Below are 218,220 nucleotides of genomic sequence, written 5' to 3'. Positions count from 1 at the left end.
TTGTAGCAGTGTGCCACACTGCTTACCAGAGGGGAAAAAAACTCAACTACTGACTGGTTGGGCTTCCCTTGTGGCTCAGCTGATAAAAAATCTGCCTGCAATGCAGGAGACCTGGGTTCAATCCCTGGGTTGGGAAGATGCCCTGGAGAAGGGAAAGGCTACCCACTCCAGTATTCTGGCCTGGAGAATTCTATGGACTGTACAGTCCATGGGGTTGAAAAGAGTGGGACGCAACTTTCACTTCACTCACTGGCTGGTTCATCGAAGGTCAAAATGGCAATGGACTCTGAGTGAGACAGTGGTGAGAAAAAGAGGGACAAGAAACCTGAGGGTCTGCTTCTGGCCCAAGCCTGAAGTCCTCCACCCCATGGACAGACTCGCAGACCTGGGCAGTGCCAGTCATCTAGGACTTGCTCACAGGAGCCACCATCCTGCCCTGGGTCAGGCTCAGCCAGGCTACAGCATCCTTGCACACCCTGAAGCGTCAGAGCTAAAGGTCCTTTCTGATCCAAGCAGGCCCCAGCGGCCGTGTCTCTGGTCAAGGGACATAGGACAGATATGCACAAAAAGGACACAGCAAATGGGCCCAGAAAATCTGCATAGAAACCAAGTCTGAGACAAAGGGCTGTCTGCATGACAGTACAGGTCTTTCTCACTGTTGTTCATCTCTGGGATTTGAGTGTATGACAATCCGCAGCTGTTATAACACAACCTCAAAGCCATCGAGCTCTGGGCAGCTGGATGGGCTCCAGGTAGTCAGAGGTAAAACACGCTTCAAATATGCATACAAGATGCAAGCAGGGAAGGAGGCAATTCCATTAGACAATCCTTTAAAATGTCACCTCAGCAAATCCAAACACTTGATAAAACCTAAAGGACCTCCTTATTGCCAAATTCAGACCTAAACTGAAGAAAGTGGGGAAAACCACTATGACCTAAATCAAATCCCTTATGACTATACAGTGGAAGTGAGAAATAGATTTAAGGGACTAGATCTGATAGACACAGAGTGCCTGATGAACTATGGATGGAGGTTCATGACATGGTACAAAAGACAGGAATCAAGACTATCCCCAAGAAAAAGAAATGCAAAAAAGCAAAATGGCTGTCTGAGGAGGCCTTACAAATAGCTGTGAAAAGAAGGGAAGTGAAAAGCAAAGGAGAAAAGGAAAGATATAAGCATCTGAATGCAGAGTTCCAAAGAATAGCCAGGAGAGAGAAGAAAGCCTTCCTCAGCAATCAGTGCAAAGAAACAGAGGAAAACAATAGAATGGGAAAGACTAGAGATCTCTTCAAGAAAATTAGAGATTCCAAGGGAACATTTCATGCAAAGATGGGCTCAATAAAGGACAGAAATGGTATGGACCTAACAGAAGCAGAAGATATTAAGAAGAGGTGGCAAGAATACACAGAAGAACTGTACAAAAAAGATCTTCACAACCGAGATAATCATGATGGTGTGATCACTCACACTCACCTAGATCCAGACATCCTGGAATGTGAAGTCAAGTGGGCCTTAGGAAGCATCACTACGAACAAAGCTAGTGGAGGTGATGGAATTCCAGCTGAGCTATTTCAAATCCTGAAAGATGATGCTGTGAAAGTGCTGCACTCAATATGCCAGCAAATTTGGAAAACTCAGCAGTGGCCACAGGACTGGAAAAGGTCAGTCTTCATCCCAATCCCAAAGAAAGACAATGCCAAAGAATGCTCAAATTACCGCACAATTGCACTCATCTCACACGCTAGTAAAGTCATACTCAAAATTCTCCAAGCCAGGCTTCAGCAATACATGAACTGTGAAATTTCAGATGTTCAAGCTGGTTTTAGAAAAGGCAGAGGAACCAGAGATCAAATTGCCAACATCCCCTGGATCATGGAAAAATCAAGAGAGTTCCAGGAAAACATCTATTTCTGCTTTATTGACTATGCCAAAGCCTTTGACTGTGTGGATCACAATAAACTGTGGAACATTCTGAAAGAGATGGGAATACCAGACCACCTGACCTGCCTCTTGAGAAACCTGTATGCAGGTCAGGAAGCAACAGTTAGAACTGGACATGGAACAACAGACTGGTTCCAAATAGGAAAAGGAGTATGTCAAGGCCGTGTATTGTCACCCTGCTTATTTAACTTCTATGCAGAGTACATCATGAGGAACGCTGGGCTGGAGGAAGCACAAGCTGGAATCAAGATTGCCGGGAGAAATAGCAATAACCTCAGATATGCAGATGACACCACCCTTATGGCAGAAAGTGAAGAAGAACTAAAGAGCCTCTTGATGAAACTGAAAGAGGAGAGTGAAAAAGTTGGCTTAAAGCTCAGCATTCAGAAAACAAAGATCAGGGCATCTGGTCCCATCACTTCATGGGAAATAGATGGGAAACAGTGGCTGACTTTATTTTTTTGGACTCTAAAATCACTGCAGATGGTGACTGCAGCCATGAAATGAAAAGATGCTTACTCCTTGGAAGGAAAGTTATGACCAACCCAGACAGCATATTAAAAAGCAGACATTACTTTGCCAACAAAGGTCCGTCTAGTCAAGGCTATGGTTTTTCCAGTAGTCATGTACGGATGTGAGAGTTGGACTATAAAGAAAGCTGAGTGCCGAAGAATTGATGTTTTTGAACTATGGTGTTGGAGAAGACTCTTGAGAGTCCCTTGGACTGCAAGGAGATCCAACCAGTCTATCCTAAAGGAGATCAGTCCTGGGTGTTCATTGGAAGGGCTGATGTTGAAGCTGAAACTCCAATACTTTGGCCACCTGATACGAAGAGCTTACTCATTTAAAAAGACCCTGATGCTGGTAAAGATTGAGGGCAGAAGGAGAAGGGTACAACAGAGGATGAGATGGTTGGTTGGCATCACCGACTCAATGGACATGGGTTTGGGTAGACTCCAGCAGTTGGTGATGGACAGGGGGGCCTGGCATGCTGCAATTCATGGGGTCGCAAAGAGTTGGACATGACTAAGCAACTGAACTGAAAGGACCTACAGTCTGAGCTCTACCCAAACCAAGCTGGAGAACACTCCCCAGATACTTAAGCAGGAAAACTGTTCCTAATAAGTCAGCATAGATACCACTACATGCTCATATCATCTTAGAGTGGGGGTGGGAGGTTGAGGGGGAAGTGCCCATGGTGTCGCCGTCTTCCCTTCATTCCAGGGAGGAGGACAAGGAGGCCCAGGAGGAGAGCACACACTCAGGTGATGTGGGATGAGGACAAAGCCAGACCAGACCTGGGTATCAGTCTCGACTTGAGCTCCAGGTTCTCCCACAGACACAAACCAGCCAAAGGAAGAAGCTGAGGAGGGGCACAGTGCACACATGAACCTCCCGCCTGTGGGGCTCAAGGGATCCTGAGACAATCCCCATTGTCCCAGGCCCAGCTCAGGCCATGCCCACAACACCAACATGCCCAAAGGGGAAGGTACAGAAGGGCCAGGGCTCTGGTGCAGAGCCAGAGTCGTTGGGCACACATACTCTGACCGAAGGGCCCCTGATCGAGGCTGAGCATGTCAGGTCACCTCAAGAGTAGATGCCAGCCAAAGTCACCTCTCCCAGCCTGGAGTGAGGGGGCAGGCCAGCTCCTCACCTAGCATTCTCCCTCACCCGACTTTTCCACAGATAAAATCAGCTTACAATGGGCCTGATAGGCCAAGAAAAGGGGGCCCCGCAGGAGTAACGAGTGTAAGAAGCAAGAGTAGGCAGCTGGGAGCAGAAGAGAACAAGGGCCACGGAGCCCCACACACACACGCACTCCCACACCCGTCACCCGTCACAGCCACTGGGCCAACGCCTGCACACCCGTGCCTCCCCCACGACCTCCTCACACTCTGGCCTACAGAACACCTCACAGGATGCATCTTCTCATTCAGTAACTTGTAGGGTCCTGACTCTTGCACGGCACTGTTTTAGGTGCAGAGGAGACAGCAGTGAGCAAAAGAAACCCAGTTCCTGTCCCCATGGCACCTGCACCTATCTCTGTGGAGGTGTTTCTAATGGAAACTTTTCTTGCTAATCTTTGCAGTCACAGCACTGACTATGCGGACTAGCATACAGCAGGTACCCAATAAATGCTGGTTCTATTGCACTGATCGCATTGGAGCTTCGGTCAGTCACCCACTTATCACTCTACTTCCTCTGCCCTGCCTCAGCTGCACAAAGTGCCAAAGGCCTAGAACCCAAGGAGGCTCTGGCCACAAGGTATGCACACCAAGAGGGTGCGCCCCATGGAGGGTCAGTCTGGACATCTGGAGCACAGGCAGGGCCAACCCTCCTCCACTCAAAACACACTGGAAGGAGAGCTGTCCATACAGACAGGCTAGAGGGCAAAAGGCCAGGCTCTGAGGCAGACGGCCCGGGATTTACCCCGGTCTAGGCCTCCTGCAGCTCTGCCGTTACTTAACCCTGAGCCTCAGCTTCCTCATCTGTCAAGTAGATGGCACCACCCTCAGAGAACTGCTGCTCATTTAATAAGAAGCCACGTATAAAACACACCACTAGTCAATGCTAAAGAAACAGTACAGGACTTCCCTGGTGGCCCAGTGCCTTAGACTCCATGCTCCCAATGCAGGGGGCTCAGGTTCGATCCCTGGTCAGGGAACCAGATCCCACAGGCTTCAACTAAAAGATCTCGCATGCCACAACAAAGAACGAAGATCCCACGTGCCACAACTAAGACCCGGACAGCCAAAGGAAATTTTTTTTAAATGACAAAAAGGAAACTTGCCTTTAAAAGGCAGAGTCAGCCATTACAGAAACACTGAGTTTCCTGGCTCCCTGGAAGGCTGGATGGGACAGTGCACCTGTCCTGAAGAGCAGCTGCTGAAGGGGCAGAGAATTCAGAGGAAAGGCTGCATGGTATCTGAGTAATGGGACTACACAACCCATTGCCGTGCACCTAGGGCCTCTGGCCAAGCAAACAGGGCTCATTAGACCCAGTTTCCCCTGCCTTGGTAACAAAGGCCAGCATGTGTGCTCATCACACCAGAAGCAAACAAGTGTTATCCACAAGGGAAGCACCACTGCGGGCACCGTGAGTCCCATCAAGCGTCCCCAGGAGGGGAGACAGACCTCCTGTCACACAGGACCGGCCTTCCCACCACGCAGGGGTGGGCGGTGCTGTCCTGCAGCAGCTGGGCCAGTGTGCCTACCGTTTCTGTCTCCACGGCTTCAGAGCACCCACCACACTACAGAAACCCGTGCGTCCTCAACAGTGCACCCGGCCTGCTTCAGTGCTCACGGCACTGAGTGAAGCTGCCTGTCTTATGCGGCCAGCCTCAGATCTGGACAAGAGAATTCTAGGAATCCAACCGAGAAAACCACAGGGCTCTGGCAGCAGGAGGAAACTGTAAGCACTGAGTCTGGAGCCTGACATCACTGCCCCTGCTCCCACCACTCACCATAGTGGGCCAGGGTCTGCCGGCCCCAGGACTGAGGGCCCCCCCACTGCACTGACAGCCTGACGGGTGACCCTCTCCACACTGAAAAAAGTGTCTTCTTTCCATCTAAAACCAGCCCTTTTCTATTCCCTTCTCCAGAGCCTCTTCCTCCAGATGGGAGCCCTCCTGAGGGGACAGAAGGGTCACAACAGCATCGTCATCCCCCCACCCACTCCACGTGCTCCAACAGTGAGAAGGAGGCGGCTTGATCGCACCTCTCACAGGAGGGTAAGCTCTACTGCTTTTTACCCAAACAGCTTCTAGGCTGGTGTTCCCCCAAATATCCCAAGAGGAAGCATGAAATCATTAAAACTAAATTTTGTCTGTTTTGACTGAAAAATTGAATATACTGATAAATACATTGGAAATACAAAAATAACTGTAAGTAAATATGCAAGACTAATGTCAAAGAGCAAGGAACTGCCTGTTCATTTGGGTTGGGGTCAGAGGCCACGACAGAGGATGAAGGTGGGGCTCAAACCCAGCTTTGGCTTTGACACAGCCGCTTACGCATGGAGGTGCTGTGCTCAGAGGAGCAAGCATGGCTCAGGGCTCAGAATAAGCATTCTGCTGAACATCCACCACTCCACCTGGACAGGCCACGCAACCTCTCTGAGCCTCAGTCTCCTCATCTATTAAGGGGGGCATTAATGTAACCGTAAGGCAGCAATGCTGAGAAAATATATGATGGCACGTAGCCTCCGAACACCCAAGAGGCCCTCAACACACAGCCAAGGCAGAAATGGGGAGGAAGGAAGACGGGCGCAGACAACACTGCCTGGTTGTCAGATCCTTGGGTGCAATGAGGATGGTGTGGTAAGTCGGGGCTGTGAGTGGGTGGGGTTCACTGAACATCACTCTGTGGATGAACAAATACTCAGTTCCAATCCAGGGCCTCCTAGACTGGAATTTAATATTCTCATCTTCAAACAATTACTTAAATGGGTTACCATCAGGTACACTTCTTTTTCCTGACCACAGGCCAAATGTCCACCTGACTTGGCACACCCCTAGCCCTGCTGCTCACCCCACAAGGCCCTTGTCCTGCCCAACACATGAGCCAGGTTCACCGCTCTCCCACCAGCCGTAGGTAATCCCTGCATCAGAGAATCACTCCTATTAAAATGATTCATATCTTCACCTCCTTTGAATAAAAACATGTTATTACATTCAACAAAATCATAAAAGAAATAATAACAAAGGGTGACATCTCAATAACTTAAACCAACACCCAGAAACGGCAGCCTGTGGGAAAAGGCAGTGACTGGCACCTTCAAGGGTGCTCTAGGAGCCCCACCTTTTCCCTCCCACACACACCGTCTCCAGGGCGAGTCCCAGTCACACTCAGCAGCTTGCACCCTGAGCTCAGAGGTACACTGGCAGAAGAGGGCTGGGTGTGAGGATGCGGGTGCCACTGAGACTGGAAAGCAGTCTAGCTGCTCCACTACCATCCGTTTCCCTCCTGGTTCCCATGGCAACACAGAGACCTCAGATCCCAGAACAGAGTAAAGACAGCACCGTGCCCAGTTTCCCTGCAATCTGTTTCCATGGGAACTGGAAGAGAAGGGATGGAGGCTGGGCAGCAGGACTGCCTGAGACGTACATCTCCGTCAGCTCGAGCTGCAGATAGGCTGGCACCATAGGCCAGTGGTCTGCAGGCCTCTTCAGGAGTGCCACGTCCACTCAGTGATGGAGGCCCAGAGACAAGGATACTCACAGCAGGCTAGACGTAGGCCCTCTCGACATATTCAGCAGGTGACATCCCCTCTTTCTAAAAGACCCCCACAAGCCAGGGGTGACCCACTTCAGACCAGCAGTTACACATCTGGCCAGGTAACCCCAGATCTAGTCATCAGTCTGTCAGGAAACTGGGTCAGGATCCTACAGTTTTAACCAGCTCCACGATGACTGTGATGCTCAGCCATCTGGGAAACCAATGACCTGGACCTGAGCTCCCTGAAGTTGAAGGTGCTTGTGCACCCTGAGGAGCCTGGTGGGACACAGGTCTTAGACCAGCAAGTCTGGGAGGCCTGAGACCCTGCACTTTTAACCAGCTCCCAGACCGTGCTGTTGCTGATGGTCCCTGGACCACACGTTAGTAGTAAGATCTAGACTCCAATGAGTTTGGCCCTAGAACCTTCCCAGAGACCCAGACAGAGACTCTAACCATTCTCATGGGGCAGCCTACTCCATCTTCAGCCAGTAGTCCACTCCAGGTTGGGTCACAAAGTCTCTGGGGTCAGCACCTGCAGAGGAGTGGAGTTATGGTTCACATTACCCTCCCTCTGCCTGTTTTCTGTTTTCCCAGCCTCTGAAGACAATCCTGTCTGGATAAGGTTAACGGATAGTTGGATTCTACATATAATCATCAGGGAAAACATGACTGCCTCTTCCAATTCTGATTACTCTAAGAAAAATAAAAGTAAATTCTGCATAGTTGAGCATTAAACTAGTGGTGGAAAATGTCTAGAAAGTAAGAATATTTATTAATACAGATGTATTATCAAAGAAGAATGGAACTGTTCATGTATCATTGTAAAATATGTAAAATTTTTGAAAAACTCTACAATTATTGTAAGGAAGTAGCTCAGCTAGCTTTAAAATCCCTGTTCTTAAAAGAAAAAAAACCTCACAGAGTAAATAAGACAGCCTTCACATTTCAGCTAAAAGCTATTTATTTCAATACTGAACCCGCAAAATAGTTTAAAACACGTAAAATGCCAGTGTGTTACTCAAAAGCAAGCTACTGATTTTCTATTTTAAGAAATCCCCATTTTGCTTATGTATAAAAAGGGAGCTATTTCAGTCTTTCATTACATATACTTTACATCTCTATTCAAAAAGCCTAACATATACAATCTTTGAAAATTAAAATATGAGCAAAGAATCCAACTATAAATCACTGAATTATGCTGTAGCTTATTTGAAAGATAATCTTCTAATTCTAAACACAAAAAAGGGAAAGAAAACCACTCTGTGATTAGTCGGCACACAAGTAGTAACAAGAGCCCAGAGTCTGCGGTCCTAGCTAGAGGGACCACTGTGGGGTGTCCACTGTGTTTGTGAGTCCACTCTGTGTTGACATAAAGAAGCAATTCTTCCTGTGAAAGGCTGGATGGCAGGTGGCTCCATGGGGCCTGAAGTTCTGTCCCCACGCCCCACGCCGTCCTCACAGTACAGACCACATGGCCAAGCATGACATGTCACAAGGACTTCACACAGACAACAGCAGCCTCCGAGCCCTGACTTACCACTACAGGCCTAGAAGAGTATCTCACTCAGCCTCTCCCCACAGCTTCAGGGATGGGGAGGGTTGGCAGGCCGCTGGATCTATCCCAGATCTGGTTCCATAGCCCTAGGAGCCCTGGGCTCTCAGGAACCCAATGACCCAGTGCTTCCCCGTGCCTGGACCCCAGCCCTGAGCGGCCACTACTGACAAACTTTCTACAGTCTGCTATGTCCTGTGCTCCTTTCATTCATCACGTCTCCTTCACAGATTCTAATGGTCCCAAGGACAAGACCATTTTATTTGCCTTTTCCCTCTGAATTTAACAGTGTTCAGCAAGACACAGCAAAAGCAAAATTCTCCTTCTCAAAAGGCAGGTAAAAATGTGGCTAAACAGAAAAACCACCGCCTTTGATGGTGACCCCACACACCAGCAGCAGAGAGGACAATGGCAAGGCTCCTGCTCATGGAAATACCTTGAGCTCAACAACACGCCCACAGATAAGGAATTGCCTGGTGAACTAATCTGGTGTTTGGGCACAGGAAATGCTCCAAGCTATCACCCATTTCAACTCATTCTCCCCAGTAACTAGAAATTACGGCTCAGTTATCATAAGTCATACCAAGCTGGGCCGAGAACGGAGTATAAAATGGGCTAAATTCAATGCCCTTTTAGACATAACACAGGCATATCTTGCTTTATGGTATGCTGCTGTACTTAACTTTTGCAGATACTGTATTTTTTAAAAAAATAAATCAAAGTTTGTGGCAGTTCTGCTTCAGGTAAGTCTATCAGCACCATTTTTCCACCAGCATCTGCTCACTTCCTGTCTCTGTGTTACATTTTGATAATTCCTGAAACATTTCAATTTTCTCATTGCTATTATGTTTGTTTCTGTGACCTTTGATATTATTATTACAATTATTTTGGGGTGCCATGAACCACAGCCATGTAAGACGCCGAGCTTAACTGGTAAATGCTATATGTGTTCTGACTGCTCCCCCATCCCCCTCCTCAGTCGGGTCTAATTCCTGAGACACAACAGGATTAGAATTAGTTTGTTGAGAAACCCTGCAATGACCATGAAGCATTTGAGTAAAAGGAAGAGTCACACATCTCTCACTTTAAGTCAAAAGCTTGACATGGTTAAGCTCAAAGCTAGGCCAAAAGCTAGGCCTCCTGCACCAAACAGCCAGCCATGTTGTGAATGTGAAAGTAAAGCTCTTGAAGGAAACTGAAAGTGCTGCTCCAGAGAACACAAGAATGGTAAGAAAGCAAAACAGCCTTACTGCTGATACAGAGAAAGTGTTACAGGTCTGGATAAAAGACCAAACCAGCCATATTATTCCCTTCAGCCAAACATAATCCAGAGTAAGATCCTCACTCTCTTCAATTCTGTGAAGGCTGATAGGTGAGCACGCTGCAAAAGATAAATGTGAAGTTAGTGGAGGCTGGTCCATGAGGTGGAAGGAAAGAAGCTGTCTCCATGACATACAAGTGCAAGGAGAAGCAGCAAGTGCTGATGGAAAAGCCATCACAAGTTATTCAGAGGATCTAGATCAGATCATTAATGAAGACGCTACACTAAACAATAGATTTTCAGTGCAGATGAAACAGGCCTCTACTGGAAGAAGATAGCTCTTTCACAGCTAGAGAGGAAAAGTCACTGGCTTCAAAGGGCGGGTTGACTCTCTCATTAGCAGGTAATGCAGCTGGTGACTAAGGTGAAGCTAGTGTTTATTTGCCATATGAAAATCCTAAGCCCCTAAGAAGGATGCTAAGTCTGCCAGCCAATATGACAGCCAATCTGCTTATAACATGATTTACCTAATATTTTAACCCCTCTGTTGAAAAAAAGGTTCCTTTCAAAATATGTCTGCTCATCAACAATGAACCTGGTCACCTGAGAACTCTGGGGCAGATGGACAATGGGATTCATGTCTCCAAGCCTGCTGACACAAGATGCACTCTGCAGCCTATGGGTCAAACAATCATTTCCACTTTCAAGTCTTATCATTTAAGAAATCCATTTCATAAGCCAATACTGCCACTGATGGTAACTCCTCTGATGGATCTGATCACAGTCAACTGAAAGACTTTTGGAAAGGATCCATCCTTCTAGAAAGGATCCATCCTTACAGAAGCCACTAAGAACACACATGACTCAAGGGAAGAGGTCCAAATACCAATAATAACAGGAGTTTGGAAGAAGTAGATTCCAGCCCTCGTAGACTACTTTGAAGGGTTCAAAACTTTGGTGGAGGAAGTAACTACAGATGTGGTAGAAAGAGCAAAATAGTAGAAGGATAGCCTGACAAATGTGACTGAATTGCTTCAATCTCATGATAAAACTTGAACAGATGAGGAGTTCCTTCTTATGGATAAGCAAAGAAAGTGGTTTCTTAAAACAGACTCTACTCCTGGTGAAGATGCTGTGAAGACTGTTGATATGACAACAAAGCATTTAGAATACTCCATAAGCTCAGCTGATACAGGAGCAGCAGGGTTTGAGAAAACTGACTCCAATTTTGAAAGAAATGTGACTGTGGGTAAAACACTGTCGTCTGCATATCTGAGGTTATTGATATTTCTCCCAGCAATCTTGATTCCAGCTTGTGCTTCCTCCAGCCCAGCGTTTCTCATGATGTATTCTGCATAGAAGTTAAATAAGCAGGGTGACAATATACAGCCTTGACGTACTCCCCTTCCTATTTGGAACTAGTCTGTTGTCCTATGTCCAGTTCTAACTGTTGCTTCCTGACCTGCATACAGGTTTCTCAAGAGGCAGGTCAGGTGGTCTGGTATTCCCATCTCTTTCAGAATGTTCCACAGTTTATTGTGATCCACACAGTCAAAGGCTTTGGCATAGTCAATAAAGCAGAAATAGATGTTTTTCTGGAACTCCCTTGCTTTTTCCATGATCCAGCAGATGTTGGCAATTTGATTTCTGGTTCCTCTGCATGGGGTCAGAAAGAGTCGGACACGACTGAGCGACTGAACTGAACTGAAAACACTGTCAAACAGCATTGCATGCTACAGAAAAGTAATTCCTGAAAGGAAGAGTCAATCAACACAACAAACCTCACTGTCTTAAGAATCTGCTGGAGTTACCCAACTCTCCAACCACCACTGCCCTTATCAGTCGGCATCCAGCAACACTGAGATAAGACCCTCCACCAGCAAAAAAATTGGGACTCATTGAAGGCTCAGATAATGGTTAGCATTTTTTAGAAATAAAGTATTTTTAAATTAAGTTATATAACTTTTTTCTTTAGACATAACACTACTGAATACTTACTTAATAGACTACAGTCTAGTATAAATATAGCTTTTATATGTGAAACCAAAATATTCATGCAACTTGCTTTATTATGATATTTGCTTTACTGTGGTGGCTTAGAACCAAACTTGCAATATCTCCATGTATGCCTGTATAGAAATTCCTGCTGTCTTAAGGAATCCTGTAACAAATCTTCCCTCATAAATAAAAATATATGCTTCATTCAACACAGCTGCAAAGAGATACTATCACAGCATAGCTTCTAATCTTGCCAAAGAGAGCAAATTGTGATCAAGCTTCTGGACACAGCTACAACTTACAGGAATTACAGGAAGGACAAACATGTGCAGGGGCACAACTCAGTGAAGGAAACTATGGATGAACAGGCCCCTGATTTTTAACAAATAATCTTCAAGGAAAACAAAAGGATAGAGGACCTGTATATTAAAAGAAATTTAAAAGACATAGGAGGCTTTTTTTAAATCAGGAAAGATTAAACTTACTAAAGTCACCAGCAGCTGCTTTTGGGAGGAAAAAGGGAGGAATGGGATGTGATGGGAACTCTTGGGGAGAGGGTGAAGCTCTACCACTGACTTTAGAGGTGGTTACAGGCATATTCACCAGAGAACATTTTACTTAACTGCTGCTTGCTGCTTAGTCACTTCAGTCGTGTCCGACTCTGTGTGACCCCATAGACAGAAGCCCACCAGGCTCCCCTGTCCCTGGGACTCTCCAGGCAAGAACACTGGAGTGGGTTGCCATTTCCTTCTCCAATGTGTGAAAGTGAAAAGTGAAAGTGAAGTCGCTCAGTCGTGTCCAACCCTTAGCGACCCCACAGACTGCAGCCTACCAGGCTCCTCCATCCATGGGATTTTCTAGGCAAGAGTACTGGAGTGGCTTGCCATTGCTTGTTTTACAAGTTTACCTGTTTATTTTACAATAAAAAGGCAATTTTTTTCATTAGACGAGAACTTATTTTTAATTTTAAACAATCATTCTCTAACCACATGATGATTCCCTATTTCTCAACACTGACGAGATGCACACTGAGGAAGATTTTAGCAAACCCTCCACCAAAGGACTACAGAATCTATTTTACAAGAAAGTCTGCTTTAGATCCATTAACAGATTCTGGGTTCAGAACACCAGCTGAATAATCTCTGAATCACACAACCAGAGGCTTCGATGTTTATTTCCACATTCCCCTTCCTCCAAGACAGTACGAAGTCAGCACCCAGTTCTGCCTGCACCTTGATTTACTGGAGCCACAAATTAGTTTGGACTGCCCTAAGTTCTCTTTATCTTCCATCACACAAATAAATGTAAGTCCTAAATCATAGCATCCAACAGCAGTGAAAGAACAGTCCTGACTTATGTCCATTCCATGCTGTTTGTCCCCCAAATCAGACAGAAATTCATACCACTTCTAAGAACAATTCCCTTTTCTTGAATAAAAAGAAATGCTGCAGCTAAATCAGCTGAATGAAGATTTCAGTATGCGAAATTTTAGTGTAAAAAACTGACAACTTCATACTGCATTTCCCAAAGTATTGATAGTTGAGTAAATCTAACTTTAAATGCTTTTAGTCCTTTGAGTTAAATCACAGATGTATTAATTGAGCAAAAACGAATATTATCTGGAGAAGCGATGTCAGCAGTACAGCAGACTAAGAGGCTCCAGGCCCTCATTCGGCCACAGAAACATTTAAAAAGCAAGTTCATACTGGCTACACGAACTTCACAGGCACTATGGAAACAAGAGTCTACAAAAAACCAAGCAAATGTCCAATCAAGAAACCACATTCAGAACAGCAAGAATTTCCTGCTTTTTTTCAATTCACCCTTGCCAAGCCATTCCCAACCAAGTACAGCCCTGACCTGGAAGAAATGGGAGCCCAGTTCCCAGTTCCTTCCCTTGAAACAGAGGGAGCAGAGCAATCTGCAGGGCTGCCTGAGGGACTGGTCTCAGTGTCACCTAACTGAGAGCTCGCACAGCAAAAGAGCCACACAGCTCAAAGCTAACGTGAGGACAAGCCTGAGGAAACCGGAAGAACAGTAAAAGCTGCAGGGAAACTACAAGAACCACAGATGCCTGTGGAAAGAGATTACAAAAGAGAGGAATACAACAGAATATGTGAGGCCCAGAGAAAATATCAAGGTGAGACTCAGGGAATTAAGACATGTATAAGCAGCCATGTATAAGGGGACATCAAAAGAGCACATACACACGGCCAGCAAGACACACATCCAGAAAAGGTGTAAGAAGACACTGTGTGCTAGTCACTCAGTCGTGTTCAACTCTTTGCGACCCCATTGACTGTAGCCCACCAGGCTCCTTTGTCCGTGGGATTCTCCAGGCAAGAGTACTGGAGTGAGTTGCCATTTCATTGCTGCTGCTAAGTCACTTCAGTCGTGTCCGACTCTGTGTGACCCCATAGACGGAAGCCCACCATGCTCCCACATCCCTGGGATTCTCCTGGCAAGAACACTGGAGTGGGTTGCCATTTCCTTCTCCAATGTGTGAAAGTCAATTCATTAAGACCTCACAAATGGTTGATCCCACAACACATGAGGGTCTTCCCTAGGAAGTAGCAACTCTGAAAAGAAAGGGAGAGTGACTGTGTTTTTTCCAAATGCCTCGTTTTCAACAAAATAATAAGGCATACAAAAAAAACAGGGCCTACAATGATGTATGTCAATAATAGCACAATAAAACTACAAGCGAGCAACAAAAAACCCCAGGAAACATGGCTCATTCAAGGAAAGAAAAAAAAAAAATGGCAGACTTCCCAAAGAAACAAAGGTATAAGACATACTAGACAAAGAATTTAATATAAATTGTCTTAAATATGCTCAAACAGCTAAAGAAAAAACACTAAAAAAAGACCTAAAGGTAATCCTCATAGCTCAGTTGGTAAAGAATCTGCCTGCAATGCAGGAGACCCCGGTTCAATTCCTGGGTCGGGAAGATCAGCTAGAGAAGGGATAGGCTACCCATTCCAGTATTCTTGGGCTTCCCTTGTGGCTCAGCTGGTAAAGAATCCTCCTGCAATGCGGGATACCTGGGTTCGATCCCTGGGTTGGGAAGATCCCCTCGAGAAGGGAAAGGTTACCTACTCCAGTATTCTGGCCTGGAAATTCCAGGTACTATACAATCCTTGGGGTTGCAAAGAGTCGGACAGGACTGAGCAACTTTCACTCACAAAGGTAATCAGAAAAGTTATACAGCAACAAAATGAGAATATCAAACAGAGATAGACATTGTAAAATGGCAACTATAAAAAGACATTTTAAAAATAAATTCTAGAGCAGAAAAACACATTAACTGAAATGAAAAGCTCACTAGAGTGGCTTAACAGAAGACTCCAACAGGTAGAAAAATGAATCACAGAACCTGATGATAGGTTATCTGAAATTATGGAGTCTTAGAAGAACTTATGGTGTACCATCAAATGGACCAATGTATACACACAGGAGTCCCAGAAGATGAAGAGATAAAGGACAGATACTACTTGAAGAAATAAAAGCCAAAAAATCCCCAAATCTGAGGAAAGACATATATCTACAACTCCAAGTAGTTCAACAAACTACAAGCAGGATAAACACAGAAACCCACACCAAGACACATTATGATCAAACTGCTGAAAGACAAAGAGAATTGTGAAAGTAGCAAGGGAAAAACATCCTATCACATGCAACAGATAATCAGCGTGTCAGTAGAAATTTGTCAACAGTAACCTAGAAGGCCAAAAGAGTACAAAGATAAATTGAAAATGCTGAAAGGGGAGAAAAAGTGTGGACTAAGAAAGCGTATCAGGTAAAACAGGGAAATTAAGACATTCCTTGATAAACAGAGCTAAGGGAGTTTATTATCACTAGACCCACCATACAAGAAATGCTAAAGGGAGTACTTAAAGTAGAAATGAAAGAAAGGACACCAGACAACACAAAGCTGCTGAAAAACAGGAACTCTTCCAGGAAAGGCAAATAGGCAAATACATGGACAAATATAAAAATCAGTAACACCCTAATTTTGTTTTTTCATTCTACTTTTAATATTTCTACAGGATTTAAAAGGGCCCCTGGTGGCTCAGACAGTAAAAATTCTGTCTGCAACACAGGAGACCCAGGTTCTTAAAAAATAAATGCATAAAAAATACTTCTAATTCTATGTGAATGGATACAACATTAAAGGTGTGGTCCAGTAGCTAAGACTCCATGCTCTCAATGCAGGGGGCCCAGGTTCAGTCTCTGGTGGGGGAACTAGATTCCACATGCCACAACTAAGACCCAGTGCAGCCAACTAAATAAATAAATAAATATTAAAAAATAAACACAACTAAGTGGGGAAGGGGGGAAAAAGGAAACTATAGACTAATATGCATTATGAACATTGATGTAAAAATCCTCAACAAAATACTAGCAAACACAAATTCAACAGCATATTAAAAAACCTGTACAGCATGACAAAGTAGGATTATTCCCTGAATGTAACGATTATTCACATAACTGATTAAAAAAATCAATGTGATACAACAGATTAACAAAATGAAGGGAAAAAAAACACATGATCATTTCAACTAAATGCAGGAAAAAGAATTTAACAAAATTCAATATTCATCTATGATTAAAAAAAAACAACAAACCTAGGAATAGAAGGAAAATATCTCATTATAAAGGTCATTTATGAAAGACTCACAGATACTATCACATTCAATAATGAAAGAGTGCATCAAAATACACTATCAGACAAATGAAAAGGCAACCCACAGAACTGGCAAAAACACTGCAAATAACGTATCTGATAAGAGATTTATAGTAAGAACAAATTTCAACAGAGTAAATTTTAAAATGCCTTATGGGCTCTATTCAAGAACTCATGAATTGGGAAACACCCCATCTAACAGACAGAAAGGAGCTCAGACAAGCTACACAGCATGAAAGACATTTACATGCAGAATGGGATGTAGCAAGGAAGCTACAGCAGACTGGACTGTCTCTGACAAGGTCACCTTCCTTTAGGGGTGCAGGGGTCTATTGGTCAGATTACCTCAAGTAATTCCAAATTGACTACATTCCACAGGTGGGAGAGGCTGAAACTGTAATAAAGTCAGGTATTAGGTCTTGGTTTGGTGATGTGAACTTAGCACAAGTGACTCCACTTTAGCCCTGTTGTTTCTTTTTTAACAATATTCAAAATATATATTTAAAAAGAACACCTACAACTCAAAAATTTTAAAAGCAAACAACCTGATTAAAATATGAACAAAGCACTTGAAGAGACATTTCTTCAAAGGAGAGAGCAAATAAGCACATAGAAAGATGTTAAAAAAACACAAATCATTCAGAAAGTGAAAATTAAAACCACGATGAGACACTAATGCACCATCCATGGACTGGTTATTATCAAAAAGAAAACAATGAAATTGAAAGTAACAACTGTTAGCAAGGACATGTAGAAATAGGCTGGTAGGAATAAATAATGGTATAGCTGCTTTGGAAAAACAGATGTTTTTTCTTCAAAAAATTAAACAGAATTATCATATCCTCCAGCAATTTGACTTCTGGGTATAAGCAGTAACTTGAACAAATATATTTACAGCAATGTTCACAGCAGCATTATTCACAGTAACCAAAAGGCAGAAACAAGTCAAGTGTCCCTCAAAGGATAAATGGATAAACAAAACAGTATATATACACAACAGAGTATTATTCAGCCTTAAAAAAGAAGGAAATTCTAACATTTGGTACAACACAGATAAACCTTGAAGACATTATACTAAGTAAAACAAACCAAACACACGACAAACACTATGATTCCACTCAGATGAGTAGTCAAATTCAAAAAACAAAAGCAAAATGGTGGTTGCCAAGAGGTTAGTGGAGGAGGGAAGGAGGACTTAATGTTGAATGGAAACTGTGTCTCACGGGAAGAAGAAAAGTTCTGCAGAGGGACAGTTGCACAACTCTGTGGATGTACTTAATGTCATGAAGTTATACAATCAAAATTAGTTAAAATGGTAAAATCTGTTATGCATATGTAATCACAATGTTAAAAATTAACAATTTAAAACACATTAAGATTGAATGATCTTTATTTCCTTTTTAAAACTTTATTTTCAAAGTGTCTTCATAAACTTTTATTATCACCTTAGTAATAAAGAAAAAAACCTTGTTTCATTACTTTTCAAAAAAGAATATCAGCATTACACTTTGGCACTCTATTCTAGCCATATATAGTTTTACTTGTGTTTTTAATGCTAACTTTTTACCTTTACATATGAAAAGGACACAAAGTTTAAGAAACAGATATATAAAAGGAAAACAGATTTAAAGAGTTGGAAAGTTCACTATATAATGCCATTAATCTTCTAAAAGCCATCATTTTGATCAGTGAATGTTATTCTCAGCTGCAATAGAAAATAGTCTCTGAAACATGGGGAATAAAATTTCAAATGCCTCCCTCTTGCCTACGGATATACGGAGCTATGTCACAGCTATGCCACAGGTATTATAAATTAAGCAAAAACAAAATTTTAAACTATCTTATGAATTCTTTAAAAAAATGCGTCTTCTCCCTCGTCCAATCCCAAACACATATTCACAAAAATAATATTAATAATAATCCCTTAGACTCACCGTTGTCCTCTTCAGAGGAAATAGTCAATGGGATACATCATTTTGAAGCACCATCATTTTCCCGGTCTACCCTCCACCCTGAGTCTCTCACAAATCTTCCCAGGTAAAACCAGAAAAACACACAAGTCAGAATTTATATACAAGACCTGTATGTATAAAAAACTAAATCTGACCCACAATGACCTTAACTATTAGCAATCAAGCCTTCTTTTTTTTTTTTAAACAGAATAACAACTACCAATAATCTCTGAAAACCAGACTGTTCTTCACAGAAATACTAAGATGGAGAACATGGCACAGTTCAATTCTATTTTCACCAGAATCTTATCTTTGCAGAGTAAACATATGTGTGAGAGTAACCTTTACACTCTCAGAAACATTCACAAACAAATCCACCAACACTGTATTCAAGAAGGGCACAGCAATGTTCAGGGCTGAGGAGGCTGTCAGAGTCAACAGCAGCAGTTACTGGTTTTAAATCTGTTTCAGGAAACTCAACCACTCTAAACTTGTGAAAACAGATAAGAAAAGAAACTTGATTTTACCCACTTATCCCTAGCTTCAAAGAAAATCTGACTAGAGGTCCCCTTTAACAAAACAAAGGGAGAATACATATTACATTAATGAGTCCAGTTCTAAAAAGGAAAAATCAAAAGAAAATAAAAAATGAGAACAGAAACTTTATCTATCTATAGTCTCCTTTATGGGTCACACAGAAGAAGAAAAAAATGAAAGAAGAGGGTGGGGGGCAATAAGAAGCAAGGAAACTTGGAAGCTGTAAAAGATCATGAAGTTCCTAGTGGTCCATCAAGAGAAATTTGAAAGATGTTTCAGGACATCACTTGCTGCTGAAGATGTATACACCTCTATGACAAATATCCAGTGAGACCAAGGTTCCTTTGATCATACAACTACGCTCTCCTGTGACTGAATTCCCAGCCCTGAAGAAACACCATGGTATGTATAAGTAACAGAACATAAGCTTTTAAACTTGGTTTTGAATCCTCACTCTGCATTTTCCTGGCTGACAAGGATCAAGTTACTTAACCTTTAGGAAACTACTTTCCTTATCCAGAATCAAATAAACAACAGAATGACTTCCCATCTCGTCTGGATATCAAAAAGATATGAAAACAAGTTGTATGGAATTTCAAACTCCATTTTCAATGGAACTAGGAGACTTAAATCTATGTAATAAAAGGCTACAGAGGGCATCCTATGTGACAAAGAAACTGATCCAGAATGGTCAGTTCAGTTCAGTTCTGTTCAGTCGCTCAGTCGTGTCCGACTCTTTGCGATCCCATGAATCACAGCACGCCAGGCCTCCCTGTCTATCACCAACTCCCGGAGTTCACTCAAACTCATGTCCATCAAGTCGGTGATGCCATCCAGCCATCTCATTTTCTGTCGTCCCCCTCTCCTCCCGCCCCCAATCCCTCCCAGCATTAGAGTCTTTTCCAGTGAGTCAACTCTTCACATGAGGTGGCCAGAATGGTCAGCATGCAGTAAAATCTAGTAAAATTGGACTTACTAAGTTTGGACTTTCAAAATAATAAACAACTCCTTGAGCTGGGCAAAAAGAGAGAAATCAAGTCACGTATCAGAGGTAAAAGCATTAATCTGGCCTCGTATTTCTTCACAGTAATATGCAATGCCATATATCAATGGAATGAAACGTCAAAATTCTTACAATATTTAAGCAAAGTGGGAATAAAGGATTTCATATCCAGTCTGGCATTCCTTCAAGTATAATAACCACAGACTAATAGTTCTGAACACACTGGAACTCAGAAACTATGGTCCCCTTGAATCCAAAAGACAACTGGGAAAGCAAAGCCAAAAGAACTGGCAACTGAATTCATTTCACTGTAGAACTAAGATTACAACAAATATAAAGATGAAAATGATAAGCCAAATGTAAATTTTATAGTGTGTGATAATGTAAAAATGATACAACTGACAAAAATGACAACTATACAGGAGAGCAGAAAAAGATGGCAGGGGACAGGGTAATGCCACTGCTTAGTGGCTGAGAATAAAAAAATATCAACTGTACCAAAAAAGGTATAATTTAAAGTACCAAAAAAAAAAATCAAATTCTTAAAAAGACCCCATAATAAGAGACTTAACATTTTTTAACAGAAAACATAAAAGAGCATGACAGAACTTAGGCCAAACATATGAGCATAAATAAACATGTCACATAATGAAAAAGACTTAAAGAAAACATAAAAATATATAACGGAACAGATTTAGACAAAATGTATCTATCAAATCAATAATGAACTTAAATACAGAGTTAAGTAAAATTAATTCACCAATTTAAAATATTTCAGATGAGGCCATGAAGCAAAATTCAACTCATTCTCACCACACTAGGAATACAGGGGAACTTCCTCAATTTAATACAGAACATCTACAGGAAATCTGCAGCTAACATCATACTTATGGTGATAAACTGCCCTTCCTGCTAACATCAGGAACAAGGTAAGGGTATCTTCTCTCAACACTCCCTTCCAAAACTGTAATGGAAGTTCTAGCTAATTTAGCAAGACCCAAAAAAGGGGGGCCAGGGAAGGTAAACAGACTGGGACAGAAGAAATAAAACTGTCTTTGCAGAGGACATTGTCTATGTAGAAAATTTTAAGAAAGATGAAAAACTCTTGAAACAAATACACGATTAGAGCAAGGTGGCAGGACATAAGGTTAATATAAAAAAGTCAGACACTTTCCCAGTACCAGCAATAAGCAAGTAGAATTTGAAATTAAAAACAATATCATTTAGATTAGCAATATCATTATCAATATCTTTAGAGTACATCAAGGCTGTATATTGTCACCCTGCTTATTTAACTTACATGCAGAGTACATCATGAGAAACGCTGGGCTGAATGAAGCACAAGCTGGAATCAAGATTGCCAAGAGAAATATCAATAACCTCAGATAAGCAGATGACACCACCTTTATAGCAGAAAGTGAAGAGGAACCAAAGAGCCTCTTGATGAAGGTAAAAGAGGAGAGTGAAAAAGTTGGCTTAAAACTCAACATTCAAAAAACTGAGATCATTAGACACTGAAGAGACCAGCAAACAGAAGCTAAAACAGAGGGAACCACCTTGGAAATGACAGATAGAGTAGTCTAGAGGCTACTCCAAGAATAAGACCAAAAACCAGAGGCAAGAGGCTTAAGCCCGAATCCTGAGAACACCAGAGAACTCCTGACTCCAGGGAACATTAATCGATAGGAGCTCATCAAACATCTCCATACCTACACTAAAACCAAGCACCACCCAAGGGTCAACAAGTTCCAGAGCAAGACATACCACGCAAATTCTCCAGCAACACAGGACAATAGCCCTGAGCTTCAATATACAGGCTGTCTAAAGTCTCTTCGGGCTTCCCTGGTGGCTCAGAGGTTAAAGCGTCTGCCTCCAATGCGGGAGACCCAGGTTCGATCCCTGGGTCGGGAAGATACCCTGGAGAAGGAAACAGTAACCCACTCCAGTATTCTTGCCTGGAGAATCCCATGGACGGAGAAGCCTGGGAGGCTACAGTCCACGGGGTCGCATAGAGTCGGACACAACTGAGCCACGAAACGGAACGGAACGGAAAGTCACTTCAAAAAACTGAGATCATGGCATTCAATCCCATCACTTCATGGCAAACAGATGGGGAAACAATGGAAACAGTGACAGACTTGATTTTCTTGGGCTCCAAAATCTCTGCAAATGCTGACTGCAGCCATGAAATTAAAAGACGCTTGTTCCTTGGAAGAAAAGCTATGACCAACCTAGACAGCATATTAAAAAGCAGAGACATTACTTTGCTGACAAAGTAAAGGTCCATCTATTCAAAGCTATGGTTTTTCCAGTAGTCATGTACAGATGTGAGAGTTGGACCATAAAGAAAGCTGAGCGCTGAAGAACTGATGCTTTTGAACTGTGGTGTTGAAAAAGATTCTTGAGAGTCCCTTGGACTGCAAGGAGATCCAACGAGTCCATCCTAAGGGAAATCAACTCTGAATATTCATTGGAAGGACTAATGATGAAGATGAAGTTCCAACACTTTGGCCACCTGATGGGAAGAACTGACTCACTGGAAAAGACCCTGATGCTGGGAAAGACTGAAGACAGGAGAGAAGTCCATATTCCTGGAAAGAAAGACTCAATACTGTCAAGATGTCAGTTCTTTCCAACTCAATTTATGGATTCAATTAAATCTTAATGTCTCAGGGAACTCAAATAGGGCTCTGTATCAAACCTAGAGGGGTGGGATGGGGAAGGAGATGGAAATGCGTTTCAAGAGGGAGGGGACAAATGGACACCTATGGATGATTCATGTTGATGTTTGACAGAAAACAACAAAATTCTGCAATTATCCTTCAATTAAAAAAGAAATAAATTTTTTTTAAAAACCCAAAGTACAGAAATAAAAGTTCCTAACCAACACAATACTAAAGGAGAAAAACAAAGAGAATTAGACACTACCTGACTTCAAGATTTATTATAAAGCTACAGTATTCAAGACAGTATGATACTGACAAAAGAACAGACAGATAAACAGGACAGAATAAAGAGCCCAGACAGACCCACAAAAATACGGTTAGCTGATCTTTGACAAAGGAGCAAATGCAATACAATAAAGGGGGGAAAAATACTCTTTTCAACAAATGGTGCTGGAACAACTAAACATCAATACTGTATGATTCTAATTTTATGACTTTCTGGAAAAGACAAAATTATGGTGACAATGAAAGAGAGTGGTTACCAAGGGTTAGGGGAGGAATGAATGAACAGGCAGAGCACAGAGCATTTTTACGGAAGTAAAACTATTCTGTGAGGTACTACAATAGTGGATATATTTATCAAAACCCATAGAATGCAAAAAAACCAAGCGTGGACCACAATGTAAACTAAGGACTTTAGTTAAGAATTATGGGTCACTGACAGGAAATCCCAGAACAGCATAAGAAGTTAACTCTGATTCTGAACAATGTGGACAACACTGTTCTGAGTCAAACCAAAAATATTTCAAGACTTAGCCAGTGGTCCAATAGTTAGGACTCTGCACTTTCACTGCTGAGGGCGTGAGTTCAATCCTTGGTCAGGGAACTAAGATCCTGCAAGCGACACAACACAGCCTAATTATGGCTTGTGAACTAGCTATAAACAGGTTGTTTTGGTCTTATTTTCTTCTTCATCCCTTCTTTCATTTGGGAATATAAGTCAAAAATTATTTTATTTGTAAAAGCATCATTAAAAACAATTCAACAATTCAACATAGTGATCCTAATGTCTCCTGATCTGAGCATCAAACCAATCAGTTTTAGAGCCAGAAGCCAACCATGTCTTGAAATACACATATTTAGAGATCATTTCGTTGAGAGTTCCAAATATTTCAGTCACTTTTGTGCCCTTTTTTCTGTTTCTAACAACAGTTACAGACCAGTTGCACTAGTTACTATCAATCTGATTGTTTTGGGGCTGACAATAAGATTATGTAAAAGGAGAGTTCTTGGTCCCAGAGCTAAAGGTGCCCTAGCTCTTTGGTTTCAGGATCAAGCCCTGTGTGAATTACTGCCCCAGTAAGCACAGATGCAACCATGAAGGCTGAACATATTTCAAAAGCAACTGCATCTGCTCTGAGAAGGACATCAAGCAGAGGACTTCTGATGCTGAGCTCCTGAAGTACAGCTTTGAGCTCACACAGGAAGGAAAGTGCTTCCAGCCAAACCCCAAGAGCTTCCCGTGCCAGAAGCAGAGAAGCAGTGACCTCTGGGTTTGCACATGACGTGATGATTGCTCAGAACAAGCCTCAGTTCAGTTCAGTTTAGTCGCTCAGTCGTGTCCGACTCTTTGCGGACCCCATGAACCACAGCATGCCAGGCCTCCCTGTCCATCACCAACTCCCGGAGTTCACTCAAACTCATGTCCATCGAATCAGTGATGCCATCCAGCCATCTCATTCTCTGTCGTCCCCTTCTCCTCCTGCCCCCAATCCCTCCCAGCATCAGAGTCTTTTCCAGTGAGTCAACTAGCCGCATGAGGTGGCCAAAGTATTGGAGTTTCAGCTTTAGCATCAGTCCTTCCAATGAACACCCAGGATTGATCTCCTTTAGAATGGACTGGTTGGATCTCCTTGCAGTCCAAGGGACTCTCAAGAGTCTTCTCCAGCACTATACTTCAAAAACATCAATTCTTCAGCGATCAGCTTTCTTCACAGTCCAACTCTCACATCCATACATGACCACGGGAAACACCACAGCCTTGACTAGACGGACCTTGGTTGGCAAAGTAATGTCTCTGCTTTTTAATATGCTATCTAGGCTGGTCATAACTTTCCTTCCAAGGAGTAAGCGTCTTTTAATTTCATGGCTGCAATCAGCATCCATAGTGATTTTGGAGCCCAAAAAAATAAAGTCTGACACTGTTTCCACTGTTTCCCCATCTATTTCCCATGAAGTGATGGGATGGCAGAAAGTGAAGAGGAACTCAAAGGCTTCTTGATGAAAGTGAAAGAGGAGAGTGAAAAGGTTGGCTTGAAGCTCAACATTCAGAAAACGAAGATCATGGCATCTGGACCGTCACTTCATGGGAACAAGCCTCACCAACCACTAAACCCAGGGAGGGCAGGGTACAAATGAGGAGAGATTTCCCTCATTTAGTTTCTGTTAAAGATCTTGACTGCAGTACCAAAAAAAAAAAGATGTTTATCGGTACATAAATAGAATTCTAGTATACCAATCAAATTAAAAACAAACCTAAAAAGAGATAACAATGAAAAGATAATAATAATCCAGTAATAACTTTTAGTCAAGGCTATGGTTTTTCCCGTGGTCATGTATGGATGTAAGAGTTGGACTGTGAAGAAAGCTGATCACCGAAGAATTGATGCTTTTGAACTGTGGTGCTGGAAAAGACTCTTGAAAGTCCCTTGGACTGCAAGGAGATCCAACCAGTCCATTCTAGAGGAGATCAATCCTGGGTGTTCATTGGAAGGACTGATGCTAAAGCTGAAACTCCAATACTTTGGCCACCTCATGCGAAGAGTTGACTCACTGGAAAAGACTCTGATGCTGGGAGGCATTGGGGGTGGGAGGAGACGGGGACGACAGAGAATGAGATGGCTGGATGGCATCACCAACGCTATGGACATGAGTTTGAGTGAACTCCGGGAGTTGGTGATGGACAGGGAGGCCTGGCGTGCTGTGATTCATGGGGTTGCAAAGAGTCAGACACAACTGAGCGACTGAACTGAACTGAATAACTTTTAGGAAGAAACATTTAAACTATTAACAAATGTCTCAAATGAATAATGCACTTGGCTTCCCTGCAGGGGGAGCATTCGATTCTTGCTGCCATCAGCCTCTAAAACTCCAGCTCCCTCAATCCACCAGAGGTCCAGAGGCCTAGCCACAAAGTACCACCAGATCAAAGCAAGAAAACTCAGCACTCCCCCCACTCCTTCTCAGAAGCTGCAGGGCCCTGGGCAGGCCATTCTACCTCCACACACCTGATTCTTGCCAGTGAACTGGGACTAACACCACCTCCTATGGCTACTTCACAGGACTGTTGTTCACTATGAGGATCAATTCATGCTTTTACAAACTGTTAAGCCCACACCAAAAAAAGTGGTACTACAGAGAGGAAGTGAAGTTAAAATCACTCAGTCACGTCCGACTCTTTGCAACCCCATGGACTATACAGTTCACGGAATTCTCCAGGTCAGAATGCTGGAGTGGGTAGCTGTTTCCTTCTCCAGGTGACCTTCCCAACCCAGGGATCCAACCCTGGTCTCCCACATTGCAGGCGGATTCTTTACCAGCTGAGCCACCATGGAAGCCCAAGAAGAACAGAAGTAAATTAATCGATACATGTAAAGTATTAAACCAACACAAAGGACTTTATGAAGAATAAGAGCATTTCTAAAATTTCAGTGAATGACCTGACATACTAACCAGCTTGATGTGTTACAGATGCAGTGGGACCTGAGTTCATCAACAATTCCTGCTAGCACTGATTTCTCCCTTTTAGCTCTGGGCTTTCCTCATTTAAACCCTGAGTCGCTTCTGCAATAGTCAAGTTCTCTTCCACTTCCAAGCCAAGATGAGTGCATATTAGGACCAGAGCAGGGCCAGGCTAGGGAATCAATGAAGTCATCAATTTGCAAATGAAGTGATGTGCCTGCAGCCATCCTATTCCATGCAAAGTGAGCTTCACAGAGACAGTAGGAACTGCCCCAGGAGATGTAACTGCAGGAGAGCTGTGCCCCTAGCCAGTAACCAGAACCAGGAAAAACAAGATTCTGAGGCCCCTCAGAAAAAAAGGGGACACTGAGTCAAGAGAACAGAGGGGACCGCTATCCTTCATGGGAAGGAAACATGATTTAGTCTAAAGCAAGAGGGCTTTTCTAACCTGGTGCATATGCACTGCACACATCCACCCACAAGCTCAAGGGACACAACTCCATCTACAGCTCCAGCATCCTCTGTGGGTCTCTGGCCTTTGTGGCACCACACCAACACACTGGTTTGTAACCTGCTGCAACACCTAATATCATATTAAAAGTTGCATGAAGCTTCCCATTGTCATCCAGTCCCATTTAACAGACAGATGAAGGAAAAACAAGAACTTTTAGTCTTATTGCTGGACACTTATTCTAATATTTGAGGACACACTTAAGATCCACCATGAATCAAAGCTCCATGCCTGAAAATGCAGATGGCCACAGGCAGAAGAGTGTACCCCTCACTCACATTCTGCATCTAAGTCTGACACACAAAGGTTCCCTCTGTGTGCACAGAAATCCCTTGAGTAAGGTGCCTATACTCAAAGGTATTCATTGTATAACATGAACAAGGCGACCCTATTACAAGATGAGCGATTTGTTTGTGGTTGACTTAGCTCTGTAATCAGTGTTCAGTTCAGTTCTGTTCAGTCGCTCATTCGTGTCCAACTCTTTGCGACCCCATGAATCACAGCACGCCAGGCCTCCCTGTCCATCACCAACTCCCGGAGTTCACTCAAACTCATGTCCATTGAGTCGGTGATGCCATCCAGCCATCTCATCCTCTGTCATCCCCTTCTCTTCCTGTCCCCAATCCCTCCCAGCATCAGAGTCTTTTCCAGTGAGTCAAATCTTCACATGAGGTGGCCAAAGTATTGGAGTTTCAGCTTTACCATCAGTCCTTGCAATGAATACCCGGGAGTGATCTCCTTTAGGATCGACTGGTTGGATCTCCTTGCAGTCCAAGGGACTCTCAAGAGTCTTCTCCAGCACCACAGTTCAAAAGCATCAATTCTTCAGCGCTCAGCTTTCTTCACAGTCCAACTTTCACATCCATACATGACCACTGGAAAAACCACAGCCTTGACTAGACGGACCTTTGTTGGCAAAGTAATGTGTCTGCTTTTTAATATGCTATCTAGGTTGGTCATAACTTTCCTTCCAAGGAGTAAGCCTCTTTTAATTTCATGGCTGCAATCAGCATCTGCAGTGATTTTGGAGTCCAAAAAAATAAAGTCTGACACTGTTTCCACTGTTGCTCCATCTGAAGTGATGGCACCAGATGCCATGATCTTGGTTTTCTGAATGTTGAGCTTTAAGCCAACTTTTTCACTCTCCTCTTTCATTTTCATCAAGAGGCTTTTAGTTCCTCTTCACTTTCTGCCATAAGGGTGGTGTCATCTGCATATCTGAGGTTCTTGATATTTCTCCCGGCAATCTTGATTCCAGCTTGTGCTTCCTCCAGCCCAGCATTCCTCATGATATACACTGCATATAAGTTAAATAAGCAGGGTGACAATATACAGCCTTGACATACTCCCCTTCCTATTTGGAACCAGTCTGTTGTTCCATGTCCAGTTCTAACTGTTGCTTCCTGACCTGCATACAGGTTTCTCAAGAGGCAGGTCAGGTGGTCTGGTATTCCCATCTCTTTCAGAATTTTCCACAGTTTATTGTGATCCACATAGTCAAAGGCTTTGGCATTGTCAATAAAGCAGAAATAGACGTTTTTCTGGAACTCTCTTGCTTTTTCCAGGCAGAGGAACCGAGATCAAATTGCCAACATCCGCTGCAATCAGTATAAACATCTTTAAAAATGGAATCACGGTATATCATTATTTTACCAGGTCCTGTGAATTGAGGTTTGGGTAAAATAAAATACTTTCCTATTTCTCCAAAGACCACAATTCAAATTTAACAAGAACAGGCTTGTGACAGACAGTGCACTAAGACACGTCCTACTTCACCTCCCAACACAACAGCACTGGCTGGTCAGCTACAGGCTAAAAAGATTTAGTCAGAGATAAGAAGCTCCTCTGAATTCTGACTCCGTGGAACACAGACTGGTTCCAAACAGGAAAAGGAGTACGTCAAGGCTGTATATTGTCACCCTGCTTATTTAACTTATATGCAGATTACATCATGAGGAACGCTGGGCTGGAAGAAGCACAAGCTGGAATCAAGATTTCCAGGAAAAATATCAATAACCTCAGATATGCAGATGACACCACCCTTATGGCAGAAAGTGAAGAGGAACTAAAAGCCTCTTGATGAAAATGAAAGAGGAGAGTGAAAAAGTTGGCTTAAAGCTCAACATTCAGAAAACTGAGATCATAGCATCTGGTCCCATCACTTCATGGGAAATAGATGGGGAAACAGTGGAAACAGTGTCAGACTATTTTTTTGGGCTCCAAAATCGTTGCAGATGGTGATTGCAGCCATGAAATTAAAAGACGCTTACTCCTTGGAAGGAAAGTTATGACCAACCTAGATAGCATATTAAAAAGCAGAGACATTGCTTTGCCAAGAAAGGTCCATCTAGTCAAGGCTATGGTTTTTCCAGTGGTCATGTATGGATGTGAAAGTTGGACTGTGAAGAAAGCTGAGCACCGAAGAATTGATGCTTTTGAACTGTAGTGTTGGAGAAGACTCTTGAGAGTCCCTTGGACTGCAAGGAGATCCAACCAGTCCATCCTAAAGGAGATCAGTCCCGGGTGTTCACTGGAAGGACTGATGCTCAAGCTGAAACTCCAATACTTTGGCCACCTCATGCGAAGAGTTGACTCACTGGAAAAGACTATGATGCTGGGAGGGATTGGGGGCAGGAGGAGAAGGGGACGACAGAGGATGAGATGGCTGGATGGCATTACCAACTCGATGGACATGAGTTTGAGTGAACTCTGGGAGTTGGTGATGGACAGGGAGGCCTGGAGTGCTGCGATTCATGGGGTCGCAAAGAGTCGGACATGACTGAGCGACTGAACTAAACTGAGAGGTCTTTCTGATCACCAAGGTGTGCTCAGCAGTTATCACTGTTCTTATCACTTTGAGCACATTGCTGTCTCTTTATCTATGAACTGTTCCTGAGGACACTTTCCTTAAAAAATCAGTACACACAACTGCTGCCCTGACACCTACAGTACCCAAGTCACCATTTATGTGGTAGGTGAATCAATACCCCCCACTTAAAAGATGTATGTACCAAGATAATTCCAAAGGAAAACGAACATTACCCATTGAGAGGGTCAAAATGCAGGGGATCTGGAAGACGAAAGCCACTGGATTATTTGAAGGCCTAGATGGTTGAAGGCCAAGCTGGCTGGACAAACAGCAAAACTCCATCTGAACATCATTCAGAACCTCCTGACATCCATACCATTAAAGCTACATCAATCCCAAATCAAAGTTTAACCATCAGCTCCAGATATGCCTAGTTCTGAAGTTGCTCAAAAAGCGAAAAAGACGGAATTCCAAGGAAAGATGTGGGGGAGTGGTGAGACACAAGACAATGGTGAGAATTATTTAATATATTTCCTGGTCCACATTCACAGGTGGAACAAGACAGGGACGAACGAAAACTGAATACGAATCCAAGTCCATTCTGTCTAGGTAAGAAAGCTTCCAGCAAGAGAAATATCTCAGAGCTTGGGGGTTCCAGGGTCCACAGCCGACCCAAGGGCCTCCTCGCCACTCCAGACCTCTGGCTACCCACCTCTGAAGCCTCAGGAATGGGTTCAGTGAATTTATTCTTGCTGGGGCAGTGGCAGCTACCTCCTTACATCCCTTAAGCAGGTCTCTTCTTCCCCACAGACTCCCGGCACACATGTCCATGGTTCACTGCTCCAACCACCATGTCTTCTGCTAGTGAACCCACTGTACTACATACGCTAGCACACACTGATGGCTGCAAAGCCTGCCTTACACATCAAAAAAAGGGGGAGTTCCAAGGAACATGGGGAGTCAACAATCTGGTGTTCTGAAGGCTTGTTGACTCATTACTATCTCTTATGGCCTGATGGAAATACACAAGGAAAAGTCAGCGGAGCATGCTTTCTCAAGCCAGTGACCCAAGACGCCATGAAGCACACCGAGGAAAGGGATCAGCTCTGCGGGTCACACAGAGCCAATCTCTGCCCAACCTGGCAGAGGTCTGCTGACTGGATGCACAGTCACAGGCTTCTGACAGGAAGTCAAACAGCTGGTTTCATGGTCATCCCCATAACACGCAGCCAACATACTGAGCTACGGCCCAAGCAGTTCTGAGGTGTGCTGAGTCTACAGGACTACTAGAGAACTCTAGCTGATGACACCAACAAATTGTGAGTTTTCATGTTAATTTTTAAAAAACTGTTAAGTCATTTTTATTTCTCATACACACATGCATATTATTCTAAGGTTAACAGCCATATCACAAAACTGTTAAAATTAAGAGAGCACTTTTAAACTAAATTATTTGGCATGGTATAACTATTAAAAACAACTACTTAAAACTCTTGCAAAAACACAACTCACAGCCCCTTGCTACCTCTAATACATAGAACATTTCATTGACTCGGGTCAAAACAGTCTTCTTTAAAATGTCCCTTTAGACAAATCACTTGGCAATGGAGAAATCCCAAGCCATTGGAAAATGCAACAAAATCATCATAAATCATACCAAGACTTTTTCCCTCCAGCCCCACCTCTCAAACTCATTACGAAGAAGATGAGAAGGTATTGATTCTTCAAACACTGACTTTGGGCTGAATCTCTTCTGGCCACATTACTAAGGTATAGGTGGAGATCAATGGAAAGACATTTTTTGTTGCATTTAGTTCATAATAAAACAATGATTTCTCCTGCTTTCTGATTTCTACGATATAAAAACTGAGGGGAAAAAAACTCTCCTGAACCAACACACTGAAATATGGAGGAAGGAGAGGAGCAGGCCACCCCAGCATGCAGCTGGGTTGAGAACACGGCTGTACACACTGGCATGAAACTGTCACAAACTGTCACTGTCCTCAACATCCTTGTGGTTTACAAGAGGAAACATTTCAAAGAAAATAACTGTGACCAATTAAAAAGCAGCACATCAACAGGTGCAAAATGTTCCTGTTCAAATGAAATGCACACAGGAGTGCCAAGGAGACTAACTTCATGCTCCCCAACGGGAAGGAAGGCAATCCTTTAACCTATTTACCTCAGGGAAATCGGTGTCACTCAGCTATGCAAACACCCCAAACTTGCAATCTTGACAGAGGAAAAAAACAGCTCAAGGTCAAGTCTGAGTGGTCCTGGCAGCCCAAGTGCATCCCCTTTGTACTGCTCAGCTGAGGTCTGGGGAAATCAGCATGCTGTCCGCTAGCTGGCTCTTTGTGGCACAGTCAGAATCAGGAATAACTGACTCCAGCGTCTGCTGCCAGGCTAGCAGAGCATCCTAACCCCAACAGGCTGGCCAGACCTCACTCGCTGATTCTTATGGGTCTCTGTGCAAATAAGGACACAAAAAGTTTTGCAAGCTTGTCCTTCCAAAGACCAGAGGTAGTGTGAAATGAACCAAATAACACATCCCTTCCAGTAGCCCCAAAATTCTATGAAGCACGTGGCCCTCTTTAGCCCTTGGTCCTCAAATTTCCTTCCATATGTAGATCAAGTCCCACAGCTGAATGCAAAGCGGACCACCTCCCTCCTATTCTTAACCAAGTTAGTAAAAAAAATCACACATAAAGAACTAAAAACACACAAACAGAACTGTGTGTTATATTATTACCATGTTTTTCAAGCTCCAGGCTTAAATAGTCCAAAACATTTCTTTTAAGACACACACAAAGCAATGGGGGCTTAAGTTTTGCCGGTGGTTTTATAATTATGATTATTTGAGATTTCTCATTCGTATAAACATAAGAGGAAAATTATCCAGTGTTATTTTAACCCTGAAATTACTTTCTTAACGATGCTGTCCTATAGTTCCTCTAGGTACAGAGCTATTTCTACGGACTTTTATCTTCCGGTCGGCCAGGGCAGCCTGAATGACTCCCTCTGGGCAGGCCTGAAGCACTTCCTTCACCACCAGGTTAACCCACCACCTTCCCTAAGAGGGTGACAAGGAAACCAGAGGCACTGCCAAGTTGTCACTGTGCCAACACACAGTCAGCTTTTGAAGACCTCCAGAAAGGTGATTTTGAAATCCTCCCTGCTGCTGCTGCTGCTAAGTCACTTCAGTCGTTTCGGACTCTGTGTGACCCCATAGACGGCAGCCCACCAGGCTCCCCCATCCCTGGGATTCTCCAGGCAAGAACACTGGAGTGGGTTGCCATTTCCTTAACTGTAATTACCAACTGAAAACAGCATTCCATTCAGAATGGTTTGCATTTTTGAGGATGATAATGGAGTCAAAGTCGCCTCTGCTGGCCAAAGCAAGGGGTGCCCCTATAACCAGAAAGAGCAACAAGACCTGATGGATATCAGATGGTCCTGTCACCACCACCACTCTGCCCAGCGCTGCTACGAGGACACACAGGCACCTCTCCCACGAAGGATGCCTCTGCAGGCCAAGTTATCGCCCATTGCCCCACGCTGACAAGACTGGACTGGGCCCCTGGGCAGCCCCTTGTCGGGGGGACAGAATCTTATCTGTGTCTGAATCCCACCCGTCACAGGTCCTGGCATAGAGGAGGCACCTCATAAACTGACTCAACAGTAAACTGAACAGATGAATAAAAGATTCTGAAATGTAAACAGAAAAGGTGATGTGGACCCTCGGCCTACCCCAATAAATATAGTCCTAGCTTTTCATCTGTTCTCATTTTTACAACAGCCCTCCAGTAGGCACTGCTCTCCACATTTTGTGGAGCAGGGACCCAGGTTTAGTGAGTTAAATAAATTATCTAAGGTCTCAGTAATGCTACAGGTAGAGCACAAAGGTGAATTTATGTATCTCTAGTTCCAAAACCTTTCCAACATACCAAATCATCTTCTTAATAAAAATTTGCCTCTCTAAAGCTTCCCAAGTAGATCAAAAGAATAAGCAAAAGTAAATATGCTAATTTCAGAATTAAAAAATATTTCTCATACTGTCCACCATAAATAATACAAAACAAAAAACATCAAAACACAAAACTAAATGGATTCAAACAGTGACTGAAGTCCCGAAACTCTGGCCCCATGAGGAAGAGCTCAGGTCCAGGTGAATGAAGAGGAGGCGTCCGGAGGGGTGAGAAGGAAAAGCACACAGCCCTCCCCGCAAGGAAGGGTTCACTGCTGTTCAGTGCCATGCTAGGGCCTCTCTGAAGGAACTGTGTCTTCTACTTATATATTTTTTCTGACTAGATCTATCACCACACTGTACATACCATAAAGGTTCAAAAACAGCTGAATCAGAATTAGCAAGTGAATAAACAAATAGTGAACTCTGTAAGCAAACTGAATAAAGTAAAAACAAGAAAGAACTGAGGTGCTCCCTGGTAACAGAAAGGGTTATGCTTCTCTGGGGTTATTGGGAGCAAACAGAGTCCTGTGCCTCCCTCTTCCCTGCCTGCAAGCCCAAGCAGACATGCCAGCAACTCCTCTCGGTTCTGACAGGAAAGAAATAGGTAAGGCCAGCAATGCAAACCACAAGGCCAGGCATCTTGGCCATTCATCCAGAGATGAGTGCTGACGCATCATTTGGTGATCCTGTCGTCCCTCCAATGATTGTCTGAAGTTTGGTGATGGGATGCTTTGAAGTAGGTGTACCCTTGGAGTGAAGGCCACGACAAAGGGTAATGATCTCCCCAAATTCACTCCTGGGTGTCCTCATAAATCTCAAGTGGAAACTTTTCTTTTTTTTTTAACTTGATGTTTGGCAGTCGGTTGGAGGTGGGTCATATGGGAATTGTACATCTCACCAGGAGGTCCAAGGACAGCTATATGAGCATTTACAGAGTAGTTCAAAGCACGGGCACTCGTCCAAGAACAGCCTCCACAGGTCAGCCTTTCCTTCCAACAGTGTCTGTGAGGCAGGAACTCTGCCTGCATCCCACAGCCAGGCTTCTGGAAGTGCTCTGGCAAAGCTCTCAGTGCCCTCCTAAGTTCCAAACCAGACAAGTCACATCAGGTCCCAACCATGTGCCCTCTCAGAAAGTATGTCATGAGCTAATACCACTGCCCGGCCCTCCATGTCCCGTCTCCCTCTGACCATCCACAGCTCTGACACCCTCACCAGCATCTCTTCCTCCACTGGAAAAATGCTACCTGGACAGCGGGAAGAAACGAGTGGGAGGAGGAGGAAGCAGGAGAAGATGGACCATGGGTTCGCTCACTACACCCCAATGACTGCATCACATGTACAGATTTCCTTTTGACTGTCCTATGGTAGAATTCAGGGCCCAACACTGAGAAACAACCTTCAGTTGCTTTATTGCTGTATCTGCTTAAATGATACACAGTTAAAACGGCCGCAGGCTAACAGACAACTACAACAAGAGCCTCACTACAACTGCCACGATAGCGCCCGGGACAGGCCAGCAGGAAGGCAGGAGAATAGGTTGAGTCCTCAACATATCATTCTTCAGAAAGGCAGGCCCCAGACCAACCAGTGTTTATCAGTCTTAAAATCATCTCAAAGTCCACCTCTCCCACATCACTCCCTGAGTCCCTCAGACCCACTCTCATCCCATCTTCCAAGTCCTAGAAAATGCTTACTCCACAAAGACAGATCCCACATATGACCTTATAACTGGTCAAGGTCTAAACAGTTTTCTGACTAACCCTATAGCTAAGGAAAGAAGAAAAGCAAAAGACGAAGAAGATAGGAAAAGATATACCCAACTGAATGCGGGGTTCCAGAGAATCGCAAGGAGAGATAAGAAGGCCTTTCCAAAAAGAACAGTGCAAAGAAACAGAGAAAAACAACAGAGTGGGAAAGACTAGAGATCTCTTCAAGAAAATTGAAGATTTCGAGGGAACATTTCATGCAAGGATGGACACAATAAAGAACAGAAGTGGTAAGGACCTAACAAAAGCAGAAGAGATTAAGAAAATGTGTCAAGAATACATAGAACTAAATAAAAAAAGGTCTTAATGACCCAGATAACAACCAAAGTGTAGTCACTCAACGAGAGTCAGACATCCCGGAGTATGAAGTCAAGTGAGCCTTGGGAGGCATTACTACAAACAAAGCTAGGAGAGGTGACAGATTTCTAGCTGAGCTATTTAAAATCCTTAAAGATGATGCTGTTAAAGTGCTGTACTCAGTATGCCAGCAAATTTGGAAAACTCAGCAGTGGCCACAGGACTGGAAAAGGTCAGTTTTCATTCCAATCCCCAAGAAGAACAGTGTCAAAAAATGTTCAGACTACAGTACAATTGGCCTCATTTCACATGCCTGTAAGGTTATGTTCAAAATCCTTGAAGCTAGGCTTCAGTAGTATGTGAACTGAGAACTTCTAGATGTACAAGTTGGGTTTAGAAAACGCAGAGGAACCAGAGATCAAAACTGCCAATATCTGTTGAATCATGGAGAAAGCAAGGAAATTCCAGAAAATATCTACTTCTGATTCGTTGCCTAAGCTAAAGCTTTCAACTGTGTGTTGGTCGCTCAGTCAAGTCCTACTCTTCGCAATCTCATGGACTGTATCCCACCAAGGATTCTTCAGGCAAGAATACTGGAGTGGGTTGCCATTTCCTTCTCCAGGTGATCTTCCCAACCGAGGGATCAAACCCGGGTATCATGCACTGCAGGCAGATTCTTTACCATCTGAGCCTCCAAGGAAGCCCTTGGATCACAACAAACTGTGGAAAATTCTTAAAGAGATGGGAGTACCAGACCACCTTATCTGTCTCCTGAGAAACCTGTACCTGGGTCAAGAAGCAATAGTTAGAATTGGACACGAAACAACAGACTGGTTCAAAATTAGGAAAGGAGTACGTCAAGGCTATATACGCTCACCCTGCTTATTTAACTTCTATGCAGAGTACATCATGTGAAATGCCAGGCTGAATTACTCACAGGCTGGAATCAAGACTGCAGGGAGAAACACCAAATACCTCAAATATGCAGATGAGACCACTAATGACAGAAAGTGAAGAGGAACAAAAGAGCCTCTTGATGAAGGTGAAACAGGAGAGTGAAAAAGCTCGCTTAAAACTCAACATTCAAAAACAAAGATCAACATTCAAAAACTAAGCATCCGGTCCCATCACTTCAGGGCAAACAGATGGGGAAAAAATGGAAACAGAGACAGACTTTATTTCCTTGGACTCCAAAATCACTGAGAACAGTGATGACAGCCAGGAAATTAAAAGGCGCTTGCTCCTCGGAAGACAAGCTGTGACAAACCTAGACAATGTATTAAAAAGCAGAGACATCACTTTGCCAACAAAGGTCCATATAGTCAAAGCCATAGTTTTTTCAGCACTCATGTATGGATGTAAGAGTTGGACCATAAATAAGTCTGAGTGCTGAAGAACTGATGCTTTTGAATTGTGCTCCTGGAGAAGACTCTTGAGAGTCCCTTGGATTGCAAAGAGATCCAACCAGTCACTCCTAAAGGAAATCAGTTCTGAATATTCATTGAAAGGACTGTTGCTGAAGCTGAAGCTGCAATACTTTGGCCACCTGATGAGAAGAGCTAACTCACTGGAAAAGACCCTGATGCTAGGAAAGATTGAGGGCAAAAGGAAAAGGGATGACAGAGGATGAGATGGTTAGATAGCATCACCCACTCAATGGACATGAGTTTGAGCAAATTCCAGGAGACAGTGGAGGACATAGGAACCTGGCATGCTACAGTTCATGGGGTCACAAAGAGTCAGACACAACTTAGCAACTGAACAATAACAACAACATCATCAAAGTAAGAGTGCTGAGAGCCTGCTGGAGATGGGGTGCTATGTCCTATGGGCCTCATGCCCACAAACCAGCTTCCAAGTCCTTAGTAAATTCACACAGAGAAAAATAAAATTATAAGTAATAAACATAAAAGACTTGGCACATTTAAAAATTAAGGGCAAGAAAATTGAAACCAGAATGCACAGATAATAACCTACTAGGAACTGGATTATCATGGACAAGGCAGCCTCTCCCAGCATTCTGAGGCCCTGGAGCCACATTCAGAGCCCGCTTCCCAGCAGAGCTCGGTGTCTGCCCATTGATACAGCCCGTGCACATCAGGGCACATGGCAGAGAAATGCCAGTCACTCAGAGGCCTCCAGGTCAGTACACCAACAAGCTTAACCCACCAGACTGAGAGCATATCTGCTTCAGGTGGTAGCTACAGTATCTTTCCAATTATGGGAGCTGGAAAAATGCAGTAAGGATCTCTTATTATATTAAACAAAATGAACCAGAGAGGGCAAAAGCAAGGTATACAAGAAACAAAAGGCAAATACAACTCGAACAACCTGTGTTACTTGGGGGAAACCAATAGTATCTCTAAAACCAGTTAATTCTAGACAATAGTGGTTCTACAGCCGTGGTGTCAATTCCTTCCAAACAAGAACACAAAATCCAGAAGCCACATAAGAAAAGATTGACAATATAACCACATAAACATCAAAAACTTCAGTCTGGTAAAAATCAAAGTTTAAAGACAAATGACAAAAATTTGGAAACAGTAAGTGCAAATTTTATCACAAAATCTACTTCTCAAACATATAAAAATGCTCCTAGAAATTCAAAAGAGAAAAAACAAAAGTACAACAGCCTACATACACAGAGGGCACTAAAACTCACATGAAAGATACACAATCTCACTCATAACAATAGAAATATAAATTAAAACTATATTTAGATACCATTTTCCACCTACCAGGTTGCTAAGCTCCAAAACCGCATGGTGACACGGTCTATTCCTGAGGATATGGCAAACAGGCACCCTCACCTATGGCTGGTGCCACCCCCACGGAGGGCGACAGGCAGTGTCAGCCAAAACCACAAATGCACATGCTATTTGACTTGACAACTCCAGTTCTGGGAACTTATCCTGAAAGCACACTTTGCACGCAATTCAATACAGTGAAATTAAGCCACATGTTCATCAACAGAGAAATGGTTCAATAAATGACAGAGCATCTATTAAATGGGACACAAGACAGCTGTAAACAGGAGAGGAGGGAGGAGAAGGAAACTCTTCATGTGCTCAAGTGAAGGATCTCCAAACCATGTCAAATATAAAAAGCGGTTCAGGAAAATGGGGGTGACACCTTCTAGACACACAGAGGTGGTGGTGGTTAACACATTTTCAAGTCCTTCATGAGTGAATGAAATGATTCTAGAAAGACACACAAGAAACTAATGACCGTGATTTTAAGATAGGACAGGCACAGAGTGGACAGAGAAGGCTTCTGAGTCAATACTTTTTGACAACTCATTTTATTTTTGAACCATGTGATGACACTGTCTAATCAAAACTATAATAATAGTTTTTAAACTTCGTATCAGCTGCAGCTTAGACGACCCTGTCTCCCACATCGTTTATACCCCTCATCTTCAGGGGACCCTTAATATCCCCTCACAGTACTTGGTTTGCCAGTCCTCTACCCTCAAGTCTGTTTCCATGACAAGAAGTTTCAGAAAACATAAATTATTCTTGAATATCATACTTTGAAACTAAGAAGGAATACATCTTCCTAAGCGTATGCCAGGCAAACCTGAAAGGGCTGACCCCTCTTGGGTTAATAGAGAAACTGGCTGACCTTACACCAAGGGACTCTGGGAGACACCCACTTCCCAACCCCTCCCATCACTCTCCCCAGCGCTCCAGCCCACAGCCTGCACTGTGCCAGACCTCTGGAACATCTCTGACCAGTTGCCTTCGATAACCAAGACTGGGGCTGTGCATGGAAACCTGGAAGCTGCCCACAGCCCTGGTGGGAGAACCTCTGCACTGGGGTCCACAATTACCACCTGGATACAGGTGCCGACATATCCACTCCCATAATACAGAACTGCACCCAAACCCTTTCAACTGTTCACCTTCACCTAAAATCCCAGAAGCAACTCTCACTGCTGACAACACGTTCAGGCCATAGTTTTTGCACAACTACCTGGCCTCTGTACAATCTAAGTTAGTTCTTCTTACCACCGTATCTTACAGAACTAGGACCATTTTAATTCTTTTACTATTAGAGTCTAGCGCCCATATAACTAAAACCCTTTTATCAAGAGATGCACAGAACAATACATGTGCATTCCTTTCACAATAGAATAATCTGCAACAAGTTCAATGATGAAGCCTCTTAAACCTGCCCCCAATTACCTGTTCTCCTCCTGGAAAATCAGGTAGCATCAAACCATCCTGAAGCAGTTGCTTCTAGCGCTTTTCTTGGAAAGTCAACACCACCCAAGCAAGCCGTCACTTCCCTCCACAGGGCTGCTGGAAATGAGTCCCCAGGTTTGGCAAACTACAGCTCTAGAAAACCATTAATCTCGCGATGCCATTCTGGAGATCGTCACAAAATCATATTTCTAAATGAAATAAACCCAGTCTCCCAAACTGGGCTGCTTTGGAACAAGGAAACAAACAGCCGGAGACGGCAATGAATTACAAATGGCATGCTAATTACCAGTTACTTCCAGAAATAGCTGAAGACTGCAGGATTTTTGCTGTTGTTGTTAAAATAACTACAGCCTTTATTCCAGGGCTGGGCAAAAGCATCTGATTTATTCAAATGCTTCAGCTTCTCAACATAATCACATTTATATGTTCTTATCTGAAAGGGGGAGTAGGTGGAGACAAACCTTGGGATCTGGGGGCATAGATCCCCAGAGACAGCGGTGGGGGATCACCAAGCCCACTGCCAGTGTGGCTGATGGAGGGGGACCCTCCCACTTGCCCTCTAGTGGAGAAAGGAGGGGCCAGGGAGGCCAAGTCTCCACACAGCACCTCAGCACCTTCACCATTTACTCCGGCAGGTGGAGAAGCAGCAACTGTGCCTGGCAAGTTTTAGAGTTTAGAATCCTCCTTTCAAGAAACTCACAATCTGTTGAAAACAAGAGAAAGGACACAAGTACAACAGAAACGTGGTCATTCTGTTCACCGCCCTTTGGCTCACTAAGGACAAGACACACACCTCTGTGGTTCACTAAGGACAAGACACACACCTCCCTGACATGAGTTCAGCTCCAGGCATACACACCTCACCCCAGATCCCCGTTTGTGCCGTGGATGCAGAGCCTACCAGGTTTAACTGCGGAACCTGGGGTCTGAGCCCTGTATAGAGACTAACCCACCACCCCCCACCCATGCCCCAGACCTTCTGCCACCTCATCACCCCCTCTAAATACATCCCATCCTCCCACCCCTGCTCTCAAATTCCAGAATGTTCCAGAAGGAAGTCTCCCTCAAGGTCACCTGGTCTAGCAAAAGCTCCCCCAGGCTTAGCGGAGTCAAATGGAGACGGTTCTTGGGTCAAACACGTTTAAGGAAATTCTGGGTTAAACAACACTACTGTTTTCTCTGCTGCCAACTTCTCCGAGCCTCTAGTATGCTAAAGGTACATTAAGAATCTCCAAGAAGGGGGTTTGACAGGCAACACTTACAAATCTGATAGACTAGAAATCTTTTCTCCTGCCCCCGCTTGAGACCAGACTCCTCTGAGCGCCACACTCTGGGCTCTGCCACCTTCTCCACTGTCTGGCAAACGTCTGGCTGAGTACCCACTCCAGTCAGGCACACACTGGCTGCTGAGGACGCAAAAATGGAGAAGATATAAAGGCCTCCAGGTGCTCGCTGCGAGACTCTGGGGAGTGAGCTGCTCAAAGCCATGCGGCTAATTACTGGATGGTCTCCGAGCTCCAACTAGCGGCCAGCTCCCAGTTCACCTCACCAGTGCACACCCAGCTCTGACTGGAAGAGGTGTTCAGCTGTGGTGTGATCAGATGGAGTTCTCCAGAGAGACTCAGGAGCAGCCAAGATCCCCCGTTAAAACAGTACACACCACATCTGTTTCACTTATTTGAACAACGCTGCTTAGCGTTACTACAAGAGAATCCTATGGTACAGTAGTCGATAACATAAAGATTAAATCATGATACCAAATTCACACCTGCTATCACCTGAGCTTTCACCTCATGGCCAGTTCTCAAATATGTGCACCAAAAATAAGCAGAGATGGTCTTAGGCACCTTCACTGGGACAGGTCTGGAGGGAGCTGACTACAGCAGGCCGCAGCCACCCAGGACAGGGCCCAGCCCCTGCATCACTGCCTTGTCTCTAGATGGGGCTAGTGGCTTACTCCAGAGACACGTCCTCAGGACAAAAAACCATCAATGCAGAGCTGCCCCTCTGACTTCCAGGTCCCCACCAAAACCACGAGCCCCACCTCAAGAAGCTGGGCAGGCAAGGAAGGATGCCAGCATGGCAAGAGAAGCACCAGTCTGCCTTCTACACCCCAAAAAGCCCCACCCAGAAGAAGGCACCTGCTGGCTCTCCTGAGACAAGCCAGGGCCTGAAGCCAGGCCTTGGGAGGGCAGAATTCCTCTGGAGCAGCCAGACAGGCTGCCACCAGCTGTTCTTCTTTCCATGCACTCCGGCAAGGCAGGCGCCTCTCTCCAGACACAGCCAGCTACTTGAGCATGGAGGCACCAGGTGAACACAGACAGGCAGTCTTTCAACCCACCACTTCCAGGGGAACACCACCCTCTAGGATCCAGAGGCACTGGATTTTCCTTTGTTTCTACACCATTCGTTGGGACCCTAAAGCATACAGACATCACCGAAAGCATCCACTGGAGTCCATAAGTTGTAATGTCTCATTGGAATTCACTTCTGATTATCACATTAGCCTGGCCTCCCGAGTGAAAACTGAAAGTGGTACCACAGAGGGCTTTAGTTTCAAATCCAGGTCTGATACAAGAGTGCTCCAGTCCCTGTCCTACACACCTCAGCCCATGAAGTCAGTTACAGGGCCTTTCTCTTCCTCTGAAGCAAGGAGGTTTTTGAGGGGCAGCTGCCACTTAACTTGATGATTAAAGGAAGAAACAGGTGTTCTAAAACCAAAATTCTGAAGAAAAAAATTTTAATGTTTTTGCCTTAAGATATCAAACAGGCACACCCTAAATGTGAAAGCTCCACAACTTCTACTGAAATGTGCTTAACTTCCAGCAAGAGGATCTGGCCCAACATTCCTCTCCCACAGCCACACACACACCCCTCCACACCCACGGCAGGAGTACAGAGGGTGATGAGGGCGACTCGGATGTACTCACACTCACTGGAGTGGGTTTGGAAAACTAACCCACTTTTCTAAGGAAATCAAGCTCCACCTTTTTTTAAGCTACAAACCACTTAAAATGCCAACATGCTATATAAAATCATCACTCTAAGCATTCCACCCTAGAATTTGAGAAGGAAATTCCCCCCAGAATTTCAAGAACAGTGTAATTTGGGACAACACATGTTCACATCACATGCGACTGGCCAGCGTGTGCCCCAGCTGTGCCCAGCCAAGCCTCAACACAGTGTTTGGCAGCAGCAAGAGGGACCCACAGCTCAGCAGCGAGTCCCCGGGAGGGGACTGGCACTGCTCTGAACATAGCACGGTTTTGTCTAAGCTCCCCAGAAACTTCTCCCAGAGTTTACACGATGCCAGCTTCCTATTAAGAAATAATGCAAGTCTTGTCTATAAAAGCTAAGCCACTCCTACACTACCTCACCCAGGGACCAGAAGTCCCCCCTCCCGAACAGGAGCAGGAGGTGCCCCTCCACAGTGCCCAGGCTCCCCATGGCTATGCCAGGCCTCTGGCACCACAGTGCCCTGTGCGGCCCATTGCATGCCTGCTCCAGGGAGCCCTCCTAGTTAGCACCTATAAGCAGGACAGGTCCCACTCTACTTCCAGGTTCCAAATCCTGACCCCACACCACACGTCTTGTCTGAGCAATCAAGGAAAGGCTTGTAATCACATACACAGGACACAGCAGATAGGCCTGGTAAAGACCTGACACCAGACTTGAAGTTCAGGCACCAACATGTGGCTCAGGAGCTCAGGAAACTATGTGTCAGTAACTAGAACACGTATTTCCTTTCAATCTGGCCCCATGTTTACCAGGGCTGACTCATCTCAGTCCTCCACAGGATGCTAGAGAAAAGGCTAGATGACTTCCACGGGCTCGAAGACACCAAAGGACATAGCACCCCCTGCTCCCCCACAAGGTCAGCAAAGCAAAGGCCCCTGCAAAATGCAGAGACCCTCAGGGCCCCAAGTCACCCAGTCCCGACTCCCTGTGTGAACATTCTCTATGGCCAGCCACAGGAAGTAGGGACTCATCTTATAAAGAAGGTGGTCATTTCCTTTCAGACCAGGCAGCAAAAAACACATGCAAAGGGAGGACATTAAGCAGTGAAAGGCACACCCTGACAGGCCACAAAGGCCAGGCACTTCCTGTACAATCCCTCTCCACGTTACAAGAATCCTCTGTGAGTTCAAGGTTTGCCTCATTCTACAGATGAAGAAACTGAAATGCAAAATGAAGAGACCTGCCCAAGATCGCAGAACTAGGAACTGACAGGCCACATAATCCAACCCAGGTATTTCTGCCTCCAAAGACCATGAACTCTTCTCAAGGCCATGATTATGACTTTGTAGAGAACATATATTATAGACTATGATATATTAAAAAACTGAAATGCACAAAAATTAAAATAGTGGTTATGTGATAATAATGAAATAATGGCCCTTATATGAATAATGGCCCAATAATGAAATCTGCCCTTTCCTTTGTATCTAAATTTTCTTGCTTTTATTATTTTAAATGTTAAAAAGATAAAATGCTGTTTACAAATAAAAACTATGTGTTTATGAGTGAAAGGGTATTTTCCATTAGTTATGATTTCCTAAGAAAACAAAGCAGGACCTGTCACTAGTCAGCGCCACTCCCAGACAGGCACATGGAGGCAGACTCTAGCCTCTATGCTTACAGGTCACTTCTGGACCAGAGCCTGGACTTGCTGGGACAAGACTTTCCAGAGCTCCCGCTCCCTGTTTCATGCAAGCTGATCTTTAAGAATTCCAAAGTTTCACTTTGAGACCACCCTGCTAAGTGAAAAGTAACTGACTGCATCCTATTCCTCCCATAATGAACTGGGGCAGGCCACCTTCACCACAACACAATGCCCCTCCTCCCGCTCCCCGCACTGTGAGCTGAATCACAGGCATGGCAAGGTGCGGTGGGGGGACGGGCAGACCTTCAGGAACACCAGGAGCCCTGGACTGGGAGGAGAGAGCTGTGTCTACTCCTCCCTCAAGACTGGTGGCTACAAGACCCTGCAGTCACTCAGCCTCTCTAGTTTTCTTCTTTATACAATGTAAAAAGTGAAATCAGTGGCCTTCATAGTTACTTGAAGTTCTAAAACTGACTTTATTATTTCTGCCTTTGTCATCGTGTGTAGTGCTCAGTGTTTCACACAAACATAAATTAAGCTCTTTCTGTACAATCATGAGAAGCACACATACCAAAGTATGTATTAGAGTTCACTCCTACTGGTGAAGTCTTTCAGCCTCATAGAAATTCACATATTAGAAAACAAAAACAAAAAAACAACAATAGTGGCTATGCCCTTTGTTTCAGATATTCAAGAACAGGTATCACCTGAAACACAATACAAAGATTCTTAACACACTGGAAGTCAGTGCACCCCGCTCCCAATGCACTAAGAAGACAGGGCCAACCCCTTCCAGGTGCCAGCTGATCCTTTAAATTCATTCCACGTCTACAGGTATAAGCTCACACACAGGCCATCTGGACAGAGGAAGCTGTGTTTCAGGTATAAGCTCAGACACAGGCGGCCCTGTACCCACACCCGGGATTCACAGGAGGGGCTGGTTTTTCCTGGGTCGGGCTTGGGCATCTTGGTGGGGATGAGTCTACAGAAGGGTCAAACTCCAGGTTTCCCCATCCACCAGGGCCACCACAGCTTCCCAGGATGTTGGGCATACCACACAAGGTCATGTGTGCTGAGAGCAGGAGAGTAAACGTGTTGAGCTTCTACAGTCTAGATGCCAGGGGGCTTCACTACTCCTGATGTATCTGCTGGAGCCTCTTCCCTTAGAAAGCGCTGGTGTTAGATTCCTCAGCTGCAGACCAAGATGGCACAGCTCATTTAAGGGAAGAAGGGTTCACCTACAAGTCAAATGTTTGATTTTCACTTTGCTTGATTACTACAATATATAGTGTTTTTATGCATGTCCCTAAAATCTGACCCTCTAGTTACCACAATGCTCTTTGTTCTTAAGCATTTTCTAACTAATCAACAAATCTGACAGAATTCCCTTTTTTAAAAAAATTTATTTATTTGGCTGTGCTGGGTCTTCACTGCTCTGTAGGTTTTTCTCTAGTTGCGGTGAGTGGGGGCTACTCTCCAGTTGTGGTACGTGGGCTTCGCACCGTGATGGCTTCTCTTGTTTCTGAGCATGGGCTCTAGGGTACGCGGGCTACAGTAGTTGCAGCTCCCAGGCTCTAGAAAGCAGGCTCAACAGTTGTAGCACACAAGCTTAGCTGCTCCGAGGCATGTGGGATCTTCCCAGATCAGGGATCAAACCCATGTCTCCTGCATCAGAAAGCAGATTCTTTACCACTGAGCCACCAGGAAAGCCCTAGAATTCACTTCTATACCCTGTCGAGAGTACTGACAATCTCACAGCTATTCCATAAGACCAAACTAAAAAGATACACATTTTTTTTACCAAACAAAGGGCTGGCAGGCAAATAAGAAGGCAGGCTGTTCTTACATTAATTATGGTGTAAAAAGTGTGCAACCAGAATTTTCCCAGCAATCATTAAAAATATCATTTTCACCTGGCCCAGTAACATCCTTCATCCACATCTTCCAGTGTTGGACAAGGTCTGCAAGGGCACAGGCTGCAGTGAAGGCTCTCACTTCCAGGTTCACTCCACCACTTAATAAGGTTCTGACCTTAGGCAAGTCACTAAGGTCTCTGACTTCCATTTCCTTAGTTGTAATGGAAGTTTCTGAATATATGCAACTGCTGTGGTCGCTCAGTTCTAAAGAAAAAGACAAAACTTCTTCTCGAGTTAATAACACTACCACAGACATCCTTCTGATGACAAAAATCTCTTGCTAAGTATTCAGACTGAGTGATTAGTTTTTTAAGAGGAGACCATTTGTCATAATTATTTCCTATTTAAGCCATTTCTGGTCCAGTCCTGATATGCTCCCAGCTGACAGCCTCAAACTGACAGTCACCTTGACCAACATCAGCCCTTTCAGGATGGGCCGAAACTAGCATTTAATGTGTATATTCCTCAGCTTACTATACAGAATGAAATAGCCAGGGGTTAAAAGGAGAGCCACTAGGACAAATCTGTCATTAAAACCTGAGAAATAATTCAGCATGAACTGAGAAAGAGCTAGCACTGAACTTGTACTAAAGGACTCTGCCAGACCCCAGCCTGTGGGCCTGACTCGTCCAAGATCCCTAAGGAGGACGGGACAAGCTTCAAACAGTGCCATTTACATATGATTTTCCAGGACCGAAAGCAAGGTAAAATGCAATATTCTTTAAAAGTTTAACAGTAAATTTTTAAAATGGCTTCAAAGGGTGGTCAGGAGAAATGACAATGACTAATAAAATATCTACTTCTGCTTTATTGACTATGCCAAAGCCTTTGACTATGTGGACCACAACAAACTGTGGAAAATTCTGAAAGAGATGGGAATACCAGACCACCTGACCTGCCTCCTGAGAAATCTGTATGCAGGTCAGGAAGCAACAGTCAGAACTGGTTACGGAACAACAGACTGGTTCCAAATAGGAAAAGGAGTACATCAAGGCTGTACATTATCATCTTGCTTATTTAACTTATATGCAAAGTACATCATAAGAAACGCTGGGGGGGATGAAGCACAAGCTGGAATCAAGATTGCCGAGAGAAATATCAATAACCTCAGATAAGCAGATGACACCACCCTTATGGCAGAAAGTGAAGAGGAACCAAAGAGCCTCTTGATGAAGGTAAAAGAGGAGAGTGAAAAAGTTGGCTTAAAACTCAACATTCAAAAAACTGAGATCATGGCATTCGATCCCATCACTTCGTGGCAAACAGATGGGGAAACAATGGAAACAGTGACAGACTTGATTTTCTTGGGCTCCAAAATCTCTGCAAATGCTGACTGTAGCCATGAAATTAAAAGACGCTTGTTCCTTGAAAGAAAAACTATGACCAACCTAGATGCATATTAAAAAGCAGAGACATTACTTTGCTGACAAAGTAAAAGTCCATCTAGTCAAAGCTATGATTTTTTTCAATAGTCATGTATGGATGTGAGAGTTGGACTATAAAGAAAGCTGAGCGCTGAAGAATTGATGCTTTGGAACTGTGGTGTTGGAGAAGACTCCTGAAAGCCCCTTGGACTGCAAGGAGATCCAACCAGTCCATCCTAAAGGAAATTAGTCCTGAATATTCACTGGAAGGACTGATGTTGAAGCTGAAACTCCAATACTTTGGCCACCTGATGCAAAGAGCTGACTCATTTGAAAAGACCCTGATGCTGGGGAAGAATGAAGGCGGGAGGAGAAGGGGACATCAGAGGATGAGATGGTTGGATGGCATCACTGACTCAATGGACCTGAGTTTGAGTAAACTCCAGGAGTTGGTGATGGACAGGGAGGCCTGGCGTGCTGCAGTCCATGGGGTCGAAAAGAGTCAGACACGACTGAGCAACTGAACTGAATTGAATAGGTAATACTGACACCTGAAAATTCACTTGCAATGTGAAAAAATGAAGAAGGAAGGTGACATTCATCTAAAACTTTTAGTGAAACAGTCACTTTTTAAAAGAAAAAATATCCTACAGTTATGATTTAATCCGAAAGATAAATTTAACCATAAGATAACTATACTCCCGTTGCTGCTTCTGTGACACAATGAGGGACTGGTGTGAAGTATTCCAATCATGCTGAGCATCTGCACAACTTCAGTATGAGTAGTTCTCTTCACACATCTAAATGTATTTAATTTCTATATCTCTTCGGAGATGGAGGAGAGGAAACACAGCCATAGAACACCACACTCAAACTACTGCTGACTGAGACACAATACACACACGCACCAACACACAGGATCAGCTATGGTTTGTCCACATGGCAAGAGCCTCCCAACAGCAACCTAGACATTTCTAGATGCTAAAAATGTTTTATAACTCAAGTTTCCATCATCTATACTCATCTCAAGCCATATGATCCCTCAAGGGGGTTGGCAAAAGCAACAGGAAGAGAGTATGGGTCACAGAATCTCAAACACACAGAGAACACATCCAGGGATAATGTCAGCAATCAAGCCCCAGGTCACTTTGTTCATACCCAACACTGCTGTCACCATTTGCCATATCTTGTGAAACGCTTATGACGCAAGCCAAGCAAAACATCAGGCTTCAGAAATGCCTTATTATTCTCTCCATCCACTCCACCATCCAGCTCCCTGAGGCCAGGAAACTTCTGAACCTCACCACACTTCCTTGTCTCTAGTGGAGCCCTTAATGGCACACAGCAAATACATGAGGACTGTCGGAACTAAAACACCCAATGTCGAGCACTTCTTTTTTGGTAGCCTAGAAGGGAAAATTTTGTTTTACTGAACATTTTCCAAAATTTTATCTCACTGGCTAAAAAAGTACCCTAATCAGTTACGCCAACAGACTTTGGGGCAGTATTTCCCTGGTAACAGGAAACACCGTATGATGTAGCCTCTCCTTGGGACACTGCGTCCACCTCAAGCGTAACAAATACAGTGTTCAAAAATAAAACTGTAAGCTTAAGGATGCAAGAGAGTGACTTCCCTGGTGGGAAGAGTCTGTCCTCCCAATGCACTGGGCCAGGTTCCATCCCTGGTCAGGGAACTAGATCCCACACGCCACAACTGAAGATTCTGTTCACTGCAATGAAGATCAAAGATCCCACACGCCACCATTAAGACCTGGCGTGGCCAGATAAATAATCAAAATAAACATTTTTTAAAAAAGAATGGAAGAGAAAATTACATTGATCATGAGATGACACATTTTTATTCCTTTGTTAAAATTCAGGATTCTTAAACCACACTTACACTGAGCATGATGCTCACTGCTCCCAGGAATTCTAAGACATGAGCTCTGAGGTCTGGAACAGAGCAGCTGTGACAGACTAGGCCAGTCTGCCGGGTCCATCCTGGGAGAAAGAAGGGCTGGACCTAAGGTGAGGCGACAGGTGCCGAGGCCCCACAGATATGAGCCGGGTCCCTACAGCTCCCTCCACTCACAGGCCCAAGCAAGCCTGCACCTGCCCAAGTCACAGCCTACCCAACCACTTCACTCCATCTGTAAAGGCCTTTGCCATGACTAATCAAGTTCTCAGTGATATTTGTTGAGTGAATGAATTTAAAAAAAAACAAAAAACTAATTTTGCTTTTGAATGCCCCTCCTGGTGGCAGAGGGGCTTTGCTGCTGACAGTACTGTTCATCATTCTGTTTCCGGGAGCACATGAGACTGAGCCTGAGTCAAGAGGTGTGAGGACACATGTGAACACAAACTGGCTGGGGGAGGAGTAGGAGCACTAGTGTTCACGCCACTGCTCACACGTACTCTCCAGAGGGATCCAAACTCCATCCAGGCTTGATACACAGTCACTGCCTAGAAACTGAGAAGATAGCTCAGAGTTTAGTTAGCCTCAGGAATTAAAATCCCTGTGTGGGTGGACTCTCAGGGGCCGAGGTACAGAGCAAGGCCTCTGATGTGGTCACTGGGGCTGGCAGTGACAGTCCTCATGCGGACCGTTTCATTTTTGTGGTCTACTCTAACTTCTTAAAATATATACAGCATTTGACTTCAACTTAGTTTTATATCTCACTAAGTGTTTTGCTGCCGCCCACGAATAAGCAGATGCTGAGATAGGAGAACACAGACTATAAACACAATCAGGTTAATGAAGAGGTTGCTGCTATAAATTCTCCAGGGAAACGGGACCAATAGGACACACACACACACAGAGGAGAAAGATTTATTATGAGGAACTGGTTTCACAATTATGAAGAAGTCCCTCAATCTGCCGTCTGCAAGCTGCAGACCCAGGGAAGCTAGGATTGTCAAAGGCTTGATAAGAGGCAGAGTCGAAGACCTGAAAGCCATTAATGTCAACGCCAGCCCAGAGCAGGATATCACACCTGAAGCAGGCAGGCAGGAAGCAGAAGGGCGAAATTCTCCCTTCCTCTCCCTTCTGCTCTCTGCAGGCCTTCAATGGACTGGACGACGTCCACCCACAGCAGGGAGGCCATCTACCGAGTCTGACTCATCTGGAAACACTCTCACAGACACATCCAGAAATATTTAATGTGGGCACCCCTTGGCCCAGTCATACTGACTACAAGTTAAACACATTAAGCACTCCAAGTATTAACACTTTCCTATGGAGAACCATGGACAGGAAGGAACCCCAACTCCTCTAACTCTTGTGAGCATCATGGGACTAATGCTGATGAGAATCATAAGGAAACAAACTTATGTGGTCTGACAATCAGTGGAAGAAATGGACACCTCCATCATAACTGTCAGGACCACTCACTCCTACAGCCACACACAGTGACGAGGACTCCCCTGGGAGTCAGTCCCTCCCAGTTCACGAGCCCATCACATCTACCAGTGCATAAGAACCACACGACTGGACACACACAGGGCCAAGAGCCAATCTTGTGGTCCTAAACTGAACACACAGAATGTCACAGTGGTTCCCCCAGAGGAGGCTGCACCTCCACTATGACCCCCAACACTCTCGTAAAAGGTTAGACAGAGTATGTTTCTTCCTGAGGTGACAGGAAGCCTGTTATTGAGCACAAGTCTTCACCCTGAGAAGCTCAAGCACCCAACTTCATAAGGAAGAGTTTTCATCCTGTGGTTGAAAGCCATCCGTTCTTTCCATAACTATCTCTGCAGCCACTGCCGCAGCTCAGGACTGTGTAGGTCTGCAGGTGAGCAGCACTCCCCAGGACAGAGACAGATGGACCCCAGATGGTTTCACCTCACCTGTCTTTCCCTTTGCAAAGTGTTACAGTGGACGACTAACAACTCTCAACTCCAGTCTTATTTACGCTTTCTCCACTGACAACTCAAGTTCCCAAAAGATGGAGTCAATGTTTTTCATTCAATTGTAAATCAAAGATAACATTCCTGAAGAGGGTTTGAAGTTAAGTGATTAGAGAACTAGACAAATAACAGAACTAAGTCTTACATATATTTACACATTTATGAATCCTTGAACAGTTTGATGTGCTGCAACCTATGATCCCGTTAACACTTTAAGAGTCATCACAGACCCCAGGACACGTCATGTCCTCTCCCATCCTCTCAGTTTACCCATCCCTACGACAGGGACAAAGAAGAAAATGAACAGAATGTGATTTTTTGTGGCTGTGCTGTGTCTTCATTGTGGTGAGTGGGCTCTCCAAGTGCCCCTCAGTATGGGGATCTTAGTTCCCCAACCAGGGATCCAACTGTATCCCCTGCTTTGGAAGGTGGATTCTCAACCACTTGACCACCAGGGAAGTCCCAACAGGATATAATTTAAGTCCCTATGAGAAGTTATCAATATGCACTCTGGAATGGAGTTCCTTTATATATATAATATATAATATAGTGCAAGCTCAGAGTATATTTAAAACAACTACTAAACAGTTCAGGTGATGGAACCCTCACCATAATGTGGAAAACACCAGGCAGCACAGCATTCTGAGCTGTTGCAAAGCAGAACAGAGCCCAAGTTCCTCATGAGGTCTGACTGTGTTTCTAGAAGCCCCCACCTGCCAAAATGCCGAAGAGGTGGCTGCTGTTTCCAGCGTTTCAGTTCTTCTGCCAAAGCTCCATACTTGTTCACTTTTTCCTAGCTGGCGTCTTAAATGCGTCTAAGCAGGACAGTTATGGCAGTGAGTCTTAGTGCTTTGTTACTGTCACCATGGTAGCCAGAAGTGTTATTATGACCTTCAATTCACCTTGTAGCAATGGTTTCTAAAGCATTTTTCATGTGCAGTCACAATACTGACTGATTCCTTTGTGGATCCTTTTTTTAGATTATCAAAACTGTTACTATTTGTGCAATATTTTAGTGTGAAATAGACAAAGTTATATAACTGATCCTACTAGCCTCAATTAAACTTTCCTCTGCTATAAACTCAAGACAGTTTTAGTGTAAACAACGCTAATATGGATGGCCACATAAATCTTTCCATTTCAACAAACCCTTGTCCTTTTAACAGATATGGAGTAGACCTTTATTGATGTGATTTCGGCTAATGACAGAAGATGGTTTAAAAAAAATCTTTTTAGTCATCGGAAATTGAGGTCAGGGCACTTGCCCATTTTATTCTGCGCTGTATTCTACTTACATACAATTGAGGAATTGTAAAACTCAGTGTGTTTCATCTATAAAAAATTCGAATTGCTACAGAAGTAAATCTTCACTTCAAAATGTGAGAGCAATATAAATTGATCATTATTCCCTTTTCACTCCCTTCATGGAACAGAGTAAACATTTTGGAGATCACAGTGATAGTAACTAGTCATTTATCTGATGGTTTCTTGGTCTGTATTAGATTATCTAAAAACTCAACTGATTAAACTGATATTAGCTATACAGGTACGTTTTTTCTTAATCTCTCTGCCTCCTTTGATACAGGTTTTTACCATTTCCTCTGCACTGAATCAATGACATCAGTATTACTTAATTGATCTTCTTTGAATTTTTCTTAATTGCAAGAGGTTTATATTAATTACTAGCATGTTCTCTGAAATAAATATTCAATCATCTGATTTTAACCTGGAGTTAAGTCCACTCCTCATAATACACATTTCTCAGTTTCACATGAGATCAAAATGAAAACAATAATAAGAATTTGGGTGCCCCTTCCACAGTGTGAGAGCAGACGGTGCAGAAAATGTAAGAGCTCACTCAATAAAGTCAAGTCTTCACAGCCAGGACATGAGACAAGCAAGTAACAAGCATGCTTCTTTATCCAAAAGACATCCCCACTCACTCACCCACCTTCCAAAGATAAGCAAGGGCTCCTTTCTCACATCTTTGTTTATCAGACCCAACCCAGGAGATACAGAACACAAGCCCCATTTTATCCTTACCTTTGGTAGCACCTTAATAAAGTATGTTCATTAAAACGCCTTTGTGAAAGAAGAGTTACTGCAAAGTTTCTGAGTATTCTCAATTTCTAATGTTAGAACAACAGTGAAGTCTTTCCAATTACATTTAGAGATGAGGTGAGTTTCTTTTTCTTCCAGCTTTACTGAGCTCTCATTGACAAATGCGGTGAAATTCTTAAAAGTACTTCTGAGTAGTTTTAGAGAGAAAGCAAGATACTAAAGGGATTTTGAAACTAGGAGTTCACTGGCTAAAATCATCCAAATTGAAGGCTGATGATACTGTGCACTGTCTCGGGTGATTTCTGAGATGATCTATACAAGAGTAACTGTGAGTTGCTACAGGCCTAAGGCGTCCAGGTATAGAAAGGAAATACTAGGGATAATGGGAATGCCAAGGGGACAGTCTCTAAGGCTGCGCTGACTATGACTAGTTAAAATGATACACAGCACTAAATGTTAAAGCTCGATGTCTGTTTTCTGACAGTTCATGAGAAACAGACCAAAACCTGACAACAGAATCAACTTTCAAACAATACAAAGCAAGTTACGTATCTGTTGTCTTTACACCCGTTCCAGGAGGCCTATCCTTGGATTTGTCCAGTGTCTCTGGGGTGATTGTGCCTCATGCTGACAACCCCAGATCCCTGCTCCAACCCAGCCTCAGCCTGTGGCCTGACTGGCCTCCAGCCTCCCGCACCAGGTCCTCCAGGCCCGTCAGTAAGGCCTCTCATGCTGAGCGATCCCCACCTCCTAGCCCACCTGCCTCTGCTCACTTGTCTCCCACTTACCCAAGCCTCGGAGTCATTCTATGTCTCTCACTGGACACGCACGGCCTCCTGCCACAGGGTCCTCTCCTGTCACCACAGCCTGCTCAGGCCATCTCACCTCTGCCTTGAGAAGCCTCCTCGCTCTCCTCCGGGCTGCTCTTCTCAGCCTTTGCCTCTCCCTCCACTCACCCCTCCCACGGCTCCCAGACCCAACTTCCTCAACTAATGACACCTTCTTCCCCAAAAGGTCTCCCCTACCACATAACAACCTACACACAACATTTAGATACTTGGGGTCTGGCCCCCACTTTCTTGTCCAGTCTTCTGTTTCTCACCTTCCTTCCCAAGCCACCTCAGCCCCAGCCATATTCACCTTCTCAGGGCTGTGTCTCTCACTGAGCCTCCGCCTTTGCCCAGAATGCTCTCTCCTTGCACATGTCCACCTGCAGACACACAGCGTGCTATAGGCCCCACTTCACATGTCACCATCTCCATGAGGGGTGTGCACAGGCTTCTGTGCCTGGGCCCCCTCGGCAGCACATGCTGAGCACACAGGAACGTGGACTGCAACCAGGGACATGACTGCAGGTCTCTTCCATCAGATCCCCTGTGCTGCAGGGCCTGTTTTCCAGCCATCTCTGAGCCCAAGCCCCCCGGAGAGCCCAACACACAGCTGGAGCTCTGAGGTGGGCTCAAGATGAACTTTATCACCAACAGCTGGTCATGACCCTGCTCATGTCCCCCTGCTCCTCTTCCAACAGCAGCTTTCTGTCTTGGTGACAGAGCATCTTCGCACCCTTGTGAAGCCCAGGTCTCCTGAGACTGAGAGAACTCTCTGTACTTCACCATGAGCATCACCCTTGATCTGCCCAGGTGTCCCCTGCCCTGAAGACAGGTTCCTGAGGGCAGGCGCTAATACTGCCACATGAAAGCCTCCCTACTGCACAAGATCGCTGTAAATCATTATGGTAAAGAGCTCATGGAATTCTTAATGCACTATTATCCATAAAAGGCCACAATTTTACATGTTTCCAATCTTCAGGAAAAACAAAGAGTCTGACCAGAAATTCTGCAATTTTTCCACTTTTTTTTCACATTTTCTGTCAGTCTCCCTTAGCAGTTGGCCCTACCTGGAGTCTTGTCTAAAGAATAATGCTTCACTCAGAACATGTATGAGAGACCTGTTGGTATTATTATCATTATTAAATGATATTACCTCTAATATATTATGGGATAATAAAGGACAGCTCCCAACTCTGTTTGTTTGTGGGTGTTAAGTCATTTCAGTCATGTCCAACTCTGTGCAATCTATGGACTGCAGCCTGCCAGGCTTCTCTAGCCATGGGATTCTCCAGGCAAGAAAACTGGAGTGGGGTGCTATGCCCTCCTCTAAGGGATCTTTCCAACTCAGGGGTCAAACCTGAGTCTATTATGTCTCCTGCACCGGCAGATGAGTTCTTTACCACTAGTGCCACCCGGGAAGCTCATTGTAAGCAGATCACCTCCATACTTAAGTATTATCTTTCTTTTGGATTCCTAATGGTCTCATTTTTGCCTTTTCATACTGTTCATGGGGTTCCTGAGGTAAGAATACTGGAGTGGTTTGCCACTCCCTTCTAACTATGTGCTGGAGAAGACACCTGAGAGCCCCTTGGACAGCAAGGAGATCAAACTAGTCAATCCTAAAGGAAATCAACCCCAAATATTCAACGGAAGGACTGATGCTGAAGCCAAAGCTCTTTGACCACATGATGCAAAGAGCCGATTCTTTGGAAAAGACCCTGATGCTGGGAAAGATTCAGGGCAGGAAGAGAAGGAGATGACAGAGGATGAGATGGTTGGATGGATTCACCGACTGAAAGGACATGAGTTTGAGCAAACTCCAGGGGACAGTGAAGGACAGGGAAACCTGGAGTGCTGCAGTCCACGGGGTCGAAAAGTTGGACACAACTTAGCAACTGCGTAACAACAGCGTCTAATTGAGAGTGTGCTTTTAAAAATAAATTTTGGACTAAATAAATAAATAAATAAATTTTGGACTAAATAAATAAATAAATAAATTTTGGGACTTTATTTTTAAATGAGGATATCCAAAGAACTGAAAGCAAGGACTTGAAGAGGTATTTATGTTCACAGAAGCACTATTTTCAACAGCCAAAAGATGGAAGCTACCCAAGTATCCATCGACAAACAAATGGATAAACAAAATGTTCTCTATACAGACCATGGAATATTATTCATCTTAAAAAGGAATGAAATTCTGACACTTGCAATAACATGAGCCTTGAGAACACTATGCTAAGTGAAGTGAGCCAGTCACAAAATGACAAATACTCCATGATCCCACCAGTACCAGGTCTACAGCAGTCAAGTTCCTAAAGCCAAGAGCAGAACACTGGACGCTAGGGGCTGGGGTCAGGGATAACAGTCAGTGGTTGATGCAAACAGAGCTCGAGGTTTTCAAGATGAAGCCAATTCTGGGGATGGAACTGCACAACAATGTGAATGTGTTAACTCCACTCAACTGGACACTTTAAAATGGTTAAAGCATCCTGTTTTCCCCAGCAGCATGACCATTTTTCATTATCACTAGCAGTGCACAGTGTTTCAAATTGTTACACATTTTCTACCACATTTTTTGAAAAAAGGGAGCAGCAGAATGTTTGAGAACCAGTTAAAGATTAAAAATTAGGTAACTGACTTAAATACCACAATACTAAAATACTAAGTGGTAACAAGTTCTTAATGACAACTGGAAAGCACTCTCATATCTTGCAACGCACTAAAAAATACTTCCCAGACCCACCTGGACCCGTAAAACTTTTCTCAAATGACTTAAGAACCTGAGCAGATTCTCTTATCTTTACAAAGTCCACAGGGGTACAAAGAGATGAGGAATGACAGGACATGGCAGCTGCCCGACTGGCACCCGGGAAGCAGAACTGCCCGCCCAGTCACTGTCCTGGGCAATCAGGAATCGACTCAAGCAGAGAACTCAAGAGAGCCCACAGCATTATTATTCTCAGAATTTAACCACTCAGGTAAAATATTACAACAGAACAGAACTTCCACCTCAGGTAGAAGCTGTGGAACTTTTAAAAAGCAAGCACAGACACAGGTCATGTTTGGGACAAGTTCTGCCCGCTCTAATTCACCCTGGCTCCAGGGCACCCTGACATTCTGCTCTGGAAGAGAGGTGCCTGAGTAATGTTCCTGGCTCCTCCAGCTCCACTCACAGACTCCACACAAACACTTCTGCTCCCAGTGGACCATGCGGCCCAGTCAGTATGGGTACCACTCCCATCCTGGCTAAGGCACTCTCGCCCACATAGTCCTGGGGCAGCTGTAACACTTTGTGTTTGCAACTCATCGGCATGCTTCCCCATTGATCCTGTCCCCTCAAGGTGACTGGCCACTCAGACAGAACATGCAGAAGCAGGCACCACTGAGCAGTGCCAAAGCGACAGCGACCTGTGGAAGTGCAGGTGAAGTACTTATCACCTAAGGTTTCCTCCATGTCCTCTGACAGCTGCTGGCCTATCATAATCACCCCCAAGAGTCTCCAGAAAAACTGTAGAGAACATGGTAAAACAGACCCAGCGAAAGCGGGAAAAACTTCTGATTAAACGTCGGACTGAGGGGATTCCCTGGTGGTCCAATGGTTAAGAATCCACCTTGCAATACAGGGAACACAGGTTCGATCCCTGGTCCAGGAAGATCCCAGATACCAAGGTGCAACTAAGCCTGTGTGCCACAACTACTGAGCCCATGTTCCAGAGCCAGGAAAGCACACCTACTGAAGCCTGCATGTGCTCCACAACAAAAGAAGCCAGCACAATGAAAAGCCCACACACTGCAACTAGAGAGTAGTCCCTGCTCACTGCAACTAGAGAAAGCCCACGTGAAGCAACAAAGACCCAGCACAGACAAGAAAGAAAAAAAAAAAAAATCAGTAAAAGTTTTTTGCTTTTTTCTTAATGTCAGGATGAATCCACAGAGACCCTAAATGATGAGCAAGCAGTCAGGCCCCCTCCCAAGCGCCAAGCTTGCAAAGGTAACCAAGCACTGGCAACTGGACTTTGGTAGGAACCACTCCCAGTACAATGTTATGGGAAATTCAAGCAAAAAGCCCACAAAGAAAAACCCCAGCAGATGGGGGGGTCCCCTCTTATGTTGCCACACAACTTATCAGCGGACATCCCGCCAACACCTCCTCTCCCCACACTCACTACGTTTCCAAAATGACTTTTCTAAGTTAACTAAACTTTACCTCACCTTTACGGAGATCAAAATCTTACTGAGAATCCCATCAAAGCCCTGGCCTCCTCTACAGTAACAGGCACAATTTCAAAGAATTCACATATTCTTGGGTCCCCTGGGGGTTAAAAATCTCTGTCCCAGTGGATACCGCCTTTCATTTCCTTCCTGCGTTGAATCTGAGAAACACTGAGAGACCCATCACCATCTGTAAGAATTATGTAACTCTAACAAATTTCAAGAATCCCTGAGGGCCCCTTCTGAAGGAGTGGCCTGCCCACCAAGCTGAGATTAAGGCTCAAAGGAGAGACCAGCTCACAGGGACTAGGAGGTCCAGTCAACAGACACACAGCACCCCCAAAGGATGTCTCCCAGATCACAGCGCCCACACCTTGCACCTGCCCTCGCACATGCACCCACGTGACTCTGTGGGACCGCTGAGGCTCCATCTGCTCTAGCGGCATCTGCTGCCACAGGCAGGTCCTCACAATACCCTAACCTTGGAGATCACATTCGCATATAAGCACTGTTCATCTGGGTGATAGCAGAGGGGGTGGGGGGCGGACAGGAGGCGGGAGCGGGGGGGGCGTGCAGACAGACAGGCACTACCTCTACCCCCCGCAGGCTGCCAGAGCCACCTCACCCACACACACAGACCAAGCCCACAAAGCCAAATCTTTGAGCTGCTGCTGAGAAACCCATAAAAAGTAATGCTATTTCTAACCTCCTCCACTATGGAAAAATACACACGCCACCAAGCAACCCAGATTCTCTAAAAGATTTATTTTTATACTCTCCTCCACACCCCTCCCCACTTTCACCTCCCCCACAAAAATTTTAGGTGTAACATTTGCTAGCTTTTTAGCAGTTTGACACCGTGCTAAGCATCAACTGATGAAGTTGTTGTGTGTTTTGGTTTAACACAAAACATACAGGTGTTTTTCTGAGTGTCTCTGAATGTCTACTTGATAAGAAAATAGTCTAGTCTAACAACACAAGGACAGCATCCAATGCCCAGACAGAGCAAATGCTCAATTTCCCAGGCCACAGGCAGAGATGGCCAAAGCAACAAGACTCTCTTCCCAGTTTCTAGAAGTGGTGTCTGCCTGCTGGCCTTCCCCTTTGCCTTGCTGGGTCTTCCTCCTTATCATAAAGCATCCCTGATGCCCTTGCTGAACTCTAGGAGTTTTTCTCCATGCCATCCTTCACCTTGAAGTGGAAGAATGAGGGGAAGGCAGTGAGATGGGACTCAAATCTGAGTCCCTTGATGCTACACACATGGCTCAGCAGGGGGAGGGCAGGTAGGGAGGAAGGAAGAACAGGGAAGGTGGGAGAGCCTGAATGAGACCTGGAGAACCTGGAGAACACAGAAACTCTCACAAGCCAAGAGGGACCCTGGACCTAGTCTACCTAGGATCTGTCCCAGGACACCCGCCCCTGACTGGGAATCTTGGTGTCACCTCCCCTGATGACAACCTCAAAGGCCAGAGAGGCACCAAATGACCCCAACCTAGCAGCCAACACTGCCTGGCTTCTCAGAGAGCCAAGGTGTCTTGGTGCAGCTTCTGAATAACCCCAGCCTAACTGTGAGGCAGAGTTTAAATCCTCCTTCAAGTTAGGGAACCCCCAGCATACACCTTCCACAGTTTAATCTGTTTTACTGGACACTGGCAAAAACACATCTGGAGAAAGTAAGCATTCCTTCAGACAGTGTGAACAGCAGAGACCTGTACTCAGAGGTGATGCTTCTCCCAACACTACTGATCTTCTCTGATGTAGCCTGAAAGTTTAAATGTAACACAAAGACAGAAGCTCAGGTCAGGCTGCATCACCTGTATCTACAGCCATGTTCTGACTGCTAGAGCACGTCCCCACTGGGACCACACGTCTCACACTGGAACTTCCACTTGGCTCCCTGGTCCTCATCATCCACTTCACATTCCTTAGGAACCTTGAAGGAAACCAAAAAAGAAGTGGGACGTCCCCATCTGAACTTTTCTTCTCAGTCCTGAAAGCTGACCATGTCTACATCGCACGAAGAGGACAGGAGAAGGTACAAGAAGCTGCAATTCATGACCTGTTCACTGCCATCCCAGCAGCTCTGTGCTCAGCCAGGGCTCCAGCAATTCACCCTCCTGCCTCTAGCAAGGCACCTCAATGGAACTCTTCAGCACACCTCTTACTCCTGAAATCGGATGGGAAGATCCACCTCCACTCTCTTCCTCTGACCCAGACAGCCACAGGCCTTGGGTAAAAGCTAGCATTTGGATGAAAAACAATAGCTGACATTTCATCAAGCTCTGACTATGCACTGAATGCTGAATTAAGCATCTTCACGGTAATTCCACAAAACAATTATTATCCTACATAAAGATGAGAAGACCTTAGACCCATAGGAGGTTAGGGTTTCCCAGAGTAACAAAGTGAGTGAAAGCAGCAAGCACAGAATTTGGGCCAAAGGTCGTGTTTCCAACTATACCTTATAGACGTGATATGGCAAAGAGGCACCTCTGTTCAGATTTATCAAGGAGGTCTAAATTTTAAAATGTTTAATAACAACCCAGACATGGGGCCTCGACCTGATTTTAAAACCAAGTCCAAAAAATTGCACTGTACAGTAAAACAAGCACATTTTGTAGTTAATGAAAAGCCCAGACCTCCCTGGGCTGTCCCAGCCCCGCAGATAGAGCACTGTGGTAATACCACCAGTCCCTTCCATCAGCATGCAGGAATGTGTCCCAGTCCAACTGTGAGCTTCAAGGGACAGAATTTTACAAGTGACAGAGCAAGAATAAACTCCAGGACAATCAGCTCTGAGAACCCATCTTAGGGATAAAACCTCTTAGAACACCTCAGAATCCAAGTATGTGCCTAGAAATGACCTGCACTGCACCAACCTGCTGCCAGACTACACCAGGCAACATGCAGTTCTGTGGATGGGAATTTGCTTTTAACTCCTGTCATAGTCAGAAGGAGCAATACAGCTTTACTTTTCATTAAAATCCATATACAGTAATGTAGTCAAGAAAAAGTTTTCCATTACCAATTCTGAAAGTTGCTTAAAATAGCTGGCAGAATGAGACAACTCCATATATGGGAGAGAACTGGGTACTTATGTAGTTTGCAAGAATTATTTCTACTTCTGTCAAAATTCTGTAAATCAATCACAGAATCACACTCCTTAGGGAATCAGTCCAGTGGTATGTTCGGTTACCCAGCAAAATTCTATTTAAAAACTGTTCCAGGTTTCGATGGGTGAAGTCAAAGAGGTCTACATCTGAGATGACAATGAGAAACCACACTGTGCCCACACTCTCTACGGCTCTGCTGGAAATGAGCTACGATGTTCCACCTCAAGCTGGTGGTCAGTGTGCCAAATTGTAGAAGAAAAACAGTGCACTTCAGCAACGCTCCCCATGTCAGGGAAGGTAAGGGATTTGCCAACATCACACTGCCCTGGCAGGTAATGAGAACTTCGAGAATAAGAAGTGCTCCATCAGTCACTGACCACCCACAAGGCCCTCGGCCTGAGTGCCCCTATGGAAGTGTACCCTGCCCTGGGTGAGACTTCCAAATGGGCTCCATGTTTGCAGATCCCTGATGGTGAAATCCACTCAGCAAAGAACTACACAGGAATTGCAAGCCACACTGACTCAGTGTCTATTAAGTACAGCATGCTTCTAAGGACCTTCAATTTCAGGAAGCTTCCAACTTGTGAAAAGTCCATGTAAATCCAAGGGTCTGTGTGCCTCAGTAAGGAAGCACATTAAATCCTTCCCGATTCTCCAACTGCCTCATCTATTTCTAACAACCACCATGAATAAGAAGGCTTGCATAAGCTCTGAGAGACTCTCCATCAATCATTCCATCTAACAAAAGGCTCACTGAACTACTCCAAGCTGCTGCTGCTGCTGCTGCTGCTGCGTCGCTTCAGTCGTGTCCGACTCTGTGCGACCCCATGGACGGCAGCCGACCAGGCTCCGCTGTCCCTGGGATTCTCCAGGCAAGAACACTGGAGTGGGTTGCCATTTCCTACTCCAAGCTAGCAGGCACCAAATCCAGTCCTAGAGGAAAAATCAAGTGGGAGGGAGAGAGATTCTTGCCCTTATAAAGCTTACATTCTAGTAAGGATTATGGCATAAACAATGAGTCATGCCTGGCACATAAAAATTTAGGGGGAAAAGAATCTTACGTTTCATAGAATTTTTTTACTTTCCTAAAGAGTCTCATATCTTCATTTGAAGTTCTCCACAGCATAGATCTGATAGAGTGCCTGATGAACTCTGGACGGAGGTTCGTGACATTGTACAGGAGACAGGGACCAAGACCATCCCCATGGAAAGAAATGCAAAAAAGCAAAATGGCTGTCTGAGGAGGCCTTACAAATAGCTGTGAAAAGAAGAGAAGAGAAAAGCAAAGGAGAAAAGGAAAGATATAAGCATCTGAATGCAGAGTTCCAAAGAATAGCAAGGAGAGATAAGAAAGCCTTCCTCAGCGATCAATGCAAAGAAAATAGAGGAAAACAACAGAATAGGGAAAACAAAAGATCTTTTCAAGAAAATTAGAGATATCAAGGGAACATTTCATGCAAAGATGGGCTCGATAAAAGACAGAAATGGTATGGACCTAACAGAAGCAGCAGATACTAAGAAGAGGTGGCAAGAATACACAGAAGAACTGTACAAAAAAGATCTTCACGACAAAGATAATCACGATGGCGTGATCACTCACCTGGAACCAGACATCTTGGAATGTGAACTCAAGTGGGCCTTAGAAAGCATCACTACGAACAAAGCTAGTGGGGGTGATGGAATTCCAACTGAACTATTTCAAATCCTGAAAGATGATGCTGTGAAAGTGCTGCACTCAATATGCCAGCAAATTTGGAAAACTCAGCAGTGGCCACAGGACTGGAAAAGGTCAGTCTTCATTCCAATCCCAAAGAAAGGCAATGCCAAAGAATGCTCAAACTACCGCACAATTGCACTCGTCTCACACGCTAGTAAAGTCATGCTCAAAATTCTCCAAGCCAGGCTTCAGCAACATGTGAACCGTGAACTCCCAGATGTTCAAGCAGGTTTTAGAATAGGCAGAGGCACCAGAGATCAAATTGCCAACATCTGCTGGATCATGGAGAAAGCAAGACAGTTCCAGAAAAACATCTATTTCTGCTTCATTGACTATGCCAAAGCCTTTGACTGTGTCGATCACAATAAACTGTGGAACATTCTGAAAGAGATGGGAATCCCAGACCACCTGACCTGCCTCTTGAGAAACCTGTATGCAGGTCAGGAAGCAACAGTTAGAACTGTACCTGGAACAACAGACTGGTTCCAAATAGGAAAAGGAATACGTCAAGGCTGTATATTGTCACCCTGCTTATTTAACTTATATGCAGTGTACATCATGAGGAACGCTGGGCTGGAAGAAGCACAAGCTGGAATCAAGATTGCCGGGAGAAATATCAATAACCTCAGATAAGCAGATGACACCACCCTTATGGCAGAAAGTGAAGAGGAACTCAAAAGCCTCTTGATGAAAGTGAAAGAGGAAAGTGAAAAGGTTGGCTTGAAGCTCAACATTCAGAAAACAATGATCATGGCATCTGGTCCCATCAATTCATGGGAAATAGATGGAAAAACAGTGGAAACAGTGTCAGACTTTATTTTGGGGGGCTCCAAAATCACTGCAGATGCTGACTGCAGCAATGAAATTAAAAGATGCTTACTCCTTGGAAGGAAAGTTATGACCAACCTAGATAGTATATTAAAAAGCAGAGACATTACTTTGCCAACCAAGGTCCGTCTAGTCAAGGTTATGGTTTTTCCCATGGTCATGTATGGATGTGAGAGTTAGACTGTGAAGAAAGCTGAGCACCGAAGAATTGATGCTTTTGAACTGTGGTGCTGGAGAAGACTCTTGAGAGTCCCTTGGACTGCAAGGAGATCCAACCAGTCCATTCTAAAGGAGATCAGTCCTGGGTGTTCATTGGAAGGACTGATGCTAAAGCTGAAACTGCAATACTTTGGCCACCTCATGCGACTAGCTGACTCACTGGAAAAGACTCTGATGCTGGGAAAGATTGGGGGCGGGAGGAGAAGGGGACGACAGAGAATCAGATGGCTGGATGGCATCACTGACTCTATGGACATGAGTTTGAGTGAACTCCGGGAGTTGGTGATGGACAGGGAGGCCTGGCATGATGTGATTCATGGGGTCGCAGAGAGTTGGACACGACTGAGCGACTGAACTGAGCTGAACTGAACAGAATGGGAACTGGGGAGAAGATGAATCATTAAAATACTTAAGAGTCGATGAAACAGAGGCACACAAAGGTGAAGAGGCAGACTGAGGCAGGTAGGCTGCTCCTGGCACCACAGTCCCCTCTCCCGGGCACCTTCACTGACTGTCCCCCACGGGGGTTGGCTCTGAATTAAGCTGTGGGTCTGAGGAGGTGCAGAGGTGATCAAAACACGTATGTCATCTAAGCTCCTACTTCCAGATACACCAAGGTCAGGCCACTCATACCCCACCCTTAAGAAGTAGCACAGGAACAAACACAGCAGATTAGGAGGTCAACATCCCCTTACAGTACAGATCACGCCAACAGAAAGGAAAACCTGCCCACTGGCTACTACAGTAGCCATTTTGAGTGCACTACACACCAGGTGCCATAGGAAGCACGGTGGCTCCTCACGTCCCATGGCAATCCCAGTATTATTTCCATTTTACAAAATTGGTAACCAAGCAAAACAAAAAATTTAGAATGAGAAAGAATCCCACTTCTCACCAATCTTAAATGTTTCTAAACATCTTGGTATTAAATGCTCAGGCAGAGCAATAAAGACAAATTGAATAGCAAGATTGCTATTTTTCTTCAGATATTCTAGTAAGTATAGAAATATTTTACATACATTCACAGCCCACTGTGAATAATACTTGGTAATACTTGGGTATTAAACAAAAAAGAAAAAGTCCCATTTAATCTGATACTATGCAACTTTCCTTCAATCCCAGTTACAGTGGGAAGATATTAATAGTTTTTGCACCTCAAAGTTGGGACCACATTCTTGAGAGGGACACCATCTCATAACAGTCAGTGGTATGACAAGCTCTGCTTCACAAACATTATCAAAGAGAAAATTCTCAAGCTCTACTCACCTTTTTAAGCTGAAGCTATATGAAAACTGATGTCAGTTCCTAAAAACGGTCCAATGAGGAGAGAGCACTTTGATGTTACCGACGTGGAGCTTGAACTGCCGAAAGGAGAAATAAAGAATTCCAGTGAACCATTTCTTGGCTTCCCTTAGTGAAACATCCCCTTCCCCAAATTCCAAAAAATACTAGAGAGGACTTCCCTGGTGGTCCAGTGGTTAAGAAGCCGCCATTCAATGCAAGGGACACGGGTTCAATCTCTGGTCAGGGAACTAAAATCCCACATGATGCAGAGCAACTAAGCCTGCACAATGCAACGACTGAGCTCCCATACTCTGGAGCCTACCTGCCACAACTAGAGAGTCTACGCACTGCAACCAAGATCCCACATGCCACAACTGAGACTCAAGGCAGTTAAATAAATTTTTTTTAAAAGATGCCCATTTAGGGGCTTCCCTGGAGACTACTCGGTAAAGAATCCGCCTGCCAATGCAGGAGACATGGGTTCAATCCCTGACCCAGGAAGATTCAACATGCCAGGGACAAACTAAGGCCATGCACCCGCCACAACTATTGAGCCCGTACTCTAAAGCCCGGGAGCCAAAACTGCTGTCCCACATGCCACAACTACTGAAGCCCATGCACCCTAGAGCCTGTGCTCCACAAGAGAAACCCCCCTCAATGAGAAGCCCACGAAATGCAACTAGAGAAAAGCCTGCGCAGCAACAAAGACCCAGCACAGCCAGAAGTAAATAATTTTTTTAATACATTTAAAAAAATACTAGAGGACTGTCACAATAAGAGGCACAAACACCAAAATGAGTAAAACAAGCATCAAATAATAGAGAGAAGGAAGAGAGAAGCCCCCAGCACACAATCGGGGTACATGGAATGAACTGGGGATAAACTCCCCCAAACAGCTCTTCAGCAGCCACAGGGACACCAGGTTCTCAGTCTCCAATCAAAGGATACAGACTTGTTTCTTCAAAGTCACAGGCCGTTTCTTCAATAACAGGTCGCAAACATATATAATGGACAACGTCTTTATTGGACTAGGTTTTAACCACAGAGATCCTAAATATGGCTGTAGCTTATGAACCCAAAATATCTGTCAACCACATGGATCACTGATCCTTAATTGTAAAGGAAACAGACCGCACCTTTTTCCTCCCCTGAAACACGTCTAATTTTGTGGAAGCAACAATGACCCATGCTTAGACCTAGCTAAAGTGCTAACTTCTAAGATTTGTGTCTGCAAGGCTGTCTTCACCTCTGCTGCTAGGACAGACTCCCGACTGTCTAGTTCCAGTTCACACGATGTGTCACCAGCATCCTCCTCCCAGTTTGATGAGCACACTGTCCTTCATATCACTCCAGGTCACATCAGGTGACCACCTAACACCTGACAAAGCAGTTCCAGGTCAACTCAGTCAGCTCTGTCTCAAATGGCACAGGCACCTCTCAGCACCCAGCCTGCCAACGTGTGGGATTACATTCCTGTCCAAGGGTGAATAAGCCACCATCTGTCTAGCTTGTGTGCTGCAGCAGGAGACCTGCCCCCTGAAGCATGTTCCTGCCATATGTCACTCCTGAGTGATCAGTCAGGACTAAGACATTCAAATAAAAATGACTGTATCCAGCCAAAGGACCCTGTGAGATTCCTGTGGACATTCACCCTGAATACACAAGCCAAATACCCCTCTATTTTTACGTAACTCCTTCCTACCAATACTGTGAACCTACAGACACTCTCTCCTGCCTTTTACTCACTGAAAGAAAAAACAACCCACTTCTGACTTTTCTGATGATGGTTTTATTCCTCAGCTGAGACTGCTCCTGTCAGTCTTCCTGGGATTCAAATGCTGATTTCCTGGGAACACAAGTCAGTGGAATAACCAGAAATGTATGTGGTGGATAGAATTCTAAGGTGACTGCCAGTGGGGTCACACCTTTGCAAAATTCCCTCCTCATAAGTGTTGGCAGAATCTGTGACTTGCTTCTAACCAAAAGAACAAGACAAAAGCAATGAGATGTCATTCCCTTGATCTGGTTTCACTATTTAAGACTCCATGTCAGACCAACTATTAATAGAAAGTGAGGGACTCCCTTTGCAGCTTTCAAGAAGTGCACAGTCATCTCTGAAGGGCCTGTGAGGGGGCCACAAAGCAAGGAACCACAGGGGCCTCTAGGCACTGAGGACAGTCGCCAGCTGACAACCAGCAAAGAAACAGGAACATCAGACCTACAGCTACAAGGACCTACAGCTACAATTTAACCTGTTCACTTAAATGAGTTCAGAAGTGGATTCTTACCCCACTCACGCCTCCAGAAGAGAACACAGCTGGGCGGAAGCTTGTTGGCAACCTCTGAGATCCTGAGTAGAAAACCAACTAAGCCATTCCCAGACTCCCAACCCATGGATATCATGAAATAACATGCGGGTGTCAGTTTAAGCTATTAAGTTTACAGTCATTTGTTTTGCAGCAACAGTAAATATATTTAATTTGCTAATTAAACATAGGAGTCTATAATATATGCATATGTTAAATGCACATACAACCACCAAATCAAAACAGCTCTCCATATCTGCCTCATCTGTCCATAAGCAAAAACTCATTTCTCCTATTTGAGTATGAGCTTTTTGCAGGCAAGAATGCAAATCACCATCACCCTGGTATCATCATGCTTGTGAAGAATATGTGGCACATGGGAGGCCCTTAACATTTTTTAAAATACAGTTAAGTCCCCTACATAAAAACCTTCAAGTTGTGAACTTTCAAAGACGCAAACACGCAATCCAGCAATGTCAGGTGTGAAACTGCAGGCTGCCCTCCATCTCCCATTGCCAATGATCCCTCAGCTCTACCATCTCCCACCTCCTACCCTTCCTCCAGCCAGTAAGTCTTGTTGCTCTCTCACTCGATGCCAGCCTCTGTACGCTAGCTGTTGTACTGTACTACTGTACTCTTCAAGGTACTGTACTGAAAGATTAAAAATACTTTTGGGCTTGTTTTTTGTATCTTACTTGTGTGAAAAGTATTGTAAACCTATCACAGTACAGTTCTATACAGCTAATTGGTGAGTACCTAGGCTAACTTCATTGGACTTACAAACAAATGGGACTTACGAGTATGCTCTCAGAATGAAACTCATTTTTATATAGGGGACTAACTGTAAGCCAAATTAAAAGAGTTATGATTTGTCAATCTCCGGTTACTACAATAAGGCCAAAGCAATAGAATTTGTGCAATCCTTCAAAGCAGAACTCAAAACCTCAAAATTAATTTCAAAATAGGTGGAAGACACTGAGAATCATGTCTTATCTCCAAACGATGATTGAATAATTTCTTTGGAACTGGTTATGTCATTCTACCTGTGAACCTGAGTCACTGCTTAGTAGTTGTGCTCCATAGTTACCACTTTTGCCAAATATTCTTGCCAATTCTTGGGCATGTAACTATTAGCTGAATGTTAAACAACAATAAAAAAATCCCTAAGAAAATTTCCAAACTCAGAATCATTCTTAATTTTACATTTGTATACGTATTCATTCCCAACCAAAACGGAAAAACCTGTGTAGGTCAAATACCCTGACTCTAAATCTGAAACAAAACGCTACTGTCAACTTCATGACAATCTATTTCGAAGGTTCTTTAAGATCATTTTTTAACTGATTTTAAGATCATCATTTTAGCTGTTGAATTGTAATTTTTTTAAGCAAGACATTAAGCTGTTTAAAAGCTGAATGCATAAATCATCCAGTTTCTGCTATCCTTGAGATTAAAATTAGTTTTTTTTATTACAAAGAATATTGTTACTCACGTTGTATCTACTTTAAATTTTGAAAGGACTAGTATAAAAACGGGAGATTTTAAAACATTCCAGTCTGTTAAATTACTAAAGAAAGTACAAAATTAAAACCTCTTTCATCACAGAAACACACCATACTCTTTCGAAATTTATATTCAGGATCTTATTATATATTCTTACTCCCTCATAAACCACTCAATAAATCCGAACATTATTTCCAAGATTTATCCCTGGTGCTCAACCTCTTAGAATGCACACACTAAAGCCAAGAAAAACTCAAAACACCAATTCCATGACAAACAAGGCAGAGAATTTCAATAAACTCATCACTTCTCAGCATAACTAACTCTCTTGGGCCCATCTCTACACATGAAAATAGCCAGTGACCCACAGCAGGGAACTCGAGGGGTTACCGAGCCATCCTCCCTCCTCAGGCAGAGGAAGTACCAGGCCCAGAGGATAGAACACACCCAGTTCCCTCCACCCTGAGCTCTATCTAGTAAGTGCAGGTCTTTTCCTTCTTCCCACAAAGCACAGCTCCACACAAAGCTCAATGCATCCGAGAAAGAAGGCTGAGAATGAATAACATGCCCCCACCCAGGAAACTAAGCCTCGGGAGGGGCGGTTCACTTAAGAGAATTAATAAGCACAGGTGCTCACACAAGGTCTGGCAGCGGTCCTCCTGAACCACCCCCGATGCTGAGCACCTGAGGATGGTCCACCTCCTGACCTCTGATTTCTAGCAAGCAGAGGCTGCGGCTGGGGGAGGGGAGGGTGGCGAGAAGCCAGTGCAAAGCAGGGTTAGGCACCCCTGCAGAGGAGCAGGCCGCCGGGGCCCGTTGTACATAACGGGGCACAGAAGGGCACAAGGTTCAAGTCCTGGGAGGAACTGAGGAACGGGCCATGTCCTTTTTAATATGTTTGGCTGGGTCAGGCGTTAGTTGCAGCAAGTGGGATCTTCACTGCTGTGTGCGGCTACCACTCATTGCGGCACACGGGATTAGCTGCCCTCCCGCATATGGGATCTTCGTACCCCCCCCCCATCAGGGATTGAACAGGCATCCTCTGCATTGGAAGGTGGATTCTTAACCACTGGGCCACCGGCGAACGCAGCCACGGCCACTCTTAACTTGCACAACCTCGGTGAATTCTCTTTAACGTAACGGAAGGCTGAGGCTGGTATGAGGCCTGGCAGCAGGTCCTATGGAACAGGGGCCCCTGAGAACAGGACGACCCCCGTGCGTGGGCAGGGTCTCAGCCATCAGCAGTAGCTGCAGGCTCCAGTTACTGAGGGACTAGGGAAGCAGAAAACCACTCCTTTCCCAACTGCTCGGGCCCCGGAGGAGCCCATGGGCGGCTGGACAAACAGTCGCTGGGCCAGGTTTCTGGTCCCCGGACCCCGCGATGGTCGCCTTCTCCCCGGGGCTGAGCTGTTCCAGCGCAAACGGCCTGGGGTGGTGCCGCTCACTGCCCACCGCCACCACCTACAAGTCCAGCCCAGGTGGCTCCTGCACAGGCCAGGCCCACGGCCAACGCCACCTCCTGAGGAAGGTCGGGCCTCTCCGAGCGAACGGCCTACGGCCTGACAGGAAACCGGACGGTTTTCCGCTCGGCTCTGGCCCGACTGCCTCGGGCCGCAACATTCAGAAGCTCCATCGCTCAACTTTACACAGGCCAGAAACACCTGTGAGGGTACCAACCAGGCCAAAGAGCCGCCGGAGCAACGCTGTACTGCGAGGTCACGCTCAACAGCCAACGTGATGGCTGGGCTGAGCTTCTGAGATGTGCACACAGGCACGCACACAGGACGCAGGGACTCAGGGACGCACGCACGCACACAAGGGCGCGCGCACGCATATGACGCACACGTAGGTGCGCACGCATTTGCTTGCAGCCACTCAGTGTTCTTGCCTGGAGAATCCCAGGGAAGGGGGAGCCTGGTGGCCTTCCATCTATGGGGTCACACAGAGTCGGACACGACTGAAGTGACTTAGCAGCAGCAGCAGCAAGGCTTAAAGGCCATTAAGATGGAAGCTTGCAGGGCCTAGACAGAGATGTAATGTTTCAAAGCCAGTCAGTCAGTTCAGTTCAGTCGCTCAGTCGTGTCCGACTTTTTGCGACGCCATGAATCACAGCATGCCAGGCCTCGCTGTCCATCACCAGCTCCCGGAGTTCACTCAAACTCATGTCCATCGAGTCGGTGATGCCATCCAGCCATCTCATCCTCTGTCGTCCCCTTCTCCTCCTGCCCCCAATCCCTCCCAGCATCAGGGTCTTTTCCAATGAGTCAACTCTTCGCATAAGGTGGCCAAAGTATTGGAGTTTCAGCCTCAGCATCAGTCCTTCCAATGAACACCCAGGACTGATCTCTAGAATGGATCTCCTTGCAGTCCAAGGGACTCTCAAGAATCTTCTCCAAGACCACAGTTCAAAAGCATCAATTCTTCGGCACTCAGCTTTCTTCACAGTCCAACTCTCACATCCATACATGACCACGGGAAAAACCATAGCCTTGACTAGACGGACCTTTGTTGGCAAAGTAATGTCTCTGCTTTTTAATATGCTGTCTAGGTTGGTCATAACTTTCCTTCCAAGGAGTAAGCGTCTTTTAATTTCATGGCTGCAATCACCATCTGCAGTGATTTTGGAGCCCAAAAAAATAAAGTCTGACACTGTTTCCACTGTTTCCCCATCTATTTCCCATGAAGTGATGGGACCAGATGTCATGATCTTTGATTTCTGAATGTTGAGCTTTAAGCCAACTTTTTCACTCTCCTCTTTCACTTTCATCAAGAGGCTTTTTAGTTCCTCTTCACTTTCTGCCATAAGGGTGGTGTCATCTGCATATCAAAGCCAGCAGGAGAACAGAAACCTAGACAGTCTATTAAAAAGCAGATACATTACCGACAAAGGTCCTTATAGTGAAAGCTTTGGTTTTTCCAATAGTCATGTATGGATGTGAGAGTTGGACTATAAAGAAAGCTAAGCACAGAAGAATGGATACTTTTGAGCTGGGATGCTGGAGAAGACTCTCAAAGTCCCTTGGAATGCAAGATCAAACCAGTCAATTCTAAAGGAAATCAGTCCTGAATAGTCACTGGAAGGACTGATGCTGAAACTCCAATACTTTGGCTTCCTGATGCAAACGGCCAACTCATTAGAAAAGACCCTGAAGCTGGGAAAAATTGAAGGCAGGTGGAGATGGGGACAGAGGATGAGATGGTTGGATGGCATCACCGACTGGATGGACTTGAGTTTGAGCAAGCTCCAGGAATTGGTGATGGACAGGGAAGGCTGGCATACTACCGTCCATTGGGTCACAAAGAGTAGGACACAACTGAGTGACTAAACTGAGAACACGAGTTTTCAGCAAAACTAGTAAAAGCACCTTAAGGAAACGTCAAAAAAGATACTGGCTTCCTTTAAGTGATGTTCTGGTCCAAGATGGAGAGTTTACTGCTACAACTGACCTGAAGCTTGAACAATGACTTTGAGCAATGGACCCCCTCAGAATGCAGACTTTTTCCATTTTTCACTTTACAGATCTTTAAGGTCACAAAGTGTACTGGAGTAGAGGTCACAGCATAAGAAATTGAAAGAAGGGTCTGAGTCCTGTTTCTACCAAACCGTTCATCTTCCTGCCTTTGGCCCTTCACCCATCAGTCCCCTTGTTCTGGGGGTAGTTTGTGGGTTGGCATCCCAGCCCCAGCAGCTTGACTTCCAAACTCAAGGAAAGAAAAAACGGCAAAGCCCAACATATCCAGAAAAGATCGCCAAGCATAATGAGGACTGCAGGACATCAAGGCCGTTCTCTGCCTCAGAGTCTCCCTGTCGGCCTGCAGGGCCTCCCGGAAGGGCCTCTCATCCAGTGTCCTGCGTGCAGAAACCTCACTCGCATCCAAATGCAGATGCTATGGGCCATGTAGGCGCCAAAGTCCTGACCCTCAAAGGCTGGGGGAGGGCGGGAAAGCACACAGCAGGTTCAATGCAGGCTGGAGAAGCAGTGGTGTTTTGAAGACCTGTTATAACATCCCAAACTTCCCGCCATGTACTCTCAGAAAATAAGGAGGACCTAGGTTGTTAGTTGGAGAAGGCAATGGCAAGCCACTCCAGTACTCTTGCCTGGAAAATCCCATGGATGTAGGAGCCGGGTAGGCTGCAGTCCGTGGGGTCGCTAGGGGTAGGACACGACTGAGCGACTTCACTTTCACTTTTCACTTTCACACATTGGAGAAGGAAATGGCAACCCACTCCAGTGTTCTTGCCTGGAGAATCCCAGGGATGGGGGAGCCTGGTGGGCTTCCATCTATGGGGTCACACAGAGTCGGACACGACTGAAGTGACTTAGCAGCAGCAGCAGGTTGTTAGTTCCCTGAAAACCCAAAATGTAACAGGGGAAACAGGACGGACACGAGCAAGCCCATCAATGTCAACGTCAAGACCAGTTTTCAGAAGCCAAAGATGAAAACTGTCCTCAGTTTTTTACCAACCTATATTAATAGTTAACATCCAGGAGATCCAGTTCTTGGTAGAGAGCTATTCCTACTAGCCAAGTGCCTGGTCCTGGGAGGAAGTGAACACTCAACACCGGGAAGAGACTGGAGGCAGGAGGCAGCAACCCAAGAGCAGCCAAGCCCACCCAAACCCCTAACCCTTGGACCAGCATCCAGCCCGCAGGTGCCATGGAGGTGCCTGTGCCAGCAGACAGGGTGAGCCAGCGCATCCCCCTGAGGCTGGAAGGAGGCCAGGATTTGACAGGAGTTTCTTAGGGGTAGGTTCCAGAACAAGGACAGGTGCTGGACAGTGAACATGGACAAGGGTCCCAGAGACAAGGTCAGAGGGGTGGTGGGACCAGGGCTCCTGCACATTTGTAGCGACTGGCTTTGACTCAGGCAGAAGGAGGAGCCTTCATTCTACATGGGCTTCTGGACTGCAACACCCAGGCCCTATGCCAGATGCTGAAGCCATGGGAAGAGGCAAAACCAGACTCTTCCACCCTCAGTGGTGGCCACAGTCTCCATCAGTAGACTAAGTAGTGGGGGCCTGGGAGCCATCATCTTGTGGGCTTCTCTCCACCTTTATTCACACAGATGCTGAGCCTCTGCCATAGCAACCAGAGATATAGGAAGTCCTAAAGGTGTCCAGACTAGCATAAAGAAGCAAACTAAATTCAAGATCATTTTAGTCTTGACTATGCCTCATGTAATTCTCAACATTTAAGTCTAACAGCAGACCCCTCAGCAGAATTCAGGTGACACTGCAGCATGTTCACGTTGGCTTCAGGTGACAGGAGCCACCATTGGGGTAATGGAAGGGCCGCCTGGGCAAAGTGAAGGTCAGCACCCAAGGGAGGGAGTGAAAGAACACAGGGAGGAGGTCAACTCAAAGGCAGGGCCAGGCCCAGTGTAGAAACCTATAAACTGCCCAAGGATGAAGAGAGACATTTTATTTAGAAGTCAATAAAACATGTTGTTTATCTGACACTGCAACTTGGATACACTATACGCAAGGCACGTTCCATCAGACGCGCTCACGAGAGCTGCAGCAGGCTGGAAAACATATATTGATGAGGAAACCATTGTTCAAAGAAACATCCATCTACCCCATTTCATGTGAAAGGAATACAGATGCTCTCAACAATCCCATGTTAATTATTTTAACTGAAAATACATCCATGGTTCCACCACCTCATTAGAGGTCAAGTTCATTACAGGTCAACGTCTGGCTGGTCATCAGCCAACTGCTTATATTCCATTAGGTCACAGTTTTTTCTTAAATTACCACATTCCTCTTCATTTTAGACTATTCTTAGAAAATATTTCCCAACATCTCCATGAAATCAGCAAAAAATAACTATTGAAGCTGAAATTCTACCCACTTGGAGGCAACTACTAGCCAACTAGAGTCTGGACATATTTTTCTACATGCTACTGAATAATTAAGGGTAAAAATAAAATTTCAGAAAACATACACAATTTAGTCTTCTCTTGTTTGACGCCATGGAGTCTTTCCTCCTTCTTTCAGGTTTCATTAAAGAAAGCAAAGAACACTGTAAACTGATTTGCTAGTTTCCATACTTGCTGCCAAATTTCCACTTCTGCAAAACCAATTTCAACCAGAAAAAAAAGTCAAGCTAATCTTCTAGTTCTTCACATGGTTTAATTGATTCAGAATGTGGGGTAAAACGTTGGAAGAAAGGAAATCAATCATTGTCAAACAATGAAAATGTTAATTTATTAGTTTTATTTTTTAATCACTACATTGTCTCAGAATCATTTCCTCCTCTGAGTTCTGGAAAGCTTTAAAAACATGAATGCTGCCAAACTATGACCCTGTTATAAGCCAAAGTTCAGTTATTTGAAGGAATTTACTACCTTTCAGATAGAGTTCTCCTGAAAATCCTTCCAAACCACTAATTTTGTTAAGAATTTATACAGGTTTACAATATAATACTGCATAGCTTCTCAACATTTTAGAGTTACACTCTGTGCATTACTTTTGCCTTTAACATAGCAGTAAAAGCTAAAATGAATGATACAGATAAGGAGAGGGGAAACAGATCAGGAAGTGACTTCAGCCCACAAGGCTAGTCATAGACAATGAAGCCCAGGGCAGAATGAGATGTGGGCAGAATGCGATGTGGGCAGAATGCTTCAGCCCCGAAGGACCAGAAGGAAGAGTCGTTTTGAAAAGCATAACATTTTGCATCCACTGACTTATCAAAATATCTCCCTTCCTCAGCATCTTCAACAGTATAGTCGATAAGCACTAAGTTTTCAGATCCTCGGGTGAAATTACGCCCCACTTAGCCAGAGCCCAAACAGTTGGGAAATTCAAATAACTATAATTTTTGTGAGAAGGAAAATTGTTACAACCGAAAGACATAATACAAAAAGCAATCAGCCACCTTCCCGGTTCCAGTGGCTGCCAGGACCAGAAGGGAGAGGGGAGAGGAAGGGAAAAGAGTCGAGCCAAGAGCTGAAAGCCAGAGGAAGGGACCAGATGCCCCCACCTGGAGGAGACTGGGGCACAGGGAAAGGAACAGACTGGAAGGGTGGGGAGTCATCCCGGTCTGCAGTCCGTTCCGAGAGCCACAGAACACCCTGCACTGACAAAGAAAATGACTGAAATCACTGTGGCAGTGGGCTCAGCTTGAAAAGTACAAGAATACAAAGTCTGAGGAGAGAATGCCCTGATCTGCAGGTGACCTCAACCCAAGCTCAGAAAGGACAGTTAGTTTGTATCCCATACTCCTAATCTGTTCCTTCCGCACTTCCCCTTTCCCTTTGATAACAGTAAATTTGTTACATACTATACAAAAAATAGGTAGGCAACAAGGAATAACTGTGTAGCAAGGGGAATTAAAGCCACAGTCTTGTAAGAACCTATAATGGAATATAATCTGCAAAAACAAACAAAAAACCAAAAGACTATGCTGTACATCTGAAACTAACACAATATTATAAATCAACTATACTTTAACACTTAGGAGAGTGAAAAAAAGAAAAAGGGAGAGTGACTCACAGTCCAATGCAAGTCGTTCCCAGGGCCCCAGCACAGCCGCAGGACACTGCCACTCGCAAGGGGTGGGGGGGACCTGACCCCAACCTCCCCAGAGCCGACCCCAAGGAAGAAGGAGCTGAGGCTGAGGGGCACCGAGTGTGAAGGGAGGGTGCTCGTCTCAAGCTGCAGACAGCAGGAGCCAGGTCTGAGCACAGAGGCAGCGTCAAAGGCACGCGAGCTACACAGGTTGTTTTTAGAAAGTGAATTATCATGCGTAGGTCGCCCTTGGAAACTCTTACGATCCTGAGAAAACTGTCCTTGTTCCTCTCAAATCCCACCCTGTGTGATGGGGGAGACCCAGTGCTGCTGCCTGCAAACAAGAGAGACAGTGCGCCTTCTGGTGACAGCCGTGCAACAAGGCCGCGTGTACGTGTGCACACGCGCGCACACACACACACACACGCACGTATGCTTCCAGGGGCTGCAAGTATAGTTTTCAAAAGTAACAAGCATTTCTTGATAATTTAAAAGTGCATGGACTTCCCTGGTGGTTCACTGTATAAGAATCCACCTGCCAATACAGGGGACACGGGTTTGATCCCTGGTTTGGGAAGATCCCACATGCCATGGGACAACTAAGCCCGTGTACTACAATGACTGAAGGTCATGCACCTAGAGCTCGTGCTTTGCAACAAGAGAAGCCACTGCGATGAGAAGCCCACCCACAGCAACAAGAGAGTAGCCCCCACTCACCAACTAGAAGAAGCCAATGAGCAGCAACAAAGACACACCACAGCAAAAAAAAAAAAAAAATTCAAATAAATGAAAGTGCATGACTCTACATAATCACATGCAGAAAATGTTTCAAATACATTTAATTGTTGGGGCTTTCTGCAAGTACAGGTATAACTGAAGACTGCTACTCCCGAAGCCACTTCCGTGACTGAGAACTGCAGCCTGAGGAGCTGCTATTTGCCTCCCCCTTAACATGGACATCCTGCAGATTCTCACCAAGACCTTGGCGGGGACATGGAAGATGAGGTGACTCTACCTCACCTCTCTTGGCCTCTGGACACAACAAAGGCGAAAACCAGATTCCCTTCTCAGTTTGCTGCAGGCCCTTGATCCCAAGACTATCTGAGCAGAAGAATGGAACAAACGTCCTGTTCTCAGAGAGCCTCTCCAGTCTCTTTTGTGTTCTGGATCCTAAGGGAGAAAGGGGCAGGTCTGTGCAAGGGCCACTCTCTGGGGCCTAGATCCGGCCTCCTCGGCACCGGGCAGGTCTCAGCTCCCCAGGTCAGACCATCTGGGGGTGGGATCTAGAAATCTGCATTTCAACAAGGCCCCTAAGTAATTCTTAAACATTACCGACATTTGGAAACCAAAATTTAAGCCCAAATGAAACTGACCTATGTGAGGGAGAGAGGCAGGCAGCTTGGCGGTCAGAAGCTGGAGGAGATGGGGGCCCTGGGGCAGCTGAGCGAGGCTGACACCAGGCCACCCTGCCGGGGGGGCTGCCACAGAACCCACAACTGAGCAGGGACACACGCAATCCCCCAAAAGACTGACGGAGACCCTGTTACCTTTCCCGATGATGCAACTGCTCTGGAGAAGCAGAGCAGAAGCCTACCCTGCCCAAAGTGTTTCATTTCCCAAGAAGCTCATTCCTGCTACACCTTCCAGCAGCTGAAGATGTGCCCGGAGGAGCACCCTCCTCTCCAGGAGATACCCAGCTGTGTAGCAGACGACAAGGGCAGCCTCCAGGCAGAGTAGCCAGGAAGGGCAAGGTCTGCTGGGTGGTGCCAGAGAAACAGGGTACCACGGGGAGCAGTGGGAGGGGACCAGGAGACAGAGTTTCAGGCCAGGTCACTTGGACCACATGGCCAGCTGCGAGTTGTTCTGGGGTCCCAGACCAGGGAACATGAGAACACCTGACAGTTCATAAACTGCATTTTAAGGAGCCCTCTCAGTGACTCTTACACTGAAGTCTGAGATCCTCTCTCTAAAGCACATAAAAGACACAAGGGGAGGGGAGGAAAAACCAAAGGTCAAAGGCACAGCAGTCTGTCCCCACGCTGCTGCAGAATCCAAGCAAGAAATACCGGGAATAAAACACAGTTCAGTTCAGTTCAGTCGCTCAGTCATGTCCAACTCTTTGCAACCCCATGAATCGCAGCACACCAGGCCTCCCTGTCCATCACCAACTGCTGGAGTCCACCCAAACCCATGTCCATTGAGTCGGTGATGCCATCCAACCATCTCATCCTCTGTCATCCCCTTCTCCTCCTGCCCTCAATCTTTCCCAGCATCAGGGTCTTTTCAAATGAGTCAGCTCTTCACGTTATGTGGCCAAAGTATTAACTACGAGTAAGAATGGAAATGGCCAGTGAGAGAATACTCTGAACGACGACCACAGGACTCGACGGCCCCAAGATGGATCAGATGAGCAGGGAGGAGGAGGCAGAGCCAGGAGAAGACTGGGTTTCTGGCTTCGAGACCCAGCTTTAGGTCAGGAAAAGAGTCACTCTACAGACAACTCTGCCAACGTCTGCCTCAAATTCTGTTACAAGCTACGTTGAGATGCTCCTGATTCAGAAAGATTTTACTTTCAATGTTTTTCTACAACAGCACAGGTGTGAAAGGCACTCCAGTGCCTTCTCCAGCTACAGTCTCCAGCAAGGATCTTGGGACACTTTATAAACAGGAATCAATCCAGATTCGGTCTTGGAAGAAGAGAAAGGCTAGAAAGAAATTACTTGACACAATCCAAATGTAGCCATCTGCAGAGAAAAGTATGAAACAGTGCTTAATGCTCACCCCAATTTTGAACAGAAAGGAAACAGCACAGGGTTTAATACAAAACACATGTTAAAGGCTTCTCTGCCTAAGAATGTCATTTTCCCAAGTTATTTGACTCAGGATATGTACAGAAAGGTCCATTCTTAATTAGCTACACTCATGAAGGACACTGTATAATTGAACAATGACAAATATGTGTTCATTTCTGTCTTTACAGAATGTTTTTATACTCATCATTAAATTCAGGTGTGTCTCATGTTCTGAATATTCTCTCTTTAAAGAGCAGCAAGGCCCACTCTGAGGATGTGGATCCAGGGAGTGAGGAAGCTGCCCAGTCTTCAGCCTGGGTCCTTCCCTCACAGCTCAGGGGAGGACCAGCTGTCTGGCCTGGAAGAGGAGGCCCATTGTGGCCTCAGTGGTGCCTGCAAACGGCCCACGTGGAAGGAAGGCCAGCCTGCTCGGAATCACAGGCACGTTTCACCCCGTCCGCATGGGCCTCGAAGGGGCTGCCATCAAGATGATGAGCTCCTGGTCCCCAGGGAGATTCCATCCATGGATGAAGGGCTCACCTCAGTCAAGTGACAAGACAGAAGGACTTCACGCCAATGGGCAGGTGACCACTCCTGTCCACTGAGAAAGAAGTTCAAAAAAAACAGAGCAAGTCCTGGAGAGAAAGACATCTTTGCAGAAGGAAGGAAATCGTGGGAGAAAGAACAGCAGCCGCAAATACTCAGCTGAGTCCAAGATGCTACACGGAGAACCTCGCATCTGCCGCTACTGTCATGCACCCCTACACCCCAGCTGTGAGCAAATGTGGTCAAGTTGATGTAAAACTTTATGACCCAGCCAGAGTCCCGGGCAAAGAAGAGCTGAGAACATGCCTGTCCACAGGTATCAAGGCCCGCCAACTAAGAGGACCCGTCTGCTGTTGGGCTTGAAAGAAGCTGAGGCAGCAGAGGGCACGTTTACTAGCTGTGGTGCAGGGGCCACTCAACAGCCAACCAGTGACCTTTGATCAAAATCAGCGTGTGCTCTTAGGAGGTATCTGAAAATAAAGTATAGCCTTTTCTCTTAGAGGGGAAGACAGAATGAACACCTCTTGTGCTGTATGAGCTTCACATAGACAGGATACATGGACAGAAATAAATGACAGATAAAGATGACAGAGATGATTGACAGATAGAAGGTTGATATGAATAGATAATAAAGATGATATAGCTATAAAGTCAGAAAACAATAAAGAAACACTGGGGAGAAAATGAATGAAAAGTATGCAACAACACAGGACACACAGAACATACTAAGGCTTGCAGCTCCTTTTACCAAGGCCCTTACTCAGAGCTGCAACTGTGGGACATTCACAACAAAACTTCATTTTATCCAATAGTCAGAAATTAGGAAGTTGCCAGAGACTATGCAAACTCTTTCTCTGAAGGAGATGTTATGGGACTGTGTACACAAGCAAGCCAGGAAAACAACAGCGAGTTTCAGGAACACATGGTCATCCTGATCTGAGGATAAAATGAGGAACTGCTGCCCCTCCGGGGTCGTGGGTCTGTCTAGGGGTGAATACCACAGACCTGCCCTTTCTGCACAAATTATGAGTCTCCTTCAGAGGGCATTTTCTGGGACCTTGTGTTACAGAGGTCAAAAGGCCACTCTTCTGGCCCAATCCTTTCTCTGCCCACCTTGGAACACCACTGTGCCCAGCCAGCTAAGGAAAGAGGAATACTTCTCTCAAGAGACCAAACCTGGGCCTCAGAAAAAGTCCAGAAGGAAAGATGATTGGCTTAAACACTGAATTAATGAACAACAAATGTATCAACTGCAGACTTAACTACAAGGTGTAATTAGATCACAAATGCTTTTTAGAGACCTAGTAAAAGAAAGGAAAGGCAACTGTAAGAAAGAATTTAACCTTCAGGGCACAACGGACGAGTCCATATCCTGAACGTCCCTCTTCATGTTTAAACATCCATTTGAAGCCAGACAGAGGAAGACAAACACTGTATGACCTCACTTACATGTAAAATATAAAAAAATACAACAAACGAGTGAATATAACAGAAAAAAAAGCAGGATCACCAACACAGAAAACAAACTAGTAGTCTGTCATCAGGGGCAACATAGGGGTGGGGGTGGGGGTGGGAGGTAAAAACTACTGGCTACAAAGATGTATTTATGGCACAAGGAACATAGCCAATATTTTATAATAACTATAAATGGAGCAACCCTTTAAAAATTACATAAGAAATTTTAAAATAAAAACAAAAGATGGTTTGGGACGATGGAGTTTCTTTTCTGGATATTAAGCGAGCAACAAGAAGTAACAGCAGACACTGGAGCTCTCAGTCTTGCCAGCTGCTGCCCGGCCGGCACGTGCTAACCGTGGCCCACCGTTGTCACCTGTCATCTGCGGCAGGGCTCCTGGCTTCAGCAGCGCTGACACCTGGGGCTGGGTGACCGCCCCTGCCCTGGAGGACAGCTGCAGGCTCCCTGGTCTCTACCCACCCAACGCCAGCCCCAACCCTGCCTCCCAGTTATGACAACCAAAGATGTCTTCCCCACACTGTCAAGTGTGCCCTGCGGGGAAGAGCGCCTCCACAGAGAACCCGTGCTGGAAAACACCCCACGCAGTGGCTGGTTTCTCATAAATCAAGGGCCCGGGCTACACTCTGGACCCCAGAACACCACCCTGCAGTTGCCTGCCATGAACAGCTAGGTGGGTGAGTCAGGGCAAGTCCACCACCAGGAGGCCAGGCTGATGAAGGCCAGCGAGGGCCCCTCTCTGGCCGTCAAAAGAAGGGCTACATCAACTAGCACCTTCACATCAGGCCTCTGGGGATTACTAAAAGGGAAAAGACTTTCAAAACAGCTTTTCCACAGGAACCTGGCCACCTCACCCTTTACCATTTAATTCACCGGCTGAAGACCCTTAGCAGCGTGTGTCCACTGGGCCTCTGGCCCTGCTCAGCAGGTCCCCCCTGAACCCCCACCCCCTGCACTTGCCCGCAGCATTTTTAACGGGAAGTGACTTGTGACAGCTCATAAACCGCTCTGAACACAAAGCAGCAGTTTGACCTCCGTTGTCAAAGGAGGTATTAACAAATTTGCACTTCTGAGTTCCCACACAGGCAATTTTCTCATCATTCTGACAAGAGAAATGTTTAAGGAAAACACAACAAACAGCTCTGAGATCCATGGGCAATGCTTCCAAGTGCATGGACATGGCAGACAGTTGTGCGTCTCAGCGACTTCCTCACCCTGGCAGGTGCCATGCAGCACAGGTGTGACGCCCAGAATTCCCATCCAGGCAGCCCCCCTCTCTTGACCCTTTCCATAGAGAAGAGAGGCTCCCTACTGTGTGCCGGGGCACACCCCAGCTCACCCAGCTCCCTAGAGAAGTACCTGCAGGTGCCAGGCCACTGAAGATGCTTGAGGCACGTGGGACCTTGCTCACAGCAGCCCCACAGACTTGCTGCTGTCCAAGGGTCCAAGCTCAGGGCCCCTGGGGAGATGCCGGCTGGTCCCTCCATCCCCAGGACCCCATTAAGAGGCAAGTTCTGACAGCCCAGGCAGCAGTCTAGAAAGTGAACAAAATCCCAAGACACAAATTCAACAGAAGACCCTGATGCGACTGCACAGAGAGGGAGCCAGGAGCAAGGACGGCCCCCCACAGACCCTTCCCTCCAGAGCACCCCAAGGCTGACTCACACACCAGCGCCCACATCCCAGCTTCTGTTTCCACATGACTCAGTGGTTGCCACAGGCCTCACCATCCCAGGCTCTGCCCTGTGGGGTGTGGACTGAGTCCCCTGAGGACAGTGTGGCAGGAGCGCACACACAAGTCAGCATCCACCCATGAAGAATTCCTGATGCTTCAGATGACTGAGGGAAAAGGCCAGGCCTCGTCGCCGGGACCCACCAGGCCAGGCTTCCGCCCACGGCTGCAACACCACCAGGGTCTGCATAAGTGCAAAGTGGGCACCAAAGGCCTCCTGAAGCCAGTCCTCCAGCCGGCACAGGGCTGGGGTGCTGCCAGGGTCCCCAACACAGTAAACATCCACTGGGGGACGAACGCACATCTGCAGCTGAGCTTCAGAAATCACATCAGCTTTCATCAAGCTTCATTCACGGCGAGCAGACTTACTCCATCCACACGCTCGGTTCCCGCTGGAAGACCCATGTCCCCTCAGACGGTCCCATTTCCAGGGAAGCCCAAAGGAAGCATTCTTTTCGATTTCCCTTCTTTGGTCACCAGGGTTAAGTTTACTACAAACACTAACTTAACTTGAAGACCAGTAAGAAAAGCACCCCACCTCCTCCACAGCCTGAAACTCCACAACTCAGTGAAACAATTGTAACATCTTACAATGTAATAACCCCAAGGGACCAACACTGAGCCCTCTCTAGCTATCCCCACCTTGGGGCGAAGCAGCTTACTAGCATAGGCTGGTGGTTCATTCACTCACTCAACTAACAAGTACCAGATAACGCTCTGGGGGGATGTCTGTGTTAGGCACCAGTCATGACCGGGGAAAGGCACCCACAGTCAGCTCTTGCAGGGAGAGGAGCATGTCAGATCAGGGGCATCTGAGTACCTGGAGAAGGTGGGCACAGAAGTCAGGCTCTGTGCCGAGGTCAGGCGGAGCTGGAGGGGCTCAGGCTGAACAAGAAACATGAACTGAGTGTGGCGGGGGCTCTGGAGTGAGGGCAACTGCCCGTAGACCCTTCTGCTTGACTTCCTACTCAGGGCACTTTTCCTGGAAACTGGAAGAAGGCAGGAAAGGACCCAACCCGGTTCTCACTTCATGGTGTTACAGGAGCGACTACAGAGCATCAGGTCCTCAGCGACCTCACAGGGCCCCTAGGCACACGTGGAAAGGGCACTGCTGAAGCTGCAGGCGCTGCTCGAGGTCAGTTCATTGAGCAGGACATGAGTTCCAGTGGGGACAAAAGTGAACAAGCCACAGGCTGGTCACAGTCGAGAGAGGGAACCAGTTCAGACGTTCTGCTCTTCTCTACATTCATCATTTGAAATTTTACAGTGATAAGACGGTGAAGATAAGCTGGAGGAATAAACATAGCAGTGGCTGAACACAACACAAATACAGGATTCGGTCTAGGCTTCCCTGGTGACTCAGATGGTAAAGAATCTGCCTGCAATGCAGGAGGCCCTGGTTAGACCCCTGGGTTGGGAAGATCCTCTGGAGAAGGAAATCGCAACCCACTCCAGTATTCTTGCCTGGAGAAATCCCATGGACAGAGGACCCTGGCAGGCTACAGTCCATGGCGTCACAAAGAGTGAGACACGACTGAATGACTAAGCACTGGTAACAGGGAGGGTTTAGTAGGAGCAGTGATGAGACCCAGGAAGTCTGTGTGCATTGCGCCTGTGATGCAAGTCACCGTGAGCCGATGCGGCATCAGAAACCAAAGTCAGGGAAGTGGGTGAAGGGCAGGAGGACTCTGTGTAAACACAGTCACTACAATGTCACTAATAGCAAGTTTGTTTAAAAAGGCCGAGGCATAATGGTAGAAAGGAGTGGGGATGTGGATTTTTAAAACTTGCAGACACCCTGAAAACACAATCCATAATTCTCACTACCTCCTGGTAACTAAAACGCTGCCCAGGTTGGAACCTGAAAAGTCTGTGTGGTGAGAATGGATGTGTTTCTATTTACGATGTTTGGAGACCTCGGGTTTGCCTGGGTCTTCCTCCTCCTTGGTTTATCGTCAATGAATAAATGGTTGCTGTTAGGAAAAATCATTAAAAGTCTGTAGATAAAAAGACATTATAGATTTTCATGAACAAAGGTAACCTAACTTTTAAAATCTTGACATCATTTGTGACCTACCTGCAGGAATGTTCAACCCTAAGGCTAAGCGCATGTGTGCTAAATTGCTTCAGTCATGTCCGACTCTTTTTGACCCCATGGACTGTAGCCCACCAGGTTCCTCTATCCATAGGATTCTCCAGGCAAGAATATGGGAGTGGGTTGCCACTTTCTCCTCCAGGGGATCTTCCCGACCCAGGGATTGAACCCACATCTCTTATATCTCCTGCATGGGCAGGCAGGTTCTTTACTACTAGTGCCGCCTAGGAAGCCCCAAGGTTAAGTGGAAATGTTCTCATTTCCAAGTGTGACTAACAGGATGTCAGAGGTGCAGAGTACCAGGGCCTCCAAACAAGCTGGCCTAATGCCACACTAAGAGAGGACGGCCCCCAGCATGGTGGCCCTCCAGCCCAGCTCCAGAGACACCAGCAGAAACGGGGATTCCATCTCCATGGGCCACATTTCCTCATGGCCCACTCCTGTACCTACGCCAGCGAGTCAACAGCGGCCAGTCACACAGAGGGGCTGCAGTATCTGTGTTCTACACCATGGACAGACTGAAGGGAAAACCTTATAGACACGTGACCATGAATTTCTGCAAGTGGTTCAGAGGAGGGCATCGGAAAACCCGCATGTGTTCCAACACAAGGCTGCAGAAACACATGGATGTGGAAATTGAAGGTCCCTGGGCCAGCTTTCTGAACAGTCTGCTCTCAGTGGGCAAGGATGGAGCCTCAGACAACATGCAAGGTGGGCTCACAGGCAACCCCAGATGACCTCAGGTGACCTCAGGCTGAGAGGCAGAGGCTGCAGAGAGCATGCAGGATTGTTCTTGCTTTTAGATCAAAGCCAAATGGCGATTTGAGGGGAAAAGACGGAACCGTGATCCTGCGTGTGACTGTTTCCACATCTGACGAGAAAGTTGGTATACACGGACGCTCAGGACACTGCTCTCCAGGCAGAGTGAACCTCACCATAACAACTCGTTCCTGCTTCCATGATGCTTGAAAAAGACACGTATCACGTTGTTTTCCAGTTTTTCAGAAATTGACTTTTTGTTCCATGGCCTGAAAAATCAAGTTCACTGGTGATTTTCTTGTTATAAAAGTGATCACTGTAGCAAACAAGGAAAGGGTAAAAAGACAGGATTTCAAAATCATCCTTGGGCAATGCTGGAGACATCCATTCTTAAGGTCCTGGCCCGTCCCCTGCAGGTGTTCTCCAGGGAAGTGCAGTGCCTGCCTCGTTCCAGCAGACTCCTGATGGAGGCAGAGTGGAACTCGGCCCTGAGATAGCCCGCCACTGCTGGAGGGGGCAGGACCACAGACGTGTCCCCCAGACGTGGGGAGAATCCCACCTCACCCGCAAGCACCCCTAGTGTCTGTGACACATTACACGGGCTGAAATCCACCACTGGAAATGAATCGCTGTGTTACTTGCCACTAACTGGAATTTGTCTTATTCAGGTTTTTTCCTTGTTTCACGTAAATAATTTTCATATCCTCGTGAATTTGAAACATAAGGTGTGCTGTGTGTGCTAAATCACTTCAGTTGTGTCTCTTTGTGACACCATGGACTACAGCCCACCACACTCCTCTGTCCATGGGATTCTCCAAGCATGGAATGGGTTGCCATGCCCTCCACCAAGGGATCTTCCCAACTCAGGGATCAAACCGGGGTCTCTTGTGTCTCCTGCATTGACAGGTGGGTTCTTTACCGCTAGTGCCACCTGGGAGGCCACACAATTCAAGATGAATCTAACACCAGAATAAAAGCACAGTCAGGTGTCTGGAGGATGAGTCAAGCTCCCAGGGACCTGTTCAGGGCTTAGTCTTCTTTGACAAAATGGGAAAATGACTCACATATCGTAACTTTTTCTACTTTGAACTTTTCCTGATCCCAAGGACAGAAGAAAACAGCTGAGGAGAACCGAGGTTATAACAGACACTTGGTCTAAAGGGAAAAATCTCTACCTATGATGATTTCAAGAACACTAACAAATCTGATGATCTTCCACAGTTCGATTCATTTGCTTGAAACAGAAAATTTTTCATTCACCAATAGTTTATTTGGCAAGTGGGTTAAAAGGGAAGAGGGGGAGGGAGGGCGAGAGCAGGTCATTTTGGGGAAAACAGTCAAATGAAAGTTAATGTAGATGAGGAAACACCTGGGGGCAAGCGGGGGTGGTGTAAAGTTGAGCTGTGCCAGCGCCCCCTCGGCCCCCAGCCTGGGCTGTGCTTCAGCCTTTCTGATAGGTACCATCTGTTCACGCTGAGGCCTGGCCTGACCCCTGGTGACTGTGGTGGGACCCTCAGTGCCCCACCCCTCCCCCACCCCAGGAGTGGCTGTCCTGCTGCATCCTGGCTCCGGTCTGTGCTCCCTGGGTCCTGTGCTCCCCAGGTCCTATGCTCGCTGTCCTGGGCAGCGGAGGAAACCGGGACAGGGTCTGGGCAGGACACCCGACCGAGGCTGGAGTGAAGTGAGTGATGGACGCACAGCCCTGCGGAGAGGGGTCTCAGTAGCAACCACAAAGCCCTGGGGGTGGAGCTGGACAGTGGGGAGCCCCAGGGGACAGCAGTCATGCCCCCAGGCCAGGCACAGCAGCCCAATCACCAGGCCAGGTTCACTCAGCCACTGGGCTGAAACCAGACTATAGGGAAGGGACCCCTGCATGAGCCCAGGGGAGGGACACACACCGAGCTCCTGGTGACGGAGACAAGTGGCCAGATTTAGGACAGATTCTGAAGGCAGAACAAGCCCCTGAGCGGGGAGGGGGAGTCCAGGAGGGCTCCTGGTTTTGTGTCTGAATCACTGGGCAGAGAGAGGGGATCAGGACACGGTTCTGGTCACAGACTTGGGGAGGACCACTGGCCAGTCAGGCCTGAATGTGGAGTCAGGGACAAAGGCCTCCACGTAAATACAGAGCCCATTTCAATCCACGCGACGGAATTCTATGCTTTCCAGGCATGGGTGGGTGGCTCAGTAGTCAGAAACCTTCCCCACTGACTGAGGGCCAGACCCCTCAGACATGGCCAGACCCCCAGGCCATGTCACAAGCACCCAACCACATCTCATCATGAGGAGGTTGTCCATAAAACCTCGCCAGAATCAGTGACAAAGAACCACAGGAAGGAAGCTCAGATAAGCGGTACTCAGTCCCCCCACCAGCTCGCCGGGCTCTGCTCACTGACCACCTGCCCCTCCTCGCCAGTCCCCACTCCACCAACAGCAGAGAACATCCCAGCAACACAGAAGACAAGCATTTGCTCAGCAAGGAGGGGCCATTTCCCCACACAGTCCTTCAGGGTCAGGCCACCCCCAAATGCCACTGACCCTCAAAGATAGGTACTGATCCACAGCCCAAGAGAGCAGAAAGCGCTTTCTTTGCACCAAAACCTCCAAGGGACACCTGGCCCACACTGGCGGTTTAGTGGATATCCAAGCAGGGGACGCAAGGGACCCTTTGGCCTCTGCCTCCATCACCAGCTCAGGACACACCTGGATTTGGGGAGAAACAGCACCTCTGGGGCCTGCAAAAGAGAGAGCAGAAAGCTGCAGAGCAAGCCTGACTCTGCTTGTGGTCCAAGAAGGTGAAGGGACACATGGTGGCCACAGAAGAAAAGAACCCGAGGAGAAGGAGTTGCCAAGGTCGAGGCGCAGGGGTGGCCAGGCACCGCGAGGGCTGGGGCAGCCTGATGTCACGGCTCAAACACTCCTCTGTTAAAAGGGGAGCCAGATTGGCAGTAACCCGTACCCACAGCTGAACAGACAGACACTAAGACAGCATCCAAGCCACAAGGGGAAAACCAGCTTGTCTGAAGGACACGGGACAAACAGGGGGACGTCGGCTCCATCATGACCACCAGGTGACACTCCAGGTGTGCCAGGACCTGCTGTGATTTAAGTGCCACAAAGGGCCGCCGGCACAGCGTCCTCTAACAAGGGAGGTGAGAGCACTGTCCCACGTACCCTGCCACACCCCACGTCTCTTTCTGACAACCACAGGGAAATGACTGTTCAGATCAGCCCTCAAGCTGCCTTGTGCTCTGAATTTGACTAGCATTTGCCCTAACCTCCCAAAATGATGCCTGCCCAGCCAGCAAGCTGCAAAGCCTGGGTTCCTTCAGAAAACCACCCACTGTGAGGCCTGGATGACTGCTGGGCACCTCTTCCCATCAGGTTTTGTACATTAAAATAAACTGAATCCCATATTCAGCTAATAGTCACATTAGAAATTAATTACATTTCCATGTATATCTCATTATTTGTTCCCTAAATCCAAGGATCATGAGATTAAACACTGTCTTTGAAGAGCTTGAAAAAGTTCAAGTGCTTTGCAAACAGAAGCCACTACTGTCACCATGCAAAAGTGACAAGCCTAACTCCCTGGTACGAGCTGTTCAGAATACACACATTTAAGCATTTTGTGAAATGTGAACAAGTTCCAAGTCTTACAGCCCTGAGTTGGGGACAGAGTCTCCAGGGCAAACAACCAGCTGTGAAAACAGATGGAAGGCTGGTGTCCCCACAGCCCCATTTTACCATCACTGCTGGTTGATTCGGTTTTCAGCAAAGATGGGCAGAAGCTCCACAAGAGACTCAGTCTGCAGACCTCCACCCAGCGCCATGAAGTTAGAACCACCGAACTCTCCACCTTCAACAAGGACTGTGCCTCCCGCCTCCGAGTCCCACCTCCACTCACACTCGTCCCCTGAGCCCCCCTCCTCCCTCTACCATGCAAGTCACGGTCACGGATCAACTGCCACTTCCTCCCAGCACCTGTGTCCCCTCCCCAGCAATGCCGTCCACCGCCAGCCACGCACACAGATGGGATCTGACCCTTGAAGCTAGACCACCAGGCATATTCTGTGCTAGCAGGACCTGACCCAGGCTTGCTCTGCTAATGTTTCCCTGTGCCCTCCCCGCCCAGGCCCAGTAGAGCCAGAAACGCAGGAGCCACGCAGTCACTGTGGACCCGCCCTCCTGCCAAGCTGCCTGGACACGTGGTCCCACCGCCAACAGTGGCCCCGACTGTTCACACACATCCCACTATGAGCAATGAGCAAGAGTGGGCAGCACACACACTGCACAAGCGAACTGACCTATAACCCACACACATGACCGTGAGAGCGAAGCCCGTGCTCACAGCACACAGAGGTCACGCTCAGGTCTGCGCTGTCCGAACTCAGTGCACAGGGTTCCAGGGGCCCAGGACAGAGACCCCTCTCCCTGCCATTCGCCCTGCAAACCACTGTCTGGCCACCTCTCAGCCCAAAGGCAGCCCCTCCCTGAAGTCCCCCCCGGCTGTCCAGAGCAGACCAAGCGCTCGGACGTCGCGGGGCCCCACGGAGCAGAGCAGGAGAGGGAGGGCGCGTGCGGTGGCCAGCGATCAGAGCCGCAAGCCAGCAGCCTCACCCCCGCCCCGGTACACGCTCCTCCCAGACTAACAGCTCAGACCTGGTGCGTGGTCACAGCGGCCACTTCCGGGCCCAGACTCAGGCTCCTGGGTCTCCAGTCCCAGGGCAGGAGCAGGGTCCCCACCGCATAGGCTGCGCGCACGCGTGCCCCAAATACTCGGTTCACTGGAAGCAGCCACGCTTCATCGAGGCTCACCAAGGCTGGCCTCTCCCAGCTGGTCTGCGTGGGCTTTATAGCTCGTTTGAGCCCCTTCGAACCCAAGAAGCAGGCGGACGGCTGATTTAGGGAAGGGCACAGCCGGCAGCAGAGAAAAGGAACCTCCTCACCGCAAAACTTCCCTCCATACTATGCGGTGATGTGTCCACCCGAGCGGCTCCGGCCCACACTGGAGCCCTGGGGCCTCCGCTGAAGCCACTCCCTCAGCCACATAAGTGAGTCCCGATTCTTAAACTCCAGAAAGTGAGACACCTCAGAACAGGAAGAATGTGAACGTTCCCACTCTGCACAAGGGAGTCCATCAAATAACAAATGCTCTAAGCCAGAAAGGGGCCAGCTTCACTTATCGGAAACAAAGGCTATCATTTCTCTGGACTAAATTTACTACCTAACTTACACAGTGAAGACTGTGTGTATATACTATTTTTACATTACTCTTCAGATGAAAATAAATAAATAAATTCCAGGACCTCTGGTTTGGAAGTAAAAGACTGGCGCTCATATTTAAATGCCAGTAGGATGGAAACTAAGTTCCGAAGGCTTCAGTGTTTAAGAGCCCAAGTCACAGAAATACAATCATCCAGCCAAGCCGCCCAACTGTAACCTTAGCCACCCTTGAAATCATGCTGAATTCTGTCCAGAAGGCCCTCCTTTCTGACTCAGGAGTGGCCAGCCCCGCACACAGGGACCAGCAGCCTGGTCCGCAAATCGTTGCTTCTAACTCCTCAAGACCCCACACGGCTGCTCCCCCAGCCACCCCTGCCCCCACGGTCAGAGAGCTGGGTGGCTACCAGATAGCCCTCTCACTTCCTTGGGTCCCCTGGCTTGCTACATCTCCAAGGCCTCGTCTGCCCCCCTCCCCAGGCCTCGTCCAGGGTGTGTTTGCACCTGGAAAGTCGGGTGTGGCTGCCCACGTGGCCAGCGGGGTGGGGGTGGGGGGTGCAGGCAAGACAACAGTCAAGGGGGCTCCCACAGGCAGCGCCCAGAGTGCCGCAGTCACCCACTCGAGCATCAGTGCCCAGTGGGCCCGTGGCCTTTACTCTCCGCTCACTGGGCTCACCTGCCAGCGCTCCCAAGCACCCACACCTGCCCCACACCACTGCACGAAGGTGCCTGTGACCAGAACAAGCTCATTGGAGCCCAGTTACCCCAACACACAGATGTCATGCCTTGCTCCCTCCAGCTGGTCCCCACCTTTCAACCAATCAGGCTGCCTTTTGAGGAAAACAAAATGGACTTCAGTTAACTGCAACGTACTGAAATGGTTTCCCTTGTCTGGGGCTTCCAGAGCAGCCGGCACCGACACCCTCTGGAGGCTGCACTCAGGATGGGCTCCGGCCTTGGCTGGAAGCAGAAATCTGCAGAAGTGTAGCGAGAGGGGCCACAGCAAGGCCTCCAACCCCACAGAGGACACCCAGGCCAGAGGGCTAGCATCAGCCATCAAGTGAAACAGTAAGAAGATGAGTTTCATGTTGGCATCCTTGGGGGAAAGGCCAAGGAAGAGTCTGATCTCAGAAAGCGAGGGCTGAGAGCAAATAGGATGATTGAGGGGGATGTCACTCAGGTCCTCAGGCACCTGCTAACAGAGCCACCCCAGCCCTGGCCTCCTCCCTTCACCCCTGAGTCCACACTGCCCCCCCCACCCTGGTTAGGGTGAGAGGGGCAGGGAAAGATCAGACACAGTCTTTGGCCATAAAATCCCTAATTTTCTCTTTAAAATGTATTATTAGACTGTTTACTGCCCTTAACCTGTCTGCCTAAGTTTAATTCAAATTTAAAATAGTACAAAGGTCTTATTCCCCCCCGTGGGGAGCACCCACTAACATCACCGCATCTGCCCACAGCAAAGCCCTGGTGACAGCAAACTCTCTCCACCTGTGGGTCACCAGATGCTACACTGATTTTAACAGAAGGATGGGATGGAGAATTTAAACATACCATTTCATTGCCAAACTTGCAAAGATTTTTTTTTATAACAATATTCAGCACTGGCAAGGCTGCAGTCACCCACATGTCCGTGTGCAGTGCCCTATCCTTTCTGGGAGCTCCTCTGAAAGTTCTCACACCCACCGGCTCCTCCTTGAGGAATCTGTCCAGAGGATGTAACTGGAATGTAACCGGAATGTCTGGTGCAGAATTATTTATAAAAGGGAAAACTGCCAGCAGACTCAGTGTCCCAAAACAGGCTTAAGAAAATAACAATATGACCACAAGGTGGAATTTAATACTCATCAGCAGTGATATTTTTGGAGAATATTTAAATTACATGAAAATATATTCAAGATGGAATGTTAAAGTTTACAAAAAGTATGTAAGTTCGAAGCATGATTTTATAATCAGTAAATAAGCCTAGAGAGAATCCACAAAACTGTTAATAGAGGTCACGTCTAAAGGTAGTGGAATTATAAGTAATTTTAGTCATTTTTATTTTCTTTTTGTTTTTTAATCAGGAAAATAAAAGGATTTCAGAGACTAGGTCTGTGACGCTGATTTTAGTCAGGCCTGAAAAAATCTCTGGAATAACAAGTCAGGTTCAAAAAGAGTGTGGAGTCTGCTCTAGGGCCCTTGGGCCCCCCACCACCTGACAGGAGGAACAGACAGGAACTCCTCCAGACAGGCGTGGCCTCCACCACAAATGGATGACCATCCACCCCCATCCCAGGGACCTCACTAGACTGAGGCCCAACAGTGCCCACAGCCTGTGGGTACCACAGTACCTTCGTGGGGAACAGTACCACCCAGCCACTAGGGGGTATGAAAGGTCTAGAAAAGTCTAGTCCCACCTGCGGCCTTGGAAAAGTCTACCAAGGGCTGGGGGTCATCCTGCAGGCTCCGGACACCCGCACCTCCTGGGGCCTCACTTCAGGCCCCATAAGCTCAAACACTTGGGTCTATCCAGGAGGGACACAAGAACTGCATCCTGACACGTGTGGTTGATTAACCCAGCCCCGCACAAGGCACGACAGAGAAACTGAGAACTGTGATTATCTTTTCGCCTCACCCCATGTTTGGGGCCTAGCTGAGTTCTGCCACACAGGAAAATAGGACCGGCCCCCAACAAACCCAGCCAGAGAACATCAGCGAGGTAGTCCCATGGAGCCCCACCCAACCCCAACTCTCAAAGCTGAGGCTGTGACCACAGGCAGGACACACACAGGAGCTGGGGTTACAAATGAGGGGTGGGGAGGGACTTCCCCATTGGTCCAGTAGCTAGGACTCCACACTCCAATGCAATCGATCAGGGAACCAGATCCCATCTGCCGCAACTAAGACCTGGTGCAGCCAAATAAATAAATAAGAAATATTTATTTAAAAAGGAAAGAAGGAAAAAAAAAAAGAGAGAATGAGGCTGGGAGGACAGGCGTGAGTCGGATCCCTGGAGGAAGGAAGGAGGAGCGCTGGGCCCTGCTCAGGTCACAGAGAGACTTGGTCCTGCTCCGTTCCGACTGCCAAGAGTGGTCCCCAAAGAAGGCACAGAGTTTCTTCACGCCAGCATCTCAGGCTTCTTGCTGCCTGTGTGCCGGTGCGGGGGGGTTGAGGAGTGGCAGTGCCCACATTCTAGGGCTGCTAGGGGATGAAATCAGCTAACAGGAGCTCTCAGGACGCTAAGGACGGCCTGGCACCGAGGTGCTGCTGCCTCCCTCATCACTATGACTCCTGGCCACGGGAGCCCTTCCAAGCACAGCCTGGCCTCCCACCTTCAGAACAGGGTATTCAGTTCAGTTCAGTTCAGTTCAGTCGCGTCCGACTCTCCGAGACCTCATGAATCACAGCACGCCAGGCCTCCCTGTCCATCACCAACTCCCGGAGTTCACTCAAACTCATGTCCACAGAGTCGGTGATGCCATCCAGCCATCTCATTCTCGGTCGTCCCCTTCTCCTTCCGCCCCCAACCTTTCCTAGCATCAGAGTCTTTTCCAGTGAGTCAACTCGTTGCATGAGGTGGCCAAAGTATTGCAGTTTCAGCTTTAGCATCAGTCCTTCCAGTGAACACCCAGGATCGATCTCCTTTAGAATGGACTGGTTGGATCTCCTTGCAGTACAAGGGACTCTCAAGAGTCTTCTCCAACAGGGTATTACACTCTGGAAATTCCCTCTCAACTCTGTGTGGAGGCTGCTGGCCCCAGGGCCACTGACCGGCCACCAGGGGTCCAGCCATTCCTGGGAACCAAGGAGGCAGCACTGGGAGCCTGCACTCTGCAATCCCAGGGGCAGGGCCACACCCCACCATGGGGATGGAAGGATAGGGGTGGGGAGATTAGACAGAGCAGCCTTCCTTTGAAGAGAAAGTCTGGGTCCACTTAGGGACCATGTGGCTCACACGCGCCCAGTTCTCGGCCAGGCCAGGCCTTGGATCCTGTCTGCACAGAGAAGGTCCTGCAAGTCCTTTGGCAAAGCCCCCACTTAGGAGCTAGCTTTGTAATACGAGCAGTGTCCCCATCAACAACTAGAGCAAGTCCATTAAGTTCATTACACCTGTCATGCTGCCAGCTGACTCTCCACATGCCAGGGATGAAAGTACACCGTGCCCAAGGAGTGCCACCAGCCCCCTCCCCTGGGCAGCTGGCACCCTTATCTCCGGCAACCGATTCTCAACGTCTGCTGCTGCAGAAACAACGCAGCCATAAACTTGGTTTCAGGACACCTGAGGACCTGTGCAGCTAAGAACGCAGTTCAGTGTCATTGGAAGCTGGACCCCAGGAGAAAGATGAAGAACCATGTCTCCTGATGTGAAGGAGGAGAGTCGTGCGGGCCGGAGGCACCCGCGAGGCAAAGCGTCACCGTGTCAGAAAAAACACAGAGCTGCTCCCTGGATCCTGCCGCCCTGCCGAAAATAAAAGCAAGAGACACACCCTTCTTGCTTGCAAAGCGAGTCGAAGAATTCCAGGCAACGGACGGAGGCTGTTCACGCACCCCCACGAACCCCACGCACTGCACAGCCTGCAGGCTCCTGGGTGCCCAGCCCCGCCCACCTCTTGCAGACAGCCGTAATTTCTTTTTCTCTGTCATGGAACGTTAGCAATCTGTCCGGAGCTTGGCAAGCACCAACTTGCACTGTCATATAAACTGTCTGACAAACTTAAAGTCTCATAAATGCTTCGCTTTTCCAGGAGACAATAAAGCATCATTAAAAAAAAAGTTGTCATCTCCTTTTCTGTTCCTTTTCTCTCTTCCTCTTCCAAAATAAAGGCTGGGTTTTGGGGGTGGGAGGAAGAATGAGAAAACAGAAAGCCAACCACAAAAGAACTCCCACAAACAGAAAGGATCCCTCACCAGGATCGGTAACCTTGAAAGTCTCCACACTTTTCCAATGCCAAGTGAATGAGCAGATAAATGAATGGGGGAGGGGCGGCACCACGCTGTGGGTCTCGAGGGGTGCAGAACAAAATCTGCAAGACAAAAGTACGGTCATTAAAAATGAATAAAGGGTGTGGACAGCAGCCCCCACCCGCTTCTGCTCTTGGGTATTTGAGCCAGACACTCCGCGTCCTCATTAAGTGGTGTCTGGCAGGCTGCCGGGTTTTAGTGGGTTCTGGGAATGCCAATATATTAACCAGAGGACTCTTTGCAAACCCTTTAGAGTTTTTATTCTAGAAAAGTCAACCATTTGGCACAGAGCAGCCTTATTTTTGTCCGGGAAAGCTCTCTGCTGCCAATCAAGGGAGAAATTATAGCTATGTTCTTCGTAATTTCCAAGACTTATCTGGAAAACAAGCTTGGGGGAAAGAAAAGTCCTTACAAAAACAGCTTAAAAGGCCAAAGTACCATTTTTAGTGGAAATTCAAAGAAAAGCAACCCATACTCAAATCACATGGATAGGACACAACACAAGCATTATTTTCACATCCTCCTATGGTAGCGAGAAAAACAGTATTACTTTGAATTACAAACCCAATTATTTCTACAGCAATTAATACAGGTGCTCACTTGTGTCCCCTACTTACCTAAAAATGAAACTAACAATGTCACCAAAATTTCCGAAAGATGTGGAAAGTCTCGTGGCCTAAAGTTTCAGATGGAGGCAAAAGCTATACATTGCTATTAAAAACTGAAGCTTCACCTTCCTTCACACCCAGGGTACAAGGTCACGGTATAACTCCAGACTAACACACTAACATACCATGAAGGCAGAAAGTCATTCTGACATCAGAAGACTGGCTTTCTGGAGAATGTCCTGAGACCCCTAAAAAGTAGGGGGTGGAAGCAGGGAGAGAGGGCCACTGGGGGGCACTCCACACCATTCTGCACTGCTCACATTTAACAGCCATAATCCATATGTAGTACATCAACTGTTTCTGAAAATTTTCCAGGTTAGCATGGACAGATTATTTCATTTCGTTCTTCTGTATTAACTCTCACCTCAAAGAACAGACACCTCACAGAAACATCATAAGCCCAGACACAGAAGAAAGATGAAAAGAAACTTGCAAGGGTCACCAGGAAGACCCAACCAGTCATGGGTGCCACTGACCATGGCCCATGCCCTGAGTACCTCCTGCCCAGACCATGAGGGTGACTGTACAGGGATCCAGACAAGCACTGGGGTCTCTGCTGGACCACAGGCCAGGAACCACAGCGCCCAAGACGCTAAGTCACTGTCATTCCCTAGGCTCCCCTGTCCAGCTGGGAGGTGCCCCTCCAGCAGCCCCAAGGAACAGCCGATCGCATCCCATGAGCCACCGGTCCCTCTGCCAGGCCGCTAAGTCAACCATGACTGTAGCCCAGGACTGTAAACACCTCTGCAGGCGGGTGGATACTGCTCTCAGTGCCAGGCAAGAAAACTATTCTTAGAGCACTGTCAGCAGTCTGGGGGAGTAGGGGGGTAATGAAATTTGCCAGTGTATGTATATACTCTGGCAAGTAGGGGCTGGAGACTCTGACTCTCAAATGATAGGCCACCAAATTGGCACGAAATCCTTTAGTAAGCAGGTGCCACAGGCCAGGTTCCTCTGCAAGACTGTGGTCATGCAAACAGCCCCAGAGAGGATTCAAGAGACAGCCCTAAAAAAAGCCTGCTGGGGACAGTTTTCTCCATCGTAAATACAAGCCTCCACCAACAGACAAGACTCTTCCAGGGTAACAGCAAAATGTGAAGAAATGGGGGGGGCGGCTTTTAAAACAAGGGAAGAAGGCAGCTCCAAGTCTGCAGCAGCAAATCCCTCACTGGCATTTACAGTCTCAGCCCTATTTCCTAACAGTGGGTTCTATGTCAATAGCAAAGGGAAGCTCTTAAAAGAATTAAGCTCTAAAAGATCATGAGGAATATATCCCATGTTTCAAAAAGCACTTCTCTGCAAGGACCATTAAAGGGCACCCATCCAAGGGTTGACAGGAAACCAAATATTATAATTCAATACATGTACATGGATAAGATCCACTCCTTTGTCCATGGAATGACTCAAATTTGACATTACGACCCTTCACTGAATATAAAGAACATGTTCCAAGATTACTGTGCAGAGTCCAAGGGCAGCTATGCAGAGCAGACAGCACACACAGCATAAGCCCTGGAAAGACTAAACCCTCCTATGAAAACGCAGACCTGACTGGACACCCCGGCAGTTTCTCTGTGCAGGGTCACCAGGACCATTGTGCCACTCCAGGGGACATGGACTGGAGATCACCCTTAGGGTCAGCCCAACAGGCAGAAGGGCCATTTTCAAAGGACTCTTCCCTTAAAAGGAATAGATGCACCAATTTTTAGGCCAGCCACCTCCACTGCAAGAAGCCTACTAACAGCAGCTCCAGGACCAACTCTGTGCAGCTCACTTCCCTCGTCCCACAATGCCCACACACAGTAGGGCATCCAAAAATACTCATCAGTCATAATCCACATTTAGAACGCAGAACCGAACTACAAGCCAGGGGTCCAGAGATGTGAAGCTGACAAAGTAATAAGAGAGAAAGAAAAGAAAATAGATGGGACACAGAGGAAGAGAAATAAGCAAATCAAAAATATCCAATTTCAGCTAATTAAAAGAGTCTACGGGGAAAACAAAACTTAAGCTATTGAATCCACAGCACTCACGAACACTCCTGCGCCTGGTGAGTTTCCGGCTGTGCCAACCCGCCAGGGTTCACTCGGCAAGCGGCCCCGAACCCCTACCTTCTCCAGGTGCCCCCCACCTGTCGCGGTCCTCGTTGTCTTCCTAAACCCCCTCGCCCCCCGCCTTATCGGAAGCCTCCTCCTCTTCCAATTAGGAAAAAAGTTTAAAACCAAGCTGACGCCCTGGGGGCCAGCACGGCGAGAGGCCCAGCACCCAGCTTACCCGGCGCGCCCAGCCCCCGGGCAGCCGGCGAGGTCCCGGGAGGCGTCCCGCGCGCGGCGCCCCGCAGACCGCACGACAAAGCGGGGCAGCCGGGCTGGGTGCTCGTCGCTTCCTGTCTATTCCAACGCGAGGGTCACAGAAATCCTGCCCACGCCCGCTTCCTGCGGGCTCGGGGCGCAGGCGAAGGGCCAGCGGCACCCGGACTAGCGGGAGCCCCTGCAGCCCGCGCCCGGCGCAGCGCGCGCAACACCCGGAAGCGCGGGGTCTAGGGTCCTCCCGCCCCGCAAACTCGGGCAGGTCCCGCACAACCTGCCCCCGGACCCCGCCTCCCCGACCCCGCCGCGGCGGCGCACAACCACGCGGGGCACCAGGAAGTCGACGGCTCGGTGGGGGCCGCCGTGCCCAGCGCGACCCTGGAGAGGGCGCCGACGGCGGGGATCGAGGACATCCCATTCCAGCGTCCCTTCCTCCCGCCCGCGCCCCCGCCCCGAACTTCGCCGGATGCCGCAGCACCGGGTCAGCCTTTACCTGCGGCCGCGGCTCTGGAGTGAGGCGGCGGGCGCCCGGGGTCGGCGGGGGAGGGCGGGATGCTTTAAGGGCCCTGATCGGCCCGGGCTCCCCGCGCTCTCCGCCCCCTTCCACGCTCCTGGAACGCGCAGTCGGCCTGGCGGCGGCGGCTCCTCCCCGGCCCACAGGAGATCCCCGGCCTCGCTGGCCGGGCCGCAGCGCCGGGCGGGGAAGCGGGAGACTGTGCCGTCTCCGCCTCCGCGCCGTCTGTCTCCCGCCGGCCCGCTCGCCGCGGCCGCGTCTGCCTCGCGGTCCGCCGGCCTCTCCACCCTCCCCATCCCCCTCCGAGCGGGACCGGCGGCGGCCGGGCGGGGCGGGGGCGGGGTGGGCCGTCCGGACCCCGAGCGGGCAGCGCCGACCTCCGCGGACCGCGGCCACAGAGCAGGGAGAGCCGGCGGCCAGGCCGCGGGACCCCCGGCTGCGCACGAGGCTCGGCTCGGCCTCGCGGGGCGCGCGCCCACCGCCGGCCGGACGGGGAACTCCATCCCGGAGTCGGAGACGGCGGCGGGGGCCGTGTACGCCCCTGGTAACCTGTCTTCCCACACAGGCCCAGACGCACAGTAGGGCTGCAGGACCCTTAGTAGGGCTGATAAATCCTCCTTTTCCACCTGTCAACCCCTTCGCGGACAGGAAAGTCAGATGGATTCTTCCCACGGCAACCCTTTCTCCTTGGAGGGCCTACATTTCTCCTCTGAAGGCCTTTGGGACTTGAACTCCACCTGAGTGCAGATAGCATAGGTGTTGTCTTTCAGAAGTACGAGCTTTCACACCCACTAACCTGACCTGTGTTTGACCGAGATTTTGTTATTGCCACAGCACCCGGGCATTTTAACCCAGCTTTATTACAGCCACCAAAATTAGCCACTCACCTAGAGTCAGACATCTTGGACTGTGAAGTCAAGTGGGCCTTCAGTTCAGTTCAGTCGCTCAGTCGTGTCCGACTCTTTGCGACCCCATGAATCACAGCACTCCAGGCCTCCCTGTCCATCACCAACTCCCGGAGTTCACTCAAACTCATGTCCATTGAGTCGGGAGTCGGTGATGCCATCCAGCCATCTCATTCTCTGTCGTCCCCTTCTCCTCCTGTCCCCAACCCCTCCCAGCATCAGAGTCTTTTCCAGTGAGTCAACTCGTCGCATGAGGTGGCCAAAGTATTGCAGTTTCAGCTTTAGCATCAGTCCTTCCAATGAACACCCAGGATTGATCTCCTTTAGAATGGATTGGTTGGATCTCCTTGCAGTCCAAGGGACTCTCAAGAGTCTTCTCCAACACCACACCTCAAAAGCGTCAATTCTTCGGCAATCAGCTTTCTTCACAGTCCAACTCTCACAGCCATACATGACCACGGGAAAAACCATAGCCTTGACTAGACGGACCTTTGTTGGCAAAGTAATGTCTGCTTTTTAATATGCTATCAAGGTTGGTCATAACTTTCCTTCCAAGGATCAAGCGTCTTTTAATTTCACAGCTGCAATCAGCATCTGCAGTGACAAGTGGGCCTTAGGAAACATTATTAGGAACTAAGCTAGTGAGGTGATGGAATTCCAGCTGTTTCAAATCCTAAAAGATGATGCTGTGAAAGAGCTGCAATCAATATACTGGCAAATTTAGAAAACTCAGCAGTGACCACAGGACTAGAAAAGGTCAGTTTTCATTCCAATCCCAAAGATGGGCAATGCCAAAGAACATTCAAACTACCGCACAATTGCATTCATTTCACACGCTAGCAAAGTAATGCTCAAAATTCTCCAAGCTAGGCTTCAACAGTACATGAACTGAGAACTTCCAGATGTTCAAGCTGGGTTTAGAAAAGGCAGAGGAACCAGAGATCAAATTGCCAACATCCGCTGCATCATAGAAAAAGCAAGGGGATTCCAGAAAAACACCTACTTCTGCTTCATTGACCTACACGAAAACCTTTGACTGTGTGGATCACAACAAACTGTGGAGAATTCTTAAAGGGATAGGAATACCAGACCATCTTACCTGCCTCCTCAGAAACCTGTGTGCAGGTCAAGAAGCAACAGTTAGAACTGGACATGGAACAACAGACAGGTTCCAAATTGGTAAAGGAGTATGTCAAGGCCGTATATTGTCACTCTGCTTATTTAACTTCTGTGCAGAGTACATTATGCGAAATGCCAGGCTGGATGAAGCACAAGCTGGAATCAAGATGCCAAGAGAATTACCAATAGCCTCAGATGCGCAGATGATATCACCCTTATGGCAGAAAGCGAAGAGGGAACTAAAGAGCCTCTTGATGAAGGTGAAAGAGGAGAGTGAAAAGCCTAGCTTAAAACTTGACATTCAGAACACTAAGATCATGGTATCTGGTTCCATGGCAAATAGATGGGGAAACAATGGAAACTGTGGCAGACTTTATTCTCTTGGGCTCTAAAATCACTGTGTAGGTGACTGCAACCATAAAATTAAAAGACGTTTTCTCCTTGGAAGAAAAGCTATGACAAACCTAGACAGCATATTAAAAAGCAGAGACATCACTTTACCAACAAAGATCCATATAATCAAAGCTATGGTTTTTCCAGTAGTCATGTACAGATGTGACAGTTGGACCATAAAGAAGACTGAGCCCTGAAGAATTGAGGTTTTCGAACTGTAATGCTGCAGAAAACGCTTGAGAATCCCTTGGACAGCAAGGAGATCAAACTAGTCAATCCTTAAAGAAATCAACCCTGAATATTCATTGGAAGGACTGATGCTGAAGCTGAAGCTCCAGTCCTTTGGCCACCTGATCCAAAGAACTGACTCACTGGAAAAGACTTGATGCTGGGAAAGACTGAGGGCAGAAGGAGAAGGGAACCAACAGAGGATGAGATGGTTGGATGGCATCACTGACTCAAGGGACAAGAGTTTGAGCAAACTCCGTGAAGTGAAGACAGTGAAGGATAAGGAATCCTGGCATACTGCAGTCCATGGTGTCACAGAGAGTTAAACGTGACTTAGTGACTGAACAACAACTGCCAAAGTTAACCCCCTGTGGATATATCAAAATATACCAACCTGGGATTTCAGGCAGGGTCTAACAGAGAGGTAGTTAATTAGAACAGCTCATTTTCAATGTCTCCACCCCCTGCCAAAGTTGACCAGCTCATACTTCCATAATATCAGAGAAAGGAATCTTTTGAAATCTACAATAATTGACAAGTAACTTTATAGCTAGTGAAATGTTAGCTTAATTCAACTTGCTTTAAAAAGTCCTCAGCAGTCCTCAACCGAGATGGTAACTTCCAGGTAGAAGCTGATCAGTGCTCACAGGTGATACCATTTAATATTAACTGCCAGTTATTGGAAGCCATGTGCCAAGCCCTGTACTAGGAACTTCACATAGATTATCTAATTTAATCTTCAGGGTAACTGTGGCAGCTAGAACATCCCCATTTTACAGATAAGAAAGTTGAGGCTATGATTAACTTGTCTCCAGACCACAAAGTTGTTGTTCAAAGTTGTTACTGAGTCGTGTCCAACACTTTGAGACTCCATGGACTGCAGCATACCAGCCTTCCTGTCCCTCACCATCCCCTGGAGTTCGCCCAAGTTCATGTCCATTGAATCAGTGATGCCATCCAACCATCACATCCTCTGCCAGCAGAGGATGAGACCACAAAAAAGTGAGTCACAGTTCAGGAGCTGAACCACACTGCCACCTGCTGGCGGGCTGATATCCCTCGGCTCAGCTCAGCCCAGCTCCCAGCGAGTCCGGATGGAGGACCTCTACACCTGTGGGACTGTTTAGTCTCTGGTTGCCAGGGGAAACCTCTTTAAATGCCATTGAGCTGAGAAGTGCTTAATAGAGGTAATCTGAATCTGACAAGAATCTACCTGCTAGCTTGTTATTTAATGATCCATGTTAAGAACAGCTGTGGGGTTGGAGAAACTGGTCTTGCCCTTTTGAGGTCAACAGAGGAATGGCATTTTCCTTCTAAACCTGATACTGCCCATGGGCAGTAAGGAAAATGTTTTTTCCAAGAACAGGAAACAGTTTGTTCTCCGATTGTTCAATATTTCACTTGTGGATCATTTCTGTGTATATGATTTCACCCTCTTGAGACCTGAATTTTAAATGTCGCCCTCAGCTTTACCTTTTATGAGAATCTTAGCTCATCTTGCTTTCCCTTTTCTTGCTGTCTTCCCTCAGTTATCATTAGAAACTGCAGATCTCTATTTCTAAAGAGTAGCTAAGGGAGGAACTCTGCCCTTGTTCTTGTTCTGCATTTTAGCTGCTTCCGCCCGCAGCCCTGCACACACACACTCGTCACAGCAAGGGCAGAACCAGAGGCATCAGACATATGTCTGTTCTCTGTAAATCTAGCAAGACCGGACCATCCATCAGCTCACCTGGCGGTCAGTGACCTCTCACCTTCACTTTGAGGGCCCAGGCAGAGGCCAAGAGAGCAGGACTTCATTCTGTTCCAAACACCGGAGCATGTAAGTCTACCTGACACTCACAAAGGGCTCCAGAGAGATCAAAGGAATGAATGGAGTCTCGTATTGTGATGGACAAGTAAATAATACAGAGGTAAAACATCACTAAACTGGGTGGAAATCAACTGAAAATGATTTCGAGGAATTGGATGTAGGAAACAATCTTTCTCAGTATAAATCCACTGCAGTTTACCTGGTGTCCATTAAATCTCGACCGTACTTAGTCCACAGAAGAAGGTCAGTCATCTGAGGAGACAAAGACAGAAGCATAAACATGAACAAATGATTTTAAAAAAAAAAGATCCTGAGGGTCTGAATGAACCACAAGATGAATGTGAAACAATTCAGTTATTTAGCTGTCATACATAACATTTGAATGAAACTTAAACCATCCAAAAAGATCCACCCCAAATGGAAAAGGAGCAAGAGAAGCTAGATGGAGGGCAACTCTGCTGGGAAGTAAGCACCCCCATTCGGACAAGTATACAGGGACAGGACAAGGGTGAACTCAGTACCAGGAGGGAGGCCTCTGCCCCATGTGTCTTGGCAGTGTCATAGGCACGCTTCATTGTGCCATCTGCACCATCAAACCATCTCAGTGTCTGGTCTGTAAAATGGAGACAATTCCCACCTCATGTGATCTGTGGTGGGTTGGCCACACAAGACCACCTCCATGCAAACACCTCCTCTGGGATCTGGCTGCCCCCACTGTTCCAGGACCTGCAAACTTCACTCCTTGCTCTAGGGGTACAGATTCAAAATCACCAAAGACAGGAAGGAAAACATTCTGCAGGCAACCTCTGCTTCTAGCCTTGTGCAATACTTTCCTTGCTCTCTCTCCTTGAAGGGAAGCGGGGAGAAGAAAAGGAAAAATATGTCAAGAAAAAGATGTAAATGGTCACCTCAAAGACTGTCCATCCAGACGCACTTAGGCGTATGGTTTCTGTACATCAGTTGTCAAAAGTATGCAACTCCTGCCAATGGTAAAGTTCAGTCTCGTCTGTCTGTTGAGACCACAGCTCTTCACATCTCTGCCTCTTTTGGTGCCCAAGTGGCCCCCACCCACTTCCCCATGCCCAGCAGAGCCCCTCAGGACAGGCTGACTCCCCCCGGGTTTGGGGCCTGCTGTCTGCTGCAGTGACCAGCAGCTGGGTTAAAAGTGGCCACTGCAGCCCCACCCTCGTCCACTGCTTTCCAACACATGTTCAGTCAGCTGTGTACAGTTAGTGAGTTGCGTTCAAAACAGAACCTGGCCCAAAATATCCTCAGTAAATATCAGCTTCCTTCACCCTTTCTCATCCTTGCCAGCAGGGACAGGCTCTCTGGTGACTTTGTACTGGGTCAGCTTAGCCACAGGGGGTGGGGTCTGTGCTGCCTGGAATTCCCTTCTTCAGGTTCCAGGTGTTGAAATAGCTTTCTGTCCCCAAAATGGAGCTACTCGTGGGGTTCCCATCAGCACACCGAAACATAGATGACTTTCACATCCTGTCAGCGCTCATTTGGCCATAAACGCAGGGCATCCAGCCAGCAGTCCTCAGACCACAGCCAGCTCTGGGCCTTCTCACCCTACAAGCAGGCTACATGGGCCCAGGCCCTCACATGCTTCCTCTCTGCCTCATCTTCGTTCTCTACTCTTTATCCTGAGAAAGCTTCTTGCCTTCTGCCCCACTTTGCAGTTTGAAAGGTCCACTTCATGAAACGTTAGCATGTTTATCACCTGAATTATTTTCTTTAGTCTTTCTCAGAGGCGTGTTAGAAATGCCAGAGAAAGTTGTGGGTGACGTGGAAGGAGGCGTTAAGCAGTGGCGGGACCTCCCGAGGATGTGGGGTCTGGGTACAGAGCAGCTTCATACCCCTTACCTGCTCTCTCCCCATCCTGTCCCCTTGTCTTGGGTCGGGGGTGCATGCACAGCCCCATGGAGAAGGATGCCAGCATCTTCTGCCAGTCACCTGGGTCGTTTAGGCTGAAGGGACAAAAGATAGATGGGGTTTGTTTGCTCTGTGGGCCCAGGTGGCCTGTGAGTACCAGTCTGCCCCCCACCCACCCCTTCACATCCAGTAATACTGCCTGGACCCAAATCATTGCCATTCACTACACTGCTGACTACTGCCTGTAGTAAATCTCGACACCATATCCCTTTCTAAGGTTCTGCTTTTGTGATCCAACCCTGATGATACAGAACCAATGGCCAGGGTATCTCTGCCCCCCAGCCAGAGATCAACTGTTTGTGGAGAACAATACCCTACCAATCTAGCTTCTTTAGGAACGGTGTTCCCCCAAAACAATCAAACTGCTTGAAAAGGTCCTTTACAAAAGAAAACACGAAATAGCCAGCAAACACATGAAAAGGTACTCGCTCATTACTGCCGTTCAGTCGCTCAGTAGTGTCTGACTCTGTGCGACTCCGTGGACAGGATTTCCTGTTCTTCACTGCCTTCCAGAGTTTGCTCAGATTCATGTCCATTGAGTCAGTGATGCCATCCGACCATCTCATCCTCTATCACCACCTTCTCCTGCCTTCAATCTTTCCCAGCATCAGGGTCTTTTCCAATGAGTCAGCTCTTCCCATCAGGTGGCCAAAGTATCAGAGCTTCAGCTTTAGCATCAGCCTTCCAATGAATATTCACGATTGATTTCCTTTAGGTTTGACTGGTTTGATCTCCTTGCTGTCCAAGGGACTCTCAAGCATCTTTTCCAGCACCACAATTCAAAAGCATCAATTCTTTGGTGCTCAGCCATCTTTATGGTCCAACTCTCACATCTGTACATGACTACTGAAAAAAAACATAGCTTTGACCATACAGACCTTTGGTGGCAAAGTGATGTCTCTGCTCCTTAGGGAAATGTATATTAAAGCCATAATGAAAGGTTTTAAATGACTGCAAAATTTAATCCAAGGAGAGAAATTAATGGGAAATAAAGTTAACTAAGTTAAGCCCTCCTTCTGACCTCTCAGGCATCAGTAAACTGCTTGGAAAGATTGTTGAGCTAATTTCCCCATGTTCCAGTCATCACTGGGTGTGAGCAGCTGCCCTTATGAGGCCTCAGGCCTGTGAGCACCCGGGACAGAGTGACTGGTAGGCTGAGGCTGACATTTCAGTGGCTGATGGCATATTATTTATAGGATATCCAAGTTATCAGTGGGAAACCAAAGTAGAAGTTGGGAATTCTGGTGAAAGTCTCTGATGTACAAGAGGAAAAAATAGGTCAATTATGTTAAAATAATTCTGTGTGGGCTGCCAGCTACTGAGCACAGGGACACCCCCACCAGAAGTTACATGGTAATACTAATTTCATCCTTAAAAGCAAAGCTCGGTCTCATATATATGTAGTATGTCAAACCACACAACAACCATGTCTGGGGGCCCAAACCAAGTCCTCCTGCCATGCCATGGCTAAAAGTCAGGTGCTGACAGTGGCCGCCCATGCTGGCTTCTCTAATGCAGGGGCATCACTTTCTCCTCACACACACACGGAGCATCATGTTGCTGCTGCTGCTGCTGCTAAGTCACTTCAGTCATGTCCGACTCTGTGTGACCCCATAGACGGAAGCCCACCAGGCTCCCCCGCCCCTGGGATTCTCCAGGCAAAAACACTGGAGTGGGTTGCCATTTCCTTCTCCAATGTGTGAAAGTGAAGTCGCTCAGTCGTGTCCGACCCTTAGCGACCCCACGGACTGCAGCCTACCAGGCTCCTCCATCCATGGGATTTTCTAGGCAATAGTACTGGAGTGGCTTGCCATTGTTACTATATGTAAAAGCAGTTTAAAACCAATAAAATAACTGAATTGCTGCTGAAACCACCTATGTACACTTTAGCCTTGGTCATCTCCCAAGCCTGGCCCGCAGGAATATTCTTCTAAAGACAGCAGAACATAAGGCAGGCAGGGCCTCTCCTGCAAGACGACGGATGTGTAAACAGAGAATTGTCTCCAAACACGAGAACATTCCTCTCCATCCAGATTTTTATATCTATACCGCATATGAACATATTCTGAGACCGTATACATACTTATATCTCTTTGTGTTTCTAAACTTTATGTAAATGCTATTATATGGTACATTTGACCTTTTCATTCATTACACAGTCTTTATTCAAGTTGACACGTAGTTTTAGTTCATAATAGTGTTGCACTATGTGACTAGATCTCCTTCTCTTCTTGAGGACATTTAGAGTTCCCATCTTCCCCACTCTTACTCCATTGCAACATGACCATCCTTGTTATGTCTCTGTACAGAGGTGTAAGACTTTTTCTCAGTGTTTAGACGCTCAGTACACACACTTAGAATGGGACTGCTGGAACTTAAGGTTTGTTCATCTTCAATTTTGGGTTGCTTCTAAGCAGAAACTTGATGGAATTGGATTTTTAGTGGCTGTCTGCGTGCCCTACTACTGGCAACCTCACCTGCTCTTTAGACAATCTTTCATCATGCCTGCTTGCTGGAGACCTTCCCCTCCCACCCCACTCACCACAGGGGTGACACTTACTCCCACAGGGCTTATGTATGAGTTGAAGGATGTGGACATAACTGGACGTCCAGTCCACAGAAGGGACATGTCTGTTGGGCCCCAGCTGTGTTTCTGTGCCCAGGCCCCCCATCTGTGTCCAAGCCTATTTATTTCTCTGCCACTGAGAACATGCAGCAAAATCCCCTCATGCTGAGCGTGGGGCTTCAAGTCCTGCTGCTGGCAGATGAGAATGCTGGTTGATGGATTATAGGGAAGTGGAGAAAAGAAAGAAAGTGAAGTTGCTCAGTCATGTCGGACTCTTTGCGACCCCGTGGACTGTATGTAGCCCACTAGGCTCCTCTGTCCATGGGATTTTCCAGGCAAGAATAATGGAGTAGGTTTCCATTTCCTTCTCCAGAGGATCTTCCTGACCCAGGGATTGAACCCAGGTCTCCCATGTTGCAGGCAGATGCTTTACCAACTGAGCCACCAGGGAAGCCCATCTGCATGCTGAAGGGGTCATCATTTCTCATTTGGCAGAGGAGAAAACTGGCTCAGAGGGAAAAAATTTCAACAGAAACAGTGCAGGTAAGACCATACTGGAACCCAAGTATCCTGACAGGGAAAATCAAGGCATTGTCAGAGGTGGAAGGGATTTGGAGATTAATCCACCTCCCTCACTTTTTACATTCCTGACCCAGGTCTGCTGCATTGCAGGCAAATTCTTTACCATCTGAGCCACTAGGGAAGCCCACAGATGACAGACTGGAGCTCAAATAGAGAAAGATCATTGATCTAACATTTTTTAATTTTACAGAAAAGATGAGTGTAATTGACTGACTGGGCAGCTCCCCACACAGGGTCTGCACTCACTCAAGTGTGGTCATGGTGACAGTGGTATACCAGAAGGCTGCAGGGATGCTAGTAAAGTTCGTCTTGTTTGTGTCCTTCTTGGCATAAAGCTTAACAGTGGCAAAGATGATGATGGCCATGGTAAGGGAAAAGAGGAGAAAGCCCAAGTCAGAGGCACAGTTCTTGAGTGTGCAGTCCAGAATCTGCAAGCCCTGTGAGTGCCTGGAGAACTTGAAGATGTGCAATACCCGAACACCCACAGGGTGACAAAGGCGCCTGAGACATCCTCGTTCTTGGGCATGAAGAGAGGGAAGGAGGAAATAGGAAACAGAGTAAGGATCAGAGGAGAGAGGAGAACAAATGCAACTGCAACTTTTGCCTTTTTTTTTTTTTTTATTCAGAGACAAATGTTGCCAAGTAAGCAGGAAGAACGTCTCTTCAGCACTATTTGTAAAGCTTTGCTGTCAAAGTTTTAAAACATGTAAAAGGATAATTAAAAACCAAGCAATTACAATGCACTGCCTACCAAATTCTACACGATGTAGCTTATTTTGCAAAAAGAAGATTGTTACTTCTGGTTTTTTCCCCAAACAAATATCAATACTGTAATACTTTTCCCTTTGTATCCTAATATAAATTGCTTCTTTGACTCTATTAGTAGATAGATTTTTGGTTAAAAAACACCCTAAAAGTAAAGTACCTTAAAGTGTTCTATGAAAAGGAACTCGGTGTGAGGGAATAGTGGAATGAGGCTTTTTTCCCTATAGAAACTAACATTACGTATAACAAAGGACCTAAAACACTGTTTTGTGCCCATTAGCATGGGCCAGGACTCTGGGGAGCGCTCAGCCAGGATGACCCAGTTGTATGGAGGTTTCCTGCTCACCGGCTGGCACCACACGCTCTGCAGCCTCACCCAACACAGTTCTTAACCTCCAAAGCATCTCACAGTATGATGATTTCAGGATACTGTATTTGCATCTTACATGGTATTAACATACATACATACATGTATATGTATACATACATCAGTCAGTTCAGTTCAGTCGCTCAGTCGTGTCCGACTCTCCGCGACCCCATGAATCACAGCACGCCAGGCCTCCCTGTCCATCACCAACTCCCGAAGTTCACTCGAACTCATGTCCACAGAGTCGGTGATGCCATCCAGCCATCTCATTCTCCGTCGTCCCCTTCTCCTCCCGCCCCCAACCTTTCCCAGCATCAGAGTCTATTCCAGTGAGTCAACTCATCGCATGAGGTGGCCAAAGTATTGCAGTTTCAGCTTTAGCATCAGTCCTTCCAATGAACACCCAGGATTGATCTCCTTTAGAATGGACTGGTTGGATCTCCTTGCAGTCCAAGGGACTCGCAAGAGTCTTCTCCAGCACCACAGTTCAAAAGCATCAATTCTTCAGCAATCAGCTTTCTTCACAGTCCAACTCTCACATCCATACATGACCACGGGAAAAACCATAGCCTTGACTAGACGGACCTTTGTAGGCAAAGTAATGTCTCTGCTTTTTAATATGCTATCTAGGTTGGTCATAACTTTCCTTCCAAGGAGTAAGCGTCTTTTAATTTCATGGCTGCAATCAGCATCTGCAGTGATTTTGGAGCCCAAAAAAATGAAGTCTGACACTGTTTCCACTGTTTTTCCATCTATTTCCCATGAAGTGATGGGACCAGATGCCATGACCTTTGTTTTCTGAATGTTGAGCTTCAAGCCAACCTTTTCACTCTCCTCTTTCACTTTCATCAAGAGGCTTTTGAGTTCCTCTTCACTTTCTGCCATAAGGGTAGTGTCATCTGCATATCTGCATATAGCTATACAAAATGGTGTTTTTAGACTTCCAAATAAGACTAAAAATAGACTCACAAAGGTTGATTTCTGGGTCAAAGGACTTTAATTTTTAGCCATTATTTTACATCCCCACAATGTTTAAGCATGCACTCCTACCAGCAAAGTAAGGACGTTTCTCATTTACTTTGTCAATTTGATGAGTTTTAATTAAAAAAAAGTATCTTTCTACTGCTACAATTTGCATTTCTCACACCAATTTCCAGCAATTCACACTCACCAGTCATGTAGGGATGCATTTTAATTTTCAATCTCATGGGTTAAAAAAATAGTATTTCATTCTTGCTTTCATTTGCATTTTCTCAACCAATTTTCAGATGTCTACTTTGTTGTTGTTCAGCCACTCAGTTGTGTCCAGCTCTTTGTAACCCCATGGACTACAGCGCATCAAGCTTCCTTGTCCTTCACCATCTCCAGGAGCTTGCTCAAACTCATGTCCATTGAGTCAGTGATGGCATCCAACCATCTAGCTCTCTGTCATCGCCTTCTCTTCCTGCCTTCAATCTTTCCTAGCATCTTGTCCAATGAGTCAGCTCTTCCCATCAGGTGGCCATAGTATTGGAGCTTCAGCTTCAGCATCAGTCCTTCCAGAGAATATTCAGGATTGATTTTGTTTAGGATTGACTGCTTTGATCTTGTAGTCCCAGGGACTCTCAAAAGTCTTCTCCAACACCACAGTTCAAAGCATCAGTTCTTCAGCATTCAGCCATCTTTATGGTCCAACTCTCACATCTGCACATGACTACTGGAAAAACCATAGCTTTAACTAGATGGACTTTTGTTGGCAAAGTAGTGTCTCTGATTTTTAATATGCTAAGTTTGTCATAGCTTTTCTTCCAAGGAGCAAGCGCCTTTTAATTTCATGGCTACAGTCATCATCTGCAGTGATTTTGGAGCCTAAGAAAATAAAGTCTGTCACGTTTGCATTGTTTCCTCACTTATTTGCCATGAAGTGATGGGACCAGATGCCATGATCTTTGTTTTTTGAATGTTGAGTTTTAAGCCAGCTTTTTCACTGTCCTCTTTCACCTTCATCAAGAGGCTCTTTAGTTCCTCTTCGCTTTTTGCCAGAAGGGTGGTATCATCTCCATATCTGAGGTTATTGATAATTCTCCTGGCAACCTTGATTCCAGTTTGTGAGTCATCCAGCCCAGCATTTTGCATGATGTACTCTGCATATAAGTTAAATAAGCAGAGTGACAATGTACTCCTTTCCCAATTTGGAAACAGTCCATTGTTCCATGTCCAGTTCTAACTGTTGCTTCTTGACCTGCACACAGGTTTCTGAGGAGGCAGGTAAGGTGGTAGGGTATTTTCATCTCTTTAAGAATTTTCCAGTTTGTTGTGATCCACAGTCAAAGGCTTTAGCACAGTCAATGAAACAGATGGTTTTCTGGAATTCTCTTGCTTTTTCCATGATCCAACAGATGTTAGCAATTTGATCTCTGGTTCCTCTGCCTTTTCTAAATCCAGCTTGAACATCTGCAAGTTCTTGGTTCATGTACTACTGAAGCCTAGCTTGGAGAATTTTGAGCATTACTTTGCTAGCGTGTGAAATGAATGCAATTGCGCGGTAGTTTGAACATTCTTTGGCATTGCCCATTTTTGGGATTGGAATGAAAAACTGACCTTTTCCAGTCCTGTGGCCACTGCTGAGTTTCCCATATTTGCTGGCATATTGAGTGCAACACCTTCACAGCATCTTTTAGGATATGAAATAGCTCACGTGGAATTCCATTGCCTCTACTAGCTTTGTTCGTAGTGATGCTTCCTAAGGCCCACTTGACTTCACATTCCAGGATGTCTGGCTCTAGGTGAGTGGTCACATCATTGTGGTTATCTGGGTCATGAAGATCTTTTTTGTATAGTTCTTCTTTGTATTCTTGCCACCTTTTCTTAATATCTTCTGCTTCTGTTAAGTCCATACTGTCTCTGTCCTTTATTGTGCCCATCTTTGCATGAAATGTTCCCTTGTATCTCTAATTTTCTTAGAGATCTCTAGTCTTTCCCATTCTACTGTTTTCCTCTATTTCCTCGCATTGTTCACTTAGGAAGATTTCTTATTTCTCCTTGCAATTTTTTGGAACTCTGCATTCGACAGGTATCTTTCCTGTCCTCCTTCGCCTTTTGCGTCTCTTTTCTCTGCTATTTTACGGCCTCCTCAGCTGTTTTGCTTGTCTACTGCTGCTGCTGCTGCTAAATCGCTTCAGTCATGTCCAACTCTGTGCGACCCCACAGATGGCAGCCCACCTAAAATTATCATCCTGTGAAATGTCGAATGTTCTCTTATCCACATTCCAATTGGATTATCTTCCCCTTCCAATTTATAGGATTTCCAGCATTTTGGGTGCTAGAAATATCAAGTGTTGTAGACTTAATATCTTATCTTTGAATGATACCATCACTTTCGTCTTCTACTAAAACCCTTGGTTGCTAACAGTCTCAATCTATTTGCTTTATTCTGATACCTATGTGTATATATAAAAGTTTTAAGTTATATTTAATAAACCTATGCAATACAGAAACATGCATTTATGTTCTATATTTTGTGTAAAGTACAAAAATAGGCTGTCTTCACATCCAGAGACTTCAGTGTAGACACAAGCAACCTTCTTAGTGGCTTTAACATCAACATTAAATAACAAAGGGGAAAGCAAACTCATAGTGGAAACAAGTGACCAACTGCCCAGAAGGCAGTGGGCTCACTGACCCTTCTCCAAGGTAGGCAAGTGTGACGCAGCCCTACAGGCAAGGCTGACGGGAAACCTTCTAACCTCAGCTCCACTGGGATCCCACCCACAAGGGATCCTCCCCAAAAAGACTCTCCAGGGGCTGCCCTGCCTTCTCCTCCTGGTCACCAGACTGCAACACACCTCACAGCAAAGTCAAGGAGGAGCATCTGCTGGGAGGACCTAAAGCGCTCCCACCCACGAGCTTCTCCAGAAGGGAAGTCCATCTAGAACTTTACTGAGATATCATTTCAGAACCTTCTGAGAAAGACGGTCAACAGGCAGCATCTGGCTACCCAATACCTACGTTAATTAAGTGATACAGTCCCTTCAGTTAACTAGCGTTGGCAGAAAAGTGATGTTTAAATCTTTAAGTATCTTATTAACACAATTTCTTTTTAAAAATTTTTTATTTACTTATGTTTGGCTGTGCTGGGTCTTTGTTGCTGCGCTCAAGTGGGCTTTCTCCAGCTGCAGGAAGCATGGGCTTCTCTTTGTGGTGCTCCTGTTGCAGAACACAGGCTCTGGACGTGGGGGCTCAGTAGATGTGGTGTATGGGCTTAGTTGCTCCCACAGCACGTGGGATCCTCCCTGACCAAGGATCGAACCCACATCACCCACATTAGCAGGCAGATTCTCAACCCCTAGACCACCAGGGAAGTTATGTTAACCTCTTTAAAACATTTTTTATTACAAAAATAGTTAATAGTTGAACATGGTAGAAAGTTCAGACAGTCCCATGAAAGGCAGCTCCCCTTCCCCACCTCGGGACAGGGTCATAAGGAAAGGAGGGGCCTCACAGGTGCCACTGCCCAACAGTAGCGCCCAGGTGCCTCAGGCATCCCCACCCCCCACCCCCCTCTCCCGCTGGCCCTGTGGAAAGCGCCTGAGACTGGTCCATCCTCCTCACTGGAGGCACCTAGAGGAAGCGGGGAGGGGGAGGGGAAGGAGTGGCTCCAGGATGTGCCTGCCTAGGTGTGCTCTGCTCCCTGAGTCAGAGCCAGGGTACCTGTCAGACCCACCTAGTGGAGTGGGAAAAGTGTGTGCACAGATATTGTTTTGGCAAAAATGTAAAGAAACAGGCGCTGTTCACAGAAGTCTGGCAGGACAGCAGTTGGGAACATCCACCAGGTCACACTGACTGCCCTGCCGTCCCCCCATTAACCGTGCGGCCATGCTCCACCCAACAGAACAGCTACATAGATGGAGTAAGAAAAGACTGCAATGGCCGTGTCTGTCAACAAGAAACTTCCAGTTTGTCCTTTGTCTTTGGACTTTGGTCCAGTTACAGTACCAAATTCGCTTTATGATTTTTAAAGGCAACTCTCTTGGAACCCAAGGTGAACAACTACATCACTGTCCTGTCTCACCTCCTCCCCCTCCACCTGCCAGGGTCGTGCCTCGCACAGACAGGGGCTAAAGGTCCCTGCCTGCTCCTGACTCAGCCCTTCCAGCACTTTTCCATTTGCATGGCCTGCTTCTGACTTGAGATGCAAGTAATTATTGTATACGTTTACCATGGACTCCTGATATTTCTATGGAAAGATAAGATACAGACACTCATCCATTTGTTCAGACCATGAACCCTCCTCTCCCCCTCTCCCTACCCACACTTTTCATGCACTGAGGCTTCAAAGAAGCAGCCTTCAGTACAGGTGCCTGTCAGTCAGATGGGCCACCTCAGCCAAGTACTTGGAAGGTAGAAAGAGGTTTCCTGTGGGAGGGGACGGGCTGGGAGCACCACCCCTGACCCCCTAAGGACAGGCCTGTGGAAGAACAAGTGAGGGGGATCAGACCCAGCCTCAATGCATGCGGGCCTCTGAGAGTTTAGGAAGCTGCTGCAGAATCAGCCTCTGGGACCCAAAGGACCAGGGTGACACTGACAGCCGTGGCAGCCTTGGGGTTTGGCATGGTGGGTCTGTGGTGCTCACTGTGAGTCAGCTCAGATGATGGGAGTCCCTGCCCGGATTCAAGGCCTCAGGGAGCAAGTCTCACATGCGGTTGAGTTCACAACACGGCCCGTTCCCAGGTCAACTCCTCAAAGTGATTTTGTTGGTCAACCCAAGTGCAGGGAGAACTTCCTGAGTGAGGGGCGTGAGGCTGCCTGCTGATCTGCGGGGGAACCGAGGAGGAGGCCTGGGCCAGCCCTGCTCAGAATGGGCACACGAGCGCCTCCACATGCCCATGGACATCTTCTGGGGGCAGCACCGGATACACAAGACAGGACGTTTATAAGACACAACCGGCTCCTCTTCCACCTGCTGTCAGAGCCCTGCTGCTCCAAGTCCACCACTGCTCTCAGGGCTCAGAGCACAGGTGAAAACTCACAGGCTGCCTCAGTCCCAGATCGCTTCCTGGGGATGAAATTAAAAACCTAAAGAAGAAACAAAACCAGGAAGTATCTGTGTTAAAACTGAAGGGGAAGTTTTAACCAAGAAGATGGGCAGTTGCTGGACCACCTCTGCTCTCACCTGTGGACAACAAGCCACGTGGCTGGCAGGTAAGATGTCCTGAGCTTGCTCACAGCAAAGGAGTGCACTTCCCTGTCTCGGGTATAAACATTGGGGTCAGAGCCCTCCCGGTGGCAGTTCTGCACATGCTCTATGATCCTCCTGCTCTGTCAGCAACATCAGCCACGACCCCCACGCTGCTGCACAACACCTACCAGCAATGGCCACAACTAGTGGAACCAGGGAAGTCACAGCACAGGGGCTCTGTCCCTTCCCCTGGGTCCCAATGGTACCTGATGGCTGTGCCCTTCTACACCAGGTTCTGAAGTCATCCTGTTCACCTTTAACTTCAATAAATGCTCTCCTAAAATATAACATCAACCTCTCCCAAGTGTCTGCACAGATAAGGACACTGCCCCACTCGGAAGAAAGACAGTTTCTTTGGAAGGAAGCTTTCCTTTCTATTCTGGGCAACTAGCTAAAAGACAAAGGAACCAAGAAGGAATTGCTTAAGGCAAACAAAACTTTGTGATGGAGGAGAAAATTCACAGAACAGAAACCCAGGAGCTTGGAAATAATTAGCAGAATAAAGTGATAGTCTAATTTCTGTATGACATCATATAAAAAAGGCAAGTTCAGTGGAAATTAAGTTTATTTCGAGATATACCAACTAAAACATATGCCAAATTTATTCAGAATATCATCATCAATGCAAAAATAGAACTCTCTTCTCCCCTGTAAAAGTTAAATACAAGACTGTAGGCTAGATACATGATTATTTTAGTCAGGTCTTCAGTATTAGCTTCTCAAAGCAAAAAATCTACAGTTATAGACATCCAATTTATCATACAAAATATATACAAATGCATAACTGTAGTGTAGAAAAAATGAAATTACCAAAATGTAACTTAGGTCATTTACTTTACACACACTGGATTCTAGCTGATGTTTCCAAGAGCTTCCCCCATGAGTCGGACGGCGACACTCTTGCCTTCGTCTGTTTGAACAACGAGCAAAGCTTCAAACTTGCCCACGGACCTGGGCTTGAACTGCACAGGCATGTTGATGTAGTGCTGGGCTCTGCAGAGAAAAAGGGGTGTCAACACAGCATCAGGGCACACAGAGCCCTCCAGTCACACGATGCCTGGTGGAGAGCGAGCCTGGTCAAGGAAACGGGAGCTGCGAGGTTTGGAGCCTGGTGCCACATCTGCAGGAGCAGGAGGCAGCCAAGCCCAGGAAGGTTCAGGGTGCATGTGCCAGCGGCCGCTGCATGGCTGCAACCAATGTTTACTGGGGCTGGCAGGTTTGCTCCAAAATTCTTAGGAAACCTACCAAGAGTTTCCTTGAAAATTTATGATCGGATTCTACTTGAGGCAGGTACAAGTAGTATGTTAGCGGGTTTGTTTCTGCTCACAAAACGAGTTCCAAAAGCTTCAAAAATAAATCTTTATTCCTGAGGGGAACGAGATGTAGGCCCTTCCCACAGCCCATCTGATGCCATCAACCTTCCGTTTTAATGATTTTTAAGTGAAACCTCACAGCTTTCAAACTCTTCTCAAAGGGCAGGTCTCTCTGATCTCAGCCACACGTGTGTGGGCTCAGTAGAGGGACTGGACTGCACTTCTGTTTCCAGCATGTTTCCTGACCCAGCACAGTGGGCTAGAAATTCAGAAAACAGGCCAAGTATTTCAAAGCCCTTTTCCTGGATGTAACAAAATATACATATTGAAAATCTGGGTCATTTTTCACCAATGCATTTACCTCATTTTTCCATATCAAAGCAAAGCTGCTTTTAAAGAAACTGGTACCTATTGGCACTGACAAATGACAACTTTCTCTTTCTTAATCCTCAGAATAATGTAGTACAATCTGCCAACCTAACTTATGAATTACTTATGAATTCGTAACTTATGAATTACTAAAAAGCATTAAAATATCCAAAAATAAATCTTTAGATGATTCCATTAATTACAAAGTTCAACATGGAATGCAGAACTCTACATTTAACTGAGAAAGAATTTTGAAAAACATACTATGACGAATATGTATCACCTGCTTTAGATTCACACACTGAATAAACTGGGACGCAACCTAGGAAGAACCAGGGTCCACACAGCTCCAGAGCCCAGCAGTGTGGTGACCAAGGGGGCTTTACACCCAATACATACATACACACAAACACACACGGGAACATGGAATAGGAAAGTATGCTGACACATCGTGCAGATCCTCAGCTAAGGACAACTTTTGCAGCAGAGGCATGAGAGCCAGTGCCCAATGGTGCAGAGGCAGGGCTGGCACGGCACCGGAAACACCTCAGCCCCTCACAACCATGAACCTGTAAACTTCAGCAACCCGAATCCTTCTTTCTCTGTAACTTAGGAGCATCCCTCTAGCTGCTCGGCCACAAGGTCAGCTCGCAGAATGCGTGTGGGTGTGAGCCCGGCAGACGGGGCATCAGCTGCAAAGTCTCAGCAGACTAGACCTGAATAAACTGTCAGCAGAGGACGCTCTAGGGGCTAAGTGGGAACACAACAGATTCTTCTTAAAAAGTGATGAGAAAGAGGGGACCACCTAGAGCCCACAGCAGAACCTTGACCAAAACCCCACCCGTCAGCGCCCCTCTTCCATTACTTGCACCATCACCCACCTTCTGTGGGCAACAGGATGTGCCCAGTACACGCCCTCGCCCCATGCCTCTGCCCCAGGCAAACCCCAGAACCTACTGTCAGCTGACAGCCCAGCTTCAGGACAGCCAGGACAGGGGACCTCCTGGTATGGAGCAGAGCTCCCACTCACGGAGTGGGGCTTGCTAGCCCCAGGGCAGGCAGCCCCCTGGGAAAAACAAGGTGACCAACAAGGACTGGGAGGGACTCCCCCAGAGCCTCGCACAGACTGTCCACTGGCCGAGTCCAGCACTGTTGCTGCACCAGCCGCTACAGCTCATGAGCCCGTCCAGTGGCCTCACTCCTGGGAGGACTACAAGCCCCCATGCTTACACGGGGAGTAGCCTCACCCCTGTTTATGAGAGGATTCTCAGGGAGCTACGGGAGCAAGACTCTACTTCTCCAAAGTGGAAAGAAGCCATTCTTACGTATGAAGAGGCCAGCTTCCCGCCTTCCTCTATGTAAGATCTAAGTCTATGCACGTGTCACGAGGGAAGAGTTTTCTACGACGCAGAGTTTACTTCAGCTGGTTGAACAGATCAGAGTTACTGCTTTGCATGCATGGTTTTCTTATTCATATTTCACCAAGTTTATACTGAGTTGCTAATTATTAAAGTTTTTTTGATGCTGGAATCTGTAACATTACTTATTTATCCTAAGTTCCATAATGAAATTTATCAGAATAACTTCAGTACCTGCCACCAATAAAGTATAAAATTACCTTATTTAAATCTCTTTTCAAAGTATAAAAAGTTAAAGACATTTTAAAGTAATAACATGTTTAAGAGTATAAAGCAAACATAATGTATCTTATGAGGCAATCTGAAATGCTACCTATGTACACTGTCCAAATTTTGCTTCATTAAAAAATATTTTCTCATGTTTCTAAGTTCTCTTAGATGCTGTGACATGACTTAGGCTGCACAGAAAAGCAGTGAATATTTAATTTAGGACAGCTAAAAATGTTCTAGCACTGGAATGGCAAGTCATGATGTTCAACTGTATAAAAATGTCTACTTTGAGATGGCAAGAATGAACACATCTTAGATTTTAAAGCTGTTTTTTAGACAAATTGAAACTAAGCAAAATGCCATCTAACTGATAAAAAGTTCCGTGTTAAGAATGCTTTAAGCATCAACCCCATCACATCTATAGCACCGCAGGCAGCTGTGCGTGAGGAGGAGGAGGAAGAGCTCAGGAACAGGAGGACGGGCAGCCAGGCAACCAGGGAAAAGAACGCTACCAGCTGGCCAAAGGGTCAGATGAGGAAGCTGACGGTGGCAATGTGAAAATACTTTGACCTGTTCACTGCCAAAACTACATTTGCACTTAGGTCGTGTGGTCTCCTGTAAGGCCTCCCAGCTCCCAGGCAACCACAAACTGCTCGTGGATCTCCCTCGGCTAGCCTTCTCGCAGTCTGGCCAGGAACAGAGACTGCTGCGTATGATGCTACTAGTATCGAACAGAAACAGGTCTTTTCTCTGCAAAGGATCAAGAAGGAGCTGATTTACAAATTTCACCTATAATAGTTTAAATTTTTAAGAAGTCTGTGAAAGCAAATTAAGTGAAAAATGTGAAACTATAGTGTATTTAGGAATGAAAGTTGGAAAAGGAATGTCCATCTCCAGGTAGGTTGACTGCACCATCCTTCAGTCATAAAGCAGGCAACAGTGACATAAGGCCTTTTCCCTGGTAGCTCAGCTGGTAAAGAATCTGCCTGCAATGCAGGAGACCCAGGTTCAATCCATGCATCAGGAAGATCCCCTGGAGAAAGAAACAGCAACCCCCTGCAGTATTCTTGCCTGGAGAATCCCATGGACAGAGAAGCCTGGTGAGCTACAGTCCACAGGGTCGCAAAGAGTCAGACATGACTGAGTGACTAACACACTGACGTAAGGCCAAACAATTTAACAAGTTACTGTAAGTTCTGAGTCTTTATCAAAACTATAGACGAAGTGAGTGTTTCTTAAAAAGCTGTTAACTCTTCAAACAAATTTTTTAAAAATCTGGAAGTGTCTTAACTTTTTAAAAAACAAGTATTTTTAAAGATAAGTGCTCCTTGAAACAAAGATCTGAAGCCCCTCCAGTAAGCTCTGACAGGTGTATGCTGGTTTACACAAAATTGTTCCATGACCCCTATGCTTCACACTTAAAGACACAATGTCTGCGAAACACTGATCAAGCTCAGGGACATGAACCGAGCAGACAGCAAACAGGAAGCAGAGTTATTATTCACTAATTAAGGCCATTACGATAAGGTTCAAATTCAGATAACAGCAGTGTTCAGGACTAATCACTCACTCAGGATCAATTTGTCCTCAGTTACTAAAAAGGGTCCCAACTGGGAATTCAAATGACTATCTGTGAACAGCAAACTGCTCCTGCAGCTCAGCCTCAGCTTGGCAGAGCCAGCCTGCGCTAAGCACCCTACAACATCACCAGTCTCAGGCCCCAGGGGAGGGACCCACAGACCAACAGGAGAGGAGAGCTCAAGGCAGAGAAGCGGGAAAGTTTGGATTGGGAGTGTTTAAGGACACCATCGTCCACGTTCTCGATGAAGAGACTGGCTGGGAAAGTGCTGACAGAACTACGATGCTCTGTCAACACCTGTGGGTCCTGCTGGGGCTTCTCGGGACCCCCAGGACTGCCTCTCACGTATCCTGTAACAAGTCCAGGCTGCCGGGACCTTTACAAATTAGGACACTGAGGCTGAGAGAGGTCTAGGTGTATTCACTGCTGATGCCGCACAACTTGTGCCTTTGGGCTGGGCTCCTAAGAGGCAGGTTTCCTAGCATGGAGAATGGGGGAATGGGGTCGAGAAGGGGAAGAAAGGATGAGGGGTACAGGGAATGACTCATCTCCCAACAACAAGAGGAAGCATAAGCTTCTTAGTCAGCGCTGCTGGGCTAGTAACTCAGTCAGCGCTCGATTGCCTGCAAGGGGCCTAGTTTTCACAGAATAGAACATGATTCTAGGACTGCTTCCTGATGCTAAAGTGAAAGAGTTTATAATAAAGTTTAATTAAAGATTCAAACATGAAAATAAAATTATTTTTTAGTATTAAGTGCAATGCAACCCTAATGTTAAAATCGTAAATATCAGTAACCCAGTTTGAAATTTCAGCCTTTACAGGTGTCATATGGAAAAATAAAATTAGCAAGACCCCAAAACAATTAGCAAAATTGATAATACATACCTATCAATAACTACTTTACATGTAAATGGATTAAATGCTCCAATCAAAAGAGTGGCTGAATGGATACAAACACAAGACCAGCATACACACTGGCTACAGGAGACTCTAGATCTAAAGACACACACAGACTGTAAGTGAGAGGACTGGAAACAATGTTACACAGAAGTAACCCAAGTGCCATCCACAGGTGAACAGATGAAGATATATCGGTGCAGACACAGTGGGATACACCCAGCTGTAAAAGAATGAAATCTTACTATCTGCAACAACATGAATGGACTGAGAGAGTACTATGCTAAACTGACTTAAGTCAGAGAGAAGAGACAAAACATCGAACGACCTCACTTACATGTGGAATCTAGAAAACAAAACAAATGAATAAACAGAACAGAAATAGTCATGGAGAAAAAGAACAAACAGGTGGCTACCAGAGGAGATGGGGGTACAGGAGGAAAGAAACAGGTGAGGGAGATGACAAGGCACAAACATCCAGTTCCAAAATAAATGAACAGCAGGTATGAGATGTACAGCTAGGGAACACAGTCAGTAACTATGTAATGTCTTTGTGTGGCAATGTACCATCCTAGACTTAGTGTGGTGAAATCAGTTTGAAATGTACAGAAACAAAAACAGAAGTACAGTAACTAAGAGTGTTGTAGGTCAATTACACTTCCCCCTCAAAAAAACACACCAATGGTAAAAAAAAAATATTAAAAGCAGCCAGAGAAAAAGATGCATCGGGCAGAGGAATGAACACAAGGATGACAACAGACTTCTTGTTAGAAACAATGTAAGCCAGACAGTAGTGCATCAGGTTTATAAGATGGAAGTGGGGGATAATACTGGCAGAATTATGTACTAAGCAAGACTGCCTCTCAGAAATGAAGGCAAGGGACTTCCCTGGTGGTCCAGTGATTAAGACTTCGCCTTTTAACACAAGGGGTGCAGGTTAGATCTCTGGTTGGGAAGTTAAGATCCAACATGCTTTGTGGCCAAAAAGCCAAAACATAAAACAGAAGCAATAGTGTAACAAATTCAATAAAGATTTTTAAAAAATGATGGTAAGATAAAAATATTTTCAGACATTAAAAAAACAACAACAACAAATGCATAGAAAAGATCAGATTTGTGGTTGGAGAAGGTGGTGGGTGGGACTGATAAAAAGTACATCAAAAGTCAGAAAGTACATATTTCCACTTGCAGGATAAATATTCACCAGGGATGTGATATACAACATGGAAAATATACTGAACATGTTGTGTTATATATGAAAGTTGTTGAGAGAATAAATCCTAATAGTTCATGTTGCAGGAAAAAAAAGCATTTTATTAATTTTGTATCTATATGAGATGAGAGTGTTCACAAAATACTGTGATAATCATTTCATGATTTAAGTAAGTCAAATCATTATGCTGCTGCTGCTGCTGCTGCTAAGTCACTTCAGTTGTGTCCGACTCTGTGTGACCCCACAGACGGAAGCCCACCAGGCTCCCCCATCCCTGGGATTCTCCAGGCAAGAACACTGGAGTGGGTTGCCATTTCCTTCTCCAATGCGTGAAAGTGAAAAGTGAAAGTGAAGTCGCTCAGTCGTGTCCGACCCTCAGCGACCCCACGGACTGCAGCCTACCAGGCTCCTCCGTCCATGGGATGCTACACACCTCAAATTTACACAGTGCTGTGTGTCAATTACATCAATAAAACTGGAAGAATATATAATACCTTAAAAATGAATAAACACTAAAAATATAAAATAAGCAAGGATGGCAAGAAAATGAGGCCCTGATTTAAGAACAATACAGGATTATTTCAAGAATTACACTGGAAAACAGGAAAATAAAAGTTTTTCCAATTAATCTGGGAAGATTTTTGTCCAAATTAGTAAAAATTTAAATCCTTGATTCCCAGTGTGATGAAAGAAATTACTGACACAGAAATTACTCTAAAGTTAATCATAAGACAACAAAGGTTCTAGCTAAGTACACGGCTGTCAAAATACTGGGTAACAGGAGTCACACCCTAAGTCCAAACACTGTGCAAATCTGAGCTGTTACTTGCCACAACACCCAGTCAGACTGCTTCCCCTGCGGGCTCCTCATCCCCTTCACCATGTGCTTCATGCTCTGGGTGTGAGTGATGAAGATGAGGGGCGGCAACTGAGGGAAACATCATAGGCCTAGCCCCCAAGAGCAACCTCAGGGTCCTGAACACAAAGAGTTGCACCAGGATGAGAACACTTTGATTTATGATAAACTCACCTCAAAGAATATTTTGAATGTTTGACGAAGAAAGGCTCTCTGGGACTTAAAAACTTGAGCTGGAATTCAATATGAAACACTTTATGAAGTTACACAAGTTAGATATCTGTGCATATTTAAATCAACACACCATGCATTTGTTTATGTATACCCACAAGATGAAGTTAAGACAATAAATGCTCATGAAAACACTTAAGGGAATTTTAATGAATTTACTATAGTTCTGACTGGAGTAAAGGTTATCCAGAAATATGCTCATAGGATCACTCAGAAGAAAACAAGAGCAGAAACTAAAAAATGAAAATATGAAAATACTAGATAATTTTCAGACAAAGGATCATAAACTTCCCATGACTTTCTCTTCAAACACAGTACTAAGGCATTTTAAAAATTAACTATTATACCTTAAATATCATCTATAAAACAATCTTCTAATTCTTAGGAAAATGTTTTATCAAATAGTAGAATACATTTATTTTTCTACAACCCACGGCAGTATTTCCAACTTACCGAGTGTGTAATAAAAGAATTATTTCGCAAATTGACTTTCAATGTCCTTGATTCCCCAACTCTCGTTGGCAGAAACTGATACACGTCTTCTGGGGCATAAACTCCACGGTGGGTCAGGTCAAGCTGCCTGCTATGGAGACAGGTTTGAAAGTTAACTATTTACAATCTACAGAAACTTAAACTATTTTTATATAATAAATTACACAAAGTGTGGCTTTAACTTGTGCTTTCTCCCACATTTCAGTTAAAGTAGTTTTGTGAAGGTGACTGGCTGATCAATATTAACACTGCTGGTGCCAGGAAGCATCCAGGCACGGCTGGCAGCAGCTGATACAGGCAGCAGAACCTCCTGTCTCAGAGACGTACTTAACATGCGTTTCTTAAAAGCATCTTCCTCCAGAACTAAGTCAAACCTAAGTATGAGTTAACTAAGGACTATAAGAAAAGTTTTCATGTAAGTTAGAAAGAGAAAGATGAATACTATACAATATCACTTATATGTGAAATCTAAAATATGACACAAATGAACATACCTACGAAACAGACCCACAGACATAGAGAACAGACTTGTGGTTGCCAAGGGGGAGGGGTTTGGGGGAGGGATGGACTGGGAGGTTGGGATTAGTACATCTAAGCTTTTATATATAGAATGGATAGACAACAAGGTCTTACTGTACAGCACAGAGAATTACATTCACTATCCTGTGTAAACCATATGGAAAAGAATGTATATAACACTGCTTTGCTGTACAGCAGAAATAAACACAATGCTATACATCAACTATACTTCAATAAAAAGTTATAAAAAAAAAACACATCCCTGAAAAAAAATCTTTTCATTAAGTAAAACATTTACATATTATCATTAAAGCTCTGCAAGCCACTGATATAACATACATTTTATAAAGTTTTTAAGAATCTACTTTCATACACTCTTTTTGGGAATGTAAAATGGAAGGCTACTTTGAGAACATTCTTCGATTTAAAGTTAAGGTTAAAAAAATTCCTACCACATGACTCAGTAGTTCTACTCTAAGACATTTTTACCCAAAAGAAATGAAAGAATATGTCCACAAAAACATATATAACAATGTTCACTGCATCTTCATTCACAAGTGTTCCAAGTTGGAAGATACCAAATGCCAAAGGATAAAGAAACAATGGTGACGTGCCCCTGTGATGGGGCGTGTGAATTCCACATGCAAAGGTACCCACCACAGGTGGACTCACCAACACCAATGATCCCAACATCACCACCTAAGTGAAAGAAGCCAGGCAAAACCTGAGTGCAGGTATGCATGAAATCCACAGAACTAAAGCAACATACAGAACAGAACAAACCCCAGCTGAGGGGGGAGGTGGCTGGAGAAGCCACATGAGAATTCCCAGATGAGAGGAACTGAGAGTCAAGTCTCTACTTTGACTGCAGTGGGGTAACACATGTCAATCACAGGTAAGCCACTGGGCATTTTGTTGAATGTGATTATACCTCAATAAAGTACTGGGAAAAACTCACGAGAATGAGAAAAATAACATACCCAGGTATAAGGGCAGAAGCCTCGGATACAGCCTGTCTTCTGAGCTTAAGTAAATTATCTATTTTAATGAGGCTATTTGTGGAAATGCGTGAACTTCCAGGCTCACTTTCTGCTCTGACACTCTGTAGAAAAAAAAATCACAGGTTAGAGGAGGAGAAATAAATACATGGACATTTACCCAACTGAATTTGACTACTTCCTAATTCTTAAAAAGGACACTTCAGATTTTTAAATTCCTTTAATTACAAATGCTTTATCTTGTACTGTTTCTCCCTCTCTGTGTCTCACACACACACAAAACCTTATCTAATTAAGGCAAACATAGATTTCACAGAGCCAATAAATAAAGACATATAAGAAATAAGATGATAAGCAGTTACAGTAGAATTAATGGGATTATAATAAAACCAGGAACATACTTCGCTTTCTCAGGCCAGTTTTTCAGGCCAGTTTCACCTGGGGTCTTCAAAACACACGCAGTAATTTACTTGAATTCAGTGTAACACTCACATGTCCAGAGAGCTGGAATCTTAAGGTGTGCTTCAGGTGAGGCTCTTTAAGAGGGTGACACTCAACATCCCAAAACTGGGCATAGTCCCCTCTATCTCTGGGCAAAAACATGACGGAGACCTACGAACAACACATCCAGGAGAGAAATTTAGACTCAACCTTACACACATGCACTGAGGTTACCAATTCAAAGTGTGGTATGAAAAAATTGAAGGGAAAAACTGTCTTTGTATTGATTAATTTTGCACTACTGGAAAAAGAATCTGAACATTTTTAGTGGGCTTGTTACTGTACCTGTACCAGATCCAAGTATATTTTTCAAGTCAGGGAGCCCGATTCCTCCAGCTCTATCTTTCTTTCTCAAGACTGTTTTGGCTATCTGGAGCCTTTAGTGTCTCCATACAAATTTAAAATTTTTTTTCTAGTTTTGTGAAAAATGCCATTGAGATTTTGATAGGGATTGCACCTAATCTATAGATTGCCTTGGGTAGTACAGTCATTTTAACAATACTGATTCTTCGATCCAAGAACACAGTATGTCTGTTTGCATCAGCTTCAATTTCTTTCATCAGCATCTCATTATTTTCAGAGAACAGGTCTTTTACCTCTTAAGTAGGTTTATTCCTAAATATTTTATTGTTTTTGATTCATTGGTGAATGGGATTATTTCCTCAGTTATGTTAACTTGGTATCCTACAACTTTACCAAGTTTATTAGTAAGCTCTGGTTTTCTGGTGGCATCTTTAGGATTTCTTATGTATAGCAAGATATTCCAGTAAAACCAAAATGAACTTTTTAGCCAACCCAATATCCTGTCAAACAGAAACAGTGAGTTTTACTTCTTTTCCAATTTGGATCTCTTATTTCTTTTTCTTCTCTGATTCTTATCACTAGGACTTCCAAAACTATGCTAAATAAAAGTAGATAGTGGTCATTCTTGTCTTGTTCCCGACCTAAGAAAGAATGCTTTTAGCTTTTCAGTGTTGAGTATGATGCTACCTGTGAGTCTGTCATATGTGACACCTTTATTATGTTGAGGTATGTTCCCTCTATGCCCACTTTCTGAAGAATTAATTATAAATGGATGGTGAATTTTGTTCAAAGCTTTTTCTGCATCTATTGAGACAATCATACGGTTTTTATTCTTCAACTGTTGTGGTATATCACATCAACAAATTATGATTTGCGGTCATTGAAAAATCCTTGCATCCCTGGGATAAATCCTTCTTGATGATGGTGTTTGATCCTTCCTATATATTGTTGGATTCAGTTTGCTAGTGGTTTTTTTTTTTGACAATTTTTACACCTACATTCAGAGATATTGGTCTGTAATTTTCACTATTTGTGTGTGATTATCTTTGCCTGGTCTTGGTAACAGAATGATGGTGGCCTCATAACATGAGTTAGAAAGTGTTTCTTTCTCTGTATATTTTGGAACAGTTTTGTAAGGATAGGTGCTAACTCTTCTCTAAATGTACTACAAAGCTACAGTAATCAAAACAGCATGGTACTGGTTCCAAAACAGATACACAGATCAATGGAACAGGACAGTTCAGTTCAGTTGCTCAGCTGTGTCCAACTCTTTGCAACCCCATTAACTGCAGCACGTCAGCCCTCCCTGTCTATCAACAACTCCCAGAGTCCACCCAAACCCATGTCCATCGAGTTGATGATGCCATTCAACCATCTCATCCTCTGATGTCCCCTTCTCCTCCTGACCCCAATCTTTCCCAGCATCAGGGTCTTTTCCAATGAGTCAGCTCTTCGCATCAGGTGGCCAAAGTATTGGAGTTTCAGCCTCAACATCAGTCCTTCCAATGAACACCCAGGACTGATCTCCTTTAGGATGGACTGGTTGGATTTCCATGCAGTCCAAGGGACTCTCAAGAGCCTTCTCCAACACCACAGTTCAAAAGCATCAATTCTTCGGCGATCACCTTTCTTCACAGTCCAACTCTCACATCCATACATGACCATGGGAAAAACCATAGCCTTGACTAGATGGACCTTTGTTGACAAAGTAATGTCCCTGCTTTTTAATATGCTGTCTAGGTTGGTCATAACTTTCCTTCCAAGGAATAAGCGTCTTTTAATTTCACTGCTGCAATCGCCATCTGCAGTGATTTTGGAGCCCAGAAAAATAAAGTCAACCACTGTTTCCCCATCTATCTGCCATGAAGTGATGGGACCGGATGCCATGATCTTAGTTTTATGAATGTTGAGCTTTAAGCCAACTTTTTCACTCTCCTTTTTCACTTTCAGGAACAGGACAGAGACCAGAAATAAACCCCCATTTATGGCCAATTAATCTGCAACAAGAGAGGTAAGAATATAAAATGGAGGAAAAAAGTCTCTTCAATAAGCGGTTCTGGGAAAACTGGACAGCTATTAATACATGGAAAAGAATAAAATTGGGACATTCTCTAACACCATATAAAAAATAAACTCAAAATGGATTAAAGACCAGAAACCATAAAACTCCTAGACACAGGCAGAAGACTCTCTGACACTGACTGTAGCAGTATTTTTTTTTAAAATCTGTCTCCTAAAGGAAATAAAAGCAAAAATAAAGAAATGGGACCTAACTAAACTCATAAGCTTTTGCACAGCAAAGGAAACAATCAACAAAATGAAAAGACAACCTACTAAATGGAAGAAAATATTTGCAAATGATATGACCAGTAAGGAGTCAATATCCAACATATATAAATAGCTCACAGACAAAAAATCAGGCCAATTAAAAAATGAGGACAAGAACTAAATACACATTTGTCCAAAGAGGACAATGCAAATGGCCAACAGGTACGTTAAGACATGCACAACATTGCAAAGCACCAGGGAAATGAAAATCAAAACGACAAAGAGCTATCACCTCATAACTGTCAGGATGGCCATCACCAAGAAGAATATAAATAACAAATGTTGGCGAGAATGTGGAGAAAAGGGAACCCTTGTACACTGTTGGTGGGAATGTAAGTTGGAGCAGCCACTGTGGAAAACAGTATAGAAGTTTCTCAAATAACAAAACTGAACTACCATATGACCCAGCAGGGCTTCCCAGGTGGTTCAGTGGCAAAGAATCTGACTATCAATACAAGAGACATGGATTCAATGTCTAGGTTGGGAAGATCCCCTGGAGAAGGAAATGGCAACCCACTCTAGTCTTCTTGCCTGGGAAATACATGGAGGCTACAGTCCATGGAGTTGCAAAAGAGTCAGACAACTTAGTGACTAAACAACAAAAACCCAGCAATTCCAGTCCTGAGTATTTATTCAAAAATAAATACATAAATAAAACACTACTTTGAAAAGACAGATGCACCCCCATGTTCACAAAAGCACTATTTACAACTGCCATATGGAAGCCGGAGAAGGCAATGGCAAGCCACTCCAGTACTCTTGCCCAGAAAATCCCATGGATGGAGGAGCCTGGTAGGCTGCAGTCCGTGGGGTCGCTATGGGTCGGACACAACTGAGCGACTTCACTTTCACTTTTCACTTTCACACACTGGAGAAGGAAATGGCAACCCACTCCAGTGTTCTTTCCTGGAGAATCCCAGGGATGGGGGAGCCTGGTGGGCTTCCGTCTATGGGGTCACACAGAGTCAGACACGACTGAAGTAATTTAGCAGCAGCAGCAGATATGGAAGCAACCTAAGTGTCCATCAACAAATGAATGGATAAGGAAAGTATGGTATGTATGTACATGTACACACACACAATGTAATATTAGTCAGGAAAAAGAATAAAATCATGCCATTTGCAGCAACATGGGTAGATTTGGGGGGCAGTGTGCCAAGTGAAAAAAGAGAGAGAAAGACAAATACTGTATGATATCATTTATATATACGGACTCTAAGAAATACAAATAAAAAATAAGCAGACTCACAGATGTATGGAACAAACTAGCAGTCACTGGTGGGGATTGGGGAGGGGCAATATAGGAGTAGAGGATTAAGAGGCACCAACTATTTAGGCATAAAATAAGGTATTGATAGAAGGATATATTATACAACATGAGGAATATAGCCAATATGGTATAAAAAGCTACAATTATTTTTAAAAATTGTGAATCATTATATTACACACCTATAACTTACATAATATTGTATCATAATCCAAATAAAAGAAATAGAAATACAATGTTAAAATAGCGCAATCCTTTAAAAAAGTTATTTTAGAGTGCAAGATCAGCACTGATGGAGCTTTTTGACTGGCTGGTTGACCAAACCACTTTCTGGAAGCATGTTCCCAGCACAGGCAACCGGTAGCCAGGTGACAAGCTCACACCAGAAAAAGTGAGCACCAATCACACAGCAAGCATGGTGGTGTTACCTAGCAAGACGTCCTGCCGCAAGAACACAGTGCAGATTTGTGCTGTTGCCACTTTTGCAGGAGCCTGCCTATGAGCAGCACCATCCAGGTGGAGTGAACTCTTCTGGGTGGAAATGAGGCAATCCTAACCAGTTGACACTGTGTTCCTACCAGACAGCTGTGAAAAGATGCCAGAACTCACCTTTTGGACACCATGGCCTTCCAGTACACCAGAAATAGGAGAACATCTGAATGCTGCATAGGTAGCTCTAAAAACATCTCCACTCTCATCAACTCCCTACAAAGACACCATTTAAACAATCAAATTTAAAAAACCAAAAAGTCAACAGATCAGTTCCACAGTGACACCACTGCCTTCACAGTCATCGAGGACAAACCCATTTCCTAGAGACCGGGAGCACCCACACTCTGCTCACACCAGGCCTCAATGGACACAGACCCTCCTCCCACCCCCAGCCGCAGTGCGCTATAGAAGGCTGCTCCCTTGTCAAAGGACTGCTGCTTCCTCAAGAACCTTGCTGAGGGTGTGTTCCAACATCCCCACGCAATATCAGCACTTCATTTCCTGTCAGAGGGCCCAGCACTATCTTTTGCACACATCTTGTTAACATTATGGCTCAGAACCATGATGGTCAAACCAAGAAGAGAGCAAAGAGGCAATACAACATGTGACAACATGTGACCATGCACACAGCTTGTGTGGTGCCCACTGGCAGATACCACATGTGGGCACACAGGCTAAGACTCCCTGGCAAGTAAAGTTCAGCCCTGCCTCTAACACACAGCAGCACTCAGAACCAGGAGAAGGAAACGCACACACGTGTCTGGAATAAATCTGTATATATTTTTCAGAATAAAATTATTTCAGATAAAAAACTGGGCTGCAGGAGACAGCATTAAACAGAACAAGCACAAATTTTCACATACATTCTCTAGCCTGACTCTTAAAACTACCGTGTGAACAAGACTGGGCAGGTTAAGTTCCACCCACAGAAATAATCAAGTAAATGAAGCAGATTAACAAAAACCCAGTAATCTTAACCTATGGTCTGAATCCAGATTTTTAAACATCCTACAAAAACATTAAAATGAGTATATTCGAGGCAATTATCACTGACCTTGACGTAAGGTGGTGCTAAAGATGACAGGTGCCACCTCACTTCCACGTCACCATGATTCTCAAGTTCCAGGTAATTTCCTATAAGGAACACATTTCACAACTCAAAGTCTTTGAGGGATAAGTAAACAAGCATATCCCTATCCCTATGATAATATGTGATAAATACTGTGACTGCCTTACCACAGAGAAGAAATACAATCAGATCCCTTTGAGTCCAACAAGAAGGACGCTATTTTCTAACCGTTCTGTTAGGTTCTAACAGAATCTAACTTTCTAGTTCTGTTTGACAGATGCTCTGTCTTCTATTTCGACATTATTTTTAAGTCCTGTTTGACCAAAGGGAAAAGTTACTGAGGGACTAAAGCATGTTCTTCATCAGATACTGAGGAAGCCCAGAGCACCATTCCAGACCCCTAAGGAAGCTCAGAGGAGCTTCACACAGCACTTCACTATTCTCGGGCCCTGGATGGAGGGCCGGGTTGGAGGAGAGGCGGAGCAGGCAGGGCAGGCCCAGAACCTGCAGTCACAGCCTATGGGATGAGGCCTGCCTCCACCACCTTCCTCTCCTCTCTGGCCACTAACTTAGCAGCAGCTCTGGTCAAAGATCTAGTGAGAGTTGGGAAAGGATGGCTCTGACAAACAGGTTAAGCCTCTTGGAATAGACAGAGTTACTAAGGCCTGGGAGAGATTGTGAGAAGGAGGAGAAGGGGACAACAGAGGATGAGATGGCTGGATGGCATCACAGACTCGATGGACGTGAGTTTGGGTAAACTCCGGGAGTTGGTGATGGACAGGGAGGCCTGGTGTGCTGCGATTCATGGGGTGGCAAAGAGTCGGACACAACTGAGTAACTGAACTGAACTAAAGGCCTGGTTTTAGCTTCCTTGAATCGAGCTGGTCACTGAAACAATTTCCAAGAACTGCTGATTTTCTCCTGAAGTTAACACTGTCTCAAACTACGGTTAACTAGGAGCCGTTAGATCCCACCTATCAACATTTGAAGACATAACCTTGTGATACAATACCTGAGGTCTCACCAGGTTCTGTTGGAGGAAAAGTAACTGTCTTGTTTCTTAGCTCAACTTTCGTGGAAGGTGGTTTTATTGCTGGTTTTACCAGATTAACTGCAGGCTCGGTTTCGTGGGAAAGGATTCCAAGTGGGCTGGAGGTCAAATGAGTGAAAAGTTCTTCCTGGGTCAAGTTTTCTCGAATTTGAACTTTCACAATTTTCTGAAATGAGACAAAGTGAACTTATTGTTTTTTTTTAATTCCTATTTTTTCATCATGGTAGACAAAAGTAATGCCAAAGAACTGAAACACTGATGAATTTAGAAGGTAAAGTCTATTCAGATCCCAAAGTAGCTATTTGACTTGATCTTTTTTCCCAACTCCCCTCTTTTACAAAGCAGAATTTTCAAGTTAATGGTGGCTTCCAGGCCCTACTCCCCACTGCTGCACCAGGAAACTTACTCAGCTCACTGGTGGAAAAATCTGTACTAAGTGCTCTAGTTACATAAGCTGTTTGGGCTGAAAGGACCTCAATTTGATTTCTGAAATGTAAGTGCCATCGATAGGATTATAACACTTAAACTGCAAAAAATACATTGATTAAAAAAAAATTTTTTTTTTAAGTACCTTCTGTCCATTGTCACAGTGTATATAAATCAAGCCACTCCACGGGAACATTGAATGTTTTGTGGATAAGGAGGAGTTGGGACTCACAAGAATCTGCATCTTACTCCTTAAAAGAAGAATTGAATACTGAGAACCAAGAATAATGTAGATCATAACAGCAATAACCACAAAAGTTAAAACACTGCACCATCAATGACCACCAAGAGTTTCCCCACTGTTCAGAAAGAGCAGAGAACAGAGGTGAGCTCCCATGTGCATCTGATTTTATCTCAATCCCAACTTGGTGACTGACAAAAGCTGAGTGGTATAAAGCCAAGAACCCGAGGGCAAAGCTCATGTGAAAACGGACCACACCACAGAAATGCATCTATACAGTAATTCGAACTAAATATTTCTGGAGAAAGAGCACTACCATGAATACTCTGAGCTGCCACCGTCACAGACAGTAACTGGAATGGGGGTGGGGAGCAGAGTGCTTCTTTGCTTCCGCAGTGGGTCAGGTTTCTGTGCTCACTGTGCTCAAGAGCTATGGGATGACAAAGACTGAAATGTGGAGTGTGACCAGATCTGTCATTTAAGAGACACTACCAGTTACAAGAGAGATCTATACCCACATCCAGTATAGCCGAGCTAACAGCTCGACACGAAGGGCCATGCACAAGTTGCTGTAGACAACCTGCCCTGTCACCTCCAGTTGGTCACCCATTAACAAGCAAATAGTTAACTGACTGTTTGGTCCCAGAAGCCTTTCTCTGGAGTGTCCCTAACCTTACCTCTACCCAGTCTTGGTCAAATAAACTCTCTTGAAGTACATACGCCATCATTTTGCGAAAGCAAAGAAAACAGATTCCAAGTTGCTCTCGTGCAAAGCTGCTATGGCCAAATGTGAAGCAACTTTCAGGTGTGCGTGTTCTGTGCCAGTCAGGACTGTTCCCAGGAAGTGGAGAGCTGAGGCTTATCCCACCAATAACCATGCCGCACAGAGAGGGCAGCTACTCATCACCACTCAGCCCCTAAAGACTTCTTTTTAATCCTTTGTGGAAAACGGTAAGCTAGACTATAGCTCAGACACAGCAGAAGTCAGGAAGCCATGTCTGTAAAATGTCCTTAGACAAACCCAGCAGAGTAAGCTGCCAGGCCCAAGGTGACAAGCCAGGACCACTGGGCTTCGGGCACCACCACCCTCACCCCATGCACAGATGTATCCCACGCTGTAACTCTGTAGGCATAGCTGTGTCAGGAGACTCCACTCGAGGAATTCTGTCTCACTCAGCTCTTGACCCTCTTAGGCTGATACTATAACTGGCTGTGGATGGGCCCCACTGCTAAGCAGTATGAGTCTTAAACTCAGTGTGTTCCCACAGAACCACGCACGGTGCTCTGTAGAGTCAGCACACTGCAAAATCCTACTGAGTAAGTTTAAATGGCCTATGATGCATGTGAATAACACCCAGTGGACAAGGAGGTCATACTTACTCTGGTGAGATAAACCCATGTTGTGGAGTCACTGTAAGGCAGTGTGCTGGCCAGTACAGCTCAAATTTCAGCAACCTAATAGAATTATTTAAAATCTGGAAACGTCCAGTTTTTGCCATATCACCTATGACAGCAGATAAAACGTTACTCACATTTAGCATTAATAATAAAGACCAAGATTAATAAACAGCAAAAACGAATCCTACATAAATATACTATAATACCAACTTATTTTGCTTTCTCCATTGTCCCTCACAGAAATTTCAAATTCCTGGTAAAGCAAGATCTTCATTCAATCTTTGGAACTACAAAGATACTGAATAAGATCAATACTGAGCAAAGACGAAAAAGGAAACCTGGAAATTGTTACCCTTGTGTTATCTTGGGCACAGACATAGGTACTAGGACTTCTTCCTACTCTGGACCAACGGTACCAGTGCTAAGGGTAAGAGGCCAAGTGTCAACTGAGTTCTCAGGGTCAGGGGGAGGGGTAGCAGGAGGAAAGGTCTGTTCATGGGAGCTTGGCCTGGGGTCTGTGGCCTCATGTCAGGACAATACTCTGGTCTCCCCTACAAGAGCTGTGTGCACAGAGTAGGGACAGCCAGGGCCCCAGAGAGATTTCTGTCCTGGCGTTGGGGACAGACTCACATGAAGGAGCAACCAAGACCAGGTGCTCAGGGTGGACAGCCCACACTTCCTCCGAGGCTGAGTTATCCTGAGGTGGGTGAATAGCTTGTGAAACAAGGGGAGAACCCTGAGGACCCTTCACTGGCAAAACATCCAAAGAAATGTTACCACCATGCATCCCACAACTGCCAGATTCACTAGAGAGAGAGAAAAGAGGTTAAAAATTATAAAAAGCAGATTGTGTCATATTTTTGTATTAATTATCCATAAATCTGAAAACAGATAAAACTACAAGCACATTATATACTGTATATTTTTCAGCAAATAAAAATCCTTAACATTGGGTATTCTTAATGTATAAAAAATAAAGTACAGTATAGGTTAAATATTGTGTGTGTGTATGTGTATGTGTGTGTGTAAGTGCTTAGTCACTCAGTTATGTCCAACTTTTTGCAACCCCATGGACTGTAAATGTAGCCCACCAGGTTCCTCTGTCAATTGGACTTCCCAGGCAGGAATACTGGAGTGGGCTGCTCTTTCCTTCTCCAGAGAATCTTCCAGACCTAGGGATCAAACCCCCATCTCTGGTGTCTCCTGAATTGGCAAGCAGATTCTTTACCACTGAGTCACGAGGGAAGCCAGGTTAAATATTACTAATCTTTAATTAGAATACACAACAATTTCTTCCCTGCTTTAACTTCTGCATGCAATCTGAAATATCTTAAAAGATTTACTACAAAAATGCCCAATATTAATAATTTAAGAAAAATAATGAAACTCTTCATGTATCTTTAAGTGAATAATGATAACTGGCTTCACAATGCTAATAATACTAACAACTATGAGCACACTGCTGCCCACATCCATGATTCCAGGTTGCAGAGGAAGTGAAGGATGAGTCTGTGGATAAGGAGGTGCCCACAGGTGCTATGGGCACAGGTAAAGGACCGGGGAGCAGCTCAGGGATCCAAATACTGACAAGGGGACTGGTCCTGAATCCGAGTCCACCCTGAAACACGTGAGTAAGAAAGAAAAGGACACTCCTTCCTCAGAGTGGAAAGTTAACTACAGAACGAAGAAAGAAAGGTGAGAACAGAAAATCACCAGTCAGCAGCCAAGACAGGAATAACATGGGTCAGGAAGTCATCCATCCTCATTGGGCACACAAAGTCTGGCAAGGTACAAGTTCATCTACCATCTTTAAGTCACTTATTGTAACACTCCTTCAAGATATTAACTAACCTTACAGTAGAGAAACTTGGCAAGAATCTTCCCAGTAATGGGACAACCAGCACTGCTCAGCACCAGAGATGCTGTGCTGAGAAACAAATAGCATCACTCTGCATGTCCTGAAGTTGACACTGAAATTAAGACTATTTCATTAAGTAATTGGCCTGCACTCTGTAAGAACAGCAAGGTCCCTGGCCAATAGCCTACTTTTCCCCTTTTACCAGGAAAGCCCAGGAGAAATAAAGAAAGAAGGCTTAGTCAAATCACCTGTCATCTTGCGAATGCCAGATCCCACAGCAAACGCACTCAGGTCCTTACCTACAATAGGCCTGACTAGGCAGCACCTGATCTGTCTCCCATCGTCCATGGTAAAGAAATATGAAACTTACTAATTTGTATGCCCCAGTTGTTTGAAAAGCTTCACACAGTTACATAATTATCAAAGTATGAGATACTTTTCATGACCAAAATAGTCCCCTCCTGTGTCACATACCAATCCAGAACTTATGGATGTGGTATTAAACCTGAGCTAGAGGAGAGAGCTGATGCTGCCAAGGGGACCACGGGCAGTCCCAGGTTCTCCTTGTTTCACCCCAAGTCAGCACCAAAGCTTCACTCTGGATAACACCTTTGACTCTATAGATCTTACTTGCTAAACAACCCTGTGTTTTCTCAGGCGTGAAAAGACGACCAAGGAACTCTCTTTATTGAAAGGCAGTAAAGGGACAAGATAACCAAACACATGTGTAATCTCAGGTTCTGAACCAAAGAGGAAGTGGAAAGAGGCAGTGTCCTTTCTGTTGTTTGCCTTAGCTACACAGGGCACCACTGGGGAACTGGCAGGTACATGGGGAATCCACAGACCAGATGGTGGTCCTGGATCACGTCAGTGTCCTAACCTTAACAGGTCTGCCATGGCTATGAGGGGGTTAATTTGCACCAAATTCATGGCTGACTGGTCATCACGCCTGCAACTCACTCCTAAATACATTGTTCAGAGAAAGCCACATATACATCAGTTCAGTTCAATTCAGTCGCTCAGTCGTGTCCGACTCTTTGCGACCCCATGAATCACAGCATGCCAGGCCTCCCTGTCCATCACCAACTCCCGGAGTTCACTCAAACTCATGTCCATCAAGTTGGTGATGCCATCCAGCCATCTCATCCTCTGTCGTTTCTTCCTCCTGTCCCCAACCCCTCCCAGCATTAGAGTCTTTTCTAGTGAGTCAACTCGTCACATGAGGTGGCCAAAGGAAAATAATAAAATGTCATCAACCGGGGAATTTCTGAACAGATAGTGTATGGAGGTTCTCTATACTATTTTTAAACTTTTCTGTAAGTTTGGAATTATTTCAACTTAAAAATAAAGCTGAAATAAACATTTCAAGACAAAAAGCACAAAGTACAAGGGAAAGGATCAGCTCTACTATAAATTAAATAATCTTGAAATCTGGTGAAAGATGTTTTGTTAGTTTTACCTTTTGAATTCCAAGCTAGGTTTGGCAGAAGGTGGAAGAAATTCTCTGCTAGAAATGGAATCTCTAAATTCTCCAATTACTGAAAGTACGATTTTACGCATGTTTCCATAAAAGAGCTGGATGTCACTGGGCCTCTGGGGAAGGTCATACACTGAAACAGAAAATAACGTGTGAAATACATGAATCTTCACACAGTCACACCATTTACATATATTCTTGTACTTTCTTAGTTGGGGTCAAGTGACATTCCGATTTTGACCCTACAGATCAGCATCAATGACTTGCAGCCCAGGTTCTGCCCTGGACTTGGGTGACAGCGGCACCAGCGCTCAGTGGTGAACTGTGGCCACTTCCTTCCCCGCCGTGAACTGCAGTCTTCCCATACTGTAACATGAACAACAAGCGTCCTGACCCCTGACATAAATTACCCTACTTGGTTTCTGCAGTGCTCAGAGGTAGCATCAGGTCAACTCCAGAATGCGGCATCTGAAGTGTGGATCTGAGAGACGACCTCACAGACACTTAACCTCAGCAAATCCAGAAACCAGGCAGTGTCAGCGTAACTGCATGTATTTAGACTGATCAGACAGTTTATCTAGAGATAAACCCGCCTGAATGAGTGCATACATACAAGAAATTTTCAGAGAACATGCCTGTATTCTACATATAAATTAAATATTAAGAATTATTTTTTTTAATTTTTTTTCCATTTTATTTATTTTATTTATTTTTTTAAAGTAACTAATTTATTTTTTATTGCAGGCAAATTATTTTACAATATTATATTGGTTGGTTTTGCCATACATTGACATGAATTCGCCCTGGGTTTACATAAGTTTAAAATGAAACTTCAGAAAGAACACAGGAAGTATAAACTGAAATTTACATTAAGATATATTGACTGTAAAAGCTTAATTGTTAAATTATTTGCCTCAATCATTATACATTTTGCAAAAGATCACTATGAATGCTTGTCACAGTAATATGCTCAAACAAATGTTTTTCAAAATAATCATGTAAAAAGTTCAACTGCAACATTCTCATGGGGATCCACTATACCAATTAACACAAAACCAAGTGGGCTGTGTTCCCCCTCCACCTGGGCAGCATGCACAGCACCTCCAGGAGGCCAATACACCCTGGGGTACAGCCTGGTGCCCAAGGACCCACCCGAAGATCCTACTCAGCCCCACTGCATGGGGGCTCAGCAGGTTACCTGAGCGCTTGGCTGGGTTTGTCAGAATGACCCTTAACACATCCCCTTTCAAATGCTTGCACACCAGCTCCTTCTGCCAAAACACACCTCCCCAGGCACTGTGGTGCACATCTTCTCTTCCTCACAACCCCTCCCCACTCTCTCAGCAAGGCACCCTTCTTAAGGCCCCTGAGTCCTACAAAGGGTCTGTCAGAACTTTCCTGCCGCACTGCCCCACCCGTCCTCCTTGGTTTTTTAGCCCCCAGAGGCCAGGCTGCGTGCACGTTCCACCCCTGTGACCATGCCCTGTACTCCCAACCCATCAAGTCCATCCAATCAGTCCTGTGGCTGAGCCAAGAGCTATAGACACACATGGCCCTGTTCTCATCAGGGCTCACTGCTGCTGCACCATGGCGTCAAGGGCACAGTCAGGTTAACCCTGCCACATGGCTTCTTCCTTCCTCTGAGGAGGGACACACAAGGTGAAGCTTGGAGGAGCCGAGCTGGCAGAGGTGGGCTATGAAGTGAGGTTCAGCTCCAAATCCGAGACTCTTTCCAGCCATTCTCAATCTTTCCATTCTTTGTAACTAACCCACCCTAGAAGCAGATGATCTAGACTCTCATCTGCCTGAAAGGTCATAAACTACTCTCTGTCATCTCTACACAGGAATAAATACCCTTTCCCTTATCATTTCCCATTTCAGAAGGAGTATGCACTTCATCATTAAAAAACTAGAAAACAAAAGTTGGGGGAAAAGACAATACTGCCTGAAATTCTACCACCAGAATATAACCATTCCCAGTATTTTGGTGTGTATACTCCTGCAATTTTACCCACTTAACTATAAATATTATTTTTACCATATGGAGATCTTACATGCAAAATTTAAAAATAACTTTTTTATTAATAAATGAGGAGCTTTTCATGTCACTTAATACAGAATCATACTGTCTGAATGGCTTCAAAATATTCTTTTGCAAGATTAAACAATCCTCTATTCTTGGACATTTAGGTTACTTCTAAATTCTTCCTATAATTAACACTGTGATGAAAATCTGTACATGTATTTTTACACAACTTGCATGTCTCCATTTTTATATTTTATATGAGTAATAAATACCACTAAACACTTGAACTGTTCAGCTCAAACAGGTCTAAATATCTAGATTAGTCACTCAACCACAATCACATCCTCCAAAAACTGCACACCCAGCACAAGAGCAGAGAAATCTCAAATAAGCATAAGTGTGAAATCATGAAACCTTAAGCAGTAATAACTTGAGTTTAATCATGACCATTCTCTGCCCACAAATCCACCCAAACACTAAGTGCAATAACATATTAATATCTAACATTTACAAGGCAAAGCTCATCTGAACTCACAAGAGTTCACAAGAACTCTGTGCAGACAATACAAATATTATTCCTCTCATTTTATAGCTAAGGAAACTGAATTTCAGTGATGTAATCTGTCCAAAGCCATAAGCAGAGTTGTGACTAATTCAGCCTGACACCACATCTAAACCAACACACTTTTTCCTTATATCACATCATTGGACCCAGAAGATCTAAAATATATTGAGGGACTCCCCCGATGGTCTGATAGTTAAGAATCCATCTTGCAATGCAGGGGATTGCAGGTTCGATCCCTAGTTAGGGAACGAAGATTCCACATGCTGTAGAGCAACTAAGCCTGCATGCTCTGGAGCCATAACTAGAGAACCCGAATGCTGCAACAGAAGATCATACACACTGCAACTAAAACCCAACGTAGCCAAATTACAAAATAAATTTAAATTAAAATAAAATACAATGAAATTCCCACCTTCAGTTACAAGCAGCTCGTCCTGAAATGCTTCTGCAAAGTCGATGCTGTGTAGCACGCTCTGACTGGGCAGGACCTGGTCTCTCACCTCCGGCATGTGCAGCACAGCTCTGTGAGTAGAGATTTATTCAAAGGCATTTTACAGACAAAAAACCTTCATTAGATTTTATTCATGCATCTGGCAATGACTGGCAAATTCCACTGACATCATGGTGCATTAGTACATAGATATTATGCCTTAATTCACAACATACGTAATTTTAGAAAGAAAACTTGTTTTGGACGTTCCCTTAAAAGCTATACATGGCAGTATATATACATCATCATTTTCAGTTAAACACATTAAAACAACTCTCTGACAGAAGAGCAGAAAGAAGAAAACTTAGATTCAAGTCATGCATTTACAATATTTGTGATAATTTGGTTAGAAATTTGCCTCAGGAAAAAATACTCCAAGAATATGATACAAATAATGCATCAAAAGAAAACATTTAAATCACCATATAATTCTGTCAGTCTGTCTCACCTGTTCTAGAGACTTTTGAGGTGACAGAACTGAAAAGTGTTATTTCTCTACAAAACTGAGAAGTTCACAAGCGAAATCTCATTACCATAAATTAATAGCAAAAAGGATTTATAGAGCAGTACACTGATTTCTATACTCCAATAAAAAGAAAGGGAAAAAACCAAAAAACTGTAATCTAATTTCTCCAAATGTCAGTTTCTATTTCTAAAATACTCAACTGAGAGACAAAACCACATTCCAAGTTGAACCCTTCACATCTGGTCTGTGCTGTTATGTACTAACTCATTACTAAACTCTTTCTAAACATCCTAATAGTCTTCCACAGACTGACAGTACAGTTTCCTGAACTGTGTATCAGGAGAAAACAGCACAACACACAGTACTGGAAGAAGACGAGACTGGCCTGCACACACACCACCCTCCCGGGAGGCAGTAACTTCCTGTGAACCATGAATTGGCATTACCTCCACTCACCTCATACTCAGCTTTAGGTGAGGAAAAAGATTTTGTGACATAAGAACTCTGATTTCAACTCATAAGTAAGTCTAAATCATACTTGGACCTAAATAAAAATTTGGCAACATGCCAGCATATAAAACTACATTTGAATTGCTGTACTAAATGTTTTTAGAAGCACAAGCTTTAAGTAATTAAACACCCTACAATGTCTAAAATGCAGCCTGATCCATTCAAATAATTCTCAACACTCCCAGAAATGTTCCACATCAGGTGTGTTTACACAATATACTTTCTTCCAGTAGTTTTTAAATCTTTTCTGAAACTGATGTGCCATCATAACCAAGATGGTCCAAGGATGAAGTCCAAGATCCTATCTGAACAAAGGAGCAGAGGCCACTATATATGTCTAGAAAAGGACACTGCAAGGAAGCCAGGAAGCAAGCTATTTCTACCTGTATTTCTCCTACAGGTAGCTTATCAGTCACACAAATTTTACCAAAACTGTTCATCTGCCAGTTCACTAATAAGTAGTAAAACATCTTCCATAAATTACAAATCCCAACCAGTGTTAAGCCTTCATTACTTCCATGAATGCTCCCCATCACAGTCTAAGGTAAGTAACCCACCTTCGATACTGCTGACGTGAAATTTCATCTCCACCAAAAAAGTATATAGTTGACAGTTCTGTGGTGGTTTTACAACTGCTTTCTCTGTCTGATGGATTATATATTATAGTAACATCCTGATGCCAAGAAAAAAATCAGGAGTGAATATTAAATATTTCACTCTGAATAAATGTCACAGGAACACAAACAGTGGCTGCAGACACTGATGCACATAAACAGCACCTCCAAGATCAGATAAGATCCTATATTCCTTTCAAATAAGATGTTAGCTTTAGCCATAAAGTATATAATTTTTACTTTAACCTAAAAATGAGCTCGTATTTTTAGTGCAGATACTTTCATACTTACTTCCTGTGTTCTTTCCTTGAGCACAAATTTGTCTGGAAAAATCCTTAATACTTTAGGATCCAGCAAAACTTTTTTCTGAGAATCCTTAAAACCTACAGCTTTAACAAAAGCTGCTCGAGAGCCAGTGTTACGGACAGAAACAACGATTCTACTTTCCTGGCCAGGCACTAAGTCATTCACTGTTACCATGTAACTATCAGATAATTTTTTAACATCTTCCAAAATGAGGTTACTTGTGCCTCCATATCCAGACAAAGGTATCTAAAAATAGAATACAAACATCTGGAATTATTTTTATGTAAGCAGAAAACGGAAGATCAAATTACAGTCAGAGAAGACAATGAAACAGATTTACTGAAATTAAAATTATTCGTCTTTGTGTACTTTGGCAAAGAGTTACCCCACTGCCAATCAACCCCTATCTATAGTAAAGACTCTGCTTCAAGAGAAAAACAAACCAAAGAGCTGCAAAATTATTTACCTTCCCATATCCCAAGAATAATTATTTTTCACTGTTACAGAAACCAAGTTTAGATGACAAAGGAACAATAAGATTAGTACTGATATGCTTAAGAAGTGTTCAACATGAAAGACACTGATATTTAAATTTATCTTGAAATGCATAAAAAATATAAATTGATAGATGGTTAAATATGTGACAGAAGAAATACAGCACAATGTTAAGTGTAGAATCTAAGTGGCAGGGTATGTGAATGTCTGCCAAATAATTCTTTCAAATTTCCAGTAATTTTAAATTTCCAACATGAAAAGTTTTGGGGGGAGAAAAATCTATGAGCATATAATCTTGTTAACTTTTGGTCCAGCAGAGTCAGGAGTGTGCCAAAGAGAAGCCAGAACTCAAATGGGCCTCAGGGGACAGCCAGCCTGGCCATGGGGGTGCAGAGTGGAGCCTCCAGGGTAAACCAGGCACCCTGAGCCATGGGGCCCCCAGGGATACAGCACCACCAGGAAACAGGAGTCACAGAACAGACTCTATAAATAGGAGTGCAGGAAACAAGTACCCTGTAAGGATACAAACTTTTCAAACTCTTTAAATGCACTCCATTAAATATGCTCTTTCCTAATTATTAAAATAAATTCCAAAGAATCCTTTGCAAACTTGAAAACATCAGTAGCTTATTTTAAGTTGTTATGTATTAAATACAATCACATTTTGAAAAATTAAACTCAGGCTGATGAAAACTCAGTATTGCCTGCCTTGTAGTAAAAATTGACAGCATTTAAAGGGCTTCAGATCTGAACTCCTGCAAAGTCCACCTCATCCACAGTGAGCTCTATTGGTTCCAAGAGCCAAAAATATTTCTAATTTTTCTTTTCCCATAGAAACTTGCCAGTAAATCTTATACAAGAAGCTAGAAAACAACAAGGAGAATCAGCTTTTGAAAACACTCAATACCAGTTTTCTTCCTGTATTTTCAAAGTCTACGAAGTCACAAATGACTACTGACTAAAAGGTTAAAAGATGAAGAAAGATTAAATAAAATGAAATCTGAGTAATGCTCACAGACCTAAAGATTCAACCAAAAATCTGCTCTAGAGCAGGCTTCTCAGGGACTTCCCTGGTGGTCCCATGGTTAGGACTCTGTGCTGCCACTGCTGGGGGACCGGGTTCAATCACTGGTCAGGGAACTAAGATCCCTCAAGCCTACACAGCCAAAACTAAAATAAAATAAAAACCCAACTAGAGCAGGCTCGTCAGCCTCGGCACAGTGGACCCTGGGCTGGGCCATCTGATGTGGGATGCCCTGTGTACTGGGGGGTGTCTGGCCACACCCCTGGCCTCCACCCATCAGGTACCAAAAGTCTAACTGTGAAAACCACAAATGTCTCCAGAAACCACCAAGTGTGTTCTGGTGGCTGAGAACCACCACTCTGCAGGCTGTTCTGCATATCACAGCTTGTGGGGCCACGTGAAGAACTCCAAAGAGCATGTGTCCACCTCCAGCATCAAATACAGTTAGATTTGCCAAAAGTATCTATTCTTTAAAAAAAAAAAAACACCTTTAGATGGTGTTAATCTTGTGACTTTTCCACATTTCCTCTGTGATACCAGGGCAAAGATGAGCTTTGCAGTCCCAGCTCCACAGCCAAATAGCTGCTCAGTTCTGAGCTGCTTTCACAGAGCTTGGGTTTCATCAGACTACCTTGTCCCTCTTTCCTCCCCTCCAGGGCTTATCACTTTTCTCTCTTCACGCCCTTAGCTAAAGAAATGACTTGAAATCTTCTGAAATTATGCTGGGAAGAAACGACACAGAAAAGTCCTATCTGTGCATCCCTACTGTACAGAACAGAGTCTAACAAGTAATGTCAGGAGACACCCTGATGAACTGAAAGAAGAAAATTTACTTGGAAAATCAACAACTTAAACAGTTCAATCTGGACCTAACCAAACAATGGGTTCCAGGGAAGTTCAAATCGAAATGAAATAGACAAGACCGATTTTACAGGATTACTACAGTGGCTGCTTTTAAAATGGACAATTCTACAAGGTATATAATTCTACAAGGTATATAATTACTCTCTAATCTGTCTGTAAATCTAGGTAACCAATCACATATTTTGACTCAAAAAAGAATACATGTTATTTACTAATATTTAACCAATAGTTACAATACATCATAAACTCCATGGGAGAAAAAATAGCAGTTAGAATTATCTTACCGTGAACTTAACACCTGGTTGTGATCGAACTCCAAGTTGTTTAATTTCAAGTTTGGCCAACATACAGGACAGGCGAGTAGGTGCAAATAACACGGAGATATAAATGTCTTCTTTTGGACGAATCCTGACCTCACAGTTACTGGTCAATCGCTCTTCTGAGCCAAAAGTGTGCTGCAGCTACAATTCAAAAACAACCTCTGTGTAAGACAGAGCAGCAGCACCAGAGCAGCAGCACAAACAAAACATGCCAGTAACACAGACTCTTCAAGGACGAACAACACAAGACAGCCTGAACGTAAAAGAATGTGACACAGAACAGTCATGTACTCCACAAACCTGAAAGCAGTCCTGGTCTTGTCCTCTGACAAGCAAGCGTAAATGCTGGGCTATAGACGCAGAATTGTTTCTTAAAGCTAGTTTCTGAAGCCTAAAAACAATGGCATATTTTAAATGTAGTTTTCTTCCATGGATGCTGCTACAATCATAAAAAACAAAGCCAGTTAAAACCAACTGCAATGCATTGAGGCAGACGGACTGCCTGAGCCATGTGGGTGGCGCTCCACAGTCCTGGAACTCCACATTTCTGAGGACGTGCACTCAAGACTCACCACACTGGAGAGGATTTTCAGTTTAATCTCTCTCCTGTTACACCTCCTTAGCAGACCTTATTATCCACACTCTATGTGTAGGAATTATTTGTTTTACAAAATAGTCATCAGTAAATACAGATGAACTATTTTATTTAGTCAAGACCACGCTTAGCTCCAAAACCTACGTTTCAAGGAAACAAGGGTCCTAAGCACGTTGTACAGATTTTTTACTTTAAGAGGTTCATCTGTACAAAGTAGTCTTTTAAACAGCATACTGCAATTAACCTAACTTTTAAAAAACTTACAATGCAAGTAGCACTGCAGCTGGCTGGCAATATGAAAATCCTCCAGCCTCTGCAAATACATGCATTCTCTTTTCACTGAAGAAGAGAAAATACGTGAATAAATCTTTATTTTACACAAATTTTGAAAATTAATAGTTAAATTATCTAAGCTGTGGTCTATGCCTTGTGTACCTTGTATTAAAAAGGAAATGCTGCTGAGTTTAATTAACCTCAGAGTAAAATCAAAGACCTTTTGTTATTAGCACACCTAAGAAAAGGCTTCCACAGGTACCCTGCCTGGGAAAGACTTGCAGAAAAAATTTTTTTTCATAAAAACAAAGCCAATTAAAACCAAGTGCTATGTTCAGGGACGGATTGGCTGCATGGGCACAGGAGCCATTGGGGAGGGCAGTCCTAAAAGCCAGGGCCATACAAGACAGTGCAGGAGTCTAGCTAAGAGTGCTTTCACTAGAGCTGCCCACGGAAAACCACCCTTCACCAGCTGGACCGTAAAGGCCTCTTAAGAGGCAACATCGCTGTTCCTTCTTCCCCCCAGCCCCCAGTGCTTTCCAGAGAAGAAACCAAGATGCTAGTAGCTGCCTAAGTTTGGTCATCAGCAGAAAATTCACCAAAGAGCTTAAGAAAACTGAAACCTAATTTTTTTGGCTTATATTTTAAAAACATGAAAAATTTAACTAAAAGATATGAATTCATGGTAGGATGATATTGAATATAAGATAGTTTTATTTCAGTTCTAAGAATGTGAACATGGTCGTCATGGAGACAGTGAAGAACAGCAGTCGGTGACGACAGCTGCTGTGCATACTCACTGTGTTCTACCGAGGGGGACACCTCCCCAGGCCAGAAACTGCTTGTTGGATAAAATCGAAGGAACATCTGAGCTGAGAGATTCAGGCACCAGAGGCCTATTTCCGGAAGAAACTATTTCACCTTTTAACATCACTTCATACTGAGGGCCAAATGGCTGCACGAATATTTTCAAGATCCTAGCAAAGGAAACCACCTAAGTTCAGTGTTCAGAACTCAATTCAGCAACTACTGTCCTACCCGCTTCCTTCGTCCAAGAGCCTAAGCTGGGTGCTGAGGACACAACGCGTGCCCTTCCTCAGAGCTAATGTCCCAGAGGAGGAAGCCATTGGGGAAGAAAACAGGCAAGTGCCTGAGTGCAGAGGAGAGGAGTTCACAGGCAAGGAATCCGGGAAAGGATGAGGAAAGCCTCTAGGTAGAGACTCTACCCCAGCGGGAGGGGGCTGGGCTAAGCTATGTGTACCAGACAAGTTCACAAGCCAGTGACAAGGATGCTCTGACCACTGTATGGTGATATTCACTCAGGATTTGGAGAAGGAGTGGGGAAATATCTTTAACAACTGACAAGGTAAACGGATGGTGTCCATGGAGAGGAAAGGTTAGTGAGAAACACAGTAATACTTTCAAATATCTTTGAAAATAGTGATTTCTTACTTTCTAGTCAGTTGGTTTACAAGGAGATTTTCAGTGAAGAGAAAGAAGGTCTGTGGCAAAAGGAAAGAGCTGTGCTGTCTGCCACGCGAACTGAAGCATGTTCTCTGTCCTCCTACCCATAGACTAGAGCACAAAGTTGCCATGATGAACAGCTTTACATTACCTTTCCTCACAGCCCATGGGATCCTTTGGAGAAAATGAAACTATAACTTCATGCTCTTCTCCAGGTTTAAGGAATAGTTTCTCTGGATCCACTGAAAAGTGACTTCCTTGATCTGGGATCTAAATGTTGACGTAGTAAGTCACAGCTTTCATGCATCCATGCCCTTGTCTCCCACTGACGACCATACATCTTCCCCTCCTCCTTGTTCACCAGAGCCCCACCCATCCTTACTTCCTGACTGCGAACAACCCCTTTCACACCCAAACATATCATAAGTGATATCTACACACGTGGATCCTGTCCTCCACCCCACCAGCTACAGGGTAACACGTCTTCAGGAACTAATCTGGGGCTTAGTTCTTGTATGTAAAATGTGAGGCATCCCAGTTGAAGTTCTTTGTCATCTGCCTTATGCTTGGGCAACACTAGCTCTGATTCTTCCTTCTGACCCCCCCAACCTCCCCAGCCCCAGACAAGGTCAGAGGACAGCAACCTTCAGAAACTGAGGGGTCACTGATCATCTCAGTCCAAGAGAATAAGCTACCATCTCCGATGCAAATTCTTACCTTGATATCCAGGTGGACATCAATATTACCAGCATTTTTCAGAGGTAAGTACTGCCTTGCTGAGGAAGCCACACTGGCAAACAAGTGCAGAGTCTAAGGGATGGAATAAAGCAGGGATTTTTAAAATATCATAGTTAGCATGAAATCATCGTGGACATATGGTAACAGCAAAGGGAGGAGCCCAGTATACCTGGAGGTCTTTCGGGGCATGGATGCGGGCAATTCCTGTTCTTGCTCGAAGACTGATGCTTTTAATGACTGGTGTGGGGTTTGGACTATCAACTTCTATATCGACTCTTGCCAAAAATTCCTCTGCTGAGTCTAGAATCTCTATAAAAGGTCATTCTTTTAGTTCAGACAACAGTTATTTAATCCTAAATACCACATATGGTCCAACACTACACCCTTGGGGGTACAAAAAAATCTTAAGTGAAATGACTTTTTAAAGAACTCAGAAAGAAACAGAAATGAGTGGAGGAGAAAAAGGAAGAAAATACCTGATAGATGAGATAACATCAGTTAAGAGAAAAGATCCCAAAAGGTCTTCAGCGGTACTTGGTTAGGTTACCCACATTTAGATGGGTTTGACCCAAAATAGCACGCTGTCTGCCCAATTTTAAAACATCATAAAATATCTGACAAATTATAGAACATCTGACACATTCACTGATGGAAGAAATAAGCCTCAACTTGCTAGCTTATTCAGCTACAGAGTAAAGCAAATACCATAAAATGTAAACATGATACCTGAAGAAGTGATCTGTTTCTTTGGACTATGGAAAAGAACCCAAATTACCAGAAATTCTGGATCCTGTAAAATAAAAAAAATTTTTGCATATATAGTGAAAGAAAAGTAGTTTGGAACTTGACTTCCTCCTTAACTGTAAACCAGTCCCTCCACCTCCCAGTTACCTGTCCATCGTCACTGGCAGGCATCATGTGGTTGATCACCGATGGCGCGGCCAGCTGCGCGATCGCGTGGGCGTAAGGCAGTGCTCTCAGAGCTGCGTGGATGGGCTCCTTGGAAAAAGTGAAGCAGCGCCAGGCCACAGCATTCTGTCAGAAACAGGAGGGGCTACTTCAGCAGAGCCAATGGTGTCATGCTGGTGGGAGGCTACATCTGTTCACAGAGCCTTAACAAAAACACTGACGTTCTTGACAGAAGTCAGCCAAGGATGCTACCAGCTGTACCTACAACACCTGTACATGAAGCTCTGTGAAAGGTCCCTCATGAGCAGCGTACTTACAGCACTGATAATCAGTCTGATGGGGATGTTGGCATGTGTCTTGTTCACCAGTTTTAGAGGCAGAGCTTTCCAGCTTCCGTAAGTCAAGTCGCCAAAATCAAGAACATCTTTCTTTTCTGTTTCTACCTAATTATGGGGGGAAAAGGGATTTATAGAAACAATATATTACTAAATATGACAGTTTATATCACTGCCCTTCTAGCCACAAATCGTCAGTATTAAAGGTAAGCTTACCTGAAATTCCAAGGGCTACTTTACAATTGCTACTTTCTCCCAAAAAAAAATTTTTTTTAATGTAGTCCATGTACCCAAATATACTACAGAACAAAGTTACAGCTGAGCTGAGGCTGCTTTGAGAAGACTGTTGGTCAAGCCCTTAGGCTCTTCACTACCATGGATGTAGTGCTGCCTTCACATGCCCACAAAGCCGAATCTCCATGTGCATCCACACTGAACCCACAGCACTCCTCAAATCTCTGAGTGATGCCGTCACTAGACACGGTTCCGAGAAAAGCCCTCCTTCACAGAACACAGGAGGCTGCCCTGGTTGATTCTATATGTGATACTCCAGACCTCTCACCTAACCACTTACCACACTAAGTGTGACTTTACTGAGCATTCCACATGGACACCCACTCACATGGTCACAGGAAAGCTAACCCTGACCCTCAAGAAGTGAATCTGAAGCAATTTTCCAAGGGTTATTTTTCTGGGGGGAGGAAAATCAAGCCTTGTTTTATGTGTGGGAGATAGGTTCTTGGCTAACTAGGTTATACTGAAAATTTCAGCACAACCAAAGGGGAAAAAAAAAATCCACAGTGTTGAAGAACCAAGAAATGGGAGAAATAATCACAAAGCATAACTACTGGCAGGGATTTATACTCCAGAATACAAAGAACATCTACTAAAAATTGATAAAGACATTCAAAACTAAATAAAAATGGGCAATAAATATGAATAGGCAGTTCAGAGAATAGGAAGCCAGGACAGCTAACAGACACAAGAAACGATGCTCAACACCACAGTCACACAAGCATGAGAGTCAAAACTGGAACTTCACATCCACGAAGGAAGCAAACAGTTCACAATCTAACGACAACACGTCAGCCACAACAGGCACTCACATGTTTTCTCAGGGACTACATGTCAGCAAGCGGCCATAAAGCCAGAATAAAAGCATACATACATGTCATGTTCGCTACAGCCACCTGGGACAGCCTCTAACAAGTCAGGAAGGTTACTGAGCAGTCTCACAGATGCAGCCTCTGTGTGAAGTCCCTGAACCACCTCTCATGGGGACACTGCTCCCCCATCATATCCTGCTGCACCTTCAGGTCCAACTACTCCTCCTGGAAGGCTCTGCCCCATTGGGCTAAGGCTGAACCATCCCTTACATTGAGGTCCCCAGGCTCATCTGTGCGCTAGACTCAGAGCTCAAATGACACCCCAGACCAGTGAAATCGCAGTCTCTAGGGCTGGGACACGACCATCACTGTTTCTTCAAGCTGACTCCAAGGAGCAGATCAATCCACTAAGCGTGATTCACATGAGTCTGTCAAAACACGACAGCCTCAAATACTACTTAGTTTCTGTTTCTGCTACAAAAATGTAGTCTGAATGTAAAACCAGAATGCAGCAGCAGAACACTCAGTGACATAAATCAAAGCAAGATCCTCTATGACCCACATCCTAGAATAGTGGAAATAAAAACAAAAGTAAACAAGTGGGACCTAATGAAACTTAAAAGCTTTTGCACAGCAAGGTGAAAAGACAACCCTCAGAATGGGAGAAATAATAGTAAATGAAACAACTGACAAAGGATTAATTTCCAAAATATACAAGCAACTCATGCAACTCAACACCAGAAAAACAAACAACCCAATCAAAAAGTAGGAAAAAGACCTAAACGGGCATTTCTCCAAAGAAGACATACATATGGCTAATGAAAACATGAAAAGATGCTCAACATCACTCATTAATACAGAAACGCAAATCAAAACCACAGTATCACCTCACACCAATCAGAATGGCCATCATCAAAACATCTACCAACAATAGATGCTGGAGAGGGTGTGGAGAAAAGCTCCTGAACTGTTGGCGGGAATGTAATTTGATACAGCCACTATGGAAGATGGTATGAAGATTCCTTAAAAAACTAGGAATAAAACCACCATATGACTCAGCAAGCCCACTCCCAGGCATATACCCTAAGGAAACCAAAACTGAAAAAGACACATGTATTCCATTGTTCATTGCAGCACTATGTACAATAGCTAGAACATGGAAGCAACCTAGATGTCCATCGACAGATGAATGGATAAAGAAGTTGTGGTACAAATACACAATGGAATAATACTCAGCCATAAAAAGGAATGCATTTGAGTCAGTTCTGATGATGTGGATGAAACCAGAACCTATTATACAGAGTGAAGTAAGAGAAAGATAAATATCGTATTCTAACACATATATACGGAATCTAGGAAAATGGTACTGAAGAATTTATTTACAGGAAAGAAATGGAGAAACAGATGGAGAATAGACTTATGGACATGGGGAGAGGGAAGGACAGGGAAAGAGTAACATGGAAACTCACATTATCATAACTAAAATAGATAGCCAATAGGAATTTGCTGTATCGCTCAGGAAATTCAAACAGGGGCTCTGTATCAACCTAGACAGGTGGGGTGGGGAGGGAGATGGGAGAGAGGTTCAAAAGGGAGGGGATTTATGTATACCTATGGCTGATTCATGTTGAGGTTTGATAGAAAACAACAAAATTCTGTAAAGCAATTATCCTTCAATAAAAAATTAATTAATTTTTTTTAAAAAGTAGTCTGTTTAAGGACTGGTTCAGAAGCCTGGTCAGTGGAATGTACTGAAACACAAAAAGTCAATGACACTGTCTCCAATAGGGGTAATCTGGTAAAGTCATCACAACTGGGGGAAAGCAGATTCTACTGACACCCAGTGAGCAGAGACCAGGGCTCTGCTAAGATCCCCACACTGTACATGGCAGCCTCCACCACATAACAACCACCCAATCAGACATGGTAATGGTGCCAAAGCTGAGAGTCTCTACCCTGGAACAAGCATGGCCCAGCTGATTGAAAAATTCATAAAATGCCACTTAAGCATAATGTAAAGATCACCAAGAGTTGTAATAACAGAATTTCCACAAACTCTACTTCCTCCTCCACACCATGGACAAGTAAACTGCTAAGCCCAGGCAGTAAGCACAGCCCCAGGGAGGACAAAGAAAAGCATGTGCATGCAAGAAAGGAGGCCCACAAGGTCCTCATCAGCCTCCTCGGGGAACCCCACCCATACTTCACCTCGAAACAGAAGCACAGAGCTTCTCTGAGTCAAAGAACAAAATGGGTGCGATGGGAGCAGTTCAGAGTCCCAGTGAGGGTGGTAAAACTCAAGTCAGGTTCCACTGCAGGCCCTTCAGTCTCTAATCACCGGGAAGAGTGCTCTGCTCATCCTGCTCTGCATCCAGCCCACCTCCTCGCTGGTTCCCAAATCATGTTCAGTGTGCTAGTTCTGATTCTACTCACAACCAATAAGACACCACATGTGCAGTCACATGTGTTAACTAATGCTACAATCTGTAATCATCTGGTGAGGTTTAGAAATCACTGCTACTTGGCCACGTCCTCCCCCTCCCATGATTCTGATTTAGCTGGTGTGGATGGGACCAGGCATTGAGATGCACCCAAAACCACAGTTATTTCAATGTCCAGGGTGGAGAGCCACTGTCCTAAGGAGCCTCCTATCCAGAAGGCACTTCACTGTCCCAACTGGGCTAGACCTAATTTCTTTCACTTCCAGAAAAGGGGAGATTGTAGAATAGGAACGTTTTCAGGTATGGAAAAAAATGGAGGAGAGAATCTGAATGTGGTGCTTTACCCCCACACATCAAACTACAGAATGGAAACCAGCTGGAAAACTGGGTTTAATGTTATACTTTGTTTACACACTTCTTAGCAAGTATACCTGTGCTTCTGTAAAACAACAGAAATAATTTTAAGTGTCTTGTTTTTGGCAGAACTCTGCAGCTTGTGGGACCTCAGTTCCCTGACCAGGGACTGAACCCATGCCCTTGACAGTGGTAGTGCAGAGTCCTAACCACTGGACCATCAGGGAATTTCCAGAAATAATTTTAAATTTTTTAATAAGATATTAAGAGCCAATGTCTAGCTTGATTATAACTTTCTGGCACAGTCACCCACAAATTCATTTTACCCAAATATTACTTCTAAGGTTTACATAGCCTCATTAAAATACCAGGTGCGACAAAGACCTGCTCACAGTCACCTCAATCATGGGCGTCTCAGCAATGGCAGTGAGGACAACCCTGCTTGCCAGGGCTTCTGCCTGTGCCACGGTCTCTGCGTCGGCTGAGAACGGCCAGGAAGCAACGCTGAATATACATCGGAAGATCCCGGGATCAGATGGTATGAAGAGCACTTTAATCTCTTCTGTGGCATGAGGTCTTATGATGACTCTATTCTTGAAAACTAAACAAGGATAAGCTGAAAAATCAACCTTAAAAAGAAGAAACATGTGGTCTGCTAAGAAATAACTTCACACTGAAAATCAGGAGGAAAAAACAATGAGCTTAAGATCTGTTTTCATAGTCAAACTACCAAATCTACACACGTTAGCTCTTCAAAAGCACCCATGTCTCATAATTCGATATCTGGAAAAATAAAATCAGTCAAATTTATCAGGACTTTTTTTTCTTTTTTTGGCCACGTCACATGGCTTGTGGGACCTTTTCCAACCAAGGACTAAACCCAGGCTGAGGCAATGAAAATGCCAAATACTAACCACAGGACCACCAGGGAACTCCATAAGGACTTCTGAAGAGAAGTTATTTTTACCTCCACTTTCTTTGAAAGGGTGCTGGAAACGGCAGCACTTTCAGCCCTGGACATCCCCCTAGGACCCACCTCCCACCCTGGACGTCACCTGGGACCTGGTCTCTGCAGCTGTGTGCAGACTCATCTCCAAGGTTCCTTGTCAGGCCTCCAAGTTCACAATTCTGACTCATTCAAACCCCTCCCTCCTCACCCTAAATGAGAATCTTCTTTACTCCCACTTCCAGAGATAACATTACCTCCTACGTGCCATTCCAATCTCACCACCTCTCACCCTCAACCCTTTCTCCAGCCACTTGTTTTCCTCTGCCCTCAGGATCAGAGGGGAAGAGTTGGGAAAAAGGAGAGAGAGTGTACAGTCTTATTAATTAGGTAAATCAAGGTCATCACTAGCAGCTAAGAGGTAGGAGTACACCTGCCCACCAACATCTGTCTGTGAGGAGCTGCTGACAGTGCTTCCCATCCTCCCCATCTGCTGAAACCCACAGGGTCTAGAGTCTAGAAGGCAGTGGCTGTGAGGGATCATGTGAGAGACTCCTACTCTCATGTTGAAACTGTGTTTCCAGGTATTTCAAACGGTCATGTAAAGGACTTCCCTGGTGGTTCACTGGGTGAGTGCCTGCCTTGTAGTATGGGGGATGTGGGTTTGATCCCTGGTTGGGGAACTAGGCTCCCATATGCCTCAAAGTAACTAAACCCGTGTGTTGAAACTGAGTCCACATGATACAATGAAGATTCCAAGTTAGGAGACCTGACACAGCCAAGTAAATAAATAAAGAGATATTAAAAAAAGAAGATCATGTAAGAACACAATCAGATAAATTCACTTACCAAAAGCAGGTATAGGTCCCAACAGTAACTTGTTTCTTTTGGGGGTTTTGTTTTGGTTTTTTTTGATAAATGCAGCAATTTATATTCAATCACAATGAACAAAACCAGCAGAGACCAGAAACTCAGAGCTCCAGTCAGGGGTTTAAACGATAGCACAAAAAGCATATTTACATGATTTTATAAACAAGCGACAATGAAGTATCATGGTTAATAAACAAACAATAACACCTGGTAATATCAGAAACAAACTCAGGTTTCACTTTCACCAGAAGTACTACAACAAAAGAACCAACATAAAGACACCTTCCAACACCTCTGTGTCAAGTGCAGGACGAGGACAAGCTCCCTTCATCAGGGGAGAGGTACAGAAAGGAGAAGTCTAGCATCAACCTTAAGGGGACCGCTCAACCAGGAGAAAGACACAGGGAGCTCACCTTTTCACCGTCAACACTGACACTGAGAACCCCGATGCTGACCTGCAGCCAGCGGTCAGCGGGGTTCAGGACACTGAGGTAGGTTTGTGAAGCAATGCCAACACAGCAAGCATGAGGAAACTTCAATTCCTCGGGCACACTTACTCTCCCTGGAAAGAGAAAAAGCAGAGTCAAAACCACACCCAACCTAATTAAAATAACAAAAGAACTCCAAGTTCAGAGCCTGAGACAGAACCAGCGAGACAAAGACAAGAGTTTTACCTGCGTTTTTACATTTTTCTAGGGCTACTCAGGGACCCTTGCACAGAAATATGGTCGCACTCCAAACTCAGGATAAAGAAGAAAGCTCACATGAAATTCACTCTAATCATTACTTCCTTGAAACAAACCAGTTTTAAGGTCCCAACTGAGAAAATAACAGCAACCAACAACAAGCAGCATCAGAGTAAAAGGGTCTTACCAAGTCCTGACACCACTGCTGAATCCCACGGCTCAATTCCACAGTCTGGATGGAGAGACTGCACAGGAAGCACTTTGGCCGCATTCAGAAGGTTGTGACTGAAGGCGTCAGAGTACAGGTTACAAAGGGAAGAAGAGGCCATCAGCCCTGAGCTGATATCCTGTCCCAGGCAGAGGCCTGCAGTCACCGAGCAGTGGACACGCTCTCCCACAACAGCAGGGTGACAGCTTCCCGGAAGCCCACAGGAGAGACCGCAGGTGGTGGTGCCACAGGCCCGGCAGCAAGAGAGGGTGGCATTGCTGGATGCAGGCAGTGCCCCAGAGTGCGGCTGGGCACACGGAGCCACAGGGAGGGGATAGTGCGCTGAGACTGCAGGGCCTATGGGGGGCATGTGCTGCCTCATGGGTGCAGGGCTGCGGCCCTCGGTGCTGGGGACAGACGTCTGGTAAGGACCCTGGCCACTGAATTCGCTGTCAGTAGCTGATGTGTCTCTAGGAGTCACGCGCCCACCATCGAGCACAGGTGCCTGGCGGGACATAGAGAGGCACGGTATGGCCAGTGTGGCCGGGTGGAGGCTGGATTCACTTGGCAAAGCCAGGCTGACCTGCTCCAGGTCACCATGGTCTGAGGTCAAACCCGTCGCACTGCTCTGTGACCGAGCTTCACTCTTGGAGGAAGGCAGTCTACTGGAGCTAAAGTCCAGTTTTACATCTTCAGGCCTGCTGCTCAGAGAAGTCGTTTCAGTCACTTTTTCTGTGTCCAAGTTCTTCTGGATAATATAGGATAATGCTCCTTTTCCTCTACTTTGAAATAGACTTTTTTCTCTCAACTTATCCGCAGCCGGCTCCTGAGCTGGAACTGGACTGGCCTGGACAATTGTGGTGCTCAACTCACTGGTGACATCACTCTGTGTGACAGAAAATGTTCAGAAATTATCCACAGATAAAATGAATATTACAAACGCAAACCATGCTGATATACTCTCAAAAAGCAGAGATCTACATGACATCACGACTCTAAAAAAAACCAGGGCTATAAGAGTAGTAGTTTCTATAGCCGTGAAAAGCAGGAGTAAGAGTTAGAAAATCTGTATTCATTGTTTTTTGGCAACCCACTCCAGTATTCTTGCTTGGAGAATCCCATGGACAGAGGAGCCTGGCAGTCTGCAGTCCACAGGGACACAAGAGTCAAACACAACTTAGTGACTAAACCACCACCAACACATTCCCTGTTTTTACCAATTACAGAACCAGAAACAAGTAGTTTTGTTTAGTAATTAAGTGTCTTCAAACTCCCAAATTTTACATCTGCGACATCGTAGTCTGGCCTCCCTTCCTCTCTCCACATATACAATTCAGTGTGGCCATGAATCAAATGCAGGGTGTGTTCTGTGATTCCCTCTTCCCCCACACCTGACTCCAGGTAGGCCCCATCGAGCTCTGCTAGACATGCCATCAGATGAGGCCATCCATTGCCTCCTGAAGCTCCCACAGTGCACTTCACTGCACAGTGTGTCTTCGTGTGCTCCACCAGACTGAGAGCTTTTTGAGGGCAGACACTAAACATGTGTACCTACAGTGCCAACCCAGCACAAGTAGTTGTTTGAGCAAATCATGTGTGCATGCATGCAAACACACTTACTTTAAAGGAAAAAGAGGAACCAAAATTAGTCAGGCCTGAATTCAAGTCTGAGTCTCACATCAATAAGACTTCAGAGGTAAGTGTGAGTAAAGAAGTGACAGAAGTGCTCACCTCACGGTCGTCAAGGCCACGATGTGAGGCCGTGGAGGAACTGATGCTCTCCTGCTCAGACACGTATGTCAGCCTGCTGACACTGGCCTCTGGACACATCAGCTGGGACGACTTCTTCTCACAGGGGTGCTTCTGTGGATGAGCTGCTGAACCAAAAGACTTCAGGGCACACCTGGGAGAGAGAGAGAACACCTGTGTCTGGACTTGTCCATTCCTTCACTTAACATCATCTACGTGGCAGAAAGCCCTTCCTGCTTGCCTACAACCCTGCCAACCTTCACTACTGTCTGTCCCAGTTGCCATATGCAACTCAACCTTGGATTAATTCTTCTTACCCTTGATTACACTGTCTTACCCTTATCTAAATCTGTGAATTACAGTCCTATTGAATGAAGTATCTGGTAAGCTACTGAAAAACAAAATGTCGTGGCAGTTTCATTAATAAATTCCATATACAATCCCTTAACAATGTTAGCTTTTCATTCAACAGTTAATGAGGACCTGCTCTAGACCAAGGAACAGAGTACTCGGCAACTCCTGCCCCAAAGAGCAAAGCAAAAACCAGAATCTCGTGGATGAGTACACAGAAATGGGCAGAGCCACACCATGATGGGGAGACAAAGGGCCCAGCTCCTGGCTGATCATCAAGCAGGCACAGCCAAACCCCTGTACTCAGGGGCTATACATCAAGAGATGAGTCCTGAGGAAAAAATTAGGGCTAACTATAGAGATTCTCTAAAAGGATATGTCATACATCACTATCAGTACTAAAGCAGGGCATCTTAGATGTCATATAGGAGAAGGAGGCTATGGCAATTAGGGTACAGACATAAATAAAACACTGGGCGACTGTTTTAAACCATGAAGTTGAATACTACCAACTGGCTCAGAAAGATGTTCAGGATATATTAAGTTTAAAAAAAAAAAGTTAGTAAGCAATAAATAGTAAGATCCCACATACACGTTCCACACTCCATCAATCTCCAGCATAGAGCCAGGCCAGCCTGACAGAGGAGGGACCAGGCTTCCTCTCGAGGAGGGGTAGGAGACACACTGAGTGGGAAACACCATCAAAGCCACCTTTGCAAACAGTTGCTGCACCCCTGCAAAGTCCACCACTTAGTTTCAAGTCCGTAATTAACTGGACTGAATTTTACTCCCCCCACCTCTTTTTTCCCCCAAAAAAGTTTGGAATACTCAGGTGGGCAATGGATACAGAGAGAAAATCCTATTTTGAATTCTGGATTTTTACAAGGACCAAATCAAGACAGCACTGACCCAACACTAGTGAAATCTCTAACCAATGGAAACAAAATACTACCAACTTGCTTCAGGCCCACTTTAGCCCTGAATGACATGCACCTGTGTGGGTTCTGGATACACATGCGCACACACGTGCACACACTCATACTCACACAGACAACATGGGGCGGCACCAAGGAGAGTTCCGGGTACTGTGGCGCATGCTGAGTCTAGCTCCTCTGGTCAAAGGGAACAGAAGCACTGAGGCTGTTATTACCTCAAGCAATGAGAACTGAACACACACAGAAACAAAAGGAGAGAAATTCAGGATGCCAGACTGGTGCCAGCCACATAGAGACTCAAGACAGCACTGGTCCTGCCAGAAAGTGACTGGACATTAAAGACCAGCAGCAGGAGTGCTGGAAAGCAGCACAGTCAGCAGACAATGCACTCTCACCAGAAAGATGTGGCCTCTCAACAGATCAATATTCTGACCGACATTTCATCGTGAATGTTAAGAAACTTAATGAATATGAGTTGGAAGAAACAAGAAAAAAAAAGACTAAAAACATGAAAGCCATTTTACAATAAAAAAGTACAAGTAGGATTTCAATAAAAAGAAATGAATACAAAATGAATGTTCATACTGGCAGCCATGAAAAGCATAGTTGGTACAGCAGAAAATCAGTAATGCTGAGTAAACATTTGAACAGCTAGGCTACTCCATGATACAGGGAGAATGCAGATATGAAGATGAAGAGAAAGAAACAGGCACAGATGCCCCGAGAGGCAGTCCCAGCTCTCGGCATCTCAAGAGGAATAGGTCACAGCAAACAGGAAATGAACTCTCCTAAGGAGAGAAGAGTAAATGCAGCCATGAAATTAAAAGACGTCTGCTCCTTGGAAGAAAAGCTATGACCAATATAGACAGCATATTAAAAAACAGAGACATTACTTTGCCAACAAAGGTCTGCCTAGTAACTATGGTTTTTCCAGCAGTCATGTACGGATGTGAGAGTTGGACCATAAAGAAAGCTGAGTGCTGAAGAATTGATGCTTTTGAACTGTGGTGCTGAAGACTCTTCAGAGTCCCTTGGACTGCAAGGAGATCAAACCAGCCCATCCTAAAGGAAATCAATCCTGAATATTCATTGGAAGGACTGACGCTGAAGCTGAAGCTTCAATACTTTGGCCACCAGATGCGAAGAACTGACTCAATGGAAAAGATCTTGATGCTGGGAAACACTGAAGGCAGGAGAAGGGGATGACAGAGGATGAGATGGTTGGATGGTATCACCAACTCGATGGACATGAGTTTGAGCAAGCTGCAGGAGTTGGTGACGGACAGGGAAGCCTGGCATGTGGCAGTCCATGGGGTCGCAAAGAGTCACACATGACTGAGCAACTAAACTGAACTGAACAAAGGGAGAGACCACCGTGCACAGAAAGCACGACCCAGGAAAAGTACAAGACACAGACATGTACACTTACACTGATGACAGGAAAAGCACAGGGGCAACAGCAGGAAGATAAACTGGAGCCAGAAGTTCGGCCTTGGCAGGAAGGGCTGTCCTGCAGCAGAAATGACAGGAGGACGTGGCATGCCCACCCACAGAGCATGGGGCAGCAGCAAGGAGGACAAGTGACAGCAGAATGAACCTCAGAACCTGCTGTGACCACCTTCTTTCCCACCAAGCCTGCCATCTGGCCCTGGCTGAGGGGTGGGGATGCAGGTGGCTGACCCTCGGAGAGGAGGGAGCTCACCAATCCCATGGTCACTTCAGAAAGGTCAACAATGCCGTTGTCAAAGTATCTGACCACGTGCCAAGTTCATGAGAAAGTTTAGCATCTTCCTAAGGTACGTTTCCTACACTTAAAGAATGAGTGTATTTTCTTAGGCACACAAGATAAAAACATGTGGGTCCAAGTGTAAGAGCAGCCAGCCTGGCGTTTTGTCTCTGATCATGCAGTAAAGGGCAGGGTGAAGGGAAAAAAAAATCATAATAGTATGTCTTTATATGGCACATAGTTTTTATTAAATGCCTGCATATACAATTTAAAAATATAAAAACCACAGAAAACAAGATAATATTGGAAGGTACACAGGAGTTAAGAAACAATAAAGAGAATACTGAAAGGAATCTAGAAAGCAGAAATGTGAAAAGCAAACAAAATGGAAAAGAAATTAAGAAAGAAGCATTACTATTGTGATGGAAAAGCTGTGTCTCTAACTGTGGAGGTGGTTACACACATTCACACCTGGGATAAAATGGCACAATTCTAGCCATACACCATGCCCAGGACAAGTTCCTGGTGGTGATTCCATGCAAGAACTAGGGGAGCTGGGGAGGGACACAGGGTCTCTCTATACTAGCTTTGTAACTTCCTGTGGCTCTAAGAAGTTCCTCAAGAAAGGGGTGAAAAAAAGAAAAAAAAAGAAAGGATTAAAGAGAAAATAAATGCAGAAGTCAAGCAAAATTTGGTCAGGACCAATATTTTAACAACTAAAAAATAATAATAATAATAAACTTTCCTGATAAAAGGGAGCTCGACTCCAAATACTAAAAGGGCACTGCATGCCAAGGCACTGCAAGGTGGCCGTGAAGTCAACACAGAGACACAGCCTAACAAAGTTACTAGACTCAAAAGATCTTATTAGACTCGAAAACATCTTTAGCATAAAGCTTACAAAAAAATCACGTCAACTGTGAGGCAAAAACTGCTGCCATATAGAAAGTTTATTTTATTAAATGTACGAATTCTTTCTTTGATGGCTTTATAAAAGATCTTTTATATGTTTCTTTAAGGACAGATTTTAGTAAGCTGGAAATTTTACCTAACCAGTGAAATTATCATGAATATTCAATATTTTCAAACAAACTGAAATCACATTTGATATCCAGGTTACCTACCAAGTGCTGCCCAAGCTGTTCCTGGATTTTGCATATCTTGGGAAACAGTGTGGGTAAGCTGGAGCTAAGAATTCACAAGAGCAAAAAGTACAAGAGAGGAAAAACTTTCTGAAGATTAGGAACTGTACAATTCATGTCACAAAGGGCCATTCACTTGCTTTAATACATCCAGGAATCCAAGACATGGAGACAAGAAAGACTAATAGTCCATGAGGGCAACAAACACAAATAGGTATTTGACATAAAAGAAAACACAAAAGATGCTCATCATTGCTCATGATTTAAAGTTACACTGAAATAGTATTTTTTTTCATCTGTCAGACTGTTGACAATAAAAAGTTTAATAAGCACTCTGTTGGTGAGGCTGTGGAAAAGCAGCTTCTTCCCTAAATTGCTGGTGGAAAACTAAACCAACACAACATCTAGGCAAGGGTTGCACTAATTTAAATAGGAACATGAACACATACTCTTTGTCCCAACAATCTCACTTCTAAGAATTTATTCTGTAACACATCCACCTACACATCTATACATAAATACACATAGACACATCTGATAAAGCACATTTAGACTGTTCAAAGTTCCATGGACATACACACATATCTATATATGTGTAAACTTTTGAAGCAATGGTGACTTACATCATTTTTGAAAAATTAAAAAGTTCCTATAACTTGAAGATTAAGTTAATCTATATACTGTGTTCAAACATGTAAAATATTAGAATTCTTATCCTAACCTTTGAAAAAGCACCTACCAATCTCATTAGTATTAAAAGCATAAACTAATACTGTTAAGATAAAAAAAAAAAACCAAAATTAAGTTATTTAAAATGCTGATAAGAAAACAGTGAAATGCACACCTTCATCACACACAGATATAAGAGCAAGTCAGTAAGACCCTTTTAGAAAACAGGTTGCCAATCTGGAAAGCCTGAAAATACTTATTCCTGACTTGGTAATTTTACTTTTGAGGAGATGAGTTACAACACAGAGAAAAATTTTATGAGCAAAGTTGTTCATCTCAGTATCATTAAAATGGCACACACAATAAAAAATCCAGTATCCCCAATATCTACTAAAAGCACCAAATAAACCATGACAGCTCCATTATTCAGTTTATAACATTAACTTTCTTTTAAATACAGGGAATTATTCTAAGTGAAAACAGCAGGGTATGAAAATTTGCAAAGAAAAATGACTTGAAAGAAACTCACAAAATATGATTGTTAGCTTTGAGAGATGAACCTATAGTGACTAGTTTTCTTTACATTTTATTCCAATTTTCCTATACTGAGCATGTATTTTTATTACTAAAAAAAGGAAAAAAAGTAAGCACCTACCCTGATAAACTAGTTCCTGAAATTTCACTAGGAGAAGAATGACTCAGTGGAGAAGTGGAAGGTCGGAAGCTGTCCTCACCATTCTCCGAGCCATGTCCACCACGCTCAGGAGAGGGACTTTTCAAATCTATCAGAAAGATGTATTTTCCAATGAGGACAGAAAAAAACAAACAAAACACTCCATGCAATTTCTTGAGTGTGACCAATTACTCTGACACTTACCAACACTTTTAGGTGAGATTATGGAATGGTTTTCAAAAGCCACGTGCTTCTCACTGTCACTTGTCTCACTAATGCACTCCTTTTGCCTCTGGCAGTCTCTACTCTCCTGTAGGATTTTACACTCTTCTGACAGCCAGAGAGATGCTACTCTGGGGTTCCCAACGACGGAGCAACTATCAGAGGCTGGAATGGGTACAGAGGCAGCTTTTTTGCCATCACCAGAATCTGGGGATTTATGGTCAATGGAATGTGTCTTCGCATCAACTGCTGTACCCTCTCTCTCGCCCACATTTGTAAGAACTGAATTTGAAGAGTTAATTGTTCTCAACGATGCCTGATCCACGCTGTCTCCACTTTCACCATAAAAACCGGCTGTAGTGTCTACCTCTGGCTCCCTCATGCTTATGCTAGTAGCACCCAGGTCCACCACATGGATGTCGTGTGTAGTCCGTTCTTTGGACAAAGATAAATCCCAAATACCAGACACACCAGCTCTTGAAAAGTTGTCCAGCCCACCTTCATTGTGACTAATTTCTGTTTTTTTAAGGTATCTCTCCATATCAAAGGTGCTGGATCCATTACTTTTTTCCAGATCATTAGGTAAGAAATGAGACACAGCAGAATAGTGCCTTTGTTTACCATCCTCCTGACAAGTCTTCTCTCGGGTTTTATTTGAAAGTGCCTTGATCATGGTGGCAAGCTGGAGGGGGTCAGCGCTCACTGATGCTTCCGCGATGGCAGAAGCAATGGTGCTTATCCTCAACACAGAGTCACTCTCTCTGGGCAGCTCGTCTGTATGTCTCTGAGGTTTGCTGCTGACAAGGAAAGTGTCCTACAGATCAGAAAATTCACATCAGTTCCATGCACATGCACATATTAATCTTTATTTGTAAGTGCTACATAAGATCTAACAGCAGCAAGAAATTAATGGTATACCAGTTGAATCTCCTAATGAAAAAAAAACAGCTGCTATTAACTTTAACTGCAGAGTACTAGTTCACTTACAAGGTCCAATCATCAGCTGTTCAAAAAACATCTTTAGGAGGTAAACTCTAAAACTGAATCAAAGAGTAACTGTAAACCAAAAAATTAAACTACTGAAACTGAGAAACCATTGGGTCACAGTGATTCCAAGTATATTCTTGGTAATTTCAGTCAACTGTTATAATTATTTATAAGCAAGACAGAAACAGAAGCCATGGGTAAAACAATGAAATGGAACCAACAACAAAGCAACATAAACCTATTTAATATTTTTTAAACACAAATTAAGACTTCAGCCTCCAGGAATAGTGGACTAAGTAATGCAAACCAACTCTGGCTGAGAGCAACCAGAACAACATAGCATGTTCAAAAACAACTCTGAGAAGGTACTAGACAGCTAAAAAAACGGAATGAAAAACTGTGGAGCCAAAATCCAAGAGAAAAGAGAATCCCAGAGAGGTGAGCCCAGTGTTGGGAATGCTATTCCTCAGGGTCTCTGCTGGTTCAAGAGGGGGCTACTGCTAAGACAACAGGAAGCTTAAGAAGCTAAGAAAACAATTTTTTAAAAAGCAGCTAACAAAAGCTGCTCTTAAGGGAGTAAGAATACAAAAATCAGGTTCACAGTCTGCCAATGATAAGGGAGAGGTGCTGAACATCCACGCTTTAGGACAAGACCATACAGGGCTACACCCGAGGAGTAAAGGTGGCTTAGCTCTGAACAGCTTGATCCCAGGAACTAAATTAAAGCAACCTAAGACTTCCTCACTCAGAAGCAAGTAAAAATCCTGTCTGGAAGGTATCTCCCATAGACTCAAATATTTCAGCAACTTTTCCTATAAAAATGTACTCCTTACAATGCTCCAAGGTAATGCGTCCCACATTCCAGAAAAAGAGAACAGCAGAGCATGCAGACAATGGACTCTCAGAATCTAAAACACATCTAAAACATCAACTCTAACAAAACCTAAAACATATTTAAGGAAATAAAAAGCAACATTAAAAGGGACTTCCCTGTGGTCCAGTGGCTACACTACCCGTGCAGGGGCCAATGCTTGATCCCTGGTTGGGGAACTAGATCCTATGTGCTGCAACTAAAAAGATCCCATGTGCCATAACCAAATACATACATATATATTTAAGAAAAACAACAATGACACTGAGAACTCAACAGAAGACAAGAAATTATCAAGAAAGAACTAAATGTAAATTCTATAATTAAAAAATACAATAACAAATTCAGAACCCAAAGGACAGGTTTCACAACTGAAAAAAGAATCAGACTTTGAAGAGAAGTCTGAAAAAAATAATTCAGAATGGAAGAGAAAGTAACAGAAAACACAACAGAATATAAATATAAAAGAAAAAGATACTGAAAAGTCTAACATACTTGTTAACAAACATACAACAAGCAAAAATACATTTCAAGAATAAAGGTAAAATAAAGATATTTTCAGACTGACAAAACAAAGGATTCATTACCAGTAGTCCCTCACAAAACAAAATCGTAAGGGTATTCTTCAGGCAAAAGAAAATTAACCTTAAATGGAAGGCCAGAGATACACACTGGTTGCATGTAATAACAGTAATCACCATCAGCATCATCGTGATCTCTTATGGGTTTACAAAAAGAAACAAACAATGGGCACTAACGAGACTGGAATAAAGGAAACTGAATGTTTTGATACTGTTAATGTTATGGAAGAGACAGGGAAAACCAAAAAACCCCAACATGGACATGAATTTGAGCAAACTCTGGGATAGTGGACAGGGAAGCCTCATGTGCTGCAGTTCATGGGGTCACAAAGAGTTGGACATGACTTAGTGACTTGAATAAAATCATCACAAAATAGCCAACATACTTTCACTATAAAACTACACTATTTAACAGTGTCATACTGTTATAAGAAAGATTTCAAATATCCATCAACAGTAGAGTGGACACATCAATGGCAGAATATTTGTGGTAGAATACTATACAGCAATGAAAATTATCTACTATACTTATCATAGTTGAATCTTACAAACATAAGTGAAAAAATATATATATGTGTGATACTGCATGATTTCTTACATATAAAGTTCAAAAAGAGTTGAACAGGTGACAGTGTTAGAGGTCAGACAGAAGGAAGCAGTCTTTCGAAGGGACAAAACCATGGCTCCTGGGCTGCTGACAATGTTCTCCTTCTTGACCTTGGGTGTACATGGGTGTAAGTTTTGACAACTCACTAAGTTTATGTTTTATAAACTCTTTTGTACATTTATTATACACTGATCATTTTTAAATACTTGTAATAAAATTGAGTTAAAAAAAAGTTATGCATTTTTACATGTGACCTTATCTTGATCTTGTAAAGAATTATGACAAGATGGGTTTCAGCTCTCCCTCATGAAAGGCTTAAAATACCTCTGCTTTTCCTTTATTGGCAGTTAATGTCACATCATTTTCATCCACTTGTGAAACACTCTCCAGTTCTTCAGCCTGAAGTGTAACTGATTCTTCACTTAGCTGTGCGTTTAAATCTCCTGTAGAAAATATATAATACTCAATTTACATCCATAAACTATGTCAGAGACAATCCATGCGATGAAGTGTGAGGTGAAAGTTGCCCAGTCATGTCCGACTCTTTGCGACCCCATGGACTACACAGTCCATGGAATTCTCCAGACCAGAATACTGGAGTGGGTAACCTTTCCCTTCTCCAGGGGATCTTCCCAACCAAGAAATCGAACCTAGGTCTCCCACATTGCAAGCAGATTCTTTACCAGCTGAGCCACAAGGGAAGCCCAATCCATGGATAATGACCACTAAATATAATTAACAAAGAAGAAATCTTTATATACCAAATATCAGTCAGCCTCATAAAAACTGTTTAAATGTACAGTCACTAGGACAAAGAACCATATCATTGCTCATTTAGCTAGATTCTTCAGTCTAAATTTTGAAGAAGATTGTGGATTTTAACCTCTTCCTTGCAAAATACTGACAACTTCATTTAATACTTTTCACTTTGAAACATTTCATGAATATGCAAGCTGAATTTAAAAATGAGTAACTCTTTATAACAGAAAGTCAATACAGCCTCTTTATCCCACCACCCCACCCCATTCCCCAGCCTCTGGAATACAAGCTCTTTAAGGACTAAAGCACATTTTATACCATTTCATAATATAATACACTAGGCATTATATTAGCAAAAAGCAGCTGTTTGATAATTATATATTAATCATGGAAGTCTGGCTTTTAATATTCAGAGAGATTTATCATATTTATACTACCATGGCCCAAATCTGAAAACTCTTCTTTAAAAGTCTACCTAAATAAATACATATAGTAAGTTATAATTCATTAACTCAGTAGTTTAACATGCCAAAGTTAAGCCAATCAATCACCTGAACAAATTATACTCCATTCACTTTGGTTTTTAACAGAAATATTTAGGTAAATTTTGGCTGACTTGTTTCAGCTTTAAACTGAAAAGGCAATGTGAAGTTGTATAAAAATCAAATCGGAAACTACTCAAAAAATTTAAATACTTTCTTCCTCATAAGAACATGATCACACAACCACTAATTTACAGGTTAAATAAAAAGTTTACTAAAAATTTCATTTAATCCATTACCTGAAAAAAGACCATGGTTAAGATCAGCCACTTCTTTGCCCAAATTACTTCTTGATAGGTCTGATTTTCTTATCAGGGCAATAGGTTCTCTTTTCTCTGGTGATCTAATTAAATAACCAAACGATGGCTACAAAATAAACATGTGAATTATTTTCTTTACATTCAACTCCTCTGAGAAATTCTAGACTATTTTATTCTAATATTTGTAACCTAGTTAAATGGATTTCAACAAAGTAATTCTGATTTTCCATTTAAATGTAAGTTGCTAGAAATGAACATTACAAGTCCAGACAGGACCTTTTATTTCCTTACTGCTAGCTGTCTGTAATCATCAGAATGAATACTGCCAAAAAATTTGCCCTAAGAAATCCAAATGAAAACAACCCAGAAACGACATTTTGTTCCTTCAGCAATTATTATTGAGCACCTACTATCTGTTAAGCACTGTTAGTAATTATCAGTGACATATCAGTAAGAAAAAAGATAAAATTTTCTGCCTTCCTGGAACTTACAGTACTTGGAAGGATATTTTATTTTACACAATAAATAGGTCCCTGAAAACGTGTATTAAGATTAGGCATGTTCCTACTGCCTTGGATGAGCATTCAGAAGGTCTGTGTTCAAGGACCTTGCTCAGGGGCAGGGAATTCCCCATCCAGCTTCTTTCCAGAGCTCTCACTGAACAGACCTGAAATGCAAATTCACTAAAGGCACTCAATTTTCAACTGATCTTCACTTGGGGATTTCTTCCTTTGATACAGCAACCTGAACCAAGCAACATTTCACAACTAACAGAAAGTGATAGATGCATCTTTCCAGTACCTGGTGTTTTGTCCCGCTGTTTAGAAAGGAATTCAGTTACTCTTCAACTTCTCTCATAATGTCAAAACCAATCGATCCAGGAAGAAATATCTGCCTAAATATTTATATTTACTCTAATTTTTTAATTCACTGCACAGATAGGACCCCCTCAGTTTAAATTTTTCTATAAATCGGCAGTGTTCTAACTCACTAGCTATTTCAAATTACACTCTCAATGAAGTTCAGGTTTAGCATACACTCACTATGACAGCACCAAGTCCCAACACGGGATTCTCCAGAGGCACTCCCACGCCCTAGACTCTTCTGTTTCCTACTGCCATTTCTATTCCCCGGCCTTCAAGGCACCTCCTATGTGGTTCAGTCTCTGCCCACTGATCCTCCTCTGGGGCTTAGGAGACTCCTGCCTCCAGCTCCTCTCATATCTGGGCCTGAAAACTACTCCCTGCCTCCCTGTCCCCGTGAGATGCCCCCAAGCCCTGCGAGGGCCCCTCACAACCTGGCCCTTGTGTACTTCCACCAGCCATCCACCTGCTGCCCCACTCACAGGAGCCGTCTGCCTGCTCTCTGCTCCATGAATGTGCCACTCAAGCTCCACTCGGCACCTCCAGGCCGTCACTGCAAACACGCCGCCTCCTCCCCACCTGTCAGGCACCAGCACAGCACCCCTCCTCAGACAATGCTCTGACCCTAGAGACGACATAGCTTCCCCTCTTGCCTCATACAACTTACCACTACCACTGGCATTTAAAACTTTTTACACGTACTGATAATTACTAACAGTGCTTATTAAACCAAAACACTACTATATTTCAAAACATGTTTTTAGACCAGAGGTTTAAAAATTAATGAACCTCTGAATTCTTCCCACAATCAAGGACATAACAACAGCAACAAACATCAAGTACTTGATGCATGTGAAGCTGTGCTAAACACCGTAGTGCACCAGCACAGTAACCCACAAACCCTGTTAAGACAGCATTCCATCCTAGAAATCGGAAAATTAAGGCACAGAAGAGTTACATACATTGTTCCATGACACATAACTAGTTAAAAGACAGAGCTAGGACTGGAGCAAGGGTACAACCACTAAAAATCGAAACGTTTTCCCACCATCCCACCACGCCCCTATTCTGTCCCTGCTTTAAAGACACTATGATCTGGCTACACTGTCACTGCATTCAGTACATAAGGGCTGGTGCATTTAACCACTCCCAATATACATGGTACTCACTCTTTTCACATCGTAACCACCACCAAGGCAACCAAGAGCTTCAGACCTTTGAGCAAAGAACTCCCCTAAAGACAGACGTAAGTAACTGGCATCATCTCTGTCCACATCTGACGTGCTCAGTGATCTCCTCAGCAGACCACAGTTGACCGAAGTTCCCCATGATGTATCTCCAAGGGCGACCGACATGTTCTGGGCATCTATATTTTCTTCCTAGGAAGAAAGTTATCATTTCATTTCTACAGCAAGACTTCTGTTTTTCTAACACATAAAATACTAATTTAACTAAGGAAATTTAAGTACTTAATTTTTTTTCCCCATGAAATTTCCATTTTATTATAGTTTTATATCACATTAGTTCAAATGCAATTCTCTATAACTACTCCAACTTAGCTCCTTTGGAATTATTTTAGTGATCATTAACATGTGACATTACCAAAGACTTTGAATCTAAAATAAACATAAAATTTCAAAATAGTAACTTTTAATTATGAATGCGATAAGCCATCAAGTGATGGTTGGGGCTGTTAATTTCCAACAAGACACTTTGTTGACATGTTCCTTCCGACACCCCTGGTATAAATGAGAACCTTCAAAAAACAAGGGCAGAACTAAAGTACAATAAAGATGCCTCTGCAGCTTAAGCCTCCCATAGACCTAGACCCCTGACAGAAAGCTAGGCAAAGCATCTTTCCTGCAAGTTAAGCGGGTTTCCAGTATTCCCATGTAGACGAGCCTTCAAAGACAGGCACTCAAGCATATCTTTAGGATATACCATCTTGGCTCTGGCTGCGTTAATTATGCCTGAAGAGTTTAATACCCATCCAAGTCCAAAGGTGGAAGAATACATAAACAGGTATGGTAATCAGCAAGAGCAGACTGTAAAAGCACAGACTAGTGGTGCTAGCGCAGCCCTGAGGGAAGTCTTATTCCACAGAGGCTGAGTAAAACAGTCCTGCTAAAGATATCAGTGGAATCAGGACAGTCAAGGTAGGAAGAGACAGAAACATTCTTCTCCTCCACCTATTACCCACCACTCTGACTTTTTAAAAGATAGGTGGTATTCAGAATATTTAGTTGTGTGTGTTGTTTTTAAGTATGATCTAATGCTGCTCCACTTCTTCTTGCTTCTTATTTTGATGTGTCATCCTAGCTGCCTGTGGTATCATATTAGGAATCCCATCAATAATTGGATAGGCTACTCCTAACTCTTTATTAATCAATTCATTTGTCAATGCTTCATATCTGAGCGGCTTCTTGGAAAGCAGACACACCAGGAACTCCAGCAAGGCCTGGTCAAAGGCGTGGGGCGGTTTCTCCGTCCTCTCGCTCTTATCTGCGGACGGCCGCGAGCTGGACGCGTGCAGACACCTCAGGACGACCGCGGACGGTGGCACAAGTGTCCCTCGCAGCGCTGACGCGAGCTGGCCACACATTCCGCTCAGCATGGTCTGGCAGCCGCGACCGGGCCTCTGCGCGCCCTCAGTACTTAAATTTTTTAAAGTTTGGACAAATTCAAGCTTAAGCAGCTAAGAAACGTAATGAAGTCCAGAAGAAATTTTTAATACTTGAGTTATAATACACATTGCTTTAATATACTGCTTAATCAAATACTGATTGTCATTGATACAAATCTTTAGAAAGGAATATATCTTCAAATACAAACAAAGAGCACTACCTCAGTTTAAAACATGATTAAAAACTATGGAAATATCTTTGAAGCCTATTAACGCAGTTTTAAGTGAATTAATAACCATTATTTCAGTAGGCCATTTATTTTTCAATTAATAATTAAGTATATGAAGGAAAAGGCAGAAACTATCTAAACATAAGGAATATCAAGATGTAATTCTATACTATGTATCTATGTATTCTCACTATGTGTTCTCAGAAAGAAATCAACATTTTACCTATATTTAAATACAAAAAAAATTCCGAACTGTTGTTAATGTCGATAAAATACAAACCTGCATAAACTGATGCTCCTTATTAAATTCTTCTTCATCTTGTGCAATCAAATCCAATGCATCAGCTTAAAAAAGAAGTTTACATAATTATATTGTACTAATGACCAATTAAATACTAGCATATAAATAAAACTTAGCTAATTAGGAAAATGAATAGTAAAGGAATAAAACTGAAAGAAATACGTGAAAGCTTCCATCACAGAACTGATGACACATCTGCATATTAAGCACATAAGAGTATATGGTTCTGGAACTTTTCATAATGAACCCCCTACTGCAAAACTGATTTCATCAGGTACTAACTTGCCCTAACTTACTAACAGGGCTTTACAGTGTAAGCTTTTTAAAAGATTCATATTAATTTCAGCCTTGAAAATCTGGCACATGAGAGTTACAGCAGCTGCCCATGATATGCATGGAATTTCATCTGGAACCATCAGACTGACAAGCCCCTCTGTAAATTCATCATGGTGTGAATTACCTATTCGTCCCAACACCCAGGATTGCCCCAGGTTCTGAAAGGAAAAATCCCACATCCCAGTAAACCCCACAGCCTGGGCAAACAGGGACAAGTGATAACTCAGTGTCTGTTCCTCAACGTTTCAACAGAGCAACTCAGTTCACCTTAGGAAACCAACGGGCACACAGCCCTCCATTTCCAGGCCAAGGCCACAAGGCCAGGTGAGTGAGCAGAGGGCCAGGTATAACACGATGGGGAAGGGGACAGACAGACTGGACAGCAAATGACCCTGCTTAAGGCATTAGAATGAACAAACCTGACTGAGGTTCCTAAAGCTCTCATCCTCTTGAGATCTCATTTATCTCTCTCATCACTTTTCTCTCATTTCTACATTACGAGCTTTTATTCTAAAATGGATTCACTTTTGTAACTTCTCATTTATCAGAGTAGTTCTTTTGTTCAACACAATTTATAAAGTGAGAAAGTAAAGCCTAAGGTACTACTAGCTGCAATGCACGGGTGCTAAAGTGACTCACTGTCCTAGATTAGGGAAGGCTCGGCTCAGTCCCAGTGATGAGCAATGATGGACATGAGCCTCTGTTCCTAAAGAAAGTGAGGAGCTAAGCACATTCTCCAAAAGGGACTTGATGTGGCTGACCAGAATGACAGACCAGGATGAAGATCATCAGAAACAATGAAAACGGTTAAAAGCAGAGGGTATCAGAATACTTACAGCCAGATCGGAAGTCTTCGCTCAGTTCATTACTGAGAGACACATTGAAATCTTGTTCTTTATCAAAAGGTGTGTAATAGGCGAGATCAGTGACCCATCTGCCCTCCTCATCCTGATAGACCACACTCTGTGGTGGGTCCACTTCTAGAAAAGAAAATTCCAAACACATCCAATGACACACAACAAACAAAATGATATGATATTCTTAAATGATTTCATTTAGTGACTTATCTTAGTTGTCAATGGTATTGAAATCTGCCCAAAATTAGGAAACCCATTTCCCCAAAAGAAAAGCCTCTCTCTGATGGTGAAAACATCAGCCTTAGTCCCAGTAAAGTCCATCACAGAAGATGAGGGAGGAAGGAGAAGACGACAAACACTGACAAAGGCACTTTTCCACCAGATCTGTGAATAAGTACACCATTTTTAAATCCACAGAACATGTATGTATTTTAATACAAAAGATTACACAAGTTCCACTTGGAAATACAGTATATTAAAAATGTGTATAAGTATTTTATACATTTATTTTTATTTAAACAGAAAAAAGAAAGAAACAAAGGCTCACTTACGGTCCTTGGTCTTTCCAACCAACTCGTAACATTCACAGGTTTGCCTTTCACTGGTGGGTGACAACAGAGCATCAGTGGAATTAAATGCATTGTCACGAATAGGCTTCAAAGATGCTATATCCACATTTGTTTGAATGGACATTTGAGGCGTCTCAGTGTCTAAAACTCTATCCACAGGCAAAACAACTTCTGAGTCTGACGCCAAATGCTTATTTTGATGAGGAGACCCTTCCTCCAGCTTTAGAGAATCCATTAAATCAAAATCATCTTTACTGGCATTTGTATCATGAAAGTAAACAGGGTTAAGTTTCGCATTAGGAGTCCTAAGAGTCTTCACCAGAACTTCTGCTCTTCCACATTCCTTTAAAAAGTAAATAACGGTCCAGAAATAAGTTTTGTTTTTCATAGCTTCTTTCAAAAACAAAAGTCACGCAGATGACATAAAATATTTATTCTAGAAAGAAACGGACTACACAGTATTCCTCTAGACTGTATGTGAACCAATCGTAAAGAATTTACCAAAACCAATGGCAAATATACACCAACAGACTCGGACACCAAAAGTACCAAGGTGCTCACTGTAGTTCAGGATTTTAGAAGTATAACTCTTCTAACTAACTTCCTATCCTATCTAAAAGGATAGGAAGCCCATCAGTGTCGCTAGACTCAAAGAATTAATATGATTAACAGATTTTGAAAACATAAATGAATTACATTTAATAGGAGTAAAACAGCAAATACTACAAATGACCATCAGGAGTCCAAGGACAACTGCATTAGACACGGCAGATTAAGCGATGGCCTCAAAAATACACTCTCCAACAATCCTTCCGAATGAGACGGCTGGATGGCATCACCAACTCTGTGGACATGAATTTGAGTGAACTCTGGGAGTTGGTGATGAACAGGGAGGCCTGGCGTGCTGTGATTCATGGGGTCGCGGAGAGTCAGACACGACTGAGCGACTGAACTGAACTGAACAATCCTTCCCAAATGGCACTCCTCACTCTTTCCTAGAATAACAGCTGGTGAAAGGGACTTGTGTGCCTACACACTCTTCTCAGATATTCAGTCACTGCTAACTATCAAGTGCCAGTGAAGTCTTTAACAGGCTTCTCTGCTATGAGATGCTGCTGCTGCCGCTAAGTCACTTCAGTCGTGTCCGACTCTGTGTGACCCCATAGACGGAAGCCCACCAGGCTCCCCCGTCCCTGGGATTCTCCAGGCAAGAACACTGGAGTGGGTTGCCATTTCCTTCTCCAATGTGTGAAACTGAAAAGTGAAAGTGAAGTTGCTTAGTCGTGTCCGACCCTTAGCGACCCCACGGACTGCAGCCTACCAGGCTCCTCCATCCATGGGATTTTCTAGGCAAGAGTACTGGAGTGGCTTGCCACTGCCTTCTCCGGCTATGAGATGTGTAACAATAAAAACAGCTTCACAGATAAGGCTTTTCAAAGTCAGCATACTACACAGAGATAGTTCTATATAAAAGATAAGATACTGACTTTGAAATAAGGTCATACATTTAAATTCTAGTGATATCACTTATTAACTTGGTGATTTTCCAACAATTTTTTATACAAAAAATAAACAATCTCCACTTTATCTAAAAATAAACTCCAAATGACTTAAAAGATTTAGATGTAAAAGCACCAGGAAAAAATACAGATGGATAGTTTTATATTCTTCAGTGAATAATAACTTCTTAGTGGAACAATTTTGTGGGTTAAACTCTCTCTTGGAAGAGATGTGTCCAAGTCTTATCCCCAGGTGGTACCTGCAAACTGTGGCCTTATTCAGAAACAGGGTCTTTGCAGATTCAATTAGGCTGAAGATCTTGAGACGAGAACATCCTGAATTTGGGGTGGGCCTTAAACCCCACAAGCAGTGTCCTTACAAGAGAAAGGAGGAGGAGACCTCAGAGGGATCAGAAAGACAGGGACAGGTCATGTGAAGATGGAGCAGACAGTGGAGCGATGCGGCTATGAACTAAGGACACCAGGCCCCCAGAGGCTGCAAGAGGCAGGAAGGAGACTCTGGGGGGCACTTGGCCCTGTCAACATTTTAGAACTGTGAGAAAGTAAATTTCTGTTGTTTTAAGTTATAAAACTTTGATAATCTGTCCTGGCAGCCCTAGGAAACTATCATAAACACCTGAAAAACTAACAAAAGCCTGAAATACACAAGAACCAGCAAAGGGAGACCCAGTGAGGTCGCAGGAGAAGTTGCCGTCTCCAAGAAGAGAAGCCGCAGGAGCCCACCCTGCTCACACCTGGATCCGGACTCCCCACCTCCAGAACTGTGAGGAGATATGCATCTGTTGTTCAAGTCAAAAGAAAAAAGAAGTGCACAATGATCAAAGTATCTCCTGAACATAGGAAGTTTATAAAAACAAGTTAAAATATGAATATTCCAATTAAAAAAAAGACAAAGGAGACAAAGAACTGACATTTAAAACTATTTTTCATATGGAATACTAGCAAAGACGAAAAAGAACGAGAACACCAGAAACTAGCTCTCTCCTCCACAAAGCACCTGAAAACAATGCTGAAAAAGAATGTTCTTCAGGCTAACAGGGCAAAGCTACCACCTATGGGACTGTGACTGACAGTGGCACGCAGAGGAGGACAGGACGGCACAGGGAGGAAACCTGGAACAAAGCCACTGCCTGGCAGCCCATTCCAGGTCAGGGCTTCTAACGCAGCAGAGCAGCCCCTTGTTGCAACTGAAAGCCACAAGTTAAAAAAAAAAAAAAGCAGGGGGTCATTAGCTGCTCTGACAGCTTGTACACCTAAACACAAAAACAGAGGTCTCTGTCTGTACTTGGACACTATAACCCAGCAAAACTTGAGAGTAAGGAAATGTGAGACGGGAAAAAAATAAAAGCAATCCATAGGTCTCTCAGGAGATAGGATTTCCTGAGACAGGAAGAGGCAAATAAAGCACACAAAATCCCACAGACCACCTCCTGATAACAAAGGAGAAGGAGGAGGACTCTAACACCACAGTCATTATGATGGTCAAAGAGTACCACCAACAGGAGATAAATGGAATGACAGGCCTTCCCGAAGGATGTAATCAGAGTGCACAGCACTGCCCTATGTTTCAACTGTTCACACAGGGGGAATGTTTAATCAGGAGGGGAAAGCAGTCACATATATCTAGCATATGGATCATTTTACAAAACAACAGGCCTAAACTTTACAAAAAGTTTAATGACATGAAAGACCTCCATGTCACAGCAACCAAATACAAGTGTGATCCCCGATCAAAGCCTGGATTCAAAACCAAAGAAATAAAGGACATCTGTAGACAGTGGATAAATGTGAACGTGGACTGTGTATTCATTTAAATCAAAACATCAAAGTTACACTAGCAGATAAAAATTGTGATTATGTAGGAAAATGTCCTCATTCACAGGAAGTAAACACTGAAGTGTTAGGGTAAAATATCTGCAACTTTCTTTCAAATGACTCAGTAAAAAAAACTACTTTTTGGAAAGACAAAGAAAACACAAAGAAGGCAAAAATGTTTACAACTGGTTGACCTGGACAGGAGTGTTCAGATGTTCAGTGCATCATTCTTTTAATTTTTCTGCAGGTGAGGGAAAGGTAAGAAGCAGCAGGAAAGAACAGGAAGGGTATCAGTTTGTATCTGGGAAAATAGAGCCCAAGGAAAACCAAAAAGTTTTATGTTAATAATTTTCTAATGAGTTCAGTAATAATTTTCTAATGTCAAATTTCTAAAAAACCATAAAGACTGGAACATACCTGACAAGGATCACTTGTAGGTAACTTAAAATAATCTTCTGGAGGTTCCTGTCCTTCTAGGTCTTCATATATCATTCCTGGAATCGCTAGTTGCTCAAAATAAGCCTCCAAATGATCATCATAAAACTCTTCATCATCAATATCATCATCTATCAGGAAAATGGAGGAAAAGTAATCAATAAGGTTGATAAGTCATTTGCATCAACAGTCCATGTGATTCTGTCTAAACATTTGACATGAAAAAAATCCATAGTTTTCATCTATAAATCACTAAAAGCATTCTAATATTTAACCAAACTAAATACTTAACCTTCACTGAGAAGACAACACAGAAGTAGCCACCACCAAACACTGGAAGTTAGGATAGGGCAAGTGTGGCCATGGGAAAAGTGCCATTTATTCAGAAAGCAGTGTGGCAAATGAGCAACTATCAACAAAGGACAGATGAGCCTGCCACAGGAGAAATAAAACTAAATTCCAGTGAATTAACGGTTAATGCTAATATGAAACCTCAAACAGTATCTGATCTTAAAGATGAAGAAACAAAAAAAAAAAGATGTAACAAAGCTGAGTACTGATAGATATGATAAAAAACTCAACTTCCACTAAACCCAGAAAGTTACAGACAGACAAATAAAACAACAGTGGCAGTGCTTCTCAACGTTCTACACACAGCCTGGCAAGGGCAGGATAAAACTAGAACTGTCAACCACCTGTAACAGTATTGTGAGCCTTTTCAAGAGAGTAATTTTCCTACTGCCTCTGAGAATCTAGCATACTAAAATAAGAACGTATATAAATTCAGGTCAACAATTCCTCATCCACAATTTCAAAAATATTTTTAAAATTTTAGCAGCAAAACGTTTTTACAGTTTCAATTTATCCCACTTAGCTCACCAGCCTGGCCTCCATGGATAATTTGGTCTCTGCCTACTTTCTGGGTTTATTCCCAAATTCATCTTCCCACAAGTGCTATAAACCTGCCACACAAAAGAACTGGCTACTCTCCAAATGTTGTCTCTATGCCCCCACTTTAGGGTCTCTGCTAAAGCCATTCCTTCTTCTTAAATGTACATTTATTCCAGTGTCTATGTTAAGGCCTATCAGAGGCCTTTCTCATAGAGGAAAAATGACCTCTTCCTTCATTGAAGCCTCACAAACACCTTCCTCAGTCAGAATTAACTTGTCACTGTCCTGTGATCCCCCCCACAGTTTGTATCACTAAGACACACTTCACACAGAGGGAAGCCAGGCATCTCTTTGCCCACTTGGCAGGACTTTCAGAGTGCAGGGGCAAAATATTTCACCGAACCCCAGTGTCTTAGCATAGTGCTTTATCCATTTATATGGTAAAGATACTCAACAGAAAGATGAGACTAAGCCTATCAGGAGTGCTATAAAGAAAAAAATTTACACTCCCATCGCTTAACAGAAGTGGCCATTTGAGTGCTGGTGGATAAGCGGTAAAGAAGGCAGAGAGACAGAAAGCTGCACAATCACCACAGCAACAAGGCAGCAGAAACGAATGGAGCGACAAGCTCAGGACGAGGGAAAGATGAGCCAATTTTCACGATGCTACCAGAAGAATCTTCCAAGCTGGTGACTGACAGCAGTTTCTCATTTTCTAGGAAACTAGTAAGGCTTAAGTCACTGTTTGGATTCCTCTCTTCAAAATGTTTTCCTGCATCAGGAACACCAATCTGTAAGAAATAACACAAAGTGAGAAATAAAATTCAATCGTTTTACAAAAATGATGTTAAAAAAATTCTTACGAAAGTAAAATAAAAATTGCAGGCTCTTGTCCCACTCCACTGCGCTGGAGGAGGCATGAGCCCTAGCTCGAGCTAGAAATAAACCCCACTCTTGCTTTTTAAAAAAAAAAAAAATTGCATTTCTTTTGTAAGATTTTAAAGTACTGTGTTTACATTTATAAACATGAGACTGCTAGACACAAACTGTATCTGCTCAGCATCTGTCCTCCAAGGAGTCTGTCTCTTTTCAGTTCACGGGGGCACGCAGTGTGGTTCAGTCACACCTCTATATACACACACGCACTGATGCCCAGAGGCACGTACACAAAGAAGTAGATGTAAGGTCCAGAGGCTCACAGAATAAAGTTTTACCCAACCTACCACCTGGTACAGTGATTTACAGAGGGGAGGACAGACCCAAGTGAGCACATTAAAACTGATTTTTTTGTTAGTTTTTTAACTCTACACTGAAAGAAAGATGATGCTCTTCTTTTTGGTCATGAATGTTAAAAGTGTACACTCAGGTTGCCTGCAAACAAATTCATCCTCCCTACCATTCAACAGATGATAGAGTGCCAGCTCTGTGCTGGGGACTCAGAATGCAATAAACCAAAGAGGAACCCTCACCCCATAGAGCCAGAACTCCAGAGGATACGGCGTGGAGCCAAGCAGAGCAGCGGTGCAGACAGCCCTGGAGACTCACGGAGTCCCAGGCCAGCCCCATTCCCCACTTCCTGGTTACTTATAGCAGTTCACAAGTAGAAGACTTCTACCTAATATTAACGGTACTCAACATTCATACTTATGAAACAGGAACTTTCACTCTCCTAACAATGGAAACTGGTAACATATGAAAGATTACCTTGTTTTCTTTATCCATCCAGGATTGTGAACAAAAATCCATAGGTGAGTCTGTTAAGAAAACAAAAACAAAAACTGACAGACCAAGGTATTTTATCAACTAAATACCTAACAACTCTCAAAAATATTAATAGCAAATTAACAAACTAAACAATTTTTCCCTTTAAATAGAATAGAGCACTTTTAAATGATCATATAGAAGCCCATCAGTGGCACTTAAAATTAAAAAACTGTTAGGGTAGAAAAGCTTAAGAAATTATACAAATACCAAAAACACCTGAACAGGAATCTGATCAAGTCTTTAAAGCTAACTTCTGCTTTACAGAGGATGTGGCAAAGACTGAATCAAGGAGAATGACACCATGAGTGAGCAAACAGCAGGAGAGCTCCAGGATGACAGGCCTAAAGACACCACAGCAGATGAAGCAAAACACAATGGACCCTTCCTCAGACCCCAATTCAAGCAAGTCAACTGAGATAATCAGTAAAATATGAACCAGGGTACCATATGCATCAATAATAGCACTGTGGTTATCCAGGAAAACTATCCTGGATAATATCCATCATATTTTTAGAGATGCAAACTAGTATACATAGGAATACAATGATGTCTGGAATTCTTAAGTATCAGAGGACAAGGTAATAAAAAACAGAAAAGATGAAGCAAGTGTGACAAAACTTTATACTATCAATCTATGAGAGAGGTACATGGGGAGGTTTTTTAACTGATATAAAACTTTAAATCACCCTTTTAAAGTATACAATTCAATGGTTTTTAATACATTTACAAAGTTGCACAACCGTTATCACTCTCTAACTGCACAATGTTTTCATCACATCAGAAAGAAATGCTGGGCCCACTAACAGTCACGCCTCCTTCCTGCCCTCTAGGCTCTGCTGCTGCTGCTGCTAAGTCACTTCAGTCATGTCCAACTCTGTGTGACCCCACAGACAGAAGCCCACCAGGCTCCCCCGTCCCTGGGATTCTCCAGGCAAGAACACTGGAGTGGGTTGCCATTTCCCTCTCCAATGTGTGAAAGTGAAAAGTGAAAGTGAAGTCGCTCAGTCGTGTCTGACCCCATCTTCTCTGTCTCGCGGATCTGCCTATCTGTACCAACAGATAAATTGATTCACAGTATAGGGTCTTCTGAGTCTGTCCTCTTTCACTCAGATGCTTTCAAGGGTCTTCCTATTATAGCACATACCAATACTTCACTCAGTTTTAAGGCTGAATAATACTTTACTGAATGGACACACCACATCTTATTTATCCATACATTAGCTGATCCATACATTCCGTTCCATTCCGTCGCTCAGTCGTGTCCGACTCTTTGCGACCCTGTGGACTGTAGCCTACCAGGCTTCTCCATCCATGGGATTCTCCAGGCAAGAATACTGGAGTGGGTTACCATTTCCTTCTCCAGGGGATCTTCCCGACCCAGGGATCGAACCCGGGTCTCCCGCATTGGAGGCAGACGCTTTAACCTCTGAGCCACCAGGGAATGGTTATTTGCACTGTCTCCACTTTTTAGCTACTGTGACTAGTCAAGTTATGGACACTCAGGTATGAGTTTTTGTGTGGATACACACTGTCATTTCTCTTGGGTGTATGTCTAGGACTAGACTTGCTGGGTTGTGTGGTGATGCTATGTTTCATGTTTCGAGGAACCGTCAAACTATCTTCCACAGCCACACCACTTTACTTCCCAACGAGCAATGTGGTTTCCACAAGAAAGGAGACTTCAGCTTAATCAAAAAGAACAATGAAGAGACTGATTAGGAGATCTTCTCTTACAAAAGTATTATGACAATAATAAGTAAATGCCAAATCAAAGCATTTTTATAGTATCATAGTCTAAGATAAATACTGGTCCAAAGCCAGAGAAACAAGAAAAGAAATTAGAACTGTGTGATATCACTTCTATGTGGAATCTAAAAAAATACAACAAACCAGTGAATATAACAAAAAAGAAGCAGATTCACAGAAATAGAGAACAAACTAGTAGTTACCAGTACGGAGAAAGAAGAGAAGGGGGAGGGGCATTATAGGAACAGGGGATTAAGAGGAACAAATTAGGTGGTCTAAAATAAGCTACAAAAACATACTGTACAACATGGGGAATATAGCCAACATTTTATAATAATTATAAATGAAGTATAAGCTTTAAAAATCGTGGATCACTATATTGTACACCTGTAACTTATGTTATTGTACATCAACTACATTTCAATTAAAAAAGATATTTTTAAAAAGGAAATTAAAACACACACATTAAGAAATAATTTCTCCCAGTAGCATACCTTGCTCTTGCCCCACGGGTGAGGCTCTGTCGGAAGGTCCCTGGCTCAGGAAGGGCTCTACAGCTCTGGCCTGCTCCCCTTCTGCTCCTGCTCCATCTCTGGGAAAAGCGGACTCTCTGAGGACAGCATCTGACAAACATTGACTTTCTGTCTGGTTCTTTTTCTTAGCAACAGAACTTTTAAATTAGGGAACAGAATAATAATGAAATATTAGTTACCTTGCGTATATCTATAAAATACCCATTAATCAGTTATTTCGCAAAAAGAAAAAGTGGACACAGTGGAAAAAAAACATTTCTGGGCCCAGCCATGTCAGAGGGACTACACCATCATTTTGGTTCAGCAATGTACATTTACCAAAACCAAATACACTGTTACTCTGTCTCTCAAGTGATAAAGTGAGGTTTTTTCCTTCTTTCCCAGATCTGTGAATCTATCACATCTAGAGGAAAGCTCAACTTTTTAAAAACCAAGACAGACTTAAAGGATACTGGGATATTTGCCAAATAGCTACTTCTCTGAATTACGAATGCTTTTAAGTCATACTTCAGTCCCTGCCACTGTTCTTATCCCTGTCTTCCTTCTGCCTCTGTTGTTTCATATACGGATGAAAAGGTTCTTCCTTAAAGGCAATTTTCCATCGAACCTACTACAAAAGCTTCTGGTTCTCTCACTGTTCCCTAGGGCCATTTCAAAAAGGAGGGGGAAGAATGGAACTTCAGGAAAAAGTTGCTAATGTAACAAATTCATCATGTGACAAATGGATACCCGGGGCCAGGCTTATATCAGGCCATGATGAATGAAAATAGTTTTTTCGTCAATTCCAAGTTCTAACCCTCTGTCCTAGTTTCTCCACCTTTTTATTACAGCTGCAGTAGATAGCGGAATCAAAAAACAAACAACCTGATTAAAAAATGGGCAGAAGACCTGAATAGACTTTTTCCCAAAGACATACAGATGGCCAACAGGTACATGAAAGATGCTCAACACTGATCCTCACCAGGGAAATGCAACTCAAAACCACAAAGTGGTATAGCCCTTACACCTGTCAGAATGGCTAACCTCAAAAAAGACAACAAACAGCAAGTGAAGAGAATGTGTAGAAAAGGGAACCCTCCTACACTGCTGTGGGACTGTAAACTGGTACAGCCACTGTGGAGAACAGCATGAAGACTCCTCAAATAGATGACAAGTCCAAGTTTGATGCATGAAGCTGGGCACCCAAAGCCAGTGCTCCTGAACAACTCAGGGAGGGGAGGTAGGTGGGAGGGTGTTTAGGAAGCGTGGGGAACACATGTATACCTGTGGCCGATTCATGTTGATGTATGGCAAAAACCATCACGATACTGTAAAGTAATTATCCTTCAATTTCAATTAATTGACTTTAAAAAATTGAAAACAGAATTACTATATGATCCAGAAATTCCACTCTTGGATATTTATGCAAAGAAAATAAAAACACTAACTGGAAAAGATACATGCACTCCTATGTTCACTATAGCACTATTTACAATAGTCAAGATATGGAAGCAACCTAAGTGCCCACTGACAGATAAATGGATAAAGAAAATGTAATTGTGTACAGTACTCGGCCATAAAAATGAAATCTTTTGATTCAAAGCAAATCTAGAATGAATATACAGAGTTAACAATTTTTATAATGTATTTATGCATGCGCGCTAAGTCATTTCAGTCATGCCCAACTCTCTGTGACCCTATGCACTGTAACCCACCAGGCTCCTTTCTCTGTCCACAGGGATTCTCCAGGCAAGAATACTGGAGTGGGTTGCCACACCCTCCTCCAAGGGATCTTTCCAACCCAGGTATCGAACCCATGTCTCCTGCGGCTCCTGCACTGCAGGCGAATTCTTTGCCACCAAGCCACCGGGGAAGCCCCGTGTACATGTATATTTGCTCAGAAAATCGTCCAGATTAAATAAACAGATAATCAACATCTATTTTCTAATTAGTAGGTTGACAGGTCTTTGCTGTCTTCCTTATAACTGCCTGTATTTTACGATTTTTTCCCAATGAGCATATATTACTCTTAGAAAAAAATTGTGAAAGACTAAAAATGTTATTAATATCGTATAAAGAAAACGGCTAAAATTCTCAGAACTGATTAGAGACACAATCAATGTTCATCTTCCATCAGACTGAGTGAGACTCGCTCTTAACACAGTGAAAGCAAGATGAAGTAAGAACTCACTCATCATCCGAGAAGACAAGCCGTAACCTCTCTCTTGGCTCATCTTCACTCTGGCTACTGGGCGATGTCGCCAATGGAACTGAAAACTTCCCTTCCACTAAGTAAGAGGTCTGGACATCAGAATACCTACACACAAAAGTTTTTGCAATTGTTAATAATTAAATTATACATATTTAAAATTCACATGACATAGAACTGTATAAAACTATACAAACTATAAAATCAACCGCCAGGGGTAAAAACAGATAGGGCCCACAGCGCTGAAAACCATCACCGTACCTGCAAAGCATTGAAAACCTGCGTAGCAGCAGCAGCAGCAGCACATATATTTTCAACAAGAAACTCGTGGAAATCGTAAAGCTGAAAGTTTTTAGAAAGTTAATCCAACCCCTCCATTCCAAAGGTAAAGATGATGCTCCATACAGAATGTTTAGGTTGGGCAGAGGATGGGAAAGCGGTTAGAGTTGTTTTTTTTTTAATTAAAGATTTCTCTGTAGCATGCAAAAGCCTTTTAAAATAATTATTTATTTTAGTTGTACTGGGTCTTTGCTGCTACAGGAGCTTTTCTCTAGTTGCAGCGAGCAGGAACTACTCTCTAGGTGTGGTGCACCAGATTCTCACTGAGGTGGCTTCTCTTGTGGAGCACAGGCTCTAGGGCATGCAGGCTTCAGCAACTTCAGTGTGTTGGCTCAGTAGCTGCAGCTCTCAGGCTCTACAGCACAGGCTCAACAGTTGTGGCACACAGGCTTAGCTGCTCCGTGGCATGTCAGATCTTCCTAGATTAGGGATTGAACCTGTGTCTCCTGCACTGGCAGGCAGATTGTTTACAACTGAGCCACCAGGAAAACCCAGAAGTTAGATTTTTAAGCACAGGCAAACTTCACACATTACACAAAATGGGTGAACTATACACATCACATTTGGGGATGCAGCTCAAATCACCAGCTACCAGGGGGCTGAACTAATACAAAGCCAAAACACCATGAACAGAAAAACCACTGGTAGGTCAAACGGTCACGGTGCTCAATCCCAAACCTACCCACCCACCACTGACAAGGTGAAGGAATAGGAAAGGGTTTTATGTTCTGTGTTGACTTTACATAAATGGTCATCTCCCTCAGATAAAGCAAAAGCTCAAAATTGGCTGAGAAATTTCACAGAAATATCAATATATCACAGGCTTTAAGGATTTGTAAAAAAATTATCTGTTAAAACAATTCATACCTGTTTTCAGAGCTGGATCTATTTCTAGCAAGTGTGGAAACAGCAACAGGCAGGCCAAGATTTGAAGAAAGAGTGACATTTTCCAAAATCCCACTATTACCAAGTAATGAATTGGTTAAAAAGCTTGGAAATGACTCCTCAGCTATACCTCGAAAATCTTCCATCTCACTGCAACAATAAAAGTATTCTTATATATCAAATATTACTATAAAACTTTTTCAAATGGTTAAGAATAGAAGTCTCATAAATCTTAGAAAACTGATAAAATTCTTTTTTTAGAACAGCACTAAGGGGATACTATAGCTGAGAATATAAACCTCAAACCATCTTCTTACAATTAACAAAACAATGAGATGCAACAGCTTAATTACTCTTGAATTCTGAATTTACTAATAAAGAAACAAAGAAGACATGACATCAATGGCACATACAGATGATTTCAGGACATTACTTAAAAGTATACCAGTTGAATCACATCCTAACGTGGAATAGAAAAAATAAAACTAGCAAAATCTAGCCCCTGATTTCAGAGATTAAGGATGAGTAAATGGTTTAAAAAGAGAGTTTATTCAAAGAAAAATGTTCAAGTTAATAAAGTATATCTGGCACATGGACAAGACAGAAATGGTAAAAGTGGCACACAAAGGCTAGGTCTGGGGAACCCTGGCACACTCTGTACTGATGGAGAACCTCCACTGCACACTGGCCATGGGCTCCATGGATCTCGAGCTCAGTACTCAGGAGCTGTCACTTAATTTCAAAAATATTTCAGGTGCTTCTCATGTTAAGGGTTGTGTGGAATTCAGTGAGGAAAATAATTAAATCAGGAAAAACGAAATGAGAGGATACTGGCCTTATACTTTGAGGAATGAGAAGGACTTTTATAGGCAAAGTATGAAATAAGGGAGCTTTTAAAGAAGACAACATAAGCAGTGGTGGGAGAGATTTAAGATTGATTGCATACCCACTACCTTAACTTACTTATCCTCAATTTATTAAAAAAACAAACTCAGAGACTAAACTAGCTAAATTTATCCAAGGTTGTGCAATTAGTAAGATTCATGCCCAGGACTAATTCCAAACTGTTCTAAACATTAAGTGTATGGTGACGATAGGAGATGCTCCACTGTATTCAGGCAACAGGTAAACAAAACCATGGAGCAGGTCCCATAAGCCTTAAATGGTTTATTAGGAAGTCTGGCCTAATCCCATCAGCTGAAAGGAGAGGAAGAAAGAGGGCTTAGGGCCTGGAAGGATATTCTAAGCACTGACTGCCACTACTGGTAAGATGAACAACAATGCAGGACTGTGCTAGGTTCAGTGACAAATCACTCATCTGTGAGTTTAGATATTACAGACTAGTCCAATTCCCCAACAAAGAAGGAAAAGTCAAGGTCAGTAGAAACCTACTAAACATACCTGAGCATGGATGAAGTTATCCACACTCCTGGCAGAAGCCCACCCCTCCCACAGCAACACCAGTCCCTCTTCCTCAACACTGTCCCATCTCTTGGTGCAGTGCCCCCACCCAAAGAAGCCTTCCTCAACCTCAGCCCAGCTATCCCCTGGAGCTACCGCCACCTCTGTCCATGCTCCCTCTGCCTCTCAGACCGCCACCAGGAGTCACTATTGTCCACCCAGCTCCAGTCCTCACTGGAGCCCACTCCCAGTTGGCTTTCATCCCAGGGCCTTACCAAACACTTGTCAACATCACCACTGACTTCTCTGTTGCCTACCCCATAATGCCACGGTCAAGTTTCAGTCCTTGTCTTAGACCTGACAGAATGAAATTCACACTCCTTCCTCACAGAAATACTTTTTTCACCTGGTTTCCAAAGCACCTCTGTCTGACCCCCAGATTCACCAGGGGCTGCTTCTCCTCCTTGCCAGGGCCCTCCTCCTCTCCTGGACCTGCACACAGCAAGGCTCCAGAGCTGGCTCCAGGTTCCCCCATCTATCCAGCCTCACTCGATGACTGCCCTCACTTCGGAAGTTTTATATCCCAGCCTGGGCCCCTCCCCTGAGCCTCAGATGTTCAACTACCTACCTGACATTTTCACATGAATATCCAACAGGCACCTGAAACCTCAACCTTGACTCTACTTCATGGCAACCCCTCAAGAAAAACCGCTCTTCAATCTTCCCCAGAGAGAAAATGACAACTCCATTCTCCCATTGCTCAGACCAAACCTTCAGGGTTCCCACTACCACACGCACATGATATGTGAAATCCCTCAGCAAACCAGAACCTGCCACTGTCCAAGACTCCCACTGCCACTGTCGTGGTCAACTCACACACTCTCCAAAATCCTCTCTGCAAGAGCCTTCTGTCTCCACGCCTCTATCTTCCTTCCCAGACTAAAGCTACACACACACAAGTCATCCAAAAAAGCCAAACACTGTCACAGCTTAGTCAGACCCTCAACTTCCCATCTAAGAAAGTCAGTCATGCTGGGAACAGGGGACTGAGTGATCTGTGGCCTCCATCCCAGCCATCCTCACTTCACTGCCACCACGAAGGCTCCTGCTCCTTCTCTTCTTTCAGGTCTTTATGTAAAGGTCCATGTCCCCACCAGCCAGTACAGTCAGGCACAGTATGCCTGTTTCCTGGCACTGCTTACTCTTTACAGTTCACCTGCTTAACTAGCCTCTCTCACAACAGAATGTGAGCGCCATGAGGGCAGAGACTGGGCCTGTGTCACAGTGAATTCCTATCTAAAGCAGTGCCCTACAAAGTAGACCCTCAATAAATCTGCTGAAGAAAGGAAGGTTTTCAAACTGAGTTAATACAAGCAAATTCATCACCACCTATCTCGTAAGCACCCACCACATCTCAGATCACGCCCCAATGTTTACCTCTCTTTGACAGCTCTATTTCCTCTTCTTGATTCCTATAAAGACACTCAAACTCTCACACATTAGGATGAAGGAAGTGGAAAACCTGTCCCATCCTTCCTCTGCACTTTACACCCCCCAACCCCCCCGACAGCCAAGCATCTCATCTGACAGCCTCCCCTTCCATGTTAGGGACACCCAGGACCTTGACCTCAGCTACATAATGCAGTGCACACCTTATACAGACAAATCTCAAACTCAAATGCCTACAACAACACACACTGTCAGATAAGAGGCCTGTAAGAACTGAGATCAACTAGAAACTAGACTCCACTTGACCCAAATTAAATGCAGTGAATACACCACAGCCAATCAAAACACACTTGTGAACCTTATTTTTGAGGAAAACACAGGGCTTGTCTAAAACATACACAGAATCACTCTCCATCTTTCTGACTCTGCTACGATCACTCTACCCAACAGAAAGGCCTCCTGACCAGTCTCAATGCTTCAGTTCTCACCACCCTACAATTAATCCTCTGCATGGCAATCAAAGTGACCATCAAATATAAGCCAGGTACCATACCCTTCCTGAAAACTTCAATGAGCCACCTCATCGTCCACATGTCCCAGCCTCCTGCACCTGTTCCTGTAATACCCAAGCACATCCCTGCCCTGGGGCCTAGAACATTCCTCGAAATGTCTGCACAGCTAGCTCCTTCCCAACGTTCACCTCAATTCAAATATCACTTTCTAAAAGAGGCGATTCCTTATCATTAAGTGAAACCTAGCCCCACAGTCCATCACAGTCATTTTACTTTCTGCTAGACTGATGACTGCCTTTTTGTATCTGTCTGTCTTCTTCCACTAAAAAGATTTCTCCTTCTCCTAAGAGCAGAAGCCTTGTCTATCCATCCATCACACTTTAAAATCCTGACCAAGTCATCCAGGTAGGCTCCTCAAATCTAGTCTTGTAGCTACTAAGTTACGTATTTACAAACATATATAACACATCAAAATATACACTAACTCTTTTAAGAGTGACCTCAGCTTAGAAGGAAACAAATCCAAGAAAACTGAGATATTAAGCAAAGGTCATTCACGCAACAATCACTATCAAATAGAAACTGTGAAAGACAACTTTGTGTGGCTGCATGAAGCAAAGCAACAGTAAATAAGGTGGTTGCCCTCAGGAAGCTGACAATCCACTCCAATATGATACAGTGTCAAGTGTAGAAGAGCTTTGCTGCCAGTGCAAGAGTAACACCATCCAGGGGAAGATTCCTCCAGATGTAATCTAATGCCCAGCCTCTCTTTTACAGAACAGGATTACACTTATTCTAAGCCATCCTGAAGCTTTCCTAGAAGAGATCTCCTAATTTCCATCTGTACTGCATTACCAAGCCCCCTGCTTTACCTTAAACCAAATCAGAAGGATGTTGTCTTCCCTTTCACTACATTTGAACTAACCAGCCACCTTTGAGATTTCTCTGGATATTTCCCTAAAGCAATAACTTCAAAACTTCTTGCTCGAGTTTACTAATAATTAATTGTTTTCAAGCCTAGATACATAAAATATCATGGGCTGCAGCTGTGAACCAGAAATCTACGAGCAGAAAAATATCAGCTGTGGGGAAAAAGCAAAGTCAAACTTCCCCAAAGCTCTAAGATACTCTTTATCATCAGGTAGACACTTTAGCATAAAAGTTTTCAAAGCTTACCGTAAAGTTTGCCCTAAAAACTGAAGTCCGTAGAAAAAGTTGATCTTGGAGCAGGAAAAGCTCCAGTAGAGTGACCTCAAAATGGTAACAGCGAATGAAAAAACAGTCATGAAAACAGCTGTCCTCCAGGCGACTGCCTCGAAAGGGACCTCATGCTTCGGGGAACAAAGTCTGCCGTCGGGAGAAAACAAAAAGTAGAGCGACCTCAAACACTGTCTCCTTTCCCGTTTTTCCGTGAAACGACTCGCACGAAGTCGGGAGCCACTGGGACGCGGCCGCAACCGCCGGACCGCAGCGCGTCACCCGCGACTGGCCCGGCCAGTGAGCGGGTGCCGTCGACTAGGGAGAGGGGGGCGGGACCAGGCCCTGAAGAAGATAACCTCGTCCCGGAGGCCCCGCGCTCTTACGGCAGTCCGAATCGCCCTCCCCGACCCAACTATCCCTCACCGAGTCCGTGACGCCAACCGCTGCAGCCCAGCCGCCTGAAGGTCCGCTGAGGAAGGGGGTCAGGCGTACGTGGGGTGTGGGAGGTGGTTCCGACAGCGCGCATGCGCGCGTCCCCTCACGGCTGCCGGCCGTACCGCGCGCCCCTCCGATTTACGTCGGTTCGCGGCACGGGCCGAGGGGCGGGGACTCCGATCCGGTTTTGGATTGGGTGGCGCGAAGGAGCGAGCCCGCTGATTCGGTGAGGGCGAGCGTCCGGATTTGAAGCGGGAAGCCGCGCCCGGCCCAGGGGCGCGGCGCCTGCCTTACCTGCAGCTAGAGCACAGGCACTGTGCGCAGAGACCTACTTCGGATGCACAGGACAACTGACACACCCCGAGTTCGTGTCGGAAGTGTTGGCATTGTCCCTACGGGAGCAGACATTGACGTGTGTGGTCACCTGCGACACGTTTGCACCTAGAGCGCGTTAGAAGTCTTACCATGGGCGCGCGCTACACCGAGTCGCCTGTGTGGCACAGTAAGGTTGGTCCCGGGTGGAAAGGTACGAGATGAGACGGTCGGTCCCTAATTGCCTTCCTCCGTCTCCGTTCTCCTTAGGTCACGAATCCCATCACCAAAGCCTGCTCAGCATAAGGCCCTACTGTTTTACAGAAACCACTCCTTTCATTTTGCTTTATCCCAAAATTTATTGCATACAGTTCCTCTAACAAATTCAACTCCTTAACTTCGTCCATTCAACGGTTGTTGAATGCTGACAGGCTCTACTCCTAATTTTAGCCTGGTGGAAAAAGATAGCCGCTTACAACTTGACCTTCTACCTCCTCTAAAGTACTGCTCAGTGATCCTCCACGGATGCCCTTTTCACTTTTTTGTCTCTACCTTTGGAAACGCTTTCTCTCTATGCAGAGAATAAAACACCCACCCTTCCTTGATTCTGTTTATCACACAAAGACCACTGTCTCTCCTACACTTAATTGCCTCTTTGCACACCTTGTCACTCATCCCATGTTTTCTGGGTTGGCCCTGAACACTACTTGCACACTTGTTTTAGTTAATCAGGACTGGCCTGTCAAATTCACTGATGTCTCCACAGTTCTCTTGCCATCTCTCCTTGAAACCTTCTATCCTTGGCATTCAACTACCCCTACTGAACTAAATTCTACCTGGGTCCACAACAAACAAAGTTTCAGTTCAGTTGCTCAGTCGTGTCCGACTCTTTGCGACCCCATGAATCACAGCACGCCAGGCCTCCCTGTCCATCACCAACTCCCAGAGTTCACTCAAACTCACGTCCATCGAGTCGGTGATGCCATCCAGACATCTCATTCTCTGTCGTCCCATTCTCCTCCTGCCCCCAATCCCTCCCAGCATCAGAGTTTAAATGGAGACAAATCTCAAGAGTTTCTCAATCTTGGAAAAATAAACCAAAGACTTAGCTCTAAGAGCTGAAAAGATACTACCTGAAAGTAAAAAGCAACCCTTCGTCTACACCACACACTAGCAGTGAACTGCTGGACTGTGTGACAGACTGTCACCCACCCTGAATCCCTGAGACCCAACTCACTGTCCTTCCATCATCAAGATCAAGTGACCAGAGCTGTCCCTCATGCCACGGAGCAACCTGACCATAACAAAGAGCTATACTCAAAGTATATACAGGAAAAGAGTCTAGACTCTGATGCCAAACTGCCTAAATCTCAGTGCTCTCACTTCCTAGCTATGCAACCTGCAGGTGGCCTGATCTGTAAAATGGGGATCATCAGACCACTTGCCTCAGAGGACTGCTGTGAGGATAAAGTCATTTAACTTGCATCCAGAAGAGCACTGGCACATGGAAAGCACTCAAGCAACATTAGCTGTTCTCTGACCAACTGAAAAGGAAGAGTAGACCCCCCAGTGAATTTCAAAGCTGTATTTCCAGGTAGAGCTTGAAGCAGCCCCATGGCAGGGATTCAGTGAGGAAAGGTGGATGTCTCACACACCCTTTACCAACTGCTCTGAGTGCTAACACCCCAAGTTCCAGCACCTTCTACAGTGTGAACACAAGGCACGTGTGCAGATTCCTCTCCCACTAGCTCCCCAAATATGCACCTTATTCAGTGGATTAACACTTAATTCTCTTGCCTCTTCTATTTGGGCCATCACCCTGGACTCCGCCCTCCTCCACTTTAAGTATTCCAACCTATCGAAATTCTACATCCCTTCCAAATCCTGCTGACTCACATAAATCCCTTTAATGCCTCCTGTACCATTCAACCTTTACTGTGAAGCTAAATCTTTATTACTGTTTGTAAATTCTGTAAATGCCATCTCCCACTAGAATTAATGTTTTTTTACATATCCCAAAGTGTTAGCACAGTGTCTTGCACACAGAAGATGCCCACTGCAGTTCAGTTCAGTTGCTCAGTCGTGTCTGACTCTCCGCGACCCCATGAATCACAGCACACCAGGCCTCCCTGTCCATCACCAACTCCCGGAGTTCACTCAAACTCATGTCCAGAGTCGGTGATGCCATCCAGCCATCTCATTCTCTGTCGTCCCCTTCTCCTCCCGCCCCCAACCTTTCCCAGCATCAGACTCTTTTCCAGTGAGTCAACTCGTCTCATGAGGTGGCCAAAGTATTGCAGTTTCAGCTTTAGCATCAGTCCTTCCAATGAACACCCAGGATCAATCTCCCTTAGAATGGACTGGTTGGATCTCCCTGCAGTCCAAGGGACTCTCAAGAGTCTTCTCCAGCACCACAGTTCAAAAGCATCAATTCTTCGGTGATCAGCTTTCTTCACAGTCCAACTCTGACATCCATACATGACCACAGAAGATGCCCAATATTCACTAAATTACCCCATACTGCTTCCCTGGTGGCTCAGATGGTAAAGAATCCACCTTCAATGCAATCCCAGGGTTGGGAAGATCCCCTGGAGAAGGGAATGGCAACACACTCCAGCATTCATGCCTGGAGAATCACTTGGATAGAGGAGCCTGGGAGGCCCAGTCCATGGGTCGCAAAGAGTTGGACACGACTGAGCGACTAACACTAACTTTTCACCCCAGGTACCTCCATAATGATTGAAATCTAACTTGAATTCTTAATTCTGAGTTAGATCCAAACTTAAAGTGAGACGTCTTGCTTTGAAACTAGGTAAGATGATTAGTCCAAAATAAGTCCTTTAACAGAAGGAAGACCTCACCTTAAATTAAAGCATAATGGACCTTATTTATCCTTGCATATCAAAAAGCTCTTGGGGTTTAAGAGGAGAGTGTCTATTGATAGCAAAGTGTCTTTGAAAATTAGATTTTAAGTTATACATTTATAACAGCTCTACCATCAATGCTGTTCAAATAGTCTAAGTAGACATCTGCTGGATCTAGATGTTAGTCTACATACTAACTTTCTACCTTCTAAATTAATGCCATGATCATCCCTCAGTTTCTGACTGTTCAGATTTTTTTTAGCAATGTGATATTTTAGGAGATATAAGCCTTACAAACCACCAAATAGAATACATTCTATTTTTATAAGGCAACAGATTGATATATTTAAAAATATATTTTATTAAATAATCTACTTGGAGAATAATTACAAAAGCTTTAAACAGTAATTCCAAGGAGTGAAAGGCAGTTTTCTTTAAAGAAAAAAAAGACCAAACAGTCTTTATTATGTTTTGCTGCTTTATACACAGGAATGATTTATTTTACAAACTAGTCAGTTGCAACATTAGCCTGGAAGATCAAAAACAGTTCTTAATATGTCTCAAAGGCAAGGTGAACTTTATGATATGCTTTCACATTAACCAGTATGACAAACCATAAGAAACTTAACACCATAACAGTTCAAAATAAAATGTACAGAACAGGCACTTTGAAGTCAACCATCTGTGTGCAACTCACAGTTAATGTTGTATGTACACGTCTCATTATTTCATCAAAGGCTATCAACCAATGAAACAAATATTCCTTTGATGCAAAAGCACAAACACATTTAGGTTCCAAACACCATGTTCTGGTTGTAATACATGCAAGACACACCCTAAATTAGAAAAATCTTCTGAAAGAAAAACAAAAAGCCAGGAACAAAAGCATTTACAAGCACTTGAATAAGGCCTTTAAGTGTTAAATCAGTGTTTTTTAAACCCCTTCATTCTCAGGTAAGGGATTAAGAGGCCGAGAGAGAGATCGTCTGCGAGGGTGAGGATACTGGAGACTGGCAGTGTCAGCATCGCAAGAGTGCTCTACCAGAGGAGGAGGAGGAGGAGGAGGAGGAGGAAGGAGCTGGGCATAACTGGACCATCTTGATCCAGCCCGTGGGGAATCCAGAGGGGGAAAGAAATACCTGAAACAATGAAGACAGGAACAAAACACCAAAACAAAACAAAAACAACAGAGAAAAAAAAAAACAGAAGAAAAAGAGAAAAGTAGTAAATACAAAGAGAACCAAAGAGGGGGAAACACATGCTAGAAAAAAAAGCTTTAGTATATTCATGCCAAAACTAACAGAACATAACAGCAAAATCAAGACCCTTATTCAAATCAGGCTTGCTTAAGCAAGTATAGAAACTTGAAAAAAGAAATAGAATCTGTTTAACTTAAAATGTTAAAAAAAATTCAGTATGAATGTTACAAAAGACATTAATTTTATAATTTAAAACATTTTCTAATCTCTCAGAAACATACTGATGCTATCCTGAAATCTACGTATCACATAAGCTTTTCTTTAAGCAACGCTTCCCCTGTAGCGACAGCAGTTTTAGTGCACACATGACACTCGGGACCAATTCAGGGAGACGTTCACATGGTATGGCCAGCTACTGCAATATACTTTCCAAGAAACACAGTCTTTGAATACACTTAGATGTTTTTCTGCAAAAACCTTTGATTAGTACAAAATGCTGATAAATAAAAGGGCTCAAAAATATGTCCTACTGTTAGCCTACTATTTTATAACTTACCCGTAATACTTTAGCATTTTCTCAAAAAAAAAAGATTTATAGCTCTGTCATCAGAGGATATGAACTAAATGAAGCAGCCAACAAAATTAAGAAAATCCTGGGACATGGAACCTGGAGGTTTAACATGCATGCACAAGTTTAGCAAAGCTTTATCTGCTTCTTATGTTTCCAAATTTTGACTTGAAGGAAACCTTAAGCCATGAAATCACACCATAAAAATATACAAGCACATATTAGAAATATTTACCTCTTTAGTGAATATAAACTGAAAACTTACAACAATGTTTTCATTTTACTACCAAATTATAAATGAAGCAATATCAAATGTTGTCTATCTACAAACTGTACAGTCAAGTTACTGTCACTACTATTTCTCTCACTCTTTCACTAATAATAGTTTAAACATTTCAAAGAAATAACAGTTATACTGAATAGTATCATGTATAAACCAATTCTACAAAAAGTAAACAAATTAGCACTCAAAACAATCTTTATGAAAAATATTCAATCCTCAAATTGAAATTATAAAAATTCATTTTAGCCTACTGTTTTAGAAAATAAAAGACAGAAGTCTATATACATTCTCCAGATGGAATAGTGATATTTTCCCTCCTCCCAACTACTGAGGATGGTAACAATCTTTTAATTTTAAAACCCATGAGTTTCAGAAACATTTCAAAACATTGTTTTGGTGACAGTGTCTCAACAAAAAGCCTCTCCATTTATATTTCAAAAATTTTAAGTGTGTCAATAAACTGGCTAGTACAAAAAAAAATGATATACACTGTATTTTTAAAGGCCTTTTGGATTGCGTTTAGTAGTAAGCAGGCTGCTGGTGTATCTTGGGAGAGGTCAAACGGCGCTGGGGAAGGGGAAAAGGAGCTCGCTTTCCATTCCTGTGTGCATGCAACAAGCAGCAAAACAGCAAAGTTACTCCAGTTAGCTGGTACTCAGCTGTGCTTTCTGTTAAAGGACATAATACAAATGGAGAAGGGAAAATGCATCACAGATCTAACACACATGGTTATTGGCACAATAAGAACACAGATAAAAACTTCAAAGCTCTTTACAAAAGAAAATATGCAGTACAGGCAGCAACCAAACACTAGATTTGAAAAAAAAAAAAAAAGAACACTAGTATCCTTTGCTTCATGAAATAATCTTTATATTCTTATATCTCCTATGGTACCTGAAGTTGTTTTTATACAAATACTTAAAAATCAAAAAGCAGGACTTCTTTATAAAAATATAGTAATATAAAAATAGGAAATTTAAAATACAATTCTCTTAAATTGACAAAAGAACCATTACAGTATAGTTTGTTAAGGCTGTGCTTTAAATTTTCCTTAACAGTATTCCAAATTATTCACAGAAGCATGTTAAAATAATTTTACCTTACAAATTCATATTTGAAATTTGACTATGAAAACAAAGGATGACTCTAATCACATCAAACATGCTTTGCGAATCTAAAACATACTAAAAATTCTAAAAATCAATTCAATTTACCATTTCCTCTTATAATCTAAATGAAAGTTTTAAACACACACACACACACAAAAAAAACACTTAACTCACTCTTCTACAAAGCCTTAGTTCATGTGTTTTATTTACAATTTTAGTTTAACCTGACTCAGGCTACCTTCCCAACACTAATGACACTGACTCTGGATTACAAGCCCCAGCGCTGTCCCACACTTCCTCTTCATCTCACTACTTCCCAGTTACACACGTCTCTGGTAGACCACTAAGTACAACAATATCATAACCTACCTGTAAATATTATGACCAAATAATAAACCAAATACAGAGATACTAAAGTGCTTTCTCTTCTATAGTCACAATTATGTGCGAATTTCTTGATTCAATCTAAAAACCCACAAAATAACACACCTTCAGTATGGCTACCTGAATGATTTAAAAAGAAGATAATTGCTAGTTTTCTCATGAAACAGCCTACCTGCCAGCAGAAGATCCATTTAGTGAATTCTGAAGACTTGGGATATTTGAACCTACGGACGGATTTGAGTTTCCCTGCTGAGAACTCCCATTGACAGGGCTCCCATTACCTTTCAGAATGCCGGTACACTTCCAGTTGTCCATATAGTTAGCTGGAAGGAAAGTGGTCAAAACATCAACATGACTAACAACTATGTTCCAGTGCACAAATCTACAATTAAAGAAATAAGAGAGACCTACGGGCTATACATCTCTTAGGATTAACGGCAGAAACATTTTTTAAATTTTAACAATTATTTTTTGAAGTTTTTTAAAGAATTACTAATTTAAAAAACAAAACTTTCACCACTCCTCTCCTTACAATATACATATTGACAAATGTAAGCTACCACATTATCACATTAATATCAAAATAAATTGTCTTCATTACAATGAATTTCAGGTATGATGTGTGGGTAACAGAGTCACATTCTCAAGCAGGTGTTAAGTCACGTGGGTATTTAATGTCCCCGTGGATGTAGGTAACAGAACCTCGGGTCCGAGTGGCTTATCCAGCTTGGCCTAATGGTTTGGATGCAAAACTGGTCACTAAAGACACCGAGCCCAGAAAATCCAAATAGGGAGCCTGCTGGGTGGAATGGGGCTGTCCTGACTAAAGTCCAGAGGTAGACAGGGCAGCAGAGACCCTGAGGCCTGGCTGGTTCTACACAGCCAAAAGCTGACCCCAGGAGACTCAGTCAAACTGCATTTCGGGAATGGCCACTTCTCAGGGGAAGTGAACTGGGCTATAATCACATCCACCCTGCCCAGAGGATAAACACCCATGGAGAAGAGCAGACCACAACACCCACAGTCAGTGTCAAACGTCCACACCGCCTTCTCTCTGCTTGGCATTTGTAAAACTTTTAGAATCAGTGGCCTCAAGATTCTCTAACTTTTGGGAGCTGTAGAGAAGTGAGAAAGACCCTAGATTTTCTTCTAAGGGCTAGTTGGCTAAAGCAGTTGTTGAATCAAGAGGTGACTGTATCCTGAGTCTGCAGAGAACTCATACAAGTTACACCCATAGCAAATGGTATCTTCGGAGGTAGTGTATATCCTGTCACAATTAGTTCTACTTTATTCCACACGGAAATGTACTTCAATTAGTTAATCACTGCTATGAACTAGGTAAAATGATAGAGATTCAAAACAATATGAGACATGAATTTAAAAGTAACCATAGACATTGTTTTCAAAACATTTCAGAGTTTACATTTCTAAGGGAAAATTCTAAAGTAGCAACATACAACAACAATTCTTCCACTGAAATATTACCTTTCCACAACCTCACACAGCCATCATCTCCTGAAGATGCCAGCACTGTTCCTGTTATATTCCAACTCACTCGCCAGACCTGAGAATTATGATTATCAAACTGAGCCACGATATGGATTTCAAATTTTGTTGGCCCACCAGAGGAAGTAAGTTCTTTCCTGTTAATAAAAAAAAATTCCTGAGGAATTCTGAGTATGGACACACACATACACTCACACTCTCATTGTTCTAAATAATAACAATGGTCTCACATACATGCTACCAGAAGGTCATATCCATATCCACCTCCAACCTCTGTAACAGCTTACTGAGAGTTGGGCCAAGTCACTTTCATTTGACTCCCCAGTACCTGGCATGATCCTACCACATAAAAGATAGTGACTAAAGAGGATTTTATTCCCCACAAAACGCTGAAGAATAAGAGAGATGAAAATGATTACTTTTAAAAAAGAAAAGTAGTAGGAAGAATAAGAAAAGGGAAGAAGGGAAAAAAAGAAAAAGAACTGAGGTTCAGAATTCCAAAATTAAAGCTAAATAGATTATTCACAAGAATGTCTCAGCACTAATTTTCCTTAAGTAAACTGCCACCTCTCATTCCTTCAAACATGTATAGTGTCCAATTATATTCAGAGGATCTAATTCATTTTTAGTATCTGCCTAAATAAAACACAACTAAGAAAATATATATCTCTCTTTACTCAATTCCCCATTCCCTGAAGTCATATATGTACAGATAAAATGTTCATTAAGAATCTATTCTTCAGGTCAGTCTTGCCTCTACACTCTCCTCCACAAATGAAAATAAGCAAAAGATAAGAGAATTTTCAAATTAGTTGCTTCAAAAACTCACCTCACAGGCTTTAATGTAAAAATTCTCACGTCTTTGGTTGCTATGGCGAGAATGTGGAAAGATCGTCCCAAGTTCGGAGCAAAGGCGATATCATGGACAGGGTCTGTGACGGTCAGGAGAGTTTCAGCTTTCGCATATTTCCTAATAAAAAAACAATTTACCTTAAAATCATCATAAATGAAAATGTTCAAAAGCCACATGTCTAGGTATCTCCATTATTCCATCTTGCTCACATGTAGTAGTGTTCACCTCTGCTGTGTGTAGTACGTCCCAGCACCAACCTCCAGGAACTGATGAAGACTGTGACCTAAGGAAAGAGGCTTTTGCAGATATAAGTAAGGATCTCAGGGTGACAGAGAACAGACATTCAAAGGGGAAGCCATGTGAAGACCAGGCAGAGAGTATAGTTACGCTGCTCAGGCAAGGAACACCTAGAGCCTCCAAAAGCTGGAAGTGACAAGGAAAGAGTATGAAGGCATCAAGCCTTGACAATACCTTGATCTCAGATTTCCAGCCTCCATAAGTATGAGAATAAATTTCTGATTTAAGCCACCAGTTTGCAGTAATTTGTTTCGGCAGCCCTAGGAAAGTAATATAACCTCCCAGGTTTCTTCCCTCAATTTTCTTAAGTTTAGCTTAAAACAGAGCTAATGAAAAATTAGAATGAGATCTTGCTTTGTTAGCTATTAATATCTTTTTTAAGAAAAAGGGTACCTAAATTTCCTAAGATTTGAGTGTAAAGAAAAAAGTTGAGCTAATAATAATAGCAAGAATTGAATTTTTTTTAAGTGATGATAAAGGAAGCTATATCAGAGCTACCCTGGCGGCTAAGTCTTAAAGAATCCACATGCCAATGCAGGATACAGGGATTCAACCTCTGATCTGGGAAGTCTCACATGCCACGGAATAACTGAGGCCCACGCGTGACAACTACTGAGCCTATGCTCTAGAGCCTGAGAGCCGCAACTACTGAAGCCTGCTTACCCCACAGCTCGGGACTCCACAAAAAGAATAACCACTGCAATGAGAAGTCCACGCACTGCAACTAGACAGTAGCCCCCACTTGTTCCAACTAGAGAAAAGCTTAAGCAGCAACAAAGACCCAGCACAACCAAAAACAATAAATAAATAAATAAAATTAAGGAAAAAAAAATCTCTAAAAAAAGGGAAGCTCTCAGTTCAGTCGCTCAGTCGTGTCCAACTCTTTGCGACCCCATGAATCACAGCACGCCAGGCCTCCCTGTCCATCACCAACTCCCGGAGTTCACTCAGACTCATGTCCATCGAGTCGGTGGTGCCATCCAGCCATCTCATTCTCTGTCGTCCCCTTTTCCTCCTGCCCCCAATCCCTCCCAGCATCAGAGACTTTTCCAGTTCTATTTCCACATCTCGGGAAGAGTTAAACAACCATCTGATCCTGTTACCCTCCATTTAGGAAGTCTTTTAATGGCTTCAGAATACCCTTAAGATAAAGACTGGACACTAAGCAGGAGGTCTTGAAGACATAAGCCCTGCAGGTTTCCCACCACATGGTCTCCCTTTGACCCGTATGTTCCAACCACAGTGAGATTACACTGGCTCATTCTCTCCACCTGGAAAGTTGCACTCTGTCTGGCCAACTTCTACTCATTCTACAGTCTTCTCTTGAATGAATCTTCCATTTTATAAAATTCATCACCATTTTGCGTTTTTTTGTTTTCCCTGCATGATGGCACATACTGGGAGACCAATTACCTTTTCCTCTACATCACTCTAGAGAAGGAAATGGCAACCCACTCCAGTACTCTGGCCTGGAAAATCCCATGGACGGAGGAGCCTGGTAGGCTACAGTCCATGGAGTCACTAAGAGTAGGACACGACTGAGCGACTCCACTTTCACTTTTCACTTTTCTGCATTGGAGAAAGAAATGGAAACCCACTCCAGTATTCTTGCCTGGAGAATCCCAGAGACAGAGGAGCCTGGTGGACTGCCGTCTGTGGAGTCGCACAGATTCGGACACGACTGAAGTGACTTAGCAGCGGCAGCAGCAGCTACATCACTCAATTTAGTTATTACCAGAACAGAGAACTTAGCATATCATAGGAAATTAGTAAATATGACAAATAATGCATAATTGAATTAATAAATAAAGAAATAACATTTTAAAAAATTAAATGCAATTCAGAACAGTAACTAAACCAAAGCAGTACTGACCTGGTGTTTTCATTATATTCGAAAATCTGAACCTTGGCCATTGCATTTGGACTACTGTCATCACTTCCTACAGCAATCATGGGAGCATGAGCACGAGAGCTGGAAAGGAAGAGAAAAATGTATTTTCCAAATTATAACATCAACACACATTTAGTTCAAAGAATTAAAAACTCATCCAACAGCTGTGCAACCTACCGGTCAGCTGTGGACTAGACCTCCACCACACCCAGTGCCACAGGCCCAGGAAGGGTACCCAGGAGGTCTCACCTAGGGACCAAGGACACCAGCCTTTCACCATATTTCTACCAAATTTTCTTATGGCTGAGATAGAAAGTAGTCCTTTTCCCCAGATAAAAGGCTTCAAGCATTCAACTGATCAGAAAAAAAAAAAAAACACACATAAGAGATCTTAGAATTTTTCTTCCTAAAAAAATCTGGTCATTAACTATTACATGAAAAGTAACTTTATGGTGACCAAATCCATGGCAAAAAAATTTTTTTACATGCTTTGCACAAAAAGAATCCCATCCCAATGGAGGAGGAAAGTAGAAAAGACCATCCTTAGGAAGGCATGTTTATCATTCTTTAAGTCTCCACACTCATTTGTAGCCAACTACATTTTCAAAAAGGCAAAAGATAAGCAATAAGAGAATGAACTCTGAGGTGAACTCTAGGTTAATTTTTTTTTCCATTTCTATGCCTAATTACCTAGATATTGATTTCCCTTGCCTCCCACATTCAGATTAATACCTCTGTGAAAGTGACATAGAGGTTCTGTTTAACCTTGATGTTTCAAAACTGTTTAGTCTTGATGTTGTGATCTGCCAATCTCATAAAGCCAAAAACAAAATGTAATTAAAAAAAAAATTTAGCTCTTTATTACTAAAGCTTCTGATAATGAGATCAAATTACCTAATATAAGAAAAACACCAAGTAAACTGTAAAGTGCTATAGTGACAAAATAAAATTACAAATTATATACTATAATTCTTGGCTATTCAAAGGGGTATAAATTACAGTAGTTTCTATATCTCACAAGATTTCTTCTTTCAGTGTTCCACAGATTATTCTTTCACAATGTTAAATATCTGAGCAAGGACAAGTACATTTATGATAATATATTCTAAAATCACTGAAAATATAAATTGTTTGCTAAATATTCTAAAAAATAAATTATAAAACATCCAGATAACAACCTGAATTGAGGATTACCTCATTTGTATATTCAGAAAAAAAAGATCACACTTAAACCATCTTCCAAATATGGTTCATAACTAAACAGTGAACAAAACCATCCAACTCTCTGAATACGGGAGACTGATCACCTGCAATTCCTTTCTATACCTCCATGAAAAGATGAAAGAATACACTGTAAGAGTGCAGAAATCAGAATATGCCATCAGAAATCAAGAAATCTGGAGGAATTCCAGGAAGCAGAAGGACATAAGACAGCAAAAATACTAAGGGCAAAAGAGCTCAACCACTATCACTAAAGAGGAAATTCTAGAAGCTACAACCTCTAATTAATAAACAAATAAATAGCAAATCAATCAACCAACCAATTGTAATGAGTCATGGGGCACTCATGAACAAAAACAAGAGTGGCTTTGTATTATTGTAGCAGGGTGATGGATATATGAGGGTCTGTTGTATTATCACTATACTTGAAATCTTTCCTAATAAAGAAAAAAATTCGTGGAAACATCCTGGTTAAATTTTAGAATTCCACTATCTTAAACCATACAAACCAATTCGAGGAGGTTTAATGACCTAAGAGTGAAAGTAAAAATGGCTCAGTTGCGTCCAACTCTTTGAGACCCCCATGGTCTATACAGTTCATGGAATTCTCCACACCAGAATACTGGAGTGGTTAGCCTTTCCCTTCTCCAGGGGATATTCCCAACCCAGGGCTCGAACCCAGGTCTCCTGCATTGCAAGGCAGATTCTTTACCAGCTGAGCCAAAAGGGAAGACAAAACCAAAAACCTTTCAGAATACACTTGATAACATCAAGGTGGGGAAAAATTTCTCAAATTAAAAAAAAAAAAGCACAACAACATAAAAGACTTAAATGTAGCCATATTAAAATTCAGAACTTTCTGCAATCAAGTCATCATACTGTCAAAACGGACAAACCACAAACTCACAGAATATACTTGCATCTCAAAGTAGTAGTAAGATAAAATCCTGAAACTTTCCAGAAAGAATAGGCTCCCTACAAAAGATCCAGAATCAGACTGACCGCACATTTCTCACCAACTAAAATTTAAAAGATTCAAGAATCTTTTAAAATCTCTGAAGTTCTTATATTTTGAACTTAGCCAAAGTTCTAGAGCTAGCCAAACTACAATAAAGCATGGAGTAAAACTAAGACATTTTCAGGTGTTCTAGAATTTATACTTTGCCATAAACCCCTATAGAGGAAAAAAAAAAGTTACCTTAAGAGTTGCATGACCAAAGGAAAACAAAAAAGTCCAAAGACAACTCATGATATGAAAACTGTGACACCTAACTAACCTGAAGTAAAGCAATCAATAACAAGAAAAGAGCACAGTGTCAATATCACATTATTCTGTGAACTAAATCTATGAAAATAGATTAATCTGGGTCTGGAATGAATACTATCTAGTCTTACAAATTCAGTTGCTACTTAATATTTTGAATCAACTTACAATCAAAAGATAAAAGTACTTTTATGTGTACTAAATGTTTATAAAACATAAAGACAAATACTATAAATCTTGTCACTATACAAGCAGTGTAACAAAACATTAGGAAATCAGAGCATGAATGTGTGACAGAAGCAAATTCCTCTTTTTTTAAGAGAGGTGAGTCAACATAACAGTCTGAAAATTGATAAACCACTAAGTGGAGAAGTATTTGAATTATGACAATTACATACAACTGAAAAACAAATAAAATATCTAGTCACATCTTCACAAGTAGAAAGCTTTCTTAATGTGCTAAAGTCATCTTTCACAGAGTGAGTATAAATTCCATTTAAAGATAACATGGCAAGAACCAGAGGCATGAGGAAACCACTTAAAATAGTAACAGTCTTAGAATCACACTCTGCCCAGCAACGAAAGGAGTAAGATAGGACTAGATGCACTAAGACAAAGGAAAACACCCACGATGGGGGGACCTTGCTGGTCAAGTGGTTAAGAATCTACCGTCAAAAGCAGGTGACGTGGGTTTGATCCCCAGTCAGGAAACTAAGATCTCACATGCCACGTGGCAACTAAGCCTGGGCACCACAAGTACTGAGCCCACACACCTCAACTACAGAGTCCCTGTGCTCTACAGCCCACATGTCACAACTAGAGAGAAGCCCCACGCTGCAACCAAAGATCTCTCGTGCTGCAACTAAGATCCGACACAATCCAAAAAAATTTTAAACTAGAAATTAAAAAAAAAAAGCCCACAATGTATTTGTAAGAAGCAAACTACAAAAAAGGAAAATGTTAGGTCTATACACGTCTGTGTGTTTTGGGTCCATTTGTACATGATAGCATATATCTAGGTGTGTTTGTATATGTATGTGTGTTTATAAAGGCAGTAAATATTTACTTATATATGCATGGGAAAAGTTCAGAAAGTGCACCAGAGTGTTTACAGTGGCTAGCTTCTTCTATGGAGTAGAAACAGAGGAGTAAGAGACATGACAGGGTGGAGAAAAGAGAATTATTATTCTACATAATATATATTTTTAAAAATAAACAAGACCACTTAAAAGCATTTTCAAAAAACTAAAGCATCTGATGCTAAGTGTAATGATTACTAGGCTTATATCACCTACCTTGAAGGATTCCAAGAAATACAACTACAGCTGAGTTTGCATGAGATCTCATGCTGCAGAGACCATTGGCTGAGATTCATGACATCAGGAGCCTCATAGATTCTAACTATCCCATCTGCTGAACATGTTGCTAACATGAGACCCATATGCTTAGGAGCAAATTTCACATCGGTAACGGACGTTCTGCTGTCCACCAGCGTTGTCCTCTTGACCTGGGGAAAAAAAAACAATGTAAATTACACACAAAAAGGATGTCAGGGTGAAAGAGCACAGGCTCTGAATCACAGAAACCCGCTGCCACTTCCCCAGAAAACTGCACAACCTTGAAAAGACACTCAAAAACTGGGGAGGCCTCAATTTCCTCCAAAGGACTTGGCAAAACACCATGTACACAAGCTCACAATCAGTGACCTATAATCAGCTGCTCCTTTTAATGTATTAGAAAGAAGACCTTGTGAAACCTGTTAGTGTGTTAGTCACTCAGCCGTGTCCGACTCTTTGTGACCCCATGTACTGTAGCCCACCAGGCTCCTCTGTCCATGGGATTTTCCAGGCAAGAATACTGGAGTGGGTTGGAAGCCTAACTTTATTAATAAATTCTTTCTTCTTAAGCAGTGTGTGTGCACTAAATCAGTTGTGTCTGACTCTTTGCGATCCTATGAATTGTAGCCTGCCAGGTTCCTCTGTCCAAGGGATTCTCTAGGCAAGAATACTGGAATGGGTTTGCCATGTCCTCTTCCAAGGGATCTTCCCAACTCTGGATTGAACCCAAGTCTCTTACATTTCCTACATTGGCAGGTGGGTTCTTTACTACTAAGCGCCACCTGGGAAGCCCTTAGGCAGATAGGAGAAAGCAGAAAATGTTAGAATTTTCATATGGGCAGTTTTGTCATGCAAACCAGGCTGCAAACAGCCTTAAGATCCTTTAACAGCAAAAGGGAGGGAGTACAACTTCTCCTATTAAGTCTAAGTGCTGGTTAACCCTGCTCGGACCAATAGTATCCACTTTTAAAAGAAGGCATGCAGCAGAGACCAAGAGAATGGTAGGAAGCTGGTGTTCTGGAAATTAGGGAACCCCAGCATGGCAGATACTAGCTACTGCCTGACTCCTACATGAGCTGACTTTTGACTGAAACTGTCAAAAAATTTACAAATCAACAGCTTACTGTCTATAGTTTGGGGACCCAACTTCTATAAGTTGGGTTTAGGAGTGGTAGCAATTACAAGATTATATAAATAATTAATATAACACAAATGCTGAAACACTAAATACAAATCATTAAGTTTGAAGGAAAAAATCCTTCATATTGCCACCACTCTCCAAATACGGTCACTTGATTTTTGACAAGGATGCCAAAGACCATTCTATAGGGAAAAGACAATCTTCTCAATGAAAGGTGCTCAGAGAACTGGACACTGAAGTGCAAAAGAATTACAATAGATACCTGCCTTATGTCACATACAAACATTATGAGTCAAAGGCCTAAACGTAAGCACTGAACTATAAAACTCTTAAAAAGAAAATTCTGGCCAGAGTCTCCATGACAATGGATTTGGTAATGACTTACACCAGAAACACAAGGAAACATGAAAAACTAAACTATACTTCATGAAATCCTTGCACACAAACCTTGAACACTCTATCAAGAGACTGGAGAGGCAACTTAACAGAATGAGAAAGAAGATTTGGAAATCACATATCCGTTAAGGAAATACAGTACATAAAGAATTCCTACCTACAACTCAACAACAAAAAATGGACAAAGGACTTGATTAGACATTTCCCTAAAGAAGTAAAAGGGTTCTGGTAACAATTTCAATTCTGGAGAGTGGGGTTGGGGGCTAATCCTCACACCCACAGACAATTCTGACACCAGAAGGGTGTCCAAGGAGAATTCAACTCAGTTTTGACACTAACTACCTCTAGATAGCATCTGATTCTGGAGTGCAGAGTTCAGTCCCACAAGACCGTCATTCTTTAGGTACCAGTCCAAAACCCGGGTGTTACCTGTGCTTCTCACTGCCTGCTGTAACTCAGGAACAGTCACATGGAAGAGACCCACGGGGTACGGTCAGGGACAGGTGCAGAGCCCCCAGGCTCCTGCCAGCGCAGGTCCCCATACTCCGCCAGCCCAGGAGCCTCCAAACCCCATCCTTTAGGGTTTTTATGGAGGCCTCATTACATAGGCATGAATGACTAACTCACTGGCTACTGGTGATCAGTCAATCGGCAGCCCTCTCCCCTCCCTGTAAGTCAGAGGCATGAGACTGAAAGTCTCACTTTCCCAAGGTGTCCTTAGAAAGATCACTGCTCTTCGGGTGCTCTGGCTTCCGCCCGCCCACCCTCTGCTAACAAACATCTCACCCAGTGGCTCTGTCCACGCAGTTTATCATTTGATTCTCCTACTATTTCTTCCCAGACAGCAGCTGTTCGGTCAAAAGAACAGGAAGCCAAAACCTGTCCAAACTCAGGATGGGCCCATGTCACACGCCACACAGATCCACTATGTGTCTGAGGAATCAAAAAAAGAAAAAAACGGAAAAAGAGGAATTTACCCATTTTTCACACATATAAGATGTCACTTGAAGAAATAGAATACGGATATTTTTACCTCGACAAGTGGAAAAAGCTACTCAATTTAACATTTAAAAATTTAACTTCTAGGGAATTTCCTGGTGGTCCAGTGGTTAGAACGCCACACTTCCACCACAGGGGGCACGGGTTCAATCTCTGGTTGGGAAACTAAGACCCTGCAAGCCATGCAGCACGGCCAAAAAAAAAACAAGCTAAATTCTAGAACTTTTAACTTTTAGAAGATACTTCATATTTAAGATTACAGCTCTTCTGGAGTCAAGTTCTTCTAACATTTTATGAATTAAAAAAAAAAACCCTTCTGGATAAAGTTGACCTTTTCCAGGCTACCAACAGAGACCTGGTTCAGAGTTTAACCTAACAAAGCTTTTAAACAGAGATTCTATCAGTCCATTATTTTTTCTTCACTTGCAAATTGCTTCTATAGGGAACATCCACCTAATAAGTAAGATTAATCAAAATTATATGCTTCAAAAGCCTGACAGTACAAGAAACTGTAGCAACAAAATGCTTAAAATGATTCTGATGTCTGGCCAGGAAAAGAGGCAATGACAGGACAACTACAGAGAAACCCAAATCTCTGTATTCTGAGGGAATAATTTAAAGCTCAACAGCACTATCTTTATATATGAAAACCATCAAATTACTATTATTCAGCTCTTCATGTTGACCAAGAGAAAAATAAGCATTTCACATCAATAGAATTGTCTGTGCTTTCCAATAAAAATACTGTATGACCACAAGCACCAGTCCATCCATGATACTCACAAAATCTGTTTCAGGCTTCCGTGTATCTAACACTTTTTATACACTCAATCTCAGAACACTTTCATAATTCAATAATTTCTACATGGTAACAATGTCATCATCCAACGGTAAACTCTTTTTCTTTTTTTTGGCTGCTGGCATGTGGGATTTTCATTCCCTGACCAGGGATTGAAACTGTGCCCCCTGCAGTGGAACCAGAGTCTTAACCACTGGACTACCAGTGAAGTCCCTGCACCCTTATTTTTATTCTCTGTTCTGTCCAATCTTTTTATTTCACTTTTCTTACTTATATAAGCTATTAAGTCAAAGATGCGCTAGCGCAGTGAGTCTGCTAAATGCTAGCTTCCAGGTAAAGCATGATCTAACTATAGAATAAGGACTGCACAAAGGATTCATCACAATAAAAGCAAACAAATATCAATTAGTAAGCAAAATAGGGTATATCTGTTGTCATATTTGTTTTGTTGTTGTATTTATGTTTAAAAACATACCAAAGTACTAATGAAACCTGTTAATTATAAAGCAAAAATACGAGCCTCCTTTTGAAGTGATAATAAGTTTTAAAACTAGATACAGGAAGCAATTGTACAATACTGTGACTGCAATAAATGAATTTACGTTTACTTGAAATGGTTAACTTTATGTTGACTCTCACCACAATTTAAAAAGTGGGAGGGGAGGACAAAAGATTTCAATAGACACTTCACCATAGATGGTAAATAAATGACAAACACGCACATGAAAATGCTGTCAACACTGTTAGTTATTAAAGGCATACAAACCGAGATCCAATGAGACACACTTTACACCCACCAAGATGGTTACTAATATAATCAAAAAGACAGACTGGAACCCTCATACACTGCTGTTGGGAACATACAATGGTTTAGGCACTTTGGAAAAAGGTCTGGCAGTTTTCAAAAAACTTAAAACTATACACAGTCTGAAGGAAAGTTACGGGGCTCAAAACAGCCTAGAGTTAAAACTCCCCTCCAGGTCCTCCCCCCATTCTATGCAAAACAACTCTCTACCCCCGAAGAAAAAAATGGACACTAAGGTTGATTACACCCAGTTCCCAGCTTGTCCAGCCTCTGGCAGATCTCCGAAATTTCTTGCCCAAGCCCATTTAAGAGATAACTACTCCCAACAACCTTGGAGAAGAACAAGCCCCCTTAAGACAATAACTTTTCACATACATGCCTATATATACTTACTCTTTTCTTGAGTAAGTGCAGCAGCTTGATAATCTGACTGTTGCCCCTTCTGGCCTCATTAAAGGTGATCTGTTCCTGTAAAGTGCCTGTGATTCTTTTTCTGAACCTCGCCCTGTCTAACTCCCTTACCTTACACAGTCCAGCAATTCTACTCCTAGATATCTAAAAGAATCAACAATGTCCACACAAAGACTTGTATGGCATATTCATAACAGCATTCATAATCATCAAAAACTAAAAACAAACAAATGTCCATCAAATAGTGAATGAGTAAGTAAAATGTGGCTTTATCTATACAATGGACTACTACTAAGTTTTACAAAGGATCAAACCACTGATACATACCACAACATGGATGAACCTCAAAAACAAGCTAAGGAAAGCAAGTAGAAACAAATAACTACATACTGTAAAATTCCATTTATATGAAATGTCTAAAGAAAGTAAAACTTCATAAACAGAAAACAGTTCAGTGGTCACCTGGGGCATAAGAAGGGAAAGACGATTTACTCCCAAGCTGCCACAAGGGAAATTTCAGGGTTGATGGTAAGCGTTCTAAAACTAGATTGTAGCAGAGCTGCCAACTGTGTAAACTTACTAACACTCATTGAACTCTACATTTAAAATTGACGATTCTCAAGATACCTAAAACTCTACCTGAGTAAAGCTATTTTTTAAAACAAAAAATAAAGTTATGTACAAAACATCACAACTATTAAAAAATATGTGAAGGAAAAAGGTAAGTAAGACATACTGAGATGCTAAGAACAATTAGGTTAAAATGCTACAGAATTTCAAACTCATACTTTCAAATTTTCTGAAGCGCATTTGCTACTTTAATAGTGAAAAAAAGTAAAAGGTATAAATTTTATAATTCTCAAAACTGAACGGAAGTCACTAGAAGTCATTTACTTCTAGAAGTCATTTACTAGAACCGAAGTAAATGTTTCAATTTTTTTAAATTACCGTAAAAATAAATACTAACCTTCCAGCTAGCAGTGCAATGCCATTCCCCACTTTCACTTTTATCCCAGACCTGTAAGAAAAAAGATATTATATACCAAGAATTCCTAAAATTAATTGAGTCAGTGAGGACAAAGGAGGGAAACATAAATTCACAAAAGATAAAATCAGTAAACATTCATTCATTCAGCCAAATATTTACTGAGGACTGAGAACATGTCAGTCAAGGAACTTTTGCTCCAATAGTTAATGGAGATGATAACAGTGCCACTCAAGTAGGGCACTTACAGTGCTGCTGCCCTAGAAAGTCACTGGGCCAATACTGACCACCCCCCCCCAGGGGAAACAGGTGCAATTCACAGGAGCCTCTGGTCACAATGTATTTATCAACCAACCTGTAAATAACCTTGTTTTACCTGTGTATGTTTGCAAACACCTTATTTTGTACACATTATTGATTCACTAACACTGAACAATGGAAAAGACCCTGATGCTGGGAAAAGACTGAAGGCAGGAGAAAGGGACGACAGGGGACGAGATGGTTGGATGGCATCACCGACTCAATGGACACGAGTTTGAGCAAGCCCCAAGAGTTGGTGAAGGACAGGGAAGCCTGGAGCGCTGCAGTCCATGGGGTCACAAAGAGTCAGATGCAACTGAGTGACTGAACTGAACTGAAATCACACCAACACTGTAACTCACGTCTAAATGAAGCTCCCCTAACACACACTTTCTCTGGAAGCCACTCACAGCCTTTTTGCTGTGGGACATTATGCAGCACTACACTTGAGGACAAGTTGACTCACTGGAAAAGACTCTGATGCTGGGAAGGGTTGGGGGCGGGAGGAGAAGGGGACGACCGAGAATGAGATGGCTGGATGGCATCACTGACTCTGTGGACATGAGTTTGAGTGAACTCCGGGAGTTGGTGATGGACAGGGAGGCCTGGCATGCTGTGATTCATGGGGTCGCGGAGAGTCGTACATGACTGAGCGACTGAACTGAACTGAACACTTGAGGACCACTTCAGCCAGTAAAATTCACAAACAAAAAGAATGAAAATGTGAAAAATGTGGCACCAAAAACACACTGAGAAGGATGCTTGTTTGCACTATAAAAGCCTGAATGAAAGGCAGAGTGTCACCTGTCCAACCTCAGCTGGGAACACAACCTGGACAACTCCAATTTTTCTGCCACCTGGTCATGTCAACAAATAACCATGAGAATTGCTTTGGGGGTTACAAATAAACTTTACAGAATAAGCAAATTCACAAATACAAAACTTGCAAATAACGAGACTCAACTGTACATATAACAATCAAAAACAAAACACTGAACCTTCATACCAACAAAAAATAGACATTACAATGACATTTCAACTAGTTTTTTTAATATAATGATACGTCCCCCAAATAAATCCATTTTTTAAAATATAATGATAAAACAGTATTGTGGCTCCTCAAAAAACTTCAAACAGGACTTCCCTGGTGGATAGATTTCGCCTGCCAACGTCAAGCCCACTTTCTAGAGCTGATGACCCCCAACTACTGAAGCCTGCGTGACCTTGAGCCCGTCCTCCACAAGAAGAAGAGCCGCTAAGGAGAAAGCTTGCGCACCGCAACGAAGAGTAGCCCCCGCTCTCCTCAATTAGAGAAAGCCCAAGAACAGCAACACATATATAAAAATTATTAAAATTTTTCCAAATAAAAACAGAATTGCCATGTGATTCAGCAATTCCACTTCTTGGTCTGCACCCAAGAGTTGAAAGCAGGGTCTCAAAGCTATACTTGTTCACCCACATTCACAGCAACATTGTTCACAACTAAAATGTAGAAGGAACCAAACTCCACCAACAGATGAGTGATATGTAAAATGTGGTATATGCAGATACATATACTTAGCCTCTTTAAAAGTTTTTAGATTATTTAAACGCTTCCTTTCTCAGGAAGGAAATTATGACAAATGCTACAACACATATGAACTTCAAAACATTAAGCTAAGTGAAATCAGCCAGTCACAAAAAAGACAAATCCTGTATGATCCCACTTGTATGAGGCCTCTGGAGTAGCCAAATTCAAAGACAGAAAGTACAAGGGCGGGGGCCAGGGGTGGACGCTTCAGGGATCGATGAGTCATGCCTAATGCGAACAGTACAAAATGAGGATGGCGGTGACCGATGCAAAGATATAAACATACTTAATAAAAACGGTTGAGGTGGTAAATTTTGTTACCTGTAGTTCACTGCAATAACGAAAACACTAAAAAATAACTGCAATGATAACGCCCAACACGGACAACTATCTCACCGATACTCTTCACCGGTGTGAAACAGTACAACCTTCAAAAAGACCATCTACCAAGTACTCTCAAGAGCTTTTAAAATACTAATTCCTCTACTGGAATGAGCCTAAAGAAAACTTTCAAAAAACATAAAAAGCGGGATTGACGAAGATTTTTCACTGCAACACCCCAACAGACAAAAACTCCGCACACGTGACAATCCTCTAGAGCACAGGTAAGCGGGTAAGGAAACCTACTCGGTTAACGGACGCCAACAATCGCGACGGTCACGCGGCCGCGGCGGGGCGGGGAGAAAACCCGGGCCTCGCCACAGACCCGTCGGCGAGGGCCGCGCCGTCGCGACCCTGCTGTGACAACATGGAGGGCGGGAGCCCAATCCGACGGGCGCCCGCGGAGCGCGGGGGGCCGGCGCCCCGGGTCCTGGGTCCCGCCGACCACCGCCGACCCGCTCCAGGCGCTCCGGACCCAGCCTGGAGCTCAGGGCAAGCCAGGCCGACCGGCGCGCCCTGCTTCCCCCGCAGCGGGAGCGCGCCCGCCGCCGTGACGCACGCACGCAGACAACCGCGGAGAGGCGGCCCGGGCGGCAGTGACCCCACAATACCCGGGAGGAGGGCGCCCGCCTGCCAGGCCGCCGGCCTCGTGCCCGGCAAGGCGCCTCAAGTCGGGAGCAGTCCCCTCTCCACGCGCCCCTCGCTCGGACAGCGGGCCGCGCAACGTCCCGCCCGCTTCCGGGCTCGGCCCGCACCTTGACGCTCTGGTCGCTGGAGCAGGTGGCCATCCGCCGCCCGTGGAAGTCGAAAGACACATCATGGATGAGATCCTTGTGGTCCGCCGCGATACTGCGCGCCACGAACATGGCTGCGCAGGGCCCCTCCCGCCTCCGGCGCGGCGGCGCGCGGACCGCAGCCCACCCGGACCCGACGCCGGGGCGCGCACGGCGGTACTTCCCGGGTGCTGCTCGCGCGCCCCGGGCTGCGCCCGCCCCACCCCCTGGCCCGGCATACCCCGCGGGGCCCCGCCCCCTGGGCGTCACACTCCGCAAGGCCCCGCCCCCGGTCCGTCATACCCTGCGGGGTCCCGCCCCCTGGCCCGTCATACCCCGCGGGGCCCCGCCCCCGGCGCGTCACACCCCGCAAGGCCCCGCTCCCGGTCCGTCGTACCCTCTCGAGGCCCGGCGGCCGGTCAAACACAGGGCGGCGCGGGCCCCGTAGCTAGTCGGTAGACTGCTGCGCAGTCTGTGCTCTGAAGTGAAGTGAAGTGAAAGTCTCTCAGTCGTGTCCGACTCTTTGCGACCCCTTGCGCTATACAGCCCTTGGAATTCTCCAGGCCAGAATACTGGAGTGGGTAGCCTGTCTCTTTTTCAGGGGATCTTCCCAATCCAGGGATCGAACCCAGGTCTCCCCGCATTGCGGGCTGATTCTTTACCAGCTGAGCCACAAGGGAAGCCCGTCTGTGCCCTAAGGGGTCTTAAGGAGCTCTCTGTCGAAGTGTGGAGATTAGGGGAATGTGAAGGTTAAGACTATCGTCTGCAAGCTTCAGCCCTGCCTGAGTCAGTCTCATCGCGTTGGGGCGTGTGTCCCCGGGAGACGGGCCAGGCCCGGGAGTGGGCGAAGAGAGTAGCGGTGCGTAAGGAGCTTGTGTCCAGGGTGTGCGGTGTGGCGGGGGCGTGGCCCCGGCTGTCCCCGTCCCCCCAGGATCTGCAGAAATGGTTTGGCCTTGCTAGAAACGCCTTCACTTGCCTTTCCCCTCCCACTAAAAATGGTAAGATTTTATTGGTACTTTAAGAGGACACATACATGTGACACTGTGGACTGTA

General features: G+C 44.2%; 2 protein-coding genes and 2 pseudogenes across 6 annotated transcripts; all 4 read right to left on the bottom strand.

Annotated features, from left to right (window-relative positions):
- Positions 1–44,785: 44,785 nt before the first annotated feature.
- LOC148773572 (uncharacterized) lies at positions 44,786–110,457 on the bottom strand. Its single transcript, XM_088833358.1, has 6 exons — positions 110,339–110,457; positions 106,876–106,979; positions 100,534–101,107; positions 87,076–87,215; positions 66,159–66,253; positions 44,786–46,388 (listed from the first exon to the last, which is right to left on the bottom strand). The coding sequence occupies exons 1-4, from the start codon at positions 110,455–110,457 to the stop codon at positions 87,122–87,124; spliced, it is 891 nt and encodes a 296-aa protein (XP_088689484.1). The 3' UTR covers positions 44,786–46,388; positions 66,159–66,253; positions 87,076–87,121.
- A 7,513-nt stretch (positions 110,458–117,970) lies between these two features.
- LOC129549807 (nucleoporin SEH1) lies at positions 117,971–217,397 on the bottom strand. 5 transcript variants are annotated; one of them, XM_088833457.1, is made up of 51 exons: positions 217,150–217,397; positions 214,126–214,176; positions 210,931–211,077; positions 208,566–208,777; positions 204,768–204,866; positions 202,574–202,714; positions 201,724–201,881; positions 200,411–200,561; positions 193,061–193,231; positions 188,505–188,672; positions 187,281–187,406; positions 185,072–185,247; positions 182,772–182,821; positions 181,738–181,858; positions 180,159–180,307; positions 176,389–176,749; positions 175,817–175,960; positions 174,624–174,688; positions 172,660–172,869; positions 170,607–170,733; positions 169,391–169,509; positions 166,003–166,834; positions 165,781–165,907; positions 160,285–160,456; positions 158,533–159,439; positions 158,073–158,221; positions 156,242–156,472; positions 151,925–152,050; positions 151,590–151,733; positions 151,425–151,488; positions 150,868–151,007; positions 150,678–150,770; positions 150,112–150,230; positions 149,297–149,473; positions 147,929–148,019; positions 147,593–147,769; positions 144,911–145,171; positions 144,563–144,678; positions 142,952–143,061; positions 139,931–140,081; positions 137,244–137,419; positions 136,596–136,719; positions 135,120–135,225; positions 134,510–134,714; positions 133,483–133,562; positions 132,546–132,641; positions 128,030–128,149; positions 127,520–127,641; positions 125,982–126,111; positions 125,472–125,530; positions 117,975–118,434 (listed from the first exon to the last, which is right to left on the bottom strand). In XM_088833457.1, exons 1-51 carry the CDS (start codon positions 217,258–217,260, stop codon positions 118,293–118,295), a joined length of 8,604 nt encoding a protein of 2,867 aa, XP_088689583.1. In that variant the 5' UTR covers positions 217,261–217,397; the 3' UTR covers positions 117,975–118,292. The 5 variants fall into 5 exon arrangements, with proteins under 5 accessions (XP_055273231.2, XP_055273233.2, XP_088689582.1 ...); XM_055417256.2 differs by lacking the exons at positions 200,411–200,561; positions 201,724–201,881; positions 202,574–202,714; ... (3 more) ...; positions 214,126–214,176; positions 217,150–217,397 and adding an exon at positions 193,508–193,640 and having other exon boundaries at positions 117,971–118,434; XM_055417258.2 differs by lacking the exons at positions 200,411–200,561; positions 201,724–201,881; positions 202,574–202,714; ... (3 more) ...; positions 214,126–214,176; positions 217,150–217,397 and adding an exon at positions 193,508–193,640 and having other exon boundaries at positions 117,971–118,434; positions 125,982–126,108.
- Positions 173,440–174,188, bottom strand: LOC148773570 (protein preY, mitochondrial pseudogene; annotated as a pseudogene).
- LOC148773571 (phosphatidylinositol N-acetylglucosaminyltransferase subunit Y-like) lies at positions 173,451–173,666 on the bottom strand (annotated as a pseudogene).
- Positions 217,398–218,220: the final 823 nt, after the last annotated feature.

Source organism: Moschus berezovskii, chromosome 28 (genome assembly GCF_049115385.1).
Source record: "Moschus berezovskii isolate FMDL1 chromosome 28, NW_MosBer_1.0, whole genome shotgun sequence".
Taxonomy (NCBI): Eukaryota; Metazoa; Chordata; class Mammalia; order Artiodactyla; family Moschidae; genus Moschus; species Moschus berezovskii.
This window is presented reverse-complemented; position numbering and strand designations above follow the sequence as displayed.

Bases quoted from the DNA above. Each gene is read 5' to 3' on its own strand.
- LOC148773572 (XM_088833358.1), bottom strand. From the start codon at position 110,457: ATGGCCATCATCATCTTTGCCACTGTTAAGCTTTATGCCAAGAAGGAC. The intron at 101,108-106,875 runs GTAAGGGGTATG...CTGTGTGGGAAG, and splicing joins ACAGGATGGGGAGAGAGCAG to ACAGGTTACCAGGGGCGTAC. The intron at 87,216-100,533 runs GTAAAGGCTGAC...TGTTTGCTACAG, and splicing joins CTCCAGAGCCGCGGCCGCAG to TGATCACTTTTATAACAAGA.
- LOC129549807 (XM_088833457.1), bottom strand. From the start codon at position 217,260: ATGTTCGTGGCGCGCAGTATCGCGGCGGACCACAAGGATCTCATCCAT. The intron at 160,457-165,780 runs GTAGGTGCTTAC...TCTCTCTCCCAG, and splicing joins TCAGGAACTAGTTTATCAGG to GTGTGCCCTGAAGTCTTTTG. The intron at 136,720-137,243 runs GTGAGTCTGTCC...CTGCTGTCATAG, and splicing joins GGTCTTGGTTGCTCCTTCAT to GTGATATGGCAAAAACTGGA.